Here is a 288358-nt window from a genome sequence, read left to right as displayed (position 1 = left end):
TACACCCAACCTCCAAAAGGAGAACTTTTAAAGAGCTGATTTTTTTGTGCTTGCTCTTAACAGGATTGAATAAACTGTGAAATATTAAAATGATATCTAATGGTTATAATGATTATGGTCAGCAATTGATGGTGATACAGAAGTGAACATAAACAAAAGGTTGCAGCTCTGCTTGTCAGAGGCAATATTACATCAACAAACCGACTGTACAGCCGATTGTGTGGCGCCAGGCGCAGGCCGAGCTGCCAGAGAGCTGGGAAACACAGCGCTCATGTTTGAGGATGGTACGCACAGCTGGAAGGCTTGCTCTGTTCTCCACTGAGGCCTAGCTGGCCAAAGGGGGACATTGGCCTGCGGCCTCGCAGCGTGCCCGGGCAAGTTCCACTTTTATACTCTGGGTGCTGGGGATAGGTCAACAAAAGGTGCTGGCGAAGGCTACTGGTGGCTCTTGCCAGGGAGAAGGGACACACGGCTCGCATGTTTGGGGAGGGGCCGCAGAGCTTGCGGGCTTGCTCCCTTCTCCTTTGAGGCCTAGCTGGCTAAAGGGGAGCATGGGCTGGGCCAGCAGCGTGCGCGGACACGTCCCAATATGACCAACAAGAGTCCAGCGGATATGCACGCTGTGTGTCCTGGTGCAGCCTGGAGCGGGGAACTGTCAGGGAGATGGGACGCACATAGCACTCATGGTTGGGGAGGGTCCACATAGCTTGCAGGCTTGCTCCTTTCTCCTCTCTAGGCCTAGCTGGCTAAAGCGGAGCATGGGCTTGGCCGGCAGCATGCCCGGGCAAGTTCCACTTTTGCACTCGGCATAGGTCGGGCGAGAAGCGTGTCCAGACAATTTTACGGTCAGTAGAGAAGCGGGCCCGGTCATCCCCCAATATGACAGAAGAGGTGCTGGGGAAGGCTGGGGGTGGCGATTGCCAGGGAGAAGGGACACACGGCTTGCAGGTTTGGGGATGGGCATCACCAATCGATTGAAATTCCTTAATCGTTACACCGCCTGTCTTTCAGCCAGTGACACCGAGCGACGGATGGAGGCTGTGGGGTTGGCCCATGAGAGAATCCAGGCACGCCGGGACCAGTTTTGGAGTAAGTGGCTAATGGCGGCCCACTGGGCGCTGCGAGGTCACTGTTGGGTCGACAGAGGGCGCCTAGATGGGGGCTTTGGTCGGTGTTTCCACAATGCTCAGTAGTATGGTTGGTCGGGGCAAAGACTGCTTATTGCATTCCAATTGGTTTCCCGCCAGCAGGCCCCACTGCGGGGAAGGAAGAGGAGGAGGAGGAGGAGGAGATTGACCTGCTGGATGGTGGGATGTCTCCTGCCGCCTTTCTCACGGCAACTCAGCGTGGAAGACCGCACGCACCCGAGCAACTCCGCGAAGAGCCTGGGACTTCGACCCCGCGTCCACCCTCGCCAAAAAGAGTGAGGGCATTCTCGCGTGTCCCGAGCTTTGCCCAGGTGCTTGGCCGTCGAAGGGGGGGGCCGTCTGGCTCGATGGACAGTTGAGTGAATGGACACAGGGGGCCTGGGGTTCCCGCCTGCCATGGTGAGCCCTGTCTGTCGGCAAAATAAAGCTTTGTTTAAACTTAACAGGCTCCGCACACTGAATACACATGTCCTGGATCCGGAAACGGGTTGCGCTTTGAGCATGTCTGCATGTTTTGGGAACCCATTTTCTGGGATAGTCTTTAAACAGAAGGTGCTGGGGAAGCCTGGAGGGTGCTCTTGCCGGGGGGCTGGAACACACACACAACTTGGATTTGGGGGGAAGGGAGGCTGAGGTATAACGTTTTCTGGCTCAATATTGACACATGAGGTCCAGGGCACACCTGGGGGGTGATCTGGCCAAAGGGCCTGGAACCAGCACCCTGGATTTGGGCGGGGGGGGGGGGAAGGAACACAGATCTGGCAGGGCTGCTCCTTTCTCCGCTGGGCCATGGCTGGGAAGAGCCATGCACGGCCCTGCCGTGTCTCCACAGGCAGGGGAGGCCTGGAGCAAACCCTTTTCTGGCTCAATATTGACACATGAGGGGGGGCAGGGGGGTTTGGGGACTCCTTAGCCAAGTCTCCCCGAAGTGGCCTGTGTCCTCCATGTTGAGATCGGGGGGGGGGCAGGGAGGGAGAAGCAGGACAGGACACAAGGAAGATTTGGAGAACAGAGGCCGCGGCTGGCCTGTTACCAGAACTGCTCTTTTATTATAATGGGGAATTAGCTGCAGCAGTCTGTAACTATTAATATTAAGCGAGGATCATAACCTATGTTTACGGAGGTCCCGATCCCAGACACTCTAGTGAAAAAGAGGCAGACAAGGAGTAAGGTCCAAACACGTGTATTGAGTGTAGCGTAAGCCTAGCTTGCACAATCATACAAGGAACACACAAGATCTAGGAAATACAGAGTATGAAACACAGAGACGTTCGCATTAGCTGGTTCCCAACGATGATAGGGGGAATACTCACTTATCCTGGAGCGAAGCAGAGACGCAGCAGCGAGGGTGGCCCAATGCCAGCACTGGGACCACAGACGGACAGCAAGGAGGTCTGGATAGGGAATGGCCGAGGCCACAGACAGCGAGGGGTTCTGGATGGGAATGGCCGAGGCACCGAGTGGTCTGAGAGACCAGCTTAAATACCCCAAAACGTACCCTGGGGCTGGTGCTGTACTTGGTGGTTCTCACAGATTAAAACAAAGGGTCTAATGGGCTACTGAATGGCTTAGATGGGCCACTTTGGTAATCAGATTGTGATAAGTGACACCTCAGGAAGAGGGGACAAAAGAGGGAGGGGGAAATCCAAGTGGGCTGAAAGGATGTTCCAACGGACAGGGCTTGTCCTGATGTCATCAGCTTCTGGAATGCGGAGGTTTCTTTGAGATGCATTCTTTAAGTGCTTGGGATGGTCGGCACTTAGTTCCTTCTCCGGGGCGGCTCCTAAGATATGCAGAGCGGGGCGAGGGGCTCTCGCTGCGGACGTGGTGTGCCCGCTTCGCCGAAATGGCTTCTCAAAGCAGTCTTCTTCCCAGGATCTTCTGGCTGCCTGAGAACATGGATGCCGGCTGGGCATAGCTGGGGCTGGATAGCAGGCTGCCCGGTAGCGAGGGCAAGCTCGGGGGCCGGCTCGCGGGAGGCTCCAGGCGGGAACTGACCAGGGAGCGCCTAGCCAGGCTCGCTGGAGGTTTCCCCGGCAGGCGCCCGGCTGCTAGCAGCGGCTTGGGCCCATATGAGGCAGGCTTCCATGGAGGCAGCGGGAACAACACTTTAAAACACAGTCCAAAGCAGGGAACAGGCACGGTCCGTGGCAGATGGCAATGCAGGCACGGGGAACACAGTCCACACACACACTGGGAAGTCCAGATACAGGTCAGGGCAGGGCTGCCCAGAAAGAGAGTCCTTTGTGCAGTTTATCCAAACATGGAGTCAGTAAACTACACAGTCTATTGCAGCAGCAGGGTAATTGACACGCAGGCAGGAAACTGACACGTGTACCAGAACACACACGTGCAAAGCAGTCTTTGGTGTAGCAGTAAAACAGCAACGCAGGAAACTTTAGCACAGTTCATAGCAGGCTTCAAAGCAGGGGAGGGGGCCTACTTGGCAACAATTCCCCCCCTCGGAGACCCCGTGACGTCAGGCGCGCGGGTCTCCGAACTTGACTTCAAAGGCGAGGTGGTCGGCAATGTCCGGTGGTCGAGCTTCGAGCGAAGAAGGAGTGGGAAGGGAAGGAGGGGGAGGCGTCACTCAAAAATTTAGTTTGGAGAACCACCTAACCGAATAAGTGCAATTTAGATCAGCCAATGGGCTGCAGGTCTCTGGGTTCACACCAGGGGGTGTGCTAAGTGCAATCGTCAGAATAAATAGCAATAATTCATAGCAATAGTAATTCATAGTAATAGGCAGCAATGATCAATTCATGCATATAAATAGCAATAATTCATAATTGTGTACATTGATTAATTCATGGTGGGAGGTAATTCATACGGAATTCATGGAGGATTAAAACACTTAAAACCAGGGGCAATTCCTATACATGGATTAATTCATAAGCATAAGTTTAAAAGCAAAGGCAATTCATGGTTCAATTCATGAATGTAGGATTAAAAGCAATTCATACAAGGTAAAGTGAAATGTGCAAGCAAGGCATAGTTCATCAAGGGTAGAGTAATTCACAAATGGCTAAAATCATAAATACATATATGTGATTAAAAGCAATAGTTCATGAAGTCAAAAGCAGCAAGAATAAAAGCAAGTGCGTGGAAACAATTCATGAGGGGTAGGCGGCGGAAGGGCTCATGGGGGCAGAAAAATAAACTCTGCGATTAAAAACCAAATCAATATGGCTGGATTAAAATCAAATTCATAGACTGGAACTGCCTCGGCGGAGGGAGTTGGGTTAAGAAGGCAATTCAAAAGGTTAAAATCAAATTCATCGGGATAAAGTTCATGGGCGCACTTGCAGTAGATAGAGGGAGGGACTAGTTCGGGGCTAAATTCATGGGAGTGAAATTCATGAAAGCAATGGGAAGAAATTCATAAAACAATAGAGCAACAAAGATCACAGACGGCTTCAGTCAGCAGTACAGCTGCTGGACTGGGTTGCATATTTACAGAAACAAGCAAACTTGGTCCATGTATTCCAAAACACACTTCCACCCCCCCTTGCTGTCTGCGTCAATCCGCAGAGCAGGGTCGGCAGGCGGCGAGAAGGGCTTCAGGCACACAGTTCTAGTCCTCACGGAGGTGGCGCTGCTGGCGGTCGTTTGGAGACGGGCCGTGGGCTGGGAGGTAGAGAGATATGTCCCCCCCTAGTCCACAAGAGGGCCTCGGAGCGGTGTCCGGCAGCAAAGCGTCCATGGGGCTGGTCCAGGATCCGTACACATAATAAACATAATCATAGTCCATAACAACATAAGCAACTACACAAGGGTTAAAGGAGGGCGCCAAGAATAACCATTAGGGCAAGAGGAGGTCTGGATTGTAATGATCCAGACGGTAGGATAGTTGGAGTTGCTGGAGCTGTCGGCGGCTCCAACAGCCCAAATAAATAATGAGGCACATAATAAAACTTGAAAGGCCAAAATCACAACGATTGGGTGCAACGCCAAATTGTAAATTCCAGTGGCAGTGGGGCTCCAACCAAAGAGGGTCTCCCACCACGAGTGCTCGCCGGTGGTCTTAATCCGCTGGACCAGATCCAAAATCTCCTTTCCGTTGTGGGATACAACCAAAGCAGTAGTGTCCCCGTCCCTCTGGATGCTCTGGAGGGTGCGGTGGAGCTGCGGGTGGGCCAGGAGCTCATGGATTAATTCCAGGCCGATGCCAAGGGAAACTGGCTTCACATATCGATAGATGGAGGGTGCCACCAGGATCTCTTCTTGGGTCCAGACCGGTACCGTGTAGGTGAAGTCGCAGGCTGCTACCGAAGACAGGTTGCAAAAGCAGCGGTTGACTCCCGGGATCACGGGCTTGAGCTGGAACGAGTTCAAGATCACAAAGTCGCAGGCCGTTCGCCGAAGGGCACATCCTTTCCCAATGTAGACCACAGCGGAGCTGTTCTCCCGGACGACCTCGAAAGAGCATTCGTTGAGGGCGTCGACTTGCGGGGCTACACAGGGGTGATGCGGTGCAAAGGCTTGGTCCTGGCAAATGAAGCCGGTCTGGTCTCGATGCTGGCACCCTTGGAGGCTGACGAGCTGCCATCCGGTCGGGGTGAAGCGGGCCCAATGGTCGGGGTGGCGGGCGTAGAGGACTTCGGTATCGCTGACTTGGAGTCCCAGAGGCACGACTGGATACACATGGAATGACTCGTGCGCACTGGCCGTTAATAAAAATAATTTAAGCTCCTGGGTGGTCGGTGAGAATGAGGAATTTACAAGAGACCACCAGGATTCAAGCTCCAGTTCAATGGGTGACAATTTGGGCATAATCAATCTTTTAATTTCCAGGGGCAAATGCCCGTCCGTGGCTTGCCGAATTAGCCCCATGGCCACAGCCTGATTTAATTGTTGGGCTTGCATACATGCCATGGCTATTGACATGTTGCGTTCCAAAGACTGTGTTCCTTTGAGTAGCAGAGAAAAATCTCTTTCAATTTGACTCTCCCAGTTAACTAAAATGGAGCTGATCTCGTGTTGCCCATTTGAAATGGAATTTAGGGACTGCACCACCGGTTTACCTAAGTCGGAGATGCTAGTCGTGACATGGGCAAACTTATTAGCGAGAGTCTCAATATTGACCGAATCCATGATTGCTAAGCCTCCGGCTGCAGGAGCAGTCCAGTCGGCAATGCTTCGTCTGGCACGCGAGAGAGAGGGGGAGGGATCGATCCACAGTTGTAGCCATGCATTCCAACCCTTGCTACCGGCCTCCAGATAGGGAGCGCACTGCGGCAGCCTCTGGGTTACATTTAGCTCAGCTAAGTCTATGCGGACCTCTTTTAAAGACATTTGCGGGCGGACTAGAACTCTCTCTCGAATGTCAGTTTTCAAAACATGGGAGCCCACTATATGCGTGCCGCCTTGGCTTAATTGTTCATTGCTAGCAATCAAAGGGTCAATTTGGATGGTGTGGGTCTCCTGGGTCCGGATCAGCAGGGAATAATTGCCTGGTTCGTGAGTCAAATTTACAAAGAGCAGCCCAAGCCGGTGAAATTTCTCTACTAGGGGCTTGGTTTGGCATTCTGGCGTCTGTTGAACCAGTATCCAATCGGGTGGGCCGTGTTTGGCTAGGTCTTTCTCTTTTACAATCCAGGTCAGGTTCTCCCAGCGTTCTATAGCAAAGGAGAGAGCTGCGCCTGAAGGGGGCGTGATAATGACTGATGCAGACTCAGTGGTAGTGGTGCCTAGTAGGATGGTCATTCTAAAGGGGTCTCCTGCCTTCCATACTGTGGCCGACACTAAAATAACTTCACAGTATGGTCCGAAAGCCTCAGTGACAAATGGCGAGGTTTCGAAGTTGGCAGGGGTGGTATATTTGTCTACCACCGGGACTGCGGTGGGGGCTGGCCTGATACGGGGAAGAAACATACAAGGAATCGGAGCAAGTGGTGAAACTGTATCGGTAGTTGAATAGCATACTAATTCTTGGGACAGAGTCTTTACTCCCACACATAAAATAACAAGCTCTGGGGGCCGGATCCACTGCTCTTCACAACTGCGGAAGTTAGTGCGATCCGTGGGGGTGGTCATATTGCTCTGCTGCACAACCTTGCAGACCATCATTTCGTTTCCTGCCAGTGTATTTATACATCTCCAGTGGGGGTAGGGCATTAATTTGGACGGGCGTCCGTCTATTAGGGTGCCTGTCAGCACGAGCAAACACAGAGTAGCCAGGTGCCTCATCTCCTGGCCTTCCTTTCCTTTCTGTAGTGAAAATATCCTGGGGAGACCTGCGGATATAAGTACAGGTTCCCTGAGTTTATTGCAGCAAAAATAAATGAAGTAAAGCGGGGAAAAAGGAGGGCGTATTTCTGCCAGCACTGTCTATTAGGTGGGGCTCAAACGAGAAGTCCCGGAGCACTAAGCGAGCCTTCCAGCTTGTTGCTCTGGGGAACTCCTGTGCGGGGGCTTCTTCCTAGAGCATGTATATTTCAGAGGGGAAACGTCTTTACGTCGAGCGAGGGTCGGCTGTGCGTTAGGCGGGATTATGCAAACTCGCCCCAGGGGTCCCTGGGTGCCTAGACTATGTGGCCTTCAGGTGCCCCTTGCTTGGCGGCGGGCTATTTTTATTTTGCGGGCTGAGAGTTATCGGTCCGGCTCGGCCTGGCCTTGCCGCTTTAAAAGGGAAAAAACTAGAGAGCGGTATCCAGTAGCTATAAGGGTTGCTGCAGACGGGGGCCCTCGCTGTAATTTTCAAAAATAGGCCTTCGTCATATGTTTGCAGGACAAGCAATTTTTGGAGGGGCTCCCTCGGGAGGCCCCATTTTCTGGTTTAAAAAAAAAAGGGTACACCGGGCAAAAAGAAAAATGCACTGAGCACAAAAAGAAAAATACACTGAGCAAGAAGCATACGGGTGTGGGGTACTTTCGGGTTGCCCTCACTTGGAAGGCCTGGCAGGGCTTCATTATATCTTCAATATGTCTCCCCCCCTTCTTTTCCCTTGTGCGGTACGGGCAAGGGAAAAGATTACGTGGGGCGGGCGGCTGCTGGCGGAAAGGGCCGAAGTGGAGCCGAGGGCGCTCGGCGGCGTTTATCGAAAAGCGGCGGAGGCGGCCGAGATCTGCCGGCGCCACTGGGTCTGGGTTATTCGGGGGTCATCTTGGCGCAGGGGATCCTGGCTATGTAAATGAGGCACGCTGCCCCTTGTGCGTGGCGAACGCACCCCAATAACATATTCCAGAGGGCACATATTTACAAAATACTGGCGGGTCTTTTACCTTTGCACTAAAGCGTACTAACTGGTGGCGCCGTATAGCAACTCACCATGACGAATATGAACATTAGTAAAAGAGGGATGTTGGGCTATTTGGGGGACCTTTTCCAGGGGAGGCACGGCCCTCAAAGCCAAAGCCGACCATCATGCGAAAGCGTGGGTCTGGCAGGTGAGACCCCGAATCTACGTAGATGCGGGATCTTCACCAGCACGGCGGGTGAAATGTTTTCAAATACAGAGATCACCTTTATTGGTGATTCCACTATGTTCGAAAGAATGCATTCACCTTTGGGCTAAAGCCTCTCCAAACACTTTCACACACAGCAAATCTCTTTTGCCTGTGCAATTTTTTTCCGAACATGCGGCTTTGAAATCCAATCAAGAATCACTTTCGGTGGTGGTCCTATTTGGCCTTGGTTGCCGTGTTTCCCCCAAGGGTCCCAACTGTGGGGCCCGCCTAATGAAGTTAAAGAATAGAACTGACAAGAAATAACAAAAACACTAAATGATTATATGAAGCCAAGTTGGCTTTTTACATCTAATTTCAAAAGGGAATTGGGCTTCAGGTTCACACACACATAAAGTTAAGACTGCACAACGAAAAGGGACGGGGGCTGCAGGGACTTGAACTCAAGTCTCCTTAAGGTGGCTTTTCCACTCCTGGTTCCAATCCCTTCCAAATTCTGACAGGGAACCAGTGATTACATTTATTTGGGCTTACTTCAGCCTGGGAGAGGACAAAAGGACGAACTGGGAGGAGGTCAGAATCCTGGTCTGGCCAGTTTTTCCATTTCAATGAGGGGTGGGGGTGTAACGCTGAGTGGGAACAGTCTGTTTTAGATGCTGCTAGCAACTGGGATTCTTTCAGGAGTCTGCTCACTTGCATTATTACATTCCTGACTGCACTTACTGCTGGAGGCTCTACCTTTTCACTAAGTTTTGGGCTTGAGCCTTTTAAAACGTGGAAACAGATACACAAATGTCTCTGAATTAGCTCAAGCACTACTAAACCACACAGGCCCAACCTGAGATTTTCTTCAGGGGTGTTAGTCAGGGAAGGCTGAGAGAAAGCTATTTGGTGTGTAGTTGCAAGCACTGGATTCTCAAAGCAATTTAAATCTTTTAAAGGAACTGCATTTTTACTTTTGTTTACCTGTTCTTCAGGATCATTGCAAGAGGGCACAGTCACGGTGGGCTGTGTATAGCTTGGCTGGGGGCAGTCTATGGGAGCCAAGACAATTTCTTGGGGAATGACTTTTAAACTCTGCACATGCTCAGAGGCTAAAGTGAATTCTGGCTTCTTGGGCATGGGGGCTGAGGTAGAAATTGGAGGCAAAGGTGACTGACTACCTGTTTCACTGCCTTTGGCGGGGCGGGGTGCTGATTCAATCACTGATTGTTCCTCTAAAGTCTTTAATCTGACCTCAGTGAGTCTCTGGGATTCCAGGAGATTTTGCATCAGGGTTTTTAAAGTGGCAGTTTCATTATTCTCCTTCTCCAGCAAAGTCTGCATGCTAAGGAATTTATTGTGGAGCTGCTCTTTCTCTATTGTGCAAGAATTTAATTTTTCTTTTAATTCCTCATTCTCTTTATTAAGATCATTTATTTTTAAATTCTGTTCCCTGTTTACACTTATGAGCTCCTGAATTTTATTTTGCAGCTCTGCCAGGTTTCTTTCAGAGGTGTCTGGCAGAGTTGGTGCTGGGTTCTGGGTGCGAATCACCCTTTGGAATCTTTCCTTCTCTCTTTTAAGTTTCCAGCTATTTTTAGTTCCCGGAGGTCGAAGGCTAGCCTCAACCTTTGGTCTTCTCCCATGGGCAGTTAAGTGGGGAGAATAATGTGTGACCCCCGGGCATCCCTATTGGAAAAAGGGGTTCCCAGCTGGTGGCGGCTCTCCTAGGTCAGAGGGCTCCTCGTGGTCCTTTGGCTGCGGTCTCCAGGAGTCAGCCTGACTTGGGGGAGGGTAGACCTGATGATTGTAGGGGTGAGGTGCCCGAGGGGGCGGGGGTGCCGAGGGCAGCACAGGTCTCCAGGGCTCAGAGGGTCCCTGCGGGGAGGAAGGGTAGTGACTGGGGGTGGGCGCAAAGGTCACTCCTGGACGGGAGTCCCTCTGGCTGCGGCCCCGAGTGAAGCTACCGCTTTTCCCACGCAAGATTCCACCTCTAGGCTCCGAGTACGAGCTATGCCCTTGGGGGCGATATTGGGAGTGGGGACCATGGTTGGCATACGTGACTGTGTTGATGGGCTCACTGTCTTTCCTATGGGAGGCCGGGGACTTCACATGGCGGATGGCGCCGGTCTCTCGCAACAGGCCAGCAATGCTCCTGATGCGAGCTTCCAGGTCTCCCCATGAGATGCTCCCGGGCTCTACTCCTGCTAGGGCTAGGCGAGTGGTGCTGTTGAGACCATCTATGACTGCCCTTCTGAACTCTAGCTCATCGAAGTCGGGTACATCGCTCGCGTCTAAATCTACTTCGTCTGCTAGTTCGGCTAGAAGCTGCTTTCTGGCTAAATATGCCTCTGGATCCTCTCCGGGTTTTTGAGACTCTGCAATGTATAAGGCCTTCAAGCTCTTGGTAGGCCAGAGGAAGGCGCACAATTCCTTCATGGCACCATACTGACTGCGAGTGGCTAGTCTCCGGTTAGAAATATATGCGTTGAGAGAGGTGACTATTTCGGGGCTGGCACAATGGCGGGCCAGCTGAGCTACATCGGAGCCACTGGCGGAGGGCTGGGACATGGTCACGTGTGCGAACCATTGTATAGCTGAGTCTCGGTTCAGGGGTCCCATGCGGTCAGCTATGGCTTGGAGCTCGTCGGGCCTCCAATTACGGGTCTCTTTAACTATTCGGTCTGTCTTCCTGCCATCATCGTCTGTGGTGACAATTTCCTTGGTGGCTATCGGATGGAGGGGCTGTGGAGCTTCCTCGGGCTGGGGCGAAGGAGGTGACCAACTGTCGGTACTACCTTCGGGGAGGGCCAAGAGGGCTGCGGGATGCACGGCGGAGATTACGGCCTGCTGCATTCCCAGGTGCTGCTTTAGGGCCTCTAGCTCCCTCTTACAAGCGGAGTGGTCCGCAGAAGCTACCTTGGAGTGATTGTGCTCTGCCATGAACTGGGCGGCATGGGTTAGTTTAGCGATTCTTTCCTGACCCTCGATTACTGCATGCTCAGCCATATCAGCACGAGCGGTGGCCGCTTCAGCCTTGTGCTGGGCGTCCTGAAGGGCAGTGGTTAATCCTTGTTTTTCCAATATGAAATTGACGCGTTCAGCACGCCACTCAACTGCTTTCTCCTCATGGTCTCTCTCCTGCTCGGCTAGTTTGGCCCTGAGACTCTGGATTTCTAGATGCAGGGCGTCCTGTTCTTGCTTTGCTTTTTCCTCTAGCTCCTTCCTTTCTTTGTCTTGGGCCAATCTGAGCCTCTCTATTTCCTGCTCACTATCTTCCTGCGCAATATGTAATTTATTTATCAGGGACACGCTGTCCTGTAAGGCAGTAAAAAGTGCCCAAGCTCCGTATCTGTCCTTCTTGCTCGACTTGGGTTTCTCTTTCTCACAAAAATCTTGGAAGGCGCTTCTAACTATTTGGAGCGGGTCAGGTCCCTTGAAGGAACCTGCTTCCCAAGGGCAATCTCCCTTCTTAACTAGCCACTTCTCCAGGCGGGGCACGGTGGGGTTTGCCCGGTACATTTTTACTTTCGTTTAAGGCTGACCTCGGGGGAGGTTAAAGAGTAGATCAGCGACACCAGGGGTGGGGCGATTAAAGCTGCTCAAGGGTTTTAACAACTTCTTCCTCTCTATGTTCCTTTTGGGAGGTTTATCCTTCCCTTAGGTCCTCAAGGGTTTTTACCAGGGGGTTTTAAGGTTCTACTTTTAGGGTTTACAAGGGTATTTTAAGGGTCCTACACTCGGCTCTTCTCCACCGGGGGAGAAGGAGAAAATTCCTATTCCCGTTTCAAGCTTGCTTACAAGCCACGGGACCAGGAAAAGTTTACTGGCTCAGAAGGTGCTCTCAAGCTCTCTAAGCCCAAGAACCAAAACGCTCGGTGCTCCCAAGCCTCTGCCTAGAAGCCAAAGCTCGGGGGTCTCCCAAGCCTATGCTCGGAAAACCACAGCTCAGGGGTCTCCCAAGCCTATGCGCTCAGAAAACCAAAAAGTGTCTCCAAGCCTCTGCTTAGAAACTGCAATTAAGGGGGGGTCTCCCAAGCCTATGCTCAGGCAACCAGAAATGCTCCCAAGCCTCTGCTCAGGAACTGAAGTGCTCCCAAGCCTCTGCTCAGAAGCTGCAAATGCTCTCAAGCTCTCTGCCCAAGAACTATACTCAAAGTGTCCCCAGGCCTCGTGCTCAGAGACAAACGGTTAAACTGTCTCCAAGCCTTGACCAAAAGACTAACGCGCTCAAGGACTGCCTCTGCAAGTCCCCAAGCAAAAGTGCTCAGGAGTAAAGCTTACTGTACTCCCAAGCGAGGTGCGCTCAAGAGTTCTAACAACTCCCAAGCAAAAGTGTGCCCAAGAGTCTGACTTAAAACTCGCAAGCGGAAAGGCGCCCAAGAGTCTTCCTTAAAACTCTTAAGCACGGTGCGGCCGGCTGCCGCAGGGCTTCAGGAACCTGGCTTTAGATTCCCAAAGCTAAACTGACCAAACGGACTAACGATCCCTTCACGTTTCCTCCGGAGCGGGGATTGAAGCCTAAGTGCTGGCAGGAACGGGGTTTGGACGGGCTTAGGAGAGACGGGGGAGGGCGGAAGAGAATTTTATATGTGCTGCTTCAGGAAGTATATATGCGTATATATCTAGAGCCTACTTCTGGGATCCCACCCACATAGACGCGTTTAGGCGGCCCGGAAGGTGGCCAGGAACTTCACCAGTTCAGAGGTCCTCACCCACAGTACACCGGTTATAACGGCTGGAGGGCCTCGCGGTGCACCACAAAAGGCAAGTAGTCCAAAGCTGGCTGAAGGAGGAAATGGGGAAAAAGCCAACCCACAAGATAGAAATGCTCGCTAGAGCCACACACACTCACACTTTTAATTCCCTGAGCTAAATTGCGCTCTTTACACTGAGGTCTGGAAAATTTTCCTCTAAGTCAGTTCGCTGAAGACACGCGTGTCGACTCACGTGTATTCACACGAACTGGGTTATGCCCGCATTCTCCACCAGTAAACTGTTACCAGAACTGCTCTTTTATTATAATGGGGAATTAGCTGCAGCAGTCTGTAACTATTAATATTAAGCGAGGATCATAACCTATGTTTACGGAGGTCCCGATCCCAGACACTCTAGTGAAAAAGAGGCAGACAAGGAGTAAGGTCCAAACACGTGTATTGAGTGTAGCGTAAGCCTAGCTTGCACAATCATACAAGGAACACACAAGATCTAGGAAATACAGAGTATGAAACACAGAGACGTTCGCATTAGCTGGTTCCCAACGATGATAGGGGGAATACTCACTTATCCTGGAGCGAAGCAGAGACGCAGCAGCGAGGGTGGCCCAATGCCAGCACTGGGACCACAGACGGACAGCAAGGAGGTCTGGATAGGGAATGGCCGAGGCCACAGACAGCGAGGGGTTCTGGATGGGAATGGCCGAGGCACCGAGTGGTCTGAGAGACCAGCTTAAATACCCCAAAACGTACCCTGGGGCTGGTGCTGTACTTGGTGGTTCTCACAGATTAAAACAAAGGGTCTAATGGGCTACTGAATGGCTTAGATGGGCCACTTTGGTAATCAGATTGTGATAAGTGACACCTCAGGAAGAGGGGACAAAAGAGGGAGGGGGAAATCCAAGTGGGCTGAAAGGATGTTCCAACGGACAGGGCTTGTCCTGATGTCATCAGCTTCTGGAATGCGGAGGTTTCTTTGAGATGCATTCTTTAAGTGCTTGGGATGGTCGGCACTTAGTTCCTTCTCCGGGGCGGCTCCTAAGATATGCAGAGCGGGGCGAGGGGCTCTCGCTGCGGACGTGGTGTGCCCGCTTCGCCGAAATGGCTTCTCAAAGCAGTCTTCTTCCCAGGATCTTCTGGCTGCCTGAGAACATGGATGCCGGCTGGGCATAGCTGGGGCTGGATAGCAGGCTGCCCGGTAGCGAGGGCAAGCTCGGGGGCCGGCTCGCGGGAGGCTCCAGGCGGGAACTGACCAGGGAGCGCCTAGCCAGGCTCGCTGGAGGTTTCCCCGGCAGGCGCCCGGCTGCTAGCAGCGGCTTGGGCCCATATGAGGCAGGCTTCCATGGAGGCAGCGGGAACAACACTTTAAAACACAGTCCAAAGCAGGGAACAGGCACGGTCCGTGGCAGATGGCAATGCAGGCACGGGGAACACAGTCCACACACACACTGGGAAGTCCAGATACAGGTCAGGGCAGGGCTGCCCAGAAAGAGAGTCCTTTGTGCAGTTTATCCAAACATGGAGTCAGTAAACTACACAGTCTATTGCAGCAGCAGGGTAATTGACACGCAGGCAGGAAACTGACACGTGTACCAGAACACACACGTGCAAAGCAGTCTTTGGTGTAGCAGTAAAACAGCAACGCAGGAAACTTTAGCACAGTTCATAGCAGGCTTCAAAGCAGGGGAGGGGGCCTACTTGGCAACAGGCCAGTCGTACAAATTCAATGAGAGGCTAGTGTTTTCTCGCAGGAGTGATCTGAAGGACAAAAGAGAGGTCCCCAGGGCGCGGCCAGGGCATGCCTGTCGCGGAAACATGTGCAAATCTGGCCAAAGGGCCTGGAACCAGCACCCTGGATTTGGGCGGGGGGTGGGAAGGAACACAGATCTGGCAGGGTTGCTCCTTTCTCCTCCGGCCCATGGCTGGGAAGAGCCATGCAAGGCCCTGCCGTGTCTCCCCAGGCAGGGGAGGCCTGGAGCAAACCCCTTTCTGGCTCAATATTGACACATGAGGTCCAGGGCACACCTGGGGGGTGATCTGGCCAAAGGGCCTGGAACCAGCACCCTGGATTTGGGCGGGGGGGGGGAAGGAACACAGATCTGGCAGGGCTGCTCCTTTCTCCGCTGGGCCATGGCTGGGAAGAGCCATGCACGGCCCTGCCGTGTCTCCACAGGCAGGGGAGGCCTGGAGCAAACCCTTTTCTGGCTCAATATTGACACATGAGGGGGGGCAGGGGGGTTTGGGGACTCCTTAGCCAAGTCTCCCCGAAGTGGCCTGTGTCCTCCATGTTGAGATCGGGGGGGAGGGCAGGGAGGGAGAAGCAGGACAGGACACAAGGAAGATTTGGAGAACAGAGGCCGCGGCTGGCCAGTCGTGCAAATTCAATGAGAGGCTAGTGTTTTCTCGCAGGAGTGATCTGAAGGACAAAAGAGAGGTCCCCAGGGCGCGGCCAGGGCATGCCTGTCGCGGAAACATGTGCAAATCTGGCCAAAGGGCCTGGAACCAGCACCCTGGATTTGGGCGGGGGGTGGGAAGGAACACAGATCTGGCAGGGTTGCTCCTTTCTCCTCCGGCCCATGGCTGGGAAGAGCCATGCAAGGCCCTGCCGTGTCTCCCCAGGCAGGGGAGGCCTGGAGCAAACCCCTTTCTGGCTCAATATTGACACATGAGGTCCAGGGCACACCTGGGGGGTGATCTGGCCAAAGGGCCTGGAACCAGCACCCTGGATTTGGGCGGGGGGGGGGAAGGAACACAGATCTGGCAGGGCTGCTCCTTTCTCCGCTGGGCCATGGCTGGGAAGAGCCATGCACGGCCCTGCCGTGTCTCCACAGGCAGGGGAGGCCTGGAGCAAACCCTTTTCTGGCTCAATATTGACACATGAGGGGGGGCAGGGGGGTTTGGGGACTCCTTAGCCAAGTCTCCCCGAAGTGGCCTGTGTCCTCCATGTTGAGATCGGGGGGGGGGCAGGGAGGGAGAAGCAGGACAGGACACAAGGAAGATTTGGAGAACAGAGGCCGCGGCTGGCCAGTCGTGCAAATTCAATGAGAGGCTAGTGTTTTCTCGCAGGAGTGATCTGAAGGACAAAAGAGAGGTCCCCAGGGCGCGGCCAGGGCATGCCTGTCGCGGAAACATGTGCAAATCTGGCCAAAGGGCCTGGAACCAGCACCCTGGATTTGGGCGGGGGGTGGGAAGGAACACAGATCTGGCAGGGTTGCTCCTTTCTCCTCCGGCCCATGGCTGGGAAGAGCCATGCAAGGCCCTGCCGTGTCTCCCCAGGCAGGGGAGGCCTGGAGCAAACCCCTTTCTGGCTCAATATTGACACATGAGGTCCAGGGCACACCTGGGGGGTGATCTGGCCAAAGGGCCTGGAACCAGCACCCTGGATTTGGGCGGGGGGGGGGGGGAAGGAACACAGATCTGGCAGGGCTGCTCCTTTCTCCGCTGGGCCATGGCTGGGAAGAGCCATGCACGGCCCTGCCGTGTCTCCACAGGCAGGGGAGGCCTGGAGCAAACCCTTTTCTGGCTCAATATTGACACATGAGGGGGGGCAGGGGGGTTTGGGGACTCCTTAGCCAAGTCTCCCCGAAGTGGCCTGTGTCCTCCATGTTGAGATCGGGGGGGGGGCAGGGAGGGAGAAGCAGGACAGGACACAAGGAAGATTTGGAGAACAGAGGCCGCGGCTGGCCAGTCGTGCAAATTCAATGAGAGGCTAGTGTTTTCTCGCAGGAGTGATCTGAAGGACAAAAGAGAGGTCCCCAGGGCGCGGCCAGGGCATGCCTGTCGCGGAAACATGTGCAAATCTGGCCAAAGGGCCTGGAACCAGCACCCTGGATTTGGGCGGGGGGTGGGAAGGAACACAGATCTGGCAGGGTTGCTCCTTTCTCCTCCGGCCCATGGCTGGGAAGAGCCATGCAAGGCCCTGCCGTGTCTCCCCAGGCAGGGGAGGCCTGGAGCAAACCCCTTTCTGGCTCAATATTGACACATGAGGTCCAGGGCACACCTGGGGGGTGATCTGGCCAAAGGGCCTGGAACCAGCACCCTGGATTTGGGCGGGGGGGGGGAAGGAACACAGATCTGGCAGGGCTGCTCCTTTCTCCGCTGGGCCATGGCTGGGAAGAGCCATGCACGGCCCTGCCGTGTCTCCACAGGCAGGGGAGGCCTGGAGCAAACCCTTTTCTGGCTCAATATTGACACAAGGGGGGGGGCAGGGGGGTTTGGGGACTCCTTAGCCAAGTCTCCCCGAAGTGGCCTGTGTCCTCCATGTTGAGATCGGGGGGGGGGCAGGGAGGGAGAAGCAGGACAGGACACAAGGAAGATTTGGAGAACAGAGGCCGCGGCTGGCCAGTCGTGCAAATTCAATGAGAGGCTAGTGTTTTCTCGCAGGAGTGATCTGAAGGACAAAAGAGAGGTCCCCAGGGCGCGGCCAGGGCATGCCTGTCGCGGAAACATGTGCAAATCTGGCCAAAGGGCCTGGAACCAGCACCCTGGATTTGGGCGGGGGGTGGGAAGGAACACAGATCTGGCAGGGTTGCTCCTTTCTCCTCCGGCCCATGGCTGGGAAGAGCCATGCAAGGCCCTGCCGTGTCTCCCCAGGCAGGGGAGGCCTGGAGCAAACCCCTTTCTGGCTCAATATTGACACATGAGGTCCAGGGCACACCTGGGGGGTGATCTGGCCAAAGGGCCTGGAACCAGCACCCTGGATTTGGGCGGGGGGGGGGGAAGGAACACAGATCTGGCAGGGCTGCTCCTTTCTCCGCTGGGCCATGGCTGGGAAGAGCCATGCACGGCCCTGCCGTGTCTCCACAGGCAGGGGAGGCCTGGAGCAAACCCTTTTCTGGCTCAATATTGACACATGAGGGGGGGCAGGGGGGTTTGGGGACTCCTTAGCCAAGTCTCCCCGAAGTGGCCTGTGTCCTCCATGTTGAGATCGGGGGGGGGGCAGGGAGGGAGAAGCAGGACAGGACACAAGGAAGATTTGGAGAACAGAGGCCGCGGCTGGCCAGTCGTGCAAATTCAATGAGAGGCTAGTGTTTTCTCGCAGGAGTGATCTGAAGGACAAAAGAGAGGTCCCCAGGGCGCGGCCAGGGCATGCCTGTCGCGGAAACATGTGCAAATCTGGCCAAAGGGCCTGGAACCAGCACCCTGGATTTGGGCGGGGGGTGGGAAGGAACACAGATCTGGCAGGGTTGCTCCTTTCTCCTCCGGCCCATGGCTGGGAAGAGCCATGCAAGGCCCTGCCGTGTCTCCCCAGGCAGGGGAGGCCTGGAGCAAACCCCTTTCTGGCTCAATATTGACACATGAGGGGGGGCAGGGGGGTTTGGGGACTCCTTAGCCAAGTCTCCCCGAAGTGGCCTGTGTCCTCCATGTTGAGATCGGGGGGGGGCAGGGAGGGAGAAGCAGGACAGGACACAAGGAAGATTTGGAGAACAGAGGCCGCGGCTGGCCAGTCGTACAAATTCAATGAGAGGCTAGTGTTTTCTCGCAGGAGTGATCTCGCAGGTCGCGCCCCCCCCCCCGGTCGGTGAAAAATTCATGGGGACACCGGCGGCCGCCAGCGCGGTTCCCACCCGTCGGTCTCAGCAGACGCGAAAAAGGGAGGCGGGCCGGGCGGGCGGCGATGCGGGGCTCGAACAAGGAGTCCCAGGGCACTAAGCAGGCCTTCCTGCTTGTTGCTCTACGGGACTCCTGTGCGGCAGCCCCCTCTGATAGCATGCATATTTCGGCTGCGACCTTCGGGGAGGGAATTCAGGGGGGGGGAGGCAGAGCGCATCTTAACATCGGATGACTTCACCCTTGCATCGCACAAAAGGGAAATATGAAGGACAAAGGAGTGGCGCTTGGGGCGCGTCGAATACATGCCTGTCGCGCAAACATGTGCAAATGAAACGGCCCGCAAACCAACTTGGGGCCCTGAGAGGAGAACATGCAAAACCTGCCCCCACGGGGCCTGCCGCGCGCCCATTGAATCCCACAAACGAAACCTGCTCTGTTGGAACCAGGTGCCAGGTCGCTTATTCAGGGTGGAGCCCCGCGGCAGGCCTCACCGGAAACCCTCCGCCACTCTTGGCACAAGGCAAATCTCTCCTGCAAGTCCTATAATTGTGCCTCAAACACAAAGTCAGGAGAACAGAAACGGCAGGGGGGTTTGGGGAGTCCTTCGCCAAGTCTCCCCGAAGTGGCCTGTGTCCTCCATGTTGAGATCGGGGGGGGGGGCAGGGAGGGAGAAGCAGGACAGGACACAAGGAAGATTTGGAGAACAGAGGCCGCGGCTGGCCAGTCGTTCAAATTCAATGAGAGGCTAGTGTTTTCTCGCAGGAGTGATCTGAAGGACAAAAGAGAGGTCCCCGGGGCGCGGCCAGGGCATGCCTGTCGCGGAAACATGTGCAAATCACACTGCCTGCACAGCAACTTGGGCCCCAGAAAAAAAGAAGTAGGCAACGCGGGCCAGGCAAGGATCGAACGGGGATCACAATGGACTCAAAGCCATCCCTCTTGCCGCGCGCCCATTTGATCCCCCGAACGAAACCTGCTCCGTTGGAACAGTGGTGGGGAAAGTCCTCCCCCTGCCCCGAGAAACGGCAGGCTGGGAAGGAATATGCAGATTTTTCCTATTGTGCACGCCTATCCGCCCGGTACTGCCGGTATTTAACCGGTGTGCGCCCCGAAAAGTAAGGCTTTTCAGCCCATAACCGACCAAGCACCATCCCCTCGTCTTCGCCCGATGCTGAAACTTGGCATCCGCCACGCAGCGTCGAGCACCCGTGACCTGACCGCAAGAGGGCTGGGATGGAGCCTGTGGGCGATAAAACCGGGAATATGAGGGCGACTTCTTTATTCAGAGCCAAGTTCGACCGCCGCGCAATGTGGCGGTTTGGTGAGAGCCCCGTTTCCACGTGGAGCAGGGTTTCTCGCGAGCTCGAAAAATGCTTGCGGTCATATGCCCACCCATGAACTCAGCTTCTGCTGAGACGAAACAACGCTTAGGGCCCCCGCGGGGGCCCGACAAAACAGTGACAAAAGGAAGGGCGCAGACAATGGGCAAGCCATCACCATGAGTAGGCCTGGGTGGGGAAGTCCTGTGGGTGGAGCGGAGCCTGGATGACTGGCTGGCCAACCCGCTTATTCGTATGTAAATTGAGAGCAGAGAGCATGGGAGCAGAGTAGCTGCAATGGTTGGGCGGGCGCCGGGCAGGAGCAGGCACAGTCAGCACATTCTTTCCCCGCTGCAAGCACACCTGGGCTTTCGCAAGGCTGCGGAGAGGCTGGATTGCGGTTTGCCTTGGCGCCCACCATGACTGAAACGTCACGATCGCTGCGTGGTGTGCTGGCGGCGTAGTCGCCACATCTCCATGGGCGCCGCCGAAATCCCACATGGCCCTGCTGCCACACTGTGGCCGGCAGGGTGGTGGAGGGCCCCGATTCCACGTGGAACCGGGACTCTCACCATTGCACTCCTTTGTGGTTAAATTTTGTGCGGCAATGCCCGGACCAGGCCGGATTAGACTAAAGATCCAATAGCCTGGCCTTCGAATTTGGCTCTGAATAAGGGAGGGCCCTCACGCAACCCTCCCGATCTCTTGGTAAAGGACATTAGCAGAGCACCAGGCATCCTGAAAGGCGCACACAAAGCGAAGCCCAGTAGGCTGTATGTGCCACCCCCAGTAATCCCAGCTCTGTGTCCCTGCTCCCAGGCCTGCCAACCAGGGTCCCCTCTGTATTATTCCCCGGAAAATATCCCAGGCGTGTGCTCCCGCTCCCGGCCCAGAGCACAGTCAAGGCTCCCCCCGGGCCCTTCCTGTGAAAACTCTCCCTGCAAGCAGCTTCCAGATTTGCCTTTAGTGAGGAGTCTGCTGGTTTTCCATGTCACCAAATGTGGGAGATTCTGCCCAAAGAAAATATGATTTCCTCATGCAGTTGAGCCAATTCTTTATAGTTGTTTTATTAAACCAAAATGTCACATGCACGCGCACACACACACACACACACACACACACACACAACAGTTTGCCGCAACCCTATGAGGGGGTCATGTTTAATTCAGGTGACCAAACAGCGCAATGAACTCATTAGGTGTTATAAAGAGTGACTGCTAGATATTTATCAATGGTATATAAAGTTTCAGGAAATTGTTGGAATCTAGTGAAAGCCAGACTAGAAGCAATTTTGGGGTGGGGTAATTTTAAGAACGGCTACCCAGGAGCTGGACTTTGCTTAGCAAGAGACGATTTTAAACATCATTATAGGTTGAGACACATTTTGGGGTGAAGTCTTCCATGATGGTTTTTTTTTTTGTGTGCCTCTTTCCATTTGTATGCACCGGTCGGAATGGGACCTGGGGATAGGGAACACACAGCAAACCAAACCCGGGGTATGCCGTGTGAGCCCCAACTCGAAGCGGTTCCCGCCCCCAGGCCAGAGCAACCGCCAGGCTGCAACAGCACGATCTCTTGAAAAATAAAAGTCAGAGCATGTAGAGGGTTGCCCTAACTCCGGTCAGGCGGGCGGTCCAAGCACCAGCCAAGCCTCTAGAGGCCCCTCCCCGGCAATAAACAAAAAAACCGCGAACGTGATGGGTCGCCCAGGATCGAGCGAGGATCCCCATGAGCACAAAACCGTCGTTCTATCCTCGTGCCCATGGGGTCCTCTGCCTAAAACGGCACCGAACGGCACCAAAGAGCAGTCCTTCGACCCGGCCACCCTCCCCCGTGCTCGCCCAAACACACAGATGCTGTTCCTCCGCCCGCCCGCCCCCCGCCCACCACCACCTTCGACGCGGCCCCCCTCCCCCGTGCTCGCCCAAACACACAGATGCTGTCCCTCCGCCCGCCTCACCACCATCCCACCCCCCCGCCCTGGATAGAGACACACAGTCTGAAACCGGCTGTACCGGTCACAGCTTTATTGGATTATCGGCCATGCTGGAAGTGCGCACTTATGGCGGCACGAATCGATACTGCCCGCGCGGTAAGAGCGGCCTCGGACCAGGGAATCTGCGGCCGCTCATCCGCGGGCTCCATCAGCGGCTCGCGCGGGAACGGCCCGTAAACGATGTCCCCGCGCGAGAGGCAAATGTTGTGAAGGATGCAGCAGGTGGTGATTACCGCGACCATGAGGCGCTCGCTGACAAGTAGGGGCCGCTGTAAATAAAGCCAGCGATTTTTCAGAATTCCGAACGAGCGTTCCACACTCATGCGCGCCCGGCTCAGTCTGTAGTTAAAGCGCTCCTGGGCGCGCGTTGATGGCGCCGGATAGGGCTTCATGAGCCAGGGCCGAAGAGGATAGGCGGGGTCCCCGATGATTACCGGGTCGAATGTGACCCCCTCCAGAGTGACCGGCCGCTTCGGGCGACGGGCGCCATCCTCGAGTCTCTTGAAAAGGGGCGAGTTACGGAGCACACGCGCGTCGTGCGCCCTTCCCGGGAAGCCCACAAAAATGTCCAGGAATCGTGCATCGCTGTCCACCACCGCCTGGAGAATCATGGAGCAGTATCCCTTGCGGTTGATGTACTTGTCCCCAGAGAAAGGCGGAGAACGGATCTCGATGTGTGTCCCGTCCACGGCGCCCCAGGCATTGGGGAATCCCCTCTCCTCGAACCCGGAGATAATGTCCTCGAGGTAATCGATGCAGATCCACTTCTCGGTCAGCTTTGCAGCGATGAGCTCGCAGACCTCGTCGAATATCCCGCAGACAGTAGAGACGCCACGGCCAAATGCGGGCAGTGTCGCGGAGTTTGTGGTTCCCGTGGCAAGCTTCCAGATGGTGATGGCGATCATCTCCTCGGGAGGGACTGGGTCGCGCATGTGGGTCGTCTCGCGGACGAGATCTTCGCGAAGCTCCCCAACAATGTACTCGAACGTGGCACGTCGCATTCTGAACTGCTGCAGCCACTGCCCGTCACTGAACTCGTAGCGCTCCCACCACGGCCACCAGTGAGGGCATGCCCGGGGAAGCACCCATGCCTTCCTCGGCGGGAAAGCAACAATGAAGCACTGCGCCATCTCCTCCACGGACGCAAGTGTTGCCACCAACTGCCGCAGTCTTCTTCTTTGTCGCGCGCGGCGGCCGTTAACTTCCTCTCCCAGCCGCCTCCCGAGCAGGGCCACAGTGTCAGCTGTGGCAGCCGTAGAGCGGATGACCGACCGCGCGAACAAGGAGAGCGCGACCGCAAAGGCACGGAGTGTTTCTCTCGGCGGCTGGCCCCTGCTGCTCCTCTTCCCGTGAGCGGGCGCCATGGCGTGACGGCGACCGCAACGGTTCCCGCCCCACAACGGCCCCTTCTCCTTAGACGTCCGCCCCCCCGCCCCCTCGTGACGTGGCCGACACTGTCCAATGCCGCGCGAGTGTGACGCCCAGACGCTCTCGAGCAGCCGTCTCTTGCAGCGAGTCGACAGGCGATTGGTCCCCTGCCGGCCACGTCAGCGTCGCGCCCCCCTCCAACTTACTGTAAAGGCAGCCCGAAACTGACCGCGAAGACCGCCGTTGACGATCGTTTGTTGCTCCCGAGCCCAGCAAAGGACACCCAGAACGGCCAACCGCAACATGGACTCCACCGCGCCTCCCGAACCCGCAAGCAGTCTGCCTCTCTTGATCACCCTCAGCACCAGCCCCACGTCCTGCACCGGTGCCGGACTCTCGGTGGTCCCGGCGGCCCGAGGCAAGAAGGCAAAGGCCGCCCCCTGGTCTGACGAGGAAACGAGAGCCCTCATCCAGATTTGGGGGGACGACGCTGTGCAGAGCAGGCTTTCCGCAAGCTACAGGAATGTGAGCCAGTTCCAGTGGATCGCGAACGAGATGGCGGCCAGGGGTTTCCCCAGGGACTGGGAGCAGTGTCGTGAGCGGGCGAAGACTCTGAGAAGGGGCTACAAGGAGTGTGTGGACGGGAACAGTCGTTCGGGACACGGGCGGAGGGTTTGGCCCTTCTTTGAGGAACTGAACCGGTTCCTGCGGCTGGAGCAGGATCTGGTGGTGCCACGGGTGATGGGCACTGGCGTCCCCCCAACCGTCGTTGACCGGCGTCGACGTTCGGCCAGAGCCACTGAGGGGGAACCGGAGGGGGATACCGACAATGTGGCCGGCGTTGGAACGGAGGACACCGAGGACACCTTCGAGGAGCCCGCCGGCGATTGCCTCCCAGATCGATCTGTGGCAGCAGCGGCCGGCGACCACTCCGCGGCAGAGACCGTCGGTGAGTAATGTCCCGTGGGCAGTTGTGCGGTCGGGAATGCGGGGTGCCTGCGGGAGGGAGGCCCCCATCTAACACCGTCTCCCTCGTTCTTCACACGCTACCCAGCCGACACCACGGCCGCCGGGACACGCCGTCTGTCTCCGGCGGAGCGAATGTCGAACCTCCGACTTCGGCGCCGGGAGCGCCCGCGCAACGAGGCGATCGTGTGCATGGAGGCGACTCGGCGTGCGGTGGAGAAAATATCGTCGGAGCTGACCGACTCCTGCGCAGTGGAGAAGGAGGCGCGGCAGAGTGAGGCTGCTGACCGAGGCGAGCAAAAAGAACTGTTTCGCCGGGCGGTTGAAGCGGCAGAGCGCCAAGCAGCCACGGCAGAAAGCTGCATGCGCGACATGGTGCGCCTCCTGGAGAGGATGGTCTCCGCGGTTGAGGCCCCCGCTGCCCCACCATCAAGCACTGCCGGCCCCAGGGACTCCGCAGACGGTGAGGCCCCCACAGCCGACGCTCCCGACCACGCTCCCACGGCGGATCCCGCCGCAGATGAGAACCGGCCGCCGGAGCCGCCCGCTCCACGCCCAAAGAGGTTCCGTGTCCGGGCCGACCCCGAACCCCTTCCTAGGGGCTACCTGTTTGCAAAAAGGCAGCGCTGCCCACCACGACGCTACCGGCTGTAGGGTGTATGAGGCCCCTCTGCACCGGGGTCTAATCGTCTTATCGGGCATTCCTATTAATGTGTTTTCCCAATGTTGGGGGGGTTACTTTTTGTTTCTAACCGGTGGCGGCTGTGGGGCGGATTTCGGACGCATAAGGGTGGGAGCTTGGGCGGTGGGAGACGCCGGCCTTTCGAGAGATCCGGCCGGGGAGGGGTGGCGGCCAGTTGTGCCGGTCACGGTCCACGGGGGTTGGTTGGGGGGCGGTTGCTTGTTATCCAGCACCACCCTCGTTGACTTGTGCTCCAGCACTTCTAATGTTCGCTTGAATTGAGTGCACCATGTTTTTTTTCCTGAATAAAGACACTTTCACGGCCGCTTTGCTTGTCTTTTTAGCAAACACTGGGGATTGGTAAAGGGGAACAAGTTTTTCCTCCCTTTTACATTCACTTCGCCCCACCCCAAACTACGCTGCCTCACCTCCTTCTGCAAGGAAGCGCGCCCTCCCCCCCCCATTCCCTGCCCATTTTATCAGAAAACAATACATGTAAAGTTATGTTTCCTACTTCGCCGAGGGAACGGCCCCCTTCCCGGCCATGACATAAGCCCGAATAGACCCGTTGCCCTTGGCGGGGCACCGCGGCCAGTGAACAAGTCGCCCGCTCACTGTCATCGGTGCTCCGCGTTCGAATCCGCAGTGCACACACGTGGATGATCGCAACATTCAAGCAGTCATCCACGCGTGTGCACTTTTATCAGTCGCCACCCTGCACCGTGACGGCCCCCCCCCCGGGCCAGTGAGGGAACGCGGTTGGGAGAATAAAGAGCAAGCACACACACCGACCCCCAAAAGCCCCATCACGGGGTGATGTGATGGCTTCCTCGGGCTCATTGCCCATTGGCTCCTTTCCCGTTTATTTGCCCAATGGTTGCCACTTTTAAGCTGCAGGAAACATTTTTGGTTCACTTCATTCCCGCCCCCAAATTCCCGGCAATCCAAACAAATGTTTTGCAGACCCTCCCACCCCCCCAAACCGATTGGACCTTTCCCCCCGAGGCCACGCCCCCCCCATTCCCCGGGGTCTCTGTTGGCCGAGGCCGCCCCCCCCTTACAGGGCGAGAGATAAGCCCGAATAGCACCAGCTACCCTTAGCGGGGCCCCACGGGCAGTGCGCACGGCGCTCGCCCACTGCCTATGGCGCCCCGCGTTCGAACCCGGTGTGCGCATACGTGGGCGATTGGAGTACTGATCAACCGACCGCGCATGCGCATTTTGTCCTTTTCCCCACCCAGGCACCCAGATCACTCCTGCGAGAAGGGAGCAAGCCTGCATGCCAAAGATGGGTGCTATGTGTGCCCTCTCTGCCTGGCAAGAGCCAGTAGGCCTCAAAGGAGAAGGGAGCAAGCCTGCATGCCAAAGATGGGTGCTATGTGTGCCCCCTCTGCCTGGCAAGAGCCACCTGAAGGCTTCCCCAGCCCCTTGTCCCTCTCAGCTCGGGACATGTCCAGGCACGCTTCTCGCCCGTCCCACGCCAGGCACCCACCCAGTAGGCCTCAAAGGAGAAGGGAGCAAGCCTGCATGCCAAAGATGGGTGCTATGTGTGCCCTCTCTGCCTGGCAAGAGCCAGTAGGCCTCAAAGGAGAAGGGAGCAAGCCTGCATGCCAAAGATGGGTGCTATGTGTGCCCCCTCTGCCTGGCAAGAGCCACCTGAAGGCTTCCCCAGCCCCTTGTCCCTCTCAGCTTGGGACATGTCCAGGCACGCTTCTCGCCCGTCCCACGCCAGGCACCCACCCAGTAGGCCTCAAAGGAGAAGGGAGCAAGCCTGCATGCCAAAGATGGGTGCTATGTGTGCCCTCTCTGCCTGGCAAGAGCCAGTAGGCCTCAAAGGAGAAGGGAGCAAGCCTGCATGCCAAAGATGGGTGCTATGTGTGCCCCCTCTGCCTGGCAAGAGCCACCTGAAGGCTTCCCCAGCCCCTTGTCCCTCTCAGCTCGGGACATGTCCAGGCACGCTTCTCGCCCGTCCCACGCCAGGCACCCACCCAGTAGGCCTCAAAGGAGAAGGGAGCAAGCCTGCATGCCAAAGATGGGTGCTATGTGTGCCCTCTCTGCCTGGCAAGAGCCAGTAGGCCTCAAAGGAGAAGGGAGCAAGCCTGCATGCCAAAGATGGGTGCTATGTGTGCCCCCTCTGCCTGGCAAGAGCCACCTGAAGGCTTCCCCAGCCCCTTGTCCCTCTCAGCTTGGGACATGTCCAGGCACGCTTCTCGCCCGTCCCACGCCAGGCACCCACCCAGTAGGCCTCAAAGGAGAAGGGAGCAAGCCTGCATGCCAAAGATGGGTGCCATGTGTGCCCTCTCTGCCTGGCAAGAGCCAGTAGGCCTCAAAGGAGAAGGGAGCAAGCCTGCATGCCAAAGATGGGTGCTATGTGTGCCCCCTCTGCCTGGCAAGAGCCACCTGAAGGCTTCCCCAGCCCCTTGTCCCTCTCAGCTCGGGACATGTCCAGGCACGCTTCTCGCCCGTCCCACGCCAGGCACCCACCCAGTAGGCCTCAAAGGAGAAGGGAGCAAGCCTGCATGCCAAAGATGGGTGCTATGTGTGCCCTCTCTGCCTGGCACCCACCCAGTAGGCCTCAAAGGAGAAGGGAGCAAGCCTGCATGCCAAAGATGGGTGCTATGTGTGCCCCCTCTGCCTGGCAAGAGCCACCTGAAGGCTTCCCCAGCCCCTTGTCCCTCTCAGCTCGGGACATGTCCAGGCACGCTTCTCGCCCGTCCCACGCCAGGCACCCACCCAGTAGGCCTCAAAGGAGAAGGGAGCAAGCCTGCATGCCAAAGATGGGTGCTATGTGTGCCCTCTCTGCCTGGCAAGAGCCAGTAGGCCTCAAAGGAGAAGGGAGCAAGCCTGCATGCCAAAGATGGGTGCTATGTGTGCCCCCTCTGCCTGGCAAGAGCCACCTGAAGGCTTCCCCAGCCCCTTGTCCCTCTCAGCTCGGGACATGTCCAGGCACGCTTCTCGCCCGTCCCACGCCAGGCACCCACCCAGTAGGCCTCAAAGGAGAAGGGAGCAAGCCTGCATGCCAAAGATGGGTGCTATGTGTGCCCTCTCTGCCTGGCAAGAGCCAGTAGGCCTCAAAGGAGAAGGGAGCAAGCCTGCATGCCAAAGATGGGTGCTATGTGTGCCCCCTCTGCCTGGCAAGAGCCACCTGAAGGCTTCCCCAGCCCCTTGTCCCTCTCAGCTCGGGACATGTCCAGGCACGCTTCTCGCCCGTCCCACGCCAGGCACCCACCCAGTAGGCCTCAAAGGAGAAGGGAGCAAGCCTGCATGCCAAAGATGGGTGCTATGTGTGCCCTCTCTGCCTGGCAAGAGCCAGTAGGCCTCAAAGGAGAAGGGAGCAAGCCTGCATGCCAAAGATGGGTGCTATGTGTGCCCCCTCTGCCTGGCAAGAGCCACCTGAAGGCTTCCCCAGCCCCTTGTCCCTCTCAGCTTGGGACATGTCCAGGCACGCTTCTCGCCCGTCCCACGCCAGGCACCCACCCAGTAGGCCTCAAAGGAGAAGGGAGCAAGCCTGCATGCCAAAGATGGGTGCCATGTGTGCCCTCTCTGCCTGGCAAGAGCCAGTAGGCCTCAAAGGAGAAGGGAGCAAGCCTGCATGCCAAAGATGGGTGCTATGTGTGCCCCCTCTGCCTGGCAAGAGCCACCTGAAGGCTTCCCCAGCCCCTTGTCCCTCTCAGCTCGGGACATGTCCAGGCACGCGCAGGGTAGTGTGGCCCCTGGAGGTGGGGGGTGGGGGGGGTCTCCTCACGAAACGACTGTAAACAGGGATACAAGAAACATTTATTTACAACGCAACCGTGCTTGAACAAACCCCAATCACAGCAGGCTCTCTTTATGAGTGTGCACCGTCACCCGCCCCCCCCCTCCCCAGCAGTGTGGCCATGTCCCGGCGCATGTCCTGGACCGCTTGACCAATAGCCGTGATCTCCTCCGCCATCCTGGTCACCGCCGCCTCGGTTCGGTTCACTGCAGGAGAGAGCACAATGAGAGCCACGCACCCGCCATCCCGGCAGCTCACCCCATCTCCAGTAATGGGTTCCCTCCCCCCCCACCTGTCTCCATTGGGGAAACATAGGACAATGGATCTTGCCGGCACGGTGATCAATACCGCGGCCACCACATAGCCACAGATCTTCGCCGTCGCCAGTGGCCCAAAACCCTGATGGCCCACCCGCCTCTCGAAGCAGAAATGGCACCCCGCTTACACACTCTGAGGCAGGCCTCCACCGCGACCTGCCCACGCACTGCTATGGGCACAGCCTCCCGCTCCAGCTCTGCCCTGCGCCCCTCCTCCCGCGAAGTCCCCGCGCTGGAACCGGATGAGTCTGTGCCGGTACAAAACGTTATGTGTTCAGGGATTTCAAGGGCGGGCAAAAGATTCACTTCTGCCAACGCCAGGCCCATCAAGCGCCCTGGCCGCGGCAGGGGGGGAGCCCTCCCCCGCCCTCATCCGCACATCCGTGTCACACCTGCAGACCCACCTTGCTCCATGGTTGTGGCGGACTCAGGGCGGATCGGGCTATCCGCCACCACTCCGGTGGGCGATGATGGCGGCGCACGGAGGACAACCGCGCCCGGCACCTCCTCCGCCTCCTCTCCACTGGTCACGGATATGATCTCTGCCCCGTGCTCCTCCCCTGCAGAAGAGCAAACAGTCAAGACACAGAGCTCCAGCGCCGCGCTCCCCTGGCCCGCCAAGCCGGCGCACCGCGCACTTTTTTGTCCCCCACCGGCAAAGGGGGCGTGCGAAGAAAGTCAGGGCCGGCGCAAAGCGCGCAAAGCGGAAAAGCTGCTCACCTCTCGGCTGCTGTCCCGCCGCCGCCAACCGTTCAGACTCCTCCTGAAGGCGCTCCATTGCGCGGTGGTGTGGCGGTGGTCGGAGCTGACCCCCCTGGCGCCAGCGCAGGAAGCGGTCCCGGAGCTGGCGGAACTTCCCACGGCATTCCTGTGGCGAGCGCGCGACGCCCGACACCGCCAGGCCGCGGGAGAGCGCCTCCCAGGCGTGCGGTGCACGTGCCCGCGCCCCGCGCATGAGCTCCCCCGCGTAGCCCATGCGCAGGATCGCTGTGAGCAGCATGTGGACCTCGAACCGACGCCAGGGGCTGCGCGCTTGGACACGAGGCGGCATCGCTCCACGCTGTGCGGCGCGCTCGCGTCTGGAAGGACTGTTATATCCCCTCGGCGAACGGTCCACAGCCACACTCCACGCACCCCGAGGGGATGCGGAACACATCAATCATCACGAGGCGCCCCGATTCGGCAACCCCAAGATCCGCCCCCACCACAAAGAAAGGTGGATTGGACCATCCAGGGAATTGAATGTCAGCAAAATGTTCATTGGGCGGACATGCAGGCGGGGAGCCGGCCCTCAAGACGTAACAGAATCGGCGGGCACAGGACCGGGGAGCCCAGTCCTTCAGGCCAGAGACGCCAACAGGTGTCTGCACAGCCGTGGGTCCTGCACACATGCGGCCAGTCAGCGTGTGGCGGGCTCTGGTCATGCCGGGTGCAGGACCTGCCCGCTGCTCTTGGGGCTGGCACCCCGCGTCACTTCGAACAGCCCTTTCAGCAAACCCCAACAAGCGTCGGCAAACCCGGACAGCGCGCATAGAGTGCTATGACGCGATGCCAACTTATAGTGACGATCAATGCATGACGCCACCTGCCGGCCACTTCAGGTGCAGCAACTGATGGCCTATTTCTCGGCCATTTTCCTGTGAGCATGCGCCAAGGGAAGCGCGTCACAGAAGTACAGCCGAGAACCCGTGGACGGTCGACCGCGAACGCGTGTAGGGGGGGTGCCGAAACACACGGGCAGCACGTGAACAGCAAAACCCGCTGGAGACACGTGTAAGTGCAATCGCGTGGACGGCACGTGAAATGCGTCACGTCTGTTTCGGCTCTATGTGAAAACATGTGTCAGTCCCTGGCAGTTAGGTCCCTCAAGTTCTCCACAGTTAGCACACAGGTGTTCCAGTTGAAGCAACTTTATTAGAGATCCATACAGTTCAAGGTGTTCACACAAAGGTAGCAATTGGCAGAAGTGACTATTGAAAAAAGGGCACTACTAATTATAGGGCAACTTCCTGCCCTTTGGGTCCGTTGACATTCTGGTGCGAAAACTCCAAAGAGTTACATGGGAACTTATTTAGTTTAGGCTAGACATAGTACAGAATGAAATCATCTCAGACTCTGAGAAAAGATACAGTGTTCACTGCCTGCAGCTTGCGTCCAAGGACACTTACCATAGAAGTAAAAGTAAATACTTTCAACAAATAACAGTCAGCCCCCACTGGCCCAGTACATTACATGTTAGCAGTTAACACACACTCAGATGATTTATACAGTATACAGAATACAACCTTAGCAAATAGTTATGATCAGCACAAAATGCAAAACACGTTAATGGCAGGTACGCAGGCATACATGACAACGTGCCACAATGAATAATTAACCATAAATATCTTTCTACTAGACAGTTAATGATAGTAACCACAATTTCTTTCACATTTTTCATGATTGCATGCCATTTGAATTTTCCTTGCGGAATATGATGACCGTTATTGTTACAACATCCTATTGTGGTACGTCAACCAGAGAGAGCATCCCTGGCCCAAGGTCACCCAGCAAGATTCTATGGCAGGCTGGGGTTTCAAACTTAAATCTCCCAGATCCCAGTTCAGTCTTCTAAACACTTACGCCACACTGGCTCTCAGAAGACTGATTAAGAGTCCAGTTGAAATAATCGAAGGCCAGTATATATTCCTAGTGGGCAAAGAGGTGCTCTGTCTGGGTTGGGGGGGGCGGGGCTCAAGAAGGATAGGTTCTTACAGGGGTCATTTCGTAGAAAAAGAGCTGGAGGAACACATTAGCATAACGCATTAGCACAACTCATTAACATATGCCACGCCCCTTGACATCACCAGAAGTGTGCCATTAGCACAACTGATTTGCATATGCCACACCCCCTGGCATTACCTATCCTGGCTGTTTTGGACCCAATCCTGGCCATTCAGGGCCAAAATTGGGCCCAAAATGGCTGAAAAGGGGCCCAAAATAGTCAGGATCAGGCCACTGCTGAGTGGGAGAGTGATCCAGCACCCATCAGAGGCCCTATCCAGGCCGTTTCGGCTCCAATCCTGGCCGAAACGGGCCCAAAATGGCGGAGAGTCAGGTGAGCGGGGCCACCTGACATGTGACCTCTTTGGGGAACTGCCGGAACTGCGTTCCTGCATGTTCCCCCTCGAAATGAGCCCTGGGTTCTTAGTAAAAGTGCAAGGTTTGAGTCCAGTAGCACCTTAAAGACCAGTAAGATTTTTCAGGGTATGAGCTTTCATGAGTCAAGCTGTCAGAAGTAAGCTGACCTTATAAATGGGAGGGGAGAAGCCGAGTTAACAAACCTCAGAGATAAGGTATGACTTGCATTGTTCTGGGTATTCCTGAAAAGACACTGCATGAACACAATATAAAACACAATATAAAACAAGAAACAGCATGCTCAGGATTGTAAAGAAAGTGCGCTGAGTATGAACTCAGCATAATTTCATAGAAAACAATTAAGTATGCCGAGGCTCCCTCTTGGCAACCCCTGGAGTAGAGATTACGTTTCATATTCTGTATCATAAAGCCTGCCTTGCATGCCGGCTGAGAACACAACATAATAAAGCAATGTTCTTTAGGGTTCTGTTTGATGGGGCAAATGCAAACAGGAGAACCTGAACATTTCTGCACACTGGAATGGGCTATAACCCCCAATCTGAATTTTATACAGTCTGAAGGGGCAAGTGGGTAAAAATTGGCAACTGCCTGCTGATGTGCACTCTCAGTGGTGGCTCCTGCACTACAGAATGACCTGCCTGAAGCAGTCAGGAAAGCCTCCACGCTTCTATCATTTTACAGATGGTACAAATCAGAACGGAGGGTATTTTTATAGGGGTTGGAATGGTAGCATGATGGGAGAGCGCAGGAGGCTGCTTTGATAAGTGGTAGCATTGTAGCTTATTGCATTGTTTATAATATATATCACCTCCCTTCTTTAATGCGACCTCCACCTTTCTTCAGTATAGCAGTAGAAAAGAGCAAGAGTCCAGTAGCACCTGTAAGACTAACAAAATTTGTGGCAGGGCATGATCTTTCATGAGCCACCGGACTCTTGCTCTTTTCTACTGCTACAGACAGACTAACACGGCTACCCATCTAGATCTTTCTTCATTATAGTCTGTCATAGACCGGTTTTTGTTGCCTTAGACAGTTTTATATTGTTTTCTGGTTTTGTAATCCTAGTCTTACTGGGTTATCTGTTCGAGGACTTTGCTGTCTCATCTAATTAATTATTTTTTATTTATTTATTTTTAAATTATATTTTTATTTTATTTTTCTTTTAGTTTAACAAAAAGTAACCTTATTAAATCAGTAACATTTCAACAACTTCAGATAAGAACAACAGTTCAACTGTAAACAAAAGAAAAAAATAAATGATTTTTGACATCTTCACATCTCTTACTTTTTGTAATCCACCTTGAGTCTCAGTGAGAAAGGTGGGCTACAAATTAAAATAACAACAACAACAACAATAGCGCATAGACTATATCATATTTATTGAAATTAATCGTTTTCACTGTCATTCTTTAGGGTCCCCTATTCCTCAGGAGCAGCATTTTGGGAGATCAGTGGGCTGTCGTGGGAGGGGGGAGGCAAGGAAGTCCCATTCTCCCACTGGGAAATTTAGTCTGGATCCAACTTTATAATCAATAGTATAAATAAAATTAATAAAATGGTAAGGTAACAGCAATAGGTGTAAAAGAATCTTTCAACAGGGAATGCCTTTTCTTTCTTTCAGGCTCCTTTGATCCAATGATCATGAGCAGCAGATAAGGAGTCTTTCGGCTCAGTCCAGAAGGAGGGGGGCTGAAACTGCTCATAGAGCGGACTGATAGCCAAACTACAAGTGATGCCTGACGCAGGTTGGACACTTGTCAGCTTCCCTCAAGTTTTGATGGGAAATGTAGGCATCCTGCTCGTGCAGCTGTAATGGAGAGCCAAGCTGTAAAACCAGGACGCCTACATTTCCCATCAAAACTTGAGGTAAGCTGACAAGTGTCCAACCTGTGTCAGGCGTCACTTGTAGCTTGACTCTAAGGTTCATGCTGGCGTACCCCGGACTTACTTCGTACCCCCCCCCCATGATGGGATCTGGCCATGGCAGCCACATGAGGGCATAAGTACAGCGTAGGTCCCTATGCCAATGCCTGGGGGGGCATGCCGGAGGTGTGGAATGAATTAGGCGGCTTCATAAGCCACTTCAGACCTGGGGATGTCCCCTACATCGCCGGAAAGTTATGCCACAAAAAATGGTGGTGTAGCCCATTGGTGCCCATTTTACAGGAGAAAGTAACCACACCCAGGCCGACCCAAGAAGCCCGGAGGAGCTCAGGATGCTGACCACCACGGGGACCAACCCACTCGGGGCCCCATGGCAGCCGAGCCCCAGCCCCAGCAGCCAATCAGTCCCACCGCCCCACACACAACCTCATACTGGACTAGAATCTTGCTGTTCTTTAAAGTCTAGCTCTCTTTGCCTTGGTGCTAGCCCGCTCTTCCAGGCTCAAAATGTGTATTTGCTAATAAACCTCTAGCAGGCCACTCATGGAAACCTCCTAGTATTTGGGGAAGTGGGAAATCTCAAATCAATGTCATAGGCAGTGGCATGGATCCAACCTTCTTCAAAACCAGGGCTTTTTTTCTGGGGAAAGAGTTGGTGGAACTCAATGGTGGAACTCAAGACTGCACAATGACATCACTTTGGGTCAGCTGGAATAAGGGAAGAGTCTTAAAGTTTAAATTGCCCTTGACGAAAATGGTCGCATGGCCGGTGGCCCCGCCCCCTGATCTCCAGACAGAGGGGAGTTTAGATTGCCCTCCGCTCAGCGGCACGGAGGGCAATCTAAACTCCCCTCTGTCTGGAGATCAGGGGGCAGAGCCACTGGCCATGTGACTATTTTTAAGACGTGTCAGAACTCCGTTCCACTGTGTTTCCGCTGAAAAGAAATCCTGCTCAAAACTGAGGAGACTTCCTCCAACTAAAGTGTCTCTTCTGTTGGAGGAAGAGCCACTTAAATTGTAGGAAGGCTCCTTAGGATGGAAGAAGTCTTCAAACTTTGCTCAGCATAGTGGTAGAAGAAGGGTAAGATCCTCCACATAGTATGAGCAGGAACGAATAGGGGTTTGGTGCTTTGGGAGAATTCCCACGTCCATCTTCTATTACATTATGCATAGGTGGTGAGTGCACATTCTGTGTCAACCCCAGAGTCTCATTTTCCTATTCCAGTCTACTAGTCCCACCTACGTGAAAACGGAACTTGCGCCTCCCACATGCTCAAGCTGGCCTGAAATAAGCACCAAAAGTTTCCATTCATCTCCCCTCCCACACTATCATTAATACTTCAGCTCCCGTGCTCCTGGCACTCTCAGGAGACTTGTTTACTTATGTAACACGATGTAATTTCAGTTCTGAGGCTTTTATGTTTATTGATCCTGCTAGTGGAGAGATAATAATTAACACCAGTTATCTAGTAAACCTGTGAACTGGTGATTGTAGCCTAGCTTGCCAGGTTAACAGCAGCTATTATGTGTGTGACCCTTTCTGCTTATTGTCTCAGAGTGGAAAGGAATGCGGGATGCCCGTGTCAAGATCAGTTTGATGTTCGGCAGGAGGAAGAATCAAAAGCCAGGTGGATTGTTTCGGACAAGGGCCGATTCCGCATGGCTTACCTGAAGTCGGGACGTTGCGGAACATTCTGGAAAAAATGCAGAAGATCGCGTTTTCTCGCGCGAGTTTTGCGCAATGTCGCGCAAAACTCGCACGAGAAAACGCGATCTTCTGCGTTTTTTCCAGCATGTTCCGCAACATCCCGGCTTCAGGTAAGCCGTGCAGAATCGGCCAAGGTGTCTGTGAATTTTCCACTGTTTCCTCCAGGAGGGCTAGTGTAGCAGTGAAAATCCAGATCTGATGTAATGGTAGCAGTGCCCCAGTTATGTAGAACGTGATATGACTTTAACACAAGTGGGGGCACACGAGTGAGTGCTGTTAAGGCACTTCCCATCCAAGGTTTATTTTCCTGAGGCTTCTCCCCTCGAGTGTTTTCTTGATCAGCTGAGCTCCAGTGCCAAACATGGGACATTTTCACACTGCTAACTGGCCACAGAACATTGCGGCAAGCTCCTGGAACAACAGTGTCTTCCTGGCACTATTTCGCACAAGAACTGCCATTGTCGCATGAAATCACGCCAGGAAGACGCTGTCATTCCGGGAGCTTGGCGTGATGTTCCGTGGCGCAGTGTGAAAACAGCCATGATCTCAGCTGGGTGAAAATCGCCTGCAATTTGGGAGTTTGCAGGAACGTATGTGGCTGACGTGGGGAGACCTCAGAGTGCCTCTGTTATGACCCTTTACTTCTCTTGGGTACATTTTGCCTTTAATCTTTCCCTTACACCCTCTGGGTAGATTACTGCCACCAGGAATATTATATCCCAAGATATTTTATTCAAATTTCCCCTTTGGTAACGTGTTTAAGCGTCAGGCTCCTTCGTGGTCCTATGTGGCCCTGAGGATAGGAATGGGATATAGCAATGACAGCTACACTGGGATATAACAAAACAAAATAAATGTTTATTTTTCAAGAAGCGTATTGGTTTCATAAAAGTAGTTCTTGTTAGCCTCCTTCACTAGACTCAATAGTTCTCTCACAAATACTTCAAATATAGGCAGCACACAGCCGGCCTCTCTTTCCCTGACTCTCATTCACAGAAATATGAAACCTGCTCAGGCAGCCCACAGCTGGCCTCCCTTTCCCTGACTGAGTGTCCTTTCACGAGCATGCTCAGTTCAGGTTCCACACAGGTCATATTTCTCTCATAAACACTTCAACATACTCAGGCAGCACACAGCTAGCCTGCCTTCTTATGACTGAAACCTTTCTCCACTCTGTCTAAACTGCCTTCACTCCGCCCACACTCATATGGCTCACTCATCCCTCTCTTTCACCCCTACTCTTCTATATCAAACCAAGCATTTAAAGACACATGCACACATTTACTTAAAATCATTACAGCCTCTTTCTACATCACTGAGAAAGCGCTCTGTTTAAATGCACAGAAGTGCTACGGCCACGTTTTGCTTGGCCTGAGTGTGCCTGCTGGGAAGTCTAGTTTGATCCCCGCCTCTGCCAGAAACTCACTTCTGCGGCCTCATTAAGCAAGCCGCTCAAATGTACTACACTGAAACTGGCATTCCTAAATATATGCTAGGGTTGCCAGTCTCCAGGTGAGGCCTGGAGATCTCCCAGAATTATAATTGATCTCCAGGCCACAGAGATCAGTTCCCCTGGAGAAAACAGCTGCTTTGGAAAGTGGACTCTATGGCATTATACCCTATAGAGGGCCCACCCCTCCACAAACTCCTCCCTCTTCAGGCTCCACCCCCCAAATCTCCTTCCCAACCTGGAGCTGGCAACTCTGGGCAATGCCTTCCCAAGATCAGCCATTGCTCAGAAAAAGAGAAAAACACGAACGCAAGGAGCCTTTCCCTTTTCTTCTGTGGAACGGCTGGCTGTTGATGAAGGAAAGGGCCTTTGTTTTCCACCTGCCTGACAAACCTTTCTCAGGCCTTTCCTCTCTTGACTCCATCCATGGTCAGCCATTCTGCAGAAGGGCAAGGAAAGTGACCAGGTTCTTTTCATTGAACAGTTGTATACTGCTGCTATCTGGTTAGATCTTAATAGTGTGGCTTTATTCCTTTTCTGCTATAAGGTGCCTCGTAAGTGTTTTAAAGTGAGAGAACAGGATATAAACATAATGTCTTACAAGGCTGTTGTAAGTATTACAAGCAATTGTTACAAGTTACTCTGGAGAGGCAGCATATGAATTCCCTAAGTAAATAAATACACGACTAAGAGACTGAATTTAAAGCACTTTGATATATGCTTTGTTAGGACTGTGGATCAGAGCACATGCTTTGTACGCAGAAGGCCCCAGGTTCAATCTCCGGCATCGCCAGTTAAAGGATCAGGTAGGAAGTGATGTGAAAGACCTCAACCTGAGACCTCAGAGAGCTACTGCCAGGCAGAGTACCTACCATGGTCTGACTCAGGCATGCTTCATGTGCTCAAGTATTAAAACAGACATCACTTGTCAGTCAATCATGTCCTGGATCGGGGTAGGATAACGTCAGTTCATGCTCAGCTCAGGCCACAAATACCATTACACGCATTTGCTCAATAACCTCTTTAGATAAGGGAAAAAACACTTCTGTTTGGGCTAGTCCTCAGTGGGAACGATTTGCCCTTCCCTGCTCCAGTACCTCACCTCCACCCCAGTGACCTTTTCCATGCAGGATTTCAAATGCAGGGAAACACACTACTTTGGGGGGATTTGGAGCGGGGGAAAAGGAGAGAAGGGAAACATCATTTCCCTTCCCCTTTTTTCTGCCCTAATCATCTTCTGCTGGAAGCAGTTTTTCCTTCCATTGAAAAATGCTAAAGATGGATTAAGCAGGGGTGCGGTAAATACAGGTGGAGTTGCAAGCCCTTCATGACCGGGGACTGACAAGTATATAGAAGCACGTCTCCATGAATGGACCTGTGTATTCCTCCAGGTAGTGGCCCGTTCTAGGGTGTTTTCAGTAGACGATGTGACTTTTCCATCAGGGATAAGAACTTCCCTCTCCCCCTCTGTTTTTAGGATAAGATGTAAGACTGGACAGTTCTGGAAGTCTTTTTGTTGATTTTGCTGTTGTGTGTATTGGACACGGATTGCTGTCATCTTTTCTTTTTTTTCTTTCTGTCTTTATTTTCAGAACAAAGAGGGGTACAAAAGAAGAAGGGGGAACAACAGGGTCAGAGGAACATTAAGGGGAAAGTGCCAAAGCAGGATTACAACTGAACATCAAGAAGACAAAAGTAATGACTACTGAGGAACTACATAATTTTAAAGTTGACAATGAGGAAATTGTTGTTCAAGATTTTCTATTCCTTGGCTCAATCATCAACCAACAGGGAGACTGCAATGAAGAAATCAGAAGAAGATCGAGACTTGGGAGAGCAGCTTTGAGGGAGCTAGATAAGATCCTTAAAGATAAAGATGGCTCTCTGGGAACCAAGATCAAGATAATCCAAACTATGGTAATCCCCATTGCCATGTATGGATGTGAAAGTTGGATGGTAAAGAAAGCTGACAGGGAAAAAATCGATTCATTTGAAATGTGGTGCTGGAGAAGAGTTTTGCAGATACCACGGACAGCCAAAAAGACAAATAAGTGGGTACTAGGTCAAATCAAGCCAGAATTCTCCTTAGAAGCTAAAATGACAAGACTAAAGCTATCGTACTTTGGTCACATCATGAGAAGACAAGATTCTCTGGAAAAGTCAATAATGCTAGGAAAAGTGGAAGGCAGCAGGAAAAGAGGAAGACCCAAAACGAGGTGGTTTGACTCAATAAAAGAAGCCACACCCTCCAGTTTGCAGGATCTGAGTAGGTCTGTTAGAGATAGAACGTTTTGGAGGTCTTTCATTCATAGGTTCGCCATAGGTCAGAAACAACTTGACAGCACATAACACACACACACACACAGGAACATTAAGATTTTGCACTACAAGAGTTGTTATAATAAAATACAGAGTACACAGAACATACCTTAATCAGAGTTCATCAATATTATATCTCCTATTCCAACTCCTGTGTGTCTTCTCAAACTAAATACGATCTTTTCCCTACACAATATTAAATTTTAGATCAACTAAAGGTCAAAACAAGTGGTCTCCCTGTACATTCTAACTGCTATATCTTAGTATGGTCTAATACTTCTATACAGATCATTTCTATCTAGCTTAACTATTTTGCCACAGTTTCCATATCATGCATTCTACCTCATCACTAATATTTAACCAATTTCATCTTATCAGAACCTAACCTTATATCCAATCTATAACAATATATCAGTATACCATCCTATTCTGGTTTCTAAAACTAAGACATTTTATGCATTTTATCTTTTGTAAGCAAAATAATTTCCCCATTTCTCTTCGAATTCTCTCATTGGTCTTCTGTTTAAATAGCTTGTTAGTTTTTGCCATCGCTGCATATTCTGCTATCTTATCTCTCCAGATTTCCTTAGTTGGGCTTTCTTCTTCCTTCCATCTGGTTGCAAATACCACCCTTGCCACCATCAATAAATATCGAAATAGTTTGTGTAATTTTCTATCTACATTTTCTGGTAGTATTCCCAACAGCATAGTTTGTAGATTCATGGCAAAATCAAATTTTAAAATATTTTGCATCTCAGCATGAATTTCTTTCCAATTTTTTTTGCTTTTGTGGCAAGGCCACCACATGTGATAGAAGGAACCATCTGCTTCTTTACATTTCCAACATAACCCCATGTATTTCTTGTCCATTTTCTCAATGTCTTTTGGTGTAATGTACCATCTAAAAACATCTTGTACCAATTCTCTCTTAACGTTTGACTTGCCGTAAATTTTATGCCCTTTGTCCAAAGATTCTCCCACTGTTGAAATGTTATTTCTTCTCTGAAATTTTGCATCCACTTTATCATACACACCTTAACTTGTTCTGATTCAGTATCATATTGGAGTAAAAGTTTATATATTAGACCCAAGATGTGTTCTTTTTTCTGTGTGATTAATTTCTCAAAGTCGGTAAGCTTCCTTAGTTGTCCTTTGAGTTCCTTCTGGGCTTCTTGTATTCTGGAAACTGCCTGAAAATATACCAGCCATTGTATTTTCTTTCCTTTGTCTTGAATTTCTTGCCATGTTTTTATCTTTCCTTGAGAGTTTATCATATCTTGGTACGTTATAAAATCATTATCTCTTCTCTGATTCTTATCACAAAAGACACGGATTGCTCTCATGATGTGGATTATGATTTTATTATTGTTTCAGGTGGGTACCTGTCTTGGCCTGCAGTGGAAGAGCAAGATTTGAGTCCAGCAGCATCTTAAAGACCAACAAGATTTTCAGGGTATAAACCATTGATTCAGGTGTCCTACCATTGGAAGGATGACGATGATGATGTATACATTGAAGCACATTTTTGTAACCCACCTTGGGCCTACGATGTAGGGTGGTCAGTCTTTTAATTAGTAATGCATAAAGCTTGCCAAAGCAACTGTACACTCACTTCAGCATACGTTAAGCATTGTATAGACCCAACTCAACCCATGTTCTCAATGTGCCAGTTTAGTTGTGCAGATTTGCCTAGGTGGTACAATAAGAGTGGAATTATAACAGGTTACCAAAGTGTCAGGAAAACAATATAAAAAGCCTGAACAAAGGTTAGCTTTTAAAAAATCTGGTTTGGGAGTAGTAGAATTTAAAAGCCTCCCATATACAGTGTCTAGTGGGACTACTGACGGCGTCCTACCATTGGAAGGATGTTTATGTTTATAGCTTAGTAGCAATGATTCAGCATCATAAAGTTCATGGGAAACATTTTCAGCAGGAGGCTTAGGCAGAAACTACACATGTGATTGAAGACACTTTAATTAGCACCTGGAATTCTTCCCCTGCTTCTATTTGACTTACTTCAAGCATTCACAAGGGGGTATCTTTCTACCATTCATGAGTTCTGCTCTTCTAGATCTGAATGTCAACCCTTCTTCCAGCTAAAGTGGGAAAAGACTCACTCCCACCTCTGCCTACCCACCATTAGACATGGGCATGAACAGCATTACGAACAGAAAAAACCCACGAACAGCCTAATCTGCTGTTCTTGAACAAGCTGTTCGTGAGGCCCCATCCTAAACGAACAGGTGGTCATTGCAAGCCTCGTTAGTTGGCAGCATCAAGCCAGACCGTCTGGCACCTGCAATCCCCTTGGCAACCAGAGGCAGGGCGGGACTGAACTCTGTCTGAACTCCTTCTGGCTTTCCTTCTGGCTTTAACCCTTCAAAGTACTTCCAGCAGAGTCCTGTTTTTGCCACTGTGAAAAGAAAATGACAGCCAATGGGGAGACCCGTGGATCATGCCTTTCCCCAAGTACAATCTCTCTGAAACTTGGGAGGTCTTCAGAGGACAGTGAGGACTATGTCCCCTGCAAATTTGGTGGGTATTGGACATTGGGGAGGTCACTTTTATAACCCCTCAAACTAGCTGCCCAGCAGACACTGCTGTTTTTGCCAGGACTGGGCCCTTTAAACTATCAGCTGGCAGGCAGCGGGGGGGGGAATCCCCCCTGCCGTCTGCCTACCGGCTGATAGTTTAAAGAGATCTTTAAAGGGCCAGGTAAGTGGGTTTAAGGGGAGGGGAGCTAAATGGGGGGGTGGTTTAGGGTGGGGGTAGTTCTGGCCCCCATGAACAACGAACAATGAACATGTCCGGGAACAGTTCATGTTCATACATGTTTGTTGTTTGTGTATGGCAACGAACGATGAATAGGGTGTTCGGGTTTTTTTTCTGTTCGTGCCCATGTCTACCCACCATACAATCCTACAGGGATTTTTCTAGCACATCCTCCAACATTTCCTTCATTATTTTGTTTCTTTGCTCGCCAGAGAAACTGATTGGGGAAAGTCTTATCAGTTTAATTAATTCTAAAGTTTTTTTTTAATTAAATGAATACTGTATGCGGGTGAAACCCCCACCGCCACCTTTCCTTCCTTAGAGTAGCAAGAGTAGCAACGGTGGCATTGAAAGGGGATAGATAGGTAATTTTTCCCCATAGCATGTTCAGTTTCACAGGAAGCATAGAAGGGAACAGCCTCACATTCCTGTAGAAGATAACATGTGATGACAGCCATTCTGAAGTGTGTACAATGCCATGTGAAAAGTGACACATGGAAGATGTGCATTTTTATGCGTTCACAAATCATACACATGCACACATAGGTGCATAAACCCATAGAAAGGTTATTTATTTATGCCACCTTTCCACCCAAATAAGATCCCCCAAGGTAGCAAACACTGAAGCATTGAAACATTTAAAATAGCATTTAAAATGTATATGTAAAGTTTTTAATAATGCAATAAAAATATATAGGCATAAAATCACAACACGACAAGGGAGTAGGACCAAATGAAACAAAAAAGTTTTCACCCATTGGCAAGACAAAGACAGGGAGGCAGATGAATGTCCCTGAGGAAGGAGATCCAGAGGAGTTAGCCGTGTTAGTCTGTAGTAGCAAAATAGAAAAGAGTCCAGTAGCACCTTTAAGACTAACCAACTTTACTGTAGCATAAGCTTTGAGAATCACAGTTCTCTTCTTCAGATGCATGGAGGGTAAGAAGAAACTGGTCAGATATATAGGTGGCGAGGAGAGCGGGAGTAGATGCACTCAGTAGCTTCTGATAATGAGATAACCATTCATAGTCTCTATTCAATCCAAGCCTGACTGAGTCAAATTTACATATGAATTCCAATTCAGTTTCCCGTTGTATTCTGTTTTTGAAAAGTTTCTGTTGAACTACAGTGACCTTTAAGTCCTTGATGGAACGTCCTGATAGATTGAAGTGTTCTCCCACTGGTTTCTGGATGTTGCCATTTTTAATGTCAGATTTGTGTCCATTTATTCTTTTGCGCAGAGGATGGCAGGTTTGTCCAACGTACGGAGCAGATGGACATTGTTGGCACAATGAGGGCATATATCACGTTGGAGGATGATCAGCTGTAAGAGCCAGAGATAGTTTAGTTGATGCCATTGGGTCCTGTAATTGTATTTCCTGGGTACAGATGAGGGCAGAGCTGGCATCTGGGTTTGTTGCAGGGTCTGGTACCTGTGTTGGTACTCCTGGGGAAGGAATTCCAAACAAGAGGATTCAAAGCACTTTCAGTACAACTGGTGTTAGATTATAAAATGAGAAGCATATAGCACGATAGTTTCAGGTGGGTAGCCGTATTGGTCTGCAGCTGAAGAGCAAGATCTGGGTCTAATAGCACCTTAAAGACCATCTAGATTTCCAAGGTATGAACGTTCAAGAGTCAGAGTTCCCTAGCAATAAAATTTGATCTCCCATAACTGCATAGTCAAGTAGCTAAGCAGGGTCAGCCTTGATTAGTAATTGGACAGGAGACCTCCAACAAAGATGAAGGTTGCAGAAGCAGGCAATGGCAAACAACCTCTGTTAGTGTCTTGCCAGGAAAACCCCACCAGGGGTCGCCATAAGTCAGCTATGACTTGAGGGCTCTCTCCACCAACAACTGCATAGTCAAGTCAGTGAAAATGTTGAAATCATGGGCAGTTAACTTTTAGAAGCTTACTGTGTGTCAATTGATTTCTGAAGGAAAAAAGGAAATAAAAATGTAACAACCCTCATTGACTGAAACAGATTTACAAAACAGCATGCAGACTTGAATGTATGACATATTTGCATGTTTCATTAAGCAAATTTGGCACGTTTTGATTTTAAGAACTGGTTATAGCATGGACAGGAGAACTGAGATCTGGTCTAGTTTGGAAGATGGTCCTAAAGGACTATGAGGGAAATTCTGTCATGTTTTCTTTGTCAGAGGTGAAAGAGGTATGACAGCAGTTGCTGTAGTAGGGAAGAAAATGGTAGAAAGAAGTCATGGAGTTAGTTTACAAACTTGGTCTGCCTTTTGGGACCCACCAGTACAGGAACTCTGTGTTATTCCCAGTGAGGTGGTCTAAGTGCAAAGAGAGTAAAAGGTCCACATACATTTGAATCTAGGTTTCCCTCATGAAACAAACAAGCCAGTTCTTTTGCTTTTAGAGAAATGAAGTGAGAAAAACACTGTAAATAGCAGATGTTGGCCGTTTCCACACATGTTGAATAATGCACTTTAGTTATCCTTTAGAAGTGGATTTTGTGTTTCACACACGAAAACCCAGTTCCAAATGATCACTAAAGAGCATTGAAAGTGCATTATCCAATGTGTGTGGAAGCAGCCATTTACATCTGCCACATAGTACAGCTCAGGGCTTTTTTTCTGGGAAAAGAGGTGGAGGAACTCAGTGGGTTGCCCTCGGAAAAAATGGTCACATGGCTGGTGGCCCCGCCCCCTGATCTCCAGACAGAGGGGAGTTTAGATTGACCTCCAGAGGGCCATCTAAGCTCCCCTCTGTCTGGAGATCAGGGGGCGGGGCCACCAGCCATGTGACCATTTTCAAGAGGTGCCGGAACTCCGTTCCACCGGGTTCCTGCTGGGAAAAAGCCCTGGTACAGCTTATTATGCAGACAGGGAAATTTTCTAAATGCTGCTCACTGCAAATATGCACAATAAAGTTACAAGATACATGAGTACACAACAGTTAACTAAGACATTAAGGAGCAAAGTAATGGAGCAAAAAATTAAGGAGAAAAGAAATTACGGAACATTCTTCATCTTCACCTTGATTTTACCAAAAGGTGAGGGTAAATTCACCTAAGATTTTTTTTTAAAATAGAAGTTACTAATTGTTTAAATATTATTCAGTTTCTGTGCAATGTTTATAAATGTGAATAAAGATACTCTGGGTTGTCTTTGTGAGTGTAAGCTTCATTCTTCAGGATGTTATATTGATTTATGATGTCATTTTGTTTGTTTTATAAGTTCTCTCATTATTAAAAGCCACTTAGAGGAAAGATTTTTTTAATGCTAGAAATGAGTGAACCACACTGACACCTTATGGAAGACTGTGCTGTGTGCAATAAAGTGAGCTGTCTGTTGCAACTGACTCTTGGCAACTCCATGAAACTTCACCTTGTGGAGTTTTCAAGGAAAGAGATGAGCAGAGGTGGTTTGTCATTGCCTTCCTCTGTACAGCAGCCTACGTCTCCCTTGGTAGTCTCCCATTCAAGCACCAACCCTGCTTAGCTTCCAAGTGCTGACAAGATTGGCTGATTTGGGCTACTTGGGCTGAACTGGAGAAAGCCTCTCTTTTTGACAATACATTTTAAGGAATGTTCATCCCATGTTTGCAGATAGAGAATCATTTTTTAATGTATTTATTGTAATTATAAGGAGATACAAGAACAATCAACGTCATGTATAAGGAAACAGAGAAACTAATTAATTAACAGTTGTCTAGGCGATCTAAATGGTTGCAAATACAAAATTATGACTCCGTCGTCATAAAGATTTATACAGTTTGAATAAAGACACTCTTACAAACTAAGTAGAACATTAAAACAATCTTTAGGTTTAACAATTTGTTTAGTATAGTTATCTGTCGACAGAAATTCCAGAACTGGAAACCAAAATTCAATAAAATGTGATTTGTAATCTGGGTTTTCACGTTGTTTGGTGTAGTCAGTCAACTTGGCTAAAATAAAGAGATCCCAGACCTTCAGCAACCAGTTGGAAATGGTTGGGCGGTTTTCACTCTTCCAGGCTGCCGCGAGAACGGATTTACCCGCTGCCAACAACTGAGCTATTAAAGCTTTTCTTTCTTTTGGGATGGGGATATCATGCCAATCATTTAGTAGTATCACCTCTGGCTGGAGAGGTAACTGATATGCGGTCATTTTCGATAGAGAATCATTTTGAGAACACCGTTGTCTATCCTTCAGTGTACCTGGAGCACAAGAAATGTGGAAGCAGTTATCAAGCACAAAAATGTGCAGCATGTGGAAAGACTTCTAACATGAGTAATGGACCCAGGAGACAAATGTCAGTTAAAGGGGGGAAAAGAGGAGGAGGAGAAATGAGCCTTCTCAAACTCCTGGAAGTTCTCAGAACACACAAGGTGTGTTATAGAGTGGCATGAGGTTTCCAAGTTGTCCCCCTCCTGCAGTTCTTCTTTGGCCTCCTAGCTTGTGGTACTTACTTAAGACAGTACTCCAAATAGTAACATCTCCTACCACAATGCTGGTTCTACTCACACAGTTTCTTCTTCCTCAATAGATCCTGAACTGATGGAGCTGTGTATCTGCATTCAAAGGGGCTGGCATGGCAATCTCTTCCATTTTGATACACAGGATACAACTATTGATGTGTTATCAATGTAGTATACTAAGGAAAAGGGAAGGTGACCACTGTATGCTCCGCTGGTGGAATGATTCACATCTTGAATAAGCAGATGTTCAAACTGTAATCTGGTTCTACCACAGGCATCTCCTACATCCAAAGTAAGATAAGAAACTTTGACAGGTGCCCTGCCCCTTTTCAGGGGCCTAAGCACCGCCTCCCCTTACCCTAGAACTTCTACCCCACATGGGAGGAAATGACTCCCTGGCCCATGCGACCTGAGGTCTCTAAGGGTATCATGTGATCCCTCTAAGACTTTTTCTCATCTCTGTGGACAAATAAGAAAGGATTTTGAGCTTGTGTGACACACACGTGGGATGTTGGGGAGCAATAGTGCACCCCCACTCCCGAGAAGCTCCTAAGGTGGATGTGTGAGCCATCTAAGAACTTGTCCTATCACCATGGACATATAGGAAAGGGTTTTGTGTATGTGGGATACACAGATGAGAATTTGGAAGTGAGTCCTGAGAAGCCCCTAAGATAGGTTTGTGACCCCTCTGTGAACTCGCCTCCTCATCCTGGACCAACAAAAAGGGATTTTGAGTTTGTGGGATGCACGGGTGGAAAGTTGGAGGGCAACAGTTCTCTGAGATTCCCCTGAGAGGATTGTGTGGTGCCTCTATGTCTCTGTGCCCTAGAGTCTAACTGGAATGAATTTTGAGTTTGTGGGGTGCACAGATGGGAGATGCTATAGCACCCCACCTCCCACCACTCCAAGAGTCCGCTAAGGGGCTCATCTGCAGAACAGGTTTTTGAGAATAAGATTCTGAAGAAAATATTGGGAGAAACAAACACAGATGAAACAACCTTAATAACAAGGAAAGGAGAGCATTAGACAATTAGACAAAGATAATCGCATTATTAAAGAAGCAGACAAATTGTAGCTATTGTTATATAGAACAGGCGGGACTATGAACTAGAAGTGATAAAACAGCTTTATAATCAGACAGTTGAAGAAAGACAGTACAAGACTCCTGAAAAGGGATTTTATATAAAAGTCAGTATAGCAGCTGAGTTTTTAAATGTTCATGGGGAGATGGTGCACGACCTTTCTAGGGGTCATTTCAATGCGAACCTCTCACATGAACCTGCCGAAGGGCCCACCACACCACCCCTCCCTCAGTCCAACGCCACCTCACACCTCTTGCAGCCATCACCTCTTACTACCGCCAAGAAGCCTCCTGGCAGATGTCGTGCAAGATATAACGATGCTAAAAGGAGGAAGCAACTTAGAGATGCGGCAAAGAAATATGCACATCGTAGCCTACAGTGCACTAGCAGCGGTGAGCAAATACCGGTAAGTCCTCCTGAGTCCTGCAGGCCTGGGCACAGTAATGACAACCCTAGCGGACCTAACAGCCACGATATACCCTGATATCGCCACTATCACGGAGAAGTCCATGGACTAGCTGTGCAAGCATAACATTCTGACCCCCCAAGAATGACAAGGCTGCCATCATTAATGAAACACAACTTAACTCCCTTGAAGGGACAGAAATGGAGTACAGATCTGTGGACTCAGTGGTGCAAATGGATGATGCGGTCTGTCCGGGGTCAGCAGCCCAGCCCCCGGACTTGCTGACAGGCAGCGGCAGGGGGCAGCCAGGAGACAGCAGTTCAACTGCTCTGTCTGGCAAACAGAGCCAGAACCTGCCTACTCCAGGGGGAAGGGGAGAAAGGCCAAAGCCTCAGAAGGCTGGAGGGAGCAGGGAGAAGCCAGCTAGTCCCACCCCCCAGGGGGAGGAGAGGGGGCTAAGCAGGCTAGAGGAAAAGGGCCAAGGCAGGGGGAACAGGGACCCAGCAGCAGCCCAAACAGAGCCCTTACCAGCCAAGGAGGAGAAGCAGCCACTACAGCCCAGAGCCACACCCTGGCTAGAGGACAGCAGCCTGGCTCAGGAGGTGCTAGGAGCCAAGCCCCTCCAGGTGGAGCTGCCACAGGCATTCTGGGGGAGGAGATGGGTAGCCCCGCCCGGCATCAACGAACAGGCAGCACAGAAGCTGGCCAGGGCAGCTCCTCGTGAGCAAGGCCAGCCAGGCTCAGCAGCACAGAAGCCGGCTGGGGCAGCTCCTCGTGAGCAAGGCCAGGCAGGCTCAGCAGCACCGAAGCCGACTGGGGCAGCTCCTCATGAGCAAGGCCAAGGAGACCTCAGCCGGGGATGGCTCGCATTCAATCCCACCCTGCCAGCAAGGCAAGGAAGCCAAGAAGGGATTAGTGGTAGGAGGGAAACACCTGAGGGAAGGCACAGCTGGGCCAAGTCAGGAGATGGCACAAGCCTAGAAGGAGGGCGGGGCGGGGAAAGGAAGCCCTATATAAGGTGGCTAGGAAGAGCTCTGAGGTGGTGGGTGTGAGTGAGGAGTGATCATGTGGAGTGAGAGCAGTAGGATGCAAGGGTGGAGGCTTGGAGGAGAGTTCTGGAAGGAGGAGATGAAGGAGGATGCAGGGGGTAAGCAGGCCAGGTTGAGCAGGCCAGCGAGTGGACTGAGAGGGAGTCTGGGTGAGGTATACTGCCCCTCCTTCCACAGAGCAGGGTCCTGCAGAATCCCTGGCCCCCCTGTAACGTCAGGAGCAGACCGCCCAGTGCCACGCCCAGCGGCAGTCGCGGCAAGCCCTGACACGGTCCACTACCCTGTGGAGTTCCTCAGCATGCTCATCCCTCCTGGCTTCCCAGCCCATAAGCTTCTCCTCAAAGTGGGGGCTCCAAAATGGGGGGAAACCACCAACGAGGTCTCCAAAGAGGTCCTTCAGTAGAAAAAAAAAGGTTGTATGTATTTTTCACTTTATTTATTGCAGTACAATCTTTTCCTTTTAAAAATCTCTTCAATAAATGTTAAATTTCAAAATTCACTACATCCGTTTTAGGCCTCAACGCACTTCGCTCTATTCAAACACCATTGTGAACCTCTGGTACTAAGCTATTAAGACTACAAAACCAACTCAAACTCCCCCCCCCCCCCAACCAAAAAAAGTTACATACCCATAAATATTGTAACTGGATTTAAAGTAGTTAAATACCGTTGCGAAGCACGGACATCAAGCTAGTGTATTAATATGATCAAGGACCGGCAGTAATCATTTTAAACAATTCACATTAATTGAATACAAATTTACACAATGTAAGATATTAAAATAATCTGACAATATGTAAGAAGATATAAGAATGGATGATCACTTTGTGAGATATGCCTTTTGTCAGATTCTGTCTGAAGCGCATCAGTTTGTTTAAGCTCGTTCTCTAATAAACTTTTCTTGCTTTTGCTAATATTTGCTGCCTTAGTTTGACTGAGATCTAGTGTCTTGGATAGGGGTCCCCCTCTGTCGGGATACTGGGCATCTTCCTTCACAAATGGATGTCAGAAGTTACATGAAGCACAAATAAACTATCAAGAAGTAGGTTCAACTATTCAGAAAGCAGCCATCTGAAGGATAAGAAAATTAACTGAGGCCTATAGAAGGCTAAAGGGGTCTCTCTGGGGACCAAGTTCAAGTTAATCCAAACTATGGTATTCCCTGTTACTATATATGGATGTGAAAGTTGGATGGTAAAGAAAGCCGACAGGAAGAAAATTGATCAAGATGGGTAGTTGCGTTAGTCTGTCTATAGCAGTAGAAAAGAGCAAGAGTCCAGTAGCACCTGTAAGACTAGCAAAATCTGTGGGAGGGTGTGGGCTTTCGTGAGCCACAACTCACTTCTTCAGATACCTGTATAAAAATTGATTTATTTGAAATGTGATGCTGGAAGAGAGTTCTGTAGGTACCACGGACGGCCAAAAAGACAAATAAGTGTGTTCTAGACCCCATCAAGCCTGAATTCTCCACAAAAGAACACCACAGAATCAACCCTTCTGGCAACTGGGCGGGCGTTGCCAGGCTCCAGGTGGTGGCTGGAGATCTCCCGGAATTACAACCGATCTCCAGGCCACAGAGATGAGTTCCCTTGGAGAAAATGGTTGCTTTGGAAGATGAAAATATACCACGCTGAGGTGCTTTCCCTCCCCAAACCCTGCCTTCTCCAGGGTTTACTCCCAAATCTCCAGGAATTTTTCAACCTGGAGCTGGCAACCCCAGGAGTCAAGCTTCTGAGGAGGGAAGCACCAGGAGGCCGCCTCCGCCAGGGGGCCGCCTCGGAGCTGCCGCACCGACAGGCCCGCCCGCCTCGCTGCCCCCGGAGGCCGCCTCACCCGGGCCGAGGAGGCCTGCCCGTGAGGGAGCCCCGCGCGGCCTGCCTCGCTCCCCGTCCAATGCGCCTGCGCGAGGCCGAGGCGTCCTTGGGCTGCCGCCGTGGACGGCGCGGGAAGGAGGAGCAGCGGCCGCAGCCGGAGGGCGGCTCGGGGCGGGCAAGATGCAGGGCTGGAGCCGCGTCTGCTGCGCCCTCGGCCAGGTACGGCGCGGCGCGGCGCGGCGCGGCGGGGGGAGCGGGAGACGCCGCTCGGGGGCCTGCCGGGCCCGACGCGCGAGGGCCCCGCTCCGACCTTGGCCTAGCCCGGCCGCCTCTCTCACGCCTCCCCGCCTGGCGGTGCCGTCGCAGCCCGCCGCCTCTCGGCCTTTAACGGCAGGCAGCGGTTCGGCCGGCCACGCCAGTCACGCCTCAGACCGGGGGGTGGTGGGGGCCCAAAATAAGCAGGGCGCGAGGGGTAGTTTCAAGGACTCCCAAGGAGTTCGGCCCCGCAGGCTTCACCACTCTGTTGCCTTAGGCCTTCTCTGCGGCTTTTCCGTATGAGCTCCCTGCTGCTTTAAGTATGACCCTGCTGGGTAGTGCTGTGTTGTCTAATGTCAGCCCTAGAATTGCTTATGCCCTGGGTCGGCCTTTCTTCAACTCTGTATGGGATCCTTGCTAATGTTCCGTCTTTGTAAATTCGCATTTATTTACCCTGTGGCATTATTTAGGGAAATGCCCTTGGTACTGACTGTACTAATCTCACACTGCCTTGAGTCTTAGTGAGAAAGGTGGGCTATGCATGACGTGAAATAAAATAATTTCCTGGAGTACTGCTTTCAGTGTGGGGTGGTGGATACCCCTACCCATAGGTAGGCTTTGTTTTTAGCGCCCCCCCCCCCCCACAATCTGATAAATGGCCTTCCATGAAGTGTTCCCTAGTCCACAAAAAACTGCTGGGATTGTGATACTGTGATTCTTTAAGGTGCTGCCTGTTTGTTTTCTGCTGTGCCAGACTAACAGTGCAGTCATATGCGCAGTTATAATTCCAGAGGGACAGGCCCCTGCTATCCTGTTGCAGGCAAAAGGAATAGGATTTTAACAGGATGTTATTCCAGCAATCAGGGACTAAAGACCAGATGCTGCTTAGGGGACATCTCCAATATGAAACTGCTGAACTGGAATAGGCTGAGAGGGTCCACACTCTCCCACCCCCCAAGCTAGGACTTGGGATTTCTGCTTCCCTGTAGCTGTTACTGAGCCACCATAGCAAAGCCTGGGACTTTACAAGTGTTCGCTCATGAATGGTCTCTATATTTTTTCTATTTAAGCTTGAGTTTCACATAATTACATTTGCATGGTCCCTTGATTCAGCTGTTTTTTTTCTTTCCATGCCCCTACAAAAATATGTCTGCTTAGAAAGGAGCTGCTCACTGCATCTCAAAAAGTAGAATAAAACAGACATTTCAGTAGTTCTCTAAGGTGCCACAAAAATCCTGCTCGATTTTATTAGGAGCTGTGCCACAAAAAGCAGAAAGATGCTGCAAGTAAAACGTATCTGACCAAGAGAACTGGGGTTATCGAAAGCTTATGCTACAGTAAAGTTGGTTAGTCTTAAAGGTGCTACTGGACTCTTTACTATTTTGTAAGTAAAGTGGTTAGCCAGTTGACAGGTGTGTCAGGTACAGAATATGTGTCATTTTAGTATGTATTATAGTCTTCTGTGGAGGCTTTTGTCTATTGCCTAAGAAGCAGGAGCAGTACAGTGTGGAGGAAAACAGCAAAGACGCAACAGAGAAGTTTTAACATTAGCCAAGCTCAAAATGTTCTATGCGCAGGTGCACTATGGAACATCGTTGCCTCTTTTATGGTGCTGGTGGCCACAGGCTGGCTACTTAGAAATGAGAAAAAGAGATAATTGAATTAATTTTAATACATTTAATTTACTAAATTTCTAATCCACCCTCCCCATGGGCTCAGGGTGGGTAACAACATTGTTAGATTACAATAACAATAAATACAGCATAGAATTAATAATACAATACAAAATACAGTTTAAAACTATAAAACCCTATCCAGCAGCAGCAAAGAAGTTAACACTGTATACCTCTTCAGCAATCAGAGGGGCTAGGGCAGGCCGGTCATAGATGTTTCGGATAGACAGCGGACCAAGGCCACAGCAGAGAGGCTGACTGGGTAGTCCGCCCAGATCTCAACCACTACCATAGGCCTGGCGGAACATCTCCGTCTTACAGGCCCAGGGGAACTGTAATAAGTCCCGCAGGGCCCTGGTCTCGACGAAGAGAGAGTTCCACCAGGCTGGTGCCAGGGCTGGAAATGCCCTGGCCCTAGTTGAGGCTAGGCGAATGTCCTTGGGGCCAGGGAACAACAGAGGTGCCCTCCAAGGAACATATGGCGGGAGGCAGTGACATCAGTGTGTGGTTGTAATAAAGACCTTGTTTTTGACGAAATGCCTTCTCTGCCACTGATAAGGAGCAGTTCTTACATTCAGACTTTGATCTGCTGAATATCATTATGTTCTTTTGATAGCATCTATCTCTGCTGGGGGGAATGACTTATTCCTTTGACTTTCAGACTTATATTTCAGAAATAAGGAATATATGGTTTTTCTTCCATGATATTTAAAATAAAGGGCATTTATACGTTGCTGTTTTTGCAACAGGGAAAAAGTTTCATGGTAAGAGTTTTGGCCGTTCTGTGGGCACCTCTCACTCCACGGTGTCTGGATCTGTTTGGAATCTGTCAGCCTCTCTGTTCTAATTGGTTACACAACTATTTGCTCTATGCTGAAATTATACAAAAGATCACATTCAGTTCCAATAGTGCTATCCTAAACAGAGTTACACCCTTCTAAGCCCATTGACTTCAGTGGACTTAGAAGGCTGCAACTCTGTTTAGGATCATGCTGTAAATGTTGAACAGAAGTGAGGAAGTCATGGCTTATCTACTTTCAGACTTCATTATGCCAATTGGCAATTTTTTAAAAATCTCCAAAATTGCTACTCCTAGTAGCGTTGTGGATTTCATTGAGTTGAACTAACTTAAATTCTTTGAGCATTAAAACTTTGCCAACCTGTATCTTTCTAAATCTGTCAGCTAGAGGTGTTATGCTTGTGAGTTAGGGCTTTATAAACATAAGAGTATTCCCACCCAATCAATATTGAATTAGACTCTGTTAAAAGCTAAACTTTGCAAGTTTGATGAAGAATTAACTCTAGTGGTGGCAAATTTTTTCTCCCCAGGAGTACCATGGATGGAGAAGGGAACAGAATTAATATTTGAATAATGGTGCTCTTGCTCAGCTTTAAAAAAAGTTTCCTTCTGTACTACAGAATAACACATTTTTAAATCACTGTGAAGTGCATGTAAACTGTGAATTAGTCTATTCTACCCCGTTGTATGCAAATAATACTTTTCTTGTGGGAGAATCTAAACTTGTCTTTCTTTTATCATCAGAGAAGTCATTTTAGCCGAATTCAGGGCTTACAAGGTTTTTCTGCAGTGCCTTTGAGGACTTATGCTGATCAAGGTAAATATTATTTAACATTAAATTAATTGCAAAACTAAAAAAAATGGAGTATTAGAATGCTTTTGTTCATAGCCTCAGCCAAACTGCCAATCTTTAAGATATCTTTAAGACACTACCTGCAAGGTAGTATACAAAAATATCTACTCTACTGCATAGAATTGTGTCACTGTGAGATGTCCAGAGGTGGCTTCTCAAACTATGTTGTCTTTTGGAATGCAGATACTTGTAGAGCGAATATATGCATTGTGTGACAGCTGAGAAGAGTGCATCCATGTTAAAGCAGCTTTGTTTCCTTTGAAATGCAATGTTCAAGGGCCTATGCCTTTCTGACAGCTCTAAGCAAAGCTGTCAAAGCTGTCTATTCCTGTCTAAGCCCATTGACTTTAGTGGGCTTAACTCTGTTTAGGATTGCCATACAAGTTGCTGTTTCTGTGTATTTTAAAGGGAGAAAAATTACTGTTTGCTATATGTTTCTCACTGTGTTATCTTTGCATTTTATACTTGTGTTTATGTCATGGAATTTTCCCCATGACATAATATTTTAAAAATATTTCGTCAACAGTACCCAGCAAAAATTGGCAATCTGACTTAATATTATAGGACAATCAATGGCAGGACAAAGTTATCAAAGATAATAAAATGGCATAGCTCGTATCACCTGACCTGGATAGTCCAGGTGAGCCTTGTCACATTGTCAGATACTAGAAACTAAGCAGAAACTAAGCAGAGTTGGCCTTGGATGGGAGACCACCAAGAAAGAACAGGGTCGCTACGGAGAGGCAGGCAATGGCAAAACACCTCTGAATGCCTCTTGCCTTGAAAACCCCAGCAGGGGTTGCCATAAGTCAGCTACATCTTGATGGCTCTCTCCACCACCACAGAGTTCTTATCACCAGGAGAGTTGGTGCTGTGTGCCATGCTGAAATATCTACAATAAGCTTTCCTGGTTTTGTTTTTTTAATACAGCCAAGGCTTTTGGTCAGTTCAGAATTAATGGAATGCTTTTTGCTATTCTATATTATGGCAAGGTTGACCCTTCATCCTATGGCTGTGCTAGCAGTAGAACTTTTGCTGTTGCAGTAAAAGCTGGTCATTAGATGAAAGGAGTGGGAATTGCAGGCTCACCAGTTAAGATGTTTATGTACACTCTGACAGCGGCAATATGAACATCAGAATGGTTCCGATGTTAAAAATGGCGAAAATTGGTAAACTCCCTCATAAAATAATAAAGACTTGTAATTCTAAACAATATCTCAGATAAATGAACTCCTTTATAATATTCTGGAAGGTGGACTCTGTATGTGGAGTACAGTGGGTTTCATTGAGTCCCTTCGTCTGAGGAAGCAGGCCTCCTCCTAATAGAGCAAGGCTTCACTTTGCGGATGGGAGGCACTGGATCCAACCCACTATACTTCTGTAGTAATTATATTTCTGTATTATAATACAGAAATGTGAAAAAAAATAATTTGCCATTTGGGAGAGTGGCTACGAATTCTCATCTAGCTTACTCTCAGGCAGGGCTTTCTTTCTGGGAAAAGAGGTGGTGGAACTCAGTGGGTTGCCCTCGGAGAAAATGGTCACATGGCCGGTGGCCCCGCCCCCTGATCTCCAGACAGAGGGGAGTTTAGATGGCCCTCCGGCCATCTAAACTCCCCTCTGTCTGGAGATCAGGGGGCGGGGCCACCGGCCATGTGACCATTTTCAAGAGGTTCCGGAACTCCATTCCCCCACGTTCCCCCTGAAAAAAAGCCCTGCTCTCAGGGTTCCTTATCCAGCAAGTGATATATGTATTAAGAAACCTGTCACATTGAACAGATAATACCCACGTTGTGATGACCATTTTATTTATTGAAAATATTTATACCCCGTCTTTCCCTAATATGGACTCAGAGTTGCTTACAACATGGAGATTGTAAAGTATCCATACAACATGGAGATACTCAAGTATCCATAGAATTGTATCAAAAACAAAACGAGACAAAACCAAAATAATACAACTCAGGAAGATGACTTTAAAAATTGTTAGAAAAATTAATTGTATGTTTGCTCACCTTCTGTTCATATTTTTTGCTTTATTTCTTTGGAAATAAACTTTCATTTATAGGCTAGGTTGCATTATCTTTTTTCCTTATCAGTGTTTACATCTGTAGAATAAAGTTATATTGTTATAGAACAGGTTGTATTTTTGTACAGTAAAAGTATTTTCCAGTATCTTCTGAAAACCATTGCACCCGTCTTTTCTGTTAGTTGATGCTGATGTTACAGTCATTGGATCTGGTCCTGGGGGATATGTTGCTGCTATAAAAGCTGCTCAGCTTGGCTTTAAGGTGAGGAAGCATGGCAAGATCAACCAGGTATTGTAGGGTTAGTCTTGCAAAAGGTTCTTGCAGTTACGTCAGAAAGCAAGATACCTCTTCAAATTGATGATGTTTTCATTTTGAAGATTTTAATTGCACTGAATGGAATACAGAATCGTTGCATGTTTTTGGAAAAAGAAAACTGATTGCTTGAACAACTGCTGTTGTGCAGTTTTAAGAATATGTATAAATTTGACATGTAAAAGGATTGGCTGGCTAAATACATTTCATATGCAGAAGGTACTACAGATAAGTCAATTGACTCTAAGTAGCAGTACCTCACCAATTTCTGTTTTTCTAATTCTGCGATGTAGTGGAGTGGCTTGTATTATATTATAAGTAATGCCTGTGAAGGGGTCTGTTATTTATTCCCTCAATAAGGGAGTCTGATGCTATTTGTCTCTTTGATAGTTCTGATTAAATTATTTCAGCCTTGGCTGTTCAGACGAGCTATAAAATAAATGACGACTGGGTCATTTGTACTGAACAGGCAGCTTCCACAGTTACTCATAATCACAGCATCCCCTTAAAGGTGTTCGTAGTATCGTTCGTGAAAACTTCATGAGACATAATATGTGGAAACAGCTGCCAGGACAATAAAACGTTCACAATTACAGGATCATTATTGGAATATTCTGTGACTCATTTGATATGGAGGGTGAAGATTGTAAACAAAACATCTGTAATGTATTGTCGAAGGCTTTCACGGCCGGAGAACGATGGTTGTTGTGGGTTTTCCAGGCTGTATTGCCGTACGGCAATACAGCCTGGAAAACCCACAACAACCAAAACATCTGTAATTTTATAAAAATGCCTTTTTCTTTTCAATCCTAGACTGTTTGTGTGGAGAAAAATGAAACATTAGGTGGAACCTGTTTGAATGTTGGATGTATACCTTCCAAGGTGGGTACTAGTCTTTCAGATTGTTCAGTATCTCTACTGAGGACTGGATGAAAGGAATACAAATTATTATTGTTGTTATTGTTATTACTCGGACTTATTTGATTCTTGGTTTAAAAAACCCAACTTGGTCACATCAACATAAGCTGGAGATTGAGAAACTGTATTTAAAAACTGTATTTTTGAATCAGGTTATGCCCTCTTTGATATAAAAAAAGAAATACAATTATAGATTTAAAGGTTCTGTTGATTTCAGAACCTGGTGGAGAATGTTCCTTGTTATACGTTATATGACAAGCTGCATATGTTTGCTGTTCTGTAACCTTCTCCAAGATGCTTTTGTGGCATTAATTAGTGAAGCTGTCCCACCAAGGGGATAGCCCTAGTCCAGTAGCTTCTACCATTCCTTGTGTGTCTGTTTACACCCTAACCTGTGTGGATTCCTGCCTAGTGTTAGATGGTGTAGATCTGTGCATACTTTTAAAAAATTCAGGTGGGTTTGCAAGCTACGGCCTCTCTGCAACCTCTTGTTTTGATGTCCTTCACACGATACGCAGTTAAAGCAAGCTTAGATGCTAAAGCTGGCCTGGAAGAGGAAAACTGAATTTTAGACATTAATCAGTGTGGTCCACCAGTGTAGAAATCTGATTTGGTGGGGAGGTGAAGAAGATGAAAATTGTTTCAATAACTAGAAATTTAATTTCTGAATTTTCTGGGGTTGGGTTTTTCAAGTGTCCATTTATTTATTTATTTGTATACAATGTGTATACATACGTGCATGAAATACTGACGTTTATTGTCATGATCAGCAGCTGAATATGTAAACTGATTCCATTAGAATTTAGAAAGGATTTGGGGGATGCGGGATAAGTTGCCAGAAACTGCTTTGATACTAGTCTGTGATGGCCTATTCACACATGCAAGTATTGTGGTCATCACGTGATGACTACATGTATCTGAAGCTATATTGGTAACTAAACTAAATTAGTGGACTTTGATCTTACACCTACCACTGATGTCAAACACATACATTTAAATACGATGTTGGCTATGTAGATTGTTTAATTCTTTTTCTTTTCTTTCTTTTTTTTGTTCATAGGCCTTACTAAACAATTCACACCTATATCATTTGGCCCATGGCAAAGACTTTGCTAGTAGAGGAATTGAGAGTAAGTATGTAATACATCCCTTGGTGTCTCCACAAACCGTATTGGTGGGACATCGACTAATGCCACCTTTAACGATCATTGCAAAACTCTGCAGGGAGAAGAAAACAATTCAAATGGTTTAAAAATTAATAAAAAATTATTAAAGACTGTTGATGTATTAAATGTTGTTTAAAATATATAAAAATACTACACAGCCTGCCAGTTAGCTAAGATTCTTCTCGCAAGCCCTGGCCTCTGTGTGCACCTGCAGAGCTGAGGCCAGCAGAGATGAAAGACGGGGCTTCTTCAGCACGGGCACTTTGCCCAGGCTTTTAACTAGGGAGGTGTGTAGAATTTAAAAAAAAAATTTTTTTTTTTACAATCTGCTTCTAGCCTGAAGAGCATTATGAGAATAGTTTATGCTGCCAAATATATTATGCTTTGTGGTTTTATGTTTCTTTATTGTTTGGTTTTTAACAGTGGTTAATTGTAATGATTTTTTTTCTCTTGGTGTCTGAGCCACCTCTAACAGGTCTCTGAAGTGATGGCATAAAATGTTTTAAACAAATAAATAAGTGCTTGTCAATTACCCCTGTGCCTTTGCTCAGGATATTGAAAGGTGGAATCAGATTATTTTTTAATAAGCATCTAGATAGAATGCCGTCGAATGCCTCCTGCATGCCTTTTATTATTTCTCTGTACATAAAAGAGCTGCAGACTTGCAGTGCAATCCTGAGCAGAGTTCCTCCAGTTTAAGCCCATTGAAATCAGTGGGTTTAGACTGGAGTAACTCTGCTTAGAATTGCACTGTTAGGCTGGGATCCAAGGGACTGTATAAGGTGTTTCCCTCATGCAGCAGGAATTGGGCTTTGCTGTGAGTCCTTGAGCTCTCTGGTAACCTGTTGTTGCAAATTGGGGATGGGGATGGAGAAGGGAATGGGCTGCACTTGGTGACTTTCCAGTGCATCCTGCACAAATGAAGGATCTTTGTGGGCCATTTAAAGGGCCCTCGGGGAAATGGCCATTTAAACTGCCCCTTTCCCAATACGACCCAAACGAACCCGAACCAGTAAACAGTTCGTGGAAGTTCGTAGAAAGGAGCGAACCACGAACTGGCCTGGTTTGTGCGTTTTTTGGGGTCGTAATTGGATTCGTGCCCACCTCTAGTAAGGAGACAAATTGAATGTTCAGGGAAAGGATCTGGAATAGCCCAGGGTGGTGACTATACTGTAGCTGTAGTTCAGTGATTAACACACTTAAACCACTGTATTAAAATTAGTTCATTTCTGTTCCTTGCAGCCATTGCTGCTTCATTTCGATGTTTCGTCCGATGTGATATTCTATAGTATATCTATGAAGAGCACTGTAGATGCATAAGTTTGATTGCTGTAATAGTTCAAATTGTGGAATAGACGCTTCAGTTAGTAATAATGATTAGACCAGTAACTCCCAGCCTGGGAGCCAGGAATTCCTGCAGGGGGCAGGTGCCGAATTATTACAGAGGATCTGCAAATCTATATTTGCTCTAAGCATTGTCATTTTGATCTTGTTGTCATGCATTTTCTCAATTAGCGGATACTAATAGTACATTTTTTATCATGGGTGGGAGTCTGCAAAAAATATTTGATGTTAAAAAGAGGTCCTCATAACCAAAACGTTTGGGAACCACTGGATTAGACATTTTGCTGTGATACATAACTGAACTTTAAATTGCCCTTGAGTGCTAAGTGTTCAAGACTAAAAAATGTTACAAAAGCCTCATATTTTAAAAAAGAACATTTATAGTTACAGGGCTGAGATTGAATTTGGAGAAGATGATGGAACAGAAGAGTGGTGCAGTGAAGGCTTTAACAGGTGGAATTGCTCATTTATTTAAACAGAATAAGGTATGTCTGGCCTGTGGACTATAGCGCCTCGTCTGTCTAATGACTGGTTACAAATAGTGGAAATCGAATCTATTTGTTCTCCTGAGTTTTACTTATTTTAGAGTTAGTGTCTGTGTGCATTTTCTTCTTTGTTTTTAAAAGGCTGATCAGGTTGCTAGGATAATCCATCGGAACTTGTCATTAAGCATGCCAGGATCCTGCTGGTGATTTTGGATATTAAAGGGGGAGTGGGTGGCAGAGCTGTGGAAGGCATCTCCTTGCAGTGTATGCTTGAGCGTTCACTCTTTTAAACGCTTAACAAAACGTGCTGCAAACTCAGCCATCTGATGGCGCACCCAGGTGTGGCTAGCTTCGTTTCTGGCCGGAGACAGTAATTTCTGTGCGCTCTTTACGTTTTTAAAAAAGATCGGCTGACTGTCCTCTTTAAGGCTTGCAGCATCAATGGAACACGATTGTCAGTGAAAGGGACTTCATTAACAGAAAGTAATCTTAGAAACAGCTGTTTGAAATGTCTTACTGCCTTTACAGATAAAAACTTCATATCCTTTTGAAAGGTTAAGCTGCAGTGATACAATAGATGATGTATTCACAGAAAATATTTCTCAGTTCATTTGCTTAAAGTAGAGTAAATATGTTTTCTTTCAAAGGTGACACACGTATCCGGTCATGGAAAAATAACAGGGAAAAATCAAGTCACAGCAACTAAAGATGATGGCAGCAATCAGGTTATTAATACAAAGAATATTCTCATTGCTACAGGCTCAGACGTAACACCTTTCCCTGGAATTACGGTATGTCTTGACTTTGAAGTCTTTCCAGCATTGATCTGCTGTTTGTTTATTTACTGAATTTTTGCCCAGCTTTTCAGTTTTAAAAAGCCTTGGCTTGCAAAGCTTGTTACAGAAATTAAGAACTTTCAGTTAAAATACAGCTGTAGTGAGGTCTTGGTCCAGGAAGTCTGGCCGCTGCCTCTTCTACTGCTGGCCTTTCTTATGGCGGTGGGTAGCTTGCGGGAAGGGAGTTTTCAGGCACAGTTGACTGATATTTTCAGATATGTTCCTGTGTGACAGCTCATAGGTGTTAGATAAATCAGTGGCATTTGGTATACCTTGTTCTATATGTTATTGGTGTGTGAAGAGAGTAAAACCCTCTTTTCCTTTTTCATTTGCTTAGATTGATGAGGAGACGGTTGTATCATCAACCGGTGCATTATCTTTAAAAAAAGTCCCTGAAAAAATGGTGGTCATTGGTGCAGGAGTCATTGGTGTGGAACTGGTGAGTAATATGTCTCACTCTTTTAAAAATACAAATTTTCCAGTGTCTATAAAACGTTGTGATGTGTTAGTGGCTTGTTGGAGTTGTTTGCGTAGCCACTGGCTGCCAGCCAGGATTGAGTGTAGGTGCTGGTTACGGTGCCAGGTTTTCTCTGTGTGGGTGGTGCTTTGCACACCAAAGTTAAGGGAATTGTGCTGTCCTTTTTCAAAGTGCCACTGTTGCACAGATCATGGCAGCTGTGTGTGTGCTGGTGACACATCTTACATCCCAGGAAACCATGCTGATTTGCTCTCATGCGTGCTCACAGGGTGGTCTCATGTGGCTCAGCGAGTGTTTGTACAAGGCAGGTATGTAGCGGGGATGCAGAAAGGCAGGGTGGTTTTTAGTGACGGCACTTCCCTTTATATTCTAGCCATTCTAAGATCTAGCATGCAACCTGTGGTTTGATAGCTGCGTGTGGCTCCCAACCATTTCAAGCTCCCTTTCCTCTGTGAATTAAACAGGGCCTGAGAAAGGGCACATTGGCATGGACAAAGCAGGGAAGCTTGAGAAGGTAGCAGGGGTTGAAGAGACTGTGTATGATGTGCCTTGGGAAGCAGTCGAGGGAGAAGTAGTGGCTGTTGAAATGAGGTAGGTGGAGACAGAAGGGGGCTGTGGAGCCACAGTGTGGCTGGTGGAGAGAGAGAAAAGGTGGTGGCAGCAGGGTTGGGGGGAAGCGAAGGTGGGAGAAGTAGCAGAGCTGAGAGGATGAGTGGAAAGGGAGAGGGGATACACAGATGTATTTAGTTAGGATATTTCTCTGCTGCCTCTTCAGAGTCCTGCTTGAGGCAGGTTACAACTAAAAACATCCCAGCATAAAAACAAGCCACTAGACATAAGCAGCATCAAAACTGTCATGCCACAGAAGGAGGTTATGACAGCACTGGTAAGATAAACCCCTTTATTAACTGCTTGGGTAAAAAGATGCGTTTTGGCCCGGTGCCTAAAAGAAAGTAAGTACCAGGCGAGCCTCGAGGAGGAGGGCATTCCAGAGACGAGATGCCATCACAGAAGATGCCCTGTCTCTAGTTGCCACTGGTGAGAGGCAGGTCTTAACTGGACAGGATGTAGTTCGTTCCTGGACCCTTAGCAATTTGTAGCCACTCTAGGATTAGGAGAGGCTCGTTGCAGTGCAGATCTTTGCCAGTTGGTCCTGTAATAATGGTAATTTTACAAAATGCAAAAACATCTTTACTGGCAGACATGGCAGGGAAGATAAAGGAGAGAATTATGTAGTGATTAAACTCTATTTTCCGAAGGCTTCATGGCTTCTTCTTCCCAGTGCAACTATTCATGTTGTTCAGACAGAATGGCATCTTTGTAAGCTGCTATTTTCCCCCCAGAATTTTTGAGGAATTATTCTTTCCAGCTGCATTTATCTTGCTGGAAAATCACTGCTAGGGAGCGCAGGCGCCATTTTTCATCTCCTGTTATGGCTTGTATGTGAGAACTCAGTATCGTGGCTGATCTCTATTAACTAGCTGTCGCATTTCAACTCTTAAGAACTTGGCCAGTTAGTACAATTGCCACTGACTGTCTGTAGAGAGTAATTTTTACAATAATCTCAATCCTGTGTATAAATTCCTGTTGGGATTCTGTTTATCCAGGGTGGATGTTGCTGTTAATTTGATAAATTTCTAGGCAAAGCAGTACATCGTTGCAAAGATGTTCCCCCCCCCCCTTTTTTATTTTTGAAAGAACTGCTTTTAATCTGGGCTTGTGTTATTCGCAGGGTTCGGTGTGGCAGCGTCTGGGCGCTGATGTAACTGCTGTTGAGTTCCTGGGCCACGTTGGTGGTTTGGGCATTGATATGGAGATCTCTAAGAATTTCCAACGTATTCTACAGAAGCAAGGGCTTAAATTTAAACTCAATACTAAAGTCACTGGTGCCACCAAGAAACCAGATGGAAACATAGATGTTTCGTAAGTACCGGACATGCCAGCGTTACGGAAATAGGATTGCCTTCTTCTGTAAAAACTAGCATCAGCCAGCAGTCAGAATGGGAGCTACAGACGTTCCGGAGACCCAGTTTCCTGACATCTTAAATATCTATGGCTGTTAGGATGTTTGAAATATATTTTCATCTCAGTGGAGTAGAACAAAAACTTGCAGCCTCTCTGGCTATGATCAAAATTATTCATCATCATATAAACTGGATATTATAGGACAACTGTGAGCGTGACACTGAAGAAGAGGTACTCTTGGGAGCACGGCTGGATGCGGCATTGGGGGGGGGTTGCAGTAAGATAACAGAATCGTCGGAAATAGTTTGGTCTGCTTGTACTGTATTCAACCCATTCCACTGATAAGTTGCTCTTAGTATCAAAGAGATACTTGCTTATATAGAGAACTGGTAATCTTGCGTAGCAACTAGTAAGGATTTTTGAGGCGAGTTACTGCTTATGCCCTCTGTATCTGGTGCTACACAGATTTACCTCGCCCTAACATTTCTGCTGCTAAAGGCATTAATTGGAGCCTTCTTCCTATTTATTTCAAAGCGTCATCTAGAGGCTCTGCGCATTTTGAGTTATATCTGAATGAGCATGGAACACAAATGGAAGTGGTATAAATACCATCCTGGTCCTTTATGGCATGGCTAGCAGGCTGCATGCTCAAGACAAGTTTAGGATGGTCATGAAGTAGAAACAGTATAAAGCATTGTGTAAGATACTGTGTTTTTCATGGTGAAGCATCAGGACCAGTGAGTTAGGAGCCTCTTTGTTCTAGCAAAATCAACAAGAGTCCAGTAGCGCCTTTAAGACTAACCAACTTTATTGTAGCATAAGCTTTTGAGAATCACAGTTCTCTTCGTCAGATGCATGGAGGGCAAGAAGAAATTGGTCAGATAGATAGGTGGAGCGGGGAGGGAGGAGTAGATGCACTCAGTAGCTTCTGATATGGAGATCAGTTTGCTTCAGTTAAGGAAGTCAGTTACTTCTGATAATGAGATAACCATTCATAGTCTCTATTCAATCCAAGCCAGACTGAGTCAAATTTACATATGAATTTGACTCAGTCAAGCTGAGTCCATATCAGAAGCTACTGAGTGCATCTACTCCTCCCTCCCCGCTCCACCTATATATATGACCAGTTTCTTCTTGCCCTCCATGCATCTGACGAAGAGAACTGTGATTCTCGAAAGCTTATGCTACAATAAAGTTGGTTAGTCTTAAAGGTGCTACTGGACTCTTGTTGATTTTGCTACTACAGACTAACACGGCTAACTCCTCTGGATCTTTGTTCTAGCTGATCATTATCTATTTTTTAAACTATTTTACTGTGCTGGCTCTCAGTTTATGCATTGATGTAAAGTGGTGTAACTTCTCTGACAAGAGTGTAAACATGTCTTGGTTTAGTATGGGTTAACTTTACGATAGTTAATAACTCTAAATAACTTCCTGTAAAATCTCTGACATATTTTTAATGTTAGAAAAATGAATTAATCTGGATCCAGAGATGTGCAGGGTTGTAAAACTGCCCTGAGCCCATTTGACGGGGAGGGCAGTCTAGAAATGTGATAAAATCAAATTAATCAATTAATTAACAGCGGGTGTTTTCTCTGTTTCCTGGGACTTTGCTGCTTCTTTCATTCCTCAGTATTGAAGCGGCTGCTGGAGGCAGGGCGGAAGTGGTCACTTGTGATGTCCTCCTCGTGTGTATTGGCCGGCGCCCTTTCACTCAGAATCTTGGCCTGGAAGACGTAGGCATTGAACTGGATAACAGGGGCAGAGTCCCAATCAACAACAGATTCCAAACCAAAATTCCTAAGTAAGTGAAGTCATAGGAGGGTCTCAGTGGTTTACAAGCAATATGTACATTTTAACTTCTTGCATTATTTAGAAATTAGGGTTTGAGCTTAAGATACAAATTAGCTCCCTATTAAGATGATTTAAGATTTGGTTATAGGTTGAGTGTAAGTATATACTTAGAATCAGGGCTTTTTTTCTGGGAAAAGAGTTGGTGGAACTCGGTGGGTTGCCCTCAGAGAAAATGGTCACATGGCTGGTGGCCCCGCCCCCTGATCTCCAGACAGAGGGGAGTTGAGATTGCCCTCCGCGCCGCTGAGCGGCACAGAGGGCAATCTCAACTCCCCTCTGTCTGGAGATCAGGGGGCGGGGCCACCAGCCATGTGACCATTCTCAAGAGGTTCCGGAACTCCGTTCCCCTGCGTTCCCCCTGAAAAAAGCCCTGCTTAGAATGTAGAAAGCATTAGAATGTATCAAATAAGTTGCTTTGTTCTTTTTTTTTTCTCATGTTGTTCTGCATAGCATTGTATAGATTGCGCATGCTATTCTATTTTATGCTGCCTGCCAAGACAGCATAGAAAGGGCAGTACAGATCCAGGGGGGCCCTCATTTGCCGGCAGGTTGAAGGAGATTTGTATCTGCAAATGGCTTGTTTGCTTATTTGTTCTGTCCTAGAACATTAAAAAGGTTCAAGTGAAGGTTACAAATATCATAAATTGGACCTTTCACGATACTGGTTTTTTCCCTTAGCTCATTCCACCTACATATGTGACACGCTCATGTCCCTGAAGGCGTATTTTCCTGTACTTAAGCAGCGGTATTTAACTCGGTTTCATTCATTTGTCAGTATCTACGCTATTGGTGACGTAGTGGCTGGGCCAATGCTTGCTCACAAAGCTGAAGACGAAGGGATTCTGTGTGTCGAGGGGATGGCGGGCGGTGCTGTTCACATCGACTACAACTGCGTGCCGTCAGTAATTTACACACACCCTGAGGTCGCTTGGGTCGGCAAATCGGAAGAACAGCTGAAAGAGGAGGTATCGCACCTTTCACTCACAGTGCAGTTCTTACTAGGGAGAAAATGTATTCAACTTCCATTTGCTTTGCAGTTTGAATAACACTGTTGCTGCGTTTGTTCTGTGTTGTTCTTACGGTTTGGCTGTTGACTAGATTTTGTACTGAGTAGCAGTTCCATATTGGGAGCAGTGTGAAGGGGGGGGGGAGTAACTTGAAAATGCAAAATGCCTTTTACAGAACTGACACGGCCCAGAGGGCAGAATGAAGTTTCAGCCAGGCCCACTATCAGTCTCTGAGCCCTTCGGAAGTGAGACGGGAGGCAAAGAGCAAAGCTTTTCCCCTTTGGTGCTTAAACTGAACTGCACTCATTGGTTGCAGTGGGATTTTGACAGATCCTGCTTTAAACATATGTCTGCCATCCTCACATCCAGTCTAACATACTGCAGCACAGACATACTTTTAGGGCAAGCTGGGGATGTGGAATCAAAATGATGCACACACGTGCGCACACACACACACACACGAAAAAAAATAAGAGTTTTCTGTGTGCTGGGTAGTTTAACTTTCAGGCCCCACCTCTGCTCTGAAGTGGCTCATCTCATACACAAAAGTTTACCATCTCAGCAAGAATTGGACCTTGGCATTTGTGTCCGCTGTAGCAAAATCTCTGGCTCCATAGACTTGGTTTTTCCAGTTGCAAACTTAATACAACGTATAGTGACCTTTTATTGTTTTTTGTTTTTTTAGGGGATAGAATATAAAGTTGGCAAGTTTCCATTTGCTGCGAACAGCAGAGCCAAGACGAATGCTGACACTGATGGCTTGGTTAAGATACTAAGTCACAAGTCCACAGACAGAATGCTGGGAGCTCATATTCTAGGCGCGGTGAGTAAGGGATGAGAATAATCCCAGTCGTGTTGCTGCGGAATCTATAGTTTCTGGGTGCTTAACAGTGCGTAGCATTCAGCTGTGTGTTCTGGCCCCTAAGCCTTGGTTGTTTGTTTGTAGGAATTTGAAATACTGTCTCTGAGACTACTCACTGGAGGACTCTAATCTTTCCCTGCTATAGCCAACCCCTTTTCTTCTACTGTTGATTGTGTTCTTTGTATTCTTTCTCTGTTCTTCATGTTCTCTGTATTCTTTCCTCTATTTGCAACAGAAGTGTTTCAATTTTAAAAATCCGTAGCAAATTCTGCATCCATAGGCAGTTCTAAATACAGTAGGCCTTTGTCCAGCGTTTAAATGTTTTGCATGGAAGAGGCTTTTAGTTCCCCAGCAGGGGTGTGGCTGAGAAACACAGGGTGGGAGTCTTGGCATAATAATGTGTTGTGGCTCCTCAGGGTTGTGCGTTTGCAGAGCCATGGCATTTAACTAGTGGGGAGTAATCTTTAAGAGGAGTTGAAGTATACCGGTGCATCTAAGAAGGCATCATGTACGGTATAGTCATTGTGTATGTTCTGTGAAGAAACACCCTGCCAATGTTTTTCCGATAGAGAAGAGAGGGGTGGTGGTTTTTCCTGGTTCCTCTTCTCGCTGCAGTTCCCTCGCCTACCCCTGGTGAAGATCACCTTGAAAGTACGAGGCACCACGTCCCAAACCGGGGGGTGGGTGGGTGGGAGCTCAGTTGGGTTACCAGAGGTCAGGAAGAATGTTTTAGTGCTCTGCATATTTTATTATTATACCTATTCATCATTAAGGAGAGCATAATCCACCATGGAAGGTTGCAGGTTATTCAGTTAGATCCACTGATTAAAATCTTTTGATGAATTTAAAAGATGCCTCTGATTAATCAAACAGTAGATTTAAAAATATTTTAGTATTCTAATACAAATATTTATTGAAGCTATGGGGAGCAAATCCTGTTATAAACGAGGCAGCTTTCCACCTACTCTGCTTTGGCCCCTTCTTACACGCCCAGGGTAATGCCAATCGCCACTTTGGGGTCAGGAAGCAAATTTTCTCCAGGCCAGTTTGGCTAGGGACTCTGCCGGTGTTTTGCTGTCTTCTGGGCATGGCGCGAGGGTCACTGGGGCTGCGTGGGGTGTGTGTGAATTTCCTGCATTGTGCAGGGGGTTAGACTAGATGATCCTGGAGGATCCTTCCAACTCTATGACTCTGTGTAGATGACGGCGCCTCTAGCCACATGATCTAAACACACTGCTTTTTTCTGAATGACATTCATATGGAGCATTAAGTAGTAGTTTAGTCAAAAACTGGAATTAGTTGGCTTAAGATTTCTTTAACCAAGTGACAGGCCTTTGTAGTGTGTGTATAAATTTGCATAATGTATACAGATTACAAAAAACTTTTTGCCATCATAATTTTATTTTATTTTTAAATACACACAGTTCTGTCGTTTTGTGTACTTCTACTCTGATTTTTTTTCATTCTGTTTTTTGCTTTGCTCTTCTGTTCAGGGTGCTGGAGAAATGGTGAATGAAGCTGCTCTTGCAATGGAATACGGAGCGTCCTGTGAAGATGTCGCTAGAGTCTGCCACGCCCATCCTGTAAGTGGGTCTAGAGTGTGGTTTTGTGGGATTCGGGAAGGATCTAGCTTGTGGCTGCTGTGGTCATCAACTGTCCTCCTTCCTTAATTGTTTTTTCTCTTTCTTTTCATTAGACCGTATCTGAAGCATTCAGGGAAGCCAACCTAGCGGCATCGTTCGGCAAAGCTATCAACTTCTAAAGGGAAAGGAAATCCTTAATGTACAAAGCGCATTTTCTTGTGAAAGTGATGGAAATCTTTGTGGAACGTCAAGTCTTTTAAATACTTCTGGGACTGAATTAAGTGAACTTTAGCTTAAAACATGGTGTATTTAAACCAATTAGGGGTTTGGAAAAATGATTTCACCCAACAGCTATGTGTACAATATGTTTGTATTAGCTTGTATATATTAAGTTCTGCAAAAGACAGATTGTAGCAAAGTATCTTAAGGTTGTGAAAGGTTCCATCATGTACTTGGGTGAAATATACTGGCTGATACTCTCCAGTGTTGTTGCGCTGTCATTGCCAAGGACTCGGCATCTCAGTGTCATGCTAGCACTTTAAAATACTCCACTGTCAACGTCGCATATTGCAGTTGTGGTCCTATAGTGAAAGGGATAGCCATTTTAGTTACCTTGAAGTAACTAAAGCTAGGATCATCGTATAGAGGACCTTTAGGAGACTTGCACAAAACTGATTTGGTTATATGCAGGGCTTTTTTTCAGCGGGAACGCGGTGGAACGGAGTTCCAGAACCTCGTGAAAATGGTCACATGGCTGGTGGCCCCGCCCCCTGATCTCCAGACAGAGGGGAGTTAAGATTGCCCTCTGTCTGGAGATCAGGGGGTGGGGCCACCAGTCATGTGACCATTTTCTCCAAGGGCAACCACTGAGTTCCACCACCTCTTTTCCCAGAAAAAAAAGCCCTGGTTATATGAGTAGCCATTTATATTGATTTTTTTATATTGAAAAAGCAAAATGAAATCTAGTCTGGAAGTAAAAATCGAGTGGGAAAGCAGTTGAGAAGAACACTTGTGAAACTCCCCAGCTGCTTTTAAAAAAAAACAACCAAACCCTAAATTATTATCAGAAATTGCAAGTGATTAAACACTGTCGAGTGCGATGGTCTTGGCATGCTGGACAGAGGTGAGAATTGTATTATCCTTGAGTTACGTATTTTCCCTCGAGTCATGCAAGATACGCCGACTGGATCACTTCCCCGCTCTGTGCTTTAGCTCCAGTGATGCTGAACAGTGCTGTTTCTCTGGTCGGGGTCTTGTTCCGACTCCTCCAGAGTGCTAGCAGTGCGGATAGTTTAAAAGCACTTGTGTGGCTGCCTGCCTCTTCACTTGCGATTCTGCTTCACTTCTCCTGCAGGGTGTGAGCTGGTGAAAAGTAGGGAAGTGGCTGAATCACAACTCTGCAGCAAGGAATGAATGTTTAAGCCTCAAATCGGCCTAAAATACCCCTACTGGAGGCTGCCTGCTGCAGTTCTGCATGCTTTGCCTTCTTCCAACCAGCTACCATTGGAAATAAATTCTGCATGAGGTGCGAGAGAGAGAGAGAGAGACTGCAGAAACGCAAGAGCTGGAAGGAGGGAGACTCGGAATAGTGACACAGGCAGGAATGCCAAAGACCTCAGTGTGGCCCGTTCTGAATGTTTTTATTGCATCTGGACGGTAAAGGTTTTGGGGGGCAAGGGTGGATTGTGCCTCTGATTTTTAAATTAAAGAAGTGAGCCTCAGCTGTCAGAATTTTGGGAGCTGCAGCTGTTAATATAATATTTAAAAATTATATGGCTGGCTTTTTAGTCAAAGAACAGTAGTGCCTATTGTGCCTTTAATTCCCAAGGTGCACATTTGGGCTTAGTGTGCAGGTTCCCAAAGACTCGCCTGCCACGGTCTCCAAGGCACAGCATTTGTAATTGACTGTGCTTGAGCCCCTGTAGAGCTTCCGTTTGCTCTTGCAAGGATCCACGTTGTACACAGTGCGAGGGGACGGCCTCTCCCGGTCCTCGTTGTATGCAGCCCGAGAACAGCAGCAGCAGGAGCCGAGCCTGCCCAGCACTTGAGACTGTTCCCTTTTAGCAACGGCAGGTGTAGAGACTGTGCCCTGCACCAGCTCTTCCTTCCCTTCCCTTCCGGCCTCGTAAGCCCTGGTCTCTGCCAGTTGGCCCTCTCAGGCGCCGTGCACATTTGCAGCGCAGAGCCTCCCCCCTCCGCTGATGAGATCGTAATTCTGAATTCTTCCCAATCCTCTGATATGGCCGTGATGTCACGTGCTCGCAGCTCATTACGTTTCATACTGCCCTGAGGACGGAAGGGAAGGGAAGTGGAAAGCTTGAGCTGAGACGTGAGCCCGCAGCTTCCCATTTCACGGCTCATTTAATTCAAGACAGTGAGCAATCATTTGGGTTTCTCAGTCACGTCACCCATCTCTAGCATTTTCCCGTTGCCCTGAACCACAGTTCCATACTTCAGAGATCGTTGCCCTGGGCAAAGGAATCCCTTGGGCAGAGCACCAATACACACTTCGAAGGAACCAGCAGCTCTCAACACTAAGGCAAATACTTGGCTCATGCAAATGATTCTGGTGCGCCATTCTTGTACACAATGTACTTGTGGAAAAGATCCCTCTGGATTTCAGTGCTATTTAGACCAAATTCATATATCCAGGAAAATGATAAAAATTGTCTTCCGAGCTTACCCCATAAGAAATGTCTGCATATTTGAATGCTCCTGCATTCAGTAAAGGGCCTGCATGTTAAAAAGCTAGCATGTCAGGATTAGGCTTAAATGTCCGCTTGTGGGAGAGAGGCTACCAAGGGGAAGCATTCAAACATGTACTTTCCTCAACTTTGTCAAGTACAGGCAATTGGGGTAGGGTGTGTACTTTTCTGGCATGATTGCAAAGTCTTCAGGCTCTTTTATACAACCTTTGTACCTACCACCTTTCCCCTCACAATTCTAATTTTTAGTTCTTTCAGTGCAGTAAGCCACACTGAATCCCATGGTGGTGCTGCAAGAGAGGAGCGATGACCTGTGAAAAGTACAAACCTGACTGCAATTTCAGAACAGTAAGAGGGTATAAGAGGGATATATTAGATATATAAAAGATTTCCCATGATAAAAGTAGTTATACTAAAGAGTTGGTGGAATAACCTCTCTTAAAACGGGGTATGTCTTTAGCAGTTCATTGCTTTTTTAGAACTTACCTGAACTCAGGGTTCTCTGCACTTCATGCCTGCAAAACCTGAGCTTTCTGCCTATAACAATGGCTTGCAAGACCTCAGCTCTGCTACGGGTGGACTCAGATAAACACTGGTAAACCTCAGCTACTTAATTTTTTTTTTTAATCTGCAGCTTTGGACATTTTTGCTAGGGTAATTTATGACTCTTCACTTTATCAAGAAACAAGACATGGCTGCAGTGTGTGTGCGCAGATGTCATTTCACCCTGTCACCGAATGGATTATTATTACTTATGTAGCATGAAGTTTTACAGGGTAAATGAAGCAAAACCAAAATGCTTCTTCCCTGTTCTGAAGAATATTCAGTGGGGCTGTGCAGCAATGATCCAGTGTAGTATAATGAACGACTGCAGCTGGGAAACAGTTCAGTTCAGTTTCCCCCCCCCCCCCCCCGTCCCCTTAAGGTAACTCCAGCTATCATATAAAATTTCCCTCACCCATTTAATCCTCACAAGAACCCAGTAAGGTAGGTTAGACACAGTCAAGCCCGAGGTGAACCAACCAACAAACATGGTAAGTGGAAAACAACCTATGTCTCTCTGGTCCTAGCCTGGCACTCACTCCTGCAGCATATTGCCTCACATTGTACTTGTAGGTAGGTAGGTTACCTTGCATACAGAGAGAGTGAAAGTGTGTATCCATCAGTCAGTGTGTTCCAAAGGTGGCAAACCACTTCTGAAAGTCTCTTGCCTTGGAAACCCCGGCAGGGCTTGCCATAAGACAGCTATGACTTTAGGTCAATTTCCACCAAGAGGGCTGGAGCCGAGTCAGTCAACCCTGTACACCTGCCTCAGATCCGTGTGTGGCCTTGGGGAGAGCAGCAACAGGAAGAAGGAATGCCTATTTCGTTCAATGAGATAACTTGGTTTTAATAACTGACTACATGAAATGATGTCTGTCTCCGAGGATGCAGAGAATGCCTTTTCTTCACCAGTGAATAATCCCTGTTAAGCTCCTGTCATCGCCTCCCACAAAACATGGAATTGGGGTTGTTTTCACACGTGCAGCCATCAAGAGAACTTGCGTGCTGTACCATTTCCCATGTATTGCTTGCATTGCACCTCTTGTATAGTCTTTCTCAACCTCACGCAAGAGTCTCTCTACACGAGACATCACACATGAGAATGCTCAAGTGTAGGGCGATGCAATCCTAGCCAGGATCGTAGTTTAAAAAAGGTCGAAGGCTCTGTCAATTTCACCTCTGTACAGAGTTGGCAAAGATTGCTCTTCAGCAGTGGCATATTGGGGGGGGGGGGCGCGGTTGCCCCGGGGCGGAAAATTCATAGGGGCGCAAGAGATTGTGTCACATCCTTGGGAGGCTGCCCGTGCTGCCAGAGCACTGATGGGGTGGCCAGCTTGCTGGGTGATGAGCCAGCCTTCCTGCAGCGGGTTGAGCTGGCTGAGGTGGCACAGGTGGCTGTGCCACGCCCTTGGGGAGGCCGCCAGCACTGCCTGCACGCTGATGGGGTGGCTGGCTCACTGGGAGCTGAGGCAGCCTTCCTGCAGCGGTCCAGCTGGCTGTGGCGGGGGGCGGCCATGTCCTGCACGATGATGTCACTGGGAGTGATGTCATCCTGTGGGCCCACTGCTGCTCAGGTTTGTTAATTTCCTCTTTGCCTTTCTGAAAGCTCTGTCAATTTCACCTCCCCTTCTGGGAGACAAGGAGGAAAAAACAAACCCTCTGAGGAGCATCTTTGCCAGCTGTGTAGAGAGCTGAAATTGACAGAGCCTTCAGATCTTGCCTTTTAAAGCTACGCTTCCTGGTTAACGCTGCCTCTCTCTACACTTGAGCGTTCTCATGTAAAATGTCTCAGGCAGAGAGAGACTCAGAAAGACTTTGATGACGGGTCAGATCAGAATTTTAAGGTAGAATCTGTTCTGATTTGCTAGATCATGTCACAAAAGCCGGAGGGCACTGGACACAAGTTCTGTAACTCAACATTGGATAGCAAATTCTCTCGTGATGCTGGGGGCCTGGTGAACTCATGTAAGGAACAAGGGCCTTCAACAGAAGACATCCCCAAACAGAATTATACCGTAGAAGGCTATGCAGCTATGGCACAACGGGATTGGCCTGCCCTCTGGCTCTGCTACTGCAGTCGGCCAGTCGACGGCCTTCCCACTTCCAGCTCCTCAGGGTTCCACTCAGCCGTCTTCCAACCCGTTTGTCTAAGCAAAGACAGAGCTGCAAACTTCCTGCCTCTGGATCTTTGATGATTCCATGGAAATGGACACAGCAGTAAGCAGACGCCTTTTGATGCAGGGAACCAGTGCGTGGAGCCCAGATAATGTAACGCTCTAAATCAAAATTAACTTGTTAAGTTCCATAATTTGTAGCTAAGATTTTATTAGCAGAGTACTTTTAAAATGGGTTAAATTCATCATTTGAGATGCTAAAAGTAAAGTCAGTTAAATGAATCATGCTTTGTTACAAAACTACTATTTTATTTTTTTAAACAAGATAGTTGTTCTTTGGTTTTTTTTTTAAGATACTAAAACTGGTATTTGGCCTCGCTCGATTATCCATTTAAGACTTGTAAACTTTAAGAGGGAACGAAGGCCTTTCTTCCTTCTAACATGCTCCTTCCAAATTACTAACAGGTGCTATAAATGGCAACTTTTTGGCTGATGGCTTGCAAGAGGCCGCGGACTGTTTCTTCCAGTTGCACCAACTGCTTGGCCTTTTCTTCCAGGACTCTTTGATTCTGCTCATACGTATTTTCCAAGTCTGCAATGAAAAGAGACATTAGAGTCAGGTTATTCTAACAGCAAACTCTGGCATGGGATAGTTTGGGGGTGACACACAGCGGAAATTGAACGCAAGTCTCTTTGTACCAGTTGTGTCGTTTCAAGTAAATAAAAACAGCTGCTTTTGATCATGTTTGAATATGGTGCTGAGGAAATGGGGATAGGGAAGCAGCCCCCACAGCTGTGATTGAGAACACATGGCTGGCATCTTTGTTTCTAGAACATTTAAAAGCCGCCTCGGCTTTGGGGTGTTTGTTTTTTTACCTCTGAGTAGCTGGAGCTTGCTGTTTGCTTGATCTAACAGCCTCTTAGCTTCATTTTGCAGCGTTTCTGCTTTCTTCCGGGCATCTGCAGACTCCCCCGTTTTTTGGGCAATCAAGCTTTCAACCGTTTTATACTTGTCTTTGACATCGTTGTCTAAGACCTGCAGTATGCGTTTCAGACACAAGAGGGCAATGTTAGTCAGGTGATACAGCAGGCTTCATGCATTCTTGTTCTCTGGTATCCTATAGGATGGAGAAGATGATCCGAGGTTCTGTGGAACGGGATTTCATATTTTCATTGTTGTTCGGAGCATCTGTTCCCTTTCCTTGTTACCCCCCCCTCCTTGTGAGAAGGAAAATGTACCAGTTGTGGCAGGATAATCTCATTCTTTCAAAAGCGAGACAGGAGGAGGCTGTGATTCTCACTAGTCATGCTGTATGTTTGTTTTGTTGTTCATGGCAATGGTTGACCTTGTGGCTAGAAAATGTCACAGCCGTTTTTAATCTCTGTTTTATACGCGAGTTCCTGAGAGTGGGGAAGCTATAATTGTTTTAAAGCAAAAGAAAAATGGCATAAACTTCAGAGCAGCTTTTGCTTGGTATAATTTAGTTCTTAAGAGTGCATGACAGATGTAGATTTTTAATAGGCTCAGACTTCTTAGGAGCTGGCCAAGTATGGGTTTTCATTGATCTTGCGCCATTCAAACCCATTTCCCAGAAAATAAGGGACCCGCAAAAGCTGTTACAAGCAAAGAACTGTGGGCAACTCAATGAAGTTCATGAATCCCTTCCTTAAAAGGCCACTAACCTTTTTTTTAAAAAACACAATGAACTAAGGGGTGTGATCTTTTAAAATTGTTTTTACAGTTGTGCTTCTAGTCTGAGGACTGTTTTACAAAGTTCATTATCCATTTGTGCTGTTTTTATGCTCTGGCTGGGTCTTTTAGGGTTTGTTAATTTTAATCATTTTTATAACACTTCTTAACATATGAATGATTATAACATTTTAATTCATAAGTGCCTTGAGCAGGTCTCTGGAAAGGTTGTGCACACATTTGCTAAATAAATACATATTGCCTTTCTTGGCAATCTGAGCACTGATTGACGCAACTTCCTATTTAGCGCCTCATGCCACAGGGTCTCCATTGAGGATATTTGAGCCCTTCACCACTGGGTTCCTAACCACACAGCAGTTTATAAAAATGTGCAACACTCTTTTTGCTGCTGGCTGAAAACAGAATCGAGCCCCCCAAGACTATACAATTCCCAGGACTATGGAAAACTGAGTACACAAACTTTGGTTTGTTTACTCGTGGACTGCTGAGGCTTCAGGTGCTTCTCATTTCCTGAAAGACTGCCAACGAAAGTTACAGCCAAACTAATCATTTTGGATTGAGGCTCCCTTTTGATGTATTTTATTTAGAACTTTTCTGTGCCATCTCTCCAGAGGACCTGCTTGATGTGGTTTACAAAGTAAAACAAATTAAAAACACAGACACAATCAAAGAATTCATGAACATTGTTAATTCATAAACTATTAAGAAAACCATCGTTAAAAACTCATAAAGAGCATAAAACCAGTATAGAACACTGGCTTCGAATGGGTCTCAAAAGAGGTCTTGGGCTAGAAGCAGACTGTGAAACCAGCGTTAAAAGATCAGCCCCTTAATGACGCCAGCAGCCTCAATAATTAGCCTGTCCTTTCCATATTGTCACTGATAATTTGGGCCAGACATGATCTTGTTGAGCTTCCTAAGCTTTGCAATGTTTGAATGTTCAAGCTTTAATGAAGCAAGGTTTTTTTATTTCAAGAATTAAAAACTCTTCCCAAACCCCAAGGAGAAAGGTCTTACTTTTTTAACGTCACTAGCAGTTCGATTGACAGCAGCAACAGTTTCTTCCACTGCCCTAATGTCTTCAGAGTTCGTAGCAGCTTTTTGTTTAAGCGCTTCCACATTGTTTTCTAGCTGGGCAATGCGCAAAGTAGCGTTGGTCAGGTTTTCTTCCGATGCTGCAGTTTCAGATTCAATCTAGTGGACATGAAAATGAGAACAACAGAATTTTCTTCAAAACTCTACTCCGTTGGGAATTATTTATTTCACCTTTTCACAGAGTTTCCCAGTGTACCAGAGCACCATGAAATGGTTACTGGGACTCTTGCCCATCTGGCCAAGTACAGCTGTTCCCATAGTCTCCCTTGGTTTAAAAGGAGGGAAGAGAAGTCTCAACATACACAAGTGAGAGAAAAAGTAAGGAAAATATAGAGAGCATTAAGCCTGCCAAAATAGATGCTGGAATAACACCTAAGGCATTCTGCTTTTGCCTGCTCCAAGAAACTGGTCATGCCTGGTCATACTCCCTGCTTCTTCAGTGGGCCCACATTCTATGCAGCTAAGCAAGAAGTCATTTTTATCTTGATATTGTTGCCAATAGTTAACACAACCCAATGAAAATGACCAGTATTGATCAGGTTTTTCTTTTGGTTATCAGTAACTGGAGTGCCACCTGTTGACACCAGGTATCATCAAGGAGATGTCACAACAAGAGTTCGAACGATAGGATTATCGCGCCGTATCTGATCAAAGATAGCCCACAGCCCAGGTGACTGACTGCTCTGGCAACAAAGGGCTTCCTCTTCCTCCACTCTGGTGTTCCTGCCCCCAGCCCACCTGTGCAGAGCTCTTCCAGGCCATGAAGGGATTTTGATTCCTTGCTCACCTTACCTGCAGTGCTATCAACTATCCACAGATTTGGTTTTTCCAGTTTCTGTAAACTTTCTAAACAAGGCCACAAAAAATTGAAACAACCAGCCAAATACTTCCCTACTAGCTAATTATAAAGGTGAACAGAATGAATCATTTGATCGTTGCTGGGAGAGGAGAAGAAGGGGGGTTTCTATTATTATTCATACCCCACCTTTCCTTTTGGAACAGGCAGGAGGTTGTGGGAAAAGAACTCGTCCTGATCACAGATCCAGAGGAGTGAGCCGTGTTAGTCTATAGTTGCAAGACAGTAAAGAGTCCAGTAGCACCTTTAAGACTAACCAATTTTATTGTAGTATAGATGCATCTGACGAAGAGAGCTGTGGTTCTCGAAAGCTTATGCTACAATGAAGCTGCATCTGACGAAGAGAGCTGTGGCTCTCAAAAGCTTATGCTATAATAAAGTTGCATCTGACGAAGAGAGCTGTGGCTCTCAAAAGCTTATGCTATAATAAAGTTGGTTAGTCTTAAAGGTGCTACTGGACTCTTTAACTCTTCCTGAGACTCTGGAGAGCAGCTGCCAGTCTGAGCAGACAATACTGACCTTGATGGACCCAGGGTCTGATTCCATATGAGGCAGCTTCACACGTTACTTGTGCACATATGAAGGCAAGCTACTTACAATTAGCATAGATTGCAGTCTGGAGGTGGTTTTGCTTATGATGTGGAAGCAGAGGCAGACGGGGGTAGGGCGCTGCATGCGCGCGCTGCGTATCCTCCTTCCACCTTTCAGCGTCTTTTATGAAAGTAGAGCTGCCTATGCGGCACTTTGCATTGGTAGCCCCTACAGCCGTAACTCGACCTTCACCAATGGTTGCAAAAACAGAATTAGAAAATGAAAACTCACAGAGGTAAGAAGGTCTTGCGTTCCCTGGATATCTTCATCGGCGAGTTTGATGGCCTTTTCAGCTGCGTTCTGGGCTTTCCCAGCCTCTTCCAGAGCCTCTTTCACCATGTCTGCGGTGACTTTTACATCTGTCGCACTTTTACTGGTAGATGGATGTAAAAGCAGAACAAAAGGAACGTTTTAACCATGTTCTCTCTCTCTTTCCCCCCCATGTAATACCTTTTATTAAGACCAATCTAAGTCACACGAACAGTGTGCAGACTTTCAAGTCCTCCAGAACTGGCTGGATGTTAATAAAAAAAAAGAAAAAGAGGAGAAAGGGGGAAAAAAAAGATATTTCAGGCCATGATCCTAAGACCTCTTGGGGTACTCACTGGGGAGATAAGCAGAGTATCAATATCTAAATAAACTGAAGTATCACGTCAAACGCCAGGCATATTTGAATTGATACACCAGATGCAGTCTACCCAGCGTAGACTATACAGGATGCAGCCCGGAGGCCTTAAGATCATGGCTTGAAACATTCTTTTCTCAACTTTTTTTTTTTAAAAAATACACAATCTAATGAAGAGTGCTGGAAAACTCAGAAACTTGCATACTGTTTTCTGTGTGTTTTAAATTTTTATTTTATTAGTAAGATTAAAAGCCCAGTAAAAAGGGCAAAGAAATGTTCTCTCAAAACAAGGATTTTTTCTCCATTTCAGTGAACATGCAATGAGCCAAGCTTGTCTTTTTTGACCTAGCCCTCTGTAGTAAAAAAAATTCAGTTGCACAAAACAAAGACGCGGGACAGCTGCTTCTTTCTAAATCCAACTGATGTACGATGGGCTCGCCATCAACTAGGGTGTTCTAAGCTACCTTGCTTGCTTGGCTTCATGCAGAAGCATCTTTGCTCTTGCAATATCTCCAGAGCTCTGCTGCAGGACAGTCTCAACATCGGAAAGGCTTTCCACCCGCTCACGAATACTTTCCGCCAGGGCTTGTAGCTGATCGGGGGTGCTGGGCATCTCCATGCTGAGAACTTCGTTAGCGACGGCTTCAATGCTGTCCAGGTCAGCACTATCTTCTGTTAACACGGCAAACAAACAAATAGAAAACGATGAGTGTCACATCGGAAAATTGGCAGCTCTCTTCCCTTTATTTCATTCCACATGGGAGCTGGCAAATGGCAGTAGAGCCAGTATCTAGGAAACAAAAACAGATGGAAATGTTCACTTGCCAGACCTGAAGAACTTCTGCTTTGATTAACTGGAAGATGTTCTAGACTTTCTGCAGAAGAAAAGTTCACCATACAACAGGCAGGAGAGAAATCACAAGAGGTGATGGTATGGGGAGAAGCGCTGTGCAGCTCGAGTATCTGCTTGACATGCGGAAAGGACCAGTCCCTGCCACCTCCAGTCAAAAGGGCCGTGCAGCAGATTATAAGAAGGGCCTCTACTTGAGAATCTGGAGAGCAGCTGCCAGTCGGAGTAGACAATAACGACCCTGACAGATCAATGGCTTGACTTCAGAGTCTCTCTCCACGAGGCGCCAGGGTGTGTGTCCGTCAAGTGTCGGGAGATGCAGTGTTAGCCAGGAAGCGTAGTTTTGAAAGACAGAGCTGGCGGAGATCACTCTGGAGGGGATGGCTTCTCTCACAGCCCTCTGCCACCTCTGGTGTGCCGGACAGAGAAGAAAACCAACACTTCGGTGGCAGATGTTGCCAAAATCTGGTTTTAACCGCCACAACCAATCAGAAACTTTGCTGGGCCAGAGTTCCACCTGGCCCCATCCACTTTATTAAAACATTTGGGGGGCACTAAGAAAGACGCTGACAGGCACCACATTAAGAACCCCTGAACTAACCTAATGGACTACGTCAATGGTGACTACAAATGCAAGGATAAAAAAACCCACGGGACTTTCAGTGAGCGGCAAACTTCAGTTTTCAGTTCTCCCTGCCATACATACTCATTCCCATGTCCACATATTGCTTCAAGGAGCCATCTGTATGAAAAGTGGGACATGCATGAAAATGAAATCCAACCCTCAAGTCAGAGTTGATTTATGGCGACCCCCGGTGGGGTTTTCATGGCAAGAGGCTAACAGAGGTGTGGTTTGCCGTTGCCTGCCTCTACAACCTTTGTCTTTGATGGAGGTCTCCCATCCAATGACTAACCAAGGCCGACCCTGCTTAGCTTCTAAGATCTGACAAGATCAGGCTCACCTGGCCTATCCAGGTCAGGGCATGCATAAATACAAGCAAATAACAACATCTGATTTCTATACCGTCCTTCAGGACAACTTAACACCCACTCAGAGCGATTTATAAAGTATGTTATTTTCCCCACAACAATCACCCTGTGAGGTGGGTGGAACTGAGAGAGCTCCAGAGCGCCCAGCTGGCTTCAATGATCTAGGAAAAGAGCAGGCAGGAGCAGCGGACTCAAGGACCAACCGGCAGCTACAAAAGGTGGGTTGGAATGTAAGTGGGACAGCAGATGAAGGCCAGATGAGAAGGCCAGAAGAGGAGCCTGCAGTCGGGGAGAGAACATGGGCACTGATGGCACAGTGGCCAGGGCAGGAGTCATAGTGGCCAAGGAAGCCCAAGTTCACCTACTGATTTGAGATAACCTGTCAAATCCTTGACGGCAGGCTTCTAACAGAAAAACGGGATGCCTTGGAATAATAGCTCAGGAAGGAGGAGCAGAAGGGGTATTTGGAACACAGACATATGAGTGATTCCGCACACGTTGGATAATGCACTTCCAATCCTCTTTATAGATCATTTGGAACGGATTTTTTTGTGTGCGGAACAAAAAATCCACCTCAAACGATTGATAAAGTGCATTGAAAGTGCATTATCCAACGTGTGCGGAATCAGCCATATCAGGAGCCCAACCCTATCAGAATGGTCCTTACTCATCAGAAATTCCCGGATCTGCTTTATAAGGTTCCTCAAGTCTCGGTTGCTTCGGTCCACTTGCTCCTTGGTTGCGTTGGTTTGCAGCAGAACTTCTTGCGCATTCCGTTTTGCTTCATCAGCCCTCGCTTTTGCTTCAGACACCTACGCAGATGGGAGTAAAATGGAACTCTGTTTGCAATTTCTAACAAAACTTCATTAACAGCACCCCGCACCCTGCCAAACAGAAATACTGAGAAATTTGTTGATACTGAAACTCTGAGGTAGATGATGTTCTCATAAACTCCAGTAAATACTTTAAAATGATCAATGTATCCAAAACATCAACAACCTCTTGAACAACCCAAGCTATTATAAATAGTTTACAGATCGGGGAATCTCCACTTAATCCAGATCTATTTAGCTGAACACGGTGTAAATGGAATGAACGGTTTTGTTCACTGCTGTCTAGACTTGCACAAACGCCTCAATATAACTTGTTTCCGTTCTAATCATTAGGATTTGAGCTACCTCTGTTTTTTTAAGTTACCATTATGGAGAGCAGTTCAACGTCTTCCAGAGCAACAAGTATATCTCTGTCAAAATCCATGGCTTTTTGCCAGGCATTGTGCGCCACGGTAACCAATCCGTCACAGCCAGGTCCCCCACATTTCTTCTTCCCATCCTCAGTCCGGCAGCCGAGGCCGCCACACTCGGAATCAGCGCAGGAAGCCCCGGGGGGAGTTCCGCATGTCTGCAACAGACAGGATTAGATAGAGGGACGAGTCAGGGGTTATCTTCTTTTCGAAATGGGGTCAAAAGTTTTACCATCAGCACAAACAGTAATGGAAATACAACTGCAATTACTCGGCAGTTTTCTCCAAGCACTGCTTGAAGTGAATACTCAACTTTAACTCCTAATTTATGTAACAGGTTTTTATGAATATTGCATCTATTTCTGAGTTGGTCTTTGTAATAACTAATCCATTCATAACAAAATTTATTCCCATGGAAGTGTGGAATTCCTTTCCCAAGGATACAACAAGCTGGGGAGAGGAGAGTGAGAAATCTTTGCAGCACATAGCTTTAGGAACAGTTTTGTTTACCCTGGCCCTTTTCACACTGCTTACTTGCTCCTGGGACATTGCGAAACATTGTGCAAAAAACACGGAAGATAGCATCTTCTTGTGAGAATTTTGCGCGACATTACGCAAAACTCTCGCGAGAAGACACTATCTTCCGCGTTTTTTGCGTGGTATTTCGCAACGTCCCAGGAGCAGGTAAGCAGTGTGAAAAGGGACCCTGTTCCATAGAATACTGTAAGGGTGCCTTTTTGGACAACATCTACTGAAACAAAACTAAACAGGAATCTTGCGGCATCTTGAAGGCTAAAAACATTTTATTCCAGCATAAGCCTTCATGGTCTAAAGTCCTTGGACTTATGCTGAAAAATTTGTTGTGTCTTTAAGGTGCCAAAAGACCCCCTGATTAGTTTTGCTGAAATAAACTACCATGACGACTCCTCTTTCTAATCCGCTTGCCGTTCATCAGGAGAGCTGGATGGGTGAGGATAACCATGGAGCTTTCCTCAGTGATCACACGTGACCTACATTTTCCTAGTCAGGGGGAACCCATAGAGTAACATGACACCATTGTGGGGCACCTTACTGGGGTGTCCCAGGGCTTTTTTTCTGAGAAAAGAGGTGGTGGAACTCAGTGGGTTGCCCTCGGAGAAAATGGTCACATGGCCAGTGGCCCCGCCCCCTGATCTCCAGACAGAGGGGAGTTTAGATTGACCTCTGCACCGCTCCAGCGGTGCGGAGGGCAATCTCAACTCCCCTCTGTCTGGAGATCAGGGGGCGGGGCCACCAGCCATGTGACCATTTTCAAGAGGTTCCGGAACTCCGTTCCCCCACGTTCCTGCTGAAAAAAAGCCCTGGTGTGTCCCCATGCTAGGATGGCATTGGATAATGTGCGAGTGAGAATTGCTTCAAAAGTAGGGGAAAAAGTACCGCTACTGCCTTAGGAAGACATGTCTGGAATTAACCTCTCGCTTCCTGGAAATGAAACCATGTGTCCGAGGGAGGAGACTATGTATAAACTTGGCAAATCGTATGTTACTTTTAGTTGCGGTTTGGCATCTGAATTTCAAACACAGAACATAACACTTTGTTTGAACTGCTGTAGTGCAGCGGTTAAATGGCTGAGTTGCAAGCCAACACTCTGCTGGTTTGAATCCCTCTACTGCCATAAGTTCAGCAGGGGTCTTAGGCAGGGGTCATTTTGTAGAAAAAAAGCTGGAGAAACTCATTAGCATACCTCATTAGCATATGCTAATGACCAAAACTGTGTCATTAGTGTAACTGATTTGCATATGCCACACCCCCTGACATCACCTATTCTGGCTGTTTTGGACCCAATCCTGGCCATTCAGGGCCAAAATTGGACCCCAAATGGCAAAAATAAGCTGAAAATGGCTGAAAAGGTGCCCAAAATGATTAGGATTGGGCCACTGATGAGCAAGAGATTGATCCACTACCCATCAGAGGCCTGATCCGGGCCGTTTCGGCCCCAATCCAGGCCGAAATGGGCCCCAAATGGCCGAGAGTCAGATGGGCGCGGCCACCTGACATGTGACCTCTTTGGGGAACTGCTGGAACTGCATTCCTGTGCGTTCCCCCTCAAAATGAGCCCTGGTAAGCTATTCCTCTCAGCCCCAGCTCCGCAGCTGTACTGTGGAGATAGTAACACAGTTTATCACTCTGAGTAGGCATTAATCTGTCTAGAAGAGCCGTATACATGCACACATATTATGTTTCAGATACCCACATGAAAAAGAACATGGTTTTAAATGTCAGCATTCTTCTCAAGCTCTTCTTTCTTGGGCTTTGGTGTATTTTTTCTACAGTCAGGCATGATGTTAACTCTCCAAGTGAAGCAGCTAGAGTGCTGGATTAGGGCTTAGAAGACCCAGGTTCGAATCCCCATGGCCACGGAAGCTTGCTGGGTTACCCTGGGCCAGTCACACATTCTCAGCCTAACCTACCTCACAGGGTTGTTGTGAGGATAAAGGGAGGAGGGAGACTGTTGTAAGCCACCTGAGCTTCTCGTAAGAATGGCAGGATAAAAATGTGGGAGCTCAAACGGCACGAATTTTGGAATACAGAAATCAGCCCGTTTTTTGGGATGAAAAGGATTTTGATTATATAATGAAGAAACATTGTGAGCAGATTTTAATGGGAAATGAAGACAGCAAGGATTAAATCTGGTAAGCAAAAAAAAAAAAGGTGGACAGAATTGGCAGATTAGATTTCCCCCCCGCCATCTCCCCGAGGGTTAGACAACCTCCCACCCTGAACAAAATGTCCCACTGTACCAGGGAGTGAGGATGAAACTGGGCAAAAATGGCCTCCTCCTCCATCTCCCCCCCTGGTGGCTTGCACTGGATCTGACCCAGAAGTCTGCACTAGCATTGGTATTGTTTGCTGAACTGGTTCTACCGTATTCCTAATTAGGGTTTTCTATAAACAAGTTACATCTTTACTGTGTCCTTTCTGTTTCTGTAATCCACTGACATCCCCCCAGCGCCACTGAGCTGAAGTCATGCCATGTGCAGGCAGCATCTCCCGTTCCGCTCCCGTCTCTCTGCCCCTGATCCGTCGCTGCCTCTTCTTCCTTTGCTGCAGCCACTGCCCAGCTGTTTACCTTTTCAGCCACTTCTGCCAGATCCAGACTTTGCAGTTTTCCCGCGAGTTCATCCAAGAGTCGAGAGTGTTCCTCTTCCTTAGCCCTGAATTCCGTTTCATTGATCAAGCTTTCCACTTCCAGGCGCAGTTCGGCCGACTGCTCTATTAAGCTGCCAGGAAGAAGAGTGGAGGCATTCACTCTCTCCTCTGCAGCCAGAGACATTTGGAAATACTTGGTGATGCTATCTAAGGCGCCTGCAGAAATCAAATAGGACAATCATTAGGGCTGTTTTGTCTTGTCATGTGCACTGTAAACCAGTCCCACCCAGCTGCTACATACAACTGGATTGCGGCCCTAGTTTATATTTTTCGCCAAATACTGTGGACCATTATTACATAAATGGTCTGTAGCCTACCACTCTTCTGAGTAAAGTCTCCAATGAAAATGCCCAATGGATAGGGTTCCCAGGTCCCTATAACCTCCCAGCGGGGGTAGGGGGGTGGGAATCTGGTACTTCCCAGGAGTCTTCTGGAAGTGACATCATCACGCTGGCTGCGGGTGTGCTCCCACACTCCATGCAAGGATGATTCTTTGAGAATCAGCCCCAAACAACGAGCGGGAGCACTCCTGAGGCAATGTCGTCACTTCCAGGAGTGATCTCATAGCACTGGCAACGTGTCCCCCTGGGGTGCCTGCCAGTGGCTGGCAACCTCCCTCCAGTCGCTAGCAGGTAAACTGCCTGGAGACTGCCCGTTGCCGACAGACACTTGGCATCCGTACCAGTGGAGACGTTTCTTTAGGCTGGAGGAAGGCCTGTCTTTGCTGAACATAACGGCAGGATTCAGGTCAGGGAGCAGATAACTGGGAATTGCGAAACTATGCTGCAACACTAATTTGTTTAGTAAGAAGGAGAAATAGATGGGTCACTCACACCATTGTAGTTCAGCTTTTAAAAAGAGGGCTCCACAAACGCAACTAGTGTTGTCCCATTGATCTAACTAGGAAAACTAAATACAACCAGTCTATTGCACTGAAATCAATGGGAACAAAACATTTTCCTACTCCACATAGCTCACGCCCCCTCATCTCTTTCACCTCATTAAAAAGACACACACACACACAAAAACAACACGTGACAAAACTGACCACGAATATCGGAGTTTTTCATTAACTCCAGTTGTTCTGCAATTGTTTTCACAACGTTGTCTACATTCTTGGCCTCTGACTCGAGGCCACTCAATTGATCATCCATACTTTTGCTTTCCGACGCCACCTTGGATAGTTTTTCTTCTATTTCTTCTATCTTTTCAGTAACATCTGCTGTTAGTTTCCTGTGAACCGAAGACATTTGCTGTTACAGAACAAAAAAGATCGTCCTTGATTTTTTAAAAATACCCTAAATGATAGGTTAATTCCTTCCTTCCCTCCCCTAACAGTGTGTTCAATTGTTTTGTTACAACTTCCTTACCTAAAATACTGCTTTATCACAAGATGCCACTTTTTATCACCATGACTTTTAAAAACACAAGGCAGCAGAGTTCTCAGAAAACAGATGCACTCTGTGAAATGTAACTCAAAGGGGATTTTAAAAAAATCTGGTGTGTCCTTGACCGCATGGGTCAGGGTGCTGACTGTTAGAATCCATACATAGTTACCAAATGGGTTTTTAAGCCATTATTTTTACAGACTATAGGGCTGGCTAGTCTCAGGGAGTGGGGTGGGGAAAAGTTGCTCTACAGGTTCTTTTCAACACTCTGTAAAACACAAAATAAAACCAAAATGTGAGAGCTGGATGTGTAGTAGTTTTAACTGGCTGGAGACAGATTTCACCTGTGTGTGTGTGTGTTACATGCTGTCATGTCAAGTCACCTCCAACCTATGGCGACCCTATGAATGAAAGACCTCCAAAACATCCTATCATTAGCAGACTTGCTCAGATCCTGCAAACTGGAGGACGTGTCTTCTCTTATTGAGTCCAGCCATCTCGTTTTAGGTCTTCCTCTTTTCCTACTGCCTCCCACTTTCCCTAGCATTATTGACTCTTCCAGAGAATCTCATCTTCTCATAATGTGACCAAAGTACAATAGCCTCCACAGCCAATGGAGTTTTCCAAAACTGAAAAGCTTCCAGGGAATTTTCCAATGTTGTATTTTTCTAGGGAAAATTTCCCACCCCACATATGTAAACATGGTTTATCTATAGTTGTCAGGGCTGTTGTGCTGCAAATAAATTGCATCAGATGGGCTAAATATGGGATAAGAAGCATGGACAAACCTGAGTGGCTGTACATGGTTCAGGGTGTATTTGCCTTCTTTTGCTAACATTGTTTAAATATTTAAAAGTTTCCAGGAAAACAAATCCAGAATATTATTTGAAAAAATTTGCAATTCCAATTTTTCTGTAAAATCTGCATCGCTGATAACAGCAAAGCATCAGCCATTAATTTCTGTACTGGAAGCTGAGTTACGCCTGTCCTAAGCCACTGATTTCAGCAGACTTTGTTTAGGATTGCTCTGTTAGTGAGAACAGGATCCTTGTTCCTGGACCCTCAGCTGAAAGGAAAACCGGAGGACCCTTCCTTCATCTGACTTAGGCCAGAAGTACCTGTTTGCAAGATCAAGAGACTCTCTCCTACTGCATGAAAAACTCTACATCAGTTCAGTGGGGAAGCGATGTTCACCGAGCAGTCTCTCTCTATACAAGATGCGTCGGTGTGTGTTCGTGAAGTGTAGGGAGACGCAATGTTAGCTGAGAAGCATAGTTTTAAAAGACTGAGCCTGTGGAGATCGCTCCTCAGAGGGTTTGATAATTTCATCTTTACCTCCCTGAAGGCTCTGTCAGTTTCACCTCTCCATCTAAAACTGTGTGGGATCGCAACCAGAGGGCAGCGAGGAATGGAAATGGGCTGGAGCTGCCTTCCAGAGCCGAGCTTGGAGCTGGAGAGGTTATCATGGGCTGAAGTTTCCCCTCTGGCATTTCACAGCCCCTTTACGCAGTTCCAGGGTATAGCAAAGCCTTTGCCCTGCTGCCAGCTCTGTCTTTTTAAACTACCCTTCCCAGCAAACACTGCATCTCCTGACACAAGTTCTTCACATGTCAGATGTCTCGTGTAGAGACTCTGAGCATGACGTTTTTTCCAAATTGTAGTCTTGCTTTTGCTTTTATAAAGAACAGATACGCATGCATTTTTCTTTGAAATTCTCTATGAGTGTCATGTATGTGCATGCAGTTCTTCTGAAATTTTAGAGAGATTACTATTATGATCCCAGATGAAGCCAGAGAGGCAAAAAAAACCCCAAACCAACCCCCAAAATAGGGTGGGAGAAGAAACCTATGCTGGTAACGCCTGAAAAGAACTGCCTTCCCGCACACAGGCTAATCCAGATAGGATTTGCTTATAATTTGGGTAGCACTTTGAGAACAATAAACTTCTCAGATGCAAAAGCGCTGCAAGTCTTGCGAAACACCCCTTGGGCAAGACTGGGCTATGCTTGACTGCCAAGCCCCAGACTTTGAAATCTTTTTAAAACAGTGATTCTTCTCTCTTAAAATCCATACAAAATGCAATATTACTTCACAGGCAACAAGGTACAAATCGGGGTGGGGGCAACTTCTGCCTAGACACCTCCAGCAGTATTTCATTCTGGCATTCTTCAGAAGCTGATCACGGGTTCTTTGGTGAAAATATCAGTAATGGGTGAAGTTTCCCTGGAAGATGCTCTGCCTTTGCTTCCAAAATGGATGCTGTTTTGGGTAGCACACGCACAGCAGCGCTCTCGAATGGTTCACTTTTCAGATTTTCCCGTCATCAGTACATTCTCTCTCAAACTTGCTTTGCTACAACCTTTTCTGCAAAAATGCAATCCAAGCGTGTTAACACACTGTCTGGATGAGAAGGCATGTCTTTTCAAGCGTCCTGCCCACAACGACCTCCAATAATAAACCACTATCATATGAGCAGGTTTGGCACCAGGGCTTTTTTTCAGCAGGAACGTGGGGGAACGGAGTTCCGGAACCTCTTGAAAATGGTCACATGGCTGGTGGCCCCGCCCCCTGATCTCCAGACAGAGGGGAGTTGAGATTGCCCTCGCAGAGGGCAATCTCAACTCCCCTCTGTCTGGAGATCAGGGGGCGGGGCCACCAGCCATGTGACCATTTTCTCCGAGGGCAACCCACTGAGTTCCACCACCTCTTTTCCCAGAAAAAAAGCCCTATTTGGCACAGAGACCTTGGCTGTATACTCTCTTAAAGTTCAATGGCAACAGATCTGGCAATCTAAATGGGCTACTTCCAGATCAATCCATATTAAAGCCCAGATGTTTAAATTATTAATGAGATGGTCTCTTATGCCAGCTAAAATTCATCATATGAACTGCAACCAGCCATCAACCTGCTGGAAAAAATGTAGAGACAGAGGTTCCTATTTTCATACTTGGTGGTCTTGTGAACATGTCCAATCATTCTGGTGTCTAATTTGAACTCAAATATTTACTAACATGTCTAATTCCTTTGAAGCCAGAAGTAATGTTGCTGAATTTCTTTCAAAATACAGGCATACCCCAGTTAAGACTTAACCGAATAGCATTTTTATGTGCCGCAGCCTGCTTAGTCATTGTGGCAGCTTCGAAGAGCAGTAAACTCCCTTTGTTATCTGACTGGTACACGAAGATAGGGGACATATTTGTAAGGGAGAAAATTCTAGATCAACAAAAGTAGTTCGAGTGAGACCAATATCTCTCTGATTTTGCTGAAACCTGGCAACCTATAATTGACTTAATAGCAAGGAATGAGGCAACATTCCACTTCAGCCACCCCAAACAGTTCCTACTTTTATGATGTAGATACAGCGTTAGCTGTAGTTTTAGCCATGATTGTAAATTTAGTTGACCCATTGTTCTTTAATTACTTAGTAATTCTTGTGTATACTTTAATATTTAGTGTCTTTCAATGTTTTGACTTCTAACTTCTGATATATGTTGTTTTTAAGCTGTCATTGTACAATTTCTTGTTTTAATAATAAAGATAATAATAAATAAATTATTTTAATAATAAAATAATAAAGTGTCCTGTCCACAACAGCCCCATTTTCCTTCTGTCAGCCCCTTGAGGACAACAGCATTTCCCCAGTTACACCACCAGAGGGGGTTCTGAAGACTTAAAAAAAACCCAATGAATTGCTATAGCACTATAACAGGACAGCAACTACTGATTTTTAAAGAAAGCGTAGGAAAAAAGCAAGGGAAATGGCTGACGGAGGGAACTGCACAGAAAACTCCCCTGTGACTGCTCCAATGCCAATGCTTCTGCATTTGCAATAAAGCAATGAATGCAGAACGGCAAATGGCACTTAAATCCGTTAAATATACTACTACCCTGTACTTGCATCTAAGGCTTATTCGTCAAAAACTCTTTTATGTGTATATTGGTATCCTGTGAGATTTAGCCACCTGGGTCTTATGAGAGTGGTGATGCCGAACTCCTAGAGTTAATCTGGCCCACATGCTCTGGGGGTGACCCAAAATTGCACATTTCTGGCAAGATACCGAAGTTGAATCATCTATTATCCACCAAATTAGGCCTTGCAACTAATCATCTAATTCTAGGCTATATACCATCTCTATGAACACTCTGCAAACACTCTCTGCTAGGGATTCAAAGGACAGCCGTGGCAGCTAAGCAAATTATCTTGCAGCACTAGAAAAGCAATAAAAATCTTAATGGGAATTTTCCATTTTGGAAAACTTCAATGTTACCCACGGTAGAAGAATGGCTAGAGGAAATGATGGACTATGCTGTGCTGGCTAAATGAACCTCTTTGATTAGAGAAAAGACTTTGGATAAATATTTAATCACGTGGAAACCTGTTATTGACTTTTTACCCCAAAACAGAAGAAGAATTAATGACATGTGCTTTTGAAGATTAGGAAGAAGGAAGGGACTGTTAAATGTTAAAGTTCGTGTAGAACAGGTATCATCTTTTGATTGCTTCAAATAGAAAACTGGTACATACTATAGCATTCTATATAGATGCTGGTTTTTTTCTTCCCCTTTTTTAGTTTTTATCTGCTCTGTTTTTCTTAACTTTTTTCCTTTTCTCCTATCTTTCATTCTGTTTTTTCTTGTTTCTTTTTTCTTTTCTTTATTGTATGTTTTATAAATGTGTTGGAAATTTTAATAGAAGTTTATAAAAGAAAAAAATCTTAATGGAAGAATGGGAAGGAAACAAGGAAGCAAGGAAAGGAGAGAGGCTGTGGGAGCTTTCAGGGACGGGAAAGAGGAATTCGTGGGGCAGGGAGAACGAAATGGCCCCTGAACGTCCTTGCAGGTCTCCAGCTTATTATATACAGGGCTTTTTTTCAGCAGGAACGCAGTGGAACGGAGTTCCAGAACCTCTTGAAAATGGTCACATGGCCGGTGGCCCCGCTCGGCGGCGCAGAGGGCAATCTAAACTCCTCTCTGTCTGGAGATCAGGGGGTAGGGCCACCAGCCATGTGACTATTTTCTCCGAGGACAACCCACTGAGTTCCACCACCTCTTTTCCCAGAAAAAAAGCCCTGGTTATATATAATTTTCAACACCAGTGTCCCCACCTCACATACACTGATACCTCCTCCATGTGAACTCACCAGCAAGCCAGAGGGATCCCACAGGCGATTTTCTGGAGACTGCCAAGCTTATGAGCAAGACATTAAAATGACAGACAGAAAAATACTAATGCCCAGAAAATGGCTGATGCTGAACCGGCGCCCAGCCACAGCGACTGAGAACGGGTGTGATCGGAGAGTAAGTTCCTATGCTGGCAGGCCAGGGGTGGGCCGGGAGGCAGGGAGCAACTTAATCTGCTCCCTAAGCTGTTTTCAGCATGGGAACGCCCCCAAATTTACACCTCGAAAAAAGTGGCATAGCCCTTAGGTTCTCATGGTGTACAGAAAGTCTACTCTCCCCCACCTGGCCTCACCCAAGAGACCCAGTGGAGCACAGGATGCCGACTACTGCGGGAACCAATTGTATCACGCCCTTACAGCAGCCAAGCCCCCTTCCCCATGCCCAATCAGCCCCCTGGGGACCCTACATAACCTCTGGCTGGATCACTCATGACCCCAAGTAAGTAGGGATGTGGCTGGAGACTGCCATGGGGACTTAAGAGCGCGAGGAGGAAGAGGAGTGCTCACGGTGGCGGGGCAAGAGGGCATGGTGAAATGCAGGGTGTCCTTTGCACGTAAACAAGGGAAGACAACTGAGTCCCACTTAGCAAGCTAACAAACACCAAACAAGTTCCATTTCAGGTAACCCATGGATAGCTTTCTCCTGGCTGGGTACCTCAATGTGGGCACCATGCTGCCTGCTCTCTGGCAGGGGCGGGGGAGGTGGATGTTTCAATGGGCAGCAGGGATCATGACCTGCACACTGGCTGCACCTCTGCTTGCCACTTGTATGGGGGCAGTGCAGCCATTGGAGGATGCTGTCGGGGCTGTCAGGGGAGTGGTGTGGCGTGCGCTTCCTCCTGTGGCCTCGACACACCTTGCTGGGCTCAGCCACTGGCACAGCTCTCCTGTGAAGTTCCTTCGGGAGCGGACAAGCAGTGCCACAGGTACGCTGTCAAGTGGGACCTGGTGGGCCTCAGGACTGCACTGTAGATTACCTAACTAGTCTCTCATGTGACAGTTGCAAAGCAATTAGAGATACAGAAGCTACTGGTTATATCAAAAGACAACAACAGCCTGCCTTTTACCTTTGTTTGACTGAAAGTCTGGGAATGGGGGAAAGAATAAGGAGGTCCAATCTGCTACTACTACCTAGGATCTAAAAATGTCAGAGTTGTCATCTCCCAGGTTCTCTTGCCTGATACAAACAGAAATCTCTGTCCTGTGCCCTGGAGAAATGTCAGAATCAGCAAGACAGTCTCTGTGTTAATTGCTATACAAGTTCACAGTTTCCTTTCAGATTTTTCCATGATCACTTCAGGATAACATTCTAACTTGTCCCCCTCATTTACTTTCAGTGCAATTCTCATTAAAATTACTGCCGGTGGTAGGCTCTTGTGGCTCTTTCTTATATGCCCAGGGAAATGCTAACCACCACATTGCAGTCAGGAAGGAATATCCCTCCAGGCCAGACTGGCTGGGGATCCTCAAGGTTTTTTGCCTACCTCTAGGCACAGAGCAGGAGTCCCTGGAGAAGGTGAGCAGGGGAGGTGGCTGTGAATTTCCCGCACTGTGCAGGAGGTTGGACTAGAAACTCTTGGGGTCCCTTCCAACTCTTACGTTTATATGTTTCTGTTCATTGAGCAAATGGGGGCATATTTACAAAATTTTATGCCATACTTACTTTGCTTCCTCAAAGAGATTCCCAATATTCTTAAGAGGCTGAGCAGCTGGATTTTGAGCAATGATACTTTTAATCTCATTCAGTTTTTCTTCAACAGAGTTGAGGGTCTGCTGGTAAGGTCCACTGACCCCTGTGATTTTCAAGGCCTTTGCTCTCTCCAGGAATCTCTGGGTCCTATTCCTCAGCTCGTTAATGATGACATCCCAGAGAGCAAAACACTGGTGACACGGCGCACAGTCGGGGAAGGTGCCGGAATAGCCTCGGGTGCACTTATCACAACGGAGCCCCTCAACTCCATCATTACAAATACATTGCCCAGTAGTGCGGTTGCATTGTGGGGTCTGGACTCCGCGAGCATCACAATCACAAGCTGAAAGAGATCGGGGGGAAATGCTAACAAACAGAGAAATGGATTACATTGAAAATAACTAGATAGCTCTCCTAACGGCAACTTTACTGTTTCTTCAGACATAAACTTGGATCTCCTTCCTAAGTTTAAATTACTTTCCATAGTAATATAATGAATAGACATTGGAAACAAATTTGCTCATCTAAATTATTTACTTCTAAGCCTGTAAACATCAAACTTCAAACCTATAAAGCCTATTCAAGACGGTATCTAACTCCATTAAAGCTTTTTTATTGTAAAGGAAGCAAAGATTCTACATGCTGGAAGCTCTGTGGAAAAACAGGCACATTTTTACATTGTTGGTGGATGTGCTCTAAGATTTAAACGTATTTGGAAAAGGTTATTACCATTATAGAAAAAATAATAGGCCACACAATACAACACAAACCAGAAACAATACTGTTGAATTTATGGTACGGAACTAAAGTACCCACTTACAGATCTTGTCTTATTAATTGTAACAGCTGCTAAGATAATCATAGCCCCAAAATGGAAAAGCAATAGTTTATCTACCATTAGATTATGGATGTCTAAGGTCTGGGATCTTTTAATTTCTGACAAAATAACAGACCAAACAGCCTCATCAGAGAATCCCCTTTACCAATAGTTTTTTATGGCGAGGTGGCTTCCTTTTCTAAACTATATCCCTGAACACCCTATTAAGGATTATAGTGTACCTAAGAAATATGTTGACATACGTCTTTACTAAACATTAATGACCTATAAATATGTCTATTATCTAATCTATATATAATACATAATCTATATACACCATTTTATATATATATATATATATATATATATATATATATATATATATATATATATATATATATATATATATATATATATATTACACACACACCCGTCCTCAATCATTTGGAATCTTGTACTGTTCTATTACCACTGTTTTATTATTGTTAAAAATTTAGAAGTAAAAAGTTATAAATTACTTTCCATCAGCTTCAGCACAGCGTGAAATGTCTGTTTGGTAAAGGACTGGTGCAGAGCGAGTTCCAACACACTGCAGTACGATACAGTGTCGGATCAACATACAAACTTGGACTGGAAAAGGCCGACATCTTTTTAGTTGATTTTTACAATCTGCTTCTAGCCCAAGAAGAGTTATGAGCAGGGCTCATTTTGAGGGGGAACACGCAGGAACGCAGTTCCGGTAGTTCTCTAAAGAGGTCACATGTCAGGTGGCCCCGCCCACCTATGTTTTGGTCATTTGGGGCCCGTATTGGCCTGGATTGGGCCCAAAATGTCCAGGATCAGGCCTAAAACAGCCAGGATTGGTCCCAAAATGGCCAGATCAGGCCTCTGATGGGTGGTGGATCACTCTCCCTCTCAGCAACGGCCCAATTCTGACCATTTTGGGCCCCTTTTCAGCCATTTTCAGCCCCTTTTGCCATTTTGGACCCAATTTCGGCTCTGAATGGCCAGGATTGGGTCCAAAACAGCCAGGATAGGTGAGGTCAGGGGGTGTGGAATATGCAAATCAGTTATGCCAATGACACACTTTCGGTGATGTCAAAGGGTGTGGCATATGCTAATGAGTTATGCTAATGAGTTCCTGCAGCTAATGCTGTCTTTGTAAACTTGTATCTATTTATCCTATGACATTGTTTATGGAAACATTCTTGACACTATATGGAAAAGTCCTTGCTACCGACTGGACTAATCTCACACTATGTAATTGAGTCTCAGTGAGAAAGGCGGAGTATAAATGACATAAATAAATAAAATTTCCTCCGTCTTATGATATCCTCCCTCTCTTTTCTACGGCTTCTCTGCTCTCGGCCAAATTAGACAGGCATTGATTAAAGGATTCATTTTTTCCCTCAGGCCTATGACTTCTGTCACTGCTTGATCACGGCCATTTTGGGCTGTGGCTCCAGATCTCTGGAATGGTCTTGCCGGAGGTCAGGAGGGCACCTGCTTGGCCCATTTCTGGAGATGATGCCAGGCTGCCTATTTAAAAGGGCCTTTTGAGAATGGGCAATCTTGGATGTTCTCCTGAGTGGTAAAGAGTTTTACTGTTTTAACTGTTACTGTGTGGCGTATACAGGTTTTGTAAGCTGTTTGCTGACGGCAGGATTTATTTTAATAAATAAATACATTTAAACTATAGTTATGACTGTGAGTCATATCCCATTCCGTTCAATGGCAAAGATACCCTATTAAAATGAGTATTTCTGGCTTGTCTTCAGTATGTGCCATAGAATCTCCTGGACATCATCCTCTGGGAAGATAATACGGCTTCTCTCAAAAGAGCCTCAGAATTACAGTCAACAGAAGTTGGCATGTCCCACTACTCTACCCCCAAACAGGCAAGTAAAATAAGAAAACGTGGACAATGCCAGGACTTAAAAATCTTTATTTTAGGAAGCAGAGAGGCAAATTAACAAAAATGGGAGCATCTTTCTGTCACAGCTGGAAGTACCATCACAGTGAATCCAAAAGAGATCAGCTCACAGACTGCTGGCATTCAAAATGGCACGATTTCCACACCCAGCAGATTAAAGCCTGTGTGTGGATATTAAATCTTTCAAGAAGGCCTCATAAACGCAACACACAGAAATGACATGTAAATCCATCGGGAGACCTGTAAGCCATTATCACACCACCCCGTTTACAATTAGCCTGTTGTTCAGACTCTGTCAGCTTCTTATAAAAATATGACTTCGCTGGTGGGGGATACTTGAGGAGTGAAATTCTTTTGGAATTGCAGCCACTAAAATGTCTTCACATTTCTTATTGGCCATTTAAAGGAACAATTTGCTGTAAACAAAACGGGCTCTCTTGTAGAGCAGTTCAATGCCTAGACGAATACGCACACACAAATGTGTTGTACTGCTGTTGGCACCATTTAACAAAATGGCTTTTTTGTTCTCCGAATTACACTCCAAGACAAGGGGATTTTATTTCCATCAAAGCAACCTCAGTATTCCCACAGAGAATTGCAATGGAATGCAAACCCCCTCGGGCAAGTCATTCCTCTTTGAAGGTTGAGGGGGGAAGGAGTCACTTAACCCTTTTGGCCAGTAACAATTACCTCTGGGAATGGCACTCTCTCAAGATAATGGCTAATTATTAAATTCCTCACAGGGGTGTAACAAAAACAGACGCCAGCAACATGTGACTTCCCTCCCTTGAAGACCCTGATATCGAATTACACATTCAACCCATTTCAGAATATCAAATGACTTGCTTCTCGAATAAACACAGAACCCTCAACTCAAGTGAAATTTATTGGTGCTCCTCTCTTTCGCTTTAAAGAAAAGGCATCAGGATTTCCCCTTAATAATTCTAACTCTGAGGCACATCCAGAAAGACTGCAGTGAGCAAACCCCCTCACTGTATTATCATTTATTTACCGTGTGTGCCGACCGAGGCAGTAGAAAGGAAAACACAGTACTGAAAAGTATTCATTACAGCGGTATACATTTCTGCTCTTGCTTTACTGCCAACGTTTCCTAATAATAATTAGAGCGGCTTTTGCAATTAAGCCTCGACCCCAACTGTTGGATTCCAGTCAGCCACGGAATGACCTGACCCCATCATAGGATCCCCCAGCCATCTCTTCCCAGCAGCAACAGCTTTGCAAGCAAAGCCTAGGAGAATTGGCCAGGGATTATTACTACATTGAAGGGCTCCTGATTAAGCCCATCAACAATTATTTTAATTGTAAGCCACTCGAGCAGAAATCTGAAGAGGCGACACAGAAATAGCCTAAACAAATATATAGATCCTACTGTGTATCAAATGTACCATATGGAGTAAGCAATGAACTCCAGAAGAAGTAAAATCCTGCCAAAATTGATCTATAAACTCATTCTTGACTCTTCTACTTGCATATCAAAATACAGAGGTCAGGAGGACTGCTGGGTTAAAGCAGCAGACCTCTTTGTAGCTAGAGGGGTGTAGTGGTTACAGCACTGGGCTGGGATCTGGGAGGCCACGTTTCAAATCCCTGCTCTGCTATGCAAGCTTGTTAATCCTGGACCAGTCGTTCTTTCACAGCCTAACTTCATGATGTTGCTGTAAGCAGGGCTTTTTTTCTGGGAAAAGAGGTGGTGGAACTCAGTGGTGGAACTCGGGACCGCACAATGACGTCACTTTGGTTCAGGTAGAACAAGGGGGGAGTTTTTTAAAGTTTAAATCACCCTCGGAGAAAATGGTCACGTGGCCAGTTGCCCCGCCCCCTGATCTCCAGACAGAGGGGAGTTTAGATTGCCCTCCCTGCAGCTCAGGCGCGGAGGCCAATCAAAACTCCCCTCTGTCTGGAGATCAGAGGGCGGCGCCACCAGCCATGTGACCATTTTCAAGAGGTGCCGGAACTCCGTTCCACCGCGTTCCAGCTGAAAAAAAGCCCTGGCTGTAAGGATAAAATTGAGGAGAGGAGAACAATGCTGTGTGCCCATGGAGGAGAAAAGTGGGGTATAAAGGTAGTAGAACTTTATTATAACAGCATGGCTCAGGCAGGTGCTTTTTATAAAAGGAATGAGACTGTGAATTACCGTTTTTACTGAAATGCAAAACTAGGGTCCCCCCCCCCCCCCCCGCCCAGGTATGCTATCAAAAGGAGAGTGGTCAAGAGTGCTCGAAAGTCATAGTTGACTTATGGAAACCCCTGACATGGATTTCATGGCAAGAGACTAACAGAGGTGGTTTGCCATTGCCTGCCTCTGCAGCCCAGAACTTCTTTCTCCCATCCAATTAAATAACCAAGGCCAATGCTGCTTAGCTCCTAAGATCTGACAAGATCAGGCTCACCTGGGCTATCCAGGTCAGGGCATCAAAAGGAAAGGAGGTCATCTTATATTTGCATACAAGCTACAACTAAGTCCAATAATAAAAACTTTTTTTGTATACTATTTTTAGTGAGGGGTTATTTAACATTCAGGTTCATCTTCATGTCAAGTAAATACGGTATACTGCTATGTTTAGCATATGTTATCTACTTGCTATATGCATTACTTTACTCCCACTGCATTGTTTTATACTTACCATAATACCATTTTCTAGATTTCTATAATCCTAGTCCTATCACATTGCTTATTAGATGTCTCATCCTGTTGACTGCACTGACTTACACTTTGTCATCCACCTTCAGTCTCAGTGAGAAAAGTGGACTATAAATAAAATAAATAAATATTGTCTGCTGCATTGCCCATATGAAGCCTGATGCTGACATTTCCCTGTAAAAATGTGTCAAAGAAACATTATATATAACTGGTGCAGAATCAAAGGCAATCCTACTGCTTGTCTGTTTCACTAGCTATGATAGAGCCATCATAGCTAGCGTCAGACTAGCATCTGGAAGACCCGGGTTCAAATCCCCACTCCTCCATGCAAACTGGCTGGGTGACTGTGGGCCAGTCACCCACTCTCCACCTAACCTACTTCACAGGGTTGTTGTGAGGATAAAATGGAGGAAAAAAGAGTGTTGTGAGCTGCTCTGCGTCCCCATTGGGGAGAAAGGCAGAGTATAAACAAAGTAAATAAATAAAATCTGCTTTTATCTCTGTCTACTCCATCAGAATCAATATTTATTCATTTGTGGGCCATGTCCTCGTAGACAGCTGAACTAGAACAGCGCATAGTTGGAGAACATCCATGCTGACTAATTAAGCATTGAGGAACACTGAGGAACACTAACTGGTGTGGGATCATTCCATAGTAGATAAGCACATGTATGGAATCCAAGAATGCAGAAAATGTCCTCAGTACAAATCCCTGGCTAGAACATCTGTCCCTGGAGTAGACAATCCTACTAACAAGCTAATGGAAGCCAAACTGCTTAAGTTTCACAGTGACATTTTAATGTATGTAGCACAGATGGTTACCAGATCTCTTTTGTTTTATGAGATCTCCTTTCAAAACATCAGAGTTCCAAAGAATATAACATCCACAATCTGTAGAAGGTACCTCTGCATTTGGCTACTACAGTGCCAAACGTCCCTTGTTTTGGCCAACTGGAAACAGCAATCTCAGGAACATGCACACATGTTGTAGATTATAAGAGAGTTGTGTAAAATAAGCCTAAAAACATGGCCATCCTATTTTCCCGTGGAGCCAGGAAACATACAATGCAGAGGTATCTGGAACTAGTCCTGAAACACATACAGCTGTTGGAAGTGATTTCAGAGGTCACTTGGGAGAGCAAGAAAAGACAGTGCTCAAAATCATGCAAGAAATGTAGCAAAAAGTATTCTTCTAAAAGCAATTTTTTAAAAAATTCAGTGACAAGAAACCACATCACATATCTGACTTTGCACTTTATAATCTCAGATACAGGCTTGATACAGATCTACCAATATTTAAAACATGATTTGGAGACCAGGAACATATCCGGATCCATGCACTCCACCTCTTCTACTAATCCTCACATCTCAACCATGCTTACTTTAACGACAATGTCATGTTCACATTGGCATTAACTACGGTTAAAGCTAATCAGGACGACCTAAACGTTTCAGGATTGAGATTTATCTCAAGGCATTCCTAATTACAGCACAATTAGAGTTCATGTAAATGTAATGCTCAACCTTGGTTAAAGCGAACTATGGAATTTATGCATAAGACCTCACAACAGAGAATATATGAGTGGAGGAAGGAACCTGCAGAGGAGAGGAAGAACTCTTGACCTTGCGGTACACTTCTGATATCCAAACCATGGTTATGCAGACTTGGAATGTCTATACTGGGTTATTAACCTGAATAGGCAGTCCTGATCTCGTCAGATCTTGGAAGCTAAGCAGGGTTGGCCTTGGTTAGTAACTGGATGGGAGACCTCCAAGGAAGACCAGAATTGCCATTCAGAAACAGGCAATGGCAAACCACTTGTTAGTCTCTTGCCCTGAAAACCCCAGCAGGGCTTGCCAATGTCATCAGTCAGCTATGACTTGATGGTACTCTCTACCACCACCATTTCAGAGGGACGTCTTGTTTAACTTTTTAATCCAAAATGCAAAAAACAACCGTTGCCGTGATATACTTACTATAAAGAATATTTTATGCCACAATAAAAGTAATTTTATACAATTTATAAAAAGTCTCTTTATATGTAATATTTAAAAGCATATATCCCGTTATGGTTACATGTGTGAAAGGCAACACATAAAAAACACTTTTGCAATAGGCAAACAAAGTGCCAAGTGCTAAGTATCAAAATCAAAAAGAGTCCAGTAGCACCTTTAAGACTAACCAATTTTATTGTAGCATAAGCTTTCGAGAATCAAGTTCTCTTCGTCAATTGCATAGTACTGACGAAGAGAACTTGATTCTCGAAAGCTTATGCTACAATAAAATTGGTTAGTCTTAAAGGTGCAACTGGACTCTTTTTGAGTTTGCTACTACAGACTAACACGGCTAACTCCTAAAGTGCTAAGTATATAATAATTTACTTATATAAAAAAATTCTTATATAAATATAAAGTGCTTTTGCCTATAGATGACAAATTAATGTCTAAACAAGTAACCAATTTTATAATTCAAATACTATCTTCCTGAATGGTGCAATATATATCAAAATTCTTCATAGGATGATCCAACAAGTAAAATTCTATGTAAAGAGTAATAACTGCGACGGGAAGTCAGCAAATTCACCCGTGTCAAATCTTCATCCTGGCAGTTATTAATGTAGTAATAATCAAGTACAAAGATAATCAAGAGCTTAAAAAAATTTCTCAATATGTTCCAACACCATCAGCAGCCATTCTTTATTATTCTTTATAGTAAGTATAATCATGGCAACGATTGTTTTTTGCATTTTGGTTCACTTACCGTAGTACTCTCCTATTTTAACTTTTTAATCCCGCAAGGATTTAGATGTTTTTACTGCACTGCTTATCAATGTTTCCTGCAAAGAAATGATAGATTATTTTCTGTTCATATGGCAGGGAGCATTTCAGTGCTTCATAAAGAAGGAAAGCAAATAAATATTACTTGCTTTAGAAACTCTTGATTACTTGAAGGTAGCCATGTCTGCTCATTCCTGTGAATGAAAATATAGGCTAACTCAGATCCAGGGAAAGTTAGTTACGTTCAGATGTCCAGTAGCACCTTAAAGACCAACTAGATTTCCAGTTACCTTGATAGAGCCTGGGTGTGAAATGCAGAAAATCAGCATCTATAATATGAAAAAAAAATCCTGTCTCAGTTCAACCCTGGGGGGTCCATTGTTCTAAATTTGTGAATAAACTCAATTTTAGCAATCTTGTATTGTAATTTTCCTTTGAAGATTCTCTGGTTGAGAACTGCTACTCTTCAGGTCAGCAATAAAATGTCCTGGCAGAATGACATGTTCTCCCACTGGTTTCTGGATGTTGTGATTTTTGATACTAGATTTATGTCCATTCATTCTTTTGCAAAGGGACTGACCCGTTTGTCCAATATAGAGAGTTGAAGGGCATTGCTGACACTTGATGGCATATATAACATTGGAAGATGAACAAGTGAAGGCTGAGATGGTGCTGTTAAGCACAGTGATTGTGTTGTTGGGAGTGAAAATGGGGGCAGAGTTGGCACCTTGGTTTACTGCAGGCCCTGGTCCCAGAGTACTTGTCCATGTTAGGAAGTGTATTGTTGTGAGTGAGCAGTTGTTTAAGATTGGGGGGGCTATCTGTGGGTAAGAAAAGGTTTGCCTCCCAATTCCTGTGAAAGGCAGTATAATTGTCCAGCACAGGCTGCAGGTCATTAATGATGCGTTGAACTGGTTTAAGCTGGGAGCTACATGTGACTACTGGTGGTTTTCTGTTGTTCCGTTTGTAGCAGATCGTCCCTTGGTATCATTCTGGCATTGTTGATGTTTTCTTACTACATCCAGTGGGTTTTGTAATTCCAGAAATCTTTGTTGTAGATCGCGCAGGCGAGAATCTCTGTCAAGGGGCCTGGAGCAGATGCAGTTGTAGCGTACAGCTGTCTGTAGACAATGGATAGTTTGGTGTGCTTCAGACGAATCATGTAGTTATGTTTGGCGATCAGCTGGTTTTCAGTATAAAGTGGTTCTTATGTTTCCATCATGTATTTGTACGGTGCTGTTTACAAAATGTACATCCTGTGTGGATTGATTTGTAGTCAGGTTGATGGTAGAGTGGAAGCTGCTGAAGGCCTGGTGAAATTCGCCAATGCTTCTTTTCCATGTGTCCAGATGATAAAAATGTCATCAATGACTCTCAAGTACAAGAGGAATGTTAGCAGTTCGAAGCTGAGGTAGCACTGCTCCAAGTCAGCCATTAAAATGTCGGCATATTGTGGAGGCATGAGGGTGCCCATGGCTGTGCCATTGAGTAATTGTGCCTGCCCTCTATACTGGCTCAGAGGTTATAAAGAGCTTTCCTGCAAGCTAACATGCACATAAAAGAAACCCACAGGTCACTTCCCATATCTTTGCTATAGATATGTAGAAAGAACAAAGACAGCCAGAATCTAATCTAGGTTAGAGTCACACCCAAGCTACAAAGCTGCAAGATCAAAAGAGGCAGAGTAGATCTTCCCTTTGGGGACAGGAAGATATGATGATCTGAAAGCGGTGGGCAAAGGGGTAGTTATTTAACCCCTGGATATGAGAGAATTCTCTCTGCCTTTCTTTCAAAATGCAATTCTCCATCTCTCTGCAAGGCATTCTAAGCAGGCTGGGTGCTACTCTGACTCCATCCTGAGCACGAGCTGCAGAAGAAAGGGGACGAGCCCAAAACACCAATAACTCTGGTACTGGCCCAGCTGCCCACAAGATACAAAAAGTGTGTGGGTGGTGGTGGTGGTGGTGGTACATTTTACTTAATAAAGTAAAATATGAGTTGTAGTCCAGTGCAGTGATACAGAAAGAAATGATGGTATAGATACTCCAAAAGGATGCTGACATAAAAACATGCATGCAATATCAGAGTTTATGGGAACTTATTATCCATTTTTATACGGAAAGAAATACACATCATGATAGCAATAATGAGCCGAGCAAGAACGAGCGAAACAAGTGGAATTAATGTTAACTTTATTTATATAAAACCAAACTCAAGTATGTCTGAATTTGGTCTCTTTGGTTGATGAAAAAGAAGCAAAAGGTGCCCTTTGACCTCCCAAAAAGAGTTTATGGGTTCTGCATAGACAAGTAATATGGAATAAGGGTTGTGGTAAGGAGGGGAATTAGATAAGATTGAATGAAAAAGCTGGCTGAATCCAGCCCAATGACTTTTTAGATAAAGGGCCAGGATGTGAAAGGAACAGGGGGAGTGACTGACAAATATTTCAGTAACAGTATCCTCCTTGTTGGAAAAATGTATAAATAACAACTGATGGCTTTAGAAGCTTGATGGTAATAAGTAAAACATTCAGTTAAAAATAGTTCTAAAATAGTTACCAGGCTAATTTTTGTTATAATTTATGTGGAGAAAGAAAGTGTATTTTGGGAGAACTCTTTAAAATTGCTGTTGCTGGTTTGTACTCATTTTAAAACATAGTTTTATTTTATACAAATATCGGTAATCCTAGACCCTTACTTTCTCCAATGTTAATGAATCATGGAAAGCATTAGAACATTAAATATCTCAAACAGGAATTTTTAAAAAGGCATATAACCCCAAATGTATAAAAATAAAAAAATACTAAGGAGCATATATTATACATTTCCATTCTCTGGGGATGCTCCTCTCCAATTGGACGTATGTTCCTTCCAGCTCCAAAGTCCAATTCTTATGCTATCTGCTCCAGTGAGCTACTCCCAAAAGAAATGAAAAGGCAGCGGGGTGGGTGGGGGAGCTGCCTTCTCAAACCATCTTTGGATCACCCCAAATCACACAGCCCCACAGTGCAGAGATTGTCCCCTACAAGAAGACATGTGGTGGTGCCAATCCAAAGACTGGTTCTGGAGCAAAATTTGGGCTGCCTCCCAGAAGCTTGTATTGGGAAGAGATGTAAATAAGGAACTAGAACAGCTACATGCCCTCTGCACCTCAAAATAAGGCTTAGACCACCACATATTATACACCTCAACAGTCAAGGGACTCTGCCCCCCCCCCCAATGTGGACCTATGCTGCTTCCAGCTTCAAAGCCCAGTTCTTGTGCTATCTGCTCTAAAGTGGGCTGCACCCCAGGTGAAACACACAGGCAGGAAGGGGGAAGCTGCACCCCCAAACCATCTTTGGATCACCCCAAATCACACTTCCCCCACACTCCTCCAGAGACTGTCCCCTACAAGAAGACCTATTCTGTTTTGGGGTACAACTGCCCCCCTTTACCGCATGTGCATTTGTCCTGGGGGGAACCCTACTTTAAAGCAGTTAGCACAAGAACTGGGCTTTGCAGCAGGACCCAGCATAGGTCCACTTGGAGGGCAGAGTCCCCCATACATGCAGGCATATAATATGTGCTCCTCCAAACCTTATTTTGGGGTACAGAGCTTTTCCATTTTCCTCAATATTTGGGTCTGGATTTGCGAATAAGGAACTGGGAACCAAGTTCAGCTTCGTTTCTGTTTCGGACTTGAGCAAACTATAGAAGGAGAGCTAACTTTTAAAAAGTTCTACCACAACAAGGCTAAGATAATAAAAGAACCTGTATGCATTCAGATATTATGACAAATCCTAATTAAAACAGGGGTTTGTGTGAGCACCAGGGCTTTTTTTCTGGGAAAAGAGGTGGTGGAACTCAGTGGGTTGCCCTCTGAGAAAATGGTCACATGGCTGGTGGCCCTGCCCCCTGATCTCCAGACAGAGGGGAGTTGAGATTGCCCTCCACGCAGAGGGCAATCTCAACTCCCCTCTGTCTGGAGATCAGGGGGTGGGGCCACCAGCCCATGTGACCATCTTCAAGAGGTTCCGGAACTCCGTTCCACCGCGTTCCAGCTGAAAAAAAGCCCTGGTGAGCACTGTACATGAACAGAGCTTTTCTCTCCCCTCCCCTACACGTTGAGCTTGAGTGGACAAGCTCCAACTGGCTATAAAGTCCAAACGCCTCAGCAAACGGATTTGTTTTCCCTCCACAACCCAGGACCCTTAATTTCAGATGAATCCCAGATTACAATCCTGGTTGACAGTGTGGGAGGCAGTAAGAATCCCATTTGCCTCGTTGTCAGCATTTGGACATCAAAGAAAATTGGATCCTATCAAACCAGGAAGCGTCCTTTATTACATGGAGCTTTACTGGAGGAGGGAAAGATGAGAAGAACATATGAGCACAATAAACAAACTACGTTTGAGCAAAATTTTAACAATCCTCTGTGCCATTAGAATTTCTCATAATGTCTGAATGCAGCCTGTGTCAGCTTATACTATGTCTACTAATAATGACAACAACATTCGATTTATATACCACACTTCAGGATGACTTAACACCCACTCAGAGCGGTTTACAAAGTATGTTACTATTATCCCCACAACAAAACACCCTGTGAGGTGGGTGAGGCTCCAGAGAACTGTGACTAGCCCAAGCTCACCCAGCAGGCTTCAAGTGGAGTGAGGAATCAAACCCGGTTCTCCAGATTAGAGGCCTGCGCTCTTAACCACTACACCAAACTGGCTCTCAAACTGTTATTTTATACTACTACAAAATAATAACAATAAAAAAGATCTCTGAAAGCTACCTTGCAAGTATTCACTGGATTTTTATTTATTGTGTAGTAACAAATATACCCCTACATACACCTTTTAAAAACCTGGATGATAAATTCAGTTATAAATTGAGTAACGATGCTGTAAAACAATGATTGCAGAACTTTTTTCTCCCATCAATATTTCCTATATTTGAGGTTTACAGTTCAATATGGCAAACAGTAATATTCTTTCTGCGTGTCCTTAAGCTCATCTGTGCTTATTTTAATTGAAAAACATATTCTAGGGTTTTTGGCAATATGTCCAACTGTAATGCTAAATCCCTGAATCGCTAGTGTTAGTGTCTCTATACACGGACTCATTCAACATACTCTTCCAGGAAAATGAGGAAATCTGGGGGATTTAGACTCTTAACCACAAAGTCAGTTTTGCTTACAGATGTGGAATTCTGATCTGATTCCAAACTCTGCACTTCACACAACTTTGTCCTTTATTCCAGCAGATCCTTTATCTGCCTGCCAAAAAAGGACTTTTTGAGCCTTTTCATTTATCCACATCTATTCCATTTTTATATACAGCTTCTAAGCACTCACATAAAAAGTAATCCCATACAAAAGACAGAATGGAGGATTTCATTACTAATACCATGGATATTAATTGAGAGCAGCTTTTGAATTTTTACAGAAATTGGCAGTATACACACCAGCTTGGAGTAATGGCTGCTTTTTAATGGACTTTAACCTAAAGTTGCATAAGGGCAAGGAAATTTCAGTATCGCTGAACACGACTCTGTACAAAGGCTTTGAATTTCCTAATAACTGGTAGTGATTCTTCCTCATAAATCTATTACTTCTAAAAAAGATTAACTGAAGAAAGAAAGAAAAATTAGTACTAAATTGTAAGTATAGTACAGCTTTTCAGACAATACTCCAATACTGTTACGCCCAAGATGACTAATAATAAACCACACGTTTGAGTAGTACTGTTCTGAAATTTCTGATTTCAAGAGAAAGCACTCATCTATTGAGAAATAAGCTTGTTAAAATTATTTGAACTTTTAAATAATTTTTAACAGTGAAACAAAATATCTTAAATTGTCTTATTCTGAATTATTTCATAAAACATATATATATATATATTTCATATGTTATATTTATGCCCTTGAACATATATAAACAGATATATTATGAGGTCTTCCTGAAGGGGAGAAGGGAAAGAGATAGACTATGTCAGGTACACCTCCAACGTATCTGCCATGGGTTATGGATTTCTGGCTGCAGTGTGTAGTGGACCTCTGAGATCATGCAGAGGGAACCTGTTTTGCTGCCTGGTTGCTAGCTGCTTATCTTGCAGGTGTTTTTGGTTATCATTTCCTGGCTGGCCTGAGAACATGGCCTTGAAGTTCCAGCAGAGACAGCCCCAACCTCCTAAGAGACTGAGCAGAGCTCATCCTTTCCCTCCTCCCCTCTTCCTTGGCTCAGCATGCCAAAATCCTAACGGACTTTCTTTCCCACTGCGGGGGCGTGGACTTTGTCCTATAATTAACCTTGCTTTGCTACCTTGAGTCACTTCAGCCAATGATCCTGTCTGACCATCTTAATACTAGTATTCTTCTTTAATAAAGTAACTTTAACTCATACACCTGAGTGATGCAGTTAAGTGCTTGGGGAAAATACCTGGCAAGACCTGACAGGCTAAAGGTAAAAAATAGGAGATAGGAAAGGCAAAGCTGGTGGGGTGGGGGAGTGAAGAGCAGAAAAGGTAAGAAGAGGAATAGAAAACAAAGCCCTGGCAGCAGGGGCTGTGAGGAGCGGATGGAAAAGGTAAGTAAGTAGTTGTGTGGAAGAGAAAGAGAGAGGACGCACGCAAAGAGGAAAATCAAGAGGGAGAGGGGAAATGAGATTCTCCAGCCCTGTCCGTCCTTACAGATTCCTTTCTTGTCCTCCATAAGGTTCACCTGTAAGCACAAGTTTACATACAGAAATAATGACCCAAAGCAAAAGATTTGGTACGAGCACTGCGTACTGATGGAACCAAACTGCCGAAGAAGAGAAACTCCCGTTCCATATGGCCCAATTTTCTCTACTTTCAGGTCTTAATGCTGGTCCTTCCCTGCTCCCCAAAAGAATCTCTTTGTCTATCTTAGGGAAATTTTGGGAGTGCCTTATTTGTTAACTTCCCTTTATCTTCTCATAACTAACTATGCAGATAGATAGTAAATACTACTGAATATGCTTAAGTTGCCATCAATATACCTAATTCTCAACGTGGCCCCCCCATCTGTGGATACTTAAATCTAGAGAATCAGGTCATGGACATACAATAGGGTTGGGGGTCATGTGACACCAGCGAATTCACCAACATCACTATGTCACTTCTGGGTACAATGGACAGCTCTAGGAATCACCACAACTTTATGGTTAAACTATATGGTTTACCAATCGAGTTTGGGGTTATTCCTAGAAATACCTACTAACCCTTCCAGGTTGTACCTGCAAGTGACATACCAGTGCAGAGGCTGGAGACCTTTTTTCCTTAATTATTCTCTTGCCACCATTAGAAACAAGCAGTGCTAAAGGAAATTCAGAAAATAACAGGATATGAAATCCCCCCTGACGCCAGAAATTATTCTATTGGACCAATGGGACAAATACCAAGACCAAATTGCAACAATAAGAAGAGACCTAATAGCCACCCTACTAGTAGCCGCAAAGAGCGCAATAGCTACCTTTTGAAAATCCAAGTCTACACCCTCAATTGATAACTGGCACAAAAAAATCTGGGACCATTATATATCAGGAAAGTTGTATGATAAAATTTACCAAGTAGAAAATTTTCTAACAACAACCAACTTTATTGAGAAATGGTTTCCTTTCTTTGAATACCTCAAAAACAATAGTTCCTTACCTGATCTTAAACTCTTTTATACATATGCAAATATATAAGTAATCTGTCAATTTAATGTTAGAATTTACAAGTACTTTCTCCTTATATTTGTTCTGATATATGCTCAGATATAACCCTCTAAACTGCTTTAAAATGCACTCAATTGTTACTTATTATGACATGTTATGTGTTTATTAATTTTGATGTATGTATTTATTAATGGATTTTAGTATTAACTTCTTGTATGACTGCAAATTCATGATTGTATATAGTTTAATAGTTTATTGTTATAATTTTTTTAATAAAGATATATTGATTTAAAAAAAAAAACAATGGTGGACAACGAAGAGAATTATCAGGTGATTGCCTGCCGGAAGTGGGCACATGGTAAGCTTAACAGACAAGATAGACCTTTCCACAAATCAGATGAAAGCCCCAGGTTTGCAGAATAATAGGAAATCTAAAAAAAAAAACAAAATACATGGGGAGTGTAACCCCACCCCCAATAATGAAAGAAACACTAACGTTTTCCCAGAGAGAGGTTGCCAAGAGGAAGACAAGCTGAAGACGGGGGGCAGAAAAAGGTAGGTTAGCTGGTGGGTGGGAAAGAGAGGAGGAGTCAGGAAACGTGTAGAGACTATGGGGGCTTTCAGGATAGAGAATGAGCAAACAGTAGAGAAGGGGAAATTGAGATGTCCCCCACAGGTGGGTCCTCTGCTTATTTTTCTGTAATACTCACAACTAGATATATTGTCAGATCACACATTCAATCAAAATCTAGTTTGTTTGGTCAAATGCCAACTTAAAGTAATAAACTCCTAGGAGGGGAGATCTAATCACCTGTCTACCAGACAGCAAATTCCTTCAGTAAATATAGCAGAGATATCCGTGTTTATTTAACAAGTGGGTTCAGCATACATCAAAATGCAAAATTCCAGCAGGACCGCTATATTAGTCTGTTACCACACACAAAGGGAGTCTTGCAGCACTTTCAAGATGAAGAGATTTTATTGTGGGATAAACTTGTGTGCACTAGAACCTATTTCATTAGATGCATCTGAAGCTCTAGAAGCAGATAATGAAGTCATTCTAGTCCACAGAGCTTAGATCCCAATGAATCTGTTGGTCTTGAAGGTGCCCCTTAATCAACCGTAAAGAAATAATAGGATTCTGAAAAGAATTCTTCTTCCCCTATGGCACCCAGAGAGCCACATTGACAACTAGCATTAATTAAAAGAGCCACATCTACTTTCATCCCTGGCGGGAGGCCTGCACTTGGAATACACATAATAAAAAAAAAATCAGCTCAATCCAAATCTGGGTTTCAGGGATATCATAAAATTTGGTATCCATGAAATCAAGGGAAGCCTTGAAGGCACAGGCCAACGGAGACAGTCTTGCCTTCCTCACCATGCCTAGAACGACATCAACAAAAGCCAGCCTGTAGCAGCGTTTGCCAAAATAAACAGAATAAACTTGGTTTAAACCATTAGTATCCACCTTCCCAGATCCGATCCACGGTTCTCTATTTTGAACTGGCACAGCTGGATTTTGCTGGAGTGGCATAAATCTGGCTATACAGCTGGTTCAGGAAAGACGGATTGCACACCCCTACTCAGGGAGGCTCACAGCTTACCCGTTCCTCCCATAGGGGCTGTTTCAAGTTGGGAACAACCTGCCAACCACAAGTCTCACTACTTTCCTACAACACGGGGCTGGTTCCACATTGGGGAACAGTGCTCAGAAGAGCCACATTGAATGAGCCTTCGAATAAGTATCACTGGGATACTGGATAACTGGTGCTAATTCTGGCTGCAGCACTTGCATCTCTCATTTTTAATCATTTTATATTATATCTGTGTGCGCTTTGAAATAGCTCAATAAAGCTATAATTTGTTACAAAGCTTCAAGAACCTACTTCGTAACCAGATAAGACTAAAGTTAAATTTAGCTTCACTTAAAATAGCCTTTGAGAAAAAATAGCCAAGATCAGTGAGCTTCTTTGTTAAGTACTGTATAGTTACAAATACTGCAACCATGAAAAGAAAGAGCCTGATGAAGATACTGTAGGATCTTGTTCTCTCTTGTTCCTCAACCCTTTGAATCTTAACTGCAGTAACATAAATGTTGCTTTGTTTCTTTCCACATGCACAAGCGTAGGAACAGCTGGCAAGAGCTTTCTAGACTCCAAATGATGCAAGAAGTTACCATAATGGCAGGGCTTTTTTTCTGGGAAAAGAGGTGGTGGAACTCAGTGGGTTGCCCTTTGGAGAAAATGGTCACATGGCCGGTGGCCCCGCCCCCTGATCTCCAGACAGAGGGGAGCTGAGATTGCCCTCCGCACCGGTGCGGAGGGCAATCTCAGCTCCCCTCTGTCTGGAGACCAGGGGGCGGGGCCACCGGCCATGTGACCATTTTCAAGAGGTGCTGGAATTCCGTTCCCCCACGTTCCAGCTGAAAAAAAGCCCTGCATAATGGATAGAAATATCCAACAAACTGGATGAGATCCTTCAGAGAGTTTAAGCAATGCAGATAAGTCATGAAACCAAAAACCTTACCTTGGCACTCAACACTGGGGTCACCCCAGTAAAACTCCTGGCATTCACTACATGTACGCCCTCCAAATCCTGGCATACACTGGCACTGTCCCGTAAACTGTTAATAAAGAAAAAAAAGGAGGAAATACGTTGAACCTATTGCAAAAGCTTCTCTGAGCAATCAAGAAATACTTGATTATCTAAGTGACACAGCACTGTAAATAGTCTCAGAAATGCTAAAAATTTGATCAGGGCATTATTTATCTGCAGCCTTAAATTACTGGCTATGCCTCTTTCAGGTTGGAACTTTCTCTGTAACCTGGAGGTGAAGGGACTAAAAAGTCTACATACAGTAAGTGAAACCTAGTCCCTATTAACAGGAAAATGCACCCGCCTTCCTCTGATCGATGTGACACAAACATAGTATTCCAGACAGCAAATGCAGTGGAGAAGAGATGCTGCCAGAGCAACCTGCAACAGGCGACCCGTGCAAATGAGTCAAACTGCGTAAGAGATACTCTCAAGCAAATATCCCAGAGGGTCACTGGTCACGCTGATGAGCAGGGAAGTTTTTTGTAACAAATACAGGAATTTGACAAGCTTTGATTGACATAGAGAGATGCAATAAACACCCCCTACACTCATAGAGTATAGCTTTTGGGGGGCTGCAGCAGTTCAGACTGTAGCTCAGGGATGGCATGAATGCACCCCTATAGCATTCCTTCAGTGGCTTTCCTTTCTCCTTTATTGCAGCCTTTTATTAGTTTTATTATTCCTTAGGCTGTTCAAAGCCAATCTGATGCCCAAATGAAGCAAGCAGATGCTTGGGGTGGCCACACTGACTGGGATAGCAGGGGGTAGGGGGGAAGCTGTTCCTTCAGCAACTCTTCTTGCAGCTCATAGAGCCGCATGAGAAAAGAGTGTTTTGGGCAGCCAGACATTCTGAGCCATTAGCAAGGTTGTTATTAACACTACCTATCCCTTCAAGTATTACAGTGTGATGCACAGATCATATGGACAGCTGCATAGAGCTTTATTACATGGATAGGAGTACAAAATGCAGAATACCTGTTATTTCTCAACACATGGCAAAACTTCAACACATATTCTCAGCTACAGAGAAGGTGAGTAATACAGCTTGCTCTTGCCATACTTCCCTGGGTAACTGGGAGGAAGAGGGGACATAAAAACCCAGGCTTCTGTCCTGGGGCTCTCAAACCATCTAGTCTAGCCTTGATTGATCTACCGCAGCAAGGCATCTTGGGTACTTCTTACCTCATTACAAGATGAGCCAAAGGAGCGCTCAGCATCACAGCCGCACAGTTCACACCCACTGCCGCTGGCTAACTTCCATGTGTTCGGGGCACAGCGGTCACAGTTCTGTCCGATCACATTGGGCAGACACTGGCACTGGCCTGTTTCCTTTTCACACTCGCATTCATCGGTGCTGTTGCAACGCTGGCGTACCGTCCCCAGATAATTGCACACACACCCTGGGATGAAAGAGGGCCAAAGTGAATTTACTGCGCCAAGCTTGGGTGAGAAATAAATCAGAACACAGGGAAATTTAAGACATAATGATAACGTTCAATCTCAAATGTTCATTTGTGCACATTAGCCCTTTCAACTGAAGTGATCAGCTCACTTGTTTTGTTCTCTGGGACCAAGATTTTGCCTTTTTGATATGTGAGGTAGGAAATAAGGTCATTCCCACACACGTTGGTTGCCCTGGTTTAGATGCTATTGGACAGCAAGCTTTTTCCTGCTTCCCCACTGCAATTTTTTAATTTTTCTAAATTTTACTTTATATAACGTTTTCCCCTTCTCCATTTTATCTCACAACTACCCTGTGAGGTAGGCTGGGAAGGTGTGACTGAGCCAAGGTCATCCAACAAGTTTCCATGGCAGAATCTGGAATGAAACTTGGGGTCTCTCAAATCCTAGCTCAACATGCTAACCCCTACACCACGCTGGCTCAGGTCTTCACCTTCTTTCATGCAATCATTCCTAAATCTGTTTGGCTGTGATGTTTTGTGAAAGAGAGCAGCAATGCAAGGGTGGCATCCATGGGGGTGGACAAGTTCAGATCTTCCCATTCTCACTCACAGCAGCATCATTTCCCCTGCCCCAGAAGTGCCCCCCTATGGCACCTGGAGGGGCTTTTGTGCTGTTTTTTTAAAAAATTGGTAATTGTCATATGAATATAATCAGGGCTTTTTTTCAGCTGGAACGTGGTGGAACGGAGTTCTGGAACCTCTTGAAAATGGTCACATGGCTGGTGGCCCCACCCCCTGATCTCCAGACAGAGGGGAGTTGAGATTGCCCTCCGCGCCATGCAGCGTGGAGGGCAATCTAAACACCCCTCTGTCTGGAGATCAGGGGGCGGGGCCACCAGCCATGTGACCATTTTCTCCAAAGGGCAACCCACTGAGTTCCACCACCTCTTTTCCCAGAAAAAAAGCCCTGAATATAATGTTCTATCAATATGACAAGATAAAGTACTATCAAGTTGCAGCCAACTTACGGTGATCCGAGAGAGTTTTCAAAGCAACAGGTGAACAGAGGTGCCCTCAAGTCACAGCTGACTTAAGGCAAGCCCTGCTGGGGTTTTTCAAGGCAAGAGAATAACAGAGATGGTTTGCCCTTGACCACTCTGCCCAGTGATCCGGGACATCCTTGGGGAATCTCCCATCCCAGCACTAACAAGAGCTGACTCTGCTTAGAGTCTGAGATCTGACGAGAGTAGGCTAGTCCGGGCCTCCTGATTTCTTTTAAAAACCCTCCAGTGGTGTGAGGAGAAATGACCATTCTACGGATCTGGGGCAGGGGAAATGTGGGGAGACCTGCCACGTCGAAGCCCCACAGTTGTAGGGGGAAAGCACACGAGCCCACTGCCGTGTGGAAAATGCATTCAAAGGCTACGTCAGCCAAAGACTCATTAGGAGAAGCTGGTCAGACCACCCGCTAGTTCTCATAGTTCATTCTCAATGTCTAAAATCACAGGACTAAGGATAAAAGCAAGAAGGAGAAGCTGTTAATTGTCTTGAGGGAGGCAGTAGTCAATACATCTAAACACAGCCCAGTAATTTCACACTTCACTGCATGGAATAAAACTGCACAACAGCTCTTAAATGTGCATAGCAATTCCTTAACGTATATAATTCCCTCAGCGTACTCACAGGATATATACCCACAGAGGTTATCCCTTCATTCTCATCAGAAGTTTATGTAGGTAAATCTTTGAAGGTGTGAAAAGACGCTATTGTTTTTCTCTTAATTTAGAAGTTGATCCTACTTCTCCCACAATGCCAAAAATCTACCCCTCTACCCTTGAGCATTATTAGAGTGATTTCGAAAACAAAGACAACCCTTCTAAAGCTGAAGGAAGCAGCAGCAGGGAATTGCCTGATTTATTAACTTGACAAGAGGGGAACAATAAACGCTATCAGGAAAGGCTCACCTCTCACAAAGACCTCAGTTCAGGATATGCAAAAACCAACCATATTCTTTCTCCCTACTATTAAGCCTTTTCATTTAAGTGACACCACTTCAACACATTGGCTTTGCACCCTCGAGATTATTTCCAAGTAATTAAGTTCCAGGGTCTTATGTTAAACCAGAGAAGCCTCACCATCTGCAGAGGGTCTATTCAAACTAGGCTTGAGTTCTTTGTTGAGGAAGCACTCGCCTTTTAGTTTGCAGATTCCCTCCATTTTGTGCTCTAAAAATATCCCTACAACTTAAAAGGAGACAAGCAAGGGCAACAGGCAAAGGGCTGTCTGTCACTTGTCACTTACTTCTGCAGTCCTGCTGAAGAGCCCGCCCGTAATAGCCGTGTTTACACAACTGGCAGTTTTCGCCCTCTGTGTGATACAAGCACTTCAGGCACAATCCTGTCTTTTTGTCGCAGGCCTCTGGATCAGTCGGGTCAATGTTGTTGTTACACTGGCAGGGCCCGCAAGTTCCTCCAACCTCCTCGGGGTTTCCAAAGAAACCAGAAGCGCATTCGCTGCATCTGCTCCCTGTTCGACAAGCCAAGCAAAGAGGAAATCATCAATATCTTTTCTGCTCATAATCAAAAAGAGTCCAGTAGCACCTTTAAGACTAACCAATTTTATTGTAGCATAAGCTTTCGAGAATCAAGTTCTCTTCGTCAGATGCAGCCAATTCCAGCTGAGAATTTTATAACCTACTGTTATTTTAACTCTTTTCTCTGTATTTCTTAAAGGTGCTACTGGACTCTTTTTGATTTTGCTACTACAGACTAACACGGCTAACTTTTCTGCTCATAGTAAATCAAATCTTTGGCTGAAAAGGAAAGGGGGAAAGAGACCAAGTCATCTGCTGAGAAACCAGGCAGGAAAAGACTGCAAACAAGGAAATGTCAAAAAAAAGGCATTTCTAGTTAAATATATCCACACATAGCAAAGAACATGCAGAGAGAAAAACAACCCCTGTGGATGGTGCTTGGCAGCAAATTTCCATGTATGGGGGGGAGTCATTTAGTAGGGCTGCCAGCCTCCAGGTAGGACCTGGAGACCTCTCAGAATTACAACTGACCTCCAGAATACAGAGCACAGTTCCCATGGAGAAAATAACTGCTTCGGAGGGTGGTCTCTCTGCCAATATACCTTGCTACGTCCCTCCTTTCCCTAAGCCCTGAGCAATGCAGGCTTTACTCCCAAATCTCCAGGAATTGCCCATCTCGAAGTTGGTAATCATAAACCTGTGGCAACCACAGCTCCTGAGGGCAGCAGTGGCCACAGCTGTGGTGCCAACAGGACTGAAAAGAGGGCTTGGAACACTGACTGCTCTCCTCAGCGCCTTCTTCTTCTCTCTGCTGAAAAGGGAGCCGGGAGCCAAATCCAGCTGAGAATTTTATAACCTACTCTTATTTTAACTCTTTTCTCTGTATTTCTTATGTACTGGCTGCAGTTAGATGCTCTCTCCTGGATTTTTCATTTTTGTTAATTGGGGTATAAATTTAATAAATTATTATCCTCACCCGTATTGACTGCTTTGTCCCAGAAAGGCCTTCATGTCACTCGAACTGTTACCAGCCCTGCTTGGTAATAAAATAACTAAATTCCACTGTATTCCCTCCACCTTTGGACCAAAATCTGAAAACATGGGACGGATGTACATGGTGCTCTAGAATTGGAACATCTTGTTGCTTTTATACCCCACTTTCTCCTCAGTGGGGAACCAAAGTGGTGTACATTCCTCTCCGCTCCTCCTCTTTATCCTCACAAGCACCCTGTGAGGTAGGTTAAGCTGAGTGTGTGTAACTAGCCCAAGGTCAGCCAGCAAGCTTCCATGGCAGAGTAAGGATTTGACCCCGGATCTTCTAGACACTAGTCCAACACTCTCAAGCACCAGTGTTGCTTTATCTTCCTGAATATCTAACCTGAGAAAAGGAGTCCTGGGTGACTCTAACTTATGTCCTACAATGTGAAAAGTAGCTCAAATACAAAACACTCTCTCCTTGCTCTGTGGTATCAACATGGTCCCTACAAATTAGTGTCTCTTTAACACTAAAAACATGAGAAGTCACCCTAAGGTAATTTACCACAGAATAAGCAATCTTAATTGTCCTCATACTGATGTGTTCACGTTCTCTTCATTCTCTTACCCACCTACCCCCACCCCCAACTCAGTCAAATAACAGTGTTGGGTCTCTGGCATTCACACAATATTTTACCTTTGTAGCCTTTCTCACAGACACAAACCACCTGCAGTGTGACAGGATCTTGGTAACAGCTGCTGGCAAACTGGCGGCCACTTTCTGGCCCATCTGGACAAGGGCAAGGGCGGCAGTGATCTCCAGATCCCAGGACAGGATCGCCGTAATAACCACCAAGGCATCTAAGTTGAGAACAAGGATCTGTTGAGCATACTAAGAGAATACCAAATGGAGCAGCTGCCACTGACTGCATACAGAGGAGTTGGTCTTTGCAGCTCTCCAAACGCAACTCAAGCACAGGCTGAATAACACTATTTTACTGATATTTTACTTGGCTCTTTCCTGATGTTGGCAGAAAAAATGCAAAGCCGATTTCATTTCACCTGTTACAGAATCAAACTTTCGTTCACAAGTTCGTAGATATTCTGGAAAGATTTTCTTTGCATGTGTGCGAGGAAATCCAATCACAATATTTTACGGCACAGTAATATGGGTCAGATTCAAAGAATCATGAGCAGAAGGAAAATAACCAGTGGCGCTATCTGCTAAACAAGAGTCCACACAACGTTGCAACAGGCAGCTTCTGCAGACGATCTCATACTTTGGTTTGGGCAAGAGATTGCACAACGTCTTGCGTGTGGAAAGATATTTTTGCATTCCGTATCACTTTTCTTGCACTCTGCTCTAGTGCAAAGTATAAAACAGCTCTGCTTTGACTGAATAATGTCTTCCATCTGTAGAAATGCGCTTGCAGATCCAAACTTGGGAGGGGGTGTTACTTAAACTATGACTCTCGTGGCATCTACATTCAGTGTCAGTTTTCTAGCATTCTGCTGTAGTACAAAATATAAAATACACCTTCTTTTGAGTGGACGTCTTCCACGTGTAGCAATGCCCTTGTGGATCAAAAATGTGTTTAAATTATGCCTCTTGGCATCTGCATCGACTTCCACACACACAAAGCTAGCATAGCCTCAAGTTTCTTAATATCCTTCACTTCACAATACACTAACACCGTACATAACCAGGAATAATTCAAAACCTTTTCTTTCCTGTATATTCTGTGTTCTTTTTCTCTCCCCAATCTAAAGTTCCAGATTTAGCTGCCACTGACAACCGTACTGCAATCAGATTATACAAATATATTTCTTCAGAGTTGCTTCTTTTGTAGCCTCCAATACAAATTCAGAATCTTGAATGGAGGAGGGAATGTTGGCGTTGGCAAACTGTAGGCTAACATTCTGTAGTTTATTTAGCGCATTTCTGCCTCGCCAGAGCTTTACTGGAGGAACGATTTAACTCGCCCTCTCCCTCTCCCTCTGCTAGTGTTCTTTAAATTTCTTCTTTCTGCACATGACAGCGACTCTGGCCTAACAGTTTTTAACACTCCTTGGCCAGCAAAAACAACCCTTCCCTATTCACTTGAACCAAGGTTGGGAGGGCACAGTGCCTAAACAGGGAAGCCACGCCGCAGGTGAGAATTAAAGTGTGTGTCGAGCTAAGACCATGAAAAGAGAGACTGGAAGCAGGGCTCATTTCAAGGGGGAATGCACAGGGATGCAGTTCCGGCAGTTCCCCAAAGAGGTCACATGTCTGGTGGCCCCGCCCACCCGACTCTCGGCCATTTTGGGCCCATTTCAGCCTGGATTGGGGCCGGATCAGGCATCTGACGGGTGGTGGATCGCTCTCCCACTCAGCAGCGGCCCGATCCTGACCATTTTGGGCCCCTTTTCGGCCATTTTCAGCGCCTTTTTGCCATTTTGGGCCCAATTTCAGCCCTGAATGGCCAGGATTGGGTCCAAAACAGCCAGGATAGGTGATGTCAGGGGGTGTGGCATATACAAATCAGTTATACTAACGACACACTTCCGGTAATGGCAAGAGGTGTGGCATATGCTAATGAGTTATGCTAATGAGTTCCTCCAGCTCTTTTTCTACGAAATGACCCGACTGGAAGGAATTGGAATGGACCAAGAAGCACTGAAAATGGTCTGTAATGATCAGTGCATCCATCTTGAAAAATGGATCAGGCAAATGCCCTATAAGGAAGGGGAAGGGGAGGACTGCACTGCAGAGGATGGAGTAAGTATTAGATTCAGTGGCTCTCATTATACTGCTGAAGGAAGAGGTTTCCATCAGTGGAATGGGACTCTGCTTCTGCCTCCCACTGCAATCCCAAACAGTTCCTCGAAATGCTGCTCTTTGGGGGCAGAGGACTGCCAGGAACAGTACGGCGGGAGAGCTAGAGGCTGACAGCCATACGGGGAGGAGAATCAGCAAAAAACGGCTGCCCCTTTTCCATTAGTAGACATTTCCTGTGGGATCCAACCCAATGCATGTACTCATCAGCCAGAAGTCAAAAGAAGCAGTACCTTTCACAATTGTGTCCAGAGGTGTGATCACGGCAATTTAAACACTGCCCGTTATATGGGTTGCAATCGTCTGCATGGCCGTTGCACTGGCAAGCTTGGCAGCTTGGAAATCCCCAGTAACCAGGTAAGCATCTGTCACACTGACGGCCGTATATCCCATGGAAACAGTGGCACTGTCCTGTCTCTGGGTGGCAGAAGGGATTGACAGAAGCTTGGACGTGACACTCGCAAGCTGAAACAACACAGAGACATATCTTGCATGAAACTAAAACCGGACACATGACTCTCATTCATGAAGTTATGTCACTAGGAAGTGAAGGCTAGCACTTTTTTAATCATAAAGCACCAAGAAGTTGAGTGGTTTTACCAGGGCTTTTTTTCAGTGGGAACGCAGTGGAACGGAGTTCCGGAACCTCTTGAAAATGGTCACATGGCTGGTGGCCCCGCCCCCCGATCTCCAGACAGAGGGGAGTTGAGATTGCCCTCCGCGCCGCACGGCGCAGAGGGCAATCTCAACTCCCCTCTGTCTGGAGATCAGGGGGCGGGGCCACCAGCCATGTGACCATTTTCTCCGAGGGCAACCCACTGAGTTCCACCACCTCTTTTCCCAGAAAAAAGCCCTGGGTTTTACTTGAAGCTCAGGAGGAGAGATTTACTGAAATAAAAGGGTTTTTTTCCCCTTTGGATGGGAATTTTTCTCTTTCAAAAGGCAACACCAACATTTTGATAATCGCATCTTTATCCTCCTTTCCTTCCAAGGCGCTCAGGCTCTCCCCTGTCTATCAGCCACTCTGAGTTAGAACAAAACAACAACCTACATCTGCATCCGCTCGGTCCAAATCCAAAAGTGCCAGGAGCACATTTGTCGCATCTTCTCCCAACCACATTTGGCCGACACTGACACTGCCCTCCGTTAGGATCACACACAGAACTTAACGAGCCTTGCGGGTCACATTGGCAAGCTAAAAAGGGGAGAAAGAAAACAGAGTTTGGAAATGCAAAATGGTGGCCCATCTTGGCAACAGAAGTTACTGTTAATAATGGACCAATGTTTGCAGTTCTAATATGGTCGATTTTAGTGATGCAAACATTATCATTATTATATTGCTCTGCACTAGCTCTCAATTGTTTTATTGCATTATTAGAGGGCTCTTAGATTTATATTTTATTACTTTACCTAAACAAATTAAAATGTACAGATTAAAATCCCACCTTGAAACCTATTTAAACCAGCACCCTATTTAAACCAGCACCCAAATATAACATTAAAACCAATTTAAAACCAGATCTTAAAATAAATACAAAAGGTAAAAACAACACCCTTCTATCAACGCACTTGTTTCCGTGTTTTGAGGCTGTTTTTCAAATCCTGGTGTACAGATTATTGTTTTAACTGATTTTATTTTGTTTATGGTTTTCATTGTTGTAAAGCATTTCAAGTATATTGAGGGGGAGTAGTAGTCAAGAAATAACTTGAATAAATAATAAATAAATACAGGGGTAAACCTGGAGCCTTTTTAGACAAAAACTAATCAGAACAGAAAAGATGCCCAGGATTTAGAGATGTTAAACAGCTGTTAGGATTAAAGAGGGATAAAAGGAGAATACACTACAGTTAAAAAAAAAAAATCTATTCACTGAATTGATCATTATTTGGGACTTAAACATGCATAGCTTCTTATAGATTGTTCCATCTAAGCACCTTTCTTCCCATACAGCCAATGTTCATTTATTCAATTGCTCTGGCTTCTATTTACATGTTGGAACTGCGTGCACCTTCAAAAGTACAACCAGGTTTGCTGTAAAGCGGCCAAAATGATTTCCCCTTAGTTATCCCCAATCCTGCTTTGAACTATGTTGTTCTAAATTGTTTATATCGACTTACACAATGCTGTCTCATGCAAGAGGGCTGAGATGCTAAAAATTATATTCCTGCAAACATCAGTCATGGGTGTTTTAACAACACTCCTGCTGTTCTCCAGGCACCGGTATCTTTGAAACGTTTCCCAGGCACTGTTAGTCATCACATCGTCGCCTCTGCCTCCAACTGTAAATATGTCCAGCGACTTGCAAAAAGGCATAAGGACAAGCTGTGGAATGGAATGAGGTTGAACACGGCAAGATGATTATTAAAATGCACCCAGTCTTGTACAAAACTCACAGCAGACTTTAATTTAAAACATCAAATTGTAGATTGTTTATTTCTTCATTTACAGACTGCCTTTTTCATGAAGACTCAAGTCAGATTACAAATATTAAACCCAACACAATAAAAAACATTTACAAACTTTCAACAAACATTGAAAAACTGCACCAGTATCTCCTTGGTAGAAATGCCCTCCTAACAAGTTCTGATTTATACACACTGAGAAATTATACTAGCGTTGGAGTCTTTCTAACTCATTGGGTAGGTTATTCCAATAGATTGGATCCATAAGAGAGAACGCTCAAGCCACTGATCTTACCCATTTGCAGGGCACTAGACATGGGCACGAAACGGGGAAAAATCGAACCCTCAGTTTCGTGGTTTGTCGCGTTCCACGAAACACAAACTTTCACAAAATTGTCCCATTTTGTGAAACGATTCATCAGGTTCGCGATTCATCACATCCCGGGGCCCTACAATGGTCCCCTTCATACCCAGAGATGCCAAACTCACAAGGAGACTTCAGCAGGCTCTCCTCCAGCCACCCTCCAAGTAGCTCTCTTCAGCCTCTCTTTGCTGACTTTTCCCTCCCGTCCTCCCGCTGCTCTGACATGCCCTCCCCCAGCCTCCACCTCCAAGTTCTCAAAGGAAAAGCTGAGCAGAGCAGATCTGCTCAGGATCCCCTCTGGGGAGCTTAGGGGCAGGGATGGGGTGGGGATGGGAAGGCATGTCAGAGCAGCAGGAGGACAGGAGGTAGAAAGTCAGGGAAGGGTTCCTGAAGCTGGCAAGCAGCAAGTAGCAGCAGAAGTAGGAGCTGTTGAGGCTGCCGCCACTGCCGCCACTCCACCATCTCATTCTTAAAAATAGAGAAGGGAAACAGAGAGGAGAAGGAGTCTCTGACTACAGTTCCCAGGTAAACATGCATAGACTCGCCTTGCAGACATTCTGGGCCTATGTTGCCTAGGGAATCAATGGATCGGCGGCAGCATGTCTGGCATCACAAAGCATTCACAAATCGATGAATTGGCCCCCAAAGTCGTGGATTTTGTTAAAAAAGCGTCCCCATGAAATGCCTTTTTGCAATACATGAATCAGCCCAATTTGTCATGAAATTTGATTCGCATTTCAATTTGTGCCCATGTCTACAGGGCACTTCCAAAAGACTTCCTCATAGTGATAACCTATATGTTTAAAAGTACGCAATCCAAGAAACTCCTACAGATTTTTTTCCTCCACCTCATCTTTTTACACTATGCTGGGAGCAGCTCTTAAATCCCTGACTTGCACTCAAGCTAGAATTCTATACTTCTGAAAAATACAAGTTTTTAAGGACAGATACCAATCACAATCATTTGTAGATGTGAGCAACTACAAAAGGGGGGAAATGGGCAAAAGCCATGTCTTCCCATACATACGCTTTTGTGGGCTATATACCTGGAAATCAATCCCCAGGGGGTATTCGTTCTCCTCCTTGTTAGTACTCAGGTGAGATCAAAAATGTGCCAAGCCTACACTGATACATCTAGCCATTAGCATGAACAGGAAGACTTTACGTGCTTCATTGAGAGAGATCAACTGACCTTCCGTCCCTCCAGGCTGCTCCAGAAGACAAACTCTTTATGCTACAAGTCAGTCTCTATATATTATAGCAGCTCGAATCTTGCTCTTCTACTGCAGACCAGCACAGTTATCTACCTGAAACATACTTTATAGGAGTAAATTCTTCAATAAAACAATGTGACGGACTATGCACTTACTGAGTCGATCAGAGTGTACGGATTTTCCACCTCTGTATTGTAGGAGTACTGCGGTAGCTCCAGACGGACAGTATAATTCAGTCCCTTTTCAAAGCATATTGGATGCGGAAGGACGACATATCTGCGTTAATAATGGAACACAACATCCATTCAGAAAATGAACCATTCTAAGGGGTCCAAAAATAATGTTAAAGATGAGGTATACAAGAAGCAGTGGGATTATAATTAGTGGATTATCTTGAGACTGACAATAGTCTGGGATCTTTCTACCTCTCAATCCGTTGCTGTGTTTTTATTGTATCCACCTGGTGTTGAACTCACCTCGAACCTGGAGATAATGATACCTCCTGGTTATCATCATCAGGAATTGTATTGCCACACCTGCTGCTGGTAGGAATCTTGCCTGGGCGGAATACAGTGATAATGGCTTTCTCCCACAGATCTGGTAACTGGGGGAGGGAAAATCCACATTAAACATACAATATAGTCAAGGTCCTCTGCACGAATATAGACAAATTTTGTCTGCTGTGGGTTTCACAATACTGTTTAGCCACAGCAATCTATAGCAAATGAATATATGAGCTTTTGTCCAGTATAAGTAGCTTTTTATCATGGGTAAGTCCCCTGCAGCAGGGCAGATAGGTAGGCAGATGAACATTTCTGGGGGTTTTGGACAAAAAGAGGAAACTAAGTGTAATGATTTGCATCCAAATAGTTTGGATTTTATTTCTGCTTGTTAAAGTACAGAACACCTGAAGCTGTGTGTGTGTGGAAATAAAAGGAGTGTTAGTTGTGACAAGGGTCCTCCTGAGGGAGAAGTTTAAGGTAACATAAGGAGGATCTAAATTAAAGGTCCAAAGGCAAGGTAAAGTGACGACAACAGCGGCAAATCATTACACCAAGTTTCCAACCCTCATGGTTTCTGAGACAGATTTGAAGGCGATTCCAGCCTCCAGGGGTCAGAGACTACAATTCCTGGGTTCTGCAGAATCCACTTTTTCCATTCCATCTAGCAAACTTTACCCTCTACTGTTTATTATACACTCACCTTTCTACTTCAAAAAGTTTACTATTAAAAATCGACATCCTAAAGTAAGTATCACCACGTACCTTCAAATATTAAATCTATCAACAATATATGAATTTGAAATTTTCTTTAGGCAAACTAATCACAAACTGTACATATTGCCTTGAACTGCGTAACTGGCCCCTTGCAAAGCAAGTTACAAAATTCCCATTATGAATTACCAGCACTTGGGAGACAATTGTCTCTGATGCAGCCTATTCATATCTACAAATACAGATGGATAACTAATAATCTATTCAGATTTGGACTATTTAGTGTGTGCGTGTATTAAAATATCAGCTAGGCAAGGTTTTCAAATCTCTCAAAAACAGAGAACACACTGGGTTAGAGTCAGTAAACTGTGAACAATGTTCACAAAATAGATCCCCCCCTTCAACTGCACCCTTCTTCCACCCAAAACCTGCTCCAGAGGATCCTCGGACCCTCAAACCCAACATGGGATGCAGTGCAGGTCAGTATAACTATAAGGAGAACCAGCCGTTGATCCTCCTCTCCACTCTGTTTGTGGAAGAGCTCGCACAAGGTAGGGATAGGGGAAATTATTTCTGCAAATATTTCCCCGCCACAGACCACTGTGTTCCCAAGGTCTTCAGACCCTCGGGAAAAGCTTTTTATGGGGGGCAGAGGGTTTCAGGAAAAGGAGGAGAAGCAAGACATCCGTCCTGTGAGCTCATTCCATTTATGGTTCAACAGATCCAATCCACTCATCCTGGGTCATGCTGATTAGTCCTCAGAGAAGGTACTGCATGGCTTTAGTGTCCACATTCAGAAGCAGCACTATGAAACCAGTATGGGTCTACAGAACAGTTATTTACCTGTGGTTCATAGCGAATCAGAACATCATACTCCATAGAGTACGGAATATTGTCAATGTAGAACTCCAGGTATGCTCCTTCAGGAACTCTGGCAAACCCTATTCCAGTCCATGAAGGCGTACGCTCTTGAGGATACTGGCGCTCAACTATGCTCACTCCCTGTATATCATGGAGGAAATTATTATATTGTTGTATAAGTTAGACCATCTGTGATCATACAGCAAAAAAACCATAGATTGGGAACAGCATGGTATTACGGGTTCTTTTATACAGGTTCTTTCTAAATGTTGTTTGCTGACAAATGCTTTTTGTATTAGAACATATCTTGCCCTATACTTACCCAGGCTGCTTTACTCAAATTGGATATTTGGTGTGAAACTATGTCGCACCAAGCCATTTTTATTATTTTGTGTAATGACTCTAGAAGAGCAAAAGCACTTGTAGTGTCAACCAGGCATAAAATCAATGTACACAAAACCAGAGACATTGTATACAACCCTGGAATAACTAAGGTCATTTATTATGAGCACAGGTTAAATATTCAGCAGGAGTGGCAAAATATTGTGTCCTAAAAGCACTCCAACTTTTCATGAAAAGGCTACACAGATACTTGCTTGATCAGGCTTTAAAAAAAGGACACCCAGTGGCTATGCAGTTAGAGTTGGGTTTGTACCAAGAGACATGTAGGTTTTATTCCTTTATACTCCACCTTTGGCATCTGAAAAACAGGATGTTGGCCTAACAGGGTTTTCCTTAGATCCTTGAGTTGCTGGACTACAGCAATGGCCCTTTCAGCTTTTTTAGACATAGGATTCAACTTTAGCCTAATTTTAAAAAATGTATGCTCTTTTTAATGTTACTTAGATCGGGTCTTCATTCCATCTCTGTTTCTCTCTCGATTTTATTCTCTCTCTCTTCCTTCTCCCCACCAAACATGGTATGACCCAAATATGGGTCCACCAATTGAAGGTCAGTGGACTAGATGAACCATATGTGATGAACAGCACTGGCTCCAGCTCTGCCTCTCCTGAGAAACCATCCAATGAGAGGGGGTGGAATGCTGGGCCAGTGACAGCTGGAGACCATTGGAGAGAGTGAAAGGAAGAGTAGTAGAGTTTTTGATGCTGCTAAGGAAGGCAGCAGAAAGATACCTGGCTGTAAATCTGTTCTGATATGTTGTAACCTTCCCTGTTTAACCAGAATTTATTTATGAGTTTTAAAATAATTCACTCCAGTGTCCTATCTTGTAAATAAAAGTTTTTTGTTTCTGTTTTAACCCTGGCTGGCCTGAAGTAAGACACACACGCACAAACATCAAACACTCTGGTCATGACCAACGGGCCAATATATCTAAAGGGAATGGTGACAGCATATCTACAGGAAAGTAAACACTAACAGTGCAATCCTAAAATGAGTTACTCCAGACTAAGCCCACTGATTTAAATGGGCTTAGACTGGAGTAACCCTTCTTAGGACTGCACTGTAAAGTACCCTTTCCCTAATAGCCCTGGGCTGAAACTGGTGAGGGGAAGCAAACAGAAGGAACAGGCCGCCTGTCTGGTGGAGCCTCTGAGTGGGGAGAGAAGGGATGCTGTGAGGATTTTGGTCAGGGCTCTCTGACAAAAAACGTAGAGGTTAGACAGGTCATGTGTGGTGACTACCCTTTACTGCTTGGGAAACCTCAAACCTGTGAAGAGATGTTTAGGGTGGGGGGTGGTGTGAAAAGGTTAGTCTGCCACATGATATAAGCCTCCCAACTTTGATTCTATGAACTGAGGTACTAGGCCTGGTCATTCACACTTATAAACACTTTATAACCTATATAAAAACTGGGGATGAGGACCCTTAAATACATCCTGTCACTGCAGGTTACTAAGGGAGCAATCCTAAGTAGGCCTATCCAGAAGTAAATCCCATGTTATTCAATGGGGCTTACCCCCAGAAAATTATCCTTGGGGCAGCAGTCTAACACACTTATTAAGGCAGGTGAGGACCATCTGTGCACTAGGTATTTATTTACTCTTAAAAGTTTTATACTGCCTTTTTAACCCAGTCACCCCAATACAATTCAACATTCAATTTGAGCAGTTTTGAGTGGCCATACTATAGCGCCAACAGAGTAGAAACAGAACAGAATGTGTGGGAATTACAGAATACTCAAAAAAACCTATGGTGATTATTCCTCAATTGATCTCTAAAAGTGGATACTCACAGGGCCAAAGATGGTTTCCTCTGCTTCATAGACGTAATGATCTAAAGAAATAAAAAAATAACCCGGCTCCACTTCACTGCACTGTCGGCCAATCATATGAGGCCTGCACAGGCACTGGCCAGATTCGCTTGAACAGCTGAAACAACAACAACAAAAAAGAATTTAAACTGCGGGACTTTTAAGAAAAGACTAAGCAAAATTAGACAGGCAACAACTCTAGTAACTGGCAAGTTAAGTAAGTTTTCAGAATCGAATTCATCAACCACTGTAGCAGCACACCCAATATAGTAGTAGATGCGTTTGATTGCATATGGCCATTGGCCTTCACAATAACAAAACACTCTCAAGACACCCAATATACATTATAGTGCTTAGCTGCAGCAAAGATTGGTTCAGCAAGCAGATACCTTAGCCCAGATTTCAGATGCAAATAATTTTTTTAAAAATACAGGAGCCAGTGAAAATTTTCGGGGATTAGATTCATGGACGACAGGTCCATCAGTGGTTACTAGAGGCAGGCATGGACCGAAGTTCATCATGAATCGGGCTGGTTCGTAGTTCGTGAACCGGTGGTTCGTGGGAACTAATTTCTCACAAGCCATGATGAATTTTCGCCTGGTTCATTTGGTTCGTATTTCGATTTGTCACTGCAGACAGCCTGGCGCCAATCAATCAGTTTCATAGGCAACGAGGGATGGGCTCTCTGCAGACCTTCTGCTGACCCAGAAGTGACGTTTTCATGAACCAAATGAACCGGTTCACGAACACGAGCAAGTTCGTGAAATGCGACGAATCACAAACCATATGGTTTGGAATTTTCCTGGTTCATGCCCATCTCTAGTGGTTACTAATGTAGTAACTAGTGGTTATGTAGTAATGTAGTAACTAGTAATGTAGTAACTCGAGGTTAGTGGAATAAATCTCTGAATACCAGTTCCAGGGGAAAGCCTTGACCTCTATGTCCTGTTTACTGGTTGTCCAGGGCATCTGGTTTGGCAACTGTGTGAGACAGGATGCTAGACTAGATGGACCAGCAATCTGATCCAGTAGGGCTCTTCTTATGTTCTTACAAATAACAATTAACAATGAAAAAACTCCACAGGGGGACCACTTATTGTTATTAAATATTCTCCTTCCTTTGTATTTATTTTGAATTTTAAGACCACCTTGATACCTTAATACCTTTAGCAACTTTAAAAAATATATTTACCTATAGTGGGAGCCAGGGCTTTTTTTCAGCAGGAACGCAGTGGAACGGAGTTCCGGAACCTCTTGAAAATGGTCACATGGCTGGTGGCCCCGCCCCCTGATCTCCAGACAGAGGGGAGTTTAGATTGCCCTCCATGCCACCGAGCAGTACGGAGGGCAGTCTAAACCCCCCTTTGTCTGGAGATCAGGGGGCAGGGCCACCAGCCATGTGACCATTTTCCCTGAGGGCAACCCACGGAGTTCCACCACCTCTTTTCCCAGAAAAAAAGCCCTGGTGGGAGCCCATTTACAAAACACAACAGACTAAATTTGAACGGTCTAAAACATGCCTCACTTCTCCCCAACATAAAACCATTTCCCCAAGTCTAATTTAATTTTATTCAGAAAACTTATTTCCTGAAAAGCTACAAGAAGCTGCAGTATTTCCCAGCACCCTCCCAGAAGAATAGCTCTTGAACAATGGGAAATGAGCCATTCCTTAGCTGTCTCAATGGAAAATCCAGGAAGGTATTATCCCAGATAGATTTTAACAAATATAGGAAGCTTCCCATCTCTCAGACAATGACTTCATCCTCTGTAATGCTTTCTTGACTGTTTTCCAGCATTCAAAGCCAGAAAGTGAACTTGAAGTCCAGCTGTGCGTTTCAGGATCTCTGTCAAGCCCACTTGATATGCTGAAGGATGTTGCAATTTGGAACTTGTGCACAGTCACCTTGCTTTGAATAAGAACTTCCCATCTCTCCTAACAGGCTGCTATGAAATTTGAAAAGTGGCTAGTAAAAAGCTGACTTCTCCATTGCAATGGGTTTAAACCAGGATGAATGAATGCATTCTCTCGGGAGAGCCAAAAAGGAAAAGCACATTGGCTCAGTTTCTGCCGGTCAGTGACGACACCCATTTTCAGATGTTTTTGCAATCACTGCTGTCGACACTTTCACAGGCAAGGCTGCACCGTACGTCTACTGTGAGGTCCACTTAAAAACTGTATACCTGATACCTGCACGGAGAACAAAATAACTTGGAGGCAAATGGGTATAAACACAAGCCAGGGCCATTTCCACACGGCTTACCTTAAGGACCTGGAACATAGTGCAAAAAACACGGAAGATCGCGTTTTCTTGCGCGAGATTTGTGTGACGTTGCGCGACTTCGCACAAATCTCTCGCGAGAAAACACGATCTTCCGCGTTTTTTGCGCGATGTTCTGGGTCCTTACGAACAAAGGTAAGCCGTGTGGAAACAGCCCAGGTCTGAATGTGTTTCTTTGTCATTGCTTCAGAGAGACGAGAGAGTAGAACTGGGAGACTGAAAGGCAAGGAAGTTTTGTTGCACTCTGCTAATCGGACAAATAGCTAACCCAAGTAGAAGCTAAATGGCTGAAATAAAGTAGGAAGAAGAGATGCAGTATACCTCCAGATTCCCAGATAATGGCAGGGCTTTTTTTCCTGGGAAAAGAGGTGGTGGAACTCAGGGGTGGAACTCCAGAACGCACAATGACGACACTTTGGGTCAGCTGGAACAGGGGGGGAAAGAGTTTTTTAAAGTTTAAATTGCCCTCATCGAAAATGTCCGGAGATCAGGGGGCGGGGCCACCGGCCACGTGACCATTTTCTAGAGGTGCCGGAACTCGGTTCCACTGCGTTCCAGCTGAAAAAAATCCCTGGCTACATCATTGATAGAACAGTTTAAAGTTTAACAATTTAAAGAACAATTTAAAGTTTAAATTGCCCTTGGTGAAAATGGTCACATGGCCAGTGGCCCCGCCCCCTGATCTCCAGACAGAGGAGAATTTAGATTGCCCTCCGCGCCATGGCAATCTAAACTCCCCTCTGTCTGGAGATCAGGGGGCGGGGCCACCAGCCATGTGACCATTTTCAAGAGGTGCCAGAACTCCGTTCCACCGCGTTCCAGCTGAAAAAAAGCCCTGCAAAGAAGCATGAACTAGTGCCAACACCCCAGCAAGCTGATGGGCCACAGATGAGCCAAGAAGTGGTAGGTTTCCTCCTCAACCACCTTTCCCACATCACAGGCTTCCAAAACGGACATTCACCCAAGCCAACGGTTACCACACAGCAATTGGGTAACATTTTGTAACCTTTCTGTAGAAGCAGCCGAGCTCAAATCAAAATTAAGAATCATCTGTCATCTGTTAGAAAGAACTGTGACTTATCAGTGTAGCAAAGGTGGTAGCTCATGAGGCTTTGGATAGATAATTTGCTATTAAACAGTATCAGAGTCCTATTTGTTATAGATGTAACAATAATTATAATAATAATATTTGATTTATATATCCCCATTCTGGATAACTTAACACCCACTCAGAGTGGTTTACAAAGTGTGGCCGTTTCCACACAGCTTACCTTCCCTTGGAACAACCTGGAACATTGTGCAAAAAACACAGAAGATCCCGTTTTCTTGCACGAGATTTGTGCGACATCAAGCAAATTTCACGCGAGAAAACACGATCTTCTGCGTTTTTTGTGTGATGTTCCGGGTCATTCCAAGGGAAGGCAAGCCGTGTGGAAACGGCCTGTGTTATCATTATCCCCGCAGCAATAATCACCCTGTGAGGTGAGTGGGGCTGAGAGAGCTCCTAGAAGCTGTGACTGGCCCAAGATCACCCAGCTGGCTTCAAGTGGAGGAGTGGGGGATCAAACCCGGTTCTCCAGATTAGTGTCCTGCTGCTCTTAATGTTCTGCAGTTTATGGAATTTATGGACTGGATATTAACTGTATGTTTTAAATTGTAAATATGCTATGGCCAATGGCTAACTGCAATAAACTTACCCACCTATCAGTGTTCAGCTGCTCTGCGACAAGATGCATAGTGAGGAATGGAGAGTTCCCTGTTTTGAAGTTTTCAAGGGGAAAAAACGGACAGGCCTCTCTTAGGAATGTTTTATTTCTACAATGCTAGGAGACTGGGGAGATGATCATTCTTTGAAACCCTGAAAAATGTTGTAAGTCTACCGTCAAAAGAATTTTAGTATCTCTGGATGTGCAGTTGGTCTCTTGTGTCTTTGAAACTGCTGCGAACGAAGACATGAGATGTTCCATCATGCATATTCCCCAACATCACTGGCAGTAAAATGTTACTTTTAAGCTAATGCTTTACTGGTATAGCACAGTGGCCAAGACTGTGAGCTGGGAGCCTTCTTCTCACATGGCCGGCCCAGAGGCAACCACTCATCTCTCCCCCCTACTTTCACCTCTGTAACATGGGGATAAAAAAACTGGCTTGCTTTACAGGGCTGTTGGTAGGATTGTTGAATGTGTACTTCAAACACTTAAAATTCTCTATGTAAATAACAACAACATTCAGTAGCTTGCAGCCTGCCTATAGTTTCCATGAACAAAAGGGGGTGAGGGATATTGGCCAGTCTCCTTACTGCCCATAACACCCCCAACATGCTGCTCCTGGTAGGGTCCAAGGAATAGCAGGAGGGGGGAACCAGAGGTTTCCTGAAATTGCACCCCCCCACTCCATGCCTATGGAAATTCTAGGCAGGATCCATGCCGTTATTTTAACGAAGCTGCAGAATGTCTGTGGCAAAGAGTTCCGAGAGCAAGCCTTACTTGTTGTTCAGCGCTCCTCCTTGATCACAATCGCACGGCCGGCATCCATCCATGTCATTGCTCAGCCCCCAGTGTTCAGGCTGCAAGGAAGGAACAGGGCATGATAAGCAGGTTCCCTAATTTAGGAATTCCAAGACAATACAAAATGTCCAGGACAAATGCTGAAGACAGAACCTTCTGCCTTATAGGATGTTAACACCCACAGAGCATTAAAGATTCTCTCTCCCTCTAATATCACAGCACATTCTTCTTTTAATATTAATGTACTAGCTTAGAACCTATCCTTATGGCAAGCAGAGAGACTGGGAGGGGGCTTTGTATCCCCAGCAGCAAAACCACGCCTCTGCTTGTGAGGGGCACTGCTATTGGATGATCTGCTCTGTAGTCACAGCAGCACCATGCAGGCAAAGGGATCACAATCCCCTGCCTCTGATAACACAGGACAAACTGTGCAACAGCCGCAGCACAGCCCCTTCTGCTGCCATATGATGCAACACTCACAGCTGGACTCCTTCGAGCCAGGCAGTGGAGCCCTAAGAGGAACACGGTAAGCCTTAGAATCTGAAATTCCGAGGGCTAATGTTTGCAACTTTCATGAAAGTACTATGCTATAAGAGTCTCTTAAACACCCTGGTCGTAGATCCAGAGGAGTTAGTCATGTTAGTCTGTAGCTGCAAAATACTAAAGATGCATCTGACAAAGAGAGCTGTGGTTCTCGAAAGCTTATGCTACAATAAAGTTGGTTAGTCTTAAAGGTGCTACTGGACTCTTTACTATTATACACCATAGGCTGTGGGATGATGTATTACCAAATCAAATCACAAGCCATACTCTCTGAGCCCACACCCTCTGAAGTGAGGGCCGTTTCAGTAGTGTCGCCTCACCTACGGAACTCCATTCTCCTTGAGACTTGCCTGGCACCTACACTACTCTCTTCTAGGCCCCATGTCAAAACATCGGAGTCCCGTGCCACCTTGGAAACCAACAAGATTTTCATGGTATAAGATTTCGAAAGTCAAAGTACCCCAGCCAGACAGTGGGAGGGTGTTGCATGGAAGGGCGTCAGGATGTCCTTCCTTCCTAGGATGCCTCTTCCAGTTTGGAGAGCCAGCTTGGTGTAGTGGTTAAGAGCGGCAGGACTCTAATCTGGAGAGCCGGGTTTGATTCCCCACTCCTCCGCTTGAAGCCAGCTGGGTGACTTTGGGTCAGTCACAGCTCTCTCAGAGCTCTCTCAGCCCCACCCACCTCACAGGGTGATTGTTGTGGGGATAATAATAACACACTTCGTAAATCTCTCTGAGTGGGTATTAAGTTGTCCTGAAGGGCAGTATATAAATCTATTATTATTACTACTACTACTACCATCATCATCATCCTTCCTTGCAACACCCTTACCACCATCTGGCTGGAGTATGAAGGCTCAGGGATCGCCATTCCTACTTGTATCTGAGGAAGTGAACTTTGGTTCTTGAAAGGTTATACCCTGAAAATCTTGTTGGTCTCCAAGGTGCCACTGGACTCAAATCCTGCTGTTGTACTGAAGACCAACATGGCTGCCTATCCGAAACCATAATTTTTCTGCCATGTTTCCTGCCTGAAAACTGACTGAAGCTGTTTCTATGGTTCATTTTTGTGCTCATTAACAACTTTTAATGTTTTTATTATGCTTTAGGTTCCCTGGAGAGGCAGCATAAATATTTTCTAAATACATAAATAAAAAAAAGTTCTGAACTTTTTCATTTAAGATGCACAAATATCATCTACTACTTTTATCTTTAAGAATTTTCAATAAAATTTTAATCAAGACAACTTACTAGGCACTGATCACAACGCCTGCCTGTAACAAGACGCTTACAGTAACAGCTTCCTGTATCCGAGTCGCAAGGATTCCCTCCCGGAAGCGTGCCCAAAGGATTACATGCACAGGCTATATTAGGAAATACACACACATAAATCAGAACTTAGGTGTTGTATTTGTCATCTGCGTATTTAATGCAAATAATGTACTTCTAAATTATCCTTCACTTTTCAGAGCAGACCTTTACCGGTAAATTGCTTTAAATACGTGACTCTCCCCAAGCGAGTAATACAAAAATTACAATCAGCACTGATATGCAATCAGCCAAAAAATGGAACAAAAACACATGTATATAAATTGCTGAATTAACCAAAATAAAAATACAAACGAAGTGAGCCCATGCTCAAAGAAGTATACAAAAGCAAAGAAAATACAAATACACAGGGCTCATTTCGAGGGGGAACGCACAGGAATGCAGTTCCGGCAGTTCCCCAAAGAGGTCACATGTCAGGTGGCCCCACCCACCTGACTTTCGGCCATTTTGGGTCCGTTTCGGCCTGGATTGGGGCTAAAACGGCCCGGATCGGGCCTCTGACGAGTGGTGGATCACTCTCCTGCTCATCAGTGGCCTGATCCTGACCATTTTGGGCCCCTTTTCAGCCATTTTCAGCCCCTTTTTGCCATTTTGGGCCCAATTTCGGCCCTGAATGGCCAGGATTGGGTCCAAGACAGCCAGAATAGGTAATGTTAGGGGGTGTGGCATATGCAAATCAGTTATACCAATGACACTTCCAGCGATGGCAAGAGGCGTGGCATATGCTAATGAGTTATGCTAATGAGTTCCTCCAGCTCTTTTTCTACAAAATAACCCCTGCAAATAAACCCCCTAAACCCCTCACCAGTGAGCCAATATATTAGAAGTGATTCAATGTAATGATATGCCAAATGCCCATGTGCTTGGGAACCATATGGCAACCAAAACTGGCTGCCTGTATTTTTCTTCCTTTTGTACCACCATAAGGAACAGAGCTCTTTAGTAAAAAATTAAAGCTGAAAATTTAGGAAAGGGAATTGGAATATCCCAGAAGTCTCCTCTCCCAGTCCCCTCCAAGTTTAAAAAAAACCCAAGAGCATATGAATTTACAGCATCTTAATGCTCCATACATCACAGGGTGAAAAGGCTGGGCACTAATTTATGAAGGAAAATAGCACCTCTGTTTAATGAACTACGAGTAATAAAATCAAGATGTACAGAGTTAACTATCTGCGAAGTGCCTCTTGTGTTGTTCTTTTTCATTTTTACTTACACTGACAACCAAGGGGATTGTCTTCACTTATTCCAAAGTACCCTTCTTTGCAGATATCACAACGTTCCCCTTCCACAAATAATTTACACCGGCACTGGCCAGCAATCAGACCAGTGGAGAAGTCAGTGTAGCGATCACATATTCCACCGTTCTGGGAGCCAATCGGATCACAGTTACACGCTAAAAATAAAAAGCAGAAACAGTTTAGTGCACAAACCACGGGACAGAGGGATGGATCCAGATGACGTTTTTTCCACTAATGAAAAGCACTGCTGGCAGCGGAACAGAACTTTGCTGCCTGACACTCCCCACCCCCCCCCCCCACACCGCAGCCCACTAATGTCTCCAAAGTGCCACCCGCAGGGAACAGGAGTCCTTCAGGAATGGCATGAGGGGCAATTCAAGGGTCGACAGCTACGTCTCCCCTCCCATTAGTGTAAAAGTTAGCCTGGATCCCACAAGAAAATATATTGCCAAATATATTTATACTTCCATTACCTGAACATCCTACTATATAAAAGGCAAGCCGTATTGGCGATGGCTCACTTTTTATCCTAGCGCACGTGCATTGACGACGATTCTGGCCTTGAGGCCCCTACAAAGTGCCTGCTTGCTACTGAGAGGGGGCCTGCCGAATCAATGGCCGAATCAAAGCACTCCTCCCCGCCCCTCCCCTCAGCGCCCTCCTGCTCTGGACTCCAGGCCACTGAGAAGCACCAACTTGTTGTCGAATCTGTTTTCTAGAGCCTGTTGTATTTTTCACACAATGGGCATTGTTGCTAGTCTATAATAATCTGAATTCTCTGCTTATTTAAAACCTACCACTTCTTACATTTCTTTTTTTTTAATTAACTTTTACCTTTGTTAATCAATAAAAACAATTAGATACATATAACAGTTTGATTAACAATATGACTTGGTACATAAAGGGTAAAGCACAACAGTATTATGTGGTTAGATTGTAAGAAGTTGTCAGAAACATAGATTTCATAATAACGTACTACATTATGAAAGTAGATTTCTCTTTAAATAACTCAACTTTGCAATAGAAGTAGACATAATTTATAATCTCATTGTTCTAAGATAGTGCAGTATAGAGGACTTCTATTTGTTCTAATGATATCTAATGTGTTCTAATGTGTTCTATTTGTTCAATGATATCGCCCCAGAATTTATTTATGATAGGACATTTCCACCAACAATGTGCGTACTTACCGACTTCTCCACAACCCCTCCAACATAAGGGGGGGGGTAAAATGGGATAATCTTTGATAGTTTATTAGGGGTGCTATACCATCTGGTAAGAATTTTAAAAGTCTGGAGTCTAAATAAGGGAGCGGACCAAATCTGGTTCCATTGTTCTTGTGTGATTGCTATGTCACAGTCTTGTTGCCATTTGTCTTGGTATGCATATTTTTTTGGTTTGGTATTTTGTAATATTATGTTATATACTTTGGAAATTAATCCCTTTTCTACTTTGAAATTAGGGTCCAATAGAATTTCGAGGTCTGTTTTAGGCTTGTGAAGTATTTCATTTAGTTTTGTATGTGTAGCCATATGTGAAATTTGAAAGTAAAGAAACCATGGTATCTAAATATGTGTTGTCCTTTCAAGTTCTTCTTTTGTTTTAAGGCTTATGTTTGTTGTTAAGTCTGATAATTTTGTTAGCTTTAAATTTTTCCAATAGTTTCGTGAGATTTGTTGTTTACCTGGCGGATACCAATCTTGAAGGAGAAAGGAGGAATATCGTGAAATTTTGGGAAGAAGTTTTCTTTTATATACGTCCCATATATTGAGTAAATGGGTAATAAATATATTGTTTTTGAGTTGTTTTGGGCGAAAAGTATGATTAGTCCAGAGAATTTCATGGAATGTCATGGGAGCATAAAGGTGGCTTGATGCCTGAATCCATTCGACAGGCACTTCTTACATTTCTGAATATCTTACATACTTTGTATACATCCTTCTCCACAACCACTGAAAAAAAATTACAATTACTATATCATATCCTTGGCATTTCTGAAATATGTACTAATTCCCTAAATACTTCCGTTTACAGCTTTCAGAATGAAAATAAACCATAAGCCTTCAGAATCTCAATGATTATTTTCATTTCTTTGTTTATTGCACTCTACAGAGAAGAACACAGATCTCCAACTCAAAGAGCTTACAATTTGGAACGCAACATAAGGAGACAACATGAAGGAATGGAGGTGGAGAAACCCAGGGGAAGAATAACGTTAGTGGGAGAAAGAGAGGAAAAGGGTGAACTACTGACCGTGTTCCTCACTGACTGGAACAAGTTATCATTGTACTTACGTTCACAAATATTGGGGTCCCGGATATCTCTCTCCGGATGCTGGAAGTAGAAAGGTTTGCACTGCTCACAGTTACGCCCCACCGTGTTATGCTGGCAGTCATCACACACTCCCCCGCTGGTATTTCCAGTTGCCAGGTACACGGCCATATCAAAATGGCACTGAACAGAATGTTCATTGCAATTGCATTCTAAGAAAAAAAAAGACAAATTTCAGGTGTTACGTGCTTTAAAGCATTAAACAACTGTATTTTCTTAAAGAAGGAAGCTTTGGCTCTCAAAAGCTTATATCCTGAAAATCTTGTTGGTCTCTAAGGTGCCACTGGAATCAATTCCTGCTGTTCTACTGCACACCAACATAGCCGCTCATCTAAAACTGTATTTTCTTAAGTAACATAAATGAATAAACATATAGTAGCTACCTAAGAATAAAGGTGAATCTATATTCAAACCTAGACAAACCTGTTCCTTCCAAGTTGCTTTGTGTTGGAAACTGAACTCAGACAAGATGGAAGTGATGCTGATTGGGAAGGCAGAGATCTTGAAAGACACTGGCCGTTTTCACACTGCTTACCAGCCATGGAACATTGCGCCAAGCTCCCGGAACGACAGCGTCTTCCTGGGGTGATTTCACACAAGAACTGCTGTTGTTCTGGGAGCTTGGCACAATGTTCCATGGCTAGTAAGCAGTGTGAAAACAGCCACTGTATTCTCCTCTTTTGTTAGAGTTCATCTGACCCTCAGAGACACAGTTAAGAGCCTAGGGGTGACACTGGATCTAGCACTACTGCTAGAAAAGCAAGACAGCTGCAAAAATGCTTTCTGCAACCTCAGTCTGGCCTGGAAGATGGCCCTCTACCTCAATACGGCTGATCTGGTCACCTGGATCCATGCCATGGTTGACATCAAGACTTGACTGCTGTAATGCCCTGTACACAGGTCACACCTTTAAGTTAACTCAGGAGACTCCAGCAGGTGCTGAACACTGCAGCCTGGTTATTATTGGGAGTTGGAGAAGAATGAATATTACTTCCATTCTGCAGTCACTCCACTGGCTTCCTATTAGTTACCGGGCTCAGTTCAAGGTATTGGCTATCACATACGAAGTTCTTCATGGTCTTGGTCTGACATATCTACAGGACAGCCTCTCTCCCTACGTTCCTTCACAGCAGCTTCGCTCATCTGAACAGGGCCTTCTGCAGGTGCCCCCTTGCACATGAGCAAAATCAACAACTGCCCCCACACATGCATTCTCTGCGGTGGCCACCACCTTACGGAATGACCTACCTGAAGAGGCCAGGAAAGCTCCTTTTCCCCTGGCTTTCCACAAATGACACAAAACTGAATTATTTAAGAGGGCTTTTTACTCAGATAGGAGGGCTATACTGTAAGGAAGTGGTCTCAAAGAGATGCATAAGTAAAGGGATAGGGACTATAGACTTTACTACTATACACTGTCTGTTGGTGTAAGTATAATTCAGATGGACAGTTTTATATGTTGTTTAATAGGTCAGTCTTAGAATTGCTTATGCTCTGTTTTAGGATTTCTTCAACTCTGTATTAGATTCCTGCTAGTTTTAAAGCTTTTCAAATTTGCATGTATTACATTGTTTATTGACATGTCTTTAAAACTGACTGTACTCACTCTGTTTAATCCACCTTGATTGTCAGTGGGAAGGGCAGACAATAAATAAATAAATAAATAAATAAATAAATGGGAATGAATTAGAATAATTTAAGGCTGTGTTACAGTTGCTTATTGTTATGAACCAACTTTCTGCTGTATTAAAATGGAAGAATTATGGTTGTAATTAGGGATGTGCAATTTGGGTTTCCGATTCGGGATAAATACCTGAATTGGACCGAATTTGTAAAGATTCAGGAATCCTGAATCAAAGCTTTCCAAAGCTATTCGGGTTGCTTCAGAAAGCTTTGGGTATGTTTAAATCCCTGCGCCCTTGCTCCAGCTGACTGGCACCTCTGCCCGTTAGCTGGAACGGGGGGGGGGTAAACTTTAAAGCGCCCTCCGTGCCACTTGTGGAAAAGCTTTTTGCTGCATTGTGGTGTGGGGGAGGGGGAGTTCTTTAGGAGGCAGTGCTGGTGTTCACACCTATAAATCTGGACACCACCAAGGAGAGACGGATTAAAGGCAGGTTGAGTAAGTGCAGAGAAAGAAATAATATATGTCCTCCGGTTTTGAATTTAATTTGGGACATCCATTGATCTCTGCCTCATCTGCCTACAAGACGGGCTAAGTTTTGTCCCACTGGGATTTTTTTTAAAAGGTGGTGCCATGATATGTTGGACAGGTCAACTGTGAATGGTGGTGCATGCTGTGAATTTGGTAACACAAAAACATACTCATTCCCTATTGGCACTAAACCTGTGCATATCACTATAAATGTGGGTACTCTGCTAATTTAACTGCGGCAGTCACCACTTCCACATGGCATTCTGCGGACAGAGATGCCCTTAGTGTAGTTTTCTTCATAAGGTGCCAACCAGTAGGCTGAATTTCTGAAGAGACATTAAGAGCAAATTGCTGAAGCACAAATTTTGTTTACCTTGCTTTTCCTAAGGGGTGGGGATACAAAACTGATAAATGTGGGGATACTCTCAAACTTTTACAATTAGAATTAAACTGCTGCTTGTTTAATTAAAAGACTTGCAGTGCAATCGTAGGTTGAAGTTGATGAACTTGGAAGAATGTAACTTATATTAGGACTGCATTTCCTGATTCACAGTCCCGAAGCTCAACTGATGGTATTTAGACTTGAGGACTGTTGGTATCTAGACCTCCAACAGGAAGTGAACTATAGGAATCTCTTCAGATAAGCCACAAATTTCTACTTAATATCCTTCTCCGCTCTGATCTTCTCACTAACCCACTAGGAGTTCTCTAGAAACAACTGCTTCTGAAAATACAATGTGATTTCTGAGTGTAGCAGCAAGATAGGGGAAGTACAGCGACAGACCGGAACCAAGATTCCAAACAGGAGTATGAAAAGAACTGACTGATCTTTTAAAAAGCAGGTTATTATTAATTATGACTATAACACTGATCTTTCAGGCACAGTATGGGAGCTCTTGCGGAGAGCTTCCCCTATACAGCAAAGCCTGCCACAGGAGCTTCAATGTGGAAAAATGCACTTAAGCTTTAGCGAATGTTCTGTAAGTTAAACGGGGCTTTATTATTTTTTTTCTGATTAAGAGTCCTCAAGTGGAAGGATAGTTTTGGGTTGGTAGCTCTCTTGGTCTGCAGTAGAATAGCAGGATTTGAGTCCAGTGGCACCTCAGAGACCAGAAAGTGGAAGGCGCAGGTCAACCTTTACTGCATTTCATAGTTGTTTGATTCCTCAGCATTTTTAGACTTTTATATTAGTTAAATTGAAATACACACAGCAACTCAGACAAGACCCTCTTGAGAACCATAGTCTGTGAATTCCAACGGGCACACCAGTAGCCTCCCTACTTAAAACGGCCTATGGAGCTGCTATTCTTTCAGTACTGCCTCTCTTGCATCTTTCAGGATAACCAAACATCTTCAAGATTTCTCATTTCCATTTTGTGTTTTCCATATTCAGAAACACAGCTTTTGCTACTGCGGTTATACTGCAACTCAAGTTAAAAGTTGACACTATCTCTGTCATTGATAAGTACAAGAACACAACTTCTCATAAAAGGCCCACTGGTATAAAAGTGTCATCCGAAGCACAGTTGCGCTCTTCTAAGACCACTGAAGTCAACGGATTTAGAACGGTGTAACTCTGCTTAGAATGGCACTGTGCAGATAAGAGATATTTTGGTATATATTTTAATTAATGACACTTACTTTTGCATGCATTACTGTTGCGACCTTCAGCAGGTCGCCATGGTAAATCATGGTAGAAGTCCAAGCACTGTTCACAGTTTAAGCCTTTGGTGTTGTGCCTACACATGCAATGCCCGTGGACCTTTGATTCAAAAAGAGAAATTGAAATATATTTATATAGACAGGTATAAAGAAAAATAAAGATCATTTTGGTTACAGGGTGGTTTGCCATTGTCTTCCCCAGTCATCTACACTTTACCCCCAGGAAACTGGATACTCATTTTACCGACCTCGGAAGGATGGAAGGCTGAGTCAACCCTGAGCCTGACTGAACTCAGGTCATGATGAGTAGAGCTTGGGCGGCAGTACTACAGCTTATGACTCTGCGCCATGGAGCTCCTTGTGCATGCATGCAAGTGCATGCGCACGTGCATGCGTGTGTTTGTGTTTGCGTGTGTGTGTGTGTGTGTGTGAGAGAGAGAATATCTGTTTTCTAAGAGATTTTGCTATCCATAGTTCTGAAAACCCTTTCTTGGTCTTTGGTCCCATAAATATCTTAGGATAGAAGACATTCGATCACTTCACTGTACTAGGGCTGAGGCTCAGGGAAGTAGCAGATAGTAGAGATGCAGTTTATTGTTGACTGGGAAAATGGTGCACACTTAGCACGGTGGGGGGCTCTTGCACAACGGCAGGGGAGCACAGCCCTCCTCTCTCTGCTATGAAGGGTGGGAGGCTGAGGCAGACTGATGTTCTGAAGGACATCCTTGCATTCTCTCAGTGTCTCCCATTCTGCATGACCCACCATCCTTCTGCACTGTTATTGTTTATTATGCATATATGAATGTTTACAAAACTCATGCATGAGTTGCTTTTGGTATTATCTGTGGTATTCGATCTATCAATTCAGAGATACAAAGCATTCTTAAAAAGAACCCTGATGAATCAGACTGACAGAGCAATCCTGGGGGTGTGGGCAAAAGTGCTCAGGGAGCTGCCTTGTCCTTACACTGATGTATCATGTGCTTGCATCAATGTTAGCCCCAATCACTCCAGTGCAGCTCCCTAGTAGCGCTTTGCCAATCCCAGGCACCAGCACCACTGTGCAGCATCTGGCTGCCACCGGGCCTCGCTTTACACCCTTGTGCCAGCATGGGAGTGGGTGAGGCAGCGGGCTGGGTGTTAGTCAGCTTCCTATGCTGCTCCAAGCTAGGAAACAGTCCCAACCAGCCACAGAAAGTTACACCATGAAAAAGATGGTGTAGCCCACAAGCACCCATGCAAAGGGAAAAGTCAACCACCACTCCCACCCCGCCCACCTGCACAGCACCACACAAATGGCCCAAAGGAACTCAGGATGCCAACTACAGCTGCAAGCAATCCCCTCGTGCCTCAGTAGTGGCCAAGACCTCTCCCCAGCATCCAATCACAGCCCCCCGACTCTACATGCGCTCCAGGTAGGACACCCCTGAACTCTGTCTCAGAGCTCCCTGCAGTGTGGACTTAGAGCATGAGGCACCTTGGTGGCGGGAAAAGCACTGAGTGGGAACTTTGCAAAACCGGGTAAGCACTTACACTGCGGGGGAGAGCAAAGTCCAGAATGCTCGACTACCACCTCTCACTGCAGACCCCTAATACATACTCAGTCTCTGGAGGGTCAGCTCAAAGGGGCAAGGACGCACTGGCAAGTAAGCAAGAGCAGGTGACTGACCTGCTGTGTCTCACCCATCCGCCTCCCCCACTCCCCTTGCATGAGGCCAGGTGCTTCTCCCACAATGCTGGCCTCCACAACAAAGGTCAGCGGCGTGGGGGACTCAACCTCAGCCTGGCACTTACAGACACCTTGGACCACATCGAATGATAGGGCAGAGTCCCAAGAAAGTATACTCAGGAGAGCTGCCTCAGACAGGGCAACCTCACACATCCCTTGACAGCCCCCCCCCCCCAGCACGGACAGGGTACAACTGTTCATGTTCGGGGAGGAGTGGCAATGGCGCAGGAGGCTTGGTGCGGCAGCTGGGATATCAAGTTCAAATTCCTTACTCAACCACGAAGCCCTCTTGGGGGACTTGAACCCACAGCCTCAACCGAATCAAGTTCCTCTTAGCTGTGCACAGAAAGAACCATTCATACTCTACTTTTTAAAAAGAGGTACAGCTTGCAAATATGACAAATTAATAACAAACAAGTAGCTTCCAATAAAATAGTGCCTAAGTTCATATGAGACCACATTTTGCTAACTTTGTTTACTGGTTTTGTCCAAAATGGGTTATTTATAGAAGGGAACATGTTGTGTGAACCAAAATGGGCTTCACAGCGCTTGCTAACAAAGTAATATAAACACTTACCATTCCTTCCACCTCTTCGTCATATCCATTCACCGGGGCGCACTCACTGGCATGCCCGTAACAGAAACAATTCCCACGGACCACCATATCATAAATGGCATAATAATATTTTTCTCTGATTTCCATTCTAGAGTCCAAGAGATTGTCTCCCAGTGTATGCAGCTTGATAAATTTGATTCTTAAGTTTGTGATCTTTAATAAATCTGCAAAGGTGAAAAATGAGAAAGCAGAGCTGGGTTTTTTTCACCCTACCTAAGATATATAACAAGGAAAGAAACTGAGACAAGTACTAGTTGTCTCGATAATAACTTGTGACTGGCCTGCATATCCTCTGAGTGAGTCTGGAACCCTGTATTATGCCTCACTGAAATACAGACCCAAACTGAAATACTTTCAAATATTAGTGACTATTTGGTTCTAAATTACACTACATTAACCTAGACCATAATATGTGTGCGGGGGGTGGAGAGAAAAACAGGGCCCTCTCTTTGTCCTCTTTTCCACTGCTCTTGTAATAAGACATTTTATTTTGGTTGACTCAAGCACTGTGAAACTTGAATTATTTCATGTATTTTGCCATTTTTGATATGCCTATGGGTAATATTTAATAAACATTTAGATGTAAATAAGGTTTTGTTAACAATATAACAAGCATACTGCTCAAATGCTAACCACAAACAGACAAGCAGTTGCTTTCCATACTCTTGGAAAATCAATAAAAGCCCTGGCTTGAAAATATCAATAGGCAGACTGAAGCTATGTGCTATACAAATGAAAATTAGTAAGCAAATATTTAATTTATGTGAGTTTTAATAAACCAAAGCCTCCGGGAGAGAAACAGGCTCAAATAAACAAATAAATTAAAATGGAGGTCATTCAGTAGGAAGTATCTCACCAACCTTACCTATAATACAATGCACTGAAACGGAAGGGCCCAATTTAGTTGGAAGTATGAGTATTTCAGCTACAGGGCATTTTGCTCCAGCCAGCGCACAAAAATATGAATTTACTCAATAATAACCCTTAGACTAATAATATGTCAACACCGTAATATTCAGTGGGTTGAAAGGTAGAAATCTAGGAAATTGATTGATCTAGTGTTCCAACGATGCATGTGTGTGCCAAAAAATAAAGGGAAAGGGCTGGTTTTCTGACATCACCAATGACGGCATCAATGACGAAAGCGCCAGCACTCATCAACCCTGATGCATTTTGACACAGTGCAGACTAAAAAGAACGGCACAACCAAACATGAGAAGTATGAAAGGGCCCAGACAAGCTGATTCCATGAGAGCAAGTTTGGTGTAGTGGTTAAGGGCAGCAGCAGGACTCTAATCTGGAGAACCAGGTTTGATTCCCCACTCCTCCACTTGAAGCCAGCTGGGTGGCCTTGGGTCAGTCGCAGCTCTTCCAGCCCCACCTACCTCACAGGGTGATTACTGTGGAGATAATAATAACATACTTTGTAAACTACTCGGAGTGAGTGTTAAGTTATCCTGAAAGGAGGTATATAAATAGAATGTTATTGTTATATATATGTATTAGTATTTCAGCTTGACTTCTGAAATAGTGAGGAGTTATTTCTAGGGGTGTGCAACCCCAAAAGATTCGGGTTTCCTGCTTCTGGTTTACCCATTGCAGGAAAAAAAATTGGGTAAACCCAAAACCCAAAGTGGCAAGCCGCTTCAGGTTTGGGTTTTTAAGCTGATTCGGGTTTATTAGGGAAGATTTGGCCATTGTTTCCAATGAGAAACACTGCTCCCAGCTATTTGGGGGCCTGGGGGGTCATTTTCTTCCCTAATAACACCAAATTTTCAGGGGACCCTCTATCAACCCTCCTCCCACGACCACCCAAGTTTCAGGGAGATTGGACTTCGGGGGGCATGTTATGCCCCCCCAAAGAAGATCAATGGGAAGGCAATCAGATACATTTTAGAGCTTATATGAGGACCACTCTAAAGAAAGGAAATAAACCAGCCCACACCTCACCGCAGGAGTACAAATTTTGATAGCACATCGCACCATTGTTCTATGATATATAAAGTAAGAGAGAGAGGCTGTGCTGGCAGTGTTAAAACCTGAGTGTGAGAGATCAGCACTGAAATGTCGACCCAGTCAACTAATTATTGACTGGTCTTAAACATGTCACTGTATCTCAGTCTTAATTCTTCATCTGCAAGAGGAAAGGGGTACACCTCTTAGAAGTATGGGGGAACGCTTGCAAAGTCGTCTGTGCAATTACTACAAATTTAAAAGGAAAGGGGGGAAATCGCATACGTACTTTGAATCCTTGGACTGTATGGGTCCTCAATTCTAAAAGCAGGATCTAGAGCACGATAAATTACCTGGAACAAACATGTGGATTCATAAGTAGCACAGAAATTACATCACACATAAGGCAGATCCATCATAAACAAAACTACCAACCTCTCCTTCAGTTGAAGGTTCAATATCAGAATACCGGGAATCACAAATGACATCATCTACTTTCTTCATTGGTCCCGTGTTAACTCCTGGGAAGGAGTTCTCGCAGTCGTAGGCAAAATATCTATAAACTTGCCAAGTTTTCCCAAAATCTGAGGATCTTTCAATCAGCATTGCAGATGGGCGAAACGTCTAAGAATCAGAAGCAACAGAGAGTCTGATGGAATTTTAAACTGCTTACTGTTTGGACATTAGGTTATTCAAAACAACTTGCAAACTTCTATTCGAATTTCCCCCAATTCTGCTTTATTTTCCTCACCTTTCCCCCTTACTTTATGCAATGTGGACTACACATGCCAATCTACTGCCAATGTTGAAAATAACAATAAGCCTCTTGTAACTGCAGGTGTTCAACCAGGTCAGGGCATCCATGGGCCAATCAGCATGTTAATAATGTTATTTAATCACTCAGGATGTACAAGCAGCAAGGCACACCTGCCCCAGCAAAATCCCCCAAATATGTAAGAATAGTGCCGCTTGATGGATCAAGTGCCTATAAGTTTAAAGTGAGGGCAGTACAAACTACCTTAGTAATGTCAGTCTCTCAGAATTGATGGCAAAACATAACTGTGGGCATATGGTATGGAGTATGTCAATAAGACACTGTCACCTATAGCAATAAGAAAAAACAACCATGTCCTTGTCTCTCACTTGATCTCTTTCACTTCCAGAATTTAAAAGGTAAGATTTAGGGGTCTTTCCTCCACTCCTTGAATATTCTTTTGTTATTCTGACAAATTTGCTAGATAAGGGGAAATGCCATGAAAAAACACGGGCAGCCCAATCCTAAGAAGGGCACGGAAAGTGAACAGGAACCGAACTAAGGCTTGCGAGGGCGCATCTAGCCCGTACGCCCGCGTAAGTGGCCCTCCGCCCGCGCTGGGACGCGGCGCTGGCCCGCCGGCGGGCCAGCACCGGTGCAAGCCACAGGTGCCCGGGCGGCGGCGCAGGAGTGGCGTAGAGCCCTACGCCGACGCAGGGGGGGGGGCGGGGAGCAAGGCGGGGTCGGAGTTAGTCCGCTCCCTAAGCTCCTCCAGAAGCGGGAACGCCCACAGCGGCGCAAAAAAGCTACGCCACGGAAAAAGAAGGCGTAGCCCATAGGCGTCCATGGAACGGCGAAAAATCAGCCCCCTCTCTGAGCGTCCCGCCCCGCCCCTATGGCCCGAAGGAGCATAGGATGAGAACTATCCCGGGGACCAATCAGCGTGCGCGCCCGGCGTGGACGAGCCCCCCTCTCTGCACCCAATCACCTGCGACCGCGCCCTACAAAACATCCGGCCAGCGCCGCCCAAACCCCCAGGTAAGTGAGCACTCGGCCGGAGGCTCTGCCCGTCTGCTGAGTGGCATTGCCCCTTTGAAAACCGAAACGGGCTGAGGGCATTCACATTGGCAGGCGCAGAATGCACTCGGGGGACTTTGCGAAAAACTGGGGAACTTCGCATAAAGGGGAAGAGGTGCAAATGTCTGCCTAACTCTCTTTCTACCGTGATAGAAAGAATGACTCAACAGCTAACTGATGCATGCTAGTTGCTTCTAACTAAGCACAAAAACAAACTAACCCTTCCGTGGCAGAAGGGAATGACACTTTGCAAATTAACCGCATGCTCTCCAGTTTCCTTGCAGGTGCCCTGACTCTGGCGCTCCCACCTGGTGATGACCGACGGAGTGCTGACAGGTAAGGAGGAGGTGGGGGGGCATTCCGCAGATTAGTGCAAACCGCCCATTCACCTGAACCCACCCGCTCACTTGCCGCTTTGGGTGAGGCCCAGCAGGGGTGGGGGGCAACCATGGCCGCCCCTGGCTGCCTCAGAGGCAGGCGCCTCGAAAACCACATGTGGCCAGGTGTTTGTTGTGACCAGCTCATTCCCTCCCATAAAGGTAAAGGCTTCCCAAGGCTGAGTGCATCCTCGCCAGACCGTCAGGCATCAGCTGCTGCCCTCGACCATGTGCAACCCCCCCCCCGGATGGCGGAGTGTGGGGCTTGCCTTGCCAGTGGAACGAGGCAAAGCCCACACGTGTCTTTTTCCCCCACAGGCACGTCCAGGGCATGGCTGCTCCCCCGCGCCCCGCCCTCCCCAAACATCTCTGACGGACGGTTGGCTGCAGCCCAGGAAGCACCGTCGCGCCGCGGCCTGCATCCCAGCCCCGCCCCTCCGAGCGGGAAGGAGGGCTGTGTGGAATGCTCCGGCTCCCTCGCCAGCCTAAACGCAAGCCCGCTCTTTCCAGTGCAATAAAACGAGATGTACAACCACTGTCTTCTGTGTCTGCGAGTCTGACTTCGTCCTCCGCCCCTCCCCCAACACTCCCGTCACATCTCCCCACCTGCACATTGCCACAAATGTATCCGACACACCCCGTCTTGCCTCCCCGCCCCCTCCCTCCCTCCTCCTCCCCCCCCTCCTCCTCTGTATTTGACCAGTGTCTGTACCACCCATCTGCCGAAGAGAACTTGATTCTCAGAAGCCTATGCCACAATAAAATTGGATAGTTTTAAAGGTGCTACGGGACCCTTTTTGAATTCGCTACCACAGGCTAACACGGCTAACCCCCCTGCATCTATGGCCAGGTAGAGGGTTGGGGCGGGGCATGTGAGCGGGGAGGGGGATCAATCCCCGGTGGGGAGAATAGCTGGCACCCGATAAGCAAGGGAGAGGGTGGTGCGAGCTGCCGCTGCAAGGGGGCGGGAGATGGCAGGGGAAACGGTCCACTCGCGGGAACCCTAGCCCCCACCAATGGAGAATCCAGGGTGGTGGCAGGCGGATGCCATATCCCGGGCAGGAGGTCTCGCGCGCCTGGGGAGGGTCGCCCCCATCGCAGCCGCAGCCCCAGCAACACAGTCCCATGAGCGGCCGCCTCCCAGAGTGGGTCCAGCCCCTCGGGCGTCTGCAGCAGCCCCATTGGTCATTCCAACACCTTCCACCCCAGGGCGTCCTGCCTCGCATCCAATCCCGTGGAGCAGTTGCCAGCCTCCCACGCCAACAGGCCATGGTTGTTGGGAGGGGTGGGGTGTGTCCGAGGCTGCGCGTGGCTCCGCCCTGGCTCGGCGCCGTCTCCTGCGTTCAGCAATTGTGGCCACTCGCGTTGCCCTGCCGGGGGGGGAACCACTCCGAGGCTGCCAGCCCCGCCAATCCTGCAGGGAAGGCCGCTGGCCCCGCCCACAGGGGCAGTGGAAGAGCGCATCAGCTGCGCAAAGTGGCTAAAATGCGGGAGCCCGAGGCCTCCCGGCTGGCTGCCACAGCGTGCCCCTTCCCCGGCCGGGCCATGCAGGCTGGGTGGCCACCCCAGGCCCGGGAGGGCCCCCCGATGGCAGGTTGCGTGACTGCCCCAGCTCAGGGCGGCATGCCAGGCAGGGCAGGTGCGTTAGGGCAATATGGAAGACATGCCAGAGCGGCCCCTGGCCAGTCCTTGTGCATCCTAAGCCCCCCCCCCTGGAAGGGATGCGCTGTCACCGCGGGCCTGGTCATGCGCTCATGGTGCCAGGGCAGGATATGGCTGGCAGTTCACCAAAGTATCGCAGGCAGACACGGGTCCATGTGTAGATGAGCTTTATTCCCAGTCCCACGGCGCAACGTACAGCCAGGCCCAAGGGTTCACGTCCCGCAAGGATGCACTTGAGCAGCACAGCATCCCCGCAAGGGAAGAGGGCCCTGGGGCCATAGGAAGCCAACCACCACGGCCCCCTCCCCTCCAACCCACAGGTCTGAGACGGGGGGGGGCCTGTGCTGAACCTATCCATGAACTATGCAGCTGCCAGACAGAAGATAGGGAATTGTTACATCTCAGACCCTCCAAGGTCATGCCGGCGGGCGGTGTAGTTCGGTGGGCAGCACAGAAACACTATACCCACAGCGGTCCCGGCTGCATGGAGGGCGACGGGTGGCGGGAGCAGTGGGCGGCCAGGCTCGGGGCCCAGCTCATTGCCAAGGCAGCCGGGAATGACCTCCTGGCAGATGAGGGTGCGATGACTGCGCGGCCAGTTTACCTGGAGGAGCTCTTCCCTGGCCGTGCAGAGGAGGCCCACCTCATACGAGCGTGGCTAGACACGGCGCTGTGCGAGGTGGAGCATGACGTCCTGGAAGAGGAGGTGGCTGCGGGCCCCGCGCGCAGTAAGTCAGGGTCCTCGGCGCCATCCAGGGAGCCTCCTCCGCTGCCACAGAGGGCAGGCCGTAAGGGCCCGGAGGCATCCCAGCCACTTCCGTCGAGGCGCAGGTTGCAGGTGCTTACAGCAGATGCCGGGCTGCCACCAACGGGTGCCCCCCTCCCTCTCTCCCCCCTCTGCAGGGACCATCAATGACAGGTGGATGGCTGCCATGGACCGGGTTCACGGGGCATTCCAGCAGGCGCGGGCAGCGGCACCATGTGAGTCTCGCCAACAGGAGGGGCACGGGCATGTGGGGTGGGGCGGCCTGTGGCCGCGACAACAAGCCCAGAGCCCACAGGGGCCCTGACGCTCCCATCCCCCACCTCTTGCCCCCACAGCGGCGCCCGCCCGGAGCCCCTCGCCAGATGAGGAGGAACTTGGGAGGGGCTTCACCGCCTGGTCTCCACCCCGCTACCCGCCACCCGCTGAAGACCCAGAGGGTGACCCAGTGGAGGGGCCTGGCAGGAAGCGGCCGAAGCTGGAGCCCGTCCCCGCAGACGGCCAGGCAGCTGCCGATATGCCATCCCAGGCACAGGCATCTTGGACCCCAGCCGGGCCCCTGCTCTGTAACGGGGATGCCGTGGCGGGGCCGCTGGCCTCCCCCTGCTCCGACGCGCTACCTAGCCCTCACCCTCCTGGCTGCTGAGGCCGGGGTTCTGGGTTGGCAAGCTGCTCTCTGGGCGCCTGATGCGGCCCTGGAATCGATTGGGAATAAAGCCAAGTTCGTTAACCGCTTTTCCCGTGCAGCCCGTCCATGGAGGGCGGTGGCTGCTGGCCGGGGCGGCTTTCCCATGCTCTCTACATGCAGGGGTTGAGGGAGCGGGGACTCGGAGGGGCCGCCTGGGACACCATAGGGGCGTAAAGGGCGAGTGTTTGGCCGGCCGAGCCCCCCATGGCCAGGCATGGCCCTCAGCGCGCAGCATGCCACAGGTGCTCCGCGACCCTGTCTCGCACAGCTCGGTCATGCTCCTGGGGCTCTGCAGGGGCGTCAGGAGAAAGGCGACCGGCGGGCAGCAGCCAGGGGTCCTCGCCTGGGCCCTCTGTGGCTGGCAAGGGGAGCTGCTGGCGCACGGCAATATTGTGCAGCATGACACAGGCAGCCACGAGCTTGGCGACGGTGAACGGCTGCATGGCCAGGCGGCCGCCCGTGTGATGGAGGCATCTGAAGCGCATTTTCAGCTGACCGAAAGCACGTTCGATCACCATCCTTGTGCGCCGGTGGGCCTGGTTGTAGTTGGCTCTGTCGGCGGGCTCATCCGCAGGGTATGGCGTCAGGAGGTAAGGCAGCAATGGATAGCCACGGTCACCTGCAAGGGGAGGCGGAGTTAGGATCTCCCTTCCCATCCCCGTCCCCTCACAGCTCCCCCACCAACTCCTGACCTAGGAGCCAGCCTCTCCCCTCAGGCCATGATGACAGGAGCCTGTTCAGGCCGGAGGTGGTGAAGATCTGTGCGTCGTGGACGCTTCCCGGGAACTTGGCAACGAGGTCCGTGAAGATCCCCTGGTGGTCACAGGCTGCCTGGACGTTGATACTGTAGAACCGGTGCCGATTCCTGTAGACCTGCGGCTCCTCTCTGGGAGCGCATATGGCCACATGCGTGCAGTCGACTGCTCCAATCACATTGGGGAAGCCTGCAAAGGAGGAGAAGCCAGCCCGGATGGGTGCCAACTCTGCCTCCGAGGTGGGAAAGTGGATGTGCTCGCGGATCCGACCAACTAGGGCGTCCAGGAAGGCATGCAGGCAGCGGCTGGCGGATGACTGGGAGACCTCCAAGGCCTCAGCCATGACTCCCTGGAAGGAGCCGGTCGCAAGGTAGCGGAGGGACAGCAGGACCCTCTGGAGGACGGGGATGCCCCGGGGAGCCGCAGCTTGCCCCTGAAGGGCGGGCGCGAGCTCCTCGCACAGAGCCTGTATGGCTGCCCTGTCCAGGCGGAAGCGGTCCAGGCAAGTCATGTCGCCCAGGAGCAGGGATGGCACCCTGGCCTGGAACCGGTGGCGGCGTCTGAGGCGGCGCCGCCTGAGGGCCGCTCGGACAAACACGGCTGGCAGGAGGTGGCTGGTCCGGATGGCTGGGAGCCGCGGCGGCAGTGGCGGGCACCAGGCGGGGATGATCAAGGTCCTGCCTGGAAGGAACGCAGGTTGAGTTCCAGCACCCTGAACCCCCCCCCCCACGCACAGCAGCAGGCCTACCGGTCTCAGCGGCCCGTTGCAAGTGGTGCTCAGGAGCAGGTCCTCTGTCCGCTGCATGGGCCGTCCCAGCCACCCTTTCCGGTCCTGCACCCCCTGTGCCCTCCTCCATCTTGCCGAGGGGATGGGTGAGCACATGACTAGGTGGCTGGTTCCCACCACTTATCTCGGAGACCGGACATTCCAGCGGGCACTACCCCCATGTCTGCTGAGAGCACTAGTGGCGGCGGAAGCCAGCGCCAGGCAAACTGGACGGAGGCCGAGAGAGTGCTGCTTTTTGGGCTCGTGGTGGAGAATGCGGAGGTCGCCCTGAGCACGCACAGGGGCGCCTCGTCCCGGTCTCGACGACGGGCATTCTGGCAGATGGCAGCTGACAGGGTCTCGGCTGTGGGCAACGCGCCCCGCACTGCTCACTCGGCAATGAAGCGCTGGAATGATTCTTTCGGGCCCGCGCGCAAACTAGTGCGCCTCCTCATGTCTCAGGGGGTTCCTTATGAGCGGGCCCTTGACGAGGGGCTCCCAGGCCCAGAGGCGGTCATGCGAGCGGTCATCCCGGAGGCGGTGGTGGGCGGCCTGGGCGTTGAGGTCCTGCCCGGTTAGTATTTGTGGATTCAGGGAGGCGAGGGGGGGGGGACGTATGGATCGTGGCACATGTGTGACAGGGCCTCTCCCGTGAGTAGGCACGGCCCCTGAGGGTCCAGACCCAAGCCAGGCGGAGGCAGAGGCAGCGGAGTCTGTGCCCCCCCTGGCAGAGAGCGGGGCCCAGGAACCGGCAGCCCTTCCACCGCCACAGCAAGCCCCTGCTGCCAGCGACGAGGAGCCTCAACCGGGCCCGTCGGGGGGCATGGATCCGGAGCACGGTATGTATCTGTGGCCTTGCTGCTGGTGGGGCCAGGGACCGGCTCGGCCGCCGGTCTCGGCCACACATCCAAGGCCACTCATGGCGCCGACCGGTCTCAAGACGAGGGGCTGCGGCCGCAGTTGGAATGGGTGTGCTTGGCCCGGCTCGGTGGCCTGTGGCAGCCCATGTTGGGCCGCTGCTCTTCCCTCCCTGGGGCCTCTTCCCACCCATGTCTCGCTCCAGCAGGGACCATGCGCCTGGAGATAGGCGGGGAGGTGATTGCCCAGCTGCGCGAGCTGCCACCCTCCCGGAGGACCTCTGCTGCCAGAGCGGCTCTCCTGCAGTCGCTCGGCTTCCCTGTGTCGGTGGAGGGTGAAGGTGGCCCTGGGACTCCGCCGGTTCAGGACACCTCATCGACAGAGCCGCTCGAGGAGCTGTCCCAGCCTGCAGCACCATCCCCTCCAGCCCCCCCGCCCCCGGGTGCCATGGGCCGTGTGCGGGAAGGACCTGGCTCCGCCTCTGAGGGGGAGGGGCCCATGGAGGGGATCCTTCCAGGCGCACGGGCTCGCGGCCCCCGCCCTTCCCAGCGGCTTCCCCCGACACTAGCCGCAATGTGGGCGGCGATCGAGAGGGAGCGGCTAGAGGTGCACGCTGCATGGGAGGAGGCGAACAACCGCGGCCGGGAGTTCATGGCTGCGGTACTGGAAGTGGGGGAAGGGGTCCGTGCCTCTCAAGTCCGTGCCGAAGCCCTGCTCGGGCGGCTCGTCGCCATCCTCGACCCTCCGGCCCCACCCGCTGCAGCAGCTCCACCCGCCCCAGAGGCACCCCTCCCTCGGGCCCAGTTGCGTGTGAGAGGCCGGGCCCGTGGACGGCCAAGGGGGTCCGGCCGCCGGCCTCGCCGGTGACCGCCGCTGCCGCCTTGGGGGTGGGGTGGTGTGTTTTGCTGCACAGACGGCTCTCCTACACGCCTCCCCTTCCTCACGTCTGCTGGGGGAGGTGGGATGATATAATAATAAAGGCTGATTTCTGTGCAATGGGTGTCTGTGTTCTTTGCCTTGGGATGGGGACGAGGGGGCAGGCCCGCTGTGTCTGCCTCTTGGTGGCGGCCTCAGGCCAGCCCTCCCCTTCGGCGCCACTTGGGGGCTGTCCCCTGCTGCCAGAGACTGGCTGCTGCCCTGGATTCCTCATGGCAGGGCGCCTGCCAGTCCCATGCCAACCTCTCTGGATGCGGCCGCCACGGACTTGGTGCTACATTGGGCAAACGGGGGAAAGGCTTCTCAGACTACGCCCACCCCTCTCCTTCCCGACTGCGAGCCCCGCCCGACACACGAGCCGAGGCAGTCTGCCGGCATGGGCGCGGTTTGCCTGCTGCTCTGGGGCCTGGCCGGGATCGCGTGCTGCCCATAGGCTGCGCCTTTCCTGGCCCCTCCCCCTGACGCTTGTCAGGAACAGCGCCCTTTGGCTGCGCCTGGCGGCGGCCGTGCATCAGACCCGCCCACAACACTTTCTGGTTCTCCAAAATTGCATCTCTGCGCCGCTGCGGGCGCCGCTGCGGCCACACTTTGCTGGCACAGGATCTGGCCCGGCGGCGCCGCCACACCACCAGTGCAGCCGCGTCGGCGTTGGGGCCGGCCATAGGATTGCGCTGTGAGTCTGGAAACAGACTGAAGTTATGCATTACTATATATATAAGCTGCTGTAAAGAACTCAGCACGACATAGGAAGGAAGAGGCCTGGGTTCAAATCCCCCTTCAGCCATAATGTTCTCAATGACTTTGGACCTGTCATTCTCTCTCAGCCCAACAGACCTCAGGCACAGTAGAGAGAACCATGTATGCCACCCTGAGCTCCCTGGAGGAATAGTAAGTTAAAAACATGGTGACTAAACCACATAAGGGCTTGGTAAGCCCTGTAAACCCACAGAGGTGGTGGGGGAGGGAGGTGAACAATCTGCCAGCATGGTATAGTAGTTAGAGTGCTGGACTAGAGCCTAGGAGAATCAACTCTGAATCCCCAGTTTTTCTCTAGAAACTCACTGGGTGACCTTGGGCCAGTCTTGTTTCTCAAGATAATCTACCTCATAGGACTGTTGTTATAAGTATTAGATGGAGGAAGGATTCTATAGGCCACTTTGGGGAGAAAAACAGGTTACAAATATCAGCATAATAATAGACAAACAGATGAAAACTGAAATTTCCCTGAATATTCTAACTGGAACTATTACATTGGAAAGCTAAGAAGAAATGTGATCCGACAGCTTTGTACGAGTCTGCAGAAGGAAATCTAGCAGTGCAATCCTAAACAGACTTACTCTAGCCTAAACCCACTGGAATCAATGGGCTTAGACTGGAGTCACTCTGCTTAGGACTGCACCATAAATTTAAATATTTATATTAAGCTTTTAGGAATGTATTTTTGGATACAAATTTAAATTTGATTGATGAATCAGCTACAAGATAGATAATTAAGTAAAATGTTTATTCTCTCCGAGTAGCATTATCTCTGGTAGTATTAGATGCTTATTATTTATACTGAGAATGTTCTTTATTGAAAAGAATTTCTCACGGAGTCCAAAATTTAGTTTCCAAATTACTTTCACATAAGTTATGAATTTAACCTTAATGAATACAATCCCAGTAGAGATTTTCTGAATAAAGTCTCAGTATAGCCAAGCTATGATGTATCACCCCAACAAAATACATTTTAAGCCATATGGTACATCTGTCCTGCCAGGACATCTGTTGAGAAGGAAACAAAAGTACTTTGTATACAGATGTTCATTTTCCCTGTAATGATGTCAGTCGCCAAATGTAAAAGAGTTCTAAAGCCAGTTTTTCTGTTGTCTTCCACTTAAAGAATCTTACTGCAAAGGCTTGGACTGACGTGAGCAGCACAGAAAAAAATCAGGCACTCTTGCAGCGCAATCCGAAATGGAGTTACATCATTCTAAGCAGGTGTGTAACTCTGTTTAGGATTTGCCATTAAGCAACACTGAATTTTATGCAGTCCTACGATGCTCAGCACATCAAACTTTCTCCAAGTTGAACTCAAGAATTTCAAGTAACACGAGAGAAAAGAGGACACAACTTCCAAAGCAGTTTTCAAGAAATATTCATGCCATCTTCTTGTTGCTGCCTATGAATTGTGATGACTTCCAAAAAGGTTTATATGTGTCAGCGGGAGGCCTTGCCCTGTGTTTGACGTCATCAGGGTATAGTGGACATGGGATAGGGCTTGGTGTCGGTCTTGGTGTCACTCTCAGGGAACAACCTCCCACAGAAGATTTACCCAGCCTCATCTCTGCTTTCCTTTCAGAGAGCAGCAAGAACAAGGTTATTTAGGAGGGTATGGGGTTTTAGCACAAGCTGACTAGCAGTTTTATTTTCATTCTTGAAATTTCGTTCAGCTGTTGAAATTCAACATGATTTAACTGACCTATCTTCTATTGCATTTTAAAATAAAATTGCTTTTACAGTAACTGTTAATCACACCGGATATCTGTATGAAGGAAAGGCAGGTTAACTTTTTTCAATAAACAAACATTAGCAAGAAAACAAATCCTACACAACTTGCACTTAAACTGAAATGCAGCACTTTCAAAAACAGGCCAACTCATGATTTCTGTTACAAAGAACAAACAGGAAGGAACATGAAATCTTTTTGCCTTATAAGTGTTTGGGAATTACTCATACCAGGCTTATCTACGAAAAAAGACAATTAAACTGCATCTCAAACCTAACGATTGTAGCGTCTGCTTTCCCTCTTGCATTCCAGTATTAATGGGTTTTTCTTTAAGAGAAAAAAAAAGAACAGCCCCTCGAAATCAGGATTGTTGCTGGTCTTATTTTTAAATAACTTGTTGAGCCTCTAACAACCGTCCAGAACTTGTACCCGATTGCACAATGCTCATTTGTGAATTGAGAGAATGTTATGGATTCTTTACCTTAAAGGTCATAATGAGATGAGTGAAATGGAATTCGGCTTCCAGATTCAGCTGAATGGTGATGTTTTCCAACCCTACAGGACCGAGAGAAAAGATGGGGTGTTGCACAGTAAACAAGAGCATTGGTCAGGGTTCTAATTTCATCAGTTTTTCTCCCCTTCAATCTGAACAAAACTTTGCTTGTTTTATTATTTTTGCTTGTTTGGCAGCTTCGCAACTGTCCGTAAGGATAAAACATCTGCTAGTTGCTAAAGAAACTAATTGTGTAGTACTAAACAGAGTAACTATGTTTAGGATTAAAATCCCTGTCTTTACTAGATTCTTGTGATTATGTTACTAGACTGTCAACATAAGAATACCCACAATGTCTGAATAGACCTATTCTTTATAAGTTTTTTTTATACTAAGCACATGTATTTGGAAGCAAGCTCTGTATTTAGGACCCAGCAATGTAGCCCGAGTCATTTGTAAACAGCACAAAATGCTTTACAGTATTTTTGAGCAACCAGCTACGTTAACTGATTTTGCAGTTTTTACTTCGTTCCACAACTAATTTTCCAAAGTAGCTATCACACTGCCTATTTCCACAGGATTTTTATTTATTTGGAAAAGCGATAGCCTGCTTTTTCAGAAGACGTTCACAAAGCAAAAGCAATGCAATAAAATGATTTAAAACGTAAATTATTACAAAGTATTAAAAAGTATTAAACTGTGGCATAGTTTTATATGACCAAACAATAATAACAACAACTCTATACCGCTATGACCAAGAGCATTGGTGGTAGCGTAAGTACAAGACCAGATAGGCTTTACCCAGTGAACAAAATTTTACGATCTCTAGGACCATTCCCTTGATACACTAAACAAGCTGGGTCCCACAAATAGTCAATACAAATAACTAATGAAACGATGGTTGTTGGGGGTTTTCCGGGCTGTATTGCCGTGGTCTTGGCATTGTAGTTCCTGACGTTTCGCCAGCAGCTGTGGCTGGCATCTTCAGAGGTGTAGCACCAAAAGACAGAGATCTCTCAGTGTCACAGTGTGGAAAAGATGTAGGTCATTTGTATCTACTCAGGAGGGGTGGGGTTGAGCTGAGTCATTCTGTAAGAGTTTCCCAGGGTGTGGAATGCTAATGGCGGGAGGCTTCACTGTATCCTGAGGTTCTTTTGCATATGGATTGGTGCTTGATGTGCTAATCTTCTCTGCAGGGCTATTGTCGGGTGTGGAGTGTTTTGTTGGCCTGGTGTTTTTCAGAACTGGAGCCCATGCTCTGTTCATTCTTAAGGTTTCTTCTTTCCTGTTGAAGTTTTGCTTATGCTTGTGAATTTCAATGGCTTCCCTGTGCAGTCTGACAAAGTAGTTGGAAGTGTTGTCCAGTATTTTGGTGTCCTGGAATAAGATACTGTGCCCTGTTTGAGTTAGGCTATGTTCAGCCACTGCTGATTTTTCAGGCTGTCCAAGTCTGCAGTGTCTTTCATGTTCTTTTATTCTTGTCTGGATGCTACGCTTTGTGGTCCCGATGTAAACTTGTCCACAGCTGCAGGGTATACGGTATACTCCTGCAGAGGTGAGGGGGTCTCTGCTGTCTTTTGCTGATCGTAGCATCTGTTGTATTTTTCGGGTGGGTCTGAATACTGCTTGAAGGTTATGCTTTTCCATAAGCTTTCCCATCTGATCAGTAATTCCTTTGATATATGGCAAAAACACTTTTCCTGTAGGTGACTGTTTTTCCTTGGTTGTTTGATTCATCCTGGGTTTGATTGCTCTTCGGATTTCATTTCTGGAGTAGCCATTTGCCTGAAGTGCGTGGTTTAGATAATTAATTTCCTCATTGAGAAAGCGCGGCTCACATATCCGTCTTGCACGATCCACTAATGTTTTCATTATGCCTCTTTTCTGTCGGGGGTGGTGATTGGAGTTTTTGTGTAAGTACCGATCAGTGTGAGTTGGTTTCCTGTAGACTTTGTGACCTAACTGAAAGTTTGCTTTGCGGATGACCAAGGTATCCAGGAATGAGAGTTTTCCCTCACTTTCTTTCTCCATTGTGAATTGTATGTTCAGGTGGATGTTGTTGAGATGATTCAAAAACTCCCTCAATTCTTCCTCCCCATGGCTCCAAATGATGAATGTATCATCCACAAACCGGAACCATACACTGGGTTTGTGGGGTGCTGATTCTAGAGCTGTTTTTTCAAAATGTTCCATGTAGAAGTTTGCTATAACTGGGCTGAGTGGGCTCCCCATGGCCACCCCATCCATCTGTTCATAGAATTCGTTGTCCCATTGGAAGTAACTGGTTGTCAGACAATGATGGAATAAGGCTGTTACATCCTCTGGGAAAATCTGATTAATCAGTGCAATAGTGTCTTTTACTGGAACCTTGGTAAACAGGGATACAACATCAAAACTGACAAGCCTAACTCAAACAGGGCACAGTATCTTATTCCAGGACACCAAAATACTGGACAACACTTCCAACTACTTTGTCAGACTGCACAGGGAAGCCATTGAAATTCACAAGCATAAGCAAAACTTCAACAGGAAAGAAGAAACCTTAAGAATGAACAGAGCATGGGCTCCAGTTCTGAAAAACACCAGGCCAACAAAACACTCCACACCCGACAATAGCCCTGCAGAGAAGATTAGCACATCAAGCACCAATCCATATGCAAAAGAACCTCAGGATACAGTGAAGCCTCCCGCCATTAGCATTCCACACCCTGGGAAACTCTTACAGAATGACTCAGCTCAACCCCACCCCTCCTGAGTAGATACAAATGACCTACATCTTTTCCACACTGTGACACTGAGAGATCTCTGTCTTTTGGTGCTACACCTCTGAAGATGCCAGCCACAGCTGCTGGCGAAACGTCAGGAACTACAATGCCAAGACCACGGCAATACAGCCCGGAAAACCCCCAACAACCATCGTTCTCCGGCCGTGAAAGCCTTCGACAATACATCGAACACCTCTACGGGGAGGAAACATTCCAACAGACCCGAAGATTGGAAACACTTCGGAACAAGAAAGCACATCTACTCTGTTCTTTGACCTTTCTTCTACGCTGCAGGGACACAAGAACCATTCCATCTTTTCTCACAACTAAAAGAATCTTCAAAACCACACAGGCGAACCGCATTTATGACCGTCTAGAACAGGCCCTCTTACGTGAGAGAATCCACACTACCCGCAGAGAACTTGCTGCCACAGACAAGGAGCTATTTTGCTTGCATATCAACACCAGCCATAAAATGAGAAGTCAGGATTGGGACAAGGTCGATAATCTCACCTACAGGAAGATGGAACAAGTGTTTACCAACCACACATCCAGACAGAAGCAGAAGTTTAACAAACTACAGGAAAAAAGACAGACAAGCCCAATGCTCAACAATGCACGCATTGTCATCAATCTGACAGACCGTCAACTCTCACCAGAAGAAACCTCCATCTTGGCAAAGGGAGGAAACTTTGCAGTCACCCCCACCAGAATTCCTGTGGAAGACATCATTGCAAATGTAGAAGCTGCCATCCGTCATCTACCTGAAGAGGAAGCTGAGGAAATAAGAGGAGAGACAGCCAGGATTCTACGAAAGGCAAAGCTTCCCACCAGCAATATAACACGCAAGGAGAGAAATGCCATCAAGACCCTCAATGCAGATCCAGACATCATCATTCTACCAGCTGATAAAGGCAATGCTACAGTGATCATGAAAACGGAGGAATACAAAAAGAAGATTAAGGAACTCCTGGACCCCTCCACCTACAAAAAACTAAAACGAGATCCCACTTGCAAAATCACCAGGCTAACAAATGCGTTGATCAAGAATTCCTCACTACATCCCGACACGCACAGAAAACTATGCAAGACTGAAGCACAGCCACCTAGACTATATGGACTCCCCAAAATACATAAAGATTCAGTCCCACTCCGACCCATTGTGAGTGCCATTGGTTCACCGACATATGAATTAGCTAGACATCTGGCAGATCTCCTGCAGGACCATATCGGGAAAACCTCGTCTTACATCAAAGATTCAGCAGATTTCATCAACAAAATCAGTTCTCTGAAACTCAATCCACAAGACATACTTGTCAGTTTTGATGTTGTATCCCTGTTTACCAAGGTTCCAGTAAAAGACACTATTGCACTGATTAATCAGATTTTCCCAGAAGATGTAACAGCCTTATTCCATCATTGTCTGACAACCAGTTACTTCCAATGGGACAACGAATTCTATGAACAGATGGATGGGGTGGCCATGGGGAGCCCACTCAGCCCAGTTATAGCAAACTTCTACATGGAACATTTTGAAAAAACAGCTCTAGAATCAGCACCCCACAAACCCAGTGTATGGTTCCGGTTTGTGGATGATACATTCATCATTTGGAGCCATGGGGAGGAAGAATTGAGGGAGTTTTTGAATCATCTCAACAACATCCACCTGAACATACAATTCACAATGGAGAAAGAAAGTGAGGGAAAACTCTCATTCCTGGATACCTTGGTCATCCGCAAAGCAAACTTTCAGTTAGGTCACAAAGTCTACAGGAAACCAACTCACACTGATCGGTACTTACACAAAAACTCCAATCACCACCCCCGACAGAAAAGAGGCATAATGAAAACATTAGTGGATCGTGCAAGACGGATATGTGAGCCGCGCTTTCTCAATGAGGAAATTAATTATCTAAACCACGCACTTCAGGCAAATGGCTACTCCAGAAATGAAATCCGAAGAGCAATCAAACCCAGGATGAATCAAACAACCAAGGAAAAACAGTCACCTACAGGAAAAGTGTTTTTGCCATATATCAAAGGAATTACTGATCAGATGGGAAAGCTTATGGAAAAGCATAACCTTCAAGCAGTATTCAGACCCACCCGAAAAATACAACAGATGCTACGATCAGCAAAAGACAGCAGAGACCCCCTCACCTCTGCAGGAGTATACCGTATACCCTGCAGCTGTGGACAAGTTTACATCGGGACCACAAAGCGTAGCATCCAGACAAGAATAAAAGAACATGAAAGACACTGCAGACTTGGACAGCCTGAAAAATCAGCAGTGGCTGAACATAGCCTAACTCAAACAGGGCACAGTATCTTATTCCAGGACACCAAAATACTGGACAACACTTCCAACTACTTTGTCAGACTGCACAGGGAAGCCATTGAAATTCACAAGCATAAGCAAAACTTCAACAGGAAAGAAGAAACCTTAAGAATGAACAGAGCATGGGCTCCAGTTCTGAAAAACACCAGGCCAACAAAACACTCCACACCCGACAATAGCCCTGCAGAGAAGATTAGCACATCAAGCACCAGTCCATATGCAAAAGAACCTCAGGATACAGTGAAGCCTCCCGCCATTAGCATTCCACACCCTGGGAAACTCTTACAGAATGACTCAGCTCAACCCCACCCCTCCTGAGTAGATACAAATGACCTACATCTTTTCCACACTGTGACACTGAGAGATCTCTGTCTTTTGGTGCTACACCTCTGAAGATGCCAGCCACAGCTGCTGGCGAAACGTCAGGAACTACAATGCCAAGACCACGGCAATACAGCCCGGAAAACCCCCAACAACCATCGTTCTCCGGCCGTGAAAGCCTTCGACAATACAACTAATGAAACCTTTAATTCTCTCTTCTCCCTGGAGCTTCCTACATCCCCTGAAAATCTAGTACCGAGTGTTGGGGGCCCTCTGAGAACACAGTGGGATTTGGCACTAGAGACTGCGCCACAAAATCACCATAAACCAGGGCGCCACAAAATCACCATAAACCTTTCCTGGCATGAAATTTTTCAAGAAGTGCTGACTTAAGGGTGTGTGCTGGGGATTTCTGCCAATTCACCCTTCTTGCTGCAGCCCCCGTGCCACGCCCCTCTCCGTTTCTGAGGATCCCCCCCATCCCAGTCTTTTGAGAGTAGCTTTTCAAGGGTTGCAGGAAGCAGAAAGAGGAGAGACCCATTCTCTCCATGCTTCATAAGATTTGAGTGTTGGAGGTAAGAGTAGGGCAAAAGCAGATAAATACAAAGAATTTTCAAGAGCACCCAGCTAGATCATTCTGGAAGTTCAAGAAGCAAGGCATGAACAGAGTGCTTAGCTCCTGTTGCCTCCAGCATGCAGCATTCAAAGGCATACGACGTCTCTGCATGGAAGTTCCAATTCACTATCATGAGCAGCAGGGGTCATTTCGTAGAAAAAGAGCTGGAGGAACTCATTAGCATAACTCATTAGCATATGCCACACCTCTTGCCATCACTGGAAGTGTGTCGTTAGTATAACTGATTTGTATATGCCACACCCCCTGACATCACCTATTCTGGCTGTTTTGGACCCAATCCTGGCCATTCAGGGCTGAAATTGGGCCCAAAATGGCAAAAAGGGGCTGAAAATGGGCCCCAAAGGGTCAGGAATGGGCCACTGATGAGCAGGAGAGTGATCCACCACCCATCAGAGGCCCGATCCGGGCCGTTTCGGACCCAATCCAGGCTGAAATGGGCCTTAAATGGCTGAGAGTCAGGTGGGCGGGGCCACCTGACATGTGACCTCTTTGGGGAACTGCCAGAACTGCGTTCCTGTGCGTTCCCCCTCGAAATGAGCCCTGATGAGCAGTAACTTCTTTGGCTAAATGAAATTTTCATGTACCGAAGTAGCCCTGAGAGGCATAGAGAGCGATTCTAATCAAGTCTACTCAGAAGTAAGTCCCAAAGCATGCTCTTAGGACTACACTAACAGAGACTCATCTCATTTTTTTTACTTCAGTGCTTGATAAAAAACAGAACCTGCTACGTGCAAGCTTACTAGATAGCCTAAAGCTCCACGTCCCTGTTCGGTGGAACAGTTACCAGTGAATACTGTGAGCACAAATAATCTGTACTTAAACAGTGCATTCAAAATTGTAAATAGCTATAATGTTAATTGAAATATGAATAATAATTTACTCAGGGCTTTTTTTCAGCTGGAACGCGGTGTGCGTTCCGGCACCTCTTGAAAGTAATCATGTTGGGTGGCCCCGCCCCTGATCCCGTTTGCTCCCCATGCAGAGCCCAAGGCGCCTGGCTCATTTTCAGCATGCTGAGCCTCAGTGGTGGCAAAACAGGAGTGGGACCTGTGCCTCAGCTTGCCTCTACTGCCGCTTCCTCAAGTGCTTCCCCCTGGCCGGAGACAGAAGGGAGCCTCCCCACCCATGAGGGCATGCTGGGCAGTGAAGCAGCGGGTGTGGCCAGTCAGTGCAGGAGATTTCCTGTCCCAGGTGTGGAGACCAGGCGCTGGCATTTCCCCTTACCTGTGCTCCATTGCTCCAACCCTGCACCCAGGCAACCCAAGCTTATGGGCTCGCTTGGGCCAGTGGCGTAGTGTGGAGGGGCAGAGGGGCAGTCGCTGTACCAAGGAGAGCCTGTGCTGCATCCACAGGAGGCTTCCCATGCCCCCTGACATGCCGATGCGGTGGCTGGCTCACTGGGTGCCAAAGTGGCCCACTGAGCTGACGGCAGCAGCGTGGGCGACTGTGCTGTAGGGCTGCCAGGTAAGAGGCAGGGAGGCGAGCAGGCCTGAATTGTGGGATTGCTCCTGGGGGGTGGCCATGCCCTGATCGATGACGTCACTTCCCAGAAGGCCTGGGAACGCATGTGCGCATGAAGTTCCACCACCTCTTTTCCCAGCAAAAAAGCCCTGAATTTACTGGAATCCAGTCTAATGCAAATAAATAAAATGCAAAGTAGACAAGAAGAACTATGTCCTATTTATTTGAGGGAAACGTGAAGTTTCGTGTTGAAACTTTCTTCTTCACATATGGCATATTCAGTGCAACATGAAGATATTTAGAATACTGAATGAGAAACACTGGAGATAGCTTGACTTAGGTTTATAAACTAAGGCAGTGCCCGAGTATACTTATTTGCAGGGCTTTTTTTCAGCCAGAACATGGTGGAACAGAGTTCCAGCACCTCTTGAAAATGGTCACATGTCCGGTGGCCCCGCCCCCTGATCTCCAGACAGAGGGGAGTTCAGATTGCCCTCCGTGCCACGGCACGGAGATCAGGGGGTGGGGCCACCGGACATGTGACCATTTTCACTGAGGGTGATTTAAACTTTAAAAAACACCCCCTTGTTCCAGCTGACCTGAAGTGAAGTCATTGCACGGTCCCGGAAGCGTGTGCGTACTTTGCGTGTGCACATGTGGTATCAGGGGCATCACTTCCTGCCAGAAGTTGCCCCCTGTGCTGGCAACCCACTGAGTTCCACCACCTCTTTTCCCAGAAAAAAAGCCCTGCTTATTTGGAAGTAAGTCCTACTGAACCCTACCGGACTGGATCCCAAATAACTATGCACGGATGAAGGTGTTAGAGCTTTGCAAGAGATTTCAGAATTGCCTCTAAATTACAGTAAGATAACCGTAACTTTTTCCATGCATTTATGAACTTGCAGCTACAAATACCAATGTCTTCTACTGGATATAATAAGCAAAATGAAACCCAAGAATAAAATGGTAATACAATTCAGTCTCTGAATATTGCCATTGTCCTACAAAAACAGGACATTAGCATTTGTCTGAGGAAGACAAAGTGGGACATTAGCAGGGCTTTTTTCCAGCCAGAACTCAGTGGAACCGAGTTCCAGCACCTCTTGAAAATACGCACTGTCTGGTGGCCCTGCCCTCCCGAACTTCCAGACAGACATCCCCTCATTTCCCTCTTGAGAGTTCCAACAGAACAGAGAGTTCCCAGAAAAAAGCCCTGGACATTATCATTTGTCTGAGGAAGGCAAAGCTATTCCCACTCTGGCCAAGTGGGAATAGCGGCATTTTAGATTCTATCACAGATTTGCTGTAGACTTTCTGAATGACCTTGGCTAAGCTAAGGCTCAACTCTGCCCTCTGTAAAAATAAAAAGACTTTTGTCATTAGTGTCACAGGCTACAGTTTCTCTTTGTTTTAAATGTCTCCATCTCAAAGGCTTTTACACTCATGATAGTTTTTCCACAGCAGTAACGATGATATTAACTGCTGTAATAATAAATGCTTGCATGACCTAATACCAACTCAGATATACATAGCAGGGTTGCCAACTTCCAGGCGGTGACTGAAGATCTCCCAGTGTTACAACTGATCTCCAGGTGACAAAGATCAGTTGCCCTGGAAAAAATGGTTGCCTTGGAATGTGGACTGTATCACATTATACCCAGATGAGGTCCTTCCCACCCCCCAAATTCTGTCTTTCCCAGGCTCCATCCCCCAAATCTCCAGGAATTTCCCTACCCGGAGTTGGCAACCCTAATAAGCAGCATTGAATCATAGAAGAGGAAGGGAACAAGAGCATATTCAGCAATGCTTCTTAAGAGAGTAGCAATTATCACTTCTTTTTGCTGGTTTAAAAACATATGATAGCAGTGGCTTGTGTGATACCCATTCAGGTTTGAAGATCTTGATAACTATGGTGGTGCAACACAGATGGAGTGGTGGGAATGCTAACGTAACACTCAGGTACTTTTCTTCATAGGGCTGGTGCAGTCATGCTAAGTCTAGGACTGTAACATCTGAATATCATAAGACTTGGGAAATCATTCATTCATTCATTCACCTCCTTCCCAGTTAATACTCCAAAGAAAAGACTTAATCCTGGCAACTTGAGGATGAGTGATTCCATACATGTTGGATAATGCACTTCCAATCGTCTTTATAGATAATTTGAAACGGATTTTTTTGTGTGTGGAACAAAAAATCCACCTCAAACGATTGATAAAGTGCATTGAAAGTGCATTATCCAACATGTGTGGAATCAGCCGATATCTACCAAGTTTAGACACCTGCAAGGCTTGCCTTCCTTTACCCAATCTCTCCTCCAACAGCCTGTAGCTACCAGAGCAGCTGAGACTAGTCTGTAGGCATTCCCCTTCCCTGCCTTTGCCCTTACTCTTCCCAACCCCAAGGGGTGGAGAAGTGGGAGACACAAATAGCGCAGCAGAAATCCCCACTGAGGTGTAAGGAAAAGCAGATTCTGTATAGAAATACTGGAAAATCTCATGATGGCACGTGCCATAGGTACTGGATCAAAGAATTCCAACAGAGAAAAATAGAGAAATCTATTTAACAACAGATTTATTCCCGGTACAACATTTCCTCATATGCCCCACTTTAACCATGTAGAGAAAAAGACCAGGGTTAGTCTGCGAAACCTGTCTTTCTTGATTAGTTGTGTGGTGTATTTTAAGTCTGTTGTGATCCGCCCTGAGCCCACTTGTGTGGGGAGGGTGGACTATAAATTGAAGAAATTAAATTTAAAAAATTAAAATTGATAACGGAATAATTTGATCTATGATCTTTTTTCAATATTTTGAAGTTTATAGGAAAATGGTGCATGAAGAAAAACAGTAGCAACTTGAATTAGAGGCTCTAGTTTCACATAAGGAAAATCCCTCTTATGTGCAAGAGACTAAAATTAGAATGCGGAAGTAGTAATTACAAGGCAGAGAGCTGTTTAGATCATTAGGAGTACACAGGAACCAAGGTCAACTAATTTTGTTCTGGGGCATTTATTCCCACACAAACTGCATACCGTTCTCCGATTGCCACCACAGTTTGAGCCGGTTTGGAGCAAAGGTAGTGACCACATTTTCAATGCGATGGCTGTCAGGGTTAATTGTCTCATGGAATGGGTCTCGTGAATCACATATGAAACATTTTTTATCCTCCTGTAATAAACACATAATTAATCAGTCTTGCAGAGGCTTCACACAACTCATCAGGTACATGATTCACAACTGCATATTTTTTGGGTGGGGGACACTCAATTATATGCCATTGTAGCCTGGAGACATGTCACTTTTTACTTCACCCAGTAGCTCTAAAACTTCAGCTCTTGTCACATCTATTTCATTATTTCTTCACATCCCCTTCCCAAAAGAAAGAGAACATGTCTAACGTTTTCCTCAGTGAAGATTTCCTTCAGCTTCTCTTCGATCTCTCTGTCTTCCTTTAGCAATACTCCTGTGGCCCAAACAACTTTCTGACGGGCTTCCCCACTTCTGACATATTTAAAGAAATATCTGTTGTTAGCAACATTTTTAGCACTTATACTCAAATTCTTCTGTCATTTTGTACATTAGTTTGTCCATTTTTAATCTTTTTGATTCTCTACATTAGGGCAAGAATGCTGCTTTACATGGGCACGGATTGAAATACGAATCAAACTTTGTGACGAATCGGGCCGATTCATGTATCATGAAAATGTGTTTGGTGGGGCTGCGTTTTTCACGAAACCCACAACTTTTTGGGCCGATTCATTCAATTTGTGAAATCATGATACCAGACAGGCTGGTGCCAATCCATTGATTCCCTAGGCAACATAGGCCCGGAATGTCTGCAGACCTTTGGTTGCAGTGGAAATCCTAATCTTAGCCCATATAACCTTGATAGGCAGCTCTCCCTGCCAACCTGAGAGCTGAGCAATGCAGGTCTGTGCAAGTTTACCTGGGAATTGTAGTCACAGACTCCTTCCCCTCTCTGTTTCCCTTCTCCATTTTTAAGAATGGGATGGTGGAGTAGCAGCAATGGTGGTAGCCTCCGCAGCTCCTTCTGGCACTGCTCACTGCTTGTCAGCTTCAGGAAACCTTCCCTGACTCTCTACCTCCCGTCCTTCTGCTGCTCTGACATGCCTTAAGCCCCCAAGCTCCCTGGTGCAGATCCTGAGCGGATCGACTCTGCTTGGCTTTTCCCTCGAGAACTTGGAGGGGGGGGTAGGACATGTCAGAGCAGTGGGATGATGGGAAGGAAAAGTCAGCAAAGAGAACCTGAAGAGAGGAAAACCCAAGCACAGCCACTCCGCTTGACTTTTCTTCCAGCAGTGGCAGAAAGCAGGAGGCCAGGAGGGAAAAGTGAGCAAGGAGAGCCCGAAGAGAGCTACTTGGAGGATGGCTGGAGAAGAGCCTGCTGAAGTTTCCCTGTGAGTTTGGCATCTCTGGGTACGAAGAGGGCCGTTGTAGGGCCCCAGGATCTGACAAATCACAAACCTAACGAATCGTTTTGCGAAACAGGACAATTTCGTGAAAGTTTGTGGTTTGTGGAACACTGACGAACCATGAAACTCAGGGTTCGTTTTTCCCATTTCGTGCCCATCTCTACTTTTTAAAAGCCTTCCTGCTTATTATAGTTTCCTCAACTCTATTCATTGACTATACATTCTAGCTGAATTTCTACTACCTACAAATATCTTGAACAGCTTTGACTCTACCCTGACTTCACCTCCCAATCTTTTAACACATCCATTCTTTTATGAGAAGTCTCATCTTTTGAAATTGGAAACAAGCAAGCTGGACTTTCTGGGCCATTTACACATATATTTATGTTGAATTGGATAGTGCAATAAGCCCAACAACATATGCACCCTGTACAAGTTCCTGGGCACCAAGTAGGATTAAATCTAGGGGTGCTTCCTGTTCTAGGGCACAGTCTTTTATAGTGTCTAGAAATTGTACCACTTCATTGCAATCCAAAATTGCCCAATCAATGTGAGGGTGATTGAAATCAAAGTATTACAATACTTTCTCCACTGGCTAACTCCCAAATTTCTTTCTCCATTTCAAGATCACAAGGCTTTTGATATGCCCACTATATCTTAATACCAAGTACTCTAGCTACCCTATCTTGGCTTCTAACTTTAGTACATATGCCCCCATATACTGCATCCCAGGGTGGATAAAAATCAATGATTTTTAATCGAACTTTTAAAATTTAAATCAGATTTTTTTTTTAATAAAATGGGTTTTTGAGGAAAAACCTATCTAAAGGTAGTTTTCTACTTAAGATACATTATAGTCCAAAAGTTATCATCATGAAATAAGGATTAGTTTTTAATTTTGTAGCATGAGGTTGTATATTCATGCAATGTTTACATTTTATGGTAAATGAATCCCATTAATCCATTCACAATGACATGCTCTTCCAGAGGTTTCTGTAAGATTATTGGGCAATTTTTCTATCTGGAAGATATTATCACAGATGCTTTTGGTTTTACAGTTCTCAAAACTGTGGATTTGTGTCTGCAGAGATCACACGTCTCTTCTTCACAGCAAAAAGGTTATAAAATAAACATTCACAGTTGAGAAAAAGACCTCGATCCCATTGTTCCTTTGCAAATCTTTGTACACAGAACCAACCCCTTACCTCTTAACTGCTAAGTTTCAAAAAATTTAATGAATAAAAGATTGTTAGGGCTAGAATAGATCAGCACAAGAAGCTAAGTGTGAGGAGTCTTTATGTAGAAAATAATGAGTCTTTATGTAGAAAACCATGATTTAAATCTAGTCTTACTGACCAGTGAATTAAATTGTGATGTAAATCATGATTTAAATCGATCTTTCACAAGGTTTTTGATATGCCCACTATATCTTAGTACCAAGTACTCTAGCCCCCTCATCTTGGCATCTAACTTAAGTACATACATATGCCCCCATATACTGCATCCCTCTACAAATTTGCTTTCTGTGTGCACTTTCTTCTTCTGGTCTGTTTAAGAGGTTATTTCTTCCCACATGCCCAAGTTCTAGCCCTATCCCTACTTGGATGGTATGAAACATTTACACCATCATTCCCGAGGGATAAGCCATCCTCAACCAGATGTTCCCAGCTCTTCTTAGTTTGTCCCACCAGAAGAACTCCTCTGCCTCTTGCCCTGATTTTTAGAAAAGCTGTGTTCTGTTCTTGTTTGCAATTGTGAAACTAAATATATTTCTTTCCTTATAGTTAAAATATATTTTCTTCTTGATTATAGAATTTGGTCTGTTTAAACAATGTCCTAGAAAAAGAATGGTTTGCTTCCATTCTATCTTTTAGCTCCACATCTATAACTACCCTGAAGTTACTAGAATGTATTTAGCAAGAAACTAGATGAGGAAATCGTCTAGACAGTCTTCATATGATGTGCTTGAAGGGGAAAAAAAACACTAGATGTTCCTTACAAAAATACATTTTGGACACACCACATACAGTAAATGCACTAACTGTAACACTTTTAAACTGAAGAGAATTTCCAGTGTAAGAATATCACAAGGCAGTCCTAAGCAAAGTTACAACCATCTCAGCTCAATGAATTCAATGGGCCCAGACTAGATTAATTCTGTCTAGGACTGCACTGTAAATCAGTTGATCTGAGAACTTTGCACATATTTACAATCTGAAAGGACTTAGGTCTGGTTCACATCTCATCCTTGTATATACATGAAGAATTCAAAATGAAGTACAAGTTATTTATAGTAGATTAGCCTAAACACCTAGGCAAGTAGGCCAAATTCGACTTGAACTTTATATCCACAGTTTGTACTGTGATGAAGTTGGATGGACGAGCCAGATACGCCCTGCCTTGCTACATGCAGGAGCTACTTGGGAGGTGGGAACAAAACCAGAACTTAGATATGCCTCGCTAAGGCCATGTGGAGCCCTGCATGCAATCCTAAACAGAGCTAATACCCTTTTAAGCCCACTGACTTGCCTTGGCAGACTCTGACTCAGGGAGTTTTGTTTGACAAGCACAGAGGATTGCTATTTAAATGAACCATGCCTCAGCAGAAAAAATACGAAGTGCAAATGCTGTGCTAATGGGGTGAAAGAATTCAGTAGATTCCCACTCACTGTAAATGATCCAGAGGTGCAAATGGGTTTTTAGAACTGACTTGCCTGAATGTCACCTCTTCTGTCTGTACTGCACACACAGCTTTTTTGTAATTTTTTTAAAAATTATGATTTCTCTATTGAAAATATAAGCCACTTTGGATCCCCACTGGATATGCATCTAGAGGTGGCGGTGGAGGAGAGTGCCCTCAAGTCATAGCTGACTTATGGCGACCCCTGGTGGGGTTTTCATGGCAAGCAACTAACAGAGGTGGTTTGCCATTGCCTGCCTCTGCAACCCTGGTCTTAGCTGGAGGTCTCCCATCCAATTACTAACCAAGGCCGATCCTGCTGAGATTTGGCACGTTCAGGCCCACCTGGACTATCCAGGTCAGGGCATATGTGAAGTAAATAAAATAAACTCTACATTTGGTATGCCAAGTTCCAAAGGTTTTTAAAATAAAAATGTTACTGAGTCCTCTTCAATTCAACATACCAATATAACCGAATATTATGTGGATTTCAATGGGCTTAGACTGGAGTAACTCTGTTTAGGATTGCACTGAGTTCAATGCGGCAATCTTTTTAAAAATGGAGTTAAAGGGCAGACAATCAGTATACCATAGAGCCTTATTTAACTGCAAAATAGGCCAAAGTGGCTTCACTGCATTGCTTAAATTGATTACTCAGTTCTTAATTCCACTGCGATCTACATATTAGTTGCTTCTGAGTTCTAAAGTAAAACCACAGACATACATTTTGGAATAAATAACCTGTGGATTAATACCTAATTTAGTGTGGCAAAGATCATGCACATACCAGCCCCAAAGATGCGTTATTTTCTCAGTGGGGTGGGTATCTGCATTAGTTAGCCACAGAATAAGCAGGAGTCCAGGGGGCCCTTTAAAGTCGAACACCATTTATTCTAGAGCTCACTAAGCAACTCATGAAAGCTTACGCTAGAAAAAATGTTCTAAGTTTTCAAGATGCTACTTTGCTCCTGTTTTATTATTATTTTTCCTAGTTGCTGTAAAACAGAACTCTGTGTTCCAATGCACTCCCATAGGTCTCTCACCTGTTCACCTAAATGGAAGAGAAGCCATAATTTATGTACTGCAAAGAATCCTGGAACATACTTCTAGCACTGCATGCTGCAGCTGTTTGGAACATCTTGGGTCAGCACCGTCCAAATAACTAGAAGCGCAATGGTAGCAGACGATTTTACCATGCCTTACTGTGCTTTCTTTGGTTCAGTACTCAAAAAGCTGAAACAGGAGAACGGGAGCAGTTCCTATGGCATCACACCCCAAAAGATGCATCTTTTGTTACAGCTTGGAGCCCAGGGCCAAAGTTTGGTATTTTTCCCTAGGGCTGTCTATATTTTGGGACAATTTTCAAGGAGTTTGATCTCAGAGTTTTCTGCTGGTATCATAGAGAACTTCCAGGGAACTGGATTCACACTAATAATCCTGGGAGATGGTGGTCTGTTGCATTTAAGGAGCAAAAACAAACAAGAGCCGGAAACTGCAGGACACATGCAACTGTACAAACAAATCTAAGCTTGAGGGATACAGCCTGCTTCCTTTCAACCCCTGGGCAGCACCAGATGTTTCTACTTATCTAGAGAGGGTGTGGGGCTGCTTGGACAGCCAAGGGGAGAAAAGGAAGGAAGAGCAAGCAACACAGTAATCAATGTTATCTCAATAATTAGAGACGTGACGGCACGGGGAGGGGACAAATGTGAGGAATTTGCCCCCCTCCACCATTTCAAAATTTCTGGGAATTTTACGTTTCTAACTATGCTTAAATGACAGTTCTCTGGCTGTCCTGCCACGGCTTACCTGGAGATGACTCACAATACAGTACGGTTCGGGTTTTTGGAGCCCGCACGTGGAGGTAACTGAGAGCTTGGAGGCTCGGCCGATCAGCAAGTCTCCAGTAGCAGGATAGCAGCTCCCTTCGGCACATCCATAGCTGTATTCTGGTTCCTGAGCTACTACAGTGGCCAAGAGGCCTACAAATACAAAAGGAGAACCAAGAACGTATTAGCAGCAGAAAGGGAAAGTTTTCCAGTGGTGGGGGGTACCATGGTTACTGCTAGCTTATGTTATGTTGCTAGATCTTTTTCCCTAAGGTCACAACATTGTCATGTTGTTCCAGATTAAGGAATATTCGTTATGTATGGAATTGTTAAAATCCAGAATAGGTAGCATCGTCTTTAAAAAATCCATCTGCCTTGCACTTCTTTTGTGAGTTCATGAGTGAACACTTTATCTGAGTCATCAATTCCTGTCCTGTGAGAGGCTCAAAGCGTTCTAAACTCCATGACTATTGCAAAACTGGACAAGCAGCAACAACATATAGCTTGCTTAAAGCAGCTGCAAAATCCACAACAAATGCTACTGAAATTTCTTCAAGCGCCCTTATTCTACAGGGAAGGAAGTGTTCCACCGTGCCATGGCTGTAAAAGTCATTGCGTGATGGGAAAAATAGCCACCTGGATCATCCCCTCATTCCAGAGCGCTGCATACCCCCTCATTTCATTTCTACCTGCGATGAGTGGGATTTTGTCACCACAAATAGAAAACTGAGGGGATGAGTCACTTCACCACACGGTCAGCTCCTGATTCAAAGCACCACTGAAAAGGGCACATTAAATGGGTAGCTGAAGCCAGTATCTCTCTCACACACACACACAAAACCCTGCCACAAACAGAAAAGGAACTCAAAACACTTGTTGAAGTGAATCCACTGCTGGTGATCTGCCCATTTAGTTCTCGGGGAATGACACCCTTACTTAATATCCTTGTTTCGGTTATGAGAGGAATAAAAGGTAGCGTGTCTGCATTATTCCTCAATTTATGTTTTGTAAAAGATATTAAAGGAAAAAGGACAAGCGAAAAATTTCCACACCTCCCCTCCCCATTACTGGCAAAATTCATAATTCAAGCATCTACTCCTCACTGAAAAGGCAGAGAGGAAGAAGACTGCCATCCTGTTGACAGGACTTGCAACAGATAGTGTTGCCAACTTTGGGTTGGGAAATCCCTGGAGATTTTGAGGGTGGAGCCTGGGAAGGGTAAGGTTTGGGACAGGGAGGGAGTTCAGTGGGGTTTAATACCATAGAGTCTACCCTCCAAAGCAGCCATTTTCTCCAGGGGAAATGATCTCTGCAGTCTGGAGATCAGTTGTAAGACTAGGAAATCTCCAGACCCCACCTGGAGGTTAGCAACCCTGAATTCCGGCCATTTCAGTCAGCTGTTAAAGGAACAGGGAGAGGAAGAAAGTGTGGCAACTGCAAAGCGCTTTATGAATCCCTCTTCCCTGTTCCAAGAGTAAATGTAAGATGCCCCAGATTTTAAGGTTGACTTTTGCCACTTCTCACCCCCAATCCTGTGAAGAGTTCTTTGGGAATAAACCTCATTGGACACAGTGGCTGGCCTGCCCTGTGAAACAAGAGCCTGGCAGAGAGGGCCTGTGAGTTAACATTTACTTCAGAGGAAGGGGAAGGGGAAGGGGGGGGGGTTCTCTCAGTACGGGTCTGGTAGCCATTTGGGCTAGCTGCAGTGCCAGGGAGGTGGCCAGCGCTTCCCCCTCAAGGAGTGGGGGAGGTAAAATAGAAGAGACCCGCTTCGGGGAGGGGGAAATGGCCCCAGCCAGCTCTTCAAAGCCCGCCAACATTTCCGCTGCAGCTCCTTCTGGTCGGGTGAGGGGAACACAATCCAGCTGCGCTCGGGACCTTCCAGCAGCGGAGAACAAGCAGGCAATGAAAGCCATCTGGCGCCAGGCAAGCCCTCTTTCCAAACCTAGGCTGCCTTTCCTGGGGGGAGAGAGCACGTATGCAAGCACGGGCGGAGGAATAAGGTTACATCCACCAGCTCCAGAGAGGAACAGAAATGTGGCAGAAAGGGCCACTAGAAGCCAAGAGGCAATAAAAGGAGGGCGCCCCAGGAGAGCTGCTCCGCTGAAGGAGCACGTTTGCCTTCAGGGCTCGGAGAAGGCTCAGATAAGGGAGGTTTGCTCGTCTCCTTAGGATGGAAGTTGAACTTTCATCATGGGACACAGCTGAGTAACTGTATTCCCCACCCACAAAAAGTCGGGGTTTTCACTGAGTTTTTTCACTTTCCCCTGACTGCAATTCCAACGCGCCCCCCTTTCCCTGCTGTCGAACTAGCGCGCGGGTGAGGGGCTGTTTTGCAACGGGCCGCCGTCGCTTCACCGTTCCCATTCCAGATCAAAAGGCGCTCTTTACCTTCGCTGGACGGGCAAGTCATGTTTGCTGAAATTTTGGGCTGCAAGGAAGGGCGCAGGGCTGGCAAAGCACAAAGCGACCCCGAACCCCCCCCCCCCCGCAAAAAACAGACCAACTGATTTATAGTGCGATCTTATGAAGAGGCACTCCAGTCTAAACCCACCGATTGCATCGGGTTTAGACTGGATGAATTGTACAGGATTGCTCCGTTGCAGCCTCAGCACGCATGCACGAGATCGCGATCCCGGTCCGAAATAGATCCCATTCGGCGGGGCTTTCAGGTGAGCACGATTAAATCCGCGTCCTTAGGGCAGCGGGAACTTTTTGCAGGCAGACCGACGTTCGTTCCGCGAGTGGTTTCCGGAGAGACAGGCCTCTGCCCCGAGGAGGTTGCAGGCTCAAAGGGTTTTTAGGGTGTGCGCGTTAAAGACAAAGGAGGAGATAGGAAAGGAGCGAGGCAAAATGGGTTTCTCAGCCCGGATCAGATGCCAGCCCGCCCACCTACCCGTCCAAAGGCTTGCTTGGAAGGAAAAACAGTCAGTTGAACGAAAAGCAAGAAGAGGCGATTGTAAGCGGGATTACCTAGGAAGCAGGCAACGTGCACCTGGGAAAGCCCCATCGCCTTACTCCTGCTCGGGCAGAAGCCAGCAGCCGCCCAGCTCCGCTTTCCTTCCTGCAGAGGAATTGCAAGAAAACCACGTATGAGTTCCACGGCTTTCCCCCGCCAAGCAGCCGGGACGTGCCGCTCGGCTCTCCTTACCGTGCCGCGTTTCCCGCCCCGTCCAGCCCGAAGTTGCCGGCGAGAGGAAGCGCCGGCGCTGCCTCGGGGAGGGAGGGGGGAGGCGCCCCACGCAAGCGCCGAAGGGGCTGCAGCCCGGCCCTCCTCGGGGGCGACCCTCGAGGGCTGCCCGGGAACGCCCGGCCTTTGTCTCCCGCCCAAGCGCCCCCGGACAGCTGTTGGCAGCGCCCTCGGGCTGTTTCGGGGGCAAAGATTTCGATGGCCGTGGAAGGCGCCTCGCCTGGTTCGCGCCGCGGAGGAATCGGCCCGGAGTCTAGTGGCGCCTTAAAGGCGGATTTTTATTCCCTCATAAATTTAAACAGAGGGGGGCCTCACGGCTAGTTCGACCTGATCAAATAACTTTAACAAACCAAGACGGGTAGCTGTGTTTGTCTGTAGTAGGAGAAAAGAGCAAGAGTCCAGTAGCGCCCGTAAGCCTAACAGAATCTGTGGGAGGGTGTGAGCTTTCGTGAGTCACAGCTCACTTCTTCAGCTACCCTACCACAAATTTTGTTGGGCTTATAGTAGCACCTATAGGCTTATAGTAGCAACTATAAGACGTAACAAAATGTGTGGAAGGGTGTGAGCTTTCCTGAGTCACAACTCATTTCTTCAGATACCCTACCACAAATTTTGTTAGGCTTATAGCAGCATCTATAGACTTATAGTAGCACCTATAGGCTTATAGTAGCACCTATAAGGCTAATAAAATGTGTGGTAGGGTGTGAGCTTTCGTGAGTCACAACTCACTTCTTCAGATACCCTACCACAAATTTTGTTAGGCTTACGGGTGCTACTGGGCTCTTGCTCTTTTCTACTGCTACAGACAAACACAGCTACCCATCTTGGTTTGTTAAAGTTATTTGATCACGTAAAACTAGACGTGAGGGGCCCCCTTCCAGAATTCTTGCCCTTTAACAAACCAGGTGCATTTGAAATGAGATTTCTTTAAAAAAATATTTCAGCCCCTGAATATCCCCAATATCTGTACTGTGGATATCTGAAGCTGTGGCTCTCGAAAGCTCATACCCTACCACTAATTTTGTTAGTCTTATAGGTGCTACTGGACTCTTGCTATTTTCCACAATATCTGTAGTAATTTTACCATTATTCATAAAACATTTTATGCAGATAGTTTATTGATTTAGTACACTTTCAGGCCACGCTAACTTCAAGAAGCTCAGGGGAGCTTACTGGGTTCTCCTCCATTTTATCTTCTCAAAACCCCGGTGAGGTAGTTTAGGCTGAGGGAGAATTACTGACTAAATAAATTATTAAAATTGAGAGATCTAGTAAATTCTATGGCAAGCAGACATTTGAACACACTGGTCCTAGTCTAACTATTATACAACACAGCTTATAACAAAAGCAAATGCATTTTTTTCAATAAATAACAAAACAGGATGCTTCACTATAGTGGTTAAAGCAGGGCTTTTTTTCAGCAGGAACGCAGTGGAACGGAGTTCGGGAACATCTTGAAAATGGTCACATGGCTGGTGGCCCCGCCCCCTGATCTCCAGACAGAGGGGAGTTCGGAGGGCAATCTCAACTCCCCTCTGTCTGGAGATCAGGGGGCGGGGCCACCAGCCATGTGACCATTTTCCCCGAGGGCAACCCACTGAGTTCCACCACCGCTTTCCCCAGAAAAAACGCCCTGGGTTAGAGTATTAGACTAGACCTGGGAAGACCTAGGGTCAAATCCCTGTTCTCTGGGTTGCCTTGGGCCAGTCATTCTCTGTCTGCCTATCCTACCTCACAGGGTGGTTGCAAACATAAAATGGATCAGGGCAGAACCACGTGTGTCTGATCATCTGAGATCCTTGGAGGAAGGATCCATGGAATTAAAATGTATTAAATACATACATTCTTACATACATAAATACATAAATTCATAATAATACATAAAAATACATACATGAGAGCAGTGTGGTGCAATGGCTAGAGTGTCAGACTAGAATCTCAAGAGAACCGGGTTCGAATCCCCACTTTGCTTTGGGCACTTACTGGTTGAATATGGGCCAGTTCCACTCAGCCTAATTTGTCTCACCGGGTTGTAAAGAACAAATGGAGAAAAGGAGAATGATGTAAGCTGCTTTGGGTCACCCTTAAAGAGAAAGGTAGGATAAGGATATAAGTGAGATGAAAGAAAGAAAGAAAGAAAAGAAAGAAAGAAAGAAAGAAAGAAAGAAAGAAAGAAAGAAAGAAAGAAAGAAAGAAAGAAAGAAAGAAAAAGATATGGGATAAGAGTATAGATGAGAAAGTTGAAAGTTTGGTTGGCTTGCTACTAGGGTAGTATAGTGGTTAAGGTGTTGGACTAGATTCTGGAAATCCCAGGTTCAAATCTCCTCTCTGCCATAGAAGATTCTGGGTGACCTTGGGCCAGTCACACATACTCAGCCTAACCCACCTCATAGTGGATTGGTAAGAATAAAAAAGAAGAGATTGACATAACCTGCTTTGGGCCCCCATAGGGAAGAAAGGCAGAGTATAAATGAAGTAAATTAATTCAATAAAGAAAGAAATAAGGGTATATTGAACCTGGGATTCTAGTTTCTGCTATGATTCCATGATGCTGTTTGGATTATAGCTAAGAAGCAAGAGGGCCGTGAAGAATAGGAGGAGGACAGAACAATCCGGAAACCTCACCCCCTAAACTCTGCCCATATATAGGAGCCTGATAAGATCCCAGTGACTTGTAGAGGTTTGCTTGACTCCCGCCCCGCCCCACCCCCCATTTTGCTCTCTCTGATTTTCAGCTGTTCTCAATATTCTGCACTCCTGAGACATATTCAGTCATCTTCAGATCGATTTTGTGCCTTGATTCATTTACAAAGTTGTATTTTTCTGCATGCCTGGAGACTCCTTTGATTATTTGGATTATGTGGGTGGCCTGGGGGAGGGGCAGAGGTTTGGCTGCTTTCATGGTTAATGCGGGGGAGCAGTTGTTTTACTATTAGATACCGGGAATGTCTTTCACTGGAATTTTGGAAAGACTAACCACGACAAAAGGAGAGTATTTCCAGAATTGTGCGTCACCAATAAACGTTCTAAATTTCTGTGTGTTGAATGCACAGGATGAGGGTCAGTGAAAACGCTGACAACCATAGTGGTTTCATTTCTCCAAGTCACCTTGGGTTATTCTTCTGTGGACTCTGTATGTGTGTGCATGCGCACGAGCACGCACACGTGCGCATGTAATACTTTGCATTTCCGTCTTGCCAAAGTGCTTCACAGAATCTTGTAATTCATGCATCAGTCCTGAAAGGTAGGTAGCCTATGGCAGTGAAAGAGGGGTAGTTTGAACTCAGAACCTCTACCGAACAGCTCATATGATTAACTACTGTGCAACACCTTTCTTTGCATGCATCCGATATGCTTATAGTGAAAACCTAAACAGAGTTACTCCAGTCTAAGCCCACTGAAATCAATGGGCTTAGACTGGAGTAACTCTGCTTAGGATTTCACTGTTAGTAATTTCCAAAAATGCATGCTTTCATATCAAAGGTGCCTCCATGCTTTTTGTGCCACAAATCTAGTGATATTGCCAAATGGCAGAGAAATGTTTTACAGTGCGCAGTTAAAGCTTGCACTAATAAACAGAAGCTTGCAACCCTGGGCTACACGTTTTATGACTGCCTTTTATGCAATAGCTGAGCTATTATGCGGCCTGGCCCAAAAATTGCTTTTCTTTTCCTGAAGCCAAGTTTAGCATCCCCCTTCCATATGATGCTCGACTTCAGTAACCCCGTGGAGTGAGCTCCTGGGAGAAATATCTTCCTGTGGGGCGCATTTTTTTTGTCCAAGAGATGTTTATAGTGTGGGGGATGGGTGATCGCCCATTGACTTGGGCCACACACATTTGTGAGAGGTGAGTCACCAGAGAGCTCCGGAGGCTCTTAAAACTATTGGGTAGGGTTCTTATTTAACCCCTTAAGGAGAAAACCCAGAGACAGAACCATTGTGTACTAACAACACTCCGCTTCCTAAAATATGCACTATTATTTAAAGTGTCAGGAGGATCCAGTCTTGAAAGTGTAATAAATTCCTTTGCCAAAGGCAATGCAACAAAGTTTCCCAGGGTACCTTAAAAGGCTACAATTTTAAAAAAATTAAACGTCCAGCTTCTTGAAGAGTTCTGGAAACTGGAGCTTGTATTTTGTTTGGTCTTAACAAGAAGTGTTACATGGTATCATGAAGTCCGCTGTTATGTGCCAGTAAACAGTGCTCTGTATGCTTATCTTCAGTGTGGTAGAGCACAGCTGCCTTCTCAAACATGCCTTGGATCAGGGTGGGATGGTGTCATAAATTTACTTCTGGCCAGACTAAGGCCTGTTTCATCTAGATGAAATCTCACCCTGCAGTAAAGATACTGGGTTTTATAGCATTCCTGGACTTTCTCTTCTTCAACCCAGATACCTTGCTCCAGTTTATCTCTTGGAGAAGATTCCTTCATCAGAGCCAGAATTTACCCTACTACTTGTTCCCGAGGGGGGTAGCTAGTCAGCAAAATAAAAAGGGACCTAACTGCACCTTAACATCTAACATGAGTTTGAGATCAGGAAGTAATTTTCCTCCAGGTCAGATTGGACAGGGAAGCGGGAGGTTTGCCTTCCGTGGGGCATTGAGCAGAGGGTCACAGGTAGCGGGGGGAGCTGTAAATTTCCTACATTGTGTTCGGGGTTGGACTAGATGACCCTTGGGGATACCTTCCAGCTCTATGTTTCTAAGATTTTATTCCAGCAACACAGGGCTTTTTTCTGAGAAAAGAGGTGGTGGAACTCAGTGGTGGAACTCAGGACCACACAATGATGTCACTTTGGATTAGATGGAACAAGGGGGGAGTTTTTTAAAGTTTAAATCGCCCTCTGCGGAAATGGTCACATGGCCGGTGGCCCCGCCCCCTGATCTCCAGACAGAGGGGAGTTTAGATTGCCCTCTGCGCCACTCAGTGCCACGGAGGGCAATCTAAACTCCCCTCTGTCTGGAGATCAGGGGGCGGGGCCACCGGCCATGTGACCATTTTCAAGCGGTGCCGGAACTCTGTTCCACTGCGTTCCCGCTGAAAAAAAGCCCTGCAGCAACATCTTATAATAACAGTGTACTTTCGTGTTGGTCCCTGGCTTGTCCTCCATTGTGAGCTTTTAGGGAAGGCATTTTGTCTATACTGTTGCTGATAATAAATCTCTACTATTAAACAGAATACTACAAAATGAAGAGGATGTTTTATTTGATAAGTGGGCTGAGTTGCATGCACACATGTAGTAGATCGCTCATTATTTCGTCACTCAATGACTTGTCACTCAACAACATGCATTCTGAACATGTGAAATCCTGCTAGAAGCACACCTTCCACACAGTACACTGAAGATGCTTTCATCCATGTATCTCATCCTGAGAAAGAAACCAGCCAAGATGGGGGTGAGATCTGTTAGAGAATAAACTCATTTGGTGTCAAATGTAGCCTGGCCAAAGCCACGTTCTCTAAACAGCGGACGAGGAGGTAAACTTGTTCCTTAGCTGGCCCAACTTCTGAGTGTAGTTGAGGGCTCACGTGATTGGATGTTCCTCCCTTAAAAGACTCCCCCTGCTCCAGAACACAGGTTTCACTTTCTAGCATTGCCTAACATATTGAGACTGTTTTCACAAATGACTTACGCATTTATCACTCATATATTAGATGATGCTTCCACACAGTTTCAGCAGGATTTGAATCCAGCAGTGCCTTAACAAGATTTTTAGGGCATATAGGCTTTCAAGACTCAAAGACTCTTGAAAACCTTGTTGGTCTCTAAGGTGCCATCGGATTCGAATCCTGATGTTCTTCGGCAGACAGCTACCTGTCTGAAACAATCCATTGAAAAAATAAGTCTTTGCTCCCTTGTCCTTCGTGTGGAATAGGACACTTCCTCAATGGTTTCTAGCCCAGAAAGCATACCACTCTATGTAGGGCTTTTTTCTGGGAAAAGAGGTGGTGGAATTCAGTGGGTTGCCCTCAGAGAAAATGGTCACATGGCTGGTGGCCCCGCCCCCTGATCTCCAGACAGAGGGGAGTTGAGATTGCCCTCAACTCCCCTCTGTCTGGAGATCAGGGGGCGGGGCCACCGGCCATGTGACCATTTTCAAGAGGTGGCGGAACTCCGTTCCACTGCGTTCCAGCTGAAAAAAAGCCCTGACTCTATGGAAAAAATGATACAATGGAGGACCCAAAGTTCCGGGGCACAACACAGGAATATCAGAATAAAACTTTTCGGTACAGGCTTCAGTCAAATTCAAAACTGGATTATTACATATTCAAAACAGCTCATGCATAAATAGCAAGAGAAAGTCAAAAACACGGTTTTATGTTGTTTATCAAAAAGATTTTGGCAGAAGGAAGGCAATTGGGTACTGACAGAACTACATGATGAGGAAGCCAGCGGTGTTTTGAGGTTGGCTGGGCTTAGGGGGATGTAACCCCGACCCCAATTTCCAAATATTAATATTAGAGGTTGGCATACAGTAAGTCTGGACATAGCTCTACTGAAAATTATTCCAAAATGGGAAGCATTTTTCACTTCCTTTCCCCGTACTTTGCACAGGAGCAAGAAGAGTGAATTTATTATCAAAAGGGTTTTGTTTTTGTGCCTCCTCATCAATCTTTCTGGGAATGGAGGTGTGTATGAGAGGGAGGGAGAGGACTGTGGGTGAAGGGATGGCCTTCCCCTTCTCAAGTTCTCCTCCTCCTCCTCTTCTGGCCTAATTATTAAACTTCCCAGGCTCCAGAAAGAGGCATATGGGTTTAATCATTACGGCAATGAGGTTAGGGTATTACTGTGTGGAAAGCAGTATTGTGGTAAATAAATGTTGGGTAGATGAGGCCATTAGACGAGATTAAAGTATTTATCTCCTGCTGGGGTTGTTGATACTTTTCTGGAAATTAACAGGGAGAGAAAAGATTTATAATTGGGAAAAAGTATGTTGTATATCCTGAGAGTTAATGTGTGTGAAAGAACTCCAAGAAAGCTAATAGTCAGGAGGTGTTCAAAAAAACGTGATCCAGGAGGCCTCGAAAGCACTGGGTCACCTGAAAGGTCATGAGAATGTTTTGTAAAACAATGCCTACTCTCTTTATACCTTGACTTCTTTATCTCTTTAGTATAGGACTTATCCAAACAATCAGTTCAAAGTGTGCCTTTACTGTATGTGCTGGCTAATTCAGGGAGCTGTAATTCAAAACATCCAGCCCACTCTTACTGGAAGAGGAGTAAACTTGATTTGGAGGGGGGGATAATCTTGCTCTGCTGAAGAGATGGTGGTGGAGGTAGCTGTGCTGTTCGTCACTTTTTAAAGAAATATGGTGCATCAGTAGGGTTGCCAGGCCCCCTCGATCTCCCAGCGGGATACTGAGACCTGGCTCTTACCTGGAGGGGGGGTACGCGCACGCGGAGAGCATGCATGTGCTCCTGCAAGCATGGTGACATCACTGCTGGGAAGTGATGTCACCATGCAGCCTGTTTGGGCACGGATTGGGCCCATTGTGGGCCCCTGTGGAGCACAGGAGCGTTCCTGCGCTCCACAGGGGCCGACAACGGGCCCGATCCGCACCCAAATGGGCCTGATCCGCACCTATTTTGGCCTGGATCAGGTCCATTTCGATGTGGATTGGGCCCGTTTTAGGCCCCTGTGGAGCGCGGGAGTGTTCCTGCGCTCCGCAGGAGCCCACAATGGGATCGGGCCCATTTTGGCACGGATTGGGCCCGTTGTGGGCCCCCGCGGAGCGCAGGAATGCTCCCGTGCTCCACAGGGGCCCCGATCCAGGCCAAAACAGGCCTGATCCTGGCGGTTGCTGTGCGTGGGGGCGCGCAGCACTGCAGGGGGGCGCACTTGGAAGGTGCGCGCCCCCCCCGCTGGCCAGGTAGAGAGGGGCGGGGGTGGCAGGGTGGGGGCGGGAGATCCCCCGCCTCCACCAGGGGTCTGGCAGCCCTATGCATCAGGCCTCAAGAGGAGGAGCAGGTGACCTAGAAAAGGGACTGGCACGGGAGCTGAAACTAGCTGATCTTGAGGCAGCACAGTTTTTTTTTTTTTTTGAAAAATTTTTATTGGGTTAGAATCCATTATTTCCACATTTACATTCAATTTTCCCCAATTTTTTCATCTCTAACCCCCTCCCTTTCCCCCCCCCCTTTTTGTTGACTTCCAACAGCTTTCCAACCCTTTGTCCCCTTTCCCTTACTTTTATTAGCTTCCTCTATCTAAAACAAATATATATTCTCCATTATTCTAAGCAGTACATCCTTAACTATTTTTAACATTATATGCCCAAACTGTAAGCCTTTGTTTCCATCTTAGATAAACAATTTATCCCAATTTTTCAATTTCAGGTATTTCTATATATCATAAACCATATAGATCATACATTCGTTTATATCAAACAATTTGACTTATTCTCTATATATATTACTCATTCTATCTTTTTATAATAGTTCTATATATCTCTCCTCACGTAGTCAATCAATTTGACCCATCTATATCTTCAGACATTCAGTTTGGTACAAAACTTGTCAGAAAAAAAAAGAAAATGTTGTTAGTTAATCGCTCCTTATATTTAGTCCTTATAATTAATTATTTTCTCTATGTTCTGTTTGTTAACCTATATATATCTATATATATGTCAATCTATTAATCTGACTGCTTATTAATTCACATTTATCTCTTCTCCCCCCGGTAAAGTCTCCCCCCTCTACTTCAATACTTCAGTAGTTCTCAAACTGCCACAGTTTTCCTCCCACCTCCCATTTCTTCTCCAGGTATTGTTTCAGCTTCTCCCAGTCTGTGTTGAACTGCCCTGAGTCCAGATCTCTCAATTTTCTTGTCATCTTGTCCATTTCAGCCATATACAGCAATTTGTAAGTCCAATCTTCAATAGTTGGCACTTCTTGTACTTTCCATTTTTGCGCATACAAAAGTCTAGCTGCTGCTGTCATATAAAATATCAACGTCCTGTGTTGGGCTGGAATTCCCTCCATTCCCAAGTTCAGTAGCAGGAGTTCTGGGTTCTTATTAATTTGAAATTGTAAAATTTCACTCATTTCTCTTATTATTTCCCCCCAGTACTGCCTGGCTACCTCACACGACCACCACATATGATAGAGGGAGCCCTCATGCTTCTTACATTTCCAGCATTTATTAGAAGTATTCAAATTCCCTAGCGCAATCTTCTTTGGTGTCATGTACCAACGATAAATCATTTTATAAATGTTCTCTTTGATATTAATACATGTCATTGTCTTCATTGTAGTTTTCCACAAGTATTCCCATGCCTCCATTGTTATTTCTTTATTAAAGTTTATAGCCCATTTCACCATTTGTGTTTTAACTATCTCATCCTCGGTATACCACTTCAACAGTACTTGGTATACCTTGGATATTCTTTTCTTATCTTCTTTAAGAAGGGTCTGCTCTAGTTCCGAATTCTCTATTCGTATACCTCCCTTTACAGAGTCCGAATTATATAAGTCTCTGATCTGTCTATACTGGAACCAATCGTAGTTAGGTGATAGTTCCTCTTGTGTCTTTATTCTAAGTTTGGATGCTTCAGTTTTAGTTATTTCTTTATACGTTAAACATTGTTGTTCATTATCAACAGCTCTCGGGTCTATCACCTCATATGGAACCACCCACAAAGGGGTTCCTTCTTGTAGATAAATTCTGTACTTCTTCCAGATTATGTATAGACTTCTCCGAACAAAGTGATGCAGGAACATCGAGTTGACCTTTACTTTGTCATGCCATAAATATGCGTGCCATCCAAATATTTTTTTATATCCCTCTAGGGCTAATAGTTTCTTGTTCTTTAATGTCATCCATTCTTTCAACCAAACTAGGCAGATTGCATCATGATAAAGTCTCAGATTGGGCAGTTGCATTCCGCCTCTTTCCTTTGCATCTTGTAAAAAACAGGGTTGACATACCTGTAACTTATGTTCATCGAGTTCTTCTGTGCTGACACACATGGGGGACTGCGCAGGCGCAGGCCAGCCGCCGGAGAATTTTCCATAGCTTCTATAGCTCCGAAGGGGCCGTTCGTCGCGCGCCTCAGCGACCGTTTTCCCGCCCAAACGGTCACGTGCTCCTCCAGCGACCAACGGCCCCTTCCCTCAGTTCTCCTTGCCGCCGCTGAACCAATACACATAACCACAACCTGCATAGACATCAATATTTGTTATAGCCCACACAGCATTGTGCATTGGAATTCACAGCGGGGTAGGAGGGAGGGTTGTGTGTCAGCACAGAAGAACTCGATGAACATAAGTTACAGGTATGTCAACCCTGTTTTCATCTTCGTTCTTCTGTGCCTCCACACATGGGAGTGTACCAAGCTTCACACAATAAGGAAGGTGGGGTGAAGTCCAACACAATTTTATTGTATCACACAAGAACCATCAACAAGTGTAAACAACATATAACTATACACAAATATACATACAAAAATAACACATATATACAATATACTCCCATATATACACACTTGTATAAGGATATATTCAATAAATATATATAAGCATATATACATATAAAACATACAACTACAAAATTGTAGCATGATAGCGTAGCATCCCAGAACCCCTTAGGAAAAAAGGGAATGCAATACAGCCCTGGCCACAGCCACATCTCGCCCTGTATCCACATCTACAGCATAATGCCTGACAAAGGTGTCAGCCGTGGACCAGGTGGCTGCCCTACAGATGCTGGCCAACGGAACCCCCCGGAGGAGAGCCGAAGAGGCAGCCTGGGACCGCGTGGAATGGGCCCTAACCTGCAGCGGGCAACTCGCCCCAGCCAGGGAATAGGCCTTACTAATGGCCGTCACAATCCACCTGGACAGAGTCTGCGAGGAAGCCCTATTGCCCTTGTCCTTGGCCCCAAAACACACGAACAGGTGAGGACACTTTCTGAAGCCCTTCGTCCTGTCCAGATAGAAAGCTAGCGCCCTCTTCAAATCCAGAGTGTGCAGCGCCTTTTCCCCCTTGGAAGAGGGGTGAGGAAAGAATGCAGGAAGCGATATCTCCTGCGACAGATGAAAAGTGGACACTACCTTAGGTAGGAAGCCCAGGCAGGGACGCAATACCACCCTATTGGGATGGAATAAAAGGAAGGGGGGGTCAGACCGTAGCGCAGAGAGCTCACTGACCCTCCTGGCAGAGGTTATAGCCACTAGGAATGCCACCTTGTACGACAGCAGGTCCAAGGGGCAGGTCGCCAAAGGCTCGAAGGGAGGCAACATTAGCCGTGCCAGCACCAAAGACAGTGACCATTGTGGTACAGGAGGCGACACTGGTGGGTAGAGGTTGAACATTCCCTTAAGGAACTGGCGGGACTTTGGATGGGAAAAAACCGTGCTACCATCAACACGAGAGTGGGTAGCAGAGATAGCTGCCAGGTGAACCTTGAGGGAGGTAACCCTTAATCCCTGGTCCCTCAGGAGGCACAAATAGTCAAAAATCAGCCCTAGGGAGCTATCCGTAGGTACCACCCCTTTCTCACGTGCCCAGGTCTCAAACCTCCGCCACTTGGCCCCGTAAGAGCGCCGGGTAGATGGCTTGTGGGCATTCAAGAGGACCCGTTCCACCTGCGTAGAAAAACTCAATGAGGAGGGACGATCCGCCAAGCTGCCAGATGCAGCTTCCCGGGGTCGTGGTGAAGAATGTCCCCATTCCTCAAAAGATCCTGCCAAGGGGGCAGCCTCACATAGGTCCGCTGAGATAGCTGCAGGAGCCTTGGGAACCAGACTTGCCTTGGCCAAAAAGGAGCCACTAAGATGCAGTCTGTCCTGTCCTCCTCTATTTTGCACAGGACCTTGGCTATCAAGGGGAAGGGCGGAAACATGTAATGCAATCCCTGGTTCCACGTAAACAGGAAGGCATCCCCAATAGAGAGCGGATCGCTCCCTGCTCGGGAACAGAACGTCTGGGCTTTGGCGTTCGCCGCCGTAGCGAACACATCTATAACCGGGTGTCCCCACATCTGGAAGATCAGCCCACTGCACCCGTCGTTGAGCTCCCATTCGTGGTCTAACAACAGAACCCTGCTCAGGGCGTCCGCCCGAGCGTTGTCTGACCCAGCCACATGTATGGCTCGCAGAGTGACGCCATTCTTGACCGCCCACTGCCAGGTGAGCGTGGCTTCCCGGCAGAGAGTCATGGACGCTGTGCCCCCTTGCCGGTTCACGTAGTACATGGCAGTGGTGTTGTCTGTCTGTACCAACACGTGACGATTTCGCAGCAGAGCTGTAAGGGACACAAGCGCAAAACGAATGGCTCTTAGTTCCAAAACATTGATATGGAGCGCCTTTTCACCTTCAGTCCAGACGTCCTGGACACAGACATCCCCACAGTAAGCCCCCCATCCCAGCAGAGAGGCATCAGTGGTCACCGTGATGTCAGGATGTTGATAACCGAAAGGGAAACCTCCAAATAAATTGCCCTCAGACAGCCACCAATCCAACGAGGACAGTATGCTCCTAGGAACGGAGAGCTTGAGGGACGGAGGGTGCTGAAAAGCATCATACCTTCGTACAAACCAGTTCTGGAGAGGCCGCAAATGCAGCCTGGCGAGGGGGATTACAGAAGTAGCAGCAGCCATATGGCCCAGCAAGCACTGGATAGTGCGTACCGGTTGAAAACGGTTCCTCTTAAACATGGACACAAGACCCTTTAGGGACCTAGCCCTCTCCTGGGGGAGCAGAGCCTTACCCTTCACAGAGTCCAGGAGTGCACCAATGTAGGAGACCGTACGACTGGGAACCAATTTAGATTTTTCTAGATTAACCACGAGGCCCAATCGGTCGCATGTGGTAAGCACCAGATCAAGGTCCTGGGCTAATCTGGGCTCAGACTCAGCCACGATGAGCCAGTCATCAAGGTACGGAAAAATTGAGCAACCCTGCTCCCGAAGGAAGGAGACCACAGGAGCAACACACTTAGTGAACACCCGTGGGGCAGTGGACAGGCCAAAGGGGAGCACCTTGTATCGAAAAACCCTTTGCCGGTAGACAAAACTCAGGTATTTCCTATGTTCCTCACGTATCCCCACATGAAAATATGCGTCCTTCAAATCCAGGACCGCAAACCAGTCCCCCTTCCTGAGCAGGGCAAGCACAGTTGCCAACGTTACCATTTTAAATTTAGTCACCCTCAAATAGGCATTAAGGCCTCGCAAGTCCAGAATGGGACGCAACCCCCCGTCCTTTTTGGGGACTAGGAAGAACCTGGAGAAGAACCCCTTCACAGAGCCTTCATAGGGCACCTCCTCTATAGCTCCCTTGGCCAAGAGCGATGTTATTTCAGTGTCCAGCTCGGCCATAGTGTTATTGACAGCGGTCAGCGGTGAACAGCATCTCGGCAGTTCAATGAATTCCAGCCCGTACCCCTTCTCAACAATAGTTAAGACCCATGAGTCAGATGTTATTGACTCCCACTCCGAGAGGAATGGCCTCAGTCTGTCCGAGAAGTTCGGTGGTACGGCTGGGTTGACCCGTCAGTACTGCCTCCCCGGGCCCTGCTGCTCCTTCTGTTGGGACGGAGGCTGCGAGGAACGAGGTTTGAACGGCCTACGCCTCTTGGGCTGTTGCTGAGGAGGGTAGTGCCGCTGTTGATAAGCCGGGAACGGTTGGTAACTCGGCCGCTGCTGCTGGTACCTGCCCTGGTAGTGGTAAGGGCCGTACCTGGGAGCGTACCGTGGCTTGTAGGCGGGTTTGTCCGTGGGAGCTAGGCCCAAGGACCGTGCCGTCTGCCTGTCCTCTTTCTTTTTCTTTAAGGCCTCATCGGTGGACGCGGAGAACAGTGATTCCCCTTCGAAAGGTAAGCCTTCCACCCGGGACCTCACTTCCTGGGAAAGGGCCGTAGACCGCAGCCATGAGTGGCGTCGGAGGACGATGGCGGAAGTCATCCCACGAGCTGCCGTGTCGGCCGCATGGCTCCCTGCATTTAGCTGTTGTTTCGACAGGCGGACAGCTTCTGTCTGCAGGAGCGACACCACTGCCTTCTGTTCAGGGGGGAGGATGCCAACATAGGATGCCAACTTTTCCCAAAGGTAGAGTTGGTACCCAGCCATAATCGTCTGGTAGTTGGCAATCCTCAACCCTAGGGACGCGATGGAATACTGCCGTCTACCTAGGGCATCTAGCTTCCTCCCCTCCTTGTCAGGTGGTGCTGAGGGTGCTCCAGAGCGGCGAGACTGGAACTCCTCCGTGACGAGCGATGAAGGCGGAGGGTGCTTCAACAATGATGGCCAGGTGCCCTGTTTAATCTTATAAAGCTGCTCAATCCTCCTCGAGGTGGCAGGTTGGTCACAGGGCACCTTCCACACCTTCTCGACAATTTCCTCTATCCCTTCAAGCATAGGGAAGCCAACGGTTGCAGGATTGTCAGCATAGACCCTCCTGAGCAGCTTGTCCTTGGTTTGGGGAACAGCTGAGGAGATATCCATTTCCAAAGCTTGAGCCATCCGAGCCATCTGATCTGCGTAGATTCTCAAATCTTCATATGGAGAACTACTGCTCGGCGCCACGTTGTCGTCTGGCGAAGGTTCGGAACAGGACTCGGAACCGTACTCTCCGACGCTGCCGACGTCCTCCCCTTCGGAACTGTGCGATTCCTCTCCCCGGGCCGGCGGAGGGAACCATGCCTGCCTAGAGGTCGAGGGCCTCGGTTCCGAGTATGCGAAACCAGGAGCCCCTTCCCATTGGCAATGGAAAGCGGGAGGCAGATCCGAAGCTTGACGATGACGGGAGGCCAACGATCGCCCGGAACCGACACTCCCCTCCTCGGACCGACGTCGCTCACGACTGGAAGCAGCTGCTGGTGAGCGGTGACCAGAAGACGACCGATCCCGCCGACTCGGAGGCGGGCCTGGATCAGCTACTGGGGAAGGTGCCGATGGTACAACCTCGAACGCGCCCGGGTCCGGCACATCCTCCGGAACCGGAGAGCCCAGGTGAGGAGACGGAGTGCGTGGAATCAGGATGACCTCCTCCGTCGGAACCGAGCGTGGAGAGCGATGACGGTGTTTGGTCTTCTTCTTCTTTGCAGGTGGCTCTGAAGAAGATCTCGGTACCGACGCAGCCCTGGATGATGACGAGCGCGGCTTAGCCACCGGAATCGACCCAGTCGTCGGTTCCGACCGAGGGCTCGGAACCACGATCTTCGGTCCCGAGGCGGCAGCTCTCGGATCCGACGCGGTGGAAGAAGCGCTTCGGGGCGGCCTCGCCGAACCCTGCGCTGGAGAGGTTGTCTTCGACGCTGCGGCACTTGCGGGGCGTGCAGACCGAGCGGAGGACACAGAACCCGCCCTCGAGCGCCCTCCGACAGAGGGGCTTGGGCCAGCCTTGGGGGAGGGCAGCGGTGTTGCTGTTGACATGACCGCTTTCCAGAGGGAGGAATTCAGCCGGGCCTGCCGATCCTGACGGGCCTTATGCGTGAACCCCTGACAGATCTTACAGGCGGTCACATTGTGGGTCTCCCCCAGACAAAAAAGGCACTGGTCGTGGCCATCGGTCTGTGCAATTTTAGTATGGCACTTCAGGCAACGCTTGAAGAGCGCCTTTGAGGCCATCTTCAGGGGCGCGCAAATAAGAGAGGTCAACCAGTCCGAGTCAGAAACCGTCCGTTAATTACCGTCCAAATCAGTATCCAAAAGCGAAGTCCGAAGTCCAAACCGATGTCCAAATAAACCAGAAGATCAATCACAAGTAATAAGCGCAGAGCAACGAAGCTAACGTTCTCTCCCAGCGGCGGCAAGAAGAGAACTGAGGGAAGGGGCCGTTGGTCGCTGGAGGAGCACGTGACCGTTTGGGCGGGAAAACGGTCGCTGAGGCGCGCGACGAACGGCCCCTTCGGAGCTATAGAAGCTATGGAAAATTCTCCGGCGGCTGGCCTGCGCCTGCGCAGTCCCCCATGTGTGGAGGCACAGAAGAACGAAGATGAACTTTCACTTTCACTCGAGGCTTCTTGCCTGCCCAAACAAAATCTGATATTTTCCTCTGCCATTTTTCAAATTGTTTGGAGTCTCTGATGATTGGTATTGTCTGTAGCAAAAACATTACTCTTGGTAACACATTCATCTTAACTGCTGCAATCCTGCCCAACCATGACAAATTCAATCTATTCCATTTAATCAAGTCTCTCTCTATCTGAGTCCATAGTTTTTCATAATTGTTTTTGAATAGATCTATGTTCTTTGCAGTTAATTCGACTCCCAAATATTTCACTTTACTTGTTACTTCACAATCCGTTGTTTCCATTAACAATTGTTGTTTCTGCTTAGTCATATTTTTGCATAATATCTTTGACTTCTTTTTGTTAATGAAGAATTGAGGCAGCACAGTTAAGCAGTTTACTTAGCTTGACTTCAGCTGTAAATAGGGTTGCCCAGGGCTTTTTTTTCAGTGGGAACACGGTGGAATGGAGTTCTGAAACCTCTTGAAAATGGTCACATGGCTGGTGGCCCCGCCCCCTGATCTCCAGGCAGAGGGGAGTTTAGATTGCATATGCCACACCCCCTGACATCACCTATCCTGGCTGTTTTGGACCCAATCCTGGCCATTCAGGGCTGAAATTGGGCCCAAAATGGCAAAAAGGGGCTGAAAAGGGGCCCAAAATGGTCCAGATCGGGCTGCTGCTGAGCGGGAGAGTGATCCACCACCTGTTAGAGGCCCGATCTGAGCCATTTTGGCCCCAATCCAGGCCAAAATGAGCCCAAAATGGCTGAGAGTCAGGTGGGCGGGGCCACCTGTCATGTGACCTCTTTGGGGAACTGCCGGAACTGCGTTCCTGAGCGTTCCCCCTCAAAATGAGCCCTGAGTACAGTTGATCCTTTCTAAATCCGTTGACTTCAATGGACTTACAGGGGACTAAGTCTGCTCAGGACTACACTGTTAAACTGGTATTTGACAAGAGTTACCTCCCAGATGACTTGAGGTTTGTATATGAGGCCTAGGCATCAGTGCTGTGATAGACTGTTGTGTTCCTTGGAGTGTCTGCAGGGGTACGGTCTCTTTATTTTTCAGCTACTCTGATGTTGTCTTAAGGTGTACAATTCTCTGTTTCTCAAAAATCTGTCGGCAGTTGAAGTGTTTCAGCTCAGGGTGGTATTCAAGCAGGGCTAGCAGTGACAAGCCTGAGAAAAAACTGCCTCTCTATCTATCCTATGCATTTTTGTGGGGTAATCAGAGCTCAATTATGGTCTGTCTTTGGCTTTGGACCAACAAGTATTTCAAGGGGAAGAGACCTTATCACCTCCTGCTCCTGCTCCTGTTTTCTGCAGTGGGAGCTTAAATTGTACCACAACCAAAATAATAATAATAATAATAATAACATTCGATTTATATACCACCCTTCCGGACAACTTAATGCCCACTCAAAGCAGTTTACAAAGTATGCCATTATTATCCACACAATAACAAACACCCTGTGAGGTGAGTGGGGCTGAGAGAGCTCCAGAGAACTGTGACTAGCCCAAGGTCACCCAGCTGGCTTCAAGTGGAGGAGTGAGGGATCAAACCCGGCTCTCCAGATTAGAGTCCCACGCTCTTAACCACTACACCAAACTGGCTCTCACCAGTTCTGGGAAGTGACATCATTGCGTAGGGGCCCGGAGCGCTGCTGCGCTTTGGGGCCGATCAGGGCCCCAAATGGGAAGTGACGTCATTGCGCCATCCTAGGAGTGTGCCTGGGAGGCTTATTTTCCTGCCTTTCCCCCATTGGCCAGGTGAATATTGGCGGAGGGTGGGAGTGGGGGATCCCCTGCCCCTACCGAGGGACCTGGGATCTCTAGGGGCTGCGGTAAAAATTCTGTGAAAAACAACAGGCCTGCTAGAGCAACAGTGCATAGAGACTCAGGCCAAGTGCAACCAGGACACAGGGCCAGGCTGAAACTCATTTCAAAGCCTTCTCTATAGCGGTGATGGCGGCAATGAAACAATACTTTTGTGCCACCGTTGCATCTGCACAGTGAAGCCAGTGGAACTGTTTCGGGTAGTCAGAGGCCCATAAGGATCCAGCTTGCAGGAGAAGGTGGCCCACTGAGAACACTTTGCAGACAAAATCTCTTGCATTCACGTCAACTCGGACTCTGCTGCATCAGCAGTAACAGGGGACTGACTTGTGCAGTTGTTTGGGATAGATTTGAATAGTCTTTGACCAATGACCTTGCTAAAGAATGACACATTTGAGACTGAACGAGTGGCTTCTAGACAACTCCAAGATTGACGTGGATGATGTGAACTAGCTGGAGCCTTTCCAGATGGCTTCAGGCCTGGATATGGGACTGAAACAGCTCAGGTCACCCCAGCGAATTACTTGTACTGGCACTTGGATCAGGAGAGTGCCATCCCGCCAATTCTTCTGAAACTCTTCAGTACTATCAAACTTCGTAACCTTCCGGCCCACCTTTTGCAGTTGGGACTGGGAGGTAGCATTTAGTGGGGGTTTCAGCTCTACCTGGAAGGTAGGTTTCAGAAGGTGGTACTGGGCAAGAGCCTACTCAGCTCTTAATTTATGGAATCCCACAGGGTTCCATCTTGTCCCCAGTGCTCTTGAAACTACTGGATGCGGTCATCCAGAAATGTGGGCTGGACTGTCGCCGATATACAGATGATGCTCCACTTTAACTCACCCAATATATCTCAGAGAAGTAGCAGAAACCCCAAACCAGTGCCCGGAGACAGTTTCAGGGGAGACGTGGGCTAAATAAATTGAAGAATAATCTCAACAAGATAGAAGTGCTACTGGTGAGTGGTAGGACAGATCTAGGCTTCCCATTCCCCCGCTGGGGGTGGGGGATCCCCTGCTCCCACCCCCTCGCCCCAGCCCCCCACTTACCTGGCCAGTGGGGGACATGCCCCCAGGGTCCCCCCAGCGGTGCAGTGCCCCCCCTGGGTGGCATGGCTTGCCCCGCCATGGTGCACCCCACACCCCACACCGGACCCGTTTCGGGCTGAATCAGGCCTGGGGGGCAATTCAGCTCTTTGCCAACTGCAGGAGCGCTCCCAGGTTGCCCTTTGACCCGCTTGATGACGGCACTTCTCGGAAGTAATGTCATAACACACACCAGGAGCACACGCATGCGCAGAGGAAAAATGCAGCCACCTCCAAGGAGTAAGTTCCAGGCTCCCATGCTCCCACTGGGGGACTCAAGGGACCTGGCGACCCCTGACAGATCTAAAGTGTCTCCAGTTCTGATTGGGTTGCACTTCCTCTGAAGGAGCCAGTCCATTGCTTGGGGGTACTACTGGATCCAGGTCTACTGTTGTGTAAGCAGCTGGCAGCCATGGCCAGAAGTGTCTTTTTGCCAGTTTCGCCTGGTTAGCCAGTTGTGTAACCTTTCCTGGGCAGAAAAGACCTAGCTGCCGTGGTAAAATCTAGATGTGAACAGCTTAGGAAGTGAACAATTTAGGTATATAAAATATGGTTTTCCAAACACCAAACAGTTTATCATCTGAAAGATCCCTTCTAGAAGGAAGAAACATAATATTAATTCTGGCCTCGAAGAGCTTTGCCATCTTCTCCTTCGAATGAATAAGTTCTTAGACCACATGATACAGTTGGATAAACAGCGGGAGGATCCCTCCAATTCAAGTGACTCTTCTGCGGAAGGAGGAAGGCTTCGAACTTTGCTCAGCAGATTGGTAAGGTAGGAGTAGGATCTACCCCAATAGAAAATAAAGAATACAATGCAACGGAAGGATTTACAGTGCAGTCCACTTCAATGGGCTCAGAGTGCAGTAATTGTGCTGTTATAACACACATCTCTTTAGCTCCCATCAGACTCAAGTGAATTGTCTAGACAGCAAAATCTACCCCAGAACTCTTGTTTTTAAAAATTATAAGTGGCATCTTAAGCAGTGTTGAAGTCAATATAAGCCCATTGAAGTTAATGCTTAAGCGTATACTGTTACTGAACAAGTCTAAATAGATGGTTGTTGTGGGTTTTCCGGGCTGTATTGCCGTGGTCTTGGCATTGTAGTTCCTGACGTTTCGCCAGCAGCTGTGGCTGGCATCTTCAGAGGTGTAGCACCAAAAGACAGAGATCTCTCAGTGTCACCATGTGGAAAAGATACTGGACAACACTTCCAACTACTTTGTCAGACTGCACAGGGAAGCCATTGAAATTCACAAGCATAAGCAAAACTTCAACAGGAAAGAAGAAACCTTAAGAATGAACAGAGCATGGTTTCCAGTTCTGAAAAACACCAGGCTAACAAAACATTCTATCCCCGACAATAGCCCTGCAGAGAAGATTAGCAGATCAAGCACCAATCCAGATGCAAAAGAACCTCCTCAGGATACAGTGAAGCCTCCCGCCATTAGCATTCCACACCCTGGGAAACTCTTACAGGATGACTCAGCTCAACCCCACCCCTCCTGAGTAGATATAAATGACCTGCCAACATCTTTTCCACACTGGGATACTGAGAGATCTCTGTCTTTTGGTGCTACACCTCTGAAGATGCCAGCCACAGCTGCTGGCGAAACGTCAGGAACTACAATGCCAAGACCACGGCAATACAGCCCGGAAAACCCACAACAACCATTGTTCTCCGGGCGTGAAAGCCTTCGACAATACATCAAGTCTAAATAGGTCTACTCAGAATCCTGTTCAGATTTATTCAGTGGGGCTTATTCCCAGGAAAATGTTCTTAGAAAATGTTCCAACAGTGAAATCCTAAGCAGAGTTACTCCAGTCTAAGCCCATTGATTTCATTGGGCTTAGACTGGAGCAGCTCTGTTTAGGATTTCCCTGTAAGTCTGCAGCCCTAAGGACTCTTTCCTGGGAATAAGCTCACTTGAATAGCACAGGGTTTGCATCCAAGCGGATCTTCTTAGGATTGTTTCCCAGGCTATGCATGCTAACTTGGGAACACATCCCATTGAATCCAGTAAACACAGATAAAGATCTGGCTACAGATCTTTGTATTTTTATCGAAATACATTTCAGAAACATAACAAGTAAAGGAGCCTTGTTCAGTGATTTTTTTTTAAATATGGGGGAAATGCAATAAATGTTCAACCCCACATTTTTTGCATGCCTCTATAGAAAATGCATTGTTAGATGTAATCAAACTTTGGTTTGAAGTCTTTTCATTACAGCAAAGCTAATAATGCATATTGTGTGTTGCCCTTGGGGGACATATTGTCTGAATAATTAGAATACTTTTCAAATCTACCATATGCCCATGCCCGGTTATAAATTCTCTTCAGTTGACTACAGGCAAGATGAATACCATCTTGGCTCGTAACCCCCTTCCCCCCACACTGTGAATGTTTTATCTTTTTTGGATCAGAAGTAGGCTTACTGGCTGTTTAGGAATGTTTCCTACAACATTCCCAAGATTATAACTTGTAGTAGGAGGCAGGAAACTTTTATAGCCTTCTGAATTCTCCAACTGGTAAGACCAAATGTGTTTGTGAAAAAAGGATTACTGTCAATGGGGTAACTCATTTCTGAATGAGAATAGAGCTAGATAATGGGTTTCAGCCAAGTCAGAACAAGATCCAGGCCAGAACACAGATTTCCAGTCCCTCAGGAAATTCCAACCTCTCACTGACATAAATTACTTTCAGTGAGGACGAGAAAAAAAACCTATGCTTTTGGAATTTTTTCCCCCAAAGAGGATATCTGTAGTTTCATTACTGTTCTAGAAACGGCTGTGTCTGGTGCATTAGGGTCTTCTGGAGAGATCACTCACTCTCGGTGGTAAAAGTTTTAAAAGTGACTCAAAGTATTTGCTGGTTGGCTTGGATTTATCCTGGACACCCTTTGAAAACAATTAGCTGTATATAAGAATAATTACTCTCTTAAGGGAAATGTCAATCTAATTTCAGATGCCCCTGCCTTTTGAGGCTCGATGGGTGGCAACCAAGAGAGGTGCCCCCCTTTTTCAGTTGTAGCACCAAAACTGTGGAACTCTCTCCCCAGAAGATATTCCTCTCTCCCCCTCTATTACAGACTCCTGCCAACAGGTGAAGACTTCTTGTTTCACTGCAAGCTGGAACCGGGGCTTTTTTTCTGGGAAAGAGGTGATGGAGCTCAGTCGTGGAACCCCGGACCGCTCAATGACGTCACTTTGGGTCAGCTGGAGGAAGGGGGGAGTTTTTTAAAGTTTAAATTGCCCTTGGCGAAAATGGTCACATGGCTGGTGGCCCCGCCCCCTGATCTCCAGACAGAGGGGAGTTTAGATTGCCCTCCGCTCCATTCGGCTGTGCTCCCTCCTGGGGCTGTGCTCCCGGGCAGCGCAGCGCGCTCTTGTGGGCCCGATCCAGCGTGGATCCAGCCACTATGGAATTCAGGAGCACTCCTGTGCTCCGCAGCAGCCTATTCCAGGCTGATCTGGGCCAATTCAGGTCCAAATCAAGCCCAATTCGGTCCCCAGCAGAGTGCGAGACCGCTCCTGGGATGCATGACGATGTCACTTCCAGGAACTGACATCATCATGTGGGCCTGGGAGCCAAGGTACAACAGCCAAAGTAGGTGCTGGGTCCCCCACCTCCCGCTGGGCCTGAGACCTCCTTGCAGATCAGCAAGAAAAGCTCTTCATAAATGATGCCTGAACCCCACTAGTTAGGCTCACATACTACTCACCTGTTATGAGCAGGGATCAAGTTGTTCCGGAGGCAATCCAGGTTACTCACAAGCATCTCAACTAGTTAACCAATTAAACTTCCTTAAATGTAGACAAACAGCTGAGCTCAGAAGGGCACAGTAGCTTGTTCTCTAGTTGTTGCCCTCTTGCTGTATCCACTGCTAATCATTTAAGTGACTAATGAGCAAAAGCAGTCAGTCATACAGAAATAAGCAGTGGGCCATTTGCTTTATAAAAGTCTTACCCTTTGATGTCCATCACTGTCTGTCTGATCAGTATGAATGGCTGCCAGTCCGTCTGCATCTACAGCAGCTCATAAATGTGTATTTTTGTACAGCTCCATTGGGACTTGTACTTTCCCATCCCAACCCACCTGCATAATTTAATTACGCGAACCAACCATCTATGGCGGAAAACTGATTTCACCTGTTGTGAGGGTGTAAAAGTGACTGCAAGGTGGAAGGAAATGAAGACCTATTTTTTCCTACTTCATGTGTCTGACAAAGGGAACTCTCGAAAGCTCTCACCCTGGAAATCTAGTTGGTCTCTAAGGGCCAAGCTAGAAGTGATGAATTACACTGGAACGGCAAGTGTACAGACTCACGTGTATTCCTCCCTGTTCACTTGCGCTCCACTTGTGCTCCACTCGATCACGTAGTTGAGATCAAGTGGAACGCAAATGGAGCGCAAGTGAACAGGGAGGAATACACGTGAGTCTGTACACTTGCCGTTCCAGTGTAATTCATCACTTCTAGCTTGGCCCTAAGGTGCTACTGGACCAGAATCTGGCTCTTCCACCAACAGTTACTGTGCAGCCCAAAGCTGTTCAACGTGGTACGAAAGTCTGCCATGGAACCGCGTAGGCAAGATAAGATGCTCTGAGGCTGAGTGATCGTGGCTGATGAGAAAGGGGGGGGGGTTTGCCTGCTGAACGTGTCCTCCATATTCCTGGATCTAACTATGTACCACTATTATTGCTAAAAAAATATCCCTGGTGGTGTTTTTCTAGTGTTTTTCAGTTGCTATAACCTACTATAAGCAAAGGCCCTATAGAAATGGTCTTTTCTTATTTATCATTGTAAAGCTTTGTACCCCACCTTTCAATTCATTGATCTTAATGTAACAAAGAACCTGCAATGTTCATAGACCAAAACAATATAAGAAAGTATGACTCCTGCCTCATCTCTTTGTGGTTAGAGATGATATATGGTTGCAGTGGGGGGGGGGGCATGACTTGTGATTAGAGATTGGCATGAAGGGGGGGGGCGGGGAAACGAACCATGCTGTTCATGGTTTGTCACGTTTCACAAACCATGAACTTTCATGAACTTGCCCCGGTTCATTTGGTTCATGAAAACGTCACTTCCAGGTCAGCAGAAGGTCTGCAGAAAGCCCATCCCCCCCTTGCCTAGGAAACTGATTGATTGGCACCAGGCTGTCTGCAGTGACAAACCGAAAAAGAACCAAACGAACCAGCCTAAAGTTTGTGGCGGTTCATCAGAAATGGGCTCTGACAAACTTTGGTTCGTATTTCAGTTCGCGCCTGTCTATACTTGTGATGTTAAAGCCCCTCCGCACACCTCTGGAGTTCCTGATGCTGTTGCTGCTGTCCTTATGGGGCGCCACTGAGCTCAGGGAAACAGCTTCTCAGAGCATCAGGTTGCCCAGCAGCAATGGCTGTAATTGCCTCTGGCAGGCAGGGCTTCTCCCCCAGAGCAATATGGCTCCCAATTTGTTTCCTGGTTGAGGGCATGTGATCTTAAATAATTTCAGAGGTCTCTGCTTGCCCCTGCTGCTATCCTTAGGAAAGCTTGAATGTTTTATAGCAGCATTGGTTATAAATTTCCTTGCATGTGCCTAAGGTTCCCCCCCTCCCCGCACTGACTACAATTCCACAAGATCTGTGAGGTTTGTGCACATACATGCACACTCTAATTGTTGTTCCCTTTACAGTTCTTGTTAATGATTCCACAGTTCAGTTGGGCACGCTGAGGAATTTTATATATAGCACTCTCTACTTGAGTTTCTCACATTTGCTTCCATTAAATGATGCATTATGCTGAAAGAGCTCTTATTCCTAAAATACTAATTTTTTTAAAAAAGGGGAAAGCATAAGCAATGATGTGCTTGTCCAGCATAAGGAGATGAGTGCATTCTTAAACAGCCACTTGCTGCCATCTAGTGGATACAAAGAAAGTTGCCATTAACTGTATAAATAGAGGTAGCGCAGTGTGCGCATCTCACCACTCCCTGTAAGCATTGATCCATCCATGGTCTAGGACGGGCACTAAACCAAATCCTCAGCTCAAGAAACCGTCAGTGTAAAGGAAGACTTAAGTTACTTACAAGCTCACACAAGTGCTCCAAAAAGCATGGGGAAAGCAGGGCTTAACGTCCAGATTCCATGTGTTCGGACCACATCGCACCAGTCTGCTCAGTTACAAATTAAGCTCCGCGCACCCATGTTTTGCATTTCTCTTTTGGATAGACACTGGGCTTGGGGAGGCTGCAGCAAAAATTCAATAGCTGCAGCTTTCCTAAGCGTTTGCTACATACCTTCCCAACAAAACTACCCATGTGCTTGCTTCCTTTTATCTGTTATCCTGTCATAGCAATGCCTGCACTTAAGGGCCACCTTTAAATCAGGGACAAACTATAGCAGTGTTCCAGAGGAGTTAGCCGTGTTAGTCTGTAGTTGCAAAATAGTAAAGAGCCCAGTAGCACATTTAAGATTAACCAATTTTATTGTAGCATAAGCTTCTGAGAACCACAGCTCTCTTTGTCAGATGCATCTGATGAAGAGAGCTGTGGTTCTCAAAAGCTGATGCTACAATAAAGTTGGTTAGTCTTAAAGGTGCTACTGGACTCTATAGCAGTGTTGGGGACTTTGAGGCTTTAAAAAGGGCTGCCAACAGGCCTGAAGAAAAACATCCTGTCCCTTTAATAGAGGCTTAATAGGATGTAATTTACCTGCACACCATGAAAACCTTTGTCTTCCCATTTCCACACGGTAAGCTTCTGTTAAAAGGATAACATTAAAGGGATAACATTTTTCTCCAGCCTAGTTGCATTAGTTTCGAGTGCAGGAGAAGTACATGTTGAATTATACAATGGACGCCATAGCAAGGCAGAGTAGCTGGAGAAGATTTTGAGTAAAAAAAAAACGTTTGGTGGAGAAAAGGTTAAGCAGCCCCCTTCCTTTTGATCCAAAGCCACAGCCTCCCAAGGTTGCTTTTCAGATAAATGTTGGGGCTTTGTTACAAACACAACAAGATATAAGGACAGATGGACTCACATTCTAACTGTTTCTGAAGCTGTGGCTCACAAAAGCTCAGCCCCTACCACAAATTTTGTTAGTCTTATAGGTGCTACTGGACTCTGGCTCTTTTCTACTGCTACAGACAGACGAACACAGCTACCCCTCTTGATCTATCTTACGTACACACATTTGAATATAGTTTTCCCTTTTACTTGCTGAAGAAGTGAATCAAAGGAGAGAAGGAGTTGAAAGAGAGCCAACAGTTCTTGGCAAGACTGACTTGCCGTTTGTCTTTCTAAGATAAGTAAAGTGTAAATGCCGATGGGTTATCAGAGGATGTCCAGATTATACCTCTGATTTCCAGCTATGAGGGGCCAAGCAACAACAGAGCTTAGCTTACCCTCCGGTGCTCTGGTGTTGAGTATCCTGAAGATCAGCAAAGCCAATTCTTACATCCTCTCTAATGCATAAAGTTCAGAATTCCACTTTTTTAAAAAAAGGATTCTTTTTTATTTATTTATTTTATCGTATTTATATTCCGCCCTCCCCGCAAGCAGGCTCTAGCCCCTTTCATTGCAGAGATATGCCTTTCTTCTTGTATCTCTGCAATAGAAAGGGATAGACTGTTTTTTTTAAATGAAAGCTGGGAATTCAAAGAACCTGGTACACATTCTAGTGCTGATTGTTTTAAAAATGAAAAACCCCACAAGGCAGGAGGAAGAAATGGCTGCTGCAGGGACAGGGTTAGGGAGATTAGCTGTCATGTGGGCAAGAAAACCCAAAATTTTCCACCCATCCAGGCGTTACTGCGATCTTTCCCCAAACTTCAGAGCAAACCAGGTTTGAGAGCCAAACTACAAGTGACGCTTGACACAGGTTGGACACTAGTCGGCTTCCCTCAAGTTTTGATGGGAAATTTAGGCATCCGGGTCTTGCAGCTGTAATGGAGAGCCAAGCTGTAAAACCAGGACACCTACATTTCCCATCAAAACTTGAGGGAAGCTGACAAGTGTCCAACCTGTGTCAGGTGTCACTTGTAGTTTGGCTGTGAGAAAGATTGGAAAAAATCTGGAGAAACCCCTCGAGGTGCACTAATGCACCACGATGCTATGGGGAAGCAGGAAAAATCCCACTTCCAAAAAGCACTGAACCCAGAACAGATAACCCATGTGAAAACAGCCTTAGGGCCAAGCTACAAGTGACGAATGACACTTGAACGGCAAGCGAACAGACTCACGTGTATTCCTCCCTGTTCACTAAGTGATCGAGTGGAGGGCAAGTGAACAGGGAGGAATACACGTGAGCCTGTTCGCTTGCCGTTCAAGTGTCATTCGTCACTTGTAGCTTGGCCCTTAGTCTTCTGTGTGGAGGGATTTATGGGTATATTTTTGGTACAGAGAGTCATTCAGCCACGTGGATCCCAACATGCAGTCTGAAATACAGCAGTTCGGGCACAGGTTTACTTCCTCAGGGAAAAGTAGGACAGGATCATTGGGTCAGGCAGTGTGGGTCTTTTTGATGCCCTCCTTCCTTCCAGAAATATCTGATATTCAGTCATGGGAGTCCCACAAACAAAATACTTTTGGAGAAGGAGCAAGTGGGAAAACAGCGCCATCAGGGAGTGCCCTTGCACTCATGGTTCATAGTATCAAACACATTGTATCCAACCAACAATTCTGAGACAGCTGCATTATCTAGAGCGGGTTACAAAAATAACTTTGAAGGACTTGCATCTTCACAGCAGTCTAGAATTACAAGGATATCTCACTATGCAATATTAATCCCAAATCACATCCCAATAAAACAAGCAGGGCTGAATTCCTTTGTACATGTTTAAGAATAATGCATTGTAGCACCACCTTTGTATTATAGTTATAATGCAGTGTATATATTTTTTAAAATCTTTACAATATAGTCATAGGAAGCTCTTTGCTGATTTTCCAGTTGTTTTGTTATATTACCAGATCTTAACTCTTGCACGTTGCATATTTATGTGACTGCTTGGTTATCTCCTTTTTAATGGCTATGACTTGATCCGCCAGTTGCTTCAGTTGATCAGCCTTGTCCTGTTTGATTCGATTCAGATCTTGGATCTTCTTTTCTAAATCTGGAATTTAAAAAAGAAAAAGAGATGTGCTGTGCATTGTTGGATTAAAAACAATCCTTGGTGTTTGTCTGTATTCTGGATCGGTAGCTTTTAAACTTTCTCCTTGGAAGGAACCCTTTTCATGTTATCAGCCAAGATGCCTCTGAGTGAGTGTTGCCCTTAAATCACCAGGTGAGCCCAAGGACAAACCAGTCATCTTTTCTTCCACATGTTGACCCCTGAAATCCATCCTTCTCCCACTCTGCTATTTTGAGCAGTAATATAGGGGGTTGTGGAGAGTGCCCTCAAGTCATAGCTGACTTATGGCAACCCCTGGTGGGATCTTCACAGCAAGAGACTAACAGAGGTGGTTTGCCATTGCCTGTCTCTGCAACCCTGGTCTTCGTTGGCGGTCTCCCATCCAATTACTAACTCCTAATTTATTTCTGCATACATGACATGAAGCTCCTGTCACAGTAATTTCCAGGGTATATTCTACATGGCATCGCCAGGCCTGTTGGGCATCACTGTTACCATGGCTTTTTTTTCTGGGAAAAGAGGTGGTGGAACTGCACAATGACATCACTTTGGGTTAGCTGGAACAAGGGGGGAGTTTTTTTAAACGTTTAAATCACCCTCAGCAAAAATGGTAACATGGCTGGTGGCCCCACCCCCTGATCTCCAGACAGAGGGGAGTTTAGATTGCCCACGGAGCAGGGGGCAATCTAAACTCCCCTCTGTCTGGAGATCAGGGGGCGGGGCCACCGGCCATGTTACCATTTTCAAGATGTGACGGAACTCCGTTCCACCGCGTTCCTGCTGAAAAAAAGCCCTGACTGTTACCATGGCTGAATGTGTGTAAAGGAACATGCCAATATTCTCTGATGGCTGCACATTGTAAGGGAAGAAGGGGAGTGGAAGGAAAGCTGTTTTCCTGGGAAGTTTTTGTGCGGACTGTTCTTCCAATTAAGGAATCCTTACAAGCTTCTAAAGAATGCCAGGCTTTCCTGGAAAACAGTTTGCAGATGGTAACTTCAGAGGATATTAAGTTTCTTGATAGGTTGTGCCAAATACTTTAGCCCTAAAATACGAGTATAATGAATAGGACCCCAAAGCAAGACAGATGTTGACCTAATCAGCTGCTTACATGGGAGATCTCTGTGATCCTCACGCAAGAACAGGATATAAATGTCATGAATAAATACAAATATTTTCTAAAGTCCTAAAACTTTTATTTGGGATCTGGCAGCTACTTCCAGTGGCCTACTAGGCAAGGCAAAAAGCAGAGACCACCAGCAGTGATCCAGTGTTACATTACAGTAAAATTCGTACAATGAATTCATGCATCGTTGGGGACTACCAATGCAAGATCTGTACCTGATATTCTTTTCATTTTTCCTTCTGTCTCTCTAGCCAATTCCTCTGCATCCTTTTTCAGCTTATTCAGCTTCTCTAAGGTTTCCAATGGGAAGCCTTTGGCTTTGAGATTTTCTTGCAAACTGGCATATTTCTTTTTAAGGATAGCAAACTCCTGCAACAACAGAAAGTTTATTTGACAATATTCCCCCCTACTCAAATACACACCAGATAATTGGAAATGTAAACAAGAAAAAAAAGAGTCTTCTTTCTTGTTCAATTATTCTCTCTCTCTCTCTGCATAAGACATATTACACTAGCAGGATCAAGTGGAAGATCTTACACTTGTTCTCCCATTGTGGATACACTGCACTGCTCGGGAGACAGAGTACACGTGAATATAATACCACACAGAAGGTAAGAGTCTTTTTACATGTGTTCACATCTGACATGTGAAAAACACGTGTTGGGAGATGCAATGTTAGCCGGGAAGGGTAGTTTAAAAAGACAGAGCCGGCGGCAGGGCAAAGGCTTTGCTATACACTGGAGCTGTGAAATGCCAAAAGGGAAATTTCAAACCATTATAACCTCTCCAGGTCCAAGCCCACCTCTGGAAGGCAACTCCAGGCCATTTCCATTCCTCACTGCCCTCTGGTTGCGATTCCACACAGTTTTAGACTGGAGAGGTGAAATTGACAGAGCCTTTGGGGAGGCGAAGTTGAAATTGACAAACCCTCTGAGGAGCGATCTCTGCTGGCTCTGTCTTTTTAAACTACGCTTCTTGGCTAACATTGCATCTCCCTACACTGGAAGGCGCGCTGAGGTGTCTCGTGTAGAGAGACTCTTGTGCCACTTCAGCGTCCCCATGTAAGATGTCTTGTGGAGAGTGATTCAATTTGAGTTGCCCTTTCTGATTATAGTTGTTGTGAAATCTAAAAAGAAGAATATAATGAGTAAAGTCTCCATGGCCACATTAAACAAAATTGGGACACAATCAGGGGTGGATGAATGGGCTATTTACACAGCGAACGGTTTCCCCCCAGATGGGGTGCACCATAGTTTTCAGAGTGTCAACAGCAAGGAAATGAAAGCATGTAAGTCTATCACTCCTCATAGCTGTTAATATTCCCGGATTGGCTGTGCGATAAATGATCTTTTTGTTATTGTACTAGGAGGCAAAGAACATACAGGGTTACTCTTTCCTCATTTTATCTTCATAATCACCCTGTGAGGTAAGTTATCCTGAGAGAGAATCACTAGCCCAAGGTCACTGAGGGTCTGTCCACACGAAACATCGTACAAAGGAAAAGCTCAAGTGTAGGGAGACAGAATGCTAGCCAGGAAGTGTAGTTTAAAAAGATTTCAATTTCACCTTTCTACAGAGCCTGCGGAGATCTCTCCTCAGAGGGTTTGTTAATTTTCTCCTCCCTGAAGGCTCTGTGAATTTCACCACCCCTTCAGGGAGGTGAAGAAGAAATTAACAAACCCTTTGAGGAGTGATCTTTGCCAGCTCTGTAGAGAGGTGAAATTGACAGAGCCTTCGACTCTGTCTTTTAAAACTATGCTTCCCTGCTAACATTGCAGTGAACTCTCAGTGAACTTCATGACAGAGTAGAGATTTGAACCTAGGCCATCCAGGTCCTAGTCAGGCACTCGAACCACTACAACAGACTGTGCATACTTATTTATAAACCGTTACCTGGTTTACACGTGCCACTGGATGAGGTGTCAAACATTCTGGCATGGTAAAATGGAATGTACTGCTTCAGACCTGGTGATTACATTTGTGCATGTGCCCCATGGTAAAAACAACTTGCAAACAGAATATTAGCAAACCAGGGAGCAGGCTAAACTGGACTCTTTCTCCAAAGTGCTTGCTTTTTGTGCACAGTAGATTTCATATAGCGGAGCAAGAATAAATGGCATACTCCCGCCTCTGGCCTGAAGTTGTACAGGCCACATATACTGCCTCTTCGTTGTACTGCATGTGTACTTAGGGTCTCAACTATGTTTATTTCCAAGCAGGGCTTTTTTCTGGGAAAAGAGGTGGTGGAACTCAGTGGATTGCCCTAGGAGAAAATGTTCACATGGCTGGTGGCCCCGCCCCCTGATCTCCAGACAGAGGGCAATCTAAACTCCCTCTGTCTGGAGATCAGGGGGCGGGGCCACTGGCCATGTGACCATTTTCAATAGGTGCCGGAACTCCATTCCCCAGTGTTCCAGCTGAAAAAAAGCCCTGTTTCCAAGGATCGGACCACATAGGTCTAGCTCTGGGTTCAAACTGCATTCAAGTAATTTCAACTGGACACAGCGCAAATAACTTTTGCAAGATGCAAATAAATGTGCTTCAGCTACTCTACGGTCGAACAGGAGTATGTATTTTCTGCTTTTGATTCGAGTAGAAGACAGATATTACTTCATTAGTTGCCGCAGCTTGATCTTTTGCTTTTTCCGCCTCTGATTCTGCATGGGTCGCTTGGTCCCTATTCATTTGTATTTTAATCTTCAGGGACGTTACTTCGTTTTTCAGCTCTGACTGTTTTTCGGAAAAATCCCGTAATGTCGTATCTGTTTGGTTTAATTGGTTCCCAGCCTGTAGACGGGCAATCACAAGCAATGAAAGAGATGTAACTAATTGAAAGAGAATGATTAATTGTACAAGAAAATAAGGCAGGGTAGACATTCAGAATAATATTGTGGAGATATACGACCATTCCTCTTTTGTTTCCTTTTGTTTTCACATGTTGTAATTGTAAGTCTTTTCATTTCACCCATTTCCATTACTGGTGTCCCCAAATTGTTGGTTTCATTTACCTTATTTATGTGCTATTGCCTGATACAAAGCTTATAATAATAATAACAACTACTACTACTACTACTACTACAACATTTGATTTATATACTGCCCTTCAGGATGGCTTAACACCCACTCAGGCCGGTATACAAAGTATGTTATTATTATCCCCACAACTACAATCACCCTGTGAGGTGGGTGGGGCTGAGAGAGCTCTGAGAGAGCTGTGACTGACCCAAGGTCACCCAGCTGGTTACAAGTGGAGAAATGGAGAATCAAACTCGGTTCTCCAGATTAGAGTCCCATGCTCTTAACCACTACACCAAACACAGTTAAACACTTTGTATATTTAATGGGAGGGACTTCAGAATGAGGAAACAGGGATAAACGATCTATGGTTTGATTTGCAAACTGGAAATCTAAATGGAGATTTCCAAGTCATTAACAGATAGGGCTGCAAAATTCAGTAGCATTCCTAAAAATGGCAGAAAAGCCTATCTCTTGAGATGCATGAAGTGGCCTGAAAACATGGTGCAAACATCAAGTATGAGCCAAGCTACAAGTGACGAATGACACTTGCCTGGCAAGTGAACAGACTTATGTGTATTCCTCCCTGTTCACTTGCCCTCCACTTGATCACTACGTGATTCTGTTCACTTGCCAGACAAGTGATCAAGTGGAGGGCAAGTGGAGCGCAAGTGAACAGGGAGGAATACACATAAGTCTGTTCACTTGCCAGGCAAGTGTCATTCGTCACTTGTAGCTTGGCCCTGAGATTGCTGTCTGAATACTGAGAAAAGAAGTAGAGCTGCAGAAAAGTGTTAAGTTAGTAGCTGGAGAGGTTTAGTTACTCCAGGGATTTCCAAATGGGGACAGGCTTCAGTAGTTTCCTTACTATTGCTTTGGCTATCAATACTACACAGTGGCAATAGGACTTCCACGTGGCAGGTTTCTCCATAGTTTCCCAGCCCCAGCATTGTCTACTCTACCTCTCCAGGGTTTCAGGCACAGAAATATCTTTCCCAATACCTACTATTTACTTATTTTATATACAGTATGTCCAGGGCTTTTTTTCAGCTGGAACGCGGTGGAACAGACTTCCGGAACCTCTTGAAAATGGACACATGGTTGGTGCCCCCACCCCCTGATCTCCAGACAGAGGGGAGTTTAGATGCTCTCTGTACTGTAGCGTGGAGAGCAATCTAAACTCCCCTCTGTCCAGAGATCAGGGGGCAGGGCCACCAACCATGTGACCATTTTTGCCTAGGGTGATTTAAAAACTCCCCCTTGTTCCAGCTGACCCAAAATGACATCATTGGTCCTGGGAGCATGCGTGCACTTTGCATGTGCACATGTGGTACCAGGGGCACCACCTCCCGCCAAGAGTTGCCCCCTGTGCTGGCAACCCACTAAGTTCCACCACCTCTTTTCCCAGAAAAAAAGCCCTGAATATTTCTATGCCACCTCTTCAGAGTCCTGCTTGAGGCAGCTTGCAATTAAAACAGGGTAACAATACAAAAAACAAGCCAATAAAAAAAAGATATTGGACAGCATGGAAAATATCCATAAAACTGAAGCATACTGTTTAAAAATCTGGTATAATAAAACCTCTAATTAAAAGCCTGGGTATAAAGATGAATTTGGATCTGGCCCCTAAAAGAAAATGAAGTAGGTGCCAGGTGAGCCTCAAGGGGGAGGGGAGGTGCCACCCCTGAAAATGCCCTGTCTGTAGTCGCCACCTTGAGATCCTTCCATCATCAACATCAGGACTGTGCTCTGCAAAGCAAATGCTTCGCAGCGACCCCATTCCTAATAAAAAAGTGGGGACTGCAGAACTCAGGGCCAAGCTAGAAGCGACAAATGACACTTGAACGGCAAGTGAACAGACTCACGTGTATTCCTCCCTGTTCACTTGCACTCCACTTGAAACCAACTTGCTCCACTGTGTGATTGAGTGGAGTGCAAGCGGAGCGCAAGTGAACAGGGAGGAATACACATGAGTCTGATCACTTGCCGTTCACGTGTCCTTTGTCGCTTCTAGCTTGGCCCTAACTTAAAAAGAGCCTTGTGGGAACTGGCTTTTGGCCACCTCCCATCTTCAACATGAATCTCCAACCTGAGTGAAACAACTGTGAAAAACACGGTCATTTGGAAGTTGAATATCAGCTCACTGCTGATTTATTTAATCATATACAAGTGTGAAAACGAATGGTACCATGAATAAGAATGGCACTTTTATTTTTTTCATCAGGTGACAAAGTAAAGATTTATACGACAGCAAAGCATCAAGATCATTTCAAGGAAGCTGGAGGCTTTGACCAGCGGACATTAAGCCGACTGAATGAAGACCTGAACATATGGGAAAATATTTACAGGAGAGTAGGTTTTTGAAAATGTGTCTGAGTATTTGCAAAGGGTACCTGTGAGATCTTTGTTCTAGTTTCTCCTATTGTTCTGTTTAATTTTGCAAAGGCCTCTTTGGTTTGTCCTTGAACGTTTTCCGCTTCTTTCAAGCTGTTTATCAATTCATCAGGTCCAGGGAGTCCTTTTGATCGCTTCCTAAGTTAAAAAAAGATATAGCTCACATCTTCAGAAGGAAAAGACCCTCTTCGATTTTAGTATTATGCACCAGGAATGAACAGAGATGTAGATTTTAGGGAACAAAGGAAAGTTTTTGCCCTGAGGCACTTATGAAAATAATTTATATGTGGAGGAGGAGGAGGAGGAAGAAGTCACTCATAAGTCTCATAAGGAGAATGACCAGCTGCCACTCTTTAGGGACCTCCAGAAAACATCTAGACTGACCTGCTGGGAAGATGCCCTTCCAGCAGAGTACCAGAAGAATAAGGAAATAGCTAAGTGTAAACATTAGACAATACTTTATGGAAAACTGGGTAGCACTTATAGATCTAGCATGCAGGGGAGAGGAGAGATTCAAAGAAATATCCTAGAGAATATAAATTGGACTCAGGAAGCTAAAAAAAGGGATGTATAAAAAGGAAGTTTTATTATTTTAAAAAACAGAGAAAGTGTGGGTGGGTTAAAAGGGGAGGGAAAAAGGTAACACAAAATACAGGTAAAAGCAAACAACACACAGGCTTTCAAATAAAAGCAATACAGTTGGTCTAACTCAGCTACATACACATTACCTAGGTCACAGCAAGTTCTTCAGAGCATGTACAGAGTTCCTTGCAGTTCCAAGAGAGTGGAGGAGTCCTTAACCCCTCTCCCACTGGTCTTGGAGTCTCCAGATGTTCCAAAGTAGGCACAAAGGAAGGGCCCAGAGAGATACTTATGGGCAATGGAGTCTGGCCAGAGCCAGCCTCCTCAGCGAGATGGATTAGAGGATTCAACCAATCTAAGGTACCCCTCCATCTCTGATGTCAACGGCTGCTGTGACCAATCAGAAAACTCCCAACATGATCTTCACACTCCATTAATGGTTCTGAACTTCCATGACAAAAAGTGGATGCAGCTCAAACTGGTTGTCCATTGTTAAAAAGGGATTAGGTCTTGCCAGGTAACTCCAATGTCTAATGGGTGAGAAAGCATCATTCTTATGTACACCGCAGGGGTCCCAGTGCACAGGCACTCTAGGTGGCACTGTTGAGCCATATTGATTTTAGGGGTTTCTGTCACAGTCACCATCAGAGCAGATTTACAGACCATCCACGTGGTTCAATTCCACATTTGTCTTAGCACTGGCTGATTGGAAAGCCACTTTGCAATGAGGGGAAACATACAAGGTAGGGACTTGAATGTCCTTTTTAAAAACCCAGACAAACCTGCAGAACTTCAATTTAGAGTTGGTTTCCACACTGCAACCTCAAGTACTTACTCTGCTTCTTGCGCTTTTCTCAAAAGGTCACCTTCCTTTTCCATTTGTGTATTTAACACATCTGTGTACGTTGCAGAGTTCTCACAGGTGGTCATGAGGGTCTTGAGTTCACCAAGTACAACTGTTAGGTCTTGGGGAGTCTCTGTCAAGCTGATGGCCAGCACATAAGTAGCAACTTTCTCGATGTCTTCAGGTGAGGCAGTCTCCTCTTGGAAGAGTGGGGGGAAACAGTGTAAGTTCTGTCTGTCCGCCTGCCCCACATTAACACAATGAACAGGGGTCATTTTGTAGAAAAAGAGCTGGAGGAACTCATTAGCATAACTCATTAGCATATGCCACACCCCTTGACATCACCAGAACTGTGTTATTAGCACAACTGATTTGCATATGCCACACCCCCTGACATCACCTATCCTGGCTGTTTTGGACCCAATCCTAGCCATTCAGGGCTGAAATTGGGCCCAAAATGGCAAAAAGGGGCTGAAAATGGCTGAAAAGGGACCCAAAATGGTCAGGATTGGGCTGCTGATAAGCGGGAGAATGATCCACCACCCATCAGAGGCCCTATCCAGGCCGTTTTGGACCCAATCCAGGCTGAAACAGGCCCAAAATGGCCAAGAGTCAGGTGGGTGGGGCCACCTGACATGTGACCCCTTTGGGGAACTGCCGGAACTGCATTCCTGTGCGTTCCCCCTCAAAATGTGCCCTGAGAATGAAACATATTTATCCAGAAAAGATGGGATTCTCTATAACAGTTGGCCATACAGTATTATGACCAGGATGGATGCGTGTGTGTGCACTGAATCTTTAAGAAAAGTACAGTACGGTTGCAAGGAAGTCAGTGTGCTCTTCCTCCAAGAATGAAAAGACCCAAATCTCCAATCTCTTCCCCACAGGTCCCCTCTTAAAAAAAATTAAAAGAAAGAAGACGGGATAGAAGAGAAAACCCGATGTACAAGTAACAGCCCTGTTAAACTGGATCATTATTTGTCAAATGTATCCCAAAAAATGATTGCCAAAACCAGTTATGCTGGAATAGGTGGCCCCATGTCAGTTTAAACGATCTCTCATTCCTATTCTCTCCATACAGATTTAAGGGAAGAATTACTAGCAGTCTGTCAGTCATTGTTTAAAATTCTGTTTTTGAAGAAAAGGTTTGATCACTCCTGAGTAATCACCACCAGTCAACAGTGGGTTGGATTTAATTCACCCAGCAAACAGTTTTGTAAACCTCTTTAAGGGTTATGTTGGTATGTTTCAAGTGGCACTGTTTTCTAGATGGCAAAATGTTTCCACCAAAACCTAACACCGTAACTGTAACTCAGCCTCTTTTAAAATATTGCATTATTTTTCTGTAGTTACTTGAAAGCAAGGACAGAAAAATGAATGAGATGGTATTGTTGAAGGCTTTCACGGCCGGAAAACGATGGTTGTTGTGGGTTTTCCGGGCTGTATTGCCGTGGTCTTAAGACCACGGCAATACAGCCCGGAAAACCCACAACAACCATGAATGGGATGGGCTCACATAGAACATATGAACAAACCGTCTTTTAAAAATTATCGAACGTTTGCATTGCAAAAATAGCATTGCTTTGAAATGATCCCAGCGTGGCCGAATTGTAGAAAGCCTCTACTGCACTCAAACCAGGCAGGATGAGTTCTAATCAGAGCTTTGGCAAATCTATAAGCATAAAAATGCACTGCTCAGTTTCACAAAACAGCATATGAAATATTCACCACACTGATAATAAATCTCCAAACGTTTGGGATTATTGGAGGGATTTTGAAGATAAGAGGACTTGTAAAGAAATTATACCGAGAGAGAGCGAATCTCTGTAGTGGGAGTAAGAGGACTGTAACCTCTAACGCCATCTCCGTGCCCTTCCCAAGTTGAACATAATGTATATAAATTATACACTCTGACCCTGACTAAGTAAGTATCCCCAAATTCACAAAGGTACGCTGTTAATAAATTAGGCCCAGAGTGTGCAGGGCTGGAGTGCCTATAGCTCTAATGCCCCTGATATATGCATTCACTCTGCCCTAATGTAATAATAACAACAACATTCGATTAATATACCACCCTTCAGGACAACGTAACACCTACTCAGACCAGTTTACAAAGTATGTTATTATTATCTTTATGACAATCACCCTGTGAGGTGGGTGGGGCGGAGAGAGCTCTGAGAGAGCTGCGACTGACCCACGGTCACCCAGCTGGCTTCAAGCGGAGCAGTGGGGAATCAAACCCGGTTCTCCAGATTAGAGTCCCGCCACTCTTAACCACTATGCCAAACTGGCTCCCATTATGTAAAGTTATGAATTATCCTAATGTACTCTAAACACTAAAACGTGCAAAATATTAGGCATGTGCTAAGTATTTGTTTTCATTTTTTAATTTTAAGTAAAAAGATGTGTTAAAAGGAATACCTCTAGTATAATATATGGGCGCACACATGAATTCAAGACAGACAAATCGAAGTTTTTCTAGTCAATTTACCTACGAGAAAGTTCTTCACTCTCTTGACTAGCTCCTTGACGGCGTCCCTTTGCATTTCAATTTGGTTCTTAGTCTTCTCCAACTTTCCATTTATCTGTGAGGCGTTCCTCTTCATATCCTCAGTCATTTTCCTGATGTTTTCAATCTGTGGATATATATTAAAATAATGAATTCTCCTCTTTTACAACTTACTTTAGTTGTTTCAGTAAACTGATCTTTTCTTGTGCTGTTTTCCTGACCTGACTGGAAACATTCCTGTAGGGATGTTATTTTCCCTGTTGGGTCGGGCAATTTTGGGTCAGACTCCCATCTGCACTGTGGTCACAATCCAAATTGGGCTCTTGAGGTGCTTGGGAACTTTGTTTCTAGCAACTATCATTTGACTCAGGACCAGGGCTTTTTTTCAGTGGGAACACGGTGGAACGGAGTTCCGGCACCTCTTAAAAATGGTCACATGGCCATGACGCGGAGGGCAATCTAAACTCCCCTCTGACTGGAGATCAGGGGGCGGGTCCACCAGCCATGTGACCATTTTCGCCAAGGGCAATTTAAACTTTAAAAAACTCCTCCCTTGTTCCAGCTGACCCAAAGTGATGTCATTGTACAGTCTTGAGTTCCACCACCTCTTTTCCCAGAAAAAAAGTCCCACTCAGGACCAAGCTAAATGTGGAGGTTTTTAAAGAGTTGGGTCTGGGGAACTTACGTTTCTGCAGCTATACAGCAGTTAAAAAGTAAATGTCTGTTAAAAAAATAAAAGAGACACCAAATGGCCTCATAATGCCTCTACAGGGGAAGGAGGGGCTCCTCCTCCCCTCAAGCCCCATGTGAGTCTCCCCCCCCCCCCGTTTTTACTGCTACATGTGCACAAAATACTCCACGTGGGGCAGAAAAAACAGGGAAAAAACCTTACTCCCCTGCTATTTTGATAGGGAGAAACAGCGTGAGGGGGAATGGAGAAGCCCCTCCTCCCCCCACAGAGGCATTCTGAGGCCATTTAGGGTCTTCTTTATTTTTAACAGCGACATCCCTGCACATCTAGCTTGGCCTTCAGAATGCTGCCGACATATAACATGTACAATTTTAGTTCCCATCTGTTATACTGCAAACAATACATATTACTTTTGATCTACAAAGTGTTCTACATGTAATAAATAAAATTGTGTGTGAACAAGTATGACTTCTGTACACGCAATACCTTATTCTCAGATTCCTGCAGTTGGGTGGCAGTGTCATTTAACGTCATGGCTGCCTGACCAGCTTTTCTAACAGCATCTGCAGAAACCGGAAGTGCTCCGCTACAGTCTGGACCGCCGCACCATTTGCTTCCCTGATTGTCTCGACATAAAGCTCCACCACATGTTGCTACAGCACAAGGCGCGTTTCCTGGTTTGCCACATATCTACGACAAAACATATGAACTCATGCTAGCAACAAATTGGACTAGGCACTGTGACAGAAAGAGATTTTGTGAAAAATTTTTTTTAATAAGATAAATGCCATTCAGGGCTTAAGGAACCTTGTCTAGCAGAGCCCCGTTAAGCCCATTCCCTACATTGGTTCAGGCTTCTAAGTTTCCACAGGCCCAGTTCTGGCCTGACACCCTGGGAGTGGAATGTGCAGCTCAGTTAACTAATTGCACCTGTGAGCTGTTGCCTAGGGAAAGGGCCTTGAGAGACAAGGGAGTCTTAGCTGTGCGAGTACTCCTTCTCAGTGCTCAGGCCAGCAACGCTGATTGCAAGTGTACCTCTGATTGGCTAACAATCATAGAAAAGATGGCTCCTCTCAGCTCTCCCAAGAACGCTACTGTTAAATAGTGGGTTCAGACACAAGGTGATTCAACAGCTCTTTATTTAGCAGGAACACAACACACACTGACAGACTGAACAGAAGCCCTCAATATATATACAGCAGCTCCACCCCCAGAATACCTGATAGCCAATGAGAATGCATACTTTAGAATACCATCATTTGCATAAACTATATACAATGTTTGAAGTAGACAGGCCACTGATTGGTCTTTATTATAGAGGACCGATTGGCTGCTGTCTTGAGAAAGTAACCAGTGATATAGCAGGGATTATGGACCAATGAGGATGCAGGCTTTGGGAGCCTTGACTGAACCTCAAGCTCAACACAGTATAGTGCATTACAATCAATACAGTAACTACTTTAGAGGCCTTGCTCGGCCCAGTACACAACAGCTACACACTCGCATTGAGACTTCGTGGGATTGTTCCATGCTATCCTTTCCATCAGCATGTGAGAGACTTTGCTCCATGCCAGGCCTGAGGACCAGACCTGCCTGGCATGGGTTATGGACTCTGTTTGCGAGTATAAGCCTCAAGCTTTCTTCAGAGAAATGCAAGTTAGCCAGCTTATGTTTTTAGTCAGTTACCTTTAGAAAGAATAGCCAAGCTATTCGTTGTTTTAATGCCATTGCTTGTGCCTTAATAGAGCGGCTCCTGCTACCTGCATACACTCTTCTAAACTAATAAACATCATTTATATATAAGCCTTGTGTCTTTGAGTGTCTGACCAACTGTGTGCAGAGTAAGGGGTAATCTATCCTTCCAGGAGGCCTGCTGGGGGTTTGAGTGGCTGTGAGCAGTATTTGAAACGGCAGGCAGGAGGTGGTGAACCCCCCCCCCCCAACAATCCTCTGATTTTAAGCTATAAGGGAACTCTTGTTAGAAGAGGAGGATTTAACGCTGTACTTTTCTTCAGGTTTCAGAGGGGAACAAACCAGAACGTTAGAAAAATAGAGAGGTCAGGGCATTTGTTTACTCTTTACTCCTTAGGGCCAAGCTACAAGTGACGAATGACACTTGAATGGCAAGTGAACAGACTCATGTGTATTCCTCTCTGTTCACTTGCGCTCCACTTGCACTCCACTCAATCATGTAGTGATCGAGTGGAGTGCAAGTGGAGCGGAAGTGAACAGGGAGGAATACACATGAGTCTGTTCACTTGCCATTCAAGTGTCATTCGTCACTTGTAGCTTGGCCCTTAGTGCCCTGAACTATCCTGTGATGTGTTGATTGCTAACCTCAGGACTTCCTCCTTGTGACATCCTTCACTTCCTCTTTTTATCTCTTCTCTCCATCTTGCACCATGGATGCAGGATTTGTCCTGAAATTTATGCCCAACCTTAGACTAGAACTATCTGCCTGTCTGTCTCTCAGACAGAGAGAGAGCGTGCTTCTCTACAAATAAATCCATGCACCCTGTAAAAGATTCTAGAGTGTCTCCTAGGGAATGTTCAGCATTCATGCAGCACACTAGATGGACAGTTTATGGCCTCACTGTTGCAGGTACGTGGATTTTAATTATTGTTAATTCATGTTAATCATGTGTATTCTTATGTAGCTTTCATAACCTCTGTAGGGATCAGCAGCTGGTCAAGAAAAGTCCAGGACTGCCTTTAAACCTGACAGTTCATTGTGTAGCTGAAGTAATAATCGCTTTATTGCTCTTTTAATTGTGAATCAGTGCCAGGTTTATTTATTTAAAACATTGATTAGCCACCTTTCCTCCACAGGTGCTCAACGCAGCTTACAGTATAAAATATAAACATCATAAATATATTTTTAAAAACAACAGTTAAAAACAAAGCTTAAACATAGTTAAAATACTTTGAAAAACTGTCCTAAATAAAACAGTTGCCAGCTGCCTCCCGAAGTGAGAGAGTCAAGAGCCGGGTACTCCTCTATGGGGAGATCGTTCCACATTTTTGAGATTTAGCCTTATGACATTGCTTTGAGAAATTAATAAGCAATATCAAGATGTATTCCAAGTGTACCTGTTGCTTACCTTTATAGTCATTTAGGGGCCCAATCATATCATTTTGAAGACAATTATGGGTTAATGTTAGAAAGATTTATTTTTGTCCCTGTTATCTTCTCTATAAGAAGTGTTACGTGAGGGGCTAATCAGGATTTTGCTAGTGGCTTCTAGTGAGATTTTAGATGAAATCTGTGTGTGTGTGCACGCACTTGTAGGGCTTCAAAACTTTGCATTTGGCAAGGCAGCCTTAAAATGCATGTATTTAGCTAAGTTTGAAAAATGTTAGGAGATCTGATTTTTATTGCATGTGTTTTTTCTACAACAGCAGGATCAGTTAGTATCTGTGCATACCTGTCAAGTTCTTGCCTAATAAAAAAGAGTTATGTCTTATTTTAAATAAAATTAACTCAAAGAAGTTCTCTGCTAGTTCATCTGGCTAGAGATCAGACACCTGGACCCCTCGTATTTCATTGTGCTGTAACTGATAATTCTCTCCCAGAGAGTTTATCTCACTTGGATCCGATAGGTAGTCTACCCCTGTTCCAGCTGATGTGGAAAATTCTCACAAGGCTGAATCATGCAGACCCCTAAACTGGACACAAATTAGATAATCCATCACACCATCACTGACCCATGTGAACTAGGCTACACTCAAGAACACACCTAAACACAGCTCTCCTTCCCAGGCGAAGACTGATTGCCAAAGTTAAATTGTTATTACTATACGGTTCTCATTCTGGAACCTTTAAGGAGCGTCTAAGGAACCACATTTAAAACCATAGATGTAGGACTATAACATGGAGACCTCCCTTTCAAGACATTCATTCCAGTTCAGCCCAGATGTATCCTCCTCCTCCTCCTCCTCCTCCTCATATAACAACAACGACATTCGATTTATATACTGCCCTTCAGGACAACTTAACGCCCACTCAGAGTGGTTTACAAAGTATGTTATTATTATCCCCACAACAAAACACCCTGTGAGGTGGGTGCGGCTGAGAGAGCTCTGAGAGAGCTGTGACTGACCCAAGGTCACCCAGCAGGCTTCAAGCAGAGGAGTGGGGAATCAAACCCGGCTCTCCAGATTAGAGTCCTGCCGCTCTTCTTAACCACTACACCAAGCTGGCAAGAAATTTGCTGTAGTAAGACCAAAAAAAGTTACTTTCCAATCTAAACCATGTTTATTGGGGAATACATCCCATTAATTTTGCTGGAACTTCCTTTCAAGGACGCCGGCCTAGTTCTACCACTGTAGGTTGCTGTTGTGCCAATATCCCTGCTCATATATCTGGTGGGGTAGTGAATCTTCACACAGGCACAAACAACTGCTATTCATTCTAGAACCCAATAACCCGAAAAAAGGATTTACTTTACCTTTTCATTGAGACTTTGAATATCTGCAGTTGTGAACGTCTTCAGCATAGCATTTTCTTTCGAGGCCAGATCATCTAACATGGCGAGGATAAGGCCTCTAGTTTTTCCTGTGTTGATGATGAGATGCTTGGTTCTGTTGGCACTCTCTCCAGCGGACAGGGTCGTTTGGTACGAGTTCTGTATTGCGTTCAGGGAATCTGAATGAAATGACACGGCTGTTTCAAGGAAGTGGTTGTGATTCTTTTTCTGGAGCACTTTATATGTTTGTTTTTACTAGTCCCAGTTCCAGTTCAGGATTTATTGCATTGGCCCAAAGGCCATTGCAAACAATAAAACAGTAACAAAAATATAAGCGACAATACAGATAAAATATACAACACAAGCTGAATAAAACATGATAAGAATTAACTATTGTGCTGGAGCACTTTATATATTCAGGAGGAATCCCACTGAAAAAGACGAGGTCCTCTCTAACAGTCAGTCCACTCACACGCCAAACCGTAGGAATCCTGTATGCACAGTGGAGTGGAGACACTTGTCCTTGCCCATCATCACCACGACTCCATAAACAAGTCAGGTGCCTGCAGCCTTTTCCCCTCGACAGGTACACCATTTGCATCTAGAGAACACGTGAATCAACCCCTGTTGGTTAATAGCTCATGGCTGGCTGTGGAGGAAGTCAAGAACTTCATTCACGGGAAGCTGGAACTTGTCAGTTCCCTAACTTAAAACTAGGAGTGTTGTTCTGTAATTGAAGTTGTCGTCAAGACAAGCATAAACTGGAGATTTTTGCTTTTTTGTCCTCCATGAAAGTGTAGCTGCACATCCTTGACTGAAACTGAATTTTGAAAGGGCTTAAATCTTTGTATAATTCAAGATGGGTTGCTGTGTCAGTCTGTCTGCAGCAGTAGAAAAGAGCAAGAGTCCAGTAGCACCTAGAAGACTAACAAGATTTGCCATAGAAGCTCACTTCTTCAGAGGGAGCTGCTGTGACTCACGAGAGCTCACGCCCTACCGTCTTATAGGTGCTACTGGACTCCTACTCTTTTCTACTGCCCCTTGTATAATTGTGAGCACCCACTGTTAGGTACTTTACAAATACTTTATCATCATCATCATCACCAAGTCACACATGCCACTACATCCTAGAAGACTTATGGCATACTGGTTTCATATTTACGTATGTATACTGCGATTATTTTTTTTTCTGCTGCTCCCTAGTGACACAAAGGGGATTACAACATCATTCTTCTCACCTCTGTTTATCCTCAAAACAACACTGTGAGGTTGGCTAGGCTGAGGCAGAGAGTGCCTAGCCCAGGGTCGCCTAGTGAGCTTCCATGGCACGGTAGGAATTCAAACTTGGCTCAACACTCTACATCACTTCCAGTGCTGGCTACATCTGATGCAATCAGACCTGGGAATTCCATCAGACATGGCAGCACGAGCACCTAGGCCACCCTAATACACTTAATACATCCTTAAACGTCTACCAAGTTTCCTTCTTCAGCAATCCCACTTACTTATACTAGCAAAAGCCTGCAAATATTCATTACCCCTGCCCAATCGCCCTCTCCCAACTGCTGCCTAACTGAGATCCCTACTTGCTTAAGCCTTTGACGCATCTTTTTGACGCAAAAACTGCTCCCTGTCCTTCACCAACTGTCCCCCTTTTCCTTTCTTTTTTGGGTCCCTTACAAAGTTCCGCCCGCTTGCAGGACGTGTGAGGTGCTGAAAGGGTTAAGTCCAGTCTGGCAGGGAGCCCTGGCAGCGAGACACACAGTTCATGTTGTCTGCCTGCTTCCCTTTCCACAGGTGAGAAAAGGCAAAAGGAAAAATTAAAAGTAATAAAACTTGTTTATGTATCCCTGTGTTTAAAAATAAAAGGCACTTTTAAATGCATTGTACTGACGGATGAGTATGCAGGAAGACTGGTTTACAAGCATGCAACGGCCTTCCCATATGTTAAAGCACACATGTGACTTCAGCAGGAAAGTCCTCAACGGGCTGTTGTCCTGGAGGGCTAGTGGTGGCCAGAAGCACCACGGAGGGGCCCCTGAGATGTTGGTGCAGCAATGACAGCAATGGGTGCAGGCTCACTAGCTGTGCATGTCAACACCTGGGCCGTTTCCAGACAGCTCACCTGCGCCCGGGATGTCACGCCACGTTTCGGATCGTGCTGGGGAAAACGCGAAATATCACGTTTTCGAAACACAATGTTTCGCGTTTTCCCCAGCACAATCCGAAACGTGGCGCGATGTCCCGGGTGCAGGTAAGCCGTCTGGAAACGGCCCTGCTGTCATCCTCATTGTGGTTGGCATCTAAGAGCCAAACTACAAGTGACGTCTTACACAGGTTGGACACTAGTCGGCTTCCCTCAAGTTTTGATGGGAAATGTAGGCGTCCTGGTTTTACAGCTTGGCTCTCCATTACAGCTGCAAGACCAGGATGCCTACATTTCCCATCAAAACTTGAGGGAAGCCGACTAGTGTCCAACCTGTGTAAGACGTCACTTGTAGTTTGGCTCTGAGCTGAGTGAGCCTTCACTGCCACCAGCATGCACCACAGAGGCCTCTTGCCTTGCTCGAGACCCGCTTAATGTCCTAACTTGCCCCATTTTCAGCCCTAGCTGCTTGGAACAACTTGGCACTCTCTTATAAATTATGCCAGATGCCTGGGCCAGTGTTTATGGGATTTTGTGCATTTAGGTATGACTATCTAAACACACGGGCTGTATGTCAAATATAAAGGATGCATGCATTCAATTGTACTGCATTCTGTTTTTAATGTGTCTGTGAACAGCAACTGGCTACAAATCAAGTTCTTGCTGACATTTGGTTTTAAATACACTCACATGCTCTTCTTGTTTAATGTGCAGCATACAGCTTTTGGGGCAGTAATTCACACTGAATACAAAGTGATCTCATAAGCCCTTGCCTTTCACTTAGTACCTTTGCAAACATATCATTGACCTGTTCCCATTCTACAAGTATGCCACCAGGGAACCCAACCAAGAGGAGAACAGATTTTTTTTTAAAAAAACCTTAATATTCTCAGGATTTCTTAAGGATAAATTAAACCTGGGCTGTTTCCACACGGCTCCCCACTGCTCGTAACAACGCGGAAGATCGCGTTTTCTCACATGAGATTTGCGTGACACGACGTCGCGCAAATCTCGCGCGAGAAAACGCAATCTTCCGTGTTTTTTGCACAATCTTCCGCGTTGTTACGAGCAGCAGGGAGCTGTGTGGAAACGGCCCTGTTGTTTATCTTCCACACTAGCCTCTGTACCTTGGCAGTGCCTGCAGCTAATACTATGATACAGCTCAATTTTCTTCTGCAGGGATTCTGACAGATGATCGGTATCTTTCCTAAGGTCTTCTATCATCTGGCTGAAGTCAGGAAATTGATCCATAGATGCAGGTCGCAGCAACAATTGTGAAATTTCTTGTCTAAAACAAAACAAAACAGGCCATCAGTCGTGTAAGATTTATGGGTTGTTTTGCCCTGGCTTAGATGCTATTAGGGTGCAGTTTTGTCCCCAAAGCATCATGGTACTTCCATATGCTTCCTGGGTTTTCTGCAGCTTTTTTGTGATGTTTTGGAAAAGGTCATAGCAAATCCTGAATGGTGCCCATGTGGAAGGAAAAGTCTTAATTCTCCCAGTCCTATCCACATCGGCACCATTTTTCCTGCATCAGTCATTCCCTTCTGCCTCCAGAGAACTTTTTAAAAAAAATCTGCAGCTGACATATCTTTATAGTGTTATTCAATCTATCTACTAGTTTCTCTGAATCCCTTGTTTTCATTTGTTAAAATAAGTAACTCTGTAGCCCCTTTTGTTGCAGAGATGCATTTCTCTTGGTAACTCTGCAATGAAAAGGTTAACAGACTTACTTAAAATAAATGAAAGTTGGGAATTCAGAGACATTAGCAGATAGATTATTATAATGGTATAAAATATGTCAATTGGCAATCCCCAAAATGTCCAAAAAAGCCCCTGGTAGTGCTGGGATGTTGCTATTGACTGCCATGAGGGTCAGGGAAAATATTGGGAAAGCACACTAGCCCTGGTTTTAACATGTAAAATAATATTTGATAAAAGAAATTGATAAGAAAATCTTATTAATATATACATTATTTCAGGCTGTCTTCAGAAATACCATGCCCACTGGATTTTCCATTTTCTGAGTTCATAAGTGGAACAGGAAATCTATAGTGAGTAAGATGTACAGTTTGTTTAAACAGTAGCTTTTTAGTTCACGTCAGTAATTTACACAAAATGATTAATTCCAAATTACAAAAGGAATTTTGTAGTGCTGTTCGGAATGAAAACATATGCAGAATGAAAAAGAAAACGCCAATTTGGGGCACCAGTTAACGTCAACCTGGGATTGGAGTGAGTAAAATACCCTCTTCTGGAAAAACGGCATGAAGAATGGCTGATGCTGAGATGTGTGGACAGATGTGTGGAACGCTATCCAAATGCCCTGTCCTTGTGCCACTTTCTGGTGCCATCTACCCCCACCCTCCTTTCCCTCTAGCATCTGCACAGAAGCACAGACTGGATGGAAATCTTGCCGGGCCACTGCAGCTTGGTAAGCCTCTCCCATCCTCTTTCCCAGCTGAGTTGCCCTGTAAAACTTGCCAGATTTACATCTTCGGAAGATTGGCTTTTCTAAGCCAGGCCTAGAATAGCATTTGTATTATAGTGATTAACTAAGCAACTTCCTGTTCTAGAAACAGGGATCTTATTCCCCCAGTAGGGGTGGAGGATCCCCGACTCTGACCTTTCATCTCCTGCCACTGTTTACCTAGCCGGTGGGGGGAAAGGTGGGGAACGGGCCTCGCGGGCATGCTCTTGGGGCCATCGTGATGACGTCACTGCAGGCTGAATCAGGCCCATTTGGGACTCAAATTGGCCCGCTGTGAAGTACATGCATGCTCCCAGCCTTGCATGATGATATCACTTCCTGAAAAGAGCATTCCTGGACAACTAGGAAGGTAAGCGCTGGGTCCTCCCCCTCCCGCTAGGAGCGTAAGAGGACTTGGCAACCCTATCTAGAAAACAAATCTTACCGAATGTAATCACGAAAGTTCTCAATGTTCAAAGACATGTCTGATGACAAGATAGGGCTTTTCAAAATTCTTTCTATTTCAAAAACTGTATCTTCATAGCCTTTGAAGTCTGCATCGCAGCCAGGGATTACGTTCTTCTTGTCTTCTAGGGTCAAAGCAAATCTCATTAGTTTTTGGATTCGCTGAGATAGGGATGTAATTACATTATCCCACTGATCAAAACAAACATGGCAGCGCAAACAGGAGGGAAATTCATGGTGGTAGCCCCGAGCACATTGGTCACAGAACCTTCCAGTGACCCCAGCACGGCAGTGGCATATTCCGGTATCTTTATCACATTCACGTTTCAGAGTTCCATCTTGAGTACATTTGCAGGCTGGAAGAGAAAAAAGAAGCAATCATAAAGCGAATAAAGTTATAAATGTATTTTTATAAATGTAACATGTGCTTAGTGTCATGTCTGGCTGTGCCCATTCATCCATGCCAATATTTCTTTTGTCAAGTATATGCTTTATTGTCTAGTGTAACTCCATTTCCTGCCGCCAGGGTTTTAGTGGGTTCTTACAAGTCCCCAGGTGGCTGTCTATTTACAATTTTGAACTCTCTTTTGGATTTTACTAGTTTAAAGCTGGTCGTGAACTGAAATAAATTCATTCATTCATTCAACTCTCTTTTGGACTATGATGTGTCTTCTCTCTCCTTAGCGTGATAGCACAAATATGCACAATGTTCTCACACAGAAAGAACAACAAAGAATTGTTTGGGAATTGGGAGGGGGAAGGAAAGTCAGGTAAATAGGAAGGTATTTTTTTCCATGTTGTCATTCTTGTCAAACTTCTAGTAGAATTGCTTAGAGCCAAGCTACAAGTGACGAATTACACTTGCCTGGCAAGTGCACAGACTCACATGTATTCCTCTCTGTTCACTTGCCCTCCACTTGATCGCTACGTGATCAAGTGGAGGGCAAGTGGAGCGCAAGTGAACAGGGAGGAATACACATGAGTCTGTTCACTTGCCAGGCAAGTGTAATTCGTCACTTGTAGCTTGGCCCTTAGTTGCTTACATTACTCCTAAGCAGACCTTTGGATATGAATATGGAAATGAACTCATCTCTGAATAAAAGTCATTTAATCAAGAACCTGTGTCTTGCTACAATGAACCAGGGATCTGCCTGCTGTGTTCTGTAATCCAGAGTCTGACACTTAGCAATAATAGACTAACATGTTGCTCTCCTTCAAGAAGCGAGTGAGAAATTGTCATCTACAGATGCTGGAAATGGAACACAACCACTCTTGCTATGGGTCCTCAATTCATGTGCAGGCTGTTCTTGCTTGGTGCACGTGCATGTCGCTTTCATGGGAATTCCCTTTGTGAGATTGTATCTTCAAGTGAGCCCAACTTTGTTTTCACTGCAAGGCTCCTTTAACTTGCCAGCTTGCATTTCTTTAAAGTGTGTCTACTATGGGCAAAACTAGAATGTTACAACATGAACGGTGTGTTCAGAATGCAGGTCATGCCAACGTCCTATAAAGCAGGCAATGGACTGTTCAATTGTAGCAAAGTTTTATTCAGATCTGGTATTTAATACCATAAACATTGGGGAGAACTGATATCCCGGTCAGATTCCCTATTTGGATTTGGTTTTAACTGGGAATACTGAATATATTTGGCCATTATTCCCTATGGGGAAAACTACACTGGGAACTAGGTGGCATTTTTCTAGCAAACTTCACCAAATTTGCAGGGAACCTAGTCCTGCCTGTCCACTAAAGTTCCCCCAAGTTTCAGAAAGATTGGACCCTGAACAAGCTGCCCCCTGCCACTCTCCATTGTTTCCTGTGGTGGAAACATTTCCAAGGCTTTAAAGGCAAAGAAACTTTCAGTGAAGGAGCAACCCCTGGCCAAAAGCCACTTCCCAATCCCAGTCCCAATGCAAGCCGAACCAACAAAGCTCAACAAAGACAAACTGACGCAAGGGGACCAACATCACACCAGGGAATCCCACCAGAACCAACATCACACCAGGGAATCCCACCAGAACCACCGTCAACAAAGAGAATCTCAGCAGAATTAAACTGAACAAGGAAGGACACCGTTCCAAGTCAAACAGAACCAGTGTCGCTCAAAGAACCCAGGCAGGCAGAACCCAGGGCCTGTGCAAGCACAATGGAACCAAACCCAAATCGCAGGATCCCAACAGAACCAATGTCAAAAAACCAAACTCAGCCAGACTGAAGCAAGGAAGGACGCTGCTGCAAGCCCAACAGAGCCAACAACCAACATCAAACCATTACCAGTCAAGCCCAGGAAGCCTGCAAAGGAGAGAACCTCTCTCATTCACTCCCTCCCCTCCTCCTCTGGGGGAAAAAGTCCAGGAAATCCTTGGAAAGTTGGACTGTTTCTCCAACACTGATCTATTTGGTATCCTGATTTTATTCAGGATATCCAAATAATACTGAATCAGCAATTATTTGGCATGTATTTGGTATACCGAATACTGAATCACACACCTCTACTGTTCAATGCATGTGTATATGTGAATGGTGTGCATGTGTGTGCGCATATGCACATGCTTCCCTCCACGGAACTGTTTCTACACAGCCCTTTTTTCCTGGATGGAGTGCCAAGGCCAGAAACAACCACCTGCATAATGCACAAAGGCTATAGAGTGGCTGCGTCAGAGGGAGAAAGTCTGAACTTTGCATAGGAGCCAACATCCTTCTGGTAATTTAAGTGCTCCTCTCCCATTTTATAGGAAATTGGCATTATCCACATTACTACCATAATGTCAAGTTAGCCCTGTACTACATGTGATGGAGTCCTTGGGCCAAGCTACAAGTGACGAATGACACTTGAACGGCAAGTGAACAGACTCGCGTGTATTCCTCCCTGTTCACTTGCCCTCCACTTGATCATGTGATCAAGTGGAGAGCAAGTGGAGCGCAAGTGAACAGGGAGGAATACACGCGAGTCTGTTCACTTGCCGTTCAAGCGTCACTCGTCACTTGTAGCTTGGCCCGTTGTCTGAAGGTGCATAATAGAGGGATACTTCTGAAGTTAAAAAGGGCTTGGCCAGCCAGAACCTGGATGAGAAACATCTGGAAGAACATCGCCCTGGAGGTCCAGCATGAGAATATAAACATAATAAAGTTCATCCCACTTACATATACAATGGATCTGGGGATCGCCAAAATAGTTTTCGTCACAAGCATCACAACGCCTTCCAGAATATCCTAATTTACACGAACACTGGCCTGTAAACTGTAGAAATGGTTGTATGTAAGTGTATTTTTCTGGAATAACTCTGTATAGGATTACAGTGTTTGCTTCTGTTTCCTAGAAAAATTGATCAAGTTTCATATTTCTCACATTGAATTTCAGAGCATGTCCCAATTAGCATTCTTGTATTCAGGGCTTTTTTTCTGGGAAAAGAGGTGGTGGAACTCTGTGGGTTGCCCTTGGAGAAAATGGTCACATGGCTGGTGGCCCCGCCCCCTGATCTCCAGACAGAGGGGAGTTTAGATTGCCCTCCGCGCCATTGAGTGGTGCAGAGGGCAATCTCAACTCCCCTCTGTCTGGAGATCAGGGGGCGGGGCCACCAGCCATGTGACCATTTTCCAGAGGTTCCGGAACTCTGTTCCACTGTATTCCAGCTGAAAAAAAGCCCTGCTTGTACTTTTATTTTGTTTGCCTTGTACTATCTCAATATATATTTTCATAGGCGTTTTGTGTACATACATGCTTCTTTCTAGCACTGATTGAATCAGAAGAGGCCCTAAACATATATACACAATGTGATAAGTAACTCAGCAATCTTACCTGATCACACAGATTGTTTTGGGAATGTTTCGGATCACAGTTACAGATCTGGCATCCAATCCCCTGGACCAGGCCCCAGTAGCCAGAAGCGCACTGGTCGCACTTGGAACCAGTCACATTTGGTAAGCAAGGACATGCTCCGGTCGTTTGGTCGCACATGCAAAAGCCATTTCCAGATGGGCATTCTCCTGGGTTCACACCCAAAAGGTTGCAGTTACATTCTGACAAGAGAGTAACATAAATGATCAAAGCTTTAAAATAGTTTCTATTCGCATTTTAATAAGGGATATAAATGAACTTAACCTGAGGCCCTGTTCTCAGCTCGTTCTCTTTCTGTCCATCTATCAATTGTTTATTGCACTATTAATGGCAGGTCCTCTTCTGCCTTCTCTCTTTCTGGCATGCAACTGTTCTCGGTCTTCTGTTATTTTCTCTACACACTTTGTATACTTATAAAAGTGTGTTTCCAAAACTTTCCCCTACCTTTCTGATACTTCTAACTGGCTGTTTTGTTGCCATCTCAAATGTAATATGGCTATGACACAGTGCAATCCTAATTTTTCCTAATAATAAGCCCCATTGAATAGTCCTGAGGATTCTGTATAGGTCTGCTTAGGGTAACTCTAAGTCCATTGAAATCAGTAGGCTAAGACTGGAGCACCTCCACAGAGAACTCCGTTAACTTCTCAACTTTCCTCCTTTCCTTTCCTTGACGATCTTCTGCAGCCGCACTGTCAACCAGGCAAGAAGCCACAATCTAAATCCTAGTACACTTCTAGCCCAATAAAGGGGTTCTTCATAGTTATCATTCCAATCTCAAACCATCACAACAAATCCTCTGCCATGTCATTGTAGTCAAATAAATTATATTAATGAATTTATTTCATTTCATGCTAATCTTTTCAATGCAATTTTTTTGGGGGGGGAATGACAAAATCCACCTTCTGAGTCTTTTTCCTCACTTCCAATTCTAAAGTCTCCTGCAATCAACAGGTTCCTCACTTACTTCTACAGTTCTGACGAAGCGCTGATCCGAAGTAACCCGGTTGACAGAACTGGCAGTTTGGTCCATGTGTATTGTACAAGCATTTTAAGCACTCTCCCGTGATCTTGTCGCAGGATTCTGGATCTGCCACATCAATATTATTATTGCAGAAGCATGGAAGGCACTGACCCGCTGCGGTCTTTGGATCTGCATAGAACCCATTGGGGCACTCCTCGCAGCGATCACCTCGAAAAGATGGAATTTTGCAAACCGTGATTATGAAACAAGTTTAGCGGATACATTTTCTGACGGGGCAGTCACTGGAATACTCTCTACTAGGCACAGTTTTCCGGAAGTAAAATCACACTGATCCATTCACCATAACAGTACGGGAGACTCACAGCAGCATTTCTCAGGCTTTATGAAATTACGCCCCTTCCCATCATCGTGAAACTTCATAGATCTGCAATGAGTATGAAACCTAGAGACTTCATCAGGCATTTGTCTCCAGCTTTTAGAGTATATACATTAGCCACCCTTCTTGCATCGTCTACTTACGTAGCTCTCATACATTCTCCTGCCCCTGCCCGCCCGACTCCTTTCCCTTCTCCCCATGTTACTTTATTGTGTTGGACCTCAGGTTCTTTGGGCTCCTTTTAAAAGAGGAATCATACAGGGTGGTCTGTGTTCAGTCATACAGTTAAGCAGGGCTTTTTTTCAGCGGGAACGCGGGGGAACGGAGTTCTGGAACCTCTTGAAAATGGTCACATGGCTGGTGGCCCCGCCCCCTGATCTCCAGACAGAGGGGAGTTGAGATTGCCCTCCGCGCCGCTCCAGCGGCGCGGAGGGCAATCTAAACTCCCCTCTGTCTGGAGATCAGGGGGCGGGGCCACCAGCCATGTGACCATTTTCTCCGAGGGCAACCCACGGAGTTCCACCACCTCTTTCCCCATAACCGCCCCCCCCCTGCAGTTAAGGAAAAGTGATCTTAAGTTTTGTCAAGAGGCGACAGTTTCCTTCAGTTGCCCCTCTCACATAACACAAGTGTCCTTGTTTTCACAATTCTAATCTTTGGAGACCTGAACATCTACAGGGGTTCTAAGTTCCTGGCAGCATTGGGAAGGTGGATTTGGGATATGGGCAGAACCTGAGGCTAGAAATAACTTCCCACTACCCATTTCCATTTCCATGTTTGTCTCCTGCCCTGATTGCTGGTCCTCTCGAAAAGGGACTTTTGACAGCTCTTCTCATTTTCTGTCATTTCACCAGGGAAACTCTGATCTGTTACTGTCTATAGGTTTATTAGCAATAAGACATGCAAAATGTTTCGGTTTGTGAAACAAAATAAGTAGAGAAAATGACAGAGCTATTACAGCAATTCTGCACAGAGAGTGTAAGAATTGATTGTATTGTTTTATTATTTATTTATTACTTTCAACTTTTATTCCGCCCTCCCCGCAGAAGCAGGCTCAGGGCAGATTACATCAATAAAACATAATAAAATGTACACCTTAAAACAGTTTTAAACCAACAGGAGCACAGCAATAAAATATCCATTTAAAATATACAGATAGCAGCAATCAGCTAGTCGGCCTCGGGAGCAATCAGTCTGCCACTTAAAACTGCCGTTTAAAAACTGGATGGTGGATGCCTGTAAGGGCCACGCTAGAGGCGACGAATTACACTTGAATGGCGAGTGAACAGACTCGCATGTATTCCTCCCTGTTCACTTGCGCTCCACTTGATCGAGTGGAGCGCAAGTGGAACACAAGTGAACAGGGAGGAATACATGTGAATCTGTTCACTTGCCATTCAACTGTAATTTGTCACTTCTAGCTTGGCCCTAAATAGGGAGGGATGCGATCTTCCCTTCTCCTCCTCTGTTCAGGCCGGTGGAGGCCTAGCCTAGCCTCAACCATACGCCTGGTGGAACATCTCTGTCTTACAGGCCTGGCGGAAAGATAGTAAATCGTACTGGGCCCTGGTCTCACTAGATAAGAGTTCCACCAGGTTGGAGACAGGACTGAAAAGGCCCTGGCTCTGATCGAGGCCAGGTGGGCCTCCCTGAGGCCAGGGACCACCAATAGTTGTTTATCCCCGAATCAGAGCATCCTCTGGGGCACATATGGGGAGAGGCGACCATGGTCCCATAATTCTCTTCAAAATAATACAAAAGTATGCAGCGCATAAAAACGGCCAGCTTCCTACCTGTGTATCCCGCCAAACAGTTGCAGACTATTAGCAAAGTCCAAGGATCCCGGTAACAGGAATGTGCAAAATGCCTATTGCTTGAAGGAGAACCAGGGCACAGGCATGGGTGGCAGGGCTCTCTTTGGAGAGGGTTTCCATAGTAACCATCTAAACATCTGTCAAGAGAATACTGAACAAAATCACATCTAGAGGATTCTCATCCCATGCAGACAAATTACAATTCATTATTCTTCTTTTTAAAAATGCTGCGCCTTGGCCTTTATAACAGCTCTGCGTATTTTAACACAGAATGTGCGAGGCTTTGTTAGTGTCATAGTTTATAGACTCGGGGGATGTGCCTTGAACTGGTTTAAATTGTTTCTCATGGAACGACGACTGCTGAGTAAAAGGAGAAAGCGCCAAAGCAGGCTTATAGCTGAACATCAAGAAGACAAAAGTAATGACCACTGGGAAATCACACAATTTTAAAGTCAACAATGAGGAAATTGTGAAATTATTCAAAATTTTCTATTCCTTGGCTCAATCATCAACCAACAGGGAGACTGCAATGAAGAAATGAGAAGAAGACTGAGATTCGGAAGAGCAGCTGTGAGGGAGCTAAAGAAGATCCCTAAAGATAAAGATGTCTCTCTGGGAACCAAGATCAAGATAATCTAAACTGTGGTATTCTTCATTACTATGTATGGATGTGAAAGTTGGATTGGTGAAGAAAGCTGTCAGGAAGAAAATTGATTCATTTGAAATGTGGTGCTGGAGAAGAGTTTTGCAGATACCGTGGACAGCCCAAAAAGACAAATAAGTGGGTACTAGATCAAATCAAGCCTGAATTCTCCCTAGAAAACGGAATGACAAAACTGAGGCTATCATACTTCATGGAATGGACTCAAAGAGTTGCTATTGAAGAACAGCTATCTTCAGTGTGGGAATTATCTTGTGGGGTTCCACAGGGCACAATCTTATCTCCCATGTTATTCAACCTTTATGTAAAGCCTTTAGAATAACTTATTTGTAGCTATGGAATTTAATGCCATCAGTTTGCAGATGACACTCAACTCTGTGTCTTGTTAGCTGAATCTCCTGGTGATGCAGTAAAGGTCACGAGTTGATGCTTGACAGCTGTTGTCAACTGAATGAAAGTAAGCAAATCTAAATGGATCCTAGACAAGATGGAATGATGCTGGTTAGAAAACCAGAGAATCTTGAAGGACGCTGTGCTTCCGAACTTTGATGGGATTCAGAAGACTGTGGCTGACCAGTTAAGAGCGTAAGGGTTATATTGGGTACAGCACTGCTGCTAGAGACGCAAGAACAAATGCAGCTGCAAAAAAGGCCTTCTCTCGACTCAGACTAGCCTGGAAGATGGCTACCTACCTTGACGTGGCTGACTCAGCTACCTGGATTCAACACACAGCAACATCGAGACTAGACTACTGTCATGCACTCTGCCTAGGTCTCCCCTCAAAGTTGACGACTCCAGCTGGTGCAGAACACTGCAGCTCATTTATTCTCAGGAGCTAGAAGGAGCATGCATATCACTCCCATTCTGCAGGCACTCCACTGGCTGCCCATCAGTTACTGGGCTCACATCAAGGCCATGGCTATCACATTCAAAGCCCTTCCTGTGGTTGGCCCCTCATATCTGTGCAACTGCCCCCCTCTCTCTGTGTTCCACCACAGCAGCTTCGCTCATCTGATCAGGACTTTAGGCAGATACCACCCTGCAGTTGGGCTAAACCAATAGATGCCCATCCACGTGCTTTCTCTGTGCTAGCCCCCGCCTTATGGAATGGCCTCCACAAGGAGGTCAGGAAAGCGCCCACTCTCTTGGCTTTCCACACACTATGCAAAACTGAATTATTTAGAAGGGCTTTCTGTTCAGATTATCAGGCTGTGGCATAAGAAATAGCTTAGAGATAGGCCTTGGTAGGGATAGTGGCTACAGACAACGCTATTGGGTACTATCTGCTGATGTAGATATGCTCCTGTTGGGGAGTTTCCATGATGCTAAATGTTAATTAGTTACACTTTGTTTCAGAAAGATTTCACCTCAGTGCTCAACTTTGTGTTTTTAAATTTTCTGCTATCATACCCTCTTGTATCTGCTCACTGAATGTCCTGTTGACCACTATTGTATTTTGCTCAGTGAATGTCCTAGCTGTTGATTTATTGTATTCATTTACACTGTGTAATCCACCCTGGGGTCTCAGTGAAAAAGCTGGACTATAAATTAAATAAATAAATAAATAAATAGGTGGTTTACAACACAATACAAATCATCAAAAAGCCAGTAAAATATAGTAAAATTCAGTTAAATTTCTGCAAAAAAAATTTAAAGTCTGTTTCCAATACAGCCAATCTTGTTGCCACACCATTTTTTACAGATCTAACTCAAAGGCCCTCAAAATTCGACTTCCTTAAGCCCCAAGTCTACACAGCAGGGGCTGAATATGCTAGCCACAATCCAACAGGCAGTTCTGCATGCTTTTGTGCACTGGAATCAGCTGTCAGTCCTGAGGGTAGCTGAGGGCAGGGCAAGGCATTCAGTGGTATAATTTGTATCATTTCTGGTTCATGCTTAGAAGGGGATACTTTTAGGATTTTTAAAAATTACCCCCAATTAAGTGGTCCAAGAATCTGCCCACCCCTCCAGTCCTGCACACCATCTTCAGGCCCTGCAGCTCAGCCTCTGGCAGTACCTCAGCTGCAGGAGCCTTTACAGGCCCCCAGGCCTCCCTCACCCTTAGGCCAGTCGCCACCAACGCCCAGGCACAACTCTGGGGAGCAGCCTGCAGCCACTCAGCAGACTCACCTGCCTCCTGCAGTTGCCCAGATGGCTCCACTTCATCCAGGCTCACAGGAGATTGCCATCAGCACAAGCCAGGCAGGCCCAGGCCCCAAGATGCCAAGGGAGCCACTGGAGAGGGTTCAGAAGCAGCAGGGGCGAGCCAGGCAGAGGGCAGACCAAGTGCCCCACCCTAGGCGGGGATGGAGTGGGTGGGGCCAGGAGACTGCAGCGTCTACCCAGCCCTCCTATCAGATAGGCTGGGAGCAGGGCCAGTCAGGGAGACTGGGTGGCGATTGGGGGCAGAGCCAGGGAGGTGGGGCAAGGGGAGGCCTTTAAATTCAGGTTCCTGTGAAGGCCGAGGAGGATTATGCAGGGAGAGGCAGCTGGAGCGTGCCGTTACTCCCAGGGCAGGAGAAGGAACAAGGTGGTGCAACCCCCTTCCCTGCCCATCTGAGTCCAGAGGACACCTGCTTGGAGAGCTGGCAGGATGGACGGAGGGGAGGAGCCTCAGTGAGGGAGGAGCCTCACAAGTATATTGCAAAGAAGACTATGTATTAATGTGTTCTTTCTATAATTATGAAGTACTGTGGGCCCAACCCAGTGCCACAGGGCTCAATAGAGCCCCAATACATAAACATTAGCAAGTGCTGACAGCCGAAAGGTCATTGCTGGGAATGGGTTGGCGTCATGCATTTCCTATACCCAGTCCTCCCTCCCTCCATCATGTGAATTCCCCAATCTCCAGAGCAGTAGATTTTGCATGGCACAGATGCACCAAAGATGGAGGAAATCTTCTGCACACGGGCACCACAGCCTCATTCATAACAGATCTGGGTGTCCAAGATTACATGAAGAATTGGAACTTATATTTAAGAATGCTTGATTTTAGCCAAAAGGCCAAGAAGCAATAAAAAAAAAATTAAAATGTGGGGAGCAGAGTGGTTATGCATATATCTAGAGGAACTTAACAAAAGGACCACACTGTAACACCCTAACTAATACAATTCAAGCCAATATCCAAGTCTATGTTTTGAAACACTTTAGTATAGTTTGTAAATGATGCATGTTTTCAGGAACAGAGAATTGGTCTGTGAATGGCACGTCCTTGACAAAGGATTTTCGGAAACGAGATGGAACGAGCCAAGGTGAAATGAGCCGGCTCCTCGTCAGACGAAGCTGTAAGAACTCTTCCTCCCTTTATAAACAGGAGGCTAATAGCACTGAAGTCATTTTATTGTATTTTTAGACTTTCTCGTGGCATATGAAATCTGTATGTGTTCATTGACTTTTACCTGGAATTTGCAGGTGTATTTATTACTATTTATGTATTTATGAGACCAAGATTGTTGCTTATTACTGTATATACTTATGAATTAATAACATTTCTTTGTGAAATTGAATTGTGAGTGTTTATAAGTTAGCTGTGTATGATTGTTGTAAACATACTTGGATATTGGCTTGAATTATATTAGTTAGGCTGTTACGGTGTGGTCCTTTTGTAAATTTCCTGTTACTGTAACTCTTTTGTGTTGTTATATCTAGATGAACAGCAGCAGTTATGGGTCTTTTTCATCAGCCACATTTCCCATCTGATCTGCTTGACTGTTCTCAAATAACAAGTATATTAAAAATGTATGTAATTTAAAAGTGACTATCCCCGTCATGTGAAAAGCAGAGCTAAACACTGCTTAGGATCACGATCTCTTTTCATGGTAAGTCTATTGTTCACAAGCCAGCAGACTCAATAAAAAATGAGTTGGGCAAATTATGGCTTTGTACAGAATAACAGTGTGGTACAGTGGTTAGCATGACAGGCTAGGATCTGGGAGACTCAGGTTCAAATCACCACTCTGCCACGGAATCTTGCTGGGCCAGTCACACAGTCTGAGCCAAATCTACATCTCATGGTATTTGTAAGGATAAGACAAAGGGGAGGAGAATGACGCAAGCTTCTTTGGGTTCCCGTTGGAGAGCAAGGCAGGGTACAAATGAAGTAATAAATAAAATCAATAAAATAAAAACACGAAGGAACTATCCCTCACTAATATATTCTTTTTAAGAACCAATGAAAAAGATATTTGGTTTTATTTACAGATAAACTTGACACAACTTTTCCATGTTGGATGTATTAAAGCGTATTTCTTTCATAATGCAAACTCAATTTCTGCTTATTCCCAGTTCTTTAAAACATGCACACTACATCGATATTTACGAAATATCTGTCCTTCCATACCTTTCACAATTGGCTCCAGTTGTAAATCCCCTGCAGTTCAAACATGCTCCAGTGTGGGGGTCACACAGTTCTGCAAAGCTATTACAAGGGCAAGGCCGACAATGGGGAAACCCGAAATATCCAGCCAGGCATCGATCACACTGCCGGCCATCCACTTCCGACCGGCACGAACACTGTCCTGTCACCTGGTCACACAGAGTGCTCACAGATCCCTTAGGATCACACGCACATGCTTAAGGAAGGACAAAAAGTTAGTGGTTAAAACCAGGGCTTTTTTTCTGGGAAGAGAGGTGGTGGAACTCAGTGGGTTGCCAGCACAGGGGGCAACTCCTGGTAGGAGGTGATGCCCCTGGTACCACATGCACACACGCAAAGTGCGCACACACTCCCAGAAACGCACAATGATGTCACTTTGGGTCAGCTGGAACAAGGGGGGTTTAAAGTTTAAATCGCCTTCGGCAAAAATGGTCACATGGCCAGTGGCCCCACCCTCTGATCTCCAGGCAGGGGAGTTTAGATTGCCCTCTATCTAAAATCCCCTCTGTCTGGAGATCAGGGGGCGGGGTCACCGGCCATGTGACCATTTTCAAGAGGTGCCGGAACTCCGTTCCACCGTGTACCAGCTGAAAAAAAACCCTGGTTAAAATAGGTTGTTTGATTATCTGAACATAAAGGCCTCAATGGGATGTTTAACCAAGGGTCTAAGCAGTGGTGGCTTGCTCCATGCCAACCATGAAGTAACTGAAAATCCATATTGAATCATACTGTACTGCACCGTACCGTACCATATCGTACTGTACCATGTCAATTCTCCTTAATGCTATTTAACAAATATGTTAACAAAAACAAGGAACTTGTGAGAAAAAATGTGCATTCTTGACTGACTTGGGATTTTGTTCTATATTGCCTTGAACAAAGATCCACAACCCTGTTGAACCAGGGGGATCTTTCAGAATTTTAAGAATAGGCAGACAATGGCTGCTATTGAGGTGTGGGTCCAATCACAAAGTTCTAGAAAATATTAGGAATTTCCAAGCTAAGCATTATTCTGTTAGGAGCCGGGCCAGCACCACTGTTGAGGCGGTGAGGCGGGGGCCGCAGGCGCCGCGGGGCTGGAGGGAGTGCTGGAGGGGGTGCCAGGGGTAGAGGCACACGCCCCACGCCGCTGCCAGCCAGCCCCGCACCGCTGCTGCCGCCACCACTGCCGCCACACACCTCCAGGCAGGCACAGCAGCGACGGGACAGGGACAGCTGGCAGCGTGCGGCGCGTGGGCGGCCTCCTTGCGCCGCCTCAGCCACCCTGCAGGGGCGCGGCGCCCCCAGGCAGCCACAGCAGCGATGGGACAGGGGCGTGCGGCGCGCAGGCGGCTTCCTCACGCCGTCTCAGCCACCCTGCGGCGGTGCAGCATGATGACGTCATCGTGTGATGACATCACGTGTTCGGGGGGGGCACGCGCGAGGCTGCCTCCAGCGCCAGAAACCCTGGCACCGGGGCTGGTTAGGAGGCAGCTGTTTCCAAATGGATGCTTCCTGGAGACACAAACAAAAGGCAACTGGGCTTTTCTGAAATGCCACCTATTCCAGTGAAATGCAGGACAGGCAGGACAGATCCTTTTCTTTGGTGAAGCGATATGCTTCGGGGAAGAAGCAAACCGACACAAGAAATACACAACATGATGAGTGACATGGCGTCCAAGGGCACCACATGGATACAGTAAGAAAATGAGATTTTTTTAAAAAGCAGTCACAGATCTGTACTTACAGTGGCACCCTTGGGGCCCAAAGCTATGGCTTCCAGCAGAGCATTTATCGCAACAGCGGCCGACAACGTTTGGCTTGCATTGACATCGGCCTCCGAGCTTCTCACAATTAGAGCTCGTTGAGCCTTGAGGATGGCATCTGCATGCTGTTATCAAGAGAGGGACGCTTTTGTTGTTAACGTCTAGAAACAGGCCAGGCCATCAAATTCTGCATTAATTCTTTTGAATTATACGTACTATGCCCTTCTTCATGACATGAGGGTGGCTTCAAACGATGAGCAAAATACGTAAGAGATCATTTAAATAGTACTATAATCAAGTAAAGAGTTAAGCCCACGGGGAAAAAATGCAATCCAATGGACCCATGCTATTTGTAACTTAAATCTAGGACCTTAATTCATGCTTTGACGTTAACTGGGAACCAGTGCAGAGCCCTGAAAATTAGGGATCGATGCCTTTTTTAGTATCCTTAAGCTTTCATTGAGAATGTATTGTCGAAGGCTTTCACGGCTGGAGAACGACGGTTGTTGTGGGTTTTCCGGGCTGTATTGCCGTGGTCTTGGCATTGTAGTTCCTGACGTGACACTGAGAGATCTCTGTCTTTTGGTGCTACACCTCTGAAGATGCCAGCCACAGCTGCTGGCGAAACGTCAGGAACTACAATGCCAAGACCACGGCAATACAGCCCGGAAAACCCACAACAACTTTCATTGAGAATGTTTCTGACTAGCCTTTTTTTGGCTTATTTTCCCAGGTCATCTTTTAAGGTGTTTCAATGGCATTTGTAATATCATTTATACACAATTTGTAATTTTTATACCACTATATATGGCATTCCAGTTATTCAGAAGTTCTGGATTTTTCAAATTCTAAAAAGAAGCCCTGTGGCGCAGAGTGGTAAGCTGTAGTACTGCAGCCCAAGCTCTGCTCACGACCTGAGTTCGATCCTGGCGGAAGCCGGGTTCGAGTAAGTGGCTCAAGGTTGACTCAGCCCTCCATCCTTCCGAGGTTGGTAAAATGAGTACCCAGTTTCCTGGGGGTAAAGTGTAGATGACTGGGGAAGGTAATGGCAAACCACCTTGTAACAAAAAGTCTGCCAAGAAAACATCGTGATGCAACGTCCCCCCATGGGTCAGTAATGAGTCAGTAATACCTTTATATATGCTATATATTTGTTTTTGTTTATTGTTATTGTTTTTATTGTTATTGTTTTTATTTTATTAACTTGTAGTATAGCCATGTTAACATCAATTTTACTTGCAGAATTTGTTTGATTGGGGAAAAGATGAGCACAATTTCATCTGATAAACCATACAATGAGTTCTAACTCTTATATCAAGCCACAGTAGCAATGTAATGTACATATATGCCGTGTCCTATCCTCATATGAAACGGAGTGCTGCATTATTACAGTCTTTCTGAATAGCTTGCAAATGCAGCCCTGCACAACATGCAAAGCAGTAATAGTCCTCCACTGAATATTTTATGTAGCCTTGTAAAAAGTCAGAGGTATACTGTAAGTTAACTACAGCACTGTGCTTCTTTGGCAAACTCAGATAGCAGAAGTACGAGTAGATTGTATTGACACTTACCAACGGCTCCATTGTGAATCCGGGCAGACAGACTCGTTATGAGTTTTGCACACACTTCTGGTAGGATGTGCGGGCCAACCTCAGAAGCAATTTCAACACAGCGATACTGCTGGTACTCCTCTAAATCTTTCTTGTTGCACAAGTTTTCCACAGAACCAATTCTGGGAATGAGCCCCAGCTTTGGAATTCGCAAAAAGAAAGAGAAATTTTAGATTACTGTTAGGAAAAGCATAATTTAGCAAAATTGTATTGATAATGTACTTTTAGACTGGCTTTGTTGCTGGACTGGTATGGATGCAGCCAGGGCTTTTTTTCAGCAGGAACACAGGGGAACCGAGTTCCAGAACCTCTTGAAAATGGTCACTTGGCTGGTGGCCCCGCCCCCTGATCTCCAGACAGAGGGGAGTTTAGATTGCCCTCCGCGAGAGCAATCTAAACTCCCCTCTGTCTGGAGATCAGGGGGCAGGGCCACCAGCCATGTGACCATTTTCTCCGAGGGCAACCCACTGAGTTCCACCACCTCTTTTCCCAGAAAAAAAGCCCTGGATCATGCATCAGTCTCGTAAGTGCAGCTTTCTAAGGACTGCAGGATAGCAAAGCTCTGCAGCACCTATTAAACTAATAACTGCTCTTCTTTGCTATAGATCTGAATCTCATACTTATGATAAATTATATCCTGTGTGTGTGCATATAAGAGAGAAAGAATGAAATTTCCTTCTCTTTCTATTCTGATGCAGCAGATTTTGTATTGGGAAATGGCCGTTTCCTATAGATTGTAACAGCAGTCCAGTTATTCAGAAGTTCTGGATTTTTCAAATTCTACATCTGAAGGGTCACAAACAATTCTAAATCCAACTTCTAAATGTGCGTGTCAGTGCTAGTGCACATCCCTACTAAACAGTTTATAAAATGATTAGCAGGTCCTTGCCCTAAGTTTCTCACAATCAGGAATGGCAGATGAATTTAGAAACTGATTAAATAATCAACTGCTGTAGAGATATTTTAGAATCCAGATCGGCACTGTGAAACGGATGGGCATAAGCACGAGCTGTTTATTTCGAATGGACCGCATGGTACACAAACAGCTCCATTCAAAGACCCTGGTATGAGTACATTCCTGATACTGGTGTGGCCTTGGTGTTGCTTGTCATTATCCTATGCTTCTTCCACAAAGGATAAAACACAGCCCTTCCCATGTCAGTCTCACAACACCCATGCAAAGAACACAAGAAGGACTACTTACTGAGTCAATCAAGATGGACGACCCATCCTGTGGATCTGAGGCAGACGACTTGGAAAAAGAGATATCTACAAAATATTCTGACCCCGGTTCTAAACAGAAAGGGGTTGGCAGCAATCCAATTCTGTTTAACAGAAAGGACACACAATCACGATTTAAAGAATTCGGTTGCTCTTTTTTCCCATGGGGTTATGCCATGAAAGTATTTCTGGGTGAGAAACGGGAGAGACGGGCTGAAGGTTTTGTGGCTCCATGTGGGCACTGTGAGAAATGTCCTCACTTTGGCGATTTGGTGCCCCAATACACTGTTTATGCAAAAGCGTGACTCTTCCACTAGGAATTATTAAACAAGAGAGTATCCAACCTTGCTGCAGATAGTAGAGGAAGTGAGCGTGGCTCTTGCAGGGCCGCCTTGTTCCTGCACTGTTCTCTTCCTAGCAGCCTGGAAGGCTTTACAACAATGTTTGCTATCCAGTCTTCTAAAGACTACAGGTACGGGAAGAAAATTAAGTTGGTTACAAAGCTGGAACATTTTTATTTATTGCAATCTTATAAACAGGTGCATCTTGAATTATTTGATTAGGGAACAAAGGCCGAGAGAATGCAAGAAAGGTTGGGAGAATCCTCCTGCCCATCGGAAATAATCTTTACTCCAAACCCGTGAATGCAATCCGCATGTGTGATGGCTAGAAGCTTGCTGTGCAGGGGCAACTAATGCCAGGCAGCAATACGTGACTCCTATGTGCAAACCCAGAAAGATGCAGATTTTCACACAGCTGCTTGACACAGATTTGGGCATGAGGTGCACTGTGTGTGTGTGCAGGTTTCTCCAACCTCCATGATTATGCATTGGGATAAATGTGTTCAGTTGGCTCTAAGGTACTCTCTTACCAACATATTGATGATGGGTAGCCATGTTAGTATATAGCAGCAAAAAAGAAAAACTGGAGTCTAATGGCACTTTAAAGGCTCAGAAAAGGCTATTCCAGTGTAGTTAGAGCCCATTGCATGAGATACATCACATGCATCTGAAGAAGTGACTCAAGAAGGCTTGAGGACAGGTTAGGCCTGATATAGACATAGGCGCACAATTAAGAAGCCCTAAACATCTAGTTAGCTTTCCTATATCAAACAATTCACCTCCTAGCCACAGATACACCACAGGTAACGTTTTAGGTTCATTACCAGGTATTGTACACCAGTAATATAATTATGGAGTCTCTACTTCCTTCTTATTTTTTTATTATTACAACTTGCCTCCTTAGTATTAGAGATGGGCACGAACCTAAATATGAACCAAAAAAACCCACGTGCAAGGCCAGTTCGTGGTTCGCGAACCAGTGGTTCATGGAAATGGCCATTTAAACTTTTCCTGTCCCTTGCAAGCGGCAGGGCCCTTTAAACTATCAGCTGGCAGGTGGCAGGGGGATCCCCCCTCGCCGCCTGCCAGCTGATAGTTTAAAAGGACCTGCAGCTTGGAAGGGACAGGAAAGGTCCCTTTCAACAATTAAATGCTCCTTTCCCTGCTGCTAAGCAGCCAGAAAGGGGCATTTAAACCCCACAAGCCACGAACCACAAACTAGTTCATGAACTTGCACCAGTTAGTGGGAATTCGTGGTTCGTGAAAACCCACGAACCACGAACCCCATGGTTCAGGGAGTTTTTGGTTCATGCCCATGTCTACTTAGTATTCTTAATAACAATTCAATCAATAGAAAATCATACAATCCATTATAATTACATAGATCATTAAAGAACAATTACTTGAGTCCAAAAAAGTATCTTACCCAACCCAAAGATACGAAAGTCACAAGCAAGGAGCCTGGTCTAAGAAGAAGCTCTCTTTCAGATTAGCTTATCATATTTATAGGGTTTCTGAATCTTTTCTTAACAATAGCTGCTTCAGACACTCAAATTCTTGGATAACTTACTATCTTTATGCTTTCATACACCAAACAAGATTATTCATATTAGCAACATCTTGTTGAAACACATTACAATAGCTAGTTCATTCTTCCTACTTTTTGTGCTATCAAAGTCTATATAGAATTAGTTTCTCATACATCTGAATATCTTTTGGCTCTCTCCACCAGCCGTCTATAACATTGCCAGCTTCTATGAAGTTAGACATTCCTGACACTCCCTGCACCTGGGTCTTGTTCATTAGTATGAGTTAGATGGCTCTTCTAATCTACGCATGCCAATACAACGGTGTCACTCTATTGTTTATACCCATCTCCAAGGTTATTTTATTCTAGATTACTTTTGTGGCCTATCTAGTTATGGGTCCGGGCTAGACCTGTTTCTGTGTACACTTGAATAACTTTCTTGATCATATCCAGCAATTGTTCCCCTAAAGTTCTAGCTACATCCATGGCAAGGTGCCACTAGGCACCTATTTTTATTTTATTTTGCTACTATAGATTAACACAGAAACTCATTTGAATTTTATTCTACCACCACTGTGCAAAATCTCATTCATGGTAAGATTTTAGTAGATCTCCACAAAGAGCTGAGTACCAGAGCTAACCAACTCACAAAACAGACCATGATAGTCGTTTCTGTCATGCAAGATTGTCAGGACATCTTTGATGCAATTTAGTTTGATATATTCCCTTACAATAAACTCGATCTATCTTGTTTTGCTTTTCTCCATGCTTATTCATTATATTAAAATGTGACTTAACCATGGGACGGTATTTGGGAGATACCTGAAAAGGGGCGTGATTACCTCAGGCTCATAGCGAACAATAATATTGAACTCCATCACAGAAGGGATGTTGCTGACAGTAAATCTTAATCCTGCTCCATTTGAAACACGCACGAATCCAGGCCCTGACCAAGTCACAGGCTTTCCAGGGACGAGCTCTCTAATAACAATGTCCAATGCAGCGTTCCTGCCAAATAGAATTGAATCCTGAAAGGAGATATTTGCATTTTAAATTGCAAATTAAATTTAAATTTAAATTAAAGTTTATTCCAAAAACCATTTTAAGAATTTCACCCCAGTGAGCCATTCCTCCTTGGCCACCATTACTCCATAATCTTCCATTCCTGCTTTATCAAAGCTTTGAACTGAAAGTTTTACAACCTTGGCTGCTAGCTAGGGGCCAAGCTACAAGTGATGAATGACACTTGAACGGCAAGTGAACACATAGTGATCGAGTGGAGGGCAAGTGGAGAGCAAGTGAACAGGGAGGAATGCATGCGAGTCTGTTCACTTGTCGTTCAAGTGTCATTCATCACTTGTAGCTTGGCCCTATGTCCTTTCTGAAGAAGGAGAACAATTACAGTCTCTTGTTCCCAACCTCCACATTAGGATGTATGTTCAACACAAATGTAAGTGGTGGCAATGTTGAGTGCAGACAGACTCTACCCAGCTCATGGATGAGGAACAGGCTCACAACATCTGTCTTCGTTTTTACATCCATGAAGGCACGCAATTATTTCTGGAAAGGCTAATGTCAGATTTGTAGTTGACCAATTTCAGCAGTATGGCAATAGCCGTACTTACATGTCGGCCATGTCCACATATGCCCTTAAAGGGACGGCCCACTCACCAAACGCTGGCGGCTTTTCCTCATGAATCCAGACATCTCTGTTTGCAAAACGGTTGTGGGTTGTTTGGCTTCCATTTTTTCGGCACCTTTTTTGGGAATGCACTATCTGCGGTTCCAGAAAAGGTGCCGAAAAAATGGAAGCCAAACGGCCCACATCCATTTTGCAAATGGAGACCTTGCCAGCATTCCATTTGTGTGCCATTCCTTTAAGGGTGTGTGGAAACAGCCATCATCTGGTTTACACATATGATTGAGTTATACATAACAAATAGTTTATCTTGTACCTTTGATATGCCGGTCTTTCAAGCCAACGTGGAAGAGGGCTACTAATGGACTAAGTCCTGCTTACCTTTCCTAGGGGTAAGTTATGCTCTTTGGAAATTCTAACACAAAAAATTGTTTTCCTTAGCAGTCTTTTAAAAAAAAACCCACAGGGAATTAGAAGAGTGTCTCATTCATACCGAGAAGGATGAAATGTTCTACATTAAAACAGAACAATTTTCCAAGAAGCCAAAAACCGTTTGTCTTCACTGATAGCTGCTCTCCCAGACTGCTAAGAGAGTGTTTGGGATCCCACAGGTGATAAGTGGAACTCTGTACATATAAAACAAATTCTTTGTCACTAGGTTTCAACTCCTCACTCCCAGTAATCTTAGTTTTGCATAAGCCATACTTCACAGATACGGGTAGGAGGAACCCAAATGAAGCCCGAAACGAAACAAAAAGATACACACGCCCATGCCTTTCCAAGGACGGTCAAGCAATCTGACTTTTTGTCCAATCCTTGGCAAAATGCTTAGTAGAAAAAGACTTTACCTGTCTAATGGAGGCTTTTCTTATTCCTCGTTTCTTATTCTTGTTCAAGATGATTTTTCCATTTTCAATTGTGAAATCATATCCTTGTTGCCGAAAATAGACATCACACCGAGGTAGTGTTGTGGATTGACTCTTAAAAATAAGATTTTGAAGCAATGGCATTGTTAGGGTATTTTTTTTCCTTTAAAAGTAAGACAAACTACAAACAATGTATGTGCATGAGTATAAGGCAGAAGCATATCTCATTTCCCATGTTTGGCAGCATTTTTTAAAGAATGTCATTACAAACAGAACATTACGAGCGAAGACCCTCAAGGACTTGCAGGGGAGGAGCTCATTTTCCCACCCCCACGATGTCCTCTTCCCTTCCCTACCCCCCAAATCCTCCTCCTTTCCCTGCTTCCTTCTCTCCTTCTGACCCATCTCTGTCTGCCCCGTCTTCACCTCCTCTCCCCAGTTGCATGGTGCTGGCTGAGCCAAGCCCAGTTGCATGGTAGGGAACCTCCAAGCACTTGCTGGGATACTGTACTTCCTCCTGTATCCCCTTCCCCACACTATTTCCTCTTTCCCTCCTCCTGGCATCCTCCATACGCTCACCTTTCCCTGTGTTCTTCTCCCCCTTAAACCCACTAAAAACCGGCCTCCATCTTCATCTATGTTTCCTACATTTATATACTGTCATTCTCCACAATAGGGACCTAAAGCAGCTTACATCATACTCCTTGCCTCCATATTATCCTTACAACCCTGAGAGGAAGGTTAGGTTGAGTGTGTGTGACTAGATCAAAGTCTCCCTGTGAGCCTCCCTGGTAGAGTCATGATTCAAACCCGAGTCTCTCAGATCCTATTCGGAAACAGTATGCTACACTGGCTATTGGGGAGCTGTGTTGAACAGCAGCAAGCAACCAGGCATGGGTGAGTCATGTAAGTCTTGTGGTATCAACTTACCTAGTGGTTGTTTCTGGGTCTGGCCCCAGTGATCCCCCTTCAAAGTCCCAAATAGATCCTACCCCACCCCCAGAGCCAGTGCCAGGTTTTCTGGCACCTGAGGCCAGACACCTGCACCCGGGGGCAGCTTCAAGGGTGTTGCTGCCCTCACATGCACACATGCAAAGCGTGCACACACACCTGGACTTCGTGATGGCGTCACTGCATGTGACATCATCATGCAGAGTGTGCCGCTGCGAGCCGGCTGCCCCACTGGCCCCACTGCCATGTCTGGCTGGCCCGCAGCTGTGTGTTGGCGGCGGCGGCAGCATGGGCCAACTGAGTGGGAGGGCTGGGAGGCTGCCTGCTCAGTTGCCCCGCATTGCTGCTGCCAACACACACTCCTGGTTGGGCACCTGCGGGCCAGGCACAGCAGCTGGCCAGGGTGGCACATGGGAGCGGCTTCCCAGCCCTCCTGTTCAGCCGCCAGCATTGCCACCGCCAGCCCCACAGTGTGCGCCCCTGCCCCCGGTCAGCACTCGAGGCAGCTGCCGGAACCGCCTCAATGGGCGCGCCAGCCCTGCCTCCCCCTGTCTTTCTTTGACAGAAAGCTATCCTAGAATGCTGGCTAAACTGTTATGGTGACAGCAACAGCCAGCTAGGCTGGCTGTCAAGCTTCTGCCCCTCTTTATCAATTGGAGCTGAGTGGCCTGTCCTTTTCTGGAACCCTTTCCATTGGAGGGACTCCGCAAAAATGGAATTAGCAGGGGAGTGAGTAAAAAGGAAGTCTGGCCCTTCTTGCTTGCTTTTATACATATTATCCAGGTTTTTAGATGTTACCGCAGTCAAAGGTGGTTTGGCCCAAACATCTTTTGTCGCATTAAACATTCCTTGCATGATCTGAAACACTACAGGATCAGTTGCCTCCAAGTGCAGCACCTTGAAGACTGGATCAGAGCATATCGGAGCAGAGTTCACTTTAATTTCCAAGGACCTCACCATGCAAACCAACTGTTCTTTGTATAATCGAAGGTCTTCACTCCAAGAAACAGCAGAGTCCTCATTAAGGAATTCTGGTTGGGATGGTTCCAACACAAAACTGGAACCAACACTGGAGTTGTCATCTGATTGAGTGGAAGGGTTCATTGTCGGGTTTCAGTGGTCCATTACTTTCTGGAACCGTATTGGGAACTGACAAAGATTTTGATTTTCATTTTGGTTCTGAGTGGACCTGGATATACAGATCTTTCTCATGGAAGGAACAGTGTAAGCTTTGTACACATAAACATAATAATTATGGCAAAAAGGTAAAGGTAGTCTCCTGTGCAAGCACCGAATCATTACTGACCCATGGGGGGACGTCACATCACAACGTTTTCTTGGCAGACTTTTTACGGGGTGGTTTGCCATTGCCTTCCCCAGTCATCTACACTTTACCCCTAGGAAACTGGGTACTCATTTTACCGACCTTGGAGGGATGGAAGGCTGAGTCAACCTTGAGCCGGCTACCTGAACCTGGCTTCCGTCAGGATCGAACTCTGGTCGTGAGCAGAGCTAGGGCTGCAGTACTGCCGCTTACCACTCTGCGCCTCAGGGCTCTTTGCAATTATGGTAGGGCGAACTATACTGTGCATAACAGAATCTATGACGACTTTGGTGGTGAGTCAGTTCCACTTGATTGTTATTGTCAGATGGAACTAAGGAATCTACAGATTTCAGACGGATGTACAGGAGATGGTGGTAGTGGAAAAATAGCTGTGGATGGGTCAATGACTTCAGGAATTTCCCCTTCAGCAAAGGATTGGAACCAAAGTGGAATGGTGTCTTGGTGTTAGGAAGGTGTTCTTGGAACCCTGAATAGACTTGAAGGATTCAATGTAGTTGGATTCGATGACAACTTTTTCTTGTGGATCTTCAAAGTCGAAGACTTGTCCACGTGCTTGGACTTGCCTTTTTAGCGGGTGGTTCCAACTGGCATTGAGGTGGAGCCAACCAGGATAAACCAGTAACTGACCGGTCCTTAGAAGTCAATCCAGGAGCCAAAGAGGCAGGAGGAACTGAAGAGGCTCATTCTGGACAATGCGGTTCTTTATCTGCGGCCATGGAGCCCTTCAGGGCTGGCTCCTAAAGTGTTGCTTTGAGCTACAACACCCTTTCATTGGGCTCTTTGGGTGTAAATTGCTTGCATATTGCACACTGCAAGGTGTCGTGGCTTTTGCCCAGACTGAAGAGGCATTTGTTGTGCCCATCCAATTGGGCCATCATCAACCCACTACGGGAACACTTCTTGAAGAAGGCCTTTGATGGAACCAACAGCCCTAACTAGCATTCAACATGATGGATTGAAGGAGCAGAGAAAGAAGATGTCCATCTTCAGTAGCAGCAAAAGAAAACTGAGGGAGGGAGCTGCTCGCCCTACCTTCTCTAGCCACATTATAAAAGTGCACTAAAAAGCGAGGCGAGTGTCTTGTGCCTCTAGGAGCTTTAGAATGTCTGTGGCTGACCATGTGGGACTGCACAGAAGACACAACAATGAATTCAGGTTTTTCTGCAAACATGGGGGATTTTTCAGGTATGTGGGAAGAGCTGTCTTGCCTGTTCATGTCTCCAGATTAAAGTATTCACAGATGAGGGCCACTTGGCTATTAGTATATAACATACCTTTGAAAAAAATCTATATCCAAGAAAATATAGATTTCTCTAAATTTCTTTCAAGAGGTTCCGGAACTCCGTTCCACCGCGTTCCCCTTGGAGAGATAGGGTCTCAATTGTGCTTATTTCCAAGCAGGGCTTTTTTTCTGGGGAAAGAGGTGGTGAACTCAGTGGGTTGCCCTTGGAGAAAATGGTCACATGGCCGGTGGCCCCACCCCCTGATCTCCAGACAGAGGGGAGTTGAGATTGCCCTCCGCGCCACTGGCCGGCGGTGCGGAAGGCAATCTCAACTCCCCTCTGTCTGGAGATCAGGGGGTGGGGCCACCGGCCATGTGACCATTTTCAAGAGGTTCCGGAACTCCGTTCCCCCGTGTTCCCCCTGGAAAAAAGCCCTGGTCCTCAGGAAGCCAAACTTTACACTCAGTACTATATACCAGCCTTTTTGTGCATGCTGTTGCAGAATTGCAGTACATAGACAGCCCTGCTTAGATATCACATCCTGCCACAACTTCCTATATGTTGATTTCCCCTCTTACCCTCCCCTTCTAGCAAATTCTGATCTGCATACTCCAAATCAGGATAACGAAAAACAAAATACCAATGGTGAAGATCCAGGGAGAGGCTTTGCATTTTCTGCTTCATATATATAATAATCCAAAGGTACGAAAAAGTAGCCTGGAGCTGGTTCAGTACACTGACGACCTTCTATATTTGGTAAACACTCACATTTACCAGTAGTAGTTTCACACCTAGCAGAAAACAATGAAGGAAAAGTGCAAAAACAGGTAACCATTGACAACTGATCAGAGATGTTACAGCCTACAGGCTATTGTTGCTTTCTCTTGTACTAATGCAGTTCCTGTGATTTCCAGGGCCTCCATTTGCAAAAGACAGGACTGTACAAATATTCACTGTAAATTACCTGGGGATGCTCAAGTACAGGATTTCACGTGTGGACCTCAATTTATGTGCAGGCTCTCTCTTGCTCGGCACACATGCATGCTGCTTTCATGGGAGCGCCCTTTGTGCGATTGCTTTTGCAAGTGAGTACAGACACCACCACTGAGTCTCAGCTTTGTTTTCGCAGCGAGAACTCTCAGGGATGGGCACCATAGAGCAAGTACTTTAGGCTCCTCTGACTTGCCAATTTGCATTTATTTAAGGAGTGAGAAGGTGTCAGGATCTGATTTCAATAAATGGGTGTGGGAGGTGGGGGAAACTGGGAATTTGGCAGTTGTAAACAGCCTGGGATACTTTTAGCAGTTGAGGAGGAACTGATATTGAATGCGTGCAGGGCTTTTTTTCAGCAGGAACGCGGTGGAACGGAGTTCCGGATCCTCTTGAAAATGGTCACATGGCTGGTGGCCCCGCCCCCTGATCTCCAGACAGAGGGGAGTTTAGATTGCCCTCCGCGCCGCTCGGCGGCACGGAGGGCAATCTAAGCTCCCCTCTGTCTGGAGATCAGGGGGCGGGGCCACCAGCCATGTGACCATTTTCTCTGAGGGCAACCCACTGAGTTCCACCACCTCTTTTCCCAGAAAAAAAGCCCTGAATGCGTGAATGTACTCACGTAGAGCAAACTGAAGTGTGACTGTGCGAGGAAGTGCATGGGAAGTGGGAGGGGGGACGCGTGGAATGAGTTTCACTTGAGCATCCCTAGGTGCTTCGTAATGTGTATTTCCACCTTGTGTTACATACACTACTTTCATCTGAGTTTCTTCATGCTGTTTTCCCAGCTCTGAAATGAGATAGCTGAACTAGGAGCTCACAGACTTACAAGTTGTTGAGGGCAGCGCCAACGTCACAGTGGCACGAGGAACAGCCGTGCAGATTACTTCCTAGGCCCCAGAAGCCTGGCTGGAACCAGAAAAAACAGAGCCGTGGATTGGTTACCCCAATACGACACAGAAAAAGAGTTTACTTAGTAAAGTACTGTGATGGGTTCTTCTACTTCCCAGACCTACAGCAGCCTCACCTCTCCCTAAAGTGGCACAAATAAAACCCGTATTTCCCTATGCCAATAGCCCGAACCCTGTAAGCAACAGGCAACTGTTCCTGAGATCTAGCTGATCTTGGATTTCCTCTATGGCAGCAAGCTTACTTAAAGCCAAGAATACTTAGCAATCACTAGGAAATTAGGAATCCTTAATTCAGCGTCCCTAATTCAGTTTGGCTTCTTTGCAAATCTACTTTCTAATTAAAGTATTGTGAATTTGTATGTGAAAACTGTTCCAAATTCGTTGCACAAACATCTTTCCACCAGGAGTCCACTGAAAAGAAAATTGAAAGGCAAGAAAGAAGGCCAGCGAAAACTCCTTCAAACCATCACATTGCTGGAATTTCTATCAAAGCCTCCCGAATACGTACAATACATTCTTTGCAATGCTGCCCAGTGACAAACTTCTGGCACAGACATTCTCCAGTCACTGGATTGCAGATAGAGAAGGACAAACTCCCAGAAGGGTTGCAGTTGCAGGCTAAAAAGACAGAAGGCACAGTTACCATCTCTCTTAAGTCCTCTTCTCTGTATCACATACACAATCATTTGGGATCCAGTTCTTCAGGCTGTTATCCCTGGGGGCTGTAGCACATGTGCGAATGCTACAGTCCGTGGGCCTTTTGCTACCATGTCCACCCTCTTGCTCAATACCACATTTACCTTTTCAATCATCACATCTAATTGTTCTTTCACCTCTGAGGCATTGCCTACATATGCATAAAAGTAATGAGAGGGAAAAATGGAAGAAAGAAATAGTTGATTGGTAGTGGTAACAATTCACCCAGCAATCTTGGTGACACTGAGAGATCTCTGTCTTTTGGTGCTACACCTCTGAAGATGCCAGCCACAGCTGCGGGCGAAACGTCAGGAACTATAATGCCAAGACCACGGCAATACAGCCCGGAAAACCCACAACAACCAATCTTGGTGCTCTTTGAAACCTTCATCATAAAACAGGAGGGTGTGTTGTGTGTTTGTTTGTGTGTGTGAGAGAGAGAGAGAGCAGGAGTATTTAATACCTCTTTGTAGATAGTATAATGTATAATCATACCATCTGAACCACAGCTTGTCACGAGCAGAACGAGGGAACAAGCAAAGTTGGACTTTGTTTAATATAACAAAGCTAGGTCAAGTTCCACTTTCAAAAACTAAATTCAATGTGGAGAAAGCCACAGGACAGCCAGGACTCCCATTCATTTCCTGCATTATGGGTTTCTGTAGGCTGGGGCCAGGAGTTGGCATTGTTGAGTAGCTGCTAAGGTCTGAGTTTCTGAGGACGGCCCCACAGTGTGCAGCAGGAGCTGCGGTCACAGCCTGCCCTCTCTGTCTGGGTGGTGATAGTTTGGGCACTGGGCCACCAAAGAAGGATGCCTTCTCCCCCTACTGGACTGGACTCACCTACCTTCTCCCTTCCCTGTACAAACATGCTGGCTTCCTCTTCCTCCCCTCTCCTTCAGCCTGAGAGTTAGAGGTGGGCACCAGCGGCCGATACGTGTCATTGGACACTGCTTAGTCATCAGCCTGAATCGACAGAGATGACCACTAGCATCCCTCCGAAGGAAACAGCCGGTGAGTAAGTGGTGGTTGATGCTTTCAGAGGAGGCAGCAGTTGCTCATTCAAACTGGGCAAGATGCAAGGATGACGAGGGGCACTGCCACCACTTGTGCTCGCCATCCCTCCCTCTCAGAGCGGAAATACATGTTACAAAGTACCTGGGAATGCTCAAGTGCAAAATTTTATGTGCGGTCCTCAATTCATGTGCAGGCTGTCTCTTGCTCGGCGCACGTGCATGCCACTGTCACGGGAGCTCCCTTTGTTTGATTGCATTTGCAAGTGAGTCGGGAGGGCAGAGTGCCAATTCAGGTCTGTTTTCACTGCAAGAACAAGTACTGTAGGCTTCTTCGACTTACCAATTTGCATTTATTTAACGTGTGAGAAAGTGTCAAGATCTGCATTTCAATGGATGTGGGTGGGAGACAGGGGAAACTGGGAATCTGGCAGTTGTAAACAGAGAATTTCCTTGTCAAAGATTAACTATAGGGGTAGCAAAGAACGGCATAGCCAGAGCTATTTTTTATAGAAATGTAATGCAACAGTTTGCACACTGTGGGGCCGTCCTCAGAAACTCAGACCTTAGCAGCTACTCAGTTTGCATCGAAACCACATTGTTATCGGAAGGGAAAAATGGAACACACTGGTGCCTCACAATAAATGGGATATTTTTAGCAGTCAAAGAGGAACTGATTATTGAACGCATGGATGTATTTGCGGGGAGCAAACTGAAGTGTGACTATACGAGTGAGTGCATGGGAAGTGGGAGAGGGGACACGTGAACTGAGGCTCACTTGAGTGTCCTGATTCTGAGGTACTTCATAACATGTATTTCCCCCCTCAGACACAGCTGTGCCTGGGAGGAAACCCAGTGAGACTTCATTTTGCCGACAAGGACCACTGAACTGAACCAGCCATGGAGTTCTGCACCATCCTAGCTTTATTTAACTGGTTTGGTCTAGTGGTTAAGAGCGGCAGGACTCTAATCTGGAGAGCCAGGTTTGATTCCCCACTCCTCTGCTTGAAGCCAGCTGGGTGACCTTGGGCTAGTCACAGCTCTTCAGAGCTCTCAGCCCCACCCCCCTCACAGGGTGATTGTTGTGGGGATAATAATAACATGCTTTGTAACCCATTCTGAGTGGGTGTTAAGTTGTCCTGAAGAGCAGTATATAAATTGAATGTTATTATTATTATAAATAATCATATGGTTGTATAGCTAGGGGATACAGAAGCCGTTTCCTTTCCTCTTTCCTCTGTTTTATGGTACAACTTTTCCTTCAAAAGACAATGCTTTCTGCCTACAATAGTTTAGGCCCCAGACTGCATCAGTGAAATTCAACTGATTCACTGCAGGCAACTTAAAATAGCGTTCCCACCCATTTGCCCTCCCAATCCTGTCCTTAAAGTATAAGCAGGCAGAGCAGGGAAAGGAGAAAAAGAGCCCTTTTGCATACGTTGACAGCCAAGAGGATCACTTCCACTCAGTCCATAGAAGTTCGGCTTGCACTTATCGCAACGCAGTCCTTCAACGTTTTCCTTGCAACGACATCGGCCAGCAATAGTTCCAAGAACTGGATCTGTTCGACTGTCACATAGCCCGTTGTACAATGTACCTTCTGAGTGGCAATCACATGCTGTGGACACACAAAGACAGACAGACACAGATGCAGCAGCATTCACATGGAGACGTTGCTACTCTGACCGTGGAAATATTCATCACATGTGTTTGGTAATGCAAAAGGACGATCATCTGGCTCCTATTGCTACAACTATCATACAAACAATAGTTCCTCTTAGGGTGTCTCTGCAGGTCTCTCTAAATTATACATTTCTCCAGAGACATGCACTGGTTTTAATGTGCATCCTGCAGCCACACAGCAGTGGTGGGGAACTGCTTCTTTTTTGAAAAGGGGAACTTAAACAAGCTCAGATCTGTACACAGATTTTCCACGTGGAACAGTAAAGTCAGAAAAATAACTCCCCCTCCCCACGGGCTGTTCTTGCACAGGAAAATGGCTTGTGGGAAGGCAGGAGTGCTCCCTCCCCTAGAGGTGCCATTCTGAGCTTGTTTGAGTTGTTTCTTTTAAAAGAAGCAGTTCCCTTCAGCTGACGTTTTGGCTGCAGGGAGCACGTTAAAACCAGTGCATGCCCGTGCAGAAACATATTGTTTAGAGACCCTGCAAACGACATCCTCTATGAGTTCGTGTGCACGTGTTGCCTGAGTTTAATTTGAGTGTGTAGCCATTCCCCACTTGCTTGTTCTGCAGCACTGCACATATCTGCTCAATCCACTATATATGGCTGTGCTTCTCTATGTTCACTCAGACAACAAGGATAGGTTTGTTGATACAGAAACAATCTTCTTATATGGGAGGAGTCCAGTTGTCAGGATCTGTCATATTCAGGGTTCCTAACCTGACCAAAGTTATGTCCTAAAGAATGGTGCCTTTGTTCTAAAGTTACTGAGTCACGGACCTGACTTAAGTTCCGCCATGTTAAACTGTGTAGTTGTTTAGTCTTTCTCTCCCTCCAGGTCTAGCTGTGCCAGGACCGCACTTTCCATGGGAGAGGATGCTGCGTCTTATCTGTTTTTCTTCAGAGTCGACCTTGACGAACCAGCTTTCCCACAGGAGAGCGCCCAGCAATGTGAACTCTGGGGGGGAGGCTGGGAACGGAGGGTTTGATGTATAGCAACTTTCCTTTTGTAACCCATTCCTAACAAAGCCTGTGTTCAGCCAGGACTATCTTGGTTCTGGAGTGTGGACCTCTGGGCCTGAATGCTGTCTTTCAAATAAACCTTTCGAAATCAAGAGACCTTGGCTTCTTGCAGAAGGGAGGAAGGCAGACTCTGGCTAGTTGGGATGCCACAGTCTGACACCAGTAAGAGTTTCTGGAATTTGTTGGTAGTCATGAGTCAGCCCGGGCTCAGTGGTACCCAAGGCCGGGCCCCTAGGCTTTCGGGTATTTGGGGCCTCCACCAGCACTTCAATCTTTCACCTCACTACAGCGGACAGCCTGACCCTGGTATGGTAGGGGACTTGACTGGAGTACATAGCTCTATGTCCATTTTGAGGGTCTCTTGAAGGATTTTATTCACAATTTTAAAAATATTTTTATTGTGCGAGTAGAACAGGAAAGCACTTTTGGGGGGTATAATTGTTCAATACGGTAATATCTGGAAGTGAATAATATTTTTATCATTTATTAAAAATATATAATTTATGGATAATTGTTTTAATATAAGAGAGAATTTGTTTCACTTCAATAGGGAGCCATTAATTATCTTATTAGTAGAGGTTGTAGAAGAGAATCAATTAATTGAAATTTATATGGGAGTGTGCTTCAGCAAAAAAAAAAAAAGATGGGCCCCTCGTCCCTGCGGGGCCCCTAGGCTTTGGCCTAGTCAGCCTTGTGAATAATACAGCCCTGGCGAATGTACGGTAGGGGTGCTATCCAACCTACAGAGTTATAGCAGTTTTGCCACCCAGGAGTACTGTGCTGATTGATTTATATGCACAGAATTTCTGCCAGTCATAGCTGTATGAGCAGCCTAAGGAGAGCTATTCGCCTTCACTCAGACAAGTATTTTTGTCATGAGTCAGCCAGGGCTTAGTGATAGTAGGGACTTCTCGAGATAAGAGGAGCTTCGTGTAGCCCGCCATGAACTAACAGAAGGTGACCAGCAGGAAAATGAGCTGCAGGTTTGTCAGGATTCACAACCAACAACTGGTGCAGAGCCACCTAGATCTTCTAGCTCTAGTTTAGTAGGTGAACCTCAGTTGGCCATTCCCAGCCCTCCAGTATCACCTACACCCTTAGAGTGCTGCAGGTGGAGGCTGAGAACAGAGCTGCAGGCAAGACGGGCAAAGTGCATGCCTCCTGGCTCGATGCTAGTTGCTTGTTGATGATGGAGATGAGTAGCTGAACGATTCCTCCAGAGCAGCTGGCTGCTAGCATGGCCCTTAGGCATACAGCCATAACAACCCCAACCAAGCAAGGCTGTTAAGTGTGCACAACAGCTGCTAAGTCTGCCTTGCCTGATCATGGGCTGGACCACCTGGCTTTGCCTGACACTTGGAGCCTGTGAGCCAGTACATGCACATTGCTTTCCCTTTTACTTTTTTATATTAAAACTTTTCTAGTATATTCCTGAATTTGGCATCAGTTATTACTAAACAGCATATAACTGACCCTGATTCCCTTTAAGAAAAGCCCAATAATTAAAACAAAAATGGGGAAAGGGGTTGATGCGCCACAGGACAGCACCTCTTTTTATTGCAGAAGACTATAAAATGGCACAGTTTAATGGAAGAAAACTTTGTGTGTGTGTGTCTTACACCCTTTTGCAATCCACGATACCCCCCTTGAGTTAAACCCTCACTATGTGTTAAGAACATTTTAAACAAAAATGATTTGTCACACTTCGGAAAGAATGAGAGATTAACATCAAAAATGCCCCATGTTTCCAAGTGAAGAGGGAAGGATATCACACATTTGCGTCAGCTCTCCTAATACATTTCTCCTGCACCTTAAATATTTTCAACATTACAAAAACATTCATATACAACTGTTTATTCCAAATCTGTTTCAGGTCTGCCAAACCAGGTGGAAATCAGCTAATGCCATAATGTACAGTATGCCATGATGGTAATCAGCACCCAGGGGGAAAAATGCTCATGGTAGAACACATTCTGTTGTTCTACTTGCAAAATGTCGCTCTTTGTACCAGCATCTCAGAGGATGCTGTGTTACCCAATGAGGAGGTCTCCTTGCGAGCTGGGGAAATTAGCATGCAAGGAGAGGCAGCGAGAGGTGGGTAACTTTGGGATCTCTGCCTGTGTATACGAGGATTGACCCAGCTAGAGAACTCTTTCAATGAAGAGACAGATGTTTCAATCAAAAGGGAGGGGGTTATTGAAAAATAATAAAGGTCAACAACACACAAACATACACACAACATACACTCAAAGCAAACTAGAAAGCAGTGGTGAACATTAGATAGAATTTGAGGGATCGGGTGATAGTTACCAGCCAAAAAAGGGTATCTGGGAGAGAGAACATTGAGTAAACAGCACATCAAAGTGGAAGATCTTGGGCAGAGGTTCAAGGGTGGATGCTGGATCCGAGAGCATGCACACAACTATGGTGGACGGGTAGTCCAATTATACTGTGGAACGTATCCTAGAACAAGATTGCATCTTTTGCCCCAAAACAATGACTTAATGGTTGTCCCCAGGGTGGGACAAAGGACTGGGAAGCTGCTTCCAGAGAGAGACAATAAATTAGGAAGGTTTGATAAAATCTTCCTGGGTTGAACTAAAGTTATCAGTGATGACTGATGACCCGCAATGTATGAGTGGGTAAGGCTGCCAGAGCCCTAAGAGCTAAGCTACAAGTGACGAATTACACTTGCCTGGCAAGTGAACAGACTCACGTGTATGCCTCCCTGTTCACTTGCCATTCACTTGCTCTCCACTTGATCAAGTGGAGCTTGGCTCCGAGTCACCTGAGAATAGGAGACTGGATAAGGGAAGATTGGTGGGGTTTATTATGGTGATTAATTCAGGAACTCTGGGAAGACCCTATTGTCTTAGCATCTTTGCACATCTCCAGGGCGTGGGGGCTGAGAGCTGGCCTCGCCTGGCATCTCACATGCTAGCATGTTCCATATCCCAGCCAGGATCTGGCTTCCATATTTTTGCCTGTTTGGGCAGTATTTTGTATTTGAAACACATGCAAAGAAGGGGTTTATGGCATAGTCATATTCATAAGCCTTCTTAATATCGCGAGGGCAAGACGGCGAACAGTTGTACCATTATCCAGTGTTCCTCTCGTTTCAGAAGGTGGTTTACTTTCCTTATTTACGCTTGCATACAGCTTGAGCTTGTGCCTTAACGCAGCATCTCCACAAGGTACTGGTCTGAGTTTGCTACTTTAATGTAAATAAAAAGGCTGAGATTATTTAAGAAACCGGAACAAAAATTAATGTATCATATTTCCCCTCAATTTATTTTAACTGCTATGGATCAAGCAAAAAAAGCGAACTGAAGACTTACGGATACATGCATGAGGGTCTGATATTGTTCTCTGGGGATCCTGGTAAAAGAAGAGCTTGCAGCGACCGCAGTGCTGTCCCATGGTATTATGCTGACAGTCTTCACATACGCCCCCGCTGATGCGATCGCTGGAAAGGTACACGGCCATATCAAAGTGGCATCTTTTAGAGTGCCCATGGCACTCACACTCTGAAAAAGAACGCAAACAGGGGTTGTGTTCATAAGTGCAGGGACAGTGTAATTTCTACCTCTTGATAAAAATCAGTTCCTGAATCCTACGGAGCAAACCAAGTCATAGTATGAGAAACTGTGGGCAGCCCTTGGGTTGGATCCAGAATTTTCAGTGTCAGAATGGAACTTTCCTGCCTCCCTTCTCCCACTGATATCCAGAGAATGCTGCTCCTGGGGAAACTGGGACCCTGATGAATGATATGTGTGTGGGGCGGGGGGGGGGTCTGCCGTGGGAAAGAGGAATCAGTGGAAATGGCCAGTTTAGTCTGGATCCAACCCCTTGACTAGGAAACACCTGGCAACATAATGTTCAGGCTTTCTTTAGGAATGTTAGGCATTGCATTTGGATTGCAAGTTGCCATTCTTAGGACTGACGGTTACATAAATCATCCATAGGTACTTTTACAAGCATTTTCCTGGGATCCGTCAGCTGGCCTCCAGGGAACGTCACTGTAAAATTCTTTGCACCTTTCACAGGACAAGCCGTCCGTATTGTGCTTGCAAAGGCACCTCCCGTGGACCTGTAGTATGTCAACAACACATTAAACACAACATTATAATCAGAATGTTGGATTCCCAGGACCTGCCAGAAATTCAAGAAATGGTAGAACATATGGATTTATATAGAATGTCAGGGTGGATTTAACTGGTGGATGGGTGGAGGATAGAACTGGAGTAAATAACCCCCCTTCTAATATGATTTCCCAGTGATCTGGCCTTATACTTAGCGTGGTCTTAGCCAATGGGCAACAGGGACACCTCCTGGCCCAGCTGCCACTCACACCCGTTGTGTTTGGGGCTTGGGCCACCCACTCATGACAACAGACGCCCACTCCGTCCAGGGCTTGGGTTGATGGTTCTTGCTGCTTGGCACCCATACCTTGCCTGGCCCCAGTGGGGGCTGATCGGGGTGGTGGGGGTGGCAGAGATTCTGGGGGCCTGTTCTGGACTTTTGTACAGGGCCACAGAATCATTAGGACTGCCCCTGCTTATACCAACTCAAACCATCGATCGACCCAGCTCAATACCATCGATACTTACTGGCAGCCCTTCAAGATCTCAGGCAGAGAAAGGGTCCTTCTCAACACCCGTTAAAGCCTTTAGAGGAACTGGCCTTAGGTCAGAGATCTCCGAAAAGTTTCCAGCTGTGTCATAGGGGAACCATTGTTTTTAATTCCTAGGTTCTCGGCCAACTCCCTCTTTCTTTTACCCGTAAAGTTTTTGGCAAGCTAAGCATAGTTACTGCTATCCAATTAAAAAACAGCCATTCAAGTCTGCACACAGCATAAGCTTCTTACTGGATTATATGTGCATCATTACAGCTCTGGCATGTTCCTGTTATTATCCCACTGTCATTATTTTTAGAAATAGCTCTGCCTCAAATGTTCACCGTAAATGAGTTCTTTACAAATTTGAAGGTATCCAACTTACCATCCCAGGCTCATGGAAAACATCCCCCCGCAGATTTTGTACGGAGCCACAGGCGCTTGCGTGGCCGTTGCAAAAGCAGCTTCCACGGACGACCATTTCATAAAGTGCATAGTAGTATTTTTCCAAAGGATCTTGCTGCTTCTGTCCAAGTAAAATATCTCCAAGCGTGTGAAGCTTTGTAAAATTGACTCTCAGATTTGTAAAGGTAATGAGCTCTACAAATAAGGAACAAGAGGTTTATTTGTATTGAAAACAGTTTCATATAAACCTACAAAACAACCTCAGCTTAGTATTATCCCTTCCGACAGCTCTCCAAACCCTTCCTTGTCCCTTCCACCTGTGATCGAGTGGAGCGCAAGTGGGGCACAAGTGAACAGGGAGGAATACATGTGAGTCTGTTCACTTGCCATTCAAGTGTCATTCGTCACTTCTAGCTTGGCCCTGAGACTTAACAAAACGGGGAATATTTGGAAGTGAATCGGGACATTCTACGCCAGCACTAAAGCAGGCCCAGGTTCACTGAAGAAAGTGGAGCTGTACTGGTGGCATACAGAGGTTCATATGAAAACAAAACAATAATCACCAGTGGATTGGGGGGGAAATGAAACTGTGTATACCTTGGATCTTTGGGTCATAAGGATTTTGTATTTCAAAGTTGGGATCCAGAGCTTTGAAAACAACCTGTAAAATGATAAACAGCACATTTATTTATGTGTTTGTTTGTTTATACATACCTCGCCTTTCTCCCCAATGGGGACCCAAAGCAACTTACATCATTCTCTTCTCCTCTGCTTTATTCTCACACCAACCCTGTGAGGTAGGGCTAAGCTGAGAGAGTATGACTGGCCCAAGATCATCCAGTGAGATTCCATGGCAGAGTGGAGATTTAAACCTGGGCCTCTCAGATCCTGGTCCAGCACTCTAACCACTGTCCACACTGGCTTTCCAACTTGGAGTTTTAAACTTAAAACTCTGAGTTTTAAGCACATGAAAATAGACAACAGAAATACATTTCTATATAACTGATAATTTAAAAGACTGATGAATTGCAACTGATAACAAGGCTCAATGCAGTGCATCCACCTGGACTGAATCGAGACCTAGGCTTCCTGTCTCATTACCAATGCTGATGTCTCCACACCCACTACCCCTCTGCATACCCCATCCTGTCCAATCATGCCTGCCATTGTCATTCAGCTTCTGCAAGCACTCCACTTTCCAAGACATAAGGACAGATGGACTCGCATTCTAGCTGTATCCGAAGAAGTGAGCTGTGGTTCATGAAAGCTCATGTCCTACCACTAATTTTGTTAGTCTTATAGGTGCTACTGAACTCTTGTTCTTTTCCATTGCTACAGACAGACTAACATGGCTACCCATTGTGATAAATTTTTTTAAAAGTCACACTAGTTCTACTCTCTTCTTGCATGGAGCTTGCTGCAAAACTTCATAGAATCATAGAGTTGGAAGGGGCCAGGGCTCATTTCGAGGGGGAACACGCCGGAACGCAGTTCCGGCAGTTCCCCAAAGAGGTCACATGTCAGGTGGCCCCGCCCACCTGACTCTCGGACATTTTGGGTCCATTTCAACCTGGATTGGGGCTGAAATGGCCCGGATCTGGCCTCTGACGGGTGGTGGATCACTCTCCCACTCAGCAACAGCCTGATCCTGACCATTTTGGGCCCCTTTTTGGCCATTTTCAGCCCCTTTTTGCCATTTTGGGCTCAATGGCCAGGACTGGGTCCAAAATAGCCAGGATAGGTGATGTCAGGGAGTGTGGCATATGCAAATCAGTTATGCCAATGACACACTTCCTGTGATGGCAAGGGGCATGGCATATGCTAATGGTTATGCTAATGGGTTATGCTAATGAGTTCCTCCAGCTCTTTTTCTAAGAAATGACCCCTGGAAGGGGCCATACAGACCATCTAGTCCAACCCCCTGCCCAGTGCAGGATCAGCACTGGGCAGGGGGCTGGACTAGATCTAAACAAGCAGGGTGTTGGACCTGATCTAAACAAGCTCGAATTCATCATGATGTCTGCATGCAGGTGCTTCTGTGAAAGGGATTTCACTTGTCCAACACAAACCAGGATTCTAAACTGGGATTAAAGTGAATTTTAGTAATTGCTGTTTGAGTGGTGTAAACTCTCACTAAACTCTCATTTACTGAGCCTTCAGTAATGATAGATAATGATAATGTTACGATAACATCCAGATGTTAAGCTGAGTGCTTAACTCAGCAGCAAGCTCAGAAACAAGCAGATCAAAGTTTAATTGCGGCTTGCCATGACATCTGAATGCAGGCTCAGATGACATCACACAATCATAATCATTACTATATAAACTCAAATCCTACGCATACCTCTCCTTCGGTCGAAGGCTCGATATCCGAATATCTCGAATCACAAACAACCTCTCCAACTTCTCTGGCTGGTCTGGAAGGAACATCAGGGAACGAAGTAGCACAGTCTTGAGCAAAATATCGAAATGGCTTCCAGGTCTGACCATAATCTATGGAGCGCTCCACTAACATGGCTGCAGGCCGAAAGGTCTATAAAATACATAACTTCAGATCACTCCCAAGTTGCAGCCAACCCTCAGGGGCCTATAATTGTTCCAGCATTTGGCTTTCATGAGCTACAGGACTGCATACAGGATTGAACTTTTGAAACACTACTACTATTTCCCCCCAAAGCATTTCCAATGAAATGCCAAAAGTCAAATCTGGTGCATAGTTTTGGAGGTGCTCAACCAACTTGACACAGTTTGATGTGGCTGGAAGTCAATGAGGACAACATTTTCCCACAAACACCATATGCTGCAACTGCAATTATCAGGAAAAAGATAGGAGAGCCCTTAATAAAAACCCATACACTCTTTTCCTTGATTCCTTTTAGTTTAAACTCTCCAACCGGTCCTTATAAACTGCATTTCTAGCTCCTACTGAGTGTTGTACATATAATTCTGGGAATATTGTGAGCCAGGTTTAAGCACAGAAAACACAGTCAGGAAAGTGCTTGGGAATTTTATGCCCTCTTCTGTTCCGAATGCAAATGATATCAAGACCAACAACCTTTTCCTCTTGCTTAATTGCACTGAAATGGAGAAACATGTTACAATAAGCATTGATTCTTGGTTTTCTTTTATCCTCTCCACCCCAAACAAAACCCCCAACCCTCAACCACCCCAGTCCCCTTTTGTCCTCGTGTGAGTAGTAGCGTTCAAACACTGCATCAGTAAACGTTGGGAGATTTAGGGGATGGTGCCTGAGGAGGGCAGGGTTTTGGGAGGATGCAGTGTTACTTCCAGGTGACACTCTAGGCCAGGTGACTCCCCAAGCCTCCATGTTCTTTAGCAGAAAAACTAGGGGAAACTCGTACAGAGTCTATGGCCATTTTCACACGTCTTTACCATCGCGCAAAATCATGGAATGGCATCTTCATGACATGATTTCTGATGTCATCATGCCACGAAATGGAATAATGATGGGAAATTGCTCCATGAAGCCATCGGCATTCTGTAAGAGCGCGGGACTCTAATCTGGAGAGCCAGGTTTGATTTCCCACTCCTCCACTTGAAGCCAGCTGGGTGACCTTGGGCTAGACACGGCTCTCTGGACTCTCTCAGCCCCACCCACCTCACAGGGTGTTTTGTTGTGGGGATAATAATGACATACTTTGTAAACTGCTCTGAGTGGGTGTTAAGTCATCCTGAAGGGCGGTATATAAATCAAATATTATTATTATTATTTTGTGAGACGGTAAAGACGTGTGAAAATGGTCTATATGTGGAGGCCATTTTTTTCTCCCACTCTTCCAGGGGGACAGGCTAGGGGCTGGCAATAAACGAATGGTCTAGTGAGAACAGGTTCCAGAACAGGAAATATTCCTTATGCCGCTTCCTGTATACTTACTAAAAACCAATACTAAAATACTAAGTAAACTTTTTTAGCCATGTAAAAGCTAAGATTAAACATTTTGTTTACTTTAATTTAGCTTAAATGTTAAATTGTTGTGTAGATTTGTGCAGAATACCTTAAAAGTCAGGACGAGATGGCTAAATTGAAACAAGCTTTCCAGATCTAGCCGAACGCTGACGTGATCAATACCTGAAAATGAAAGCAAGAGCACGTTAATGTGAATTATTTATTTATTTATTTATTTAATTACATTTTTAGACCGCCCTCCCCGTCAGATGGGCTCAGGGTGGTTTGACAACAAATTACCTTCTGTATCTGATGACTAAGGACCATTTCAAACAAGGCTCTAGTGAGATTTCTCCACAATTGTATGGTTTGGGTCAGGGGTCCCTAACCTTGTTTAAAATGTAGATACTCTTGAATTTTGAGAACAGGTAGTGGCACCAATACAAAATGGCTGCCAAGCGTAATGGGGCCAGTCAAAAAATTCACAGAGGTTCCAATCCCAGCACCCTTCCAAATAGGTAATCCCTATAAAACAACACTGATATCTCCTGGACTCTTCTGTAACAGCCCCTGCTCTACTGAGGTAGAGGAAAGTCAGCATTGGCTCTATTATATATTGTATTATATATTGAGATTAACAGCTCTTTATTATAGTAAACATCTTTATTGGAAGCCAGAAGCAGACAGACAACACTCAGGCTCAACAGTAACTAATTTATACTTGCAGAAACCACACCCACTTTTAACAACAACCAATGCAAGGTAAGCCGCTAGAATCCTTCATTTGCATGAACTATATACAAAGTAACTACTTGCAGCACCGTGATTGGACTATAAGGCAACAGTTATGATTGGCCGTTACCGGCACAAAAGACCAATAACGGTCTTGTAGGCCTCAGGAGCCTTTGTTCCTACTCAAGCAATACATAACAGGCTCTTTGATTTATGGAAGAGGGAAGTGGGCACGAGGAAACACAGTGGTGGGTGCCACATTGGGGACCATGGGTTTAGGTCAATAAGGACTAAAACTGGAGTTAAGATTGAAACTTGCAGTGCACAAAAGGCTAATTTTGAAGGGGCAGAGTAGACACACCACACAGCACTGCCCTTGGTGACCACTGTGTCAGGTATAATTAACAGCCAATGCAACACAATGCTTCAAGCTGCTAAGTTTCAGGAGGACTCCTTGAGATCTCACTTGATCAGTCTCCACCTTCCACTATAACTGATGTCTTTGAAGATTATTTATCTTTTATTCAAACTCAAGGCGGTTTACAAACATGACAGACACCAAATCACACGTCATAATCTCAGCAACCTAATATAAACTTCAGCTTCTCTAACATAAAAGCTGACAGATTAAAATCAGCAAGAATGTAATCAACAGGCACACCACACAGAGCAGGTTCCATAACAGCTCTTCTAAATGAAGCAGACATACAAAGTTTACAAAAAACGGGGAGAATGCAGCATGCACCTTTATCAGAAGCCCACCCCACAATTCAGAAGCATATACTGTCAAATCTGTAGAACAGGCCACCAGAGACCGTACTTTCCTAGGGGAAGGAACAATAAGGAGGAGTTGGCTAGATTATCATAATCAGTAATGGTTACGTAGTTGGGTTGCAAATCAGCACTCTGCTGGTTCGACTCCCACCACTGCTGTGAGCTCAGCAAGTGGCTTTGGGTAAGCCACTCCTCTCAGCCCCTGCTCCTCAACTGTATTGTGGGGATAATAATAATGCAGGGCTTTTTTTCAGCTGGAACGCAGTGGAACGGAGTTCCAGCACCTCTTGAAAATGGTCACATGGCTGGTGGCCCTGCCCCCTGATCTCCAGACAGAGGGGAGTTTAGATTGCCCTCCACGCCACTGGAGTGGCATGGAGGGCAATCTCAACTCCCCTCTGTCTGGAGATCAGGGGGTGGGGCCACCAGCCATGTGACCATTTTCTCCGAGGGCAACCCACTGAGTTCCACCACCTCTTTCCCCAGAAAAAAAGCCCTGATAACACTGACTTTGTTCTCCACTCTGAGTGGGCCTTAAGCTGTTCAGAAGGGTGGTATATAAGCACAGTTATTTTTAGTTATTATCATGTAGGACCTTGAAGCTTAAAAACTGACACCTTAAATTAAGCTGGAAATGATTATGTGGCCTTGGTAGGTGTTCTCAGACTGGTGTAATATGCTCACAGCATTGTGTCCATGTTAAAAGATGGACGGCTATATTAAAAGCTGGATGCCAGGCCAGCATATCCTGGGGGTGAAGGTTGTGAAGGGGTCACCATAACTTCTTGATCAGATCAGAACATTGGACTAGTCACTAGGATCATCAGAGACCCAGGTTTGAATCCCCACCAAAAGTCACTGTCTGACCTTGGGCTAGTCAGCCGCCACTCTCAGTGTAATCTACCTCACAGGGTTGTTGTGAGGTGAGTGAAATGTGTAAGCTGCTTTGGGTCCCTCTTCGGGAGAAAAGCAGGGTCTAAATCAGTGTTTCTCAACCTTTTTCTGACTGTGGTCCCCTTCCGACCTTGTTTCCTTCCTGTGGCCCCCCTGGCCTACCGGTATAAAGGTAGCTATTTTATATGCCAATAAATTGCGCTGTTTCTTCCTTATATGGAATGCCCCTGCTCTTTAGCTCCCCCTAGTGGATTCAGGGTTACACTTGCATGAAGGAACAGCACCCCACACACTGTCTTTTCTGTTTTCTTTTCTCGGTCACTTCTCTGTTTTCTTCACTTCTCACTTCCCTCTGTGGCCCCCTAGTCTCATGCTGTGGCCCCCCATTTATGCAATTTTTACCTGTGGCCCCCTTGGAATATCCTGGGGCCCCCTGGGGGGCCATATGGCCCCAGGTTGAGAACCACTGGTCTAAATGAAATAAGTGATAATGAACAGTCATACACCCGTACAAAGCAAGTAGTGTTACAATCTGTTCACTCCTGGTTTTGCACAGTAAGGAATCCATAAAAGTAGCATTAAACCACAAGCACAATGGAGTCTTGATGAGGCTTTAAAGTTGATCTGGGCTTTTTAAAAATAGCATTGGAGGAGGAAGACAGCACATGCCCATTTCCAGAGTGAATGAGTAGTTTATGCCTTTGGAGGAAAGACACTATAAACTACACAACATAAGAATGTCGTCTGTTTCTCTACCAGCTCCTTTGCTCACCTCACGTCAGGAAAAGCGTTTGCAACTTTTATGTTTTGCCACAGGGGATGCAGATCGTTCTTCAGTTAGACAACTTGATGGAATCCAGGCCTAGCTGACCTCGGCTTCCACCACCCTTGCTTGCCCCCCAACAAAATGCAATCATCTCATATTCATTGAAAAGTAAGGTTCCGTCTCTCTCAATAGTGCACACTAGCCTACAGGTAAACAGTACTTTACAATTCTTAAGAATAATTCAGATAAATAAAACCTGCTTTGGTTACTTACATGCAAACATTGAAGGGAAGTGCTGATGAACTACAAAGACAACGTCCTTGTTGAAGGCTGCAAGCTACGATTCCGTCTTACCCGATCACCTTGAAATCTTGTCTTATTACAAAACGGATGCAATTTTCCTTCAGAATAGCATACATTGTGCAAAAGTGATAGCTTCACTGTTGACAGTGCAGACCACAAGAAAACCCACATTCAACTCAAGAGTAAACACTTATAGAAAGCCACGCACCATTTTCAGACTGCCACCACTTCTTCCGATCAGGCTCAAAAGTTGTGATAACATTTTCAATCGAGTGACTGTCGGGCTGGGAAACTGGATGATATGGGTATCTGGAATCACAGCTGAAACATTTCTTCTGATCCTAGAAAAGCCAGACAAATAATTAGCCTGAAATGCTCTTCTGATCATTTTGGAGGTTCGGCAAGGCTTTCCTTTGAGCAGGTGTGTGTGTGTGTGTGTGTGTGTGTGTGTGTGTGTGTGTGTGTGTGTGTGTGTGTGTGTGTGTGTGTGTGTGTGTGTGTGTGTGTGTGTGTGTGTGAGACGTGCCGTCAAGTCGCCTCCGACCTATGGCAATCCTATGAATGAGAGACCTCCAAAATGTCCTATCATTTATCAGCTGAGAATTAGTCTTTTCTCCTTTGGCCACTTTGGAACCTCAATGGCTTCCCCTCACGCGATAATAAGTGTTAAACGACACACATTCATGTATTCACAATTGTCTAGAGGTGGCCTCCAGACTGTTTCTGGCCCTGACCTCCCCCACATTCAGCCAGCCCCACAGAGCGGTCACCTTCTCACTGACCCCCCTCCACAGCTCAGACCCCCCCCTTCACTCTCCGGAGATGAGCCACCCAACTCACCCAAGGGGGGGAGCAAGTGGGGAATGGTAATAACAAGCCAGGGGCAAATGGTGGCAGGCAAGCTGTGAGACACAGCTGCCTGCAAGCAGCCACTGATGAAGGGAAGTCGGGAGCAGGTGGCAAACAGCTGGCTGTAGGATGTGACAGCCAACAGGCAGTTGCTGACAGGAGCTGGCCAGTGCCAAAGGGCAGGCCCCAGAACAACCATGGCTCTCCCAATGGCGGTGACGGGACCCAGCATCCGAGGGGCTGACCCAGATCCTGCCAACACCTTTCCCTGGACCCCAGCATGGGAGATGGATATCGAGTTCCGAACCACCAAGACACTTTGCAGTGCCACGTGAAAGTGTGGTAGAGAGTGATGGGAAAGTCCAGGACAGGCAGGGAGCCACCCGTTTTCCCCAGACCAGGTGGGAAGGAAGGGTGTGGTACTGGCTCACCCATGACTGGGGAAGTCCATCAACTGCTGGTGCTATGGAGGTATAGGGAGATGTGTTTTACCAGGGAAAGGTATTTTTATAAAAGGATTCTCATTGGTAAGCAAGGGCAGGTGGAATGCACGGGCAAACCACAGTAACCCCTGTCAGAGCCAAACTCAAACCAAAACTTGCTTTAACTCCCTGGCTGTAACTCTTCACATGCCAAAGCAACTCCTATAGAGGAGTTTTGTTTTTAATTACAAACCTTTTATTGTTCCTAATCCAAAATGTATAACTCAGAAGAATGTTCACAGAACGACCTATTCTCATCTCATGTGATCTTTTTTTTTTTTTGGAGGAGTGAAAAGTTTAAAGAAGTGTCAAATTGAGTTAGGAAGCAGCCTGCCTTGAGGTCAGGCAGGGTGTAGTGAAGAAATTCCTGTATGACATATTCAAAACATTTGGAATGGTTACTGCTACATGGTGAAACTTAAATGCTTTGGTGAAAAGCATAAGTTGGTGAAAAGCCAACTTAAATGGCTTTTATAGATTTGGTTTTAGTGCAACCAAGTGCTAGACTGTCTCCCCTTTCGGAGCTTTTACCCTGCCACCCATCTCTCTTGAAGAGGAGTATATAAGCGCAGTCAGGGGTCATTTCGTAGAAAAAGAGCTGGAGGAACTCATTAGCATAACTCATTAGCATATACTACACCCCTTGACACCACCAGAAGTGTGTCATTAGCATAACTGATTTGCATATGCCCCACCTCCTGACATCACCTATCCTGGCTGTTTTGGACCCAATCCTGGCCATTCAGGGCCGAAATTGGGCCCAAAATGGCAAAAAGCGGCTGAAAATGGCTGAAAAGGGGCCCAAAATGGTCAGTACTGGGCCACTGCTGAGTGGGAGAGTGATCCACCACCCATCAGAGGCCTGATCCGGGCCGTTTCAGGACCAATCCTGGCTGTTTGGGTATGATTCTTGCCATTTGGGGCCTGAATTGGGCTGTTTTGGCCACGATCCAGGCTGAAATGGGCCCCAAATGGCCAAAAATCAGGTGGGCGGGGCCACCTGTCATGTGACCTTTTTGGAGAACTACTGGAACTGCGTTCCTGCGCGTTCCCCCTCAAAATGACCCCTGAGCGCAGTTAATATCATTTATTTATTTGGTAGTTTACACATAATCTATGTGTGGATTATTCTTATATGGCCTATTTTATTTGGACACGAAAAAACTACAAGAGAACAGTTCAGGCTGGAATTTAGGCTCAGGGTATGGAAGACTGGTTGTCGTGAGCCACAGGAAGAAGTTAGATTTGCCTGACAATCAGAAGCAATCAGTGCTGAAGGTATTCAACTGAGAAGTAGTATTTCCCTTTATTTTTATGTACGAAAACGTTTAAATCCCGCTTCTCCTCATGGTGCCAGGCTGCTTACAATTAAAACATTAAACAACAATGAAACCCCCAATTCCCTCTTCTCCAGTAAAAATGTAATAACAGAACAGTTCAGGTTGATGGAAGAACGCTTAACACATAAAATTGTGAATAATAATTACAGTAATAATAATAAGTGTGTCCTTCTGGGCAGATTAGTGCCCACTCAGAGTGATGAACTAAGTCAGTGTTATTGTTATCCCCACAATACAGCTGGGGAGCTGCGGCTGAGAGGAGGGGCTGACCCAAGGCCACCTGCTGAGCTTATGACTGTACTGGGATTCGAACTAGCAGAATGCTGACTCACATCCAACCACTTAACCATTATGCCACAACAGCTGTCCTGGTATATTGTTAAGGAAGTAGTTCCATACTTTAGCACAGGTGAGTCTGAGAATAAGTTCTGTACTAGAACAATAGAATGGTATAAAGAAAGGAAGGAAGGCTGAAATAACACACATAGAAGCAACCTCTTAGCATGATGGCTGTCATGTCACAGGAAAAACACGCTGACTTTCCGCTGAGGCTATCATGCCTACAAAGAATATGGCTACCGTCTCCCCGGCGAGCAACCCTGGGTTATGTAACTGCTCACAGGAAGCTCAGAGATGGTCTATGCTATAGGATCCAACACACGATAAGCTCACCAAAGCTTCCTGGTAGCCAGGGGACCCTCACCCCCAAGGCATCTCAGGCGGGAGGACTTGAGCTTCACCATCCCCTGAAATTCACACCTGTGTAAAGACTATTCCCCAAGGCAAGCAGCTTGCCTTACGAATCCAACTATTTTCACTATCCTCCCTTTGTAGACAACTGGAGGTGCCCTGGTGGAAATTGTCAGATTCATGTGATGAACCACTGAACTGTTTGCCATGTGTCTAACCCACACATGATGCATATCTCACCTGCCTCATGAATAGCTGACACACCTGAGCTCCCAAGGCTATTTATAGGCCGAAGAGAAGCCAAATGATCATTTGAGCCCCTCGGCCTCCCAGGTGTGTGCAGACATGCATAACCTGGTATTGCCTCCTCCTGATTTTAAGGTAACATGTTAAAATATTATGGCATTTAAGGAGCCTGCCACGCCCCTGTTTATTTGTATATACAAGTCTTCGGGCACATTTGTTTTAAAAGTCTACCTCTGTTGTGAACTAGAATGGGTGGAATAGTATAAGCCTTGCTCTTTTACCTTCAATTCCACCATCTATGAAGTTACCTTCCTCAATTTTTGTTAAGATAAAAGAGCTATATGGATGCATTTACTTAATTTATAGTGTGACCTTCTCTCAGAGACTCCAGGCAGATCAAAAACCAGGCTTATAAATAACTGATACATCTGTTCATCTGTGGTCAGGGTCACTTCCAAGCTACTGATAGGTCACAGAATCCAAATGTTTAGGTGGACTTCTGTGTGTGGCTGATGGTAAAGCACTTGGCATGCTGAAAATAATTAGTAACGATATACAGCAATGACTAGTGGAGTCCCTGGCCCCAAAGAGGCTCGCCTTGCCTCAACTAGGACCAGGGCCTTCTCGGTCCTCCTGGCCCCCCCACCTGGTCAAACTCTCTGTCTGTGGAGACTCGGGCCCAGCAGGAATTGTTATCCTCTCGCCAGGCCTGTAAGACAGAGATGTTCCTCCAGGCATATGGTGGTTGTGATGGGTGGACCATGAAACTGGCCTCCTGCCACCAGGGGGGGGGTTACCCCCTCCCCATTTTGCTAACATCTAGCAGTTAGCCACCCGGCCCCATGGTTTTTTGTTATTCCTGGGTTGTGCAGTATGTGTGCCGCTGCCACTATCTTTTAGAAATCGCTGTTTTTATTGATTTTTTTAGTTGGTTTTAAACTAAATTGTTATGCTGTTTTATATTTCTTGTACTCTGCTCTGAGCCCACTTGCGGGGAAAGCGGACTAGAAATATAATAAATAGTCTTATACATAACCCACACATAGCTCAAGTTCCTCACACATATTACTGTCCAGGGCTGTTGTTTATATCTAACAGAAGTCAGAAGAACATTTGTGAAGACTGGTGCTCCTTAACACCAGATTATATTACACCTGTCTCTACACACCTGGGGGCCAGCTCTTTTTGATACGAAGGTTAAAAGGCTACTTTCTTTCCACGTGCATGCGCATGCGCATGCCTTTGTAGTGAAGTTCTACTAGGTTACATTTCCTTTGACGCATCCAGGAGTCAATCACCATAAGCAAACATCTTATTTTCTCTTACTTGTTTAACTAAACAAAACTTTAATACAGAACGTTATATAAACATTATGAGGTTCCAATACCTTGACCCCGTGGTTTCAATGTGCTTGTGACTGCTACTCTACACAACCACATGCCAGTCCCAGGGTACAACTGGCAAGCATCTTGCTAAAGCTAAGTAAATGTGGTTCTGTTCAAAACCTGGGTGGGAGATTGCCTGGGAACCTTCTGTGTGTCACCTTAGCCTTTTTTATTTGTTACATTTGTTGAGCTCCTACTTGTGTACCAAAAGAGCATGCTACCTGAGACCCTGCTGGTACATGCAGGGCTGGTGCCAGGTTTTCTGGCGCCTGAGACAAGATACCTGCTTCAAGGGTATTGCTGCCCCCCACGTGCACGCGCGCACCCAGACTGCATTATGATGTCACTGTGCGCAACATCATCACGCAGGGCGTGCGCTGCGAGTCAGCCGCCCCACTGGTGAGGCAGGCAGCTGGGACGGCACGCAGGTAGCCTCCCGGCCCTCCCGCTCAGTTGTCCCACACTGCTCCGGCTGCCTGCCTCGCCCGCAGCTGTGTGCTGGCGGTGGCAGCAGTGGCAGCAGCACGGGGCAGCTGGGAGGCTGCCTGCTCAGTTGCCCTGCGCTGCTGTCGCCAGCATGTGCTCCTGGCCAGGCACCTGCAGGCCAGGCACGGCAGGTGGCCGGGGAGGCACACAGGAGCGGCTTCCCAGCCCTCCCATTCAGCCACCAGCGCTGCTGCCACCAGCCCTGCAGCATGCGCCCCCACCCACGGTCAGCACTCAAGGCAGTTGCCAGTGCCGCCTCAATGGACACACCGGCCCTGGGCACATGCAATCGTCATTTTGTAGGAATATGGAAATGTGCATATTTTCAAGCTTCAATACATATGAAGGTGTACCTGTAAGAAAACCAGGTTTCTAACTGTGTGTCCCAAAACTGGAAACTGTATGTGTTGTCCTATTCCCACAAAATAGAAACATAGCAGGTTCATCCAGTACACAAGATAGAAATGAGAAAACACAGTGACTGAAAAGGGCTCTTGAGTTTCACGGAGGAAAGATAAGATATAAACATAGAAATGCATGAGATAGCCTCACAAAACTCTGCATCATAGTCCAAGCTTTTTTTTAAAAAAAAGTGTCTGCTTTCAGTTTTGGTTACCAGGTTGCATACTTTTGAAAAATGCAAGACGAATAGATTTTCAATAAAACACGCATATATACCATGGTGGTGGAAAGTGCCATCAAGTCATAGTTGACGTATGGTTGACCCCTGCTGGGATTTTCAAGGCAAGAAACTAACAGAGGTGGTTTGCTATAGCCTGCCTCTGCATAGCGATCCTGGTCTTCCTTGGAGGTCTCCCATCCCACTACTAGAAAACTGCTTAGCTTCCGAGGTCTCCCATCCAACGACTAACCAACCCTGCTTAGCCTGCCTGGGCTATTCAAGTCAGGGCAAATACACCTTACAAGATAGGTTGTCACACAAGTTAAGAAAACTGCAATAGTGTGGAAGCAATCAGAATGCCTCCTATCAAATCCACAAAGCCTCGTTTATTTGAGCAAGCAAAGAGGAGACGGGTGTTACAAGTAGATCCCACGTGATCATTTCTGATTTAAACATTTTGCACCACCCTCTTGGCATCTAAACATACCTCAAGGTGGCCTATGATGCAGTATTTCTGAGGGCCAAACCGTCCACATGTTGATGAGGCTGTGAGCTGTTTGCTGCGACCAACAATCAGGTCCCCAACAGCTGGATAACACGAACCACGGTCACAGTTGTCCTGGCCACAAATGTAGTCTGTCTGTACTGCCACACAAAACAAACACAAAATAACTGCTAGTTATATAGGCTCACTTATAACAAAAACTTTAGGTGGCCATATCTTCCACAAAGTGCTTTTCCTGGAAAAAATGCAGTGGGTTAAATGAGAAGTTTGCATTGTAATAATGCTTGTAAAATTTAAAGGAAATATAACATGCAGTTCCGTGACATCAGGGCTTTTTTTCTGGGGAAAGATGTGGTGGAACTCAGTACTGCACAATGACATCACTTTGGGTCAGCTGGAACAAGGGGGGAGTTTTTAAAAATTTAAATTGCCCTTGGCGAAAATGGTCACATGGCTGGTGGCCCCGCCCCCTGATCTCCAGACAGAGGGGAGTTGAGATTGCCCTCCATGCCGCACGGGATTATGACCTGAAGGGGGGTATATAAATTAATGTTGTTGTTGTTGTTATTTGGAATATTATATGTTGGCCATTTTATTCTCTGATTTTAAGAATTCAGCAGCGGTTAAACTGGGAAATGCACACAAGCTAAGTCTGTCTTCTATCCCACTTCTTACAAACACACCATGCGCCCTGGGCCCTCACTCAGAATCAAGAAGAATCTGGCATTTTCATGTAAGAAAGTACCGAAGGCCTATCAACATGGAGGCGGGAGAGAGGGAGATTATACCCCTCTCCCTTCTCCCGGTATCTATGGGCTAAGCTACACGTGACGAATGACATTTGAACAGCAAGTGAACAGACTCACATGCATTCCTCCCTGTTCACTTGCACTCCACTTGCACTCACTCGATCAAGTGGAGTGCAAGTGAACAGGGAGGAATACACGTGAGTCTGTTCACTTACCAGGCAAGTGTCATTCGTCACTTGTAGCTTGGCTCTCAGACACGGATGTGCACAGAGTGTGTTTGGAGCACCTTTGTATTTCCATCCCATGCCCTTGCTGCATGTTCATCGTACTGAGTTTTTGGCCAACTGAAAAGAGCTCCAACAAAAGAGGCCCCCACAGGAGAAAACGCTGGCAGCTAGACAAAAATTCTCCCACAGTCAATCAACATAGTAACTCTCAATTCATCACAAAGAGTCTATTTAACAAATGTGCAAAGTGCAAAAGTGCATACAGTGTAATAAATACATATATAAATAATAGCTATAAATCATTCAAATAATCACAGTCCAATACATAGAATATCATTAAATTCATCACCATTCAAATATACTTATTCTTAAAGGTACAGTCCGTGCAGGTTCCTATGTCCTTATCGTTCTTTGCAGGTTCAAGAATAGTCTCCAACAAGAGGTATACAACGGATACAGAGGTGAGTAACTGAAAAGAGCTACAGTGTCCTTCAGACTTGGTGGGAAGGAATCAGAAGAGTGGGAGAAGCTAAGATTTACCCATCTTTCTCCACTTTGAGCGGATGACACTAAAGGTTTAAGGGGAACGGTCACAGCACCTCATTAAACTGAATCTTCAGGTTTGCTTTGTAGGATCAGAGAGAAGCACTTCATGTCTTTAAGGAAGTACTTGTTAGTTTGACAGGAAGAAACTGGGACAGAAGTTCTTGGGGAACAGGGGACCCTGAAAAACAGCATTTTGGGGGGGATTTGGGGCTGTAGTAGGAAAGGGGAGAAAGAAAGTCGCACTCTAGACCCTTCCATGCATGGAAATGCTCTGTGGTATTTACCTCACAGACGTGAAACATACAATATAACAGAGATAAGGTATACGGTGATGGTTTCTTAGGTTTCAGTTTGAACTGAATCCCGTATAGAAGCAGAATTTTGACAGGAAGAAAATTAAGGCTTTGCCCGAAATGACTTTAAGATTTTTTTCTTTCACCGAGTTAACTTTCCATTCAGGGCTTTTGCCCTTTGAGACGTGTTCCAGCCTGAAACACTAAACAGCTATGGGGCCCTTCAAGGCTTCATCTGCTACTTGGCTCAACTTGTTGTAACAGAACATGAGGGGTTTTAGAAGCCTGTAATGGTTATGAGAGAATCTAGAGACATTTTACATTCAGTTGTAGAAACTGCTTTCCAACTTTGTGACAAGATGGGTGTTGAAACTATCACATCCTCCTTACCAAAGGGCTTTTGACCTGTGGCTTTTAGCCTGGGAATCAAGACTGGGGACCCTCTAAGATTCCCCCCTCTCTCTTTTATATATATACCTTTCTTGTTGGGTTACCACTAGGCACTAGGCACTAGGCACCTCGGGTTTCCGATTCGGGTAAATTACCCGAATAAGAAGCATTTGGGTAAATTACCCAAATCGGACCCGATCTGGAAAGATTCTGGATATCCGAATTGGAAATCCCGATTCAGAAAGATTCTGGATATCCGATTCGGAAATCCCAAATCAAAGCTTTTGAAACCCAAATCAACCCCTCCTGCACACCCCTAGTTACCACCTTTGCTCTCAGGAGATATTAGGTCAGCTTTTTGGGGTCAGGGTTCCACACAGAAAGCAGACTGTATGGCAGTTATAAGCAGTCTTCTTTTTTGGAAGAAAACGATGACTCCTGAAAGGCCAATTTCAGTTACTTGCCAGGAGTGTGCTATGTTTGTATTCCTCCCTGAGGACAAGAAGGACTTCATTTGTCACAAGTGCAAGCTGGTAGTGTTACTAGAAGAAAAAACGAAGAGCCTGGAGGAAAGGATGGGTACCCTTCAAGAGATCAAAGGAGGAGAGGATTTCATCAACAAAAGCCTTCAAGCCCTGCAAAGGGATGGGGAGAGTAGCAGAAGGGACAATAAAACAGAGTATTTTCTTAATGAATGTCCTCAGAGATCAACAGCACAAGTCAGAATGTGCCGAGCAAGATGGCACTCAGTGCCACTGGAGCTGAGAAATCAATTCCAGGCCCTTGCTGCTGTGACAGAATCACTGGCAGATGTTCAACAAGGAGGACCTGAAAGAACAAGTAAGGGTGTCATGGAGGGACAATCAAATAACATTAGAAGCAAAAGGAAAGCCTTGGTGATTGGTGACCCTCTGCTGAGGGGTGTGGAATGTCATGTGTCCAGGCCTGACTCCACGGCCCAAGAGGTGTGTTACTAGCCAAGAGCAAAGATCAAGGATATCATAGACTAGATGGCCAAGCTAGTCAAACAAACAGACCGTTATCTATTTGTGGGAACAAATATATATGGTCTATATGGGAACAATTGTAAAGGCCATGAAAACCACTGAAAACATTAGGGCTGACTTTGAAGCCCTTGGGAGGTAACTGAAAGGAATGGGGGCACAGGTGGTATTTTCTTCGATCCTGCTGGTCAGTGGAAGAGGAATGCAACAGGAACAGAAGATTATGGAGGTGCGTTCATGGTGCTGGCAGGAGTGATTTGGATTCCAGGACCATAGTCAGGTGCAATTACCAGCACAGGAAGGACCGTGTTATGTGTATGCCATCACAAATTGTGGCACTGAAAGGATGAGGGAAGGTGATCCCTGAAGAGTAATGATATAGTAAAAAAAAAAAAAACAGATTCCAGAATTCTGTCTCAGTTGAACATCTATTCTGAGGTGGGGAATACCAATGAAGGGGTTGTGAAGCAGATTGAAAGAGCCAAAATCTGGGATACAGCTGAGAGAAGACATAACCTAAACCTGTTTCCAGACCCTGGAGTGGAGTGACCTTGTAAAGTTTGCCTGATTCGAATCCTGACTACTTCACAAGAATCCCAGGTTTCATTAACATAGTACTCGCTGAGAGGGAAAGGCCAGGACTCATAAATAAATGGAAAGTAAATTTTTATGGGGAGGGACTTGACACATGGACTGGAAGGATTGTTGGAAAGTGTAAACAAGCAAGCACACACACATATCGCTGCCTTGTGCTTAAAGTGAGAACACTGATTAATAACAACAACATTTGAATTATATACTGCCCTTCAGGACAACTTAATGCCCACTCAGAGCGGTTTACAAAGTGTGCTATTATTATCCCCAGAACAATCACCCTGGGAGGTGGGTGGGCCTGAGAGAGCTCTGAGAGAGCTGTGACTGAGCCAAGGTCACTCCAGCTGGCTTCAAGCGGAGGAGTGGAGAATCAAATCCGGCTCTCCAGATTAGAGTCCTGCCACTCTTAACCACTACACCAAACTGGCTCTCAAGGTCAGCGTTACCTACTCTGACTGGCAGTGTCTCCTCTGACTCTGTATAGTTTTAGGCAAAGGTCTTTCACATCACCTACCACCTAAGCATTTAAACTTGAGATGCCAGGATCTTCTGCATGAAAAAGAGAGACCTTACCACTGAATGACGACCTCTCTCCGTGAAGTTGGGGTAGGAGATTCACAACAACAACAACTGCTCTTATATACCACTCTTGTAGACAGATTAGTGCCTCACCCAGAGCGGTAAACAAGTTAGTGTTATTATTATCCCCACAATGCAGCCGGGGAGCTGGGGCTGAGAAGAATGGCTTACCCAAGGCCACCTACTGAGCTCATGGCAGTTCCAGTAGAGTGCTGATTCGCAGCCAAACCACTTAACCACTGTACTACAGCAGCTCTCTCTCTCTCTTTTTTAATTAAAGACTCTAGTTTGTATACTGGGCCCAGGAATGGACAAACATAGGCCATTTCCACACAGCTTACTTTATTCTGCAAAATAGCGAAATCTCGCAGGAAGATGCTGTTATCGCTCAAGAAGACGCAATAACAGTGTCTTCTCGCGAGATTTCGCTATTTTGCAGAATAAGGTAAGCCGTGTGGAAACGGCCATAGTGTGGGATTTGTCAACAAGATTGCAGAGTTGACTATATATAGCCATGTCTGTTGACACTGTCTCTTCTGTCCATAAGTGTGTTATAATTGCTACTTGCGCTTATATACCACTTTTCTAGACAGATCAGTGCCCCCCGCTCAGAGTAGTGAACAAGGTCATGATTATTATTATCCCCCCAATACAGATGGGGGGCTGGTGCTGGGAGGAGTGGCTTATCCAAGGATATAGGAAGAAACCTTGTGTTTATTTCATTAAGATCCATATTCAAAGATATATCACTCAAACTATTTGGTAGGGTGCAACTGCAGGAGAGGGCTATTGGCAATGCCCTTCTTAGGGGGCTCAGAAAGCATATTTGGGGGGAAAGGTGGTAAACTAATGAAGAGCCAATTTGGTGTAGTGGTTAAGAGCAGCAGGACTCTAATCTGGAGAGCCGGGTTTGCTTCCACACTCCTCCACTTGAAGCCAGCTGGGTGACCTTGGATTAGTCACAGCTCTCTCAGAGCTCTCTCAGCCCCACCTGCCTCTCAGGGTGATTGTCATGAGGATAATAACAACACACTTTGTAAACCGCTCTGAGTGTGGCATTAAGTTGTCTTAAAGGGCAGTATATAAATCAAATGTTATTATTATTTGTGTCACTTCGTCTGATTCAACAAGGGTCTTTATATGCTAAAGTTCTTAAACTTACTGAGTTTTAAAAGAACAATTAGCAGGAATCGTATCTTCATGTACATCTTATAAGTATTAGCCAAAAGCTGGTTCTTGGCTGGGGGGTGGGGTCTGCTTCAGCCTTGCTGGAGCATCTGGAGCATCTGCAAGGAAAAAGGAACAATTGATCAGGAGGAATCCTTTCCACTGATGAAAGAGAGAACAGGAGTCTTCTTCAGCTATCCAGAGAGACTTATACTGGGGATCACTGGATCATTGTTGTTCGTTAGTTCTCTGGTAGGGTTTCCCTTGTTATTTCGTAGCACTTTGGTTTCCGGAGGAAGCTCTTTTGTGATTGGTTATGGGGATCATTGGACTTGCATAAAAAAGGCATATGAGACAGACACTGCAGTATGGAATTGGATGGAACTGAGTGGGAAAAAAATGAGTTGGATAACACCCATTATATTTACCTTGTGTATATACTGTTCTCTAAAGAAACAGAGGAGTTAGCCATGTTAGTCTATAGTCGCAAAATAGTAAAGAGTCCAGTAGCACCTTTACGACTAACCAACTTTATTGTAGCATAAGCTTTCGAGAACCACAGCTCTGTTCGTCAGATGCATCTGACGATACATCTGACGAAGAGAGCTGTGGTTTTCGAAAGCTGACAATGCATCTGACAAACAGAGCTGTGGTTTTCGAAAGCTGATGATGCATCTGACGAAGAGAGCTGTGGTTCTCGAAAGCTCATGCTACAATAAAGTTGGTTAGTCTTAAAGGTGCTGCTGGACTCTTTACTATTCTCAAAAGAAAGTTTGTCCTATGGCTACAGAAAGATGAAACATACACATTCATTGATTTCTTTCTAATGATTGCCACCGTACCCTATTGTTATCTGCTCACTGAATGTCCTAACTGATGTTCGTTACTGTATTTTGCTCCGTGAATGTCCTAGATGTTGATTATATTGTATTTCACTTGCACTATGTAATCTGCCTCAGTGAGGCAGTCAGAAAGGCAGTGGCATCATCATCATCATCATCTCATCATCATCATCATCATGCCATTGTAGAAGTGCAGTTTAAAAATACAAAAACTGTCTCAGTTTAAAAAAATCTGTGAAACAAAAGCAAAACATTTTTAATCACCTTTGTCTCATTATGGTGCCAAACCTATGAGTGTATCACAAGGAATATCATGCGTACGGCTTCCAGGACTGCAACTCATTTCTATTGCAATATAATGCACTTATGTTGCTTGCAAGATTGCTCATTACGGCTATTGTTGCTGTTTTACAGATGGAAATACAAGGCTCTGAAAAAGCGACCTGGTGAAGGCTCCAAGCAGCCCATGTCTGAGCTCACGCCCAACACTATCCACCATCAAGGACCATTGGTGAACAAGCTGGGAGCAGAGAGTATCCCCTGTTGCAACTGGAAGGAATAGGTGAAAGAAAACTCACCTTGGTATTCTCAACAACAACTTGGAGTTCTCAAGAACAATGACTCACAGTTGAACACACAAAGTACCTGAATGGGTAAGTGTTACTTTTAAAAAATTCAGGCTCTCAAGGTTTTGGGGGAAAGCTTGAAAATGTGATAGGGTGTTCACAGAAGGCCCAGAAGCAAAATGAGACTGGGACAATCTTCCGGTAGTCAAGGGGGCAAGGCTTCACTGGCCAGTGCAGGGGCCAGATGCTCATGTTCTCTGTTCCAGGATTTATATACGTTAATTGAATTTGCATCATTTGCTGAGGACGGGTTGTGAAACTGTAACTGCTGTCTTTATGCTACCAGTTTTTAACTGCTTAGCTTTGTATTTTGACTTGATGTGATCTGCTCTGCTTGAGAGGAGTGCAGACTACAAATTTTAGTAACAACAGCAATAACAACAACATATTCTGAGAAGAGAAACTTGGAAGCCTTGATGAATGTTTTTAAACTTTTGCCGCAAGTATATGCATTGGGTCAGAGGGCCTAGCTACAAGCAGGGCCGGATCGAGGGGGGCAGGGGGGGTAGTCTGCCCCCGGCACCACGAGGGAGGGGGCGCCAGGAGCAGCTGCCAGCTGCCGGAGCGTGCGGGCAGCAGCGCGGGCAGCCTCGCAGCCCCCCGCGCTGCCTTTCGCCTGCCCTACATGACAGGGGGTGCGCGGCAAGCCGGACGTCCCCTCTCCTGCAGGGCAGGTGAAAGGCAGCGCAGGGTGCTGAGAGGCCGCCCGCACCATTTGCTTGCGGGGAGGCGAATGGCGCAGGTGGCTTCCCAGCCCCGCACGCTGCTTCCGCTGCCCTGTGTGATGATGTCACCAAAATGACATCATCACACCGCACCGGAAGCGAGGTCAGGCTAGGGTTACCCCAGGCACCGGCAACCCTAGATCTGGCCCTGGCTACAAGTGATGAATGGCACTTGAACGGCAAGTGAACAGACTCACGTGTATTCCTCCCTAATCACTTGCCCTCCACTTGCCCTCCACTACATACTTGTAGCTTGGCCCTGAGTTGGAAAAAGAGAGAAAAGAGTATTTTTGTTTCAGCACAGAATAAATTATACATCTCCCCATCACCCCTGCTTTTCTTTTTTTGGAATCCTTTGGAGATCTATGGGGCACAGGCACAGATGGATTTCCATGTTATGCCCTTGGAAAGCAAGCAGCCTCTTCTGCACATGTAAATAGTTAACCATGTGATTTAATATCTTGTGCCAGCTGTGGCCCAGATGCAGCTGCTACCAACTTGGGGAGATTCCACATAATGGGGCTAAATCACATGGCTCACTGTTGACAAATATGACTCTGGCTTCCAAGTGAAGAACACGCCAGCTCTTGCCTCTTGTACATGCCAACCACGGCATGCTGTCTTCTAAGTTCAAAGAGGACATAAAAATCTAAATCGAATTTCAATAGATAATCATCACAATCTAGGCACCTAAAGCCATAAGGGTTTCTTGAAAGCAGAGGAAGTATAGCTGATTTCAACAGAGGAGACAGTCTATAGATACCAAAGAATGGGCTCCATCCACTGAAATGAATGGAAAAAGTGTGTGTGTGTGTGTGTGTGTGTGTGATCAAAGTGAATATATTACAAAAATGTGGTAGAAAGGCATGTCTAATAATTACGATGAGCCCAGGCGTTTGGATTATGTAAGCAGAAAAGTTCAAACTAATTATGACAAAATGATATAGGACAGATCACTCAGGCATCTCTCACTGAATTTCCATTTCTAATAGGCTCCATGAGTGGCTTGGGAACTCCTGCAGCATTAGTAAACTTGGTTCTGAAAGAAATGATAGTCGTCTTCTGGCAAACATAGTATATTTCAGCATGTGGACTTCATCATTTTAAAAGCAATTATAGAATTCTGCATTAGTGAGTAGTGAATTCCAATGAACCGTATCTCTAGTAGGAAGATTTTCAGACAAATCATCTTAGGAAAGAAAAGCATTATTTCTTTTCAGTCTTGCTTTAGTACATGTGTGCATACAAGAGATGTATTAGTAACGGAAAACGAGCCTTCTGTACTCCACTGCATGATATTTCACCATTTCAAAACCATTGCACATAGGAGACACAATCACTTTTAACATTTACACAGTTCTCCATAAGACACAAGAAGTTTAACTTATAAAGTATTTGAGCACAGTTCTAAAAGAAAATTTGCTGGAGCCTTTACACTGAGCAATATTAAGAAGCAGAAAATATATTCCTAATAAATGAAAATCTGTAATTAAGCACTGCAGCAACTAAACCAGCATAACTACTCCAAACAGATCCACATGATGATACACTATGTACAGGATCACAACTGAACAATGCAGCGACATTAGGAAGCAATACTTATCAGCCCCACCATTAAGTTATGGTTTTCTAAGGGTCAAACTACACGAGACAAAATACACTTGAATTACACTCAAATACACTCGAATTACAAAATACACTCGAATTACCCGTGTAATTCAAATGTATTTTGTCTCATGTGGTGAGACCCTTAGTATCTAAAGCTTAGATCTGACATTTCTGATTTAGATCCCTGTATGTCTAAAAATACACAGAGCACAGCAAATGCTGGTAGTAATTGGAAATGCTTTCTAGTTATACCAGCTTAATGTAGACATCAGCAGACATCACATAACCCCACTATCTAGGAAGAATGCTTATAAAATATCTTACCTGGCCTTTGAGTTATAAAGTGAGTGTAGCACATGCAGCAAAATGAAGGCAGAGAAGTAAAAGTCGTACCTGTGAGTTGGAGCAAAGTGGGGAAAAGTGTTTCCCCCTCAGGCGCCTGGGTGTAGATGAAAACGAGAACTCTCTTAAAACCTGCCAAAGAGGTGATTTGTTAAGCCATCCTGCCCGATTTTTTTTGGCAAACACATGAATCGGTGGCTGCATTAGATTTGTTTGTAGTTAATACTTGAACGTGATCTTATTTCCATTTAGAGAAAGGAACTGGGATGGGAAACTCATTGATGTACTTATATATATATCTCTGAATCAAGCTTTACAAAGTATATTCATTCACAGCTTAGAACAGGCTACCAAAAACAGGTCCACCACCAAAAATGGCAGACTCGTGTCGAATTTTGTCCCTTTCAGAATGTACAGCCAAACTTACTCTATGTCAGGATATTATGTGGTGGGTTTCCCATACCCAGGGCTCGTTTTGAGGGGGAACGCACAGAAATGCAGTTCCGGCAATACCCCAAAGAGGTCACATGTCATGTGGCCCCACTCACCTGGCTCTCGGCCATTTTGGGCCCATTTTGGCCTGGATTGGGGCCAAAATGGCCCAGATTGGGCCTCTGACAGGTGGTGGATCACTCTCCTGCTCAGCAGCAGCCTGATCCTGACCATTTTGGGCCTCTTTTCAGCCATTTTCAGCCCCTTTCTGCCATTTTGGGCCCAATTTCAGCTCTGAATAGCAAGGATTGGGTCCAAAAAAGCCAGGATAGGTGATGCCAGGGGGTGTGGCATATGCAAATCAGTTATGCTAATGACACACTTCCAATGGTGGCAAGGTGTGGCACATGCTAATAAGTTATGCTAATGAGCTCCTCCCACTCTTTTTCTACGAAATGACCCCTGCCCATACCTGTTAGATATCATTAACACCTACTAATGGGTGGGAGCAGGAAATGAGGTACATTTCATTTCCTGTTACACTAGAACACATTTTCAGTAGAAGCCCCACGTTTATTGTTAATGTGCGAGTCATTCCTTATAACATATCATTTGAAATCTCCAGGGTTAACAACTAACCAGAGAACAGACTATCCAAAGGAATGCTTGAGCAGCTTCCAACATAGACATCCCAAGAGGAGGCAAAGTGGGTAAGGTTTCCTTAGTTTTCCTTTTCTAAGAAGACTTCTCCACCTTTGGGAGGATTTACTGCACGTAGCTTATTCAGAGGTCAGGCTATCTGAAGAGAGGGGAGACCCAGAAGAAAGGGTAAGGGATACTGTCTTCTCCTAGCAATATTTTGCATCCAGGAACACACAATGCATCTGCCAGGGCCATCACCTTTGCCACTGTAGCATGCACTGTGGTTGTATGAACATTTTGTGGATTCAAATTGGTGATGACATTTGTGGCAGAAAGGGACACAACTTTTCCCCTCTCTTTAACTAATTACATACTTTCAGGGCTTTTTTTCTGGGAAAAGAGGTGGTGGAACTCAGGACCGCACAATGATGTCACTTTGGGTCAGCTGGAAAAAGGGGGGAGTTTTTTAAAGTTTAAATGACCCTCGAAGAAAATGGTCACATGGCTGGTGGCCCCGCCCCCTGATCTCCAGACAGGGGAGTTTAGATTGCCCTCCACGCC

General features: G+C 46.3%; 4 protein-coding genes across 5 annotated transcripts; 1 reads left to right on the top strand and 3 right to left on the bottom strand.

Annotated features, from left to right (window-relative positions):
- Positions 1-22158: 22158 nt before the first annotated feature.
- On the bottom strand, positions 22159-23121 carry LOC129335359 (uncharacterized). The gene has a single exon (XM_054987795.1). The coding sequence runs from the start codon at positions 23119-23121 to the stop codon at positions 22159-22161; it is 963 nt and encodes a 320-aa protein (XP_054843770.1).
- Positions 23122-51291: 28170 nt separating this feature from the next.
- Positions 51292-70167, top strand: DLD (dihydrolipoamide dehydrogenase). The gene is made up of 14 exons (XM_054989110.1): positions 51292-51487; positions 54740-54812; positions 57060-57139; positions 58004-58072; positions 59169-59238; positions 61003-61103; positions 61751-61894; positions 62277-62378; positions 64150-64340; positions 66016-66186; positions 67012-67201; positions 67929-68066; positions 69599-69688; positions 69802-70167. Exons 1-14 carry the CDS (start codon positions 51449-51451, stop codon positions 69865-69867), a joined length of 1524 nt encoding a protein of 507 aa, XP_054845085.1. The 5' UTR covers positions 51292-51448; the 3' UTR covers positions 69868-70167.
- Positions 70168-75244: 5077 nt separating this feature from the next.
- On the bottom strand, positions 75245-178693 carry LAMB1 (laminin subunit beta 1). Of its 2 annotated transcripts, XM_054988317.1 has the most exons (34): positions 178477-178668; positions 178299-178389; positions 175306-175478; positions 169416-169551; positions 158851-158924; positions 147681-147869; positions 147535-147598; positions 145254-145456; positions 142927-143047; positions 139097-139285; positions 136778-136957; positions 135487-135599; positions 133673-133752; positions 128890-129025; positions 126678-126836; positions 125097-125224; positions 124776-124896; positions 122758-122962; positions 121691-121834; positions 120873-121104; positions 118519-118682; positions 116615-116839; positions 114093-114310; positions 112839-112935; positions 94431-94800; positions 87249-87433; positions 86121-86356; positions 82966-83169; positions 82436-82580; positions 80393-80600; positions 79535-79676; positions 77779-77955; positions 75927-76086; positions 75245-75642 (listed from the first exon to the last, which is right to left on the bottom strand). In XM_054988317.1, the coding sequence occupies exons 2-34, from the start codon at positions 178333-178335 to the stop codon at positions 75509-75511; spliced, it is 5349 nt and encodes a 1782-aa protein (XP_054844292.1). In that variant the 5' UTR covers positions 178336-178389; positions 178477-178668; the 3' UTR covers positions 75245-75508. The 2 variants fall into 2 exon arrangements, with proteins under 2 accessions (XP_054844292.1, XP_054844293.1); XM_054988318.1 differs by lacking the exons at positions 75245-75642; positions 75927-76086; positions 77779-77955; positions 79535-79676 and adding an exon at positions 79724-79817 and having other exon boundaries at positions 178299-178693.
- A 27031-nt stretch (positions 178694-205724) lies between these two features.
- Positions 205725-282637, bottom strand: LAMB4 (laminin subunit beta 4). The gene is made up of 33 exons (XM_054988363.1): positions 282576-282637; positions 277014-277171; positions 270635-270767; positions 267067-267140; positions 265395-265583; positions 263648-263711; positions 263031-263245; positions 262000-262120; positions 261369-261557; positions 256767-256946; positions 254129-254238; positions 253539-253618; positions 252360-252510; positions 246538-246723; positions 244171-244292; positions 243810-243930; positions 242567-242744; positions 240977-241120; positions 239215-239446; positions 234194-234351; positions 232007-232231; positions 231001-231221; positions 230346-230442; positions 227182-227557; positions 225394-225554; positions 222103-222299; positions 218141-218344; positions 216946-217090; positions 214446-214653; positions 213028-213166; positions 210230-210406; positions 207835-207988; positions 205725-206478 (listed from the first exon to the last, which is right to left on the bottom strand). The coding sequence occupies exons 1-33, from the start codon at positions 282619-282621 to the stop codon at positions 206339-206341; spliced, it is 5295 nt and encodes a 1764-aa protein (XP_054844338.1). The 5' UTR covers positions 282622-282637; the 3' UTR covers positions 205725-206338.
- Positions 282638-288358: the final 5721 nt, after the last annotated feature.

The sequence above is a fragment of the Eublepharis macularius genome, chromosome 9 (genome assembly GCF_028583425.1).
Source record: "Eublepharis macularius isolate TG4126 chromosome 9, MPM_Emac_v1.0, whole genome shotgun sequence".
In the NCBI taxonomy this organism is placed as follows: domain Eukaryota; kingdom Metazoa; phylum Chordata; class Lepidosauria; order Squamata; family Eublepharidae; genus Eublepharis; species Eublepharis macularius.
Note: the sequence above shows the minus strand (reverse complement) of the source record. Positions and strands in the feature narration are given on the sequence as shown.

Bases quoted from the DNA above. Each gene is read 5' to 3' on its own strand.
- LAMB1 (XM_054988317.1), bottom strand. From the start codon at position 178,335: ATGGGGCTTTCCCAGGTGCACGTTGCCTGCTTCCTAG. The intron at 139,286-142,926 runs GTAAGTGTCATT...TTTTTTTCTTAG, and splicing joins CAACAGTAATGCATGCAAAA to AATGCAATTGCAATGAACAT. The intron at 118,683-120,872 runs GTACTGCTTCTT...TTCTCAACTTAG, and splicing joins TCTGGACACAATTGTGAAAG to ATGCCTTGGTGGTTATTACG.
- DLD (XM_054989110.1), top strand. From the start codon at position 51,449: ATGCAGGGCTGGAGCCGCGTCTGCTGCGCCCTCGGCCAG. The intron at 54,813-57,059 runs GTAAATATTATT...CTTTTCTGTTAG, and splicing joins GAGGACTTATGCTGATCAAG to TTGATGCTGATGTTACAGTC. The intron at 64,341-66,015 runs GTAAGTACCGGA...TTCATTCCTCAG, and splicing joins GATGGAAACATAGATGTTTC to TATTGAAGCGGCTGCTGGAG.
- LOC129335359 (XM_054987795.1), bottom strand. From the start codon at position 23,121: ATGCGACGTGCCACGTTCGAGTACATTGTTGGGGAGCTTCGCGAAGAT.
- LAMB4 (XM_054988363.1), bottom strand. From the start codon at position 282,621: ATGTACATGAAGATACGATTCCTGCTAATTGTTCTTTTAAAACTCA. The intron at 256,947-261,368 runs GTAAGTCTTCAG...GTGTGTCCACAG, and splicing joins AGACCCTCATGCATGTATCC to CATGTGATTGCCACTCAGAA. The intron at 222,300-225,393 runs GTACAGAGGCTA...CATTTCATTCAG, and splicing joins TAGCTGCAGGCACTGCCAAG to ATTCCCTGAACGCAATACAG.